At 41.5% G+C, this 263338-nt stretch overlaps 18 protein-coding genes and 1 non-coding gene across 43 annotated transcripts; 9 read left to right on the top strand and 10 right to left on the bottom strand.

The window, feature by feature from the left end:
- The first annotated feature begins 1956 nt into the window (after positions 1 to 1956).
- On the top strand, positions 1957 to 7766 carry LOC146520227 (somatostatin receptor type 5-like). Its single transcript, XM_085158168.1, has 4 exons — positions 1957 to 2258; positions 4063 to 4765; positions 4879 to 5217; positions 6445 to 7766. The coding sequence occupies exons 2-4, from the start codon at positions 4100 to 4102 to the stop codon at positions 6517 to 6519; spliced, it is 1080 nt and encodes a 359-aa protein (XP_085014294.1). The 5' UTR covers positions 1957 to 2258; positions 4063 to 4099; the 3' UTR covers positions 6520 to 7766.
- Positions 7767 to 32933: 25167 nt separating this feature from the next.
- Positions 32934 to 70574, top strand: LOC146520226 (Na(+)/H(+) exchange regulatory cofactor NHE-RF2). 2 transcript variants are annotated; one of them, XM_085156798.1, is made up of 6 exons: positions 32934 to 33665; positions 34811 to 35107; positions 61185 to 61406; positions 67929 to 68082; positions 69554 to 69672; positions 69779 to 70574. In XM_085156798.1, the coding sequence occupies exons 1-6, from the start codon at positions 33459 to 33461 to the stop codon at positions 69941 to 69943; spliced, it is 1164 nt and encodes a 387-aa protein (XP_085012924.1). In that variant the 5' UTR covers positions 32934 to 33458; the 3' UTR covers positions 69944 to 70574. The 2 variants fall into 2 exon arrangements, with proteins under 2 accessions (XP_085012924.1, XP_085012922.1); XM_085156796.1 differs by having other exon boundaries at positions 69554 to 69678.
- A 27785-nt stretch (positions 70575 to 98359) lies between these two features.
- Positions 98360 to 102953, bottom strand: dhps (deoxyhypusine synthase). Its single transcript, XM_085156799.1, has 9 exons — positions 102759 to 102953; positions 102017 to 102166; positions 101810 to 101931; positions 101490 to 101586; positions 101275 to 101361; positions 101077 to 101182; positions 100893 to 100996; positions 100443 to 100568; positions 98360 to 98955 (listed from the first exon to the last, which is right to left on the bottom strand). Exons 1-9 carry the CDS (start codon positions 102951 to 102953, stop codon positions 98860 to 98862), a joined length of 1083 nt encoding a protein of 360 aa, XP_085012925.1. The 3' UTR covers positions 98360 to 98859.
- Positions 102954 to 105189: 2236 nt separating this feature from the next.
- Positions 105190 to 107369, top strand: LOC146520224 (guanine nucleotide-binding protein G(I)/G(S)/G(O) subunit gamma-7-like). Its single transcript, XM_085156800.1, has 3 exons — positions 105190 to 105297; positions 105387 to 105485; positions 106027 to 107369. Exons 1-3 carry the CDS (start codon positions 105265 to 105267, stop codon positions 106150 to 106152), a joined length of 258 nt encoding a protein of 85 aa, XP_085012926.1. The 5' UTR covers positions 105190 to 105264; the 3' UTR covers positions 106153 to 107369.
- fbxw9 (F-box and WD repeat domain containing 9) lies at positions 106270 to 110693 on the bottom strand. Its single transcript, XM_085156795.1, has 7 exons — positions 110111 to 110693; positions 109878 to 110025; positions 108494 to 109472; positions 108213 to 108361; positions 107917 to 108120; positions 107759 to 107824; positions 106270 to 107112 (listed from the first exon to the last, which is right to left on the bottom strand). Exons 1-7 carry the CDS (start codon positions 110218 to 110220, stop codon positions 107038 to 107040), a joined length of 1731 nt encoding a protein of 576 aa, XP_085012921.1. The 5' UTR covers positions 110221 to 110693; the 3' UTR covers positions 106270 to 107037.
- A 3175-nt stretch (positions 110694 to 113868) lies between these two features.
- Positions 113869 to 127204, bottom strand: LOC146520221 (transportin-2-like). 2 transcript variants are annotated; one of them, XM_085156847.1, is made up of 25 exons: positions 127081 to 127204; positions 125484 to 125583; positions 125025 to 125100; positions 123859 to 124008; positions 123513 to 123619; positions 122864 to 122997; positions 122412 to 122493; positions 122197 to 122319; positions 121806 to 121924; positions 121615 to 121675; positions 121358 to 121529; positions 120918 to 121070; positions 119439 to 119664; positions 119080 to 119251; positions 118844 to 118930; positions 118597 to 118704; positions 118342 to 118500; positions 118172 to 118259; positions 117897 to 117995; positions 117051 to 117146; positions 116880 to 116955; positions 116560 to 116659; positions 116413 to 116487; positions 115261 to 115410; positions 113869 to 115048 (listed from the first exon to the last, which is right to left on the bottom strand). In XM_085156847.1, exons 2-24 carry the CDS (start codon positions 125580 to 125582, stop codon positions 115303 to 115305), a joined length of 2670 nt encoding a protein of 889 aa, XP_085012973.1. In that variant the 5' UTR covers position 125583; positions 127081 to 127204; the 3' UTR covers positions 113869 to 115048; positions 115261 to 115302. The 2 variants fall into 2 exon arrangements, with proteins under 2 accessions (XP_085012973.1, XP_085012972.1); XM_085156846.1 differs by having other exon boundaries at positions 127010 to 127176.
- LOC146520222 (small nucleolar RNA SNORD41) lies at positions 125708 to 125777 on the bottom strand. The gene has a single exon (XR_014873948.1). It is a non-coding gene; the product is annotated as a small nucleolar RNA SNORD41 (small nucleolar RNA).
- A 1292-nt stretch (positions 127205 to 128496) lies between the features above and the next one.
- On the bottom strand, positions 128497 to 143266 carry il12rb2l (interleukin 12 receptor, beta 2a, like). 2 transcript variants are annotated; one of them, XM_085156849.1, is made up of 16 exons: positions 143130 to 143266; positions 142610 to 142702; positions 136882 to 137029; positions 136626 to 136777; positions 136336 to 136469; positions 136036 to 136177; positions 135578 to 135654; positions 135233 to 135491; positions 134926 to 135117; positions 134717 to 134821; positions 134481 to 134624; positions 131625 to 131780; positions 131401 to 131467; positions 131028 to 131133; positions 129942 to 130259; positions 128497 to 129275 (listed from the first exon to the last, which is right to left on the bottom strand). In XM_085156849.1, the coding sequence occupies exons 2-16, from the start codon at positions 142674 to 142676 to the stop codon at positions 129012 to 129014; spliced, it is 2331 nt and encodes a 776-aa protein (XP_085012975.1). In that variant the 5' UTR covers positions 142677 to 142702; positions 143130 to 143266; the 3' UTR covers positions 128497 to 129011. The 2 variants fall into 2 exon arrangements, with proteins under 2 accessions (XP_085012975.1, XP_085012976.1); XM_085156850.1 differs by having other exon boundaries at positions 136882 to 137020.
- Positions 143267 to 143369: 103 nt separating this feature from the next.
- Positions 143370 to 151020, bottom strand: rln3a (relaxin 3a). Of its 2 annotated transcripts, XM_085156854.1 has the most exons (4): positions 148648 to 151020; positions 147226 to 147313; positions 146302 to 146650; positions 143370 to 145166 (listed from the first exon to the last, which is right to left on the bottom strand). In XM_085156854.1, the coding sequence occupies exons 3-4, from the start codon at positions 146459 to 146461 to the stop codon at positions 144883 to 144885; spliced, it is 444 nt and encodes a 147-aa protein (XP_085012980.1). In that variant the 5' UTR covers positions 146462 to 146650; positions 147226 to 147313; positions 148648 to 151020; the 3' UTR covers positions 143370 to 144882. The 2 variants fall into 2 exon arrangements, with proteins under 2 accessions (XP_085012980.1, XP_085012981.1); XM_085156855.1 differs by lacking the exons at positions 147226 to 147313; positions 148648 to 151020 and having other exon boundaries at positions 146302 to 146836.
- On the top strand, positions 148220 to 176112 carry rfx1a (regulatory factor X, 1a (influences HLA class II expression)). 6 transcript variants are annotated; one of them, XM_085156842.1, is made up of 19 exons: positions 148220 to 148386; positions 151646 to 152023; positions 152835 to 152944; positions 153033 to 153128; positions 153363 to 153638; positions 153853 to 153950; positions 154067 to 154505; positions 155220 to 155395; positions 157132 to 157251; positions 157510 to 157643; positions 159041 to 159159; positions 159511 to 159617; positions 159754 to 159905; positions 160433 to 160530; positions 160867 to 161016; positions 161400 to 161608; positions 162878 to 163031; positions 163125 to 163170; positions 163261 to 176112. In XM_085156842.1, the coding sequence occupies exons 2-19, from the start codon at positions 151666 to 151668 to the stop codon at positions 163419 to 163421; spliced, it is 3003 nt and encodes a 1000-aa protein (XP_085012968.1). In that variant the 5' UTR covers positions 148220 to 148386; positions 151646 to 151665; the 3' UTR covers positions 163422 to 176112. The 6 variants fall into 6 exon arrangements, with proteins under 6 accessions (XP_085012968.1, XP_085012965.1, XP_085012970.1 ...); XM_085156839.1 differs by having other exon boundaries at positions 155214 to 155395; XM_085156844.1 differs by having other exon boundaries at positions 148221 to 148386; positions 154067 to 154454.
- LOC146520218 (far upstream element-binding protein 2-like) lies at positions 164201 to 175252 on the bottom strand. 2 transcript variants are annotated; one of them, XM_085156852.1, is made up of 18 exons: positions 175123 to 175252; positions 174412 to 174520; positions 174263 to 174322; positions 174101 to 174137; positions 173940 to 173992; positions 173792 to 173863; positions 172103 to 172160; positions 171790 to 171964; positions 171187 to 171285; positions 171008 to 171106; positions 170776 to 170878; positions 169891 to 170012; positions 169382 to 169675; positions 169169 to 169284; positions 168967 to 169055; positions 168472 to 168678; positions 168183 to 168388; positions 164201 to 168085 (listed from the first exon to the last, which is right to left on the bottom strand). In XM_085156852.1, exons 1-18 carry the CDS (start codon positions 175249 to 175251, stop codon positions 168077 to 168079), a joined length of 2037 nt encoding a protein of 678 aa, XP_085012978.1. In that variant the 5' UTR covers position 175252; the 3' UTR covers positions 164201 to 168076. The 2 variants fall into 2 exon arrangements, with proteins under 2 accessions (XP_085012978.1, XP_085012979.1); XM_085156853.1 differs by lacking the exons at positions 164201 to 168085; positions 168183 to 168388 and having other exon boundaries at positions 168642 to 168756.
- An 85-nt stretch (positions 176113 to 176197) lies between the features above and the next one.
- LOC146520216 (GTPase IMAP family member 8) lies at positions 176198 to 184439 on the bottom strand. The gene is made up of 7 exons (XM_085156848.1): positions 184371 to 184439; positions 184010 to 184047; positions 182841 to 183563; positions 177977 to 178691; positions 177781 to 177902; positions 177022 to 177682; positions 176198 to 176930 (listed from the first exon to the last, which is right to left on the bottom strand). Exons 4-7 carry the CDS (start codon positions 178410 to 178412, stop codon positions 176746 to 176748), a joined length of 1404 nt encoding a protein of 467 aa, XP_085012974.1. The 5' UTR covers positions 178413 to 178691; positions 182841 to 183563; positions 184010 to 184047; positions 184371 to 184439; the 3' UTR covers positions 176198 to 176745.
- A 2209-nt stretch (positions 184440 to 186648) lies between these two features.
- Positions 186649 to 198273, top strand: atad5a (ATPase family AAA domain containing 5a). 2 transcript variants are annotated; one of them, XM_085156866.1, is made up of 22 exons: positions 186649 to 187025; positions 188182 to 188245; positions 188345 to 190167; positions 190336 to 190411; positions 190517 to 190666; positions 191178 to 191310; positions 191402 to 191662; positions 191741 to 191889; positions 192088 to 192238; positions 192429 to 192734; positions 192972 to 193068; positions 193186 to 193268; positions 193357 to 193493; positions 193578 to 193755; positions 193858 to 194010; positions 194104 to 194325; positions 194409 to 194473; positions 194577 to 194766; positions 194881 to 195014; positions 196336 to 197156; positions 197256 to 197414; positions 197638 to 198273. In XM_085156866.1, exons 2-22 carry the CDS (start codon positions 188195 to 188197, stop codon positions 197714 to 197716), a joined length of 5418 nt encoding a protein of 1805 aa, XP_085012992.1. In that variant the 5' UTR covers positions 186649 to 187025; positions 188182 to 188194; the 3' UTR covers positions 197717 to 198273. The 2 variants fall into 2 exon arrangements, with proteins under 2 accessions (XP_085012992.1, XP_085012991.1); XM_085156865.1 differs by having other exon boundaries at positions 192426 to 192734.
- A 458-nt stretch (positions 198274 to 198731) lies between these two features.
- adap2 (ArfGAP with dual PH domains 2) lies at positions 198732 to 205553 on the top strand. Its single transcript, XM_085156881.1, has 11 exons — positions 198732 to 199061; positions 199530 to 199654; positions 199761 to 199852; positions 200094 to 200182; positions 200419 to 200531; positions 201678 to 201827; positions 202255 to 202338; positions 202437 to 202499; positions 202806 to 202883; positions 202974 to 203202; positions 205152 to 205553. Exons 1-11 carry the CDS (start codon positions 198974 to 198976, stop codon positions 205178 to 205180), a joined length of 1140 nt encoding a protein of 379 aa, XP_085013007.1. The 5' UTR covers positions 198732 to 198973; the 3' UTR covers positions 205181 to 205553.
- Positions 205554 to 206536: 983 nt separating this feature from the next.
- rhot1a (ras homolog family member T1a) lies at positions 206537 to 227553 on the top strand. Of its 4 annotated transcripts, none has more exons than XM_085156873.1 (20): positions 206537 to 206944; positions 211038 to 211096; positions 211201 to 211282; positions 211550 to 211590; positions 211682 to 211735; positions 212397 to 212449; positions 212765 to 212873; positions 213980 to 214081; positions 215064 to 215162; positions 215376 to 215484; positions 215633 to 215753; positions 215896 to 215980; positions 216123 to 216268; positions 216397 to 216497; positions 217868 to 217998; positions 218681 to 218764; positions 218923 to 219045; positions 219124 to 219326; positions 220629 to 220751; positions 226473 to 227553. In XM_085156873.1, the coding sequence occupies exons 1-20, from the start codon at positions 206908 to 206910 to the stop codon at positions 226588 to 226590; spliced, it is 1980 nt and encodes a 659-aa protein (XP_085012999.1). In that variant the 5' UTR covers positions 206537 to 206907; the 3' UTR covers positions 226591 to 227553. The 4 variants fall into 4 exon arrangements, 3 of the variants coding, with proteins under 3 accessions (XP_085012999.1, XP_085012998.1, XP_085013000.1); XM_085156872.1 differs by having other exon boundaries at positions 211547 to 211590; XR_014873696.1 differs by lacking the exon at positions 220629 to 220751 and adding an exon at positions 221715 to 225388 and having other exon boundaries at positions 206538 to 206944; positions 211547 to 211590.
- A 109-nt stretch (positions 227554 to 227662) lies between these two features.
- LOC146520212 (uncharacterized) lies at positions 227663 to 231017 on the top strand. 2 transcript variants are annotated; one of them, XM_085156884.1, is made up of 11 exons: positions 227663 to 227867; positions 227961 to 228038; positions 228171 to 228203; positions 228694 to 228780; positions 228896 to 228993; positions 229076 to 229294; positions 229331 to 229404; positions 229484 to 229576; positions 229670 to 229756; positions 229850 to 229906; positions 229999 to 231017. In XM_085156884.1, exons 1-11 carry the CDS (start codon positions 227805 to 227807, stop codon positions 230034 to 230036), a joined length of 927 nt encoding a protein of 308 aa, XP_085013010.1. In that variant the 5' UTR covers positions 227663 to 227804; the 3' UTR covers positions 230037 to 231017. The 2 variants fall into 2 exon arrangements, with proteins under 2 accessions (XP_085013010.1, XP_085013008.1); XM_085156882.1 differs by having other exon boundaries at positions 229076 to 229404.
- c4h17orf75 (chromosome 4 C17orf75 homolog) lies at positions 230481 to 236945 on the bottom strand. 3 transcript variants are annotated; one of them, XM_085156879.1, is made up of 11 exons: positions 236828 to 236945; positions 235380 to 235547; positions 235031 to 235105; positions 234457 to 234582; positions 233923 to 234051; positions 233714 to 233774; positions 233495 to 233614; positions 232621 to 232685; positions 232363 to 232502; positions 232180 to 232283; positions 230482 to 231851 (listed from the first exon to the last, which is right to left on the bottom strand). In XM_085156879.1, exons 2-11 carry the CDS (start codon positions 235520 to 235522, stop codon positions 231636 to 231638), a joined length of 1179 nt encoding a protein of 392 aa, XP_085013005.1. In that variant the 5' UTR covers positions 235523 to 235547; positions 236828 to 236945; the 3' UTR covers positions 230482 to 231635. The 3 variants fall into 3 exon arrangements, with proteins under 3 accessions (XP_085013006.1, XP_085013005.1, XP_085013004.1); XM_085156878.1 differs by lacking the exon at positions 236828 to 236945 and having other exon boundaries at positions 235380 to 235716; XM_085156880.1 differs by lacking the exons at positions 235031 to 235105; positions 236828 to 236945 and having other exon boundaries at positions 230481 to 231851; positions 235380 to 235718.
- LOC146520210 (BUB3-interacting and GLEBS motif-containing protein ZNF207-like) lies at positions 236384 to 244071 on the top strand. 5 transcript variants are annotated; one of them, XR_014873698.1, is made up of 13 exons: positions 236384 to 236603; positions 236879 to 237005; positions 237096 to 237234; positions 237309 to 237494; positions 238930 to 239005; positions 239105 to 239157; positions 239308 to 239456; positions 239647 to 239739; positions 240592 to 240819; positions 240975 to 241104; positions 241304 to 241490; positions 241744 to 241824; positions 242340 to 244071. XR_014873698.1 is itself a non-coding variant. In XM_085156876.1 (12 exons), the coding sequence occupies exons 1-11, from the start codon at positions 236563 to 236565 to the stop codon at positions 241465 to 241467; spliced, it is 1386 nt and encodes a 461-aa protein (XP_085013002.1). In that variant the 5' UTR covers positions 236384 to 236562; the 3' UTR covers positions 241468 to 241490; positions 241744 to 242022. The 5 variants fall into 5 exon arrangements, 3 of the variants coding, with proteins under 3 accessions (XP_085013002.1, XP_085013001.1, XP_085013003.1); XR_014873697.1 differs by having other exon boundaries at positions 241304 to 241824; XM_085156876.1 differs by lacking the exon at positions 242340 to 244071 and having other exon boundaries at positions 241744 to 242022.
- On the bottom strand, positions 238767 to 259768 carry LOC146520209 (sterile alpha motif domain-containing protein 9-like). 4 transcript variants are annotated; one of them, XM_085156868.1, is made up of 6 exons: positions 259643 to 259745; positions 255509 to 256377; positions 254925 to 255324; positions 253779 to 253834; positions 253650 to 253686; positions 238767 to 249384 (listed from the first exon to the last, which is right to left on the bottom strand). In XM_085156868.1, the coding sequence occupies exons 5-6, from the start codon at positions 253672 to 253674 to the stop codon at positions 244763 to 244765; spliced, it is 4647 nt and encodes a 1548-aa protein (XP_085012994.1). In that variant the 5' UTR covers positions 253675 to 253686; positions 253779 to 253834; positions 254925 to 255324; positions 255509 to 256377; positions 259643 to 259745; the 3' UTR covers positions 238767 to 244762. The 4 variants fall into 4 exon arrangements, with proteins under 4 accessions (XP_085012994.1, XP_085012995.1, XP_085012996.1 ...); XM_085156869.1 differs by having other exon boundaries at positions 254925 to 255033; positions 256208 to 256377; XM_085156870.1 differs by lacking the exon at positions 255509 to 256377 and having other exon boundaries at positions 254925 to 255033; positions 259643 to 259768.
- Between the last annotated feature and the right edge of the window lie 3570 nt (positions 259769 to 263338).

The raw sequence follows: 263338 nt of genomic DNA, 5'->3' as shown, positions 1-263338 counted from the left end.
CACAGTGACTCGTATGAGAAAAAGAAAGGCAGAGATCAAGAAGAAAGCTTCACTTCCAACTGCATTTCAACATTTTTATATTTTCTACATGAAGCCGTTATTGGACCGTGAATTTACTCATGAAAGAAAATGCTTTCTCATGTTTCTCATGCAGGCTAATTCATAGATCATCCATCGTTTAATGAAGGGAAAAAAGATGCTTTCATGAGTAAACGCTGGTATGACACGTATAATACAAAAAAACAAAATTAAATTAAATTAAATGAAAAAAGAAGCACTATGAGAGTGCAAACCACTGCCAAGGCAGCTCACTCTTTGAGAAGTAGTACTGTATTGTGTGTATGTTCATTTTGTTTTCTTTGTGCTCTTTAAACATACACTAAGAAGTTTGTAGTGTAGTGACAGAGAATAGCATGACAGATGTTGGAAGGTCAGAGATCAAACGTGACATCATGTCTCCTATAATGTGATATTTAGAATCTCTAGATATCATTCTCTACATGCTTATATGTTGTCGATACAAAATATGGCAGTAAGAAACACATTTTATAACAGCTCTGTATGACATCATAATAATTTTGACCTTCAGATCTATTGACCTTGAAGGAGAGAGTCAAAGTTTAACATATAGTAAACTGGGTTAATTTGGTTAGTTTGTTTCAATACATGACAACAGTTTGCCATAGTTCAAATGATAGTGTGTTTATTTGGTTAGCATTAAATTTGGTCTGCATATAATGCAGAAATACATGTGTGTAATCTTACGTGTTCACCTGTCACAGAAAGAAGAGTTATTACACAGTTTTATAAAGAACAGAAGGAATGATTTCCCAAAGCGTTCTTTTGACAAAAAGACTGAATAAATTTGCATCCCTCAGTAAGAACAATGCAGCTGGATGAAAGATCCAGGTGTTTTCTTCTAGCAGCTAATGCAGTCTCTGAGGAGAAGTTTAGAAATGTCTGGTATGCTGACTTCATTCTAACCTTCACTGCATCAGATTTTGGCTGGAGCCACAGCCACAGACATCTAAACTGTATTTGAGTTCCTCTTTAATAGTCTTGCTGTTAACAGTTACAGACCAGTTTAGCAACTGTTTCATTTGTTTAGTCTTCTATAAAGTGAATTTGTGAAGCTCTTTAGTTCTGGAAAAACTAAACAAAAACAAAAACATTGGCTGTATAAAATTTGAACCCATGAGCCTGCATTGGTGAGAGCTTAGTATAAATGAGCCTTATCATTATCCTGGTATCCTAAATGCCCCTACACACCACCTGTCCCTTCAGGGCAAGCCTCTGTGCACACCTGTCCGGCAGTGTTTACTTATAAACAGTTGATCTGGTTTGAACCAGTGAACTGGACCTTTCAAACTGTGAGAAGTCATTGATGTCCCTCTGTGGTGTTTTAGCCTGATACAGACATGACACTAATGACATGAGTGGGGCATTGTGGGAGTGTGCCTCTGCACGCACACTCTGCCTGCCTGCATGTGTGTGTGTGTGTGTGTGTGTGTGTGTGTGTGTGTGTGTGTGTGTGTGTGTGTGTGTGTGTGTTAACGCTGCACTGACCTGGATGACAACAACATGAAACTAATTGCTTGAAATTAGGCAGCTTTCCCACACAATTAACATCAAATGTCTTCCTCAAAAGTGCACCCTCACCCTCCCGTCCACTTTCCTTCCCTTTTCCTTTTGCTCTAATATCTCAGGTGCCCAAGGCCTCCATCAAGGTAATTTATTCCTCTGGCTGGAGCTTGGCACTGCTCCATCTCCCTCCACTATTTTCATAATAATGGTAAAAGTGTCATGTTATCATTAACCTAAAGGGCGGCAATAAAAATCGCCGGTGCAGTAAAAAATTAAAGGAAAGGAGGGCTGTAATGCATGCTTTTATACCAACAACTGACCTCATGGGTGGGGCTTCCTCATCCGAAGGCGGGACGAAGTTTCCCACACATTAACACTCACAGTGAGTCGTGGATGCTACAAGACCTTCTCATCATTGCAGAAGAGCATCTCTCCGCACACTGGGTTTTAAGAAGCTTGAGGAAAATCGTGGGGAGGCGAAGATAACAGCAGTCTTGGCGTGGCTGATTATGGAGACTGGACCACGCGGAGACTTCGGGAAGATGGCACAAAATGAGAAGTCGAGTGAGATGCTTCCTGTTTAAAAGAAATTGTGAAAGGAGCGTTGGCGTTTCCAAAAGCGCATGAGTGCCTAAGACGCGCTGGGTCGTGGAGAGGCGCACGGGAGCGCACAGGTTGGTGGAAGCAAATGCTTGGACATGAATTACATGTTAACTTAGACTGAGTTTAAAGAATATTCGAAGAGGTATTTTAACAGTTTAACTAATATTTACCAAAAGTGGGCAAAAACATGTTGTCATGCTTGGAAAAATGTTCAAGAAGCCTTAAAGTTTTATTTATGAAAGTAGTAGTTTAGTTGATTTCGTTTATTGAATATGAATATGAACGGTTAAACTGTCTCCCTTAACTGGGGACTATGGTGGAAAACAAAAATGTCAAGCTTAAAGCAGCCTGAAGGCGTCAGGGGCTGGACATGTTTTGTTTTCTCAACATTATACTGCGGGCTGCGCGTCACTCCTGTGTTTTTCAGCGTGTTTCGGTTAATATTTACGTCACACTATTTATTTGTGCAACAAATTTTCACAGCTTCAGCTTGGAACGCCCGACAACAGGCAGTTATAAGATTATTTAAGTGAGCTACCGTAGGAGCAGTTACAAGTGCGCGGATTATTAACTATTAGAATGCTGGCTGCTTTGGTCGTTGCCATCATTATTCTTTGTTGTTTTACATCGTGTGACACGTTTATGGCGCCTGGGGGACAACTTTGAGATGCCAACATGAAACAGAATACCAGTTTGAAGGTTTTGGGGTGTTTTTTTAACAGCAACAACAACTTTTTTTTTTTTTTTTTTTTTTTTTTTTAAAGGTAGAAGATGTAATTCCGAGAAGAAAGTTGATTGTTTTTGTCACTTTTTACTCTCTTTATGTCTGATGAATTGGTTCAGCTGAAGTTAGTCTGCAGTTTTGCTTTGAGCTTTGCATCTGTACCAGCTTTTGAAAATATCTCTCGTTTGAATGACATCGTTTTCGTTTAGTTTAGCGCCTCAAACAAATATACATTAAAAAATCTCGCTTAAAAAAATCAAACTCAAGGAGGGAGGCAGTACGCTTCACCTACTGGTGTCGGCCAGAGGGGCCGATGGCGCGATATGGCAGCCTCGCTTCTGTCAGTCTGCCCCAGGGCAGCTGTGGCTACAACTGTAGCTGCCTCCACCAGTGTGTGAGAGCGAATGAATAGTGGATTTGTAAAGCACTTTTAGGGCCCCAAAAAGCGCTATATAAATGCAATCCATTATTAAAGTTTCGGGGGGGGGGGGGGGGGGAAATCATGTCCCTTTTCTTTAATATAAAAAGCGAATGTAATAAAATACATAACCCGTGTGCTGGCCACAAACACATAAAATGATGATCACTGCTGCCTGTTCTGGTGAAGTGCCAACTGTTTTGATTGCACTAGTGAGCATATGTGAGAAGAAGTGAACTCAAGAGCCTTGGGAGGCATTTTCTTTACTCTCTCTTTCACTCAGAGTATTCACTGGAGAGTTTCTCCTGGTAAATATGAGGAAATCGGTGCTCTCCCCATATGTTGTTGATTCTCTGTGATCCAAAGGGCAGCAAAAATGGAGTTCCTAAAGCAGAAACCTACAGAATATTAAATCCTCCACAATATAATAAACAATAGCTGTTTTCATATATGCACTGCAGCAGCAGAGGTGCACAAACAGAACTTTACTCTCTACCATGTCAGTGTGCAAGTAGCATTAATAATATTCAGGTACATTTACGGCTAGAGAGTGACTGTCATGTATGCAGACTTCTGAACTCTCTATCCAGATAACGTCCTCATAGAAAGGACACAGATTGTTAACAGCACTGCAAATGCATTTGCAGCAGTGAAAACATTTTACGGGGTGATTTAGGTTTGTGGTATAATAATTGTACAACTCTGTCTTTTTCTCTTTCGTGACTTTTTCTAGCATAACTCCAGTGGACATCAGCTCTACCTCCTTGAAGATGGAGGACTACAGTGGGATATTTGAGAATGTCAGCATCTCTCCCACTTACAACTTTACTGATGACAGTTTCTTAAACACCACCATGCTGCTACCGTTTAACAAGGTCATCGTCATCATCCACACCATCGTCTTCATCGTGGGTTTTCTGGGTAACACACTGGCCATCTACGTGATGGCCCGCTATGCAAAAATGAACACAGCAACCAACATTTACGTCCTGAACTTAGCTGTGGCGGATGAACTCTACATTCTGGGGATTCCCTTCATAGGGACCAATAGCGTGCTTTCCTATTGGCCATTTGGAGAAGCTGTCTGCAAGATCAGCATGACTGCTGATGCTATGAGCCAGTTTGCATCCACCTTTTCCCTGACACTGATGAGCATCGATCGCTTCCTTTTCGTGGTTTATCCTGTTCGCAGTGTTAAATGGAGGAAACCAAGGTTGGCGAAGATAACTAGTTGCATAGTCTGGGTTGTGTCATTCCTGATTGTTCTGCCAGTCATCATCTTCTCAAGTGTACAGGAGGACTTTAAGACCTGCAACATGAGCTGGCCTGAACCACATGATGTGTGGTCTGCTGTCTTCATCCTCTACACCTCTATCCTGAGCTTCTTTGGTCCTCTGATTGTTGTCTGCCTCTGCTACCTCTTCATTGTCATTAAGGTAAAGTGACAAATAAAACCACCCTGTGACTTAGCTAATATATTTTTTTGTTATTCTGCTGAGATTCTGCTCTCACGCTCTCATTAAAACTTTCTTTTAATTTTCCTTTTCAGGTGAGGTCAGCACGTGAACGTGCAGGCCTGACTAAGCGGCGCAAATCCGAGCGCAAGGTGACACGCATGGTGGTCATCATCGTGCTGGTCTTTGTACTTTGTTGGCTTCCCTTTTACACCACCAACATTGTCAACCTGATTCATATCATCCCTGAACACAGTATGGACATCTACTTTTCCGTGGTCATCCTCACCTACGTCAACTCCTGTGCCAACCCGTTTCTTTATGCTTTCCTCTCCAAAAACTTCAAAGAGAGCTTCCAGAAAGTGCTCTGCTTTCAGAAAGCAAATGTTGCCAGAGCTGCACAAGTGCTGCAGGGTAGACAGAATGATACCAAGGTAAACCACTATCCTGTTTTCTCATACAGCATTTGTGCAAAGTTTTAATAGGAACAGTAAAACACTAACACTTGAAGGGGTGGTGGTGGTGGTGGTATTGATCCAATTAGGTGCAAAGTTTTTGCATAGATTACAGCTGTATTTTAGGTTATTGTCCGCAGCTTACAGGTTGCATTGGCTGGTTAGCACTAGACGGTCCTGCATGTTAAATCCGTGCATGTTCTCACTGTGCCTACGTGGTTGCTCTCCACATACTCCAGCTTCCTCCTACAGTGCAAAAACATGCATGCAAGGACAATTGGCTTTTCTAAATTGGCTGCAGGTGTAAATGTGAACATGAATGGTTATCTGTCTTTGTGTATTGGTCCTGCAACCTATCCAGGGTCTACCTCCCATGGCACTTGCAGCCATGAATTGGATTAGCAAAGAAAAATGGGTAGATTTTCTTTTCCTTTTTTTTTCTTTTCTCAACATATATAAAACACTCACAACAGCCCTGAAACAAGCCATTTTTACAGTCTTCATCTGCACACTGTTTGTGTACATTTGTGCATCTCAGGCAGTTCCTTTTAATCAATGTGGCTTTTCTGCCAACTCCGCTTCGAAGGCCAGAATCCAAGAAACACATGTTTACCATTGACACTCGGGCATTTTTCATGCAGGTACCATTTCATCTGAACTTGTGAGGCATGTTTCTTCAAAGTGGAGATATTGATGTTGTCCTCTTGGTTACCCGTGAACCCCTACCCTCCACTTGTATTTCTAGTCTGGTTAGAGCTAGCTCATAACAAGCGTTATATCTCTATTTCATTGAGTAAGAAGAAGTTGAAGTGGCTTATTTGAGGCTTAGTCTAATGATCAGTTACACTTTAAACAAGCTAAAATTAAGTAGAAATATTATTGAGTAACGCAATCCTTCACTGGAATACAGATTGGTTCTGAAAATATGCCTCTGCATTCCTGCCCAGATATGTGTTGAGATCTTTCAAAATAATGGCATTTCTTAGAAACACTAAACTTCTGAGCACTTTTTTTAGCGCATGTGAATGTGTCAACACAACTAAATGCCTTCCTGTCTCTGAATTGCAAATATCAGCTTGTACTTTAAGTACTAAGTCTGAAAATTGTAATAATACTTACCCAGATCCAGATATATATGTTTATGTTTTCCATTGCTGCATTTACTACATCTCTAATCCAGTATTGTGCCTGCTTTTGTCTCCATAGTCCGTCCAGCTGAAGGATCTCAGGACCGCTGACGGTGAGCCTCTCAATACAAAAAATGTGGTGAATGGCCAATGACTGCTGAGTCTCAAGCTGATCTACTATGTACTGTTTTGATACCACATGGAACCTGGATGCTTTCACCCTTGTCATTTAATAACCTGCCTTTATTAATGATCCTTTCTTCCTGAGTGGAACATTCAAAGGAGTAAAAAGAAGTCATTGCAGCATATTTTTATGGACTTTGTACTAGATTGACTGTGTTATACAAGGCATAAGTTTATGTCATGATGACGTAGAAAACGTCATCGGATTACAAAATGCTGAAAATTTTTAATTTGCATTATTAGACCCCATGCTTTCTCACCTCTATTAGCTTGTCATGGTGCTTTTAGCTGTTAATTCAGTCAAATGTGCATTTCACTGAAAGTACTGACTTTACCTTACTGAGCGCATTTGGGACTAAACAACTATCATACTCTTTTCTGTGTTGAAGTAACTGTGATAAAAACACGAGGGGTCTTTTAGTGCTCAGCATAAAAGAAAATTAGGTTAATTTTTTTGAAAAAGTGAAAGCATTCCTTTAGAAATAAACTGTGTATAACAAAGTAGTTAATCAGTTCTGTGGAAATACCGGTATACATTTTAATGACTTTAGATTGAACGTATATTCATGTATCAGGTATTAGCCTTACATTCACGCCATCTTTGACCCGAGCTCCTATTGTACCGCTTTATCTCAGACACTGTTCGTTCTTTAATTTGTGAATTTACAGTATTCGGTTTGTACTGCTGTTACTAGACTCGTGACTGTCTTGTTGATTGATGTAAAGGTGGCTGAATGGTCATGACTGTTACGGTGGATTTTCATGTGACAGGTTTTTTGGGACATATTAGAGTCAGTCTGACAGACTGGAGTGGACAACACAGTGAAGTAAAGCAGCATTCTCAACCTGGTGGACAAACCTGCTGAGCAGCACTTACCCGTCTTATATTTGTAACATGAGTCAAGCTAAAAGCACGTGACCAGTCGTGACTTTGAGCTTGGTTAAAAATCCAGATGGACTTGTGAAAGCCTTACAGGTGACAAAGGAACAAGGGGATTTTTTTGTGTTCAAAGCACTGTGAATTATGAAAAGACGAGTGAATTTGAGTTTGCTTTGTTATGCATATGAAAGTTAAATGTGTTGTATATGGGTCACCTATACGAAGGAAAAAAATAGTGAAGCTACTTTGACCATTAATAAACGGTGACGTCTGTTACTCTGCATCTCCATGGTCACAGTTGCTCCAAGACAATAAGAACAGTAACTAACTAAACAAAATTAATTGTACAATATATTACAAAGTTGCATTATATGTACATTTATTAAACTAACTGTGATTTTATGTTTTTTTAAATAAAAGCAGATGTATGTTTCAGCACGTTCCCATTGAATCTGATAGTAAATGTTAATATTTTTATGCATTATTCCTTCCATTCATAAAAGTAGTAGGAGTAGTAAAAGAGGAGTAGCTGTCTCGTTTTTCTTATGAAGGAAAATGGTCAAATAGTAAGTAAACACTGGTATGACAGCTGTTAGACATACAATGACACATAAAATGCATACATCAAAACAAAGTATCTAATATTTCTAAAGTAGCAACATGTTTTTATATTCTCTAATTTGTAGATATGGAATGGGGCTGACACACAGCAGGATGTATTATAAGTGCACCGTTGTGATATGTGCATTCACTGGGCACACCTGTTCACCTGCTAAATTCCTTAACACAATTATCTAATTAGGCAATCACACTGCAGCAGTTCAGTGGATTTAGACACAGAAACATGCAAGATAACCCTGCTGAAGTTCAAACCGAGCATCAGAATGAGGAAGAAATGTGACTTTGAATGTACCACAGTTGTTGGTACCAGACAGCCACCAACTGAGTATTCCAGAAACTGCTGGGACTTTCCCACATAACCATCTCCAAGCTTAATAGAGAATGGTCAGAGAAAGAGAAAGCGGTTGATGAGTTTCTATTGCGACTTTTGGCCTAAACAATAAACATGGTTCCATCCCACCTTGTTTTTACCTTGTAGAGGGGATATTAGCTCACTGAGAATTTTAAACACCGAAGCCCACATGAGTATTAATGCTGACCACTTCATGACTGCAATGTACCAGTCTTTTGATGGCTGCTTCCAGCAGGATGACACACCGTGTCATAAAGATCAAGTTGACAATAAGCACCTTTCGATGTCATGTCAATATGGACCAAAATCTCCTAAGAATGTTTTCAGCACCTTAAACCTGTTGAAAGTGTATTTTATGTTTAACAGGAAGGGGGATTATACAAGTGTTGGACAGGGTTTTCACATACAAAGACGCAATGACATTAACAACCACATAATATCCACATTAACACTGACATGGTGTCAAAGGTGCTAAAAAAAACATCTCATCGTTTCAGGAAAGCAAAGGATTTTATTCTCTGTCAATCTAAGAAGTGTAAGAAAATCATGCAAAGGCAACAATAATATCAGAAAGCTTGATATTCTAAATTCTAATTATTCAGCCATTAATGTGAACATTTAAAGTGGTTTTTAAGACTTGGAAACATGTCAGTCCTAGTGCAACCTGAAGGGAATGGGTGATGGAAGTGTTTATTTTCTCAACAGCATACTGCGGGCTGCATGTCACTTCTGTGTTTTGGACCATGTTTCAGTGAAGCTTTGCATCAAACTACAACCCCAGTTCCAAAAAAAATTAAGACTCTGACTAAAGTGTAAATACAAACAGAGAGGATTGATTTGCATAGAAAATGTATCAGATGTTTAGTTTGAGACATTTTCATATTTTGTGGAAATATTAGCTCATTTTGAAAAACACTGGACCTCTAAGAGGTACTAAAAAGAGGTTGTTGGGTTAACTGATAACATGTCAACTTAGGAATATGATGGGGTATAAAAAGCGCTTCTTTGAGAGGCAGAGAAAATGTAACAATTAACAGTCACCAATCTGAAAAAATTAATTATTATTACTACTATTATTAATAATAATTAATAATAATGATGATAATAATAATAATAATAATTCATTTCTAAATTGCGTAATGATTTTCAGAGTAATGTCCCTGAACATAAAATTGACAACACTGTCTTCCTCTCCTCACCCCAACCCAACCGGTTGTGGCAGATGGCCCCCCCTCCCTGAGCCTGGTTCTGCTGGAGGTTTCTTCCTGTTAAAAGGGAGTTTTTCCTTCCCACTGTTGCCCAAGCGCTTGCTCATAGAGGGTCATATGATTGTTATGTTTTTCTCTGTATGTATTATCAGTGTTAGGGAGTAACGGAATACATGTACCGGCGTTATGTATTTAAAATACAAAATATGGGTAACTGTATTCTGTTACAGTTACTGCTTAAATAGGTGATAATTAGAATCCAGTTACTTTGTTGAAATAAATGGATTACACAGCGGTCTTTTCCTGCTTCATGTGTTGGGCTATCTCCGCTCTAATTTTGGTAATTCCACGCATTGCTGGAAACCCAAACAAAACACGCAATAAGAGGCTCTGTCAAGAAATCTGACTGTGCAATGCAAACTCTGTTTGCCAGCAACCAAGCTGCTCTCGGTGTCAAAAGACTCCAACCTAAAGAAACATCTGGATGCCAGTTCTTTAAAAAAAAAAAAAGAAAGAAAAAAAACTAGCATTGACCTACTGCAACTACCTTGTTTCTTCAATGTACTATTGCTGTGCAATTTATTACTATTACTGAAGGCTGCATTACAACCTCCTAGCTGCAAATAATCATGTGCCATTCTGAAAGGTATTGCTTTCAGAACTGCACATAATTATTTGCAGCTAGGAGGTTGTTAATGGTATCTATCAAGTCTAACAGTCTGGGGTCTATGAATTAACCTCAGCTGATAGTTACCTTTAAGTTACCGTTAAGTAACTTAACGGAATACGTTACAAGCTACATTTTGGGCCGTGTATTCTGTAATCTGATGTATAATACATTTTAAAAGTAACCTTCCCAACACTGTGTATTATTGTAGAGTCTACCTTACAATATAAAGCACCTTGAGGTGACTGCTGTTGTGATTTGGTGCTGTATAAATACAATTAAGTTGAATTGGATAATATTGTGAAAAGATTCAAGACAAGGTCAAAAATCAGTATGGATTTCTGGGCACTCAGACAGCATTTTATTAAAAACAGGCATGATTTCGTTGTGGATTTTTTTTTAGGATACATATTATAAAATCATGTCTGTTTTTGATGGGGCTTGTACACACTGGATATCCATGCTGGAGTGTATTATATAACAGAATTATCTATCTTGTATTATCAAAGTGTATAAGACCCATTAATTTAGGTAAAGTATTATCCGCATTTATATCATAGGTGTGCCCACTAGTGGAATGAGTCATGAGGCTGTGCCACATGTTGCATGAGAGCCTGTTGATGCACACTGTTTGCTCTGGAATTTAACAAGTAAAGCTACTATGTAACTTCTGACAGTGTTATGGACCGTGGTGGCAGGTTATGACATACAGATAGTCCAAACAGCCCAAAGTTGTAAAAAAAAAACCCTCGTTAGCAAGATTTAGGATCTACGGGAAGAAGAAAAACTTTTGAACTCACTTTGGCCCTGAAACTGTCAAAAGTACTAAAAGGTGATGAAGAACAATAAGGAGAGGGTACAGGCCCTATAAAAGACAGGTCAGATATACCCCCACCAGCTTTTTCCTTTCTGTGTCTTTGCTTGCTTTGCTATGTGTCGTCTTGTTGTTCGGTGTATTGTAATGTACTGTTTTGCTGTTCATATGACTGTTTAATAAGCTCTGTTTCAAGATTCTACTCTTTTCCAGAGAATCTTTTTAAATGATTTGATTTTAATTGGATCTAAAAGGGTGGATCTCTATATCATTGGCTGGATAAAGTTATCATGTTAGATTCAAAATTTTCGACCCAACAATTCTGTTGTGGAAATCAATGCACAGGCTCAGGAACACTTGCAGAAATCAATGTCCATAAATATTCCTCTTCTCTAAAGAACAAGCCTCCACCTCTCCAGGCCTTTTTTCATCTGCTCTCATTACCAATCACAATGTCATCTTAATCCACAGAGACTCCTACTTGACCTCATCTGTCAACCTCTTCATCACCACAACAAACAGGAAGGAGCCAATCTGTGATGTAGTCGCACCCCCACCTTGAACAACTCATGCCACCGTTCCAACATTCCTCATGCCGTGCCACAGCTCTTAGCACCCTAAGCTTTCTCCAGATCCACACAGACTCTGTGCTGCTCCTTCTAACCTTCTCTATAACTCTCCATCAACACTCTCAAAGCAAACATCACATCTACAGTGCTCTTTCTCTGCATAAAGCCATACTGCTGCTTGCTAATTGTAGCCGTTCTCCTCAAACATATCTTGGCAGCTCTTTCCCATAGCATCATGGCTCATCACCTTTCCTTCTGTCTTGTCAGCAGCTCTGCACATCACTCTTATTCTTCTCCATTCCTCAGGCATTCTCTCTGATTCTCCAGGAATTTGTCAAACTATTTGGTTTGACAAGTAGTTTGACAGCCCACTTTCTTCTCTCCTAAACATTTCCATACTTCCCCTGGTATGTTATCTGGACTAACTACCTTTCCACTCTCCATCTTCTTCATAGCTGTCCTCACTCTTCTCTTCTTAATAAAATGTTTTGATTATTTTGTCATCCTTTTGCATGAAGAACAGTTGTATTAAAAGACTTAACACTTGTGCTGAATACGGTGAATGCTGCCTGTTCAGTTACACAGGACATGATAAAGTGGTCATTTTTTTTGATTGCAGCAGGGAAAAGATGTGAACAGCAGTGATCCTGTGCACATTCAGGATTCTTCATGTGCATTTCCTCCTGTTCAGTGTTCAATGTTGCAGAATGGGATGCCAGATGGTTCATCTTTCAACAGGGGTTACTTGCCACTTAGTTGTCTTATTCTCTCTGTTATTCCATTATGGAAATCTAATCCAGTGACAGTAGCAGCACACAAAGCCTGCTCAACTAATGTCATCCTCTTCCAAAGCGCAGCCTCCCATTAAAAGAAATAGCATGTTGGCCACATGCCTAAACAATTCACAGGAGAGTGTATCCTGGTAAATATGAGGAAACCGGCGCTCTCTACATATGGTAATTCTCTGTGATCCAAAGGGCAGCAAAAACGGAGTTCCTAAAGCAGAAACTTACAGAATATTAAATCCTCCACAATATAATAAACAATAGCTGTTTTCATATATGCACTGCAGCAGCAGAGGTGCACAAACAGAACTTTACTCTCTATCATGTGCACCAGTGTGCAAGTAGCATTAATAATATACAGGTGCATTTACAGCTAGAGAGTGACTGTCATGTATGCCCTCATAGAAAGCACACAGTGTCATGATCCTGGGTTGTTGACCCAGTGTTTTGAGTTTATTGTTATTATTTTCCAGTTTCTGCTGTTTTGTTTTTGTTCTTATGGTTTGAGTTGTGTGTTTAGTGTTCTATTATCCCTACCTGTGTCCTTCCTCTGTGTTCTGTTCGTGAAACAGTCTGTGAGCTTCCTGTTTTACTTTGTAGGTTTGTGTCTCGTTATGCCCATTAGTTCCAGCTGTGGCCCCTCCTGTGTGCCATTTCCTAATTACCTGGTGTGTGTATTTATACTGCGTGTCTGCCTGTGCTCCTTGTCGCGTCGTCTGTCTCTGTCATTTTCTCTTTTGAGACATGACCTCAGCGGAGGTAAAATCGAGGACTACTGTGGGATATCTGAGAACGTCAGCATCTCTTCCACTTACAGCTTTACTCCTGACAGTTTCTCAAACACCTGCTGTATACTGCTACCGTATAGGTCATCATCATCATCCACACCATCGTCTTCATCGTGGGTTTTCTGGGTAACACACTGGCCATCTACGTGATGGCCCGATATGCAAAAATGAACACAGCAACCAACATTTACATCCTGAACTCTACATTCTGGGGATTCTCTTCATAAGGACCAATATCGTGCTTTCCTATTGGCAATTTGGAGACGCATCTGCAAGATCAGCATGACTGCTATGAGCCAGTTCACCTCCACCTTTTCCCTGACACTGATGAGCATCGATCACGTCCTATTCATCGTTTATCCTCTTCGCAGTGATTCATATCATCCCTGAGAAAAGAATAGATATCAACTTTTCCATGGCCATCCTCACCTACAGTGGGACAAAAAAGTATTTGACAGCCGCCAATCGTGCAAGTTGTCCCACTTAAAAAGATGAGAGAGGTCTGCAATTTTCAGCATAGCTTCACTTCAACAGTGAGAGACAGAATGTTAAAAAGAAATCCAGGATATCACATTGAATGATTTTTAAAGAATTTATTTGCATAATGGTGTAGAAAATAAGTATTTGGTCAATAACAAAAGTTGACCTCAGTACTTTGTAATATAACCTTGGTTGGCAATCAGACATTTCCTGTAGGTCTTCACCAGGTTTGCACACACTGCAGCTGGTATTTTGGCCCATTCTGTCATGCAGATCTGCTCAAGAGCTATGATGTGGGCTGTCGCTGGGCAACACGGACTTTCAACTCCCTCCACAGATTCTCTATTGGATTGACGTCTGGATACTAGCTGGCCACTCCAAAATCTAGAAATGCTTTTTACGTAGCCACTCCTATGTTGCCTGGGTGGTGTGTTTGGGATCATTCTCATGCTGGAAAATGTAGCCACTTTTCACCTTCAGTGCTCTCACTGATGGAAGGAGGATTTTACCAAAAATCTCAAGATACATGGCCCCATTCATCCTTTCCTTATTGCAGATCAGTGTTCCTGCCTTTGCAGAAAAGCAGCCCCAAAGCATGTTTCCACCCCTATGCTTCACAGTGGGTATGGTGTTCTTGGGATGCAACTCAGCATTCTTCCCAAACACGGCGAGTGGCATTTATACCAAAGACTTTTATTTTGGTTTTATCTGACCACGTTTTATCCTCCTCTGGATCATCCAGATGGTGTCTGGTAAACTTTAAATGGGCCTGGACATGTGGTGTCTTAAGCACGGGAACGTTTCAAGTGCTGCAGGATTTTATGCCATGACGATATAGTGTGTTACTAATAGTAAACTTTGTTACTGTGTTCCCAGCTCTCTTCAGGTCATTGACCAGTCCCACCCGTGTAATTTTGGGCTGTTTCCTCACTGTTCTCAAGATCATATGTACCCCACGAGGTGAAATCTTGCATGGAGCTCCAAGTTGAGGGAGATTGTGAGTTTGTTCCATTTTCTAATAACTGCTCCAACAGTCAATCTCTTCTCACCAAGCTGCTTGCCTGTTGTAGACTGGCTCATCCAAGTCTTGTGCAGGTGTAAAATCTTGTCCCTGGTGTCCTTAGACAGCTCTCTGTCTTGGCCATGGTGGAGGATGTCTACCTGTTTGAGGTTGTGGACAGGTCTCCTTTATACAGATATCAAGTTCAAACAGAATCCAACAGAAACAGAATAGAAGAGCTTCTTAAAGAAGAAGTAGCAGTCTGTGAGTGCCAGAATTCTTGCTTGTATGTTTACTTATTTTCTGCACCATTATACAAATAAATTCTTTAAAAATCATTCAATGTGATATCCTGGATTTCATTTTTATGTTCTGTCTTTCACAGCTGAAGTGAACCTATGCTGAAAATTACAGACCTCTCATATCTTTTTAAGTGGGACAACTTGCACAGTCGGTGGCTGCCAAATACTTTTTTGCTCCACTGTATGTCAGCTCCTGTCAAAACCCGGTCTTTATGCTTTCCTCAGTAAAAACGTCAAGGAGAGCTTCCAGAAGATCCTTTCCAAAAGCAAATGTTGCCAGAGCTGCAGAGGTGCTGCAAAGTAAAAAAAGAATACTACCAAAGTAAAGTACAATCATGTTTCCTCGCTTAGAAACTGCACATAATGTGATCCATGCACATCAACATTCTTACGCCTGTCATAAAATATTCAGTTTGCAGCAATAACAGTCTGGCAGACCTCTGACCTGCCACAAGTAGGATTTGTTTGGCACTACTTCAAGATGTTTCTGCAGCTGCTCGGTCAAAATCAAATGGAATCGCTGTTCGTCATGCTTGGAAGTTACCATCAAGCACTTCATTACTTCATTTGTTCTATCGCTTACCTTTTTTTTTTTTTTTTTAACCCAACGTCAAACAAAAATTTATCTGCCATAAGAACTTTTATTGTCTCCATTCTCTCCCTTCTTTGCATTTATTTGCTCATTTTAATCTTTTCCTTTTATTGGTCCAGCTTTTTCTTGGCAAATGTGTTAAAAAAGGCCAGTATCTAAATAATCACCTCCCATCTCCTTTTCCTAAACACCTTTCCTTGACCTTGACGGAAGACAACAAAGAAAGGTGTGCAGAAGAATTCAAAAGAGAAGCATGGTGCACATAGAATCCAATTACACTTAATAATCACATGCCAGATGTCTACTGTCTTGAAACTTCCGCTACTCCAACATCTTCCCTTCCTAAACTGTTTTATGCATGTTATATAAATGAGAACAATTGGTGGAAAATATCACTTCATTACAAAGGTCCTTTCACTGAATGTTTAGAGCTGAGACATACTTAACTGTGCACCTCAGTAGTACTGTTTTCTCATCAGTGTGCACACACTGAGTGATTCTTGCTTTGCTCCTTTTTGGCATCGGATCTTATCTGATTATAGGTTGACCAGATATCCCTTTTTTTTTTAGTGGGACGGCACAACCTTTTTGCATCTTGTCCGCCTGTCCCACTCTTTGACTGCCTCTGCAGAACATGCACTTTTTTAAAGTCTGGCTTTTACACAATCCACAGATAGGGAAGGCTTTTTATTACAGTAAACCCTGTATAATGTTATCCCTTTCAGTAAAAGTTACAAGATATAAAAATATCTATCACTTTGCAGATTTTGCAGACTTTCCCAAAGAAAATTAAGCTTAGAGTCATTTTCCAGTTTCACACAGGAGAAAATTTGGTGTAAAGTAACACAGTCGGTGTTTGTGTGTCACAATCGGGTAAAGAATACAAAAAATTTCAAATGTGGGTCAGAAAAGGTATACCAATCTAAGTATGTATGTCTACTACAGCCCAAAAGCTGCTACCAGACAGACCAGCAGTTAAAATAACAGAGAATACCAGCAAACATCTGCATACATAACACAATATATCAGTGGAATTCAGCAGTCATGGTTGCTGAAAATGTGCCCATGTTGACAGGTGTACAGATCGTTCAAAACAAGGACACGTCCAAGCATTTAGTTGTAGTTTAATCTCAGCATACAAATGTTCAGTACGGCATGTGCTTTTGGCAACACAGTTAAATGTTTTCAAGTCCATGAATTGCAAATATCAGCTTGTGCACTCTTTCAGTTTCTGGCATTGTCGATAAACCTGAAAATTATAATTAATACATATTTTACGCAGTTCTCTAGCCCAAAGCCAGTCCTGAGGCCAGAACATTTACAAATCAAGGTTTTGTGTTGCTGCATTAATTACATTTCTAATCTGTTATTGTGTCTGCTTTTGTTTCCAGCTGAAGGATCTCAGCACCGCTGACAGTGAGCCTTTCAACACAAAACATGGGGTTGAATGGTCAATGATTGCTAAGCTTCCAGCTGTTCTTTGAGGGTTTTTTTATTATTATTATTACAATCGTAACATTTTGTAGTCAAAAACAATGTGGTATGAGTGAACATAGACCAAAATATTAAAGATGAAGGTGGCCAGAAATACAGTGAGCCGAAACTAAATAAAAGAGATGTGAAAGATATTCCTCATAGGTTCGAAACTATAAATGACTACGTTTTCATCGTTACACTGTTTACATATCGCCTCTATAAAAGGGATCTGTTACAGCTATCTGTTCAGGTAGTTTCATTTCACGGAAAGAGGACGTATAAATCCATAAACAAATTTTAATATACCTGGAATCATTAAAATTTCATAGTAATCATAAGGTTTTAGATATTCTTGGTGTTTGAACAGCCGCAGTCCCAAACTGATGTAGTCCAAGTCCACAGTGTAAATCTTTCCCAAAAGATGTGTCGTTATGTTAAACAGAAAAGGCTCCCACAGAGTTTGGCAGACCTGGATGACTTGGGTGACCAAGAGAGGGTGCACAATCTTAGTGAGTGACCTCCCTCCAGACCAGTGTTGGTCAAGTTACTTGAAAAAAGTAATCAGTAACTAATTACCTATTACTTCCCCAAAAAAGTAATTCCGTTACTTTACTGATTACTTATTTTCAAAAGTAATTAATTACTTAGTTACTTAGTAACTTTTTAAAAACACGATTTACAACCTGAATAGGTGATAAAGCGATAGATCTTTCAGCCCAATTCTACTTTTTCTGCATAATCCATCATACAAAATGTAATCAAATGGAAAAGTCTATTTTTTAAACTTGTTTTATTAGTTTTAATCTTTTAACTTTATGCATCAAGCAAAAAATTTAATTATATGCAACATTCTCTGACTGGAAGAAATTTGTTTAACATTTAAATCTATTTTCTGCACATTCCAGCACATAAAATAAAATATTTTTTTCTGTTTACACTCAGTCTTTCAAATAGATGCAAGTAAAACACAGCAGAAAATAAATAAAATCAAAGACTAGCAGTCCTGTTGCTCTATTTTCACCTGTAAAGCAGGAGTGGGGTAGGCGGAGGTTTGCCCTGGTACAGGTGTGCCGCAGCGGTCAGTTGAAGAATCCGCGAGTTTCTCTGTGAGTTTCCCATTACGTTGTTGCGCACTCGGCGCTTGCTTGGAAGTTTAGGGGGTTTTCTTCCCACGCACAACGGACGTTAATGTTTTTGTCACTTTTTATGGAATCAAACTCAAAGTAAGGTCAGTACTTCCACGTTTTAATCGCTGCACGCTCATACTCTCTCCCGCACTCGATATATTATCCATTGTTGATCTGCACACAGCTGTTGCCACGAACGTCGCACTCGCTTATGTCACTGTCATGAGACATTCCTAGCAAAAAAATCACGGTTTTAGTAACGCAGTAACGCAGCATGCTTACGGGAAAGTAACGGTAATCTAATTAGCGTTTTTGCAATAGTAATCCCTTACTTTACTTGTTACCTGAAATAAGTAATCAGACTACAGTTACAACTAACACGTTACTGCCCATCTCTGCTCCCAACTGATCAGGGACCTGAATTAGTGAGACTAATTAAAATAAAATAAAGAATAAAAGTACTGACGGCCACCAGTGCTGCCCCTAAGCCCCCTAGTAGATGTCGTCGTGCGAAGAAGTGTTTGCCCCCTTTCTGATCTCCTGTCGGAAAGGGGGTACCTGTTCTCAATAAGAAACCTAATAACTAGTTGGGCCATCCTTAGCAGCAAAAACTGCAATCAAGCAGCTAACTTTTTTAGAGCTCTGTGGAGGAATTTTGGTCCACTCATCTTTGCAGAATTGTTGTAATTCAGCCACATTAGAGGGTTTCCAACATGAACCACCTTTTTAAGGCCGTGCCACAGCATCTCGATCAGACTCAAGTCAGGACTTTGACTAGGCCACTCCAAACTCTTCGTTTAGTTTTTCTTAAGCCATTCAGAGGTGGACTTGTTGGTGTGTTTTGGATCATTGTCGTATTGCAGAACCGAAGTGCGCTTCAGCTTGAGGTCACTAACAGATCCATTCTCCTTCAGGATGTTTTGGTAGACAGCAGAATTCATGGTTTTCCAGGTCCTGAGGCAGCTAAACAGCCTCAGACCATCCCACTGCCACCACCATATTTGCTGTTCCTTTTCTAAAATGCTGTTTTACTTTTACGCCAGATATAACGAGACATACACCTTCCAAAAAGTTCAGTTCTTCTCTTGTCAGTCCACAGACTGTTTTACCAAAAGTTATGTTCCTTTTGCTCAGCAGTGGTTTTTGTCTTGGAAATCTGTCACACAGGCCATTTTTCCCAGTGTCTTTCTTTTGTTAGCATCATGAACTCTGACCTTAACTGAGGGAAGTGAGGCCTGCAGTTCTTTGGATGTTGTTCTGGGCTCTGTTGTTACCTCCTGGATGAGTCATCACTGCACTCTTGGGGTAATTTTGGTCGGCCTGCCACTCCTGGGAAGGTTCACCACTGTTCCATGTTTTTGTCATTTGTGGATAATGGTTCTCACTGTGGTTCACTGGAGTCCCACAGCTTAAGAAATGGCTTTATAACCTTTTCCATACTGAGAGATCTCATTTAACTTGTTTCTTATTTGTTCCTCAATTTCCTTGAATCACGACATGACATCTGGCTTTTGACAATCTTTTAGTCTTCTCCACTTTGTCAGGCAGGTCGTAGTTAAGTAATTTGTTACAGAGAACAGGTGTGGCAGTAATTAGACCTGGGTGTGGCTAGAGAAACTGAACTTACCAACAAAGATGTGATACACCACAGTTCATTTATATTATATATCAAATTTGTTATTGGCATTGATATACACCATTGTATATCAATTTGAAATCCTAATTGACTTCCTGCTTGAGTTATTGCATTCAAAAGATTTTCAGAAAATTTGACCTCTGACCTTGAGTTAGAGGTCACTGAGATTCAAACACATGTGGGGTTTTAGCAGATATACCTATGATATGGATTTCAAAATCTTACGTCACCTTGTTCTCGAGTTTTCACATTCACAAACTTGGGTGTCCATGCTGCCCGCCCGTCCCCCCACCTGGCCATCCGGCGGATGAGTTGGGTCTTCGTAATGTTATTGCATGGACATGTGTGACTGCCTTTGGAACTGGGTCATTAGTGTCATTTGTGTTTATTGATGATGTGACTGCAGACAGAAGTAGTAGGATGAACAGTCGTGTTTACTCGTCTAAACTCTGTCACATTCTGCCAAAAGCTGCAAAACTGATCAGACAGGGCTTAACAATGCAAACGGTTAATGACCCAAAATATACTGCAAAAGCAACACAAGAGTTTCTCGGGGCTAATAAATCAGATATTCTTCAGCAGCCAAGTCAGTGACCTGATCTCAACCCAAAAACATTTCAGTAATTATAAATGCAAAAGTGAATGAGGTTGCTGTAAAGCCCAACGAGGTACCTCAAGGAGAAAATCAGCATTTTAGTGATGGGCTCTAAATGGACTGGGTAGCTTCAGCCTATCCCAGCTTTCACAGATTGAGAGACGGGGTACACCCCTGGACAGGTTAACAGTTCATCACAGGGATAACATACTCAAATCAGCAGCCAGTCACCAATTAATCTAAAAGCCATGCCTTCAGACTTTTTCCCCCACACATGGAAAGAGAGATCATGCAAATTTCATGATCATGCAAACCACTGCACCACAGAACACCTTTGTTATCCATAGTCTGTTTTACATTTAAAATATGAACTCATTATGGCAATGATCTAAGGATTTTAAAGTAACACATCTAATAAAAAAAATTGCTTGACCACTTCGTAACCACCCAAACTCCTCTAAGATATACATATGAGTGTTTAACTCTTTTCTGCTCCACAGCCTCCACACTTGACACTTCTTTAAGAAACTTTTTACCTCACTGCTTAGCCCTTATTCTGCTGTGTTTTTACTGACAACTTGCTTTGTGGTAACTTGTGAGGGTGAACACACACAAAAAGTTTTGCAGTCATGCAGCTTTTGTTCTAGCTGCTTCAATGTCATATGCTAAACAGTATTGTTATTAAACAGAAAACAGTGCACAGTACACTAGAAGTGTTTTTTGCTCTCTGCTGATTCTAAGAAAAATCAGCCAAGAAGGACTAAGCACAAGTAAATGTGATCTTTCATACACACATAACTTCAACTATACTCAGAAACAGACATAAACTAATGGCCAACAAATCCCAGAGGTCCTTCCAAACTTTGACAGGAATTACAGGAATGGTTTGTTCCGCTATTATTTTGCACCGCTAAAAGACACTACAATACAGCAGAAATCACATGGGGTTCTCACTAAGTGAACACACCTGCAGGTCCACTGGTCAGGTTTTTGTGGGGGTATTTCATTTTGCCCAGTCCCAACCGAGTGAGGTGCACCATTCATTTCCATAGCAGCACGATTCTGGGGAAGACTCTGGCTTTGCGAGAAAGCACATCCTTCCGTGCAAAGCAAAAAACCCAGGAGAGTTTGTTAACCAGCATGACGCATGTCTACTTTCTTTTCCTGACATTTAGTGCCTTTTTTACAATGTTGGATTTTAACAATGCAAAGTATGTGCATAAAAAGCAGTCATGAAATAAAAGCTAAAGATTAACACGGTAACATCTGAACGCACATAGATTAAAAAGAAAAACTCAAAAAGCAGCTTTGTGGAACTCGCAGCTATTGCGGTCATTTAGCAAATTCTGAGAAGCACATGAGACCAGCAAACTGGAAGTCCAGTGATAAAGTTGAGGAAAGCTGTTGCCCCTGAGGCTTAAGGATGATACCTGAGAGTGAAACAGCTCATGGGAACAACACTGAGATTTTCCCACATTTCAAGTTATAGCAGACATTTTTGTCAGGAAAGCGAGCAGACTGTGATACAAGGTTTGTCACTATAACAGTGTGAACAAACCACGGCACTCAGTATAACTTTTTCAATCTAACTTTTGATTCAAAATATGAATTATTAATTTTTTTTTAAAAAAAGCTGATGGGTAAGCTCGCCTCCCTGCAGCCCTCTTCACGTCACGCACTCAGCACTGTACCAGCGAACAAGCTGCAAGTTAATTATTGTGAAGGTCGTTAAAATTATTGATGGCTGGAGGGCAAAGCTGTAAAGGTACTGCAGGGGCCCTTCCGAGAACCTGTTTGCAATTAACTGACGCAGGACATATCACAGATCAAAATACATGCGCAATTATTGCTCCTAAATATGAACATTTAGCAAGTGCATAAAGTTTTTAACATGTTTGCAGAAGTTATGAACAGAGGTCCAAGTTGCAAGTGTTTTGTTGTTGAAAAGAACCATGCCTTGTGAGACAATATTAGCAACACCATTTTATTTGAGGCCAAAAACAGCCCAAAATACATAAGTAAATAAAAGATGCTGACTTCAAGCAGGTTTATTACATGTAAATTTTCCATGTTTTATTGCATAAGTACAATGTAGAACATTAAATTTAATAGAATCTGGTTGAATGAAATGAACTTGATTGGTATAATTTCAGTTTATAGCAAGCATGTTTTCTGTAATGATTAATAATAATATTAAATAAACATTTGATTTATATAAATATGTTTCATTTTACTCTAAATTATTGCTTCATGATTTTGAGTGTTTTTGGCAAACTACAGAAAATCTGCAGCTATGTTAAGTCAGGTTTTACTTGGAAATTTTGAGATAAATGCTAAAACAGAGCATATTACAAAGTTTTTCCCTGTGCGCTTTAGCAGTGCAACACAAGACATTTATGTTGAGAGGTGCTATTTAAATCAAAGCTTACTTCCTTTACTTACCTTAATGCTAACATGTTGATATTTAGCAAGTGTGTTAAATAACAAGTAAAGGTGTTTCAGTTGTGTTTTATCTAACAGTAATTTTTGTGCAATGGAGACAAAAGACAAAACACACAGCTGCTAACCACAAAATTCAACATGCCAATGACTACCAGCTCGGTCAGCTGTCCAGTTACTTTTCACTGTGTATAAAAATGTAATTCCTGAACAGTTAATGCAATAGTTTACTAAACTCTGCACTTTAGTCCCATCTTTGATTTAAGATCCCCTTGTTGGTGTGCAGAGGTAATTTTACAACAACTATGTCATCATGCAAACACTTTTGGATCTGACTGAAACTTACAATATCTATCATACAAAGATATTTAAAGTGAGTGCAAAATCTGAACATATATATATGTATGTATATTTATATATGTATGTGTATATATATATATATATATATATATATATATATATATATATATATATATATATATACCCTGACGACAGTGTTGGGAAGGTTACTTTTAAAATGTATTCCACTACAGATTACAGAATACATGCCCCAAAATGTATTTTGTAACGTATTCCGTTACGTTACTCAATGAGAGTAACGTATTCTGAATACTTTGGATTACTTAATATATTATCATGCTGTTTACAACTGCATGAATGTACTATTGCTGTGATTTATTACTATTACTGAAGGTCCGCGGCTCCGAACCATAGTAAAGGGACCTCTGGCTAATATGTCGGGTTCGTGTCGGGTTCGGGCTAGTAGCCAAAAAATAGCTTTACTTGTCTTACTTACTTTACTTGTTGTCTGAGTCAACTTTGCTAGCGAGAGACAGATAGAGGCGTTGAAAGGCTCCTCCAACAGGAACGTACTGTTCTGGAGGAAAACACAAACACAATGTACCTTTGAGTCTTAATAGCTTACTTACAACTGGGCTCGTCAGGCACTCTGTTTGGCTTCCAGCTCCCGTTTCTGCTCGATGACAGCTCGTACTTTTCCTTTTTCTCCCTCCCTCGCTCACACACACATCACGAGTATGGCAGTCCATTCTCCCTTCAGCACGGACTACACTGCCCATGAGGCTACATTCTTTAGGGCTATACCTGTAGCATTCTGCCTATTAGCTTAGCACAACAACTACAACAAAAAGGCGCTCTCTCACCCAGGAAACAGAGAGAGCGCGTCACCCTGTAACCATGGCAACAGTAACGCTGCCCCTGGAACAACAGAACAACAGAACAAACAAAACCCAAACAGTCCTGACCTGCCACAATATGAAACAGGAAAATACCTCCGTGTAATCCCTTTATTTCAGCAAAGTAACTGTATTCTAAATACCACCCTTTTAAACGGTAACTGTAACGGAATACAGTTACTCATATTTTGTATTTTAAATACGTACGGTACATGTATTCCGTTACTCCCCAACACTGCCTGACGAGAAGTGGGCTACTGGAACAAGAAGGCATCGATGGGCAAGGGACGAAAACAGGGCGTTGTTGGAATGCTACTACGCAAGTAACCCTGGCGGAAGGAGTTACATGAATAGGATGAGGGACCTATGGATTCTTTGATATCCAACATCCACAATGACGGCGAAACAACTAGTAACTCAATGTTCCAACATTCGAAAGAAGGGACTGCTCTCACAGCTAGAGATTGACGAGGTACAACATAAATGCTATGGCAAGGAAGAGCCAGGACACCAGGTCAGGGGGGAGATATCATCACCCCCACCCGAGATTGGGTACCAAGCCCCAAGTGCGATAGGAGAAGGATTATTGAGTGCGAGAGGAACTGACCTGAAAGCCGGTTACCAAGATTACGTGAAGTACCCTCAGAAGGTCTGCTAGATGATGTTAATGCAGCACTACGGATGATACCTACAGCCACGATTACCGACACTAACAAGCTGATCTACAATACGGCAGCAGTGATCAGTGAGATGCTTGGCTACAAGTTGAACAGCCACCATGGAGAAGGAGGCTAGAGGCTAAGATCAAGGTAGCACAGAGGGAGGTTAGCCAACTATCGCAGTTGCAGAAAGGCGCAATGAGGAAGGTGCCTAAGAAGTACAGGAAGCTGTCCATACTTGAGGCCTTGGAAACTGCCAAGCAACGACTCACAGCCTTGGTCAGCCGCTTGAGGAGGTACTCCAGAGAGAGGCAGGAGAATAAACCAGCTGTTCTCCATGGAACCAGCCAAGGTGTACTCTCAGTGGCAGGGGAACAATATGAGAACAGCACCACCAAGGCTGGAGGCAGAACAATACTGGAAGAGCATATGGGAGAAGGACGCAACCCATAACGGCAATGCTCAGTGGCTAGTGGATCTGAGGGCAGACCACTGCGACCTCCCCGAACAGGGTCCAGTAACCATCACAGTGGCAGATATCCAAGAAAGGGTCTCCAGTATGAAGAGAGCAGCACCAGGCCCTGACATGGTTCACGCCTACTGGCTGAAGAAGCTGACTGCACTCCACCAGCGCCTGGCAGCACAAATGAACTAGCTGCTAGTTGACGAGAGACACCCGGAATGGCTAACCGAAGGCCGGACAGTCCTGATCCTCAAGGACCCCCAGAAGGGACCGGTCCCCTCCAACTACCGACCAATAACCTGCCTCAGCACCACATGGAAGCTCCTGTCAGGCATCATAGCGGCTAAGATGAACAGGCACATGGGTCAATACATGAGCGGGGCACGGAAAGGGATGGGCAAGAATACCAGAGGCGCAAAACACCAGCTACTGGCAGACCAATGCTATATAATATGCTGTTCTGCATATACACTGAGGCCTGAACCCCCTCAGTGCGTTCAATGACAAGACTGGCTACGGATACCGACTACGGAATGGAGCAGTTGTCAGCCACCTCCTGTACATGGATGACATCAAGCTGCATGCCAAGAGTGAACGAGACATCAATTCACTGATCCACACCACCAGGATATACAGCAATGACATCGGAATGTCGTTCGGACTTGAGAAGTGTAGTCGGATGGTAACACAGAGAAGGAAGGTAGCCAGAACAGAGGGGATCAAACTACCAGAAGGCAACATTGCAGACATAGAGGACAGTTACAAGTACCTGGGGATCCCGCAGGCGAATGGGAACCATGAAGAGGCCGCTAGGAAAGCTACAACCACCAAGTACCTGCAGAGGGTCAGGCAAGTCCTGAGGAGTCAGCTGAACGGTAAGAACAAGATCCGGGCTATCAACACCTACGCCCTGATCAGGTACCCTGCTGGGGTAATAGGCTGGCCAAAGGAGGAGATAGAAGCCACTGACATCAAGACAAGAAAGCTCCTTACCATGCATGGAGGGTTTCACCCCAAGTCCAGCATCCTGAGGCTGTATGCTAAGCGGAAGGAAGGGGGCCGGGGACTGGTGAGTGTCAGCACCACAGTCCAGGATGAGACAAGGAACATCCACGAATACATCACGAAGATGGCCCCAACTGACAGCGTGCTCAGTGAATACCTCAGGCAGCAGAAACCCAAAAAAGTGGAGGGAGGCGAGGAACCATCATGGACGGACAGGCCCCTGCACGGTATGTACCAACGGCAGATAGAGGAGGTGGCTGATATCCAGAAATCCTACCAGTGGCTGGACAAAGCTGGACTGAAAGACAGCATGGAAGCACTAATCATGGCAGCACAGGAACAAGCACTAAGCACAAGATCCATTGAGGCTGGGGTCTATCACACCAGGCAAGACCCCAGGTGCAGGCTGTGTAAAGATGCTCCAGAGACAATCGAGCACATAACAGCAGGGTGCAAGATGCTATCAGGCAAGGCATACATGGAACGCCATAACCAAGTGGTCGGCATAGTATACAGGAACATCTGTGCCGAGTATAACCTTGAAGTCCCGGCGTCAAAATGGGAGATGCCCCCAAGGGTGATGGAGAATGAGCGAGCTAAGATCCTGTGGGACTTCCAGATACAGACATACTGCGCAGGACCCTCAAGCTCCCAGGCCTCTGGTAGAGGACCCGAGCTTGAAGGATTGACCGCCCGCAGGGGCGAGTGGGGAATTTTTTATATATATATATATATATATATATATATATATATATATATATATATATATATATATATATATATGTACGATCCCCAGTACCCCTAGGGGTCCTAGTAGACACACATATGGTATCCATTTCAAAATCCTACATCGCCTGCCCGGCGGGGTGACGTCATTACCCTGTCAGCCTTTTAACAGCTTAGGGGTAAAAATAATAATAATAAAGCATGAAATATGATTTCAGACTTTGATGCGTTTAAATGAATTCTGTAACAAAGGCATGCACATTCTCAAAGGCTGAAAAACACCCAAAATCTCTCACACATCATTTGCAGCACTGTCTGTCAAGTTAGTCTTAACCACACCTAAAAGAAATCAGTGTATTGTTTTTGGAATTTGAATTGAAAGTCAGGAAACTTAACATTCTTTCCATGTGATTTGCACACATAGCGGAGAGAGGAGCACAAAGGGGAGCAGCAAGAAGAAGAGGAGGAGGAGGAGGAGTGAGCTGCCCTGTGTGGTTAATTAAAGCTGAGAGCTGTGCCCTTCTCCACCCCACAGTGTTTTCTTTTCCTCCCTCTGCCAGGAGGGGGAAGGTAGGATGTCTCTGTCCATTTCAATAATGTATGACAGATGGATCTGAGAAAATAAACTCAAGATGCATGGATGCAGATTATTGAGTGTGCCATAATACACTGAAACCCAGATGTGATTGCTGTCTATCTGCACCTCTCGCCACCTCAATTTCAAGTTTAAAGTCATATATAAGAGGCCTCCTGAACAAAAGAGCAGTCGGTGGAGTGTCACAATGGGAGCACAGATGACCCAGAGGACCGGGACCATGATGATGATGACTTTAAGATTAGAAAATGGCACATGTCATACTTATTAATGCAGCATTTCCTGGAGCAGTGCCATTTTCTTCACACCAGTTTATGTCTCAAAAAACCCCATTTGATATTTCAGAGACTCTCTGCAAAACCGACAGCGGAAGGAACCTCACAGCAGGAAGGGCTCCAGTGTGTCAGTAGCAATTAAACCAGGTCACACGGGTGTGACAGAGATCCAGGTCGCGCCTGTGTTTTCTAAGTTGTTTATATCAATTAGAAAAAGCATGATTTGAGGAGATGAGGGGGTAAAACTTGGGCACTAAATTAGGCACTTGATACTACTTCGGTTGCGATTGCATCATCGGAATAAAATACCTGAAGCTTGTCCTGCTGTAGACACCGTGTGTGTGTGTATGTGTTGCGTGCTTGTTGACTCATGGAGCCATTTAGGTGAGGCAGTGACAGCTGTGACACAGACTAAAAATGGACATTTTCCCCCAAGAATTCTCCCCCCGATGGCACCAGCTGTCTTCTTTAATATAAACAGGCAGCAGAAGACCTCGCTGGTGCTGGTAAAACACATCTTACAGTGTGTGTGTGGATGCTGACACTCCCCAGCTGTTTTTCTTTCTATGCGCAGACATTCACTAAAACCTTCTTTTCTCCTCCGGGAGGTGTCAGTCACTGAATCCAACCCACCCTCACCATCATCTCTCCACCTCACCTCCACCACCCACCAGTATATGAAGAAGAAGAAGCGGTGATGTGATGATGACATGGAAACTGGGAACAGAAAGAGAGCTAGAGAACGTGCAAAAGTTCATGTAGGAGGAGGGTGATTGTGTTGAGCGCTACATTACAATTTCATATCTCCCCTCTCGGTCCCTGTCAGCAGAAGAATGCAACATGAAACGCAGCTCTTGCAGCACAATCAGGGCCTGACAGGCAGAATAAATCTTCATCATTATGCAAGCTCATGAGCGCATGTGTTGTTTTGTTCTTTGCGGTGAAAGGTTTGAGTTTTAGCCCTTGGGGGGGATATTTTTATGAAAATCAGCAACACTTTTTGGCCATTAACGCGCAACTTTTTAATCACTCCAAATGATTAATCGCTATCAAAATTGTTCCCAGTCATTTTTTTTTTCAGTCCGCTAATCCTTGGAGCTCCACTGCTGATGGTTCATCTAAGGACTATTTTATCCCCCAAAATAAAATTAAAAGTGAAAAATCAGCAGCAGGGTTTGTCACATTTTGAGAGAGATTTATTTGTTCCTCGGGAAATGTTAACACCCATCTAAAAATAAAGTGAACCTCGGAGCAGGAACGATAACGACCCACTTTCTGCTGCTGTGTTGTCTCCGCTGAAAATTAAATTCCCTAAAGTGCCCCACCGTGAAAAGGATGATCGTTCCATGGGTGATTGACAGGAAACTAGTGTATTAAATGGAACAGTCATCAAGATTACACAGTCCATCAGCGGGTAGGCGTACAGCTAAAATAACAGTGAGCCAGCCTAGACTCCAGGCCTGACAAACAGTGATTTCCTCGAGTTCCCAGAGGAGCTGAGAGAGGAAATGATGCTCCGAGTCAGTGGAATCATCGCTGTGAAGTGGAGGATGTGCAGATGAGCAACAGCAGTTGTGCCACGGCAATACAAAGAGTAATAAACTGAGATTGACCATCTGTTTTTCATTACTCAAGGCCGCGGGCTCAGACTGGATCCAGCTGGATGAGTATTAGTCCATTAAAGGTGAAAGTTAATCACCTGCATACTTTCTGATGAGAAAAAAAGTAAATAAACGGGATTAACTCTTTAGTTCTGGAAAGCAGTCTAACCTGCTGGTGTTCATGTCAGCATCAGGTTAGAAATCACACTAAACAAACATTTCCTGCTGAAATAAATACTTGTTATAGGCTAAAATCATTAAAAAAAAAAAGTTCACAGTGAGTATTTTGTTTGCTCAGTATTTATCACAGACTGCTTTATTTATACACTCCGTGTGATTCGTTTCAGTAACATACTGCCTTTTTTATATTTGTCTGCTTTTGTGTTTTTAAGCCTTTGAAAACATTTAAGCATGCATTTATTTTTGAAAGGGTGACCGGAAGTGTAACTATGGAGTTGTTTTTACTTTGACAAGTGCTAAACGATTACTGAAATGTGTGTTTAGTGCCCTCGTTTGGTCATAGTATGAACTACAACACCTGGTTAGTGGGAAGGTCGTTGGTATCAGTAAAGGTTATGAGATTTTTATGTCACTGCATTCTGTTTTTATTTACATTTTTCCCACCATCCCAACTATTTTGCAACTGGGGTTGTATATATACATTATTTATTAAAATCCTTCATCCTAAAAATACAGATCTTCTTCTACTTCAGAATCAGAATACTTTATTGATCCCTAGAGGAAATTATTTAATACTTCTATCAGCTTTTAGTCTTTTTGTCATGCCACCATCTCTAAGGGGCTAGGCGCTGTCTCTGTGAAAGAGCCAAGAGCTTTAATTTCCTCTTCCACCATGCAAAGGTTGGCTCCAATACGTGACACTGGGGAGCCCATGGTACACCTAAGCTTTTGCCTGTAATGGTAAATGGTAAATGGCCTGTATTTGTATAGCGCTTTTACTAGTCCCGCCTAGGGACCCCAAAGCGCTTTTACACGTCCAGTCATCCACCCATTCACTCTCACATTCACACACTGGTGGAGGCAAGCTACAGTTGTAGCCACAGCTGCCCTGGGGCAGACTGACAGAAGCGAGGCTGCCATATCGCGCCATCGGCCCTTCTGACCACCACCAGTAGGCGGTAGGTGAAGTGTCTTGCCCAAGGACACAACGACCGAGACTGTCCGAGCCGGGGCTCGAACCGGCAACCTTCCGATTACAAGGCGAACTCCCAACTCTTGAGCCACGATCGCCCCACCTGTAGAAATGCTTGTTGTATTTAAAATATGTGGTGATAAGGCAGCGGTCTAACCATGTGCAAATCTGATGCTGTAGTTGTTTTCTGACTGCCTCAGGTGCATGTATACAAATGAAGAGTGAGACCACATCAAAGGACACGATGGTTTCATGTAGGTACGTTTCTGGACCTCGTTCGTGAAGTCAGTGGCGTTTTTGATATGACAGGGTGTGTTCCCCACAAGGGGACCTCGGATGGTGGCGAGGTGCTGCAAAATGTTGTAGGTGGCCGTGTTTATACTGCTAACAAGGGTCTGAGTGGATCTTTGGAAGTCCATATATACAGAGTATAACATCCCCTGCGTACAAAATGTAAGTAGGGTGGTCAATACAAATAGTGTTATTAACAAAATATGAGGCATGGGCTTTTCTTTTCTTTCTTTCTTTTTTCTTTTTTGCATTGTTTAATATTTTTGTCGTCATTCAATTACAGTATTTACATTTACCAATCGATTTATTAGATACACTTTGCTAGTACTATGTTGTGCCAATTTTCCCTTTGAGCTGCTTTAATTCTTCATTGCGTAGACTGACACAGTGCAGGAAACATTCTTTAGAGATTTTGGTCCATATTCACATGATAGCACTGCAACATTGCTGCAGATGTGTCAGCTGCACATCCATGATGTGAACCTCCTGTTCCACCACATCCCGAGCTTGCTCTATTGGACTGAGACCCAACGACTCTGGTGGCCATATGAGATCACCTGAGCTTCGTGACATAGCGTAATATTCTGCTGGAATCAGCCAACACAAGATGGGTACACTGTGGTAAAGGGATGGGCATGGTTATCGTCAATATTCAGGTTGGCTGTGGCATTTAAATGATGCTCAGTTAGTGCTAAGGGGCCCAATAGGGCCTACAAGGCAGGATGGATGTATGTTTTCATGTTGCTTATTCCAAATTCTGACACTACCGTCCAGAAATTGACACTCATTAGACCTGGCAAAATTTCATTGTCCAGTATTGTTGAGCCCATGCAAACTGTAGCCCAAGTTTTCTGTTCTTAACTGACAGGAGTGACAGTCAGTGTGGTCTTCTGCTTCTGTAGCCCATCTGTATCAAGGTACAAATTGCTGTCTTCTGCATACCTTTGTTGTAACAAGTGCTATTTTAATTACTTAACTGGTTTACTTGCCTTCTTCAGAGAACTGCTGCTCACTGGATATTTTCTCTGTCTTTTATTTTTTACTTAGATGACCTTTGTTCTTTTCTTGTATCCTTTTTGTTTTGTTTTTGTGTTTGTTTTTTGCTTTTGTTCCAGCGTTCGCTGGGTTGTTTTAATGTGGAGATTTCAACAGGAAGAACAGTTGTGCCCTCCAACACAACATAAAATTCAATCAGCGGCTGTAATTATGAATGTGTTAAGTTCATTTTTTAGCAAAGATCTCAAGCAGCAATACCATTGGCGTTTTTGATGGTCTGCATCAGGGGTGGCAAACATAAGGCCCGAGGTCAATTGTAGACTTTCAACTGTCTTTTTATAATTTTTATAGCGTTTCCTACCAATAAAGATCTCCTCCGTGACCATTATATATCTCCACTGTTAAATTAATTAACAAATAAATAAACAGAATTAACAAATAAATAAACAGAAAATTATCTGTGTAATAACAAGGGCTGTTTGGTTTTATAGTTACAGGATAGTCTGGCCAATGAGTCACCAGAGATTTTTCTGTAAAGTCCAAAGATTCGTGCTGACAGATGTATTTGATTTATAACATCAGAATCTCTTTAACATGTAGAGAAACTGAGGTATTCTGTTGAAATTCCACTTTTTTATGTTTTATATTAAGTTGATGAATGTGCAGTTAGAGTCGTTAGACAAGACTCTCAATGTACAATGAGTTTGACATCCCTGGTCTGCATTAATAAAGATACTTAAATAAGGATAGTGTAAGGATACTGTATTTGAAACGGCCTACTTACTAAAAGTTTTGGGCTCATCAGTTAGATTTTTAGTGGGTTTTTTAGTTTTAGTAGCACAGTTATGACATTTATTTGAATAATAATATGTTATGAAACGGCTCCGAAACTTTAGATGAACTGTTGTCTGGACTCATTACAATTAGGCTACCAGTTGGATGTATTGAGAGTGAGAATCCAAATAGCTGGGTGTTTTCATTATTTTTTAGGACACCGTTCACAAACCATTTCCTACCACCCAGGGGCAATGTTGTGTCATTTATAGTCCTGCTTCCCTGCCCAAACTGTGAGGGCAGGTAAGCGGTCTGGGGAGAGGTGGTGCTATTGCGCACGAGGCTCTAACCCGGAGCAAACTGTACTCGGCGTATGCTCTCCGAACTGTTGTTATGGAGAAATTTCCAGTGAGAGGAGAGGGCCCGGCAGTCTATTCGACGTCTGCAGTAACAGTAATGGTGCGCTGTCGGGGGCTCTGAAGTCTGTGCGCGCCCGTCGGTTTTTGTTGGAGTCTTTGAGCCGTGCGCTTCAGCTTGGATACAAGACACAGGATCTGCTGCTGTTGCTTCGTTACCTGAAGTTTTACACTTTGCTGCTTCTTGCATGCACTATTTTTTTCTTTTTCTTCTTGTTCTGAAGCGCATCTGTGGCTGTTCCACTTTGTGTTTTTGTACTGGGGAGAGCGCGCGTGTCAGCCAGATATGTTTTCTCCAAAAAGTTTAGCAGCCCTGCAGTCGCTCTCCTAAACTCCAATATTTCCATTTATTGTTATTATTATTGTTGTTGCTGTTGTTGTTTTATTTTACTTGAACACTTCAGAAGCTTTAAACTGACAAAGGAGGAAATGGCCAAAGTGGGGAAACCGCGGCTTTGTGTCATGACAAAAGGGGAGAACGGGTATGGATTTCACTTGCATGGCGAGAAAGGAAAGAGCGGCCAGTTCATCCGCAAAGTGGAGGCTGGCTCCCCCGCAGAAGCGTCAGGGCTGCGTGCCGGTGACAGGGTGGTCGCAGTGAACGGAGTAAACGTGGAGAAGGAGACGCACCATCAGGCAAGTAGATGTGTGTATTATTTAATTTGTGTCTTAGCTGACTGAGCAGGGGCTACATCAACAGGTGACACTGGCTGATAGAGACATCCTGACACGGTGGCGCATAGCCTCCTCCTCCACCCGGCGTCACAGACCAGAGGTCTGCAGGTTATTGAATTACAAAACATTTTCCTCCGACACTTTGCGCACGCAGGAGCACGCTTATGAAAAAATAGCACGTTTGCGTTAGATTACATTTCAGTTTACCTAGTTTAGCTCGTTTGGCTGACTAACCTGCACAGCATCCTTTGTTTGGAAACAAGGGGCGCACTGAGCAAGAACTTTACGCGGGCTGTATTCCTTCCCTTGCAGTTTTTTTTCCTAGTGAAATTCAACAAATCAGCAAGTCTCTAGTCAGTGCCCTGAGCTTAAATATAAACCGGTCCCTGTAAATAAGATCTTAACAAACCGTGTGCTCCTCTATTTGCAAGGTCTGGCTGGTGGTCAGATAGAGTCAGCAGGCTCAGATAATTATTTTCACAAGCTTGCAGGCACACGGGGAAAGATCAGCACCAGCCTCCTCTCTGTGTGCTGTATATTAGGTTTGTTGCAGCTTGAAAGACGAAAACAAACCCGCTGACCATTGTGTTTGAAGTTCAGGGAACAAATCTGCCACCCAGGTGTTTCTAAGGAGCCTCATATTCCTGCTCATATGACAATGATCTAAAACAACGACAATGATAATTGACAGTTTTGAAAACATCGCTTTCCACTATATTCCCACTACAGATGTATGGGAATAAATGATTAGAAAAATGATGGATCAGTTGATACAGTTGCTTTGTCAAACAGTAAGAACCAAATAAATACAAAGTTATGTTAAGAAATTCAGTTAAAGGAACACACACATCCCAAAAAGCTAGAGCCATCACTTTTTTCAAAACGTTGCTTATACAGCATTTTTCCTAAAATAAAGATGCAAATCACAGGCTTGCATGTTAAAAGGTGTATACAGGCTAATATAATGGTCAGTAATTGTATATTAAACAAGTCCATGATGGATGGATTGGGACTAATCCTTCATAGGAGTAGCATTTAATTATCTGCTGCCAAACTGTAGAGAATTTAATGTATTCAAACCAAACGTCCGGTGTTCCATTCCTCAGGTGGTACAGAGGATTAAGGCCATGGACAACAAGACCAGGTTGCTGGTGGTTGACTCTGAGACCTATGAAAGCCTACGCAGCCTGCGCCTCACAGCAACAGAGGATATGGCCATCCTTAGAATTGGAAATCCTTCCTCCTCTTCCTCTCCACCTGTGTCTCCTTCTCCGGCACCATCGTCAACGCCATCTTCGCCCTCCAAGAAGCGGGAAAACGGCTCTGTGTCCAAGCAGCCCGTCACAGTGAGCGACCAGGTGCAGAAGCCCACTAGGAGGTCACCGTCTAAGGCTGCAAAGAAGGTAAGGACATGCTGGATCATCACAGTCATCACACTACACGCTTACTAAAGCACTAATATGTGTGTGATATCTGTCTAACAACAAAAGAATTAAAAAATTACCGAAAGAGTGTGTTTTCTTTTTTTCAGTGTGAACCAGCTCCCCAGTAAACCCATAAATAACTGTCAAGCTTCTCGAGCCAGTCATCATAGGAAATTCTTAGAGATTTGTCTGCTTGAACACACCCGAGAGTTAAAAATACGCACTTTGCATTAGAACAGATTGAAGGTAGTGACTGAGTCATCACTTTGAACAGATTCTCCTCGGCATGCTTTCACCCTAGACTTGTTTTCTTGTTGCTTTGCCAATTTTTGATCAGATACGTAGATAACATTCAGGTTCCACAGTCTGCGTTGTTACGCAATGAATGCGGGTGAAGCATTCCAGATGTTGTGTTAGAGGTCAAAGAGGATGTGAAAGGTCAGAGGTTAGGAATCTGGCACCAGGCAACGTAGTAACTCTGCAAAAAGAAAATCCACAGAAATCTTGAAAATAAAAAAGTTGCAATACATGAAAAATAATGACCTGCCTATATTTTGAAAGGTTGTAGATAGAGTGTTTTTACAGGACAGTTACAGGATCGCTGTCACAGTTGGTTGCCTAACCTGTAGTAAGCATTTGATACTTTTTATTTTCTCATTTTTTTGGATTCACTGCTTATTATTACTCCCCTTTGTCCTGAAAAACAGGAAGCGTTTCCGCCCGCTCTGTCTCTCCTGGAACGCTCCGAGATCTGATCGGATTTGGTTTCAAATGGTCTCTATTGGGGGGAGGCCGAGGCTCAACTTCTGTTCTCTGCATTTACACAACATGTGTTTTCACTTAGGCTTGCCTTGCCAATATGTGAGCAGCACTCAGGCAGTCCTTCTACCAGAGCAGTGACAGGCCCAATCAGTTAAATCTTGGATGCGTGTGTTTGCGTGTGTGTGTCTTTTGTTCAGCTCTGGCTTTGACCTGTGGGGAGAAATCCTAGTACTTGGTTCAGGAATTGCTCAGCGGTCTCTCGTTTCTCTTTTCTGTCTTAATGAGTCTAATGTAAGAATTGAAGAAAAGCTCAGCAAGATGAGCCAAAAAAAGGCATCTGTGGTTCCGAATAAAAAAAAGAGGAAACCTGTTGATGAATCAACAGTTCACTGAAACGACTTCATTTGCTCAGGCATCGTGACAGATAATCAGCTTCTTTCTATTTTTACTGGCGCAATGAAGAATTCCTCTGTGGCCTGATTGATTCCTGTGAGTCTCCAAAGAATCGGACTTCTCAAAGGAAGCTGTTCCCTGACACATATGCAGACTATTGGCACAGCCTGCTGATGCAGCACGTCCCCTTGTTTGGTGTTTACAACAATGAAAGTGGAGGGGAAAAACACACAGATCACCGAAGAAACACAGAATAACCGAGACAAGAATAAACTATATAAATACATAGTAAAATACTCCTCCCAATTCTTTGTTTTTGGTTCTTGTAAAAGTTTCTTTTTGCTCATCAAAGCAGGAGAGTCAGACCGCTGAGCTAAGCAAATTTCCTCATAGGTTTCACTTTTTTAAGAGAAGGTAGGAGAGGGAACTAGAGACAGGGCAGATAGAAGGAACCACAGCCAGTGCAACCTTGAGCTTTGCAAGAAGAAGTTTCAGGAAGTGCTCTCTCCTCTTTGCAGTGCAAAGGAGTCACCCAATGAGGGAGAAAGATGGGTTGTGCATGTACCAGTATAGCAGTGAGGGTGGTTGTGCATGTACACAGTGTGTTTCCAGGGTCTATCCTCCTGCTGGGGATGTTTTTTTTTTAAATTGGATACCTGACCCCCAAGCTGTTTTATGTTACTGGTGTTTTTAATTTGCACTTTCAGTTCACTTTGTGCAGATTATGTTTGTATATTCAGTGAAAATCACAAATTTCAAGCTATAGCCGGTTTTGCACACGTACATTGTTCATTTTCGAGATATTACCTGGTGAAGCTGGGTACATACCAGATTTCAGGAATAACACCATGCTAGCTTCCCAATGAAAATGCGGTGTAATGTCCAAATGAGCATATGTAAGAAAAGAGTGCCCTGGCTCCTGAACCCATGCGCTGCCCCTCACCAACAAACATAACTTCTAGTTTTCAGAACTCTGCCACAGTTTCCTCCTGCTGTATGATGGGAGAAAGGGCAGATGAGGCGACGTCAGAGCTGCGTTGTGACCTAAAATAGATAGACTTACCTCTGAATCCACGAAAAAACACCTTTAAAATAACATATTAACATAAAAGAACTTGAGAAATATCCTAATTTTATCTTTTCTTTAAAACGAAAATGATCCAAAAAGAACAAGAATTCACTTCATGTCTGTTCAATGGTGCCAGTTTTCCTAAACGTAGACAAGTATGGCTCAAAATGGGTTTCAAAGTTGGAACCTACTGCTAACTAACTCAGTGAGAGCACTGTACTTTTTATTTACAGCAACAAAAATCTCAAAATTATTGTTAGGGGATGGGAGGGGAGGTGTAGGAGGTCCCAGTGTGTCAGCTGCAAAGGGAAAATCTGGGCCATGATCAGTTCAGTTTCAAACTATGTCCGTCAAATGCCAAACTTTTATTACAGCTTGTGTTTTTTTTAATATCCCCTTGTCTGCTGAACGAATAGAAGCTTCGACAGCCACAGATCATGCAGGTCTAATAGCCTAACATCGCTACATGCGTAAGAAACATGACATAAACTTTTTTCTGCAACTGTAATTACTTTCACATTTCCCCAATAAATATCCCCATGAGAGGGATTTGTGTGTTTGTGCATGTGTTCCCCAGGTTACATGACACTGTCTGTATTTTCCCTCTGTTTTATGGCCGCTCATCCCCCAGGTTGCTTTTTTCCTTCGCATTCCTCTCATGTTTACTTCTCTCTTGATTTGTGGTACAGCAGAAGGAGTCGAGAGGTCGACGGCTGAGCGATGGATGGACTGGCTCTGTGTGTGTGTGTGTGTGTGTACATGCATTCTTCATCAATATCCTCTATATATATATATGACCAAAAACAAACAAAATATGAAGAAGCAGACAATTTTTTGTGGTCATCAAATCTCTCCTAACATAAGTAGATCATGACACCTTTGCGTGGTAACGGCTGTTTTGTTGCCCTTTTCAGCATTAGAGAGAAGTGTCACTATCACTGAGCACCGTTCTCAGCTTTCAGCTACTTTTGCCCACTTAAAGTGAGTAACTGAATTACAGAACCACATTAAAGGCATTTCATTTTTCTACCTCTTTGATTGAGGATCAGAAGAAATTAGCTTATTTTTGGTCTCTGAAACAATATTCGTTTCCATCTCTCCTAAAATCTTTGGCCTGTTGGCACAAAAGCAGCCACTAGACTGTGTAGAAAGCCTCTAGCAGAAACAGTGACCCTACTGCCTGTGCCTGCTCCTGGGAGAGCAGAAGAAAGGCTTCAAGGACAGCAGCATCACGAGTTTAGGTTGAGCTGCGTCGTCTTACCTCAGCACACACCTGAGGTGTCTGTGCTCCGTCCACGAGCTCATCTTTCCCTCCTTTGCAGACACACACATGCAGTGAGGTGTGTTGTGTGTGTGTCATTAACACTAAACCTTAAAGATGAAGCATTGGGTTTCACTTTCTCTCCAGAACCTGTTTTGAAACAAGCACACACGCAGACATTCATGCTCACGTACACATTTACCTAGAACAGCCAGTGAACGATATCACTTCCCAGTTCATTAGTTACACCTTGCTAGTACTGGGTTGGACGTTTGCCTTCAGTGCTGCCTTTAATTCTTCATGGCACAGATTCAACAAGGTGCTGGAAACCTTCCTCTGAGATTTTGGTCCATATTCAGATGAGAGCGTCACACAGTTGCTGCAGAGTTGTCGGCTGTACATCAATGACAGGAATCTCTAGCTCCATCATATAAAAGGCTCTATTGGACTGAGATCTGGTGACAGTGAAATCATTGTCGTGTTCAAGAAACCAGGTTTAGATGGTTTGAGCTTTGTAACATAGTGCATTTTGGAAGCAGCTAACAGAAGATGACTACACTGTGATCATAAAGAGTTGGTCATGTTATTCATCCCTAAATGCACTGAAATGTGGTTGACTGTTTAGATAATTACATTATTAAAAAGCAGCTAGATAAATGTATCTAATAAAGTGGCCAGGGACTGTATGGTTGCAGCAGCACCCTGCTACAAAGAAAAGTGACAGCAGACAAGACTTGAATGAGGAGCTGTGGTTGGAGGTGGGTTGCAAAACAGCTTGCAGAGAAAGCAGCATGTATACATAGAGTAGAGCTAGCTGGTGTTTGTTGGCACTGAGATTAGGAATTAACCCGTGGTGTACCAGGATTGCATACTAAGTTGTTTGTTTGTTTTAAAGTGTAATATAGAAAGTTTGGGGGTGGGGGGGACTGCTTGCATTACCTCATCTGTGGAAACTGCTGCATTTCAGAGTGGATATTGTTTCTGTTGTTCTCCACTCTCACCTTTCCCTGGCTGGAATTTTCCGACACACATAAATATATTGCAGCCTCTTGTTGGTCTTTCCAGTCCCGCTGGACTCCGGGGTGGTTTGACACCCGGCTTGTTAGGAAACACAGAGAAAGTCATTGCTATGGTGACGGTCACAGTGACACCACTTAGCGTACAGGAAACATACACACGGCTAAATTTGGCACAAAAAGTCTATATGTGGAAAACAAAGAAAGAAGTTTTACAGCTTTCCCAGTACATGATGCAACATCTGAGCTGTAACTTTAATAGTTCTGTTTCCAGGATCTCTTTGATACTTACCAACATGTCCCATTCAGATACTGATCAGTATGAAACAGTGCAACAGCAGATGACTGATCCTGCTTCTAGCCCACTGAGAAGCTTGTTTTTAAATAAAAATTTTAAAGATTTGCAGACGTCTTGTAGAGATCACCTGTTCCCTGTGGAGATGCATCTATCAAAACAGTTACAGAGAGGAGGGGCGTGGTATGTGAGGGTATTCTGCATCTGATCGTGAAACATTTGCATGATCAAGTTTGGCATATTAACGATTTGATGATGATGATGGAGCAAGGACAGACATGCACATGTGCATATTTGTTCAACAGGCGGCATCAAACCATTATGACCATTGTAAAGACTATATTATAATGAGAAAACCACAACAACAACATAGATTAAAAATCCTCTTAAACAGAACTTAAACAGACCCATGTATCCAGGCTTGGGACCGGTCGCTGGAAATACACAAAACCGTTTTAGAAAATGCAGATTGTTGTAGTCGTTTGAGTGAAAACCATTTTGTAAGATAATTATGGACAGACATCACAATGTTTAAAAGTCAGGGCTTGAGGTCAGAGGGGTGAGGAGTGTAAAAAAAATCTGTCATCAGTGTTCTCTGTATGGATAAAACAGACGAAAACAGTAGAGGTGCTTTTAGCAGTAATGTACATCTCTGTGTATTTAACCTTAAACAGATCCGTAAAGGCAAGAAAAACATCTGCTTTTCCTCTGTCTCTCTGCAGATGTTGTAAACCGTCACGACAAGGCAGGCTTGTCTCTTTCCTTGTTTGACATGTCGTATTTTAAATGCCCTCTTTTGCTTCTTGGTCTCTGCCTGCTAAAAATGATTATTTCTGGCCATAAGTTTAACAACAGAAAATGAGACCATGGCTCAGCTCTGACTCAGTGGGAGTCACATGTCCTGTTCTCTGGTTCAGCCTCTCATTTTGCCCGGGATAATAGGAAAAAGATGTTGCCTGTCAGCTCCAATATAACAGCACAGAGCACAGGATTTGTCTGGGGTCCTGCAGTCGCCACTTCAGCCTGTCTCATAACCTGCAGGATTGCCCTCCTCTAAGGTGTACTGTGAGGGGCAAACAGATGAGAAGTTGTTGCTCTGACAAGGCGAGCCATTTGGGGGTGTCTGTTACTGCAAAGGGCTGCACAGAGGCAGCAGTTTGTGTGAGGTACTCTGCAGAGTTTTCTTTTAGGGCGTTTTTTTGTTTAATCTCCCTTAAACTGACGTCTTCTAAAAAGAAGATGTTTCATGCTTATGAAGAGTTTGAAACTAATTTACTTTTTACTGTAAGTTGGCGAGAGTGAGTGACTCTTACCAACATCTGGAGCTAGTGTACAAGACCCTCCACCCCCTGCTTTGAATACCAATGTTGTTACATCAAGGGTCCTGATTCTGTGTGTGTGAGAGAGAGAGTAAACGAAATTCCTGGAGTGGGATCACGTAGGATGTGGAAGGGTCACTAGTGGGGAACGATGGTGTGTGTAGGCTATGTATTTTGGGGAATTGCAACACAGAAATTGAAGGTGGGTAATGCCAGAGAGACATGAACAACTGAGAGTACTGTGTTAAATGTGTGTGGGTGGGTATGTGAGAGTGAGCACAGCTGTGTGCTTCTTGTATTATCTCTCCCTATGCAGAGCTGATAATGTATTCAAATTGTTTCCCGGTTAAACCAGTGGATGTTGACCTGAACACTTCGCCAGATGGACAGTTTAAGTGATGTAGAGTTACCTAAAATGAATTAGATACAAAAATGTCTGGTTATGCATTTTATATAGTAGATGCTCTTATCTGAATTTGTAACCTAGGAAACCTTAAAAGGTGTTTTGACACTGCTCTTTATTGTTAAGAACACTTTGAATCAAAAGAAGATTGTTATTGTTGTTCGCATTTTTTATACATTTGGCAGTAAGACTGCTCTGGGCACTCCCTGCTTCTGCATACACAAAAGTAGAAAGCATATGCATGTGGTTCTCTGGTACAGAACAGCGCGGCCATAGCGGACAGCAGACTTGACACTGATTAACTTAAACAAAGCAGGAAAAGCCTGGAAACGGGGACCTGGACTGGAGATGGGTTGCATAGTGGCTTGCAGCAACTGTATTAATTTATATGGGGTTTTCCAGTTGGATACATAAATAATGTTCAGCTGAGGTTGACTAGAACTGAGATCAGCTGGTATAAGCTAATCCAACAGGACATGCAGGTTGAACTTTATGGCCTTTTCTCTTTTTTGGCATTTTTATGTCTAAATCTGATGTTATTGGTGCAGTGCTGGTGTAGTGAAGTCCTACTATTTTGAGCACCATATTGCTAAACAAAGAGTTGTATTTCATAACATCTAGATTACTGAAATAGCCTTTTTACTTGTCCATTTACTTGTTAGGTCCCCCTGTGACCTTTCAATACCATATGCACAAACCAGTACCTTTAGATCCTTGGGCAGGGGGATTTTGCCTGACTAAAAACTAAAGGGGGCAGAGCTTTTGGTCTCTGGCCTTCATGGCTCATAAAGTTAGTAATATATATCTTATGTGCTTTTTTTTTGCTTTTTTTCATTGGTTTCAGTTTATTTTAGAACAATACTGAAACCACTTCATGGTCTGATTTCAGCACTATATTAAGGTCGCTGATGGTGGGCTCTTGATGCAGTATGTGACTAACTGAACTTCAGATCGTGTCTGTGAAGGTTCTCAGTCTGAACTTCAGATCCTGCAGCAAATCTCTGCTTGTTTTCCCTTTTCTACAAGCTTAAATCTGTCCAACATCTGTTTTTCCTATTCAGCAACTTCCTTGAAGTCTCCACTAAAACAAATATTGTTTATATAAAGTATCTGCATTAACTGATTCCCATGTGTTTTTTAATATATTGTGCCTTTTCTCTGTGGAGCACTTTGTAACTCTTTTTAATGACTTAACAAATTACCAAAGCCATACGTAGATGGATTACGAAAGAACTGAACTCTTGCTATCTAAAAATCATATCTGTGGCAATTAAGATGCTTGACCCAAATCCTCAGCTTCATTTATAGATTGTACTACTTTTGTGTAGCCCTTACTGGCCTGAATGTTAAAAACAGACCTGTGATCCGATGCCATCTTGAATCATTGGGGACTAGCATCCAAAAGCTTTTCCTGAAACCATTAACTCTGATATTTAATTTGCAATTTTGAGTTCTCTCACAGATAAATCTTTTCTGTTTGGGTAATGAACGCTCTGTTCTGCTCTCTCCGCTCTGTCTCAGTTTTCTTAATGTCATCTTTTAAATGTCAGTTGTTGGATGTGGGAATGTGCAGTAGGTCGGCCGCAGCCAGGGTGAGGATCGAACAGTGCACTGCCCACGCAAAGTGCTGGCAAAAGAATATGAGAGAAAGAGACAGAAACACTGTAACATACAGAGAACTCAAAAAGCAAGCAGCAAGAAATGATTCTGCTGAGTGAGAAGTCCTTGAAAGTAGTGAAGAGAGCTTTTTGTTTGATGCAGACTTGCTGTCACATCTCTGCTGCTTCCCTGATACACTCCTTTTTATATCTGCTACACTCACAGCTGCAGGCCAGCATATATTCCCATACATCGATCCTCACAGAGGTCACACACACACACTTTGAAAAACACATCTGACGTCCCACTGGCCTTGCTCTGTTTTACTCAGCTTACACATCTCAGACCTGTTTAATTGAAGCCATCTTTTGCTCTGTCTGTGGGAGTCAAGTAATGGGAGAGAGGTTTTGCTTCCTTATGGATCAACTGGGAATTCTTAGGATGCTTGAGTAGTGACAAACAAGAGGAGGAGACTTGACCTCACCTGCATGTGAGGTGAGGTTAAGCCTGTGATTGTGTTGGTTAACATTTGAGATGGGAATGTTTGAGGCAGAACACCAAAGCAAAACTCTGCTCTCTTAATATTCGCTCACCAGCCACTTTATTAGGTACATTTTGCTACTTCTGGGTTGGACTTTCTTTTAGAGTTTAGAGCTGCTTTAATTCTTTGCAGCACAGATTCAACAAGGTTTGGAAACATTCCTCAGAATTCCTCATTTTGGATATGATAGCATCACTCAGTTGCTGCAGAATTGTTGGCGGCACATCCATGATGGGAATCTCCTGTTTTACTACAACTCGAAGGTGATCTGTAGGACTGAGATCTGGTGACTGTGGAGGCCATTTGAGTACAGTGAACTCAGTGGGATGTTCAAGAAACCAGTTTGTGAGATGACCTGTTATCCTGTTGGAAGCAGCCATCATACCATGGCCACACTGTGTTCATAAAGGGATAGACATGGTCAGCAACAATTCTCCAGTTGGTACTAACTCTTGGTACCCACATTATTATACCACCAAACCGATGATGCAAGGCAAGATGGATCCATGCTTTATGTTAATATCAGAATATCACAGGAGAAATTGAGATTCATCAGACAGAGCAATGTTTTTTCCAATCGTCTATTGTCCCGTTTTGGTGAGCCCATGTGAACTGTATCCTCTGTTTCCTGTTCTTAGCTGACAGGAGTGGCATCCGGTGTGGTCTTCTGCTACTCTACCCCATCTGCTTCAATTTGTTGGGTGTTCTCTGTAAACCCTAGAGATGGTTGTGCAGAAAAATCCCAGTAGGTCAGCAGTTTCTGAAACACCCAGATTAGCCCGTGTCATACCAACAACCACGCCATGTTCAAAGTCTGTGTTGAGGCATCCAGCACGGATCATCCTTGTATCTCCACGATATGACGTACTGTTGTAATACATGCACATATATAGGTCTGTAACTTGTAGAACTTCTTTCTATTTTTGGATAACTGATAATTATCCAAAACCTGGTCGAATGTCTTGTTTTGTTTAAAAATTAAATACACATAAAATGTTAAATTAAATCACAAATTCAATTTCAAAGAATTTTTGTTACTTTTTTGCTTGAAAATGTCTTAAACTGATAAACGTTCTGACTATTTTGTAATCAATAGATAAACTACTTGTTTAAGCTCTACTCATTCAAACGGTTTCTTGGACACTGTGAAAAACACACGCAAAACCACAACCGTCACCTCTGAGAGTCGAGGGATATCTGCCACGCACTGATAACAGGGGTGTGGACGCACTCATCCAAACGTTACATCACTCACGGCCGTCCCATCACACAGCAAAAACACAAAATGGAGAGAGTTTTTTACATGAATTTGAAGGTGGGAAAACAACAAGAGAGCCCCAACCTTGAAAACATCGCTGCCTCTTTCTAACACATACATCATCACATTACCACTAAATGCGTCAACTTTGGCCCATAATCTGAAATGACATTTAAATGTATGTAGAAGCAAGCCTTTTTCTGCCAGTTTCTTCATGCTGGATGTGATACTTGAGCAGATAGCTGACATACGTTATCATGGCATGGAGGGTGAAATGCAAAGCAAACAGGAGATTAAGGAAGAATGAGGTGAAGAAAGATAGTGAGAGATAGCAAAACTCTGTAAGGGGGGCTTAAACCACCTGTTGTGCTTTCTGGCTTTGCATAGTTTCACTAACCTCATGCATGACTGTGAAAATGAAACAACGACAGATCGCTGTTAGGATACAGGACGCTGGAATCACTGAGGCAAAGAGTCTGCTCTCTGGAAAATCATTTTGGACAGTCAGTGTGTTTGATGTTTTTCCTTCTGTAGTGAAATCGGGCCGTGAAAATCCCATCAGCTACACACAGCGGCTCTCATGGACGATTTGCTCCGAAGGTCACATTTGTTTCCAATGAAATCACAACATCAGGAAACACACATACAGTGCTGTGCAAAAGTCTTGAGCCACCACTCAGTTTGTTATTATTTCCTCAGGAAATGGGAAAAAGGTGCAGTGATTTATTGAAACGTGCAAACGTACTTGGCAATACAACATTTAAGGCAAAAATGGAGTCAATGTACAATTCTAACAAGCTTGAAAGTCAATATATGGTGTGAATACCTTTATTATTCAGCACAGTCTTTGTGCATTTTAGATTTGGATTCATGGCTCCATCTGACCTGTTGCCACGAATTTTCAGTCCAGCTCTTGTGTAATTTGACATACTTCAGCTTTCTCTCCCTGTTTCCCTTCCTTAAAAATGGTTTCTTGAGAGCCAACCTTCCACTGAGACAGTTTCTGATGAGGCTTTAGTGAACAGCAGATGGATCAGCTGAAGGCTGAGATTTTTTCCTGTTTTTAAAGAACATAACTTCCAGATACTGTTCATCTGCTGTAGGTAGCTTTTTAAACATTCCACTTGTTCTTTTCCCCAGTTTCTTTAAGCACACACTGCATGCCGTGCGGCGATATGCAGCAAATAAAATGCTATTTTATGCCTGTCAAAAGAGAAATTTACATCAATTTGATCTGATTTAGATCAGCATTAAAAAGAATAATATGCAACAGTCTGATATAATATATAATATAATAATCTTATTATTTCAGTAGCTTTCTAAAACGGTTGTCAGAGAACAGTATTTCTTGTCAAATGTTTTGGTAGTTTGCCTTTTTTCCAGCCTGCAATGACATTTCAGAGGGTTATTTAATTGCCTCTGCATCAAAGCTATTTGTGTGCTTATTAAGAAGAGTCAAGCTGAGTGCCTTCATATCCATCATGCTTTCGTCTGGGCTTGGTGACAGCAAAGGCCCCCAGCTACAAAATTACTGCACAATATGTTAGCACTCACAGGAGTTTTGCAGCTAATTACAGCTTCAACCTGACAGTTGAACTGCAGGCATCTTCAGCAGGTGTTAAATGACAACAGATATCAGCATCCATGCTTGCTTAATCACCTATTTAAGTCAGCATGACAAAAAAAAATTACAGGAAAGCTCATATGTAAGTGTTTTTTTTCTGCATTGCGGTGTAATTCCAAGCTAATAAATGCTTTTCTATTCATCTGTTGTACTCATAGCTTGAATTCTAGGGAGTGAATACATTTTTTATGGAAAAAGTAATAAATCACTGCAGTACATATTTAAAGATCGTTAAATGAAAGCACTACTGTAACCTCTCAGGCCCTACAGATACTTAGAAGGAGCTGTTACCAGTGGAAACCAGACACAATCTCAGTCTCAGTCAGATGGAAGTCATGTGCGGGTGTATGCAAGTTCATGAATTTCAAATGGTCATTTAGAACCTGAATTCATTTGTGCTAATGACTTAAATTTGACATGAAATTCTGACTGTGCAGCCATGTGACCGCAGGCATGTTGAGTCATCAGCTGTGGCTTTTGAAAATTATAACTCGTGATTTTGTTTAGCATGTATGCTGTTATTGTCCCTGAAATGAAGTTCTTTTTTTTAAATAGTTGTTGCTTTCTTGCTGAGGAGCTCGAGACCACTCTCATGCTAGTAAATGTGGAACCAGCAGCCAGGAGCATAGCTTAGCATTGTTAGAACAGCAATAGCTTTATTAACATCGCTCTGGGTTCTTGGCTAGCTTAGAGTTAGCATGTCAGTCTGCCCCAGGGCAGCTGTGGCTACAACTGTAGCTTGCCTCCACCAGTGTGTGAATGTGTGTGTGAATGGGTGGATGACTGGGTGTGTAAAGCGCTTTGGGGTCCCTAGGCGAGACTAGTAAAAGCGCTATACAAATACAGGCCATTTACCATTTATCATTTATCTAAATTAAGATTAGCATGCTTTCTGTGCAGGTGAATGCAAAGAGCTAAAGTTGTTTTAGCGGCATAATGCAGTTGTTTATGTTCTGGATGCAGTTTCCACTTTAGCATCACGCTGTCTCCTTTTGTGCAATAAAAATAAAAGTTATGTCCATATCCACTCTGCAGACCAGCCACTATCGTCCTCCTGCGACACAGGAACTGAAATCAACTGAATATGTAGTGCAAGTAGAACTAAAAGGTGAGATCGACAGTAAAACAGACTGACAATTTCAAGGAACTGGACTGCTGGGAACCAGTTCTCTACTGGAACTTCAAGGTTCTTGGTTCCCATCCCTACTCCAGGTTAGTTGTGAGAGATATCAAAATGTCACAGTCAGAGGGAATGTTGTTTCCAAGTCTAAAACGGTTGGTCAGACCTTTATTATTGTTGTTGTTGTTATTATTATTATTCCGACTGCTCTCCTTACGGCTCGCCGCAGTGGATCGGCTTCCATCTCACCCTATCTCTAGCATCCTTCTCTGTTACACCAGCTCTCTGCATGTCCTCTTTCCTAGCAGCTCCATCTTTAACATCCTTTGTCTAATATATCCTCCTCTGCACATGCCCAGACCATTGCACTCTTGCCTGTCTGTCTTTACCTCCAAAGCCGTCAGCCTGAGCTGCCCCTCTGATGTACTCACTTCATGCCAACCTTGCCCTGCCAAAGGGTAACAAAGCTTGCCTATCACCACTAATTAACATGTTAACTTTTCTTTGTCTTTCTTGGCCAGCAGACAAACAACGAGGGGAAACTAGTAATTTAACTAGTAATTAACCTCCAGAAAATTAGCAAACAGAAGTTTTTTCAAGCCTAATTATTGGACACGGTGACAATAATAATAATATAAAGTGTGTCCTTTTCCTAGCTTTAATTTGGTGGTATGCAGACTTACTGGCTTTCCTCATATCTGCTGTTCTGATAAGAGGGTGTTATTAATCTTCCCACTGTATTCTCAGGATGGTTTAAACAGTTAGTGTTAAAAAATATGAACCTTTAACAGTTAGTATTCATCTCCCCAAAATTCTTCCAAAGAGTCCAAGCAATCACCGATGATAAAGCCTGTGGAAAACTTCATCTATGACTGATGCAGTTTTTCCAGGTTACAATTTTCCAGTCTAATCACGCTGCTCGGGAGTCAGGAGTTATGTTCTCAGGAAACACTTAAAGAGCAGGTGCTGCACGTATTACTCACCTACACACACACACACACACACACACATACATGCAGTGAAGCTGAGCAAAGGATTTTGTAAACAGATCTAAGCAGCTCTGTCCTGGTAAAGCAGCACTGGACACACAAACCAAACACTTCCGCTACTGTTACACAATAACAACACCAAAATCAGCAGGAAAACCCATCAGCTATTTAAATCTCTGGCTAGTCTTCACTCTTTCTCTTTTCTCTCTGTCTCTAGCGCTGCCTTTCTCCCTGCCCTCGATGTCCTGTGCATCATCTCTTTGACCAGTGCTCTCTTCTGTTGCTTATTTTTCTAACCCACTTTCCTCCAATTTCATTTTTACAAGCCACAAACCCTGCCTCCGCTTCCCTTCAGTTGGCCCTCAATTCCCTTTTCTCTCATTCCCCTCCTCACTCCTGTCTTTCTCGCCCACTGTAAACTGGCCTGAGTTGCTCTTTCCCTCTCTGCTTGAGCAACACTTGAAGCAGCTGCACGTAGGGCACACACACACATATATATACACACACACAATTTGAAGGCAGAGTCGCTGTGGTCTGCAAGTCTGAGACACAGCAATTTTCTTAATTTGGTAAAGTCCCATTAAACTATCCTCAGATGGGTTTTCTGAAGATTTCAAGTCTTTCCTTTACACTCTCTCAGATGTGAAGCCGTGATAAGTCCCATGTGCTGCTGTTTGCATGTAATGTCGTGGAACATTATTTTAAGTTAGATTTGGGTCAACTCTGGCTTCAGTGTCCACTTGAGGGGATTTCACTCAGCGATGATGTCATTTATTTATTAACCCATGTAACTAAGTGTGTAAATCATGATTCGGTTTAATGAAGAAGACCTCAGCGACACATGTATTGTCAACAAGACTGTAACACGTGGTATAAAACAGGCAGATTTTGGTGTCGGGCACAAAGGTCAGAGTAAAAGCCAATCCTCAGCTAAATGGCTGTCCACTAACCTCTTTCCCGCTAATGCAGTTCATTAAAGAAAACTTTATCTGCCCCAGCAGGGACTCTTTTTCTCACCGCAGGCATATTATGCCATGTCACGGTACAAACAATGCAATTAATTATTTCTGCAGTTAAACAGAACAGGGTTATCAGGAACTCTGGGGCTTTTCCTACTTGTCAAGTAAACATGTCTGCGGGCCTATTAAAACAAGGACAGGATCAAGATGAACAATAAATAGTTAAACGCTCAGTGGCACACAAAGAGCCACTGAATGTCCTCAATCATTGTGGCTATTATCTAGTAAAGTGAACAAACAAAGGCAGGCATTTCTTTCCACGGCTCTAACGGGTGTCAAATTCATTGCATGATTGATGTCTCCAAAACACCCCTGATAAAAATCTTTCCATGCTAAAAAAATTTAAAAAACGTGAGGATCCTCCCCAGATGATGAAGGACAAGCATGCATGGAAACAAGAGCAGCAGCTCCTTCCTTGTGCTGTGCACGTTGCTGCTTATACTAGAGTATTTTTTGATGTAATCTCATAGATACTTACTGTATGAAAACACGCAAACTTTTTCTTTTTTTTAGTGGTCAGCTGCTACATGATTACAGCAGAGGTGCTTTCTTGTGTTTTGAACACTTATGGTAATTTCTGCGTTGCATGCCCAGCTGGAAAACAGACTGTCGACTCCAGTGAAAATGTTTCCAAGCTGAGGAGTAACAACAACAAACTGGGATACAGTTTTTTAGGTCATGAAAGAACTCTGGTCGGGTTATGGAAAGTCATAAAATAAATTACACCATGGCCATGGAAAAGAAAAAATAAGCTGCACATTTAGTTTAGTTCCAGATTGTATTTTTTGTCGGAATGTCATTTTTTTCCATAAACTTGTTCTAAAGTTAAGTTTTATTTGAACCATTACTGACATTTGATAGATGCACAAGTGCAGTCATGAAAAATAAACGTTTTCTCGGGATTCTGTGCAGTTCTGTAAAACCTTGTAGAACCACTTTCAGCAGCTATAACTTGAAGTCATTGTTTTGTGTATTACTTTTATCATTCTCTCACATCATTGTGGAGGAATTTTGGCCCACTCTTTGATTCAGTGTTGCTTCAGTTCACTGAGGTTTGCAGGTATTGTTTATTCACAGTTCTCTTTAGATCCTGCAACCGAATATCAGTCAGGTTGAGGTCTGATCTTTGACTAGGCCATGCAACACCTTGATTCTTTTCTTTTTCAGCCATTCTGCTGTAGATCTGCTGCTGTACTTGGGATCATTGTCCTGGTGCATGTCCAAAGATTGGCCCAGTTTTAGTCGGCTGATTTCACTCTACAATGCTTTGGCACACAGAGGAGTTCATGGTTTAATCAATGACTCAAAGTTCCCCAGGTTGTCTGGCTGCAAAACAAGACCAAATCATCACACCTCCACCACCAGGTTGACAGTTTGCATTAGGTGTTTGTGCTGATATGCTGTGTTTGGTTTTCACCAAACATGGCGGTGTGCATTACAGCCAAACATCTCCACTTTGGTATGCTCTGTCCAAACGACATTGTTTCAGAGTTCTTGTGGTTTGTTCAGATGCAGCTTTGCAAAGCTAAGCCATGCTGCCATGTTTTTTTTAAGCAAGAAGAAGCATTTGCCTGCCAGCCTTCCCAAACAAGTTGTACTTGTTCAGTCTTTTTCTATCTTTTTGAACTGTCATAAACTTTAACATGTAACATACTAGTCGAGGTCAGTAGAGTCTTAGGCTACGTTCACACTGCAGGCGAAAGTGCATCAAATCCAACTTTTTTGAGCCTATGTGACCCATATCCGATCATGGTATGACAGTGTGAACGGCACAAATCCGATATTTTCAAATCTGATCTGGGTCACTTTTGTATGTGGTACTGAATCACACACACCGGCGCAAGATGGCGCCGGTGTGTGTGGCTGCTCGTCTGTCACTGCCAAGTTTGTTCCTGTTTATGTTATTTCTAATTTGTGTCATCCATGAAACAAAGTCTCTGCTGAGGTATGATCGCCAGACACTATTGGACCTCAAACCTGTGGTCCAAAATATTGTGTCCTTTGGAGCTGGTGGGCAGCAACCCCTGCCCCCATTTCGATCTGAAACCCCGGGTTACCTGTACCCGGTTCCCACGCTACCTTCCCGGCGAAAGCGTCATCGTCGCCGGGGTAAACGAAGCGGTCGCCTGGTGAAGCTAAAGGTTTACCTAACGAATTATCCTGCTGTTTTCCGACCAGTGCATGGATTCTTGCCAAGGCTGTTTGCGTCTCGGCGTTTTCTGGATCCTGTTGATGCCTGTTTGGTGCCTGTGGTCGGCTTTGATGATGATGCTCCTCGGCCTCGCTGCCCATGCCCTCCCAGGCTAAACCTCCGCTGTCAACATTATCGGAACCTGAGATCGCTGCGGTGGGCTTCTGGACCTCCTGAACCCCGAGCGCCAACTCCAGCTCCCGCTAGGATTGGCCTGGTGAACGCCAGATCACTTTTAAACAAAACTTTTATTCTTCGGGACTTCTTCAGTTCCCGTGATCTGGATTTTCTGTGTGTGACTGAGACGTGGCTGAGTGTTGGTGAGTCCAGTGCTCTATCTGAACTTTTACCTGCGGATTGTTGCTATTTTAACTCGCCACGGACGTCAGGCAGAGGTGGAGGCACAGTGACTGTTTACAAAAAGGATTTTAAATGTAAGCAGTGTTTTCTACAGCCTTCGTTCTCCAGCTTTGAGCTTACCTCGTTTGAGGTGAGTCATACAAACCCGATTTTCTGCGCTGTCATCTATCGCCCCCCGAAATACAATAAGAACTTCATAAACGACTTTTCTGATTTTTTAGCTGGGATTATGCCCAACTATGATAGTGTTCTTATTGTTGGAGATTTTAATATACATGTATGTTGTCCTGATAAGCCACTGGTAAAGGACTTTTTAAGCCTTATTGACTCTTTTAGCCTGGTACAGTCCGTGCCTGGCCCTACACATGAGCACGGACACACACTGGACCTTGTTCTGTCATATGGTCTGCCTGTCACTAACTTGGAGATTTGTGACTGTGCACTCTCAGATCATATGCCTGTGTTATTCAACGTTGGTTTGACATATACCGCAGTTAAATCTGGCGCTGCTACTCGGTGCTGTCGGGTTATTAACCCCGCCACTGCCGCGCAGTTTTCTGCTGCTTTTAATCAGCTCGGCGGCCCTTCTGACTTTGTTTCCTCTGATACAGAAGAGCTAAATTCCTGGTTTTATTCTTGTTGTCAAAAAATCATGGACTCTGTGGCTCCTTTAAAAACCAGGCAGCCTAAGGCTAAACCTGAGCCTTGGTTTAATGAGAGCAGTCGTGCTGTTAAGAGGGAATGTCGTCGAGCAGAACGTAGATGGAAAAAGGATAAACTGCATGTATCATTTCAAATTCTCAAAGACTGCTGGCATCGCTACCAGAACACTGTTAAAGAGGCAAAAAGGGAATATTTTGCAAATATTATTTCTTCCAACTGTCATAACCCACGTGTGTTATTTAGGACCATTGACACTGTTCTTAATACTCCATTGAATGTCTGTCTGGAAGTTTCTCCTGAGATTTGCAATGATTTTCTGAACTTTTTTATTGAAAAGGTTGTCACCACCAGGGCTCTTATCACAGCTCCTGAATCTGACCCCTCTGTCTCTGTCCCTTGCGCTGCTGTTTTCACTCAGTTTGAGCTTGTGACGCTCTCCACTTTAGAGGATGTGGTTCGCCATATTAAGCCCACAGGTTCCCCACGGGATCCTGTCCCTCCACAATTCTTTAAAGAAATTTTTCCTAGTATACGACAGTATGTCCTTGAAATTATTAACAGCAGTCTGTCTTCTGGTATGGTTCCTGCAAATTTCAAACATGCAGTAGTGCAGCCACTGCTTAAGAAACCTGGCCTTGATCACACAGTTTTAGCGAACTATAGGCCTATTTCCAAGCTACCTTTAGTCTCCAAGGTTTTAGAGAAAATTGTTTTTAGTCAACTGAAAGATTTTATAGATGATAATGGCATCTTTGAGGTTTTTCAATCAGGTTTTAAAACCCTTCACAGCACAGAATCTGCATTATTAAGGGTTTTTAATGACATCCTTCTGGCATGTGATTCTGGTAACCATGTTGTTCTTGTCTTGCTTGACCTAACTGCTGCCTTTGACACCATAGACCACAATATTCTAATTTCTCGATTACATGATGTAGTGGGTATTGGTGGAACTGCACTTAATTGGTTTAGGTCTTATTTGTCAGATAGAACTTTCTCTGTCAGCCTTCTCGGTTACGAATCGTCTTCTGCTCCTCTGTCATGCGGCGTCCCACAGGGCTCAATTTTAGGGCCACTGCTCTTTTCACTGTATCTATTGCCTCTGGGTTCTATCCTTAGAAGGCATGGGATCTCATTTCATTGTTATGCCGATGACTGCCAAATTTATTTGCCACTAAAACACAAGGATGGCATCTCCATAAAACCTCTCTTGACATGTCTAGATGAAATTAAAGCTTGGTTGGCTCTAAACTTTTTAAATTTTAATGAAAAGAAAACAGAAGTGTTGGTGTTTGGACCCAGTGGTCCCTGTGAGTCCTCCTCTGTTGTTTTAGGATCCCTGGAAGCCTATTTTAAACCTGTTGTTACTGACCTTGGTTTTAAGTTGGACAGTGATTTTAAATTGGACAACCAAATCAGAGCAGTGGTGAAGTCCAGTTTTTATCATTTAAGGCGACTGGCAAGAGTAAAATCTTTTCTTTCGAGGCAGCATCTTGAAACAGTGATCCATGCTTTTATTTCTTCCCGCCTGGACTACTGTAACTCACTTTATGTGGGGGTCAGTCAGTCATTGCTTTCACGTCTGCAGCTGGTTCAAAATGCGGCTGCACGACTCCTAACAGGAACTCGAAAAAGAGAGCATATAACCCCCGTGCTCGCCTCTCTGCACTGGCTGCCTGTGTCTTTTAGAGTTAATTTTAAACTTCTTATGTTTGTTTTTAAATGCCTTCATAGTCTTGCCCCGCCGTACCTCTCTGAGCTTCTTCATCCCCACATACCCTGTCGGTCTCTCAGGTCAGCTGACCAGCTGCTCCTGGAGGTACCGAGATCCAGGAGGAAGCTCAGAGGGGACAGGGCCTTCTCTATTGTGGCTCCAAAATTATGGAATAATTTGCCCATGCACGTTAGAGAGGCCCCTTCACTGTCCACTTTTAAATCACGTCTTAAAACCCACTTTTATTCCTTGGCTTTTAACCTCAGCGAGACTTAGTTTCTCTTTTAATTGAAGTAGTTATTTAATGATTTCACTCTTATTTTATTTGGTTTTTACTTATAGCTTATGTAATTTTATTTTACAGTTCAAATGTACAGCACTTTGTGTCAGCTGTGGTTGTTTTTAAAGTGCTTTATAAATAAAGTTGATTGATTGATTGATTGATATTGTAGAAAGCGACTGCTGTTTGAATGTTCATGTCGCATTAAATCCATCTTTTACGTTTATCAACAATAGTGGGTGTGCTTGTTGTACAAACATGATAAGCTGAATATCGTTATTATTTAATTTCATGACACTTGTCATATTTCAGAGCTTCCCACATCTGTCTTAGCAATACAAATTCAGCATGAGAGATTCAGCATTCTTTTGTCTCACGGTTCAAAGGGCTGACTGACTTATAAAGAGGCTATTAAGTTTACAATAATCTCTACGGAAGCCACTTGATGCACACACACAGGGGATCTAAAGTTTCTTTGTAGGAAATCTAGGGCAGGTATAGCAGTGCACACACGTAGGCATGACCCGAACACACACCCTGGCTGTGAAAGGGTTAACAACCGGTCATGATCCATCCATCGCAGCAGGCCGCTGCTCAATTATTCAACAAGCTGCGATCTAGTTTCATCACCTGCCAATGCCACTTTCAGTAGTCAGTGCAAGGAGGAAAATATGGAGAAGCATCTGTGCACATAAACCAATTAAACATGTAAACTGGTGTGTCTTCTTTCTTACTCTGCCAAACTTCAAACTGCTCCCATTAAAGTGCACACTGTTTTGGAGATCAGTGATAAAGTTTTGCGATATAACCTGTGTTGTGAAAACCAATATAAGTGATAATGGTTTAACCTTAAAATCGTAGCATTGTTCGGGCTGGCCATGAAGTCAAGCTCATGCACAATCCAGACAGATTAGTTGCTCTCATTGCAAGCCCACATGAGCTGATAGTTCATCTGATATCCTTCCGTGCATCTGTCTGGCAAATTGCATATCTTGTGTGATATTTAAGCTGCTTTAAGATGCACACAGTTACTTGTGAACCTGCAAGCTGCTTTGCAACCCACCTCCACCCCAGCTTCACCTTTCCGGCTGTATCAGTGTCAGTGTCTGTTATCACTGATGCATCCTCTGTTCTGTGTTGGGTCTTGCAGCTGTTCTCACCATCTACAGCTTTCCACATATGCATGTGAAATGGTGAGAAGACCCCAGAACACAGCTTCGTGCTGCCTTTTTTTGGCTCATTTTGTCTTGACTTCAGTCATTTTCTGGGGAGAAAAAAAGATCTACTTTCAGGTAGAGAAATAGAGCTTTATTTGTGAAGACTGCTAACATAGGGGAAAGGGTGGCCTCAATCTAACCCAAGGTTTTAAAAAAACAAATCCTCCTTATGTAAAAATTACAATTAACTGCAAGGAGCTGAGGCCAAGCAGGCAGCAAGAATCCAGGAAGTTACCAGTTACTCAGCGTTTCGCTCTGATTTCTCAGACCTTCCACTGATTTAGTGCTCTGACGTTGGACTCGTCTCTGTGCTTGTCCTGCTAGACCTCAGTGCTGTGTTCCATACTGTTGACCACAATAGTTTATTACAGAGATTCATGTCATAAGAATTAAAGCAACTGCACTGCAGTGGTTTGAATCATGTCTATCTAACAAGCTCTAATTTGTTCATGTAAATGAGGAGTCCTTACACACACAGGTTAATTATGGAGTTCCACAAGGTTCTGTGCTAGGACCAGTTCACTCTACATTATTATGCTTCCCCCAGACAGTATCATCAGTATCAGGCATAGCATACATTTTTATTGCTATGCAAATGATACACAACTATGTCTGTCAAGGAAGCCAGAAGACACACACCAAATAGTTAAACTGCAGGAATGTCTCAAAGACATAAAGTGGCAGTTTTCTAGCCTGAGGAAACATGGGCTGGAAGTCATGGGAGAGCCATGAATCAAACTCAGCCCTGCCAAGTCATGGACAACCATCGTACGTTACATAACTTGCACATGCATTAAGTATAACCTGCAATAAAATGACCAGATTTTAGGTTAAAGTTTTTTTAATTAGACTTGACAAGTGTTTTTGTATGTGCAGTTTATATGTCACTACTAAGACGGCTCCCAAGTGACACAATTTGTCCCGAAGGACAAACTGAGCTACCGATGGCTAATGAATCTGTTCACCAGTGAATAAATCTATTGTACAAAATATGGAACTAACTGGGCAAAAGCTGCTAATGGAAAAAAATAAGCATAAGAAAATAAAGTGAACCAGCTCTGGCATGTCATCTCATACATTAAACAAAAGAAAGTTCAGCCCTCAAACTTTTAGTGCAATCAAAATAAACCCAATTACAGAGTTAAAGAAATGACTTGGGTATTCACCCACACATGCATCTACTGAGACCAGCAAAATTTCATTGTGGCTGGAAACTAATGCAATCCTTTGGAGGGCACTCGTCCCTTTGACAGCAAATCGTCTCAGGAAGTCACAGTCAGGATGCTCGGGTCAGAATGCGTTTGTATGTCATGTTTAATGTACAGTAGTAAGAGTGGAATATTCCATATCCCTTATAGAAAAGCAGCCTGGTCATTTTGCATGAACTTGTAGTTACATGGTCTCTCTGCTTTTTTCCAGCATTTCCTATCGCTTCTCTTCCCATGTGGCACTCTGTTTTGAAAAACAAAATGTCTAATGCTGATAACTTTCCTGATGATAAGCTAGTTTGCTGACAAAAATAAGAACATTACATCTCATTTTTCTCTCTCTCATCAAAATATTTTCTCCAAAAACCATCAAGTTTTCAGCACCCACAGTTCAAACAAACACAGTGGCTACATTTCATTTGTTTGCCTGAGCTTTTGGCAAGGTTGTGTGGTAACTTAAAGCCCTCCGAGCCTTTTGGCTGTCACCCTTCAAATCTTTCAAATCAGCGCCTCCGTCCTTTACAATTTCCTCTTGCCCAAATTAATCTTCCTCGATGTGGAGCGGAGTACACACACATACATGTGAGTGAGACCTGCAGCTAACCTGTGCTCTTAGTTTTATGCAGAAGAAACCCACAGCGCCAAAATAAAGTGTCCTGAATGCACACTATGCTGAGGACACGGAGTTCAAGAGATGGCACAGACCCCAGGGGGTGATTAGTGGGGTGCAGACAGGCACTGGGAGGCGGTTGGAGGTTAGATTGGCAGGCACTTACGTCTCCCCCGACCTAATAACTCCCAGCTGTGCTCCTCTCAGTGTTTATGTTAGAGGAGTTCCACTGCAGACCTCGCCATCGTGTCTTACTGGAAACTTCTGTCAACATGATTTCTCTTAGCACTCTGTGTTTATCTGTTAGCTCTGCATATTCTTAAGTTGCCTGTCTCTCTTTTTTCTTGAACTTTATTTCCCAGCCCTCTCACTGCATCTAATTTTCTATCCCTCCCACACATGCACGCTCACTCATTCACTTCTCTCTCTGCCTTCCTCTTCTCCTCCGTTCTGTCATTTTCTTGTTAATTCCCTTTGCCTACATCCCAGGATACTAATGCATTCGATATTGCAAATATTCTTTCTCTCCCTTGGACAGTCCGCCCCAGCTGCCCAACCCAGGCACTTCCTCTCCAGCCAGGAAACAGAGGACTGTGAATTATTCCCTTGTTTGTCAGTTCTTACTCCCTTCTCTTCTCTCTCTCCCTCCATCTAATGGCAAACTGCCCAGATCACTGCTGCCCTAAAGAATTCTGCGCCTGAACTGAAATTATATGTTGCCATCTTTGTTATTTTTGAGGTCTTTCTTGGTGAGAACTGCTGTGGAGATTCATGTTCTCGGGAGCCGTTTGCGTTAATGTCCAGGAAGTTGAATGGAAATGAGTGACGAGTTAGAAAATAGGAAAAAAAAGAAAAGAAGCTGTCATCAACCATCATCTCCTGTTAACACACCATACTACCTTTGTCTCTTTTCTCTCTCACCCTGCCCACATGCTCCATATGTATTTATAGCCGGCGCAAGCTGGACCGTGATCTTAGTTTTTGCATATGCAGTGAAAGCAAAAGGCTTCTCAAGTTGCGTAATGTGGCTGGAGCTACATCATGTGAACACAGCGTGTGTACATTTTGTGGACTCCAGCTCAGCCTGTCTGTTATCTCAACGCTAATATCAGCAGGGGTTATGGAGCTGGCCATCCCTCTCGCAGCACATTTCTCTCCTGGGTGTGTAGGAGGGTAAATCAGCATGATCACACTGTAGAACTCAAGGCACAATTATACAGGTTCTATAAATGTCTTCACCCAGGCTATTAGTCAGAGATATGCTGCAAATGGACATTTTCAGTCCAGACTGAAATCTTATAATAAAATCAGACATCCTATTAAACGAGTGAATGGTGGTACATGAAAAGGAGGTTATTGTTAACCAACAAAAAAAATCAGCCGGAACTATTCAAAACGTAACGCGGTGAGTATGATTAAATTACCACTGAATTTAAGCATTGCTTTTTATGTATAAAATATTCACCCAGTGGAGTGGAAAGGTGGTGGAGCGTGTTTAGTTATCTGCTTCTGAAAATCATCACATGCTCTGCAGAAAGGGGTGTGTCATTTTGATGTATTCCATCTTTTTTTTTATATTTACATATGAACCATTGTACATATATTCCTACATAAATACCACTGCTGTGATGTAACGTCTCTGCAAACCAAACATCAGCTGCGATTGATCTCATCTCTCTCTCTGATGCTCACGGTTTTTATTGTTCACACTTTTTATTGTTTTCTGACATCATGAACTGATAACTGTTGGCAATTTATATTTTTTCACTTTTTTTTCTGTTCCTATGGTATATACACTCACCAGCCACTTTGTTAGGTACACCTGTTCAACTATGTGTTAACACAAATGCATAATAATTAGCCAATCACATGGCAGCAATTCAGTGGCCTGCTAAAGTTCAGAATGGGGAAGAAAGGTCATTTGCAGTAAGTGACTTGCTGATCAACTGGGATTTTACCACACAAAACAGACCATTTACAGACAATGGTCGCATCAGGGAGCCCTGGGCAAAAATGCCGTGTTGATGTCAGAGGTCAGAGGAGAATTGCCAGACTGCTTTAAGGCAACAGAAACAACCACGCTTTGCAGAAGAGCATCTTTGAATGTAAAACTTAGTACAGCAGCAGAAGTCCACACCAGAAGCTAAGAACAGGAAAGTTCACACAGACTCACCAAAACTGGACAATAGAGGATTGAAAAAATGTTACCTGGTCTGATAAGTTTCAATTTCCTTTGTGACACTCTGACAGTAGGGCCAGTTTGGCCTGAATAACATGAAAACATGGATTTATTCTCACGCTGATGATGGTGGTGTAATAGCGTTGTGGATATTTTCTTGGCCCACTTTGGGACCCCTTAGTACCAACTGTCCATTTGTTAAACACCACAGTCTATATGAGCATTATAGCTGACCGTGCCCATCCATTTATGACCACAGTGTACACATCTTTTGACGGCTGCTTCCAGCAGGATAACACCCCATGTAACAAAGCTCGAATCACCTCAAATTGGTTCGATAGTTGCTTCACAGAAAGAAAGCCATAGCTGATGTTGTATTTCCTGCATGAAGAAAGCTGCGTTACGATACAGCAGACTGTTGCTGGTTGTAACCACTGTCTGATCCTTTAGCTGTGTCACTGAAGTTTGAAAGATAACTAACAAACTAGTTTGCCAGCTTATTACCAACCGCTGCCTCTGTGACTGTAGCTGTGATTATGACTCTAACTGTAGCTATGGATGTGGTTTGGCTGTTAGGAATATAGCTGTGAGTCATTAGTTTAAAATGTGTGTGTGTGGGTGACTATGTCAAGTAAATTGTGCTGGTTGAGTACAGTATTAAGTCCCTACCGTTGTTGCTAACACATCTGTAATAGAAGGGCCACAAAGAATGGCGTGCAGTTACAAATATTCATGCACACTATTTGATTGTACCAGCACTACTGCAATAGCCATGTCCTCAGGCAACACAACTGGTCAAAGCATGGCCTTTTAAAATGAGTGATGTGTCAAGTGTCAAGTTACCAGTTCTTTTTCTAGTCTCTGTTGAGGGTTTCCCTTAACTGACAGTGTAGATTAATCGTATTGTGTAGGATTTATGCAAAGCATAAATCATCTTTTAACAAACATCTTTTTCCCATTCACTTGCAGGAGGCCCAGGCAGAAGCTCAAACCCAGCCCGAGTCCCAGTCGAGGCCCCAGGTCAACCCATCCGAGCTCGCTCCACGTCTCTGCCACCTGGTGCGGTCGGAGATGGGCTACGGCTTCAACCTTCACAGTGATCGGTCGCGGCCCGGACAGTACATCCGCTCCCTGGACCCCGGGTCACCTGCAGACCGTGCCGGGCTCCAGCCTCAAGACAGACTCATAGAGGTGTGGAGTCTTTGTATCTGTAATATTACTCAGAAATGTAAAGTGCAACATATTACTTGTAACTGTTCTTGAAAGTAATGCAGTAATGTTACTTAATTACTCACTATATGAAGTAATCTGTTACATTATTCTGTAAATGACCTGAAATGCAATTTTGTATAGTTACCAGTTCCACAGACCACACAAGTAACTATTATAAACAAGATGCATACACAGTCTTTCTTTCAGTTTTGAATGCATGACCATAAAAACCAGAAACACAAAGCAAATCTTTTCTTTGTGTTGGTGGTTTTGCCGCCCCTCCCTGAGACTTCAAAGCGATCGTCATGGTGATTCTACTGTAGATGTACAGGTAGAAATGGAGGCTGCAGGTCCGACTGACGCCCGTTGAAGTTCAGGGCCTGGTTCGCTGGTTTGGAGTCGCCATACGTTCAGCTTTAACATCAATCTGGGTTCTATCTGTGTTAGTAGCATCATCCAGTTTGTCTGTCCTGGAATCACTTTGCATTTCAACATCTTGTCCTTTCGTACAATAAAAATAAAGTTAACATTCATTCCTTAAAAGCTGTAGACCTCTCCACCATTTACCTCCTCTGAGCCCAACATGCAGATGACTGAAGAACCAAGTAACACAAGAAAAACACATAACTATTATTGTAATGTAATTACTTAATTTACTACAACAACGTGTTACTGAAAAGTGTAATGTGATTACATTAATTTGTGACTTGAGAACACACTACACCCAGCACTGAATATTTCTGACAATTCAGTGCAATCCAGAAAAATCACATTGTCCAGTAAATTTTTCCTTTTTAAAGGTAGGAAAGTCCAGTTTTTACAGGTGTATGTGTTTGTGATGTAAAATTAAGTTATTCAGACATGAACAGTATGATGACAACATCCCTGAATTCTGTGACCATGTGAGATTTTGAAATTAGTTAACTAGATATAGCCTAAGTTAAAGGTTGTGCACAGTCCCCAAACAGATACTTTTAGGACATAGATAGACTTGCATGCTGAATGAGTGAAGTTAGTAAAATTTGGCAGGTCAAAGAAGTGTCCTTAAGCAATCTACGGTTCAAAATTTCCAGAACAACATATTAAGTAATTATTGTGTGAGAGGTTTTTTGGCGTGGTCTGCTGTGGGCACAGCAGACCAGAAAAACAAGTGAGGATATTTTAAAGCACGTAGACGCACACTGATGAGTTGATTACTGGTGATGCATACTGCATTCCCTTCACGGAAGATTATAAGAACCCCAAAAGGCCTCTTTCGTAAGAAATGACATACCAAAACACATGAGTATTTTTACACAAGACATGCGCCACCTTATTGGAAACCTTCAAAATTCAGCAATAAACCATTTTAAATGGTATAAAATGGAGATTTGTCATTAGTTGCTATTTTTAAACAAAGGCTTCAGGAGTTGAGAGCAGTCTCACACATGTGATCAAATACAGATGTGACCCTGGCTGTAATTAAAACGACGGGCGTTACGCGTTTGTGTTTCTAAGGATAACAGGACCTGCAGCCTGAACTCGAGCTTTACTGTGTCAAACTGGTGAGGCAGAGCAGGGTGGTCTCAGGGGAGAGGAGGATCTGCTATAAATCACTTTGAGCTGAGACACGAAACAATACGGAGCGTATATGTGCTCCCTCAAAAACATGTAGAAAGAGACTGAGTGAGGTGGATAGCAAAGAAAGAATGCAGCAGAAAATGAAGATGCTTGTGCAAAAAAGAAAAACAACATAATTATTTCAGATTTCCACCGGAGTGAGGAAACTGGTTAGAAAGTTCACGGATGTTTGGTGAACTTTCCCCTAGATTAACCAAAATCCACGCTACTGAAACATTATCATCGTTATAAGTCGTTCTTCATCGGAGTGTACACACACACACGGCATTCACCGTCCATTCTCATGACCTTTGACCTCTCCGGCTCTACATCAGGGTTGAGACTAGAGTGCAGCACATTACATGAAACAGGACTCCAACAGGCTCTGATAGAAAAGTTAAACGAAGCTAAAATCCAGAGAAACATACTGATGCTTTTGTAGCTCCTGGTTTCAGTTGATAGCTCGCAGATATACTTCCTCCTAAGTAAATAAGGTAGTGTATTACGATGAGTAGAAGAGTTAGCTGAAGAGAGCCCCATCAGCCAGTTAGCAGTTATGACACATATTTAATTTGAATGTACTGGCAATCCTAAGCATAAAAATCACAATATGCCATTAGAGCAGATTCGGTGGTGCAGTTTTTTAGCACTGTCACCTCATAGTAAGAAAGTTCTTGGTCAGCTGGGACCTTTGTTTATGGAGTTTGTATGTTCTTCCAGTGCCTGCGTGGGTTTCCTCCAAATGCTCTGACTTCCTCCCACAGCCCAAAGACATCCATGTTGGGTTCATTAGTGATTCTAAATTGGGTGTAGGCGTCAGTGTGATGGGGGGGGGGGGGGGGGGGGGTCTGCTATTCTGCGTTAATCCTACCACAGACTGACAACCCATGTCTCTCTCAATCGAGCCCTTCCACAACCTTAGTTGGAGTTCAAGGAAATGCATGGATATTCCGGAATGCTTAAAGTGAGTTTCGCCCTTTTTCTCCAGTCTTTATGCTAACCTAAACAAGCACAGCAGAGTTGCTGTTCACCAAAGTTAGCAAAAGGCGAGTTTGTGCTGGCAACGTGCTTATCATTAGAAAATAAAGTGCGCTGATGCTTCACTGGAAAATTAGATGGCTGGAGAGAGAGTGTGGGAACATCCTGTAGCAGGTCAATGAAGGCACTGACTGTCCTCCACCTCCCTTCTCCATGGAGACAGAAACCGAGGGACACTCACAGACATGAACATTCATATACAGATGAAGTTGAATGGTACTCAACCTCACTCATTTAAAGCGCTTGAGTGAAATTATGAATACGTATGCATATGCAGAGTAAAGAGCAGGGTTAATTGGTATAGAAATAACACGCCCAGTATTGTGTGCTTAGTTTAGAGCAGAGAAAAAGTTATTTTTCATTTCCTGTCAAATTCAGTGTATGAGTTGTTTGTGGATCAGCAAATCTGAGTCTTTGTGAAGTTAGTTGGCTGCTGTGTGAGTTAGTGTGGGAGAGCACCCTGATAATTACAGCCGTCTCTGACCATGCATCAAGATGCGCTTGTGTTATCTGTCAGCAGCTTGTTAGAGAGGTGAACAACCATGACAGATCTCTCTTTCTCCATCTCCCAGCATCTTTTTCTCTCACTACGCCCCATTACACAGGACGCGTGTTAAGACTATGATGAGAGCTCAGCTTTCTGCCCATGTCTGGCAGAAGCCCTGACACCAGTGAACGCCTCATCAGTCTCTGCGCCAACTGCCTCACTCATTCCAGGTTTACCCACATGGACACGTGGAGTGTTTTTTCCACGTTATGGCACCATGGTGGCCTAACACCTGCATGATGATAGCCTCACTGTCTCGCTCATCACAAACATCACATGTTTAATTTAGTTTGCTGTCAGCGAAAAACACCTTACAACAGGGTTGGGCAAATAATTTTTCCAAAGGGACTGCTGTGGAGGGCCACACCAATAAGATGAACCGAGTTCTTCTCAATAGTAATTTTAACCCTTTATATAAACTAATTTGTGCGACTCTCCACAGCGGTCCCAGTTTTTCTTGTGGTCCCATGGTAAAAATGTATATCCCACCCCTGCCCTACAGTGTCAGTCAGACACTACTTTGACTAAAATACTGTATGAATACATCAATATAAGAACCACTGATGGGAATGCCATGATTTATATTTATAGGCATCTTCAGGAGTTGCTATCATTTGATGCTCAAAATGCTGCCCCCTAATGTAACCACAGGTTTTCCAACACTTTCTGTTCTGACTATTTTAAATGGGCAAACATTGTAAACATGCTAAACCTAGTAACCCAGTAGAGGTTATTGTGCCTATTATCATTCTTACCATCAGCATTTTAGTATATTCAGTTTTTTGCTGCATATAGATTGGTGCAGCCTCATGGACCTCCTAGTTTGCCTATAGTTTCTCATTTAAAATGGAAATGCAGCTATGTGTGCCTTCTTGACTCCCACACCATGTGCAAGTTTGATGTGAAGATCACTGGTGGAATCTTACGCTCTAATTCCTGGTAGAAGATTTCTATTGGTGTAACATCACTACAAACCTGTTAAACTCCATGGAACCTGTTAAATTCCCTGATGAAGGCATTGGAGTTTTCTATGTTGAAAATAAAAGTAAAGGTATTTTAAATGTGATTCAAGTTGCTGTAAGGAACGCTTACGCTACTATCCTAACAGAGCACTTTGCACTTTGCTCCTAGTCAGATCCTTTAGCTTTCAGGTCCTTTTCTGTAGAAGCAGCTCCCAGTTTGGTTTCAGAAGGCAGACCAGTTAGGCTTAAAAACTTCATTTTAGATCAAACTTAGTTTCAGTTATGTTCCACTAAGGCTTAGACTTCAATCTTCGTATGTTTCTTCTCTTTCCCCTTATCCCCCCTCTCTGAGTCTGGAGGTTTCTTCCTGTTCAAAGGGAGTTTTTCCTTTCCATTGTCACCAAGTGCTTCTTCAAAGGAGGTCGTCTGATTTTGAAGGTTTTCTTTTCATTCTAATATTGTAGATGTAAAGCACCTCGAGGCAAGTGTTTCTGTGGTTTGGAGCTATATAAACAAAACTGGGTAATGTAAATTACATTAACATCTGTTACAAGCATGAATTAATCTGAGGCAAAATACTTGCAAACATTCATCTAAATCACATTTCATGCTTTGTTTGTTTGTCCGGCATCCCCTCCGGGGACTCTGCGTGGACAGATGTGTTAAAAGTCACTCACAGTATCACATGCGTCATATTCTCAGATGTGTGGATGCATTTAAAATTGTTTGTTTCGATCAGTCCAAGGTTAGACCCACATGTGCAAATAGCATGAAAAACGTGAACTGCAGGTGGCAGGACCTCAGAAACGCACAGTCAGAGTATCAAGAGGTCCCACAAGGGTTTGTCCCATGAGAAATAAGCTTCTGCACGTTTCTACAGCCTGTATTAATGAGCTCAGTGGGCAAAGAACAGAGTGTATTGTCTTGTGTGGGATGGACTGTTAATGAAGTCTGTGAAACATGACACAACACCTGTTGTTTGGCCAAATACAAAGATGTTTGTTCTCTCGGATTCAAACTGTCTGTCTGTCCCTCTGGCTGACATAAGTCCTGCATTTGTGATTTTTGATGTAGAGAGGTTCACATTTTTCCATATGTTGATCCTGCTCTCTCTACATTTCATTTCCATCTACTCTCTTTGCCCTTCCTTTCATTTTCTGTTTCCTGGTCTGTCATATTGTACCTTTTTGTCTACAGTTTTATTTTCTAAAGCTCAAATTTTCCATCCTCCTCTATCATAAGCAGTGAATTTTTACACAAATTTCCCTTCAGTACACTGACACCTGAAACTTGCACTATAGCCAGAGCCAAGGAGAGCCATCAATAATTGATTGTGTACCGACACTAACTCGGCATGTCGCGACTGCTGCCTTTTGAGAAGCCACGGTCTACTCAAAGTTTTCAAAACACAGCATCTAGATAAGATGAGGTAACAACAGACTGTTGTGTTATGCAAGTGAAGTGTAGAAAGCAAGGGCGACGTCACACAAGAGTAGATGTGGATGTGTGCTTTCCACACTGTTACGTCACGCTGCATCCATGGCCACACGTACGTACAGATGTAAAGAAAAAAGCTTTGCTTAATCGCTGTTGCAGAAATTCAAGAGGTAGTAGAATTTTTGCATTTTTCAGGCCCCCTGAAAAATAAACTCTGTGCAATTAGTTTGTGGCTGCATGGCTCCCCCTGCTGTTTGAATGAGGTAGCACAGACTTATATACTGTACTGTCCCTTAAATACTGACATTTCAGCAGAAGTCAAAATACCCTAAATGTCATTCCTTTAGGCTAAAATTTCATGACTATTCCGAAAGTGACCCAAAATGACCCTGGGTCGAATCAAGGAAAATCATGTTTTGAGGGAGTCTTGAATCATCAAACTATACATGCCATGTCTGTGTGTATTTTTTATGGGACAGTGATGACAAAGTTGAATAAGGACCTCAACATTGTAACGAGGACTGTCCGTGTTCCCATCCCATTTGCCCAGATTGCCCAAAAGACACTTCATGGGAGTGTAGATAACTTCATGTTGCTGGTTATAGTTACAGTTACTCGTGTAGCTGGGACTGTGACTGAGCATTAACTGTTTACAAAACAGGTCTTCATAATAGCATGAATAGCAACTTACTCAAGGGTCAGAAGGTTAGCAGGTGTTCAGTCCAAAATAGAGAGTACTATTCACTGTATAGCTAACTATTAAGAAATTCAGTTTAAAGCTGTCATAAGCCTGGATGGAAAAGTTAAAAAGAATAACATGTAAAAGCATGATTCTTTTAAACAAAAGCAACCTTCCTTTGTGTGTGTGTGTGTGTGTGTGTGTGTGTGTGTGTGTGTGTGTGTGTGTGTGTTTTCCAGGTTAATGGCGTTAACATCGAGGGCATGCGGCATGCAGAGGTGGTGGCCTTCATCAAGAAAGGGGGAGATGAAACCTGGCTGTTGGTGGTGGATCCAGAAACAGACGAGCACTTCAAGAGGAGGGGATTGATCCCCACAGTCAGCCATGTAAAAGGTGGGATTGTGCTACATCAGGCTATTTGATGGGCTTGAATTTCCAAGAAGCCCTGTTGAGGAAGCACATGGCAGATATTTTATTGCATTATTTTGGTGAACATTTTTTCAAAAAAGATGTTTATAGTTTTTAAAAACTAGATAAAGCATTCTTCTTTGTTAGAAGACAGTCACAAAGATAGCCTGTTTGAACAAAAAAGCTTTAACTACTTTTTAAAGGACTCTACAAAATCAACTTGTAGTAATACATTGTTCCACGGTTTTGGTGCCACAGGCTGAAAGGCTTTGTCATCCCCTCTCATCTATTTAGTCACATACAGGGAAAACTAACAAATTCAGAGCCTGTGAATGAAGACAGCAAGCAGCAGTGCAGTTTGTAGGTAGCTGACATAAACAATCTGGAGCCTGGCCATTTAGTGCTCTGTATGTAAATATTAGAATTTTTAAACAAATCCTAAAATTTATTGGGAGCCAATGTAAAGAGGATAAAATGGGAGTGATGTGAGCTTACTAGAACCTTTTAACAGGATGGCCACAGTATTTTGTATCGCTTGGAGAGGTGAAAGAGATGATTTGTCCAAGAATGTAAACATGGTATTACAGTAATCTAAATACGATGGCACAGATGGATGAATATTTTACTCCCGTTCACCTGAGGAGACCATATGTTGCAATTTAGAAATGTTCTTTAAATGAAAAAGGCAATAAAGACAGAATAGAGATAAAGATGTTTCATCCAAGTTGGTGATATTTAAAACAAAGTAATTGGTAGAGAGCTAATGACTAATCTGTGTTAAACAGTGGACTAGGGAAACCTCACCTGTCCAGCTGGTGAGGTTTTAAAGGGATATAAAGCTGAATGTCATCGACGTAAAAACATTTCATAAGAAAAATCAATAAAAGATTGAAGGATACCAGCTAAAGGATTTAGGATTTAGAAAGAAAAATACTAATTACCCCATGACTAAACCTTGTGGAGTCCCACAGTTTAGGGAGGCAATGTTAGAGGTGCACTTGCCAACCCTAACAGAGAAAGACCTATCAGATAAGTAAGATGAAAACCAATCTAACGCAGAGCCAGCGATACCAACTAAAACCTTAAGCCTATAAAGTAAAATGTTATAGTTAATGGTATTAAAAACTGCACTGAAGTAAAATCCATAAGACGCCATAAAAAGATCATTATAGACCTTTAAAAGAGTGGTGGCAGTGGAGCGCTGCTTTTTACAGCCAGACTAATTTGGCTTTAATTTGTTCAGGTCATCTGCTTAGCACTGACTAAAAAGTCTAGCATACACAAACGAATAATTTGGGGTATCTTCCTATGTAAAGTTAGAAGAAAACATCTAATGAGATCCCATTTTTTTAGATGAACACTTATTATCAAATAATGACAAAAGTAAAGACAAGCACTATGTCAAATAAGCCGTCAGCTTGGAAAACACTTCCTTCATATGTGAATGTTTTCGCAGACTATGACGGTCCATCCATATCCAATGGCTCCCCCAGTCCTCAGATCAATGGCAGCTCTACCACTCAGTCCATCCGGTCCACGCATTCTGACCTCAGCAGCCAGGGCAACAGCACGCAGGTGGATGTGAGCATTCGTGCACAGTGACATGTTTGGGCTTTGTACCTCCACATAAAAGCCTCTACCCTAAACCTTTGTTTGCATCTGTCTGTCTCATCATTTCTAGCTGGCAGATGATGAAGGTGGCCAGCTGTCTGACCCCTTTGCCGAGATGGGCCTGAGTCTCAGCGCTACGGCGGCAGAAGAAAAGATGAAGGTCCGTGGTAAAGAAAAGAGGAAGGCCCCGCAGATGGACTGGACGAAGAAGCATGAGCTCTTCAGCAATTTCTGAGACATTCTGCTCTAAGGACACGACAAAGGACAGAGCTCTATGCAGTGAATGGGAGACTTATCCTCTTGATATACAGATTCTCTTCTTCTTAGACAAAGAACCAAGATAACCCCTAAAACAGAAGATATTTTCATCCTGGGATTTAATGTGACAGAACTGTGACAGAACTGTTCGAAGGATTTTACTTCTTAAGTGACTTAATAGTCCAGCATAAAGGAAGTGCTATATGACTTTGTGACTGCAAAAAATATGCTCAGAAGGGAACTTTGTCCTTACATGTACTGCTGTCCTTGGGGAAAGTGCAGTCAAATATTCACAAATTTGCCTTTGTCTTTACTTGATTATCCCATTCTCCCTACTCCTAGAGACTCTTTTTGACAGCTATTTTTATATTTAAAAAATATAAGCGACTATGATTAAACAGTATCCCATCATCGTGGACTGCGTTTGAGAGACTTTTGAGGACACTGTGACATGAATGATTGTGGATAATGTGGGGATTTTGTTCCACAGAAGTCATAAGAAGCCCAAAGTTTGACAGAAGATCACTGTGAAAGTGTTGAGACCCTCCACCTTCAGCCCATTGATCCCATGTTTGATTGTAACCACTGATAAAGAAAATGATAGTTGAGCATAGTGTATCCTACGTGTATTTGTACCCTTACTTTGAGTCGATTACTTTGATTTAAGAATCCCCTACTTGTTATTTAACCATTAGTCGTAATAAGTGTATCACCACTAACCTCTATTTACAAAGTGCTCCAGTGCACACATGCATAACAAAGGGAGGCACCACTATTATTAATTGTCTTATTGAAGGAAATAATAGGCATGAAAAGTGAGGGAGTTTCTCAGGGGAAATAGTGTGAGGGATGAGTTTTGTTGTTGTTATTGAAGGCTTGATGTGTACAGCAGGGGGCGAACTTACACCATGAATAGAGACCCCCTTTTGGCACTAAACGGAATAGATGTTTATCCAGACTTCATTCATCATCTTAAAATGTCCCAGAAACATTAAATAATTCAGATGAAGTGGAGAAAATAAACTTTAGATAATTTGAAGATGTATTTGTATTAGACAGCATTATTCAGATTTAATGTAAAGTGGTCTACACTTTATGAGCTAGTTATGTTTTGTTGGACTTTGATTCAAAGGTAAGTTGTTAAATATGAAGGTATGAAGCTCAGCATCATTTTATAGGTAGCTTTGGAAGGAAAGTGTAATTGCTGGCCACGTGCTAATAATCAGTCAGTATTAACTATAGTATTGTCTTGTAAACGGGAAGTTTATCAAGTTGATTTGTGCTCAAGGAAGGTCAATATTTTGTGACAGTGCTGAGAGAAACCCCTGAGCCACCTTTCATTTTTTTTCTACATTTTGCTAGGAAAATAGGAAATGTATGCAGTGATTTAACAAAACATGCAAATATACTTGTAAATACAGTATGTAAGGCAAAAATTCTGATGAGATTGTAAGTCAATATTTTGTATGACCACCTTTATTTTTCAACATAGCCTGAATTCTTTTAATCCGGTCTTTAAGTCTGACGTCACTAGCTGTGTCTGGGCTCAAACTTTGCTGCAGGTCCCGAAGTCAAACGATCACTGTGGCATCACTGAGAGTTGAAAAACTGTCTAAAGTCTTTCATCTGTAATAAAATGAAATGATCAGCGTTCTGCTCTACCAGGTGTAACAATTGAGTTTATCATCCAGGCATCCATGAACACGGAATTTATGAAATTTAACGGAGTTAGAAATTAGCAGGAAGTTAGCTCGCTAGCTTCTATCTAAATACAATATAACATGTTCTGACTGAGGGACTTTGGAAACAAATTAAAACGTACGGCTCTGCTATCACTTCCAACATAAATGAAGACAGAAAACTAAACAGCAGTGACGTTTGAAGGGTTACTGAAGTTTGGCTAGCTGGTATATAATGATGTGCTACGTGACCGCTAGCGACACAGCTATGTGAGCATAATAGAAACACACTAACTTTTGTCCACTCGATAAAAGTTAAGGTGAGGATTCTCGGTGGTCAGGAACAAATGTAATCGCATTGCAGGATGCTGTAAACGGACCAAACTTCAGCTAGGAGAACAACCGAGATAATCCATCCACAATACGAGGTTAGTCATTCATATACTGCTGCATGGGCTGGGCTGTAGTTACATCCTAAGGTTTTAAAAACTGAGCTTAAATAAATGATTAGCGGTAATAAAAGCCGAGGGAGGTCAACAGTGATCACTGACTGTTTTAGGAGCTTTTTGAGATTAAATTGAAGAAAATACAAAACATTAAACATGTTAACAACACAAAAGCCATATTAAACGCAGACTACTTTAGGCCCGGAAGTAGGATTCGTCACGTCATCACTTAACGACCGGATAGCTTTCTTGTCATTTCTTTCTTCTTTTCTTTTTTTCTCAATAGGTTGAAAGTAACAAAGTGTCTAAAGATATCATTTTAAACTGGTTCTTTGCTAAGTTGTCTGTCATGTCTACATACAAGATTGGTTTATCCCTTGAGTTAGATGCCTTTTTTAAGCTTGAATGAGTCATATGTCAGTTTTAAGTGCTTAACAAAAAAAAAGAAGGTACAAAGACTGGACTGAAAATGATTGAAAAAGCAGCCAATTTCAAAAGAAGAGAGAAAAATTAGAAGAAAATTGGGTCTATGAAAACAATATGAAAAAATGAAGGGTGGCTCAAGTCTGTTGCACAACTCTGTACATTTACCTGCTTTCGGCCAGATATAAAGTAACTGTGTCCGGAAGGAACAAATTCACCTAGAAAGCCCACTAATTAACTTGTGTGGTCTATTTTGATGATATGTTTTATTTTTAATGAGCTTTTGAGACAAACTGGACAACAGATGAGAGCCAAAACGCTTTTGTTTTTATCTCTTTGACTGCACATCACTAGGCTAGCTGTTAACGTATTTGTGCTAAGCTAAGTTAGCCAGCTACCCCCTACAGCTTTCTATTTTACTTACAAACAATAGAATGGCATCTATCCTCTCACAATACAAAAAATAAAAGTATGAGTATTTACCATAACATTGAACTATTTAATGTTCAGCTTTTCAATATACGAGGATCCATGCAAGTACATTCGTATAGATTGCATATGAAGCTAAATATCTGTATGTATGTATTCTGTAAGTGACAGCCCTGCTTGACCACTGCAAGAAGACAGTACGTTGGAGTCATGGTAACTCTCACCTACAGCTTGAGCAGTTTGTGTGGTGTATTGTAGGTTGTAGGGAGTGTCAGAGAAGCACACATTGAGGTCAGAGATGCTCTGGAGGATCTAGTGGAAGAGACTGTGGGAGCCATGGAGCTTACCGAGGATTATTACACATACAGGGACAGCTGTCATACACATGCTCACACACGTTGGGTGCACAATGTGTGTGGAGAGGAGTTATACATGCCATAATCCAACCAATATTGATATAATGTATGACAGCAAGTGGATTTCTGTTCTCATTCACGACCACAGTCTTTCCACACAGTGTCGTGATTCATCTTCAGTGTCTGTCTGTGTGCGCTGTAGGGCTCGCTCTGTATGTTCTGACAATCAGCAAAGCAATCTCTTGTTATTGTGGCTCATGTTTGTACAGTAAAAGAATACGGTATATGTGGCAGGTTGCATTTTTTTTTTCAATAAAGTGTGACAATGGTGTTTCCATCACTCTCTCTAAGATGGATTTGAGCTTTGTTTTGACCTACGTTGTATCACTGAAACATTTCTTCTCTCTATTGGTGTTTTTTTTATAGTCACAGTATCTCTCATTTGCTCCTCATTCCTCTCTTTCCCCCTGAACCCACTCGACCCTCTGTGGCCCAGGATTATGTGGGCATACAGTTTCAGTTTCAGCGTGTTGTCAGAATTTTCCTCCACCCAGCTGCTTTGAGCTCTTTGGGCTGACAAAGGTGAAACCGAGGTCAAAAGTGCGCTTGCGTGCACATGTGAGCGTGCATGGTGAATTTGAGGCTTTTGTGTGCACCGCTATCGTCTGCCTTGAAGAGAACCACCTTTGGCTGTAATTGTTTTCGCTCTTTCTTCACTCATTCCCCACAAAGTCTTCTTCTATGACTATTTTGCCACGTAAGCAAAGCACAGGTTCATGATAAACTACTTTTTGTATTAGTGAGAAATAGCTTTTTTTAGGGTATTGCAACAGTTCAGAACCTGGAGGTCTGAACCCCCAAAATAAATCTGGAGGGACATGAGAATATTAATTGTATATGAAATAACAAAACTAATATAAATCACGTTTTGGCTTTTCTCTAATCTTGGCTTTATATGTATGCAGTTGGATCCCCTTTTGCCTTCAGAAGTCTCTTAATTCTTCTTAGCATAGATTCAACAAAATGCTGGAAACCTTTCTCAGAGATTTTGGTTCATATTAACATGGTAGCGTCACAAAGTAGCTGCAGATTTGCCAGCTACTAATCTACTAATGTAGATCCGACCATTCCACCACATCCCAGCGATGCTCAATTGAGATCTGGTGACTGTGGAGACCATTTGAGTGCAGTGAACTCATTATCATGTTCATGAAACCAATTAGAGACTTGAGCTTTATAACACGGAGCATTAGCTCACAGGAAGGAGCCATCTGAAGATGGTAAACTGTGGTCCTAAAGGGATTGACATGGCAGCATGGCATTTAAAAGATGATCGATTGGTACTAAGAGACTCAAAGTTTAGTAAGAAAATATCCTCCACACAATTATATCACCAGCAGCAGACTGAACCACTTTACAAGATTCATGCTTTCATGCTGTTTATGCCAAATTCTATAATCACAGCAGAATTTGAGGCTCATCTGACCAGCCACCATTTTTCCAGACTTTCCAGACTTTCCTGTTCTTGGCCAACAAAAGCAGCACCTAGTTTGGTCTTCTGCTGCTTTAGCCCATCTGTTGTGTGTTCAAAGATGCTCTTCTGCGTACATCAGTTGTGATGAGTGGCTATTTGAGTTACTGTTGCCTTCCTATCAGCTTGATATAAACAATGACATAAGCGAGGCATTTTCATCCAGGGAACTGGATATTTTCTCTTTTTTATTTAGACCATTTAAACCCTAGAGATGCTTGTGTTGGGGAATCCCAGTAGATCAGCAGTTTCTGATCTACTCAGAAAGCCTGTCTGTCACCAATATTCAAAGTTACTTAAATCACCTATCTTCTTAATTCTGAAGCTCAATTTTAACCTCAGCAGTTCCTCCTGACTATGTATACACATATAAATGCATTGAGTTGCTGCCATATAATTAGATATTTGCATTAACAAGCAGTTGAACAGTAATAAACCGTCCAGTCACTGAATATTATTGTGGGTGTATGTAAATTCCCTTTATAATGAAAAAGAAAAAATAAATAAAGGGCCGTCCACTAGGGGGCACAACCAGGATTTAGGAATCCAGGAAGTAGGCCAAACCTTACTTGCTTCAGTCTGCTAGTACATCCAGTGCCCTACCTGATCTTTGTGAAAAGGCAGTGCTACACGTGGGCACATTATCAAACTCCCTGGAGGTTATGGCAAGGCCGAGCAGTGACGCCAGCACATCAAAGGACAGGCGCCGTTCAAAGCACTCTGCAATTTCAGAACAGTAAAAAAAAAGAAAGGAAAAAAAAGCAGGAGAACAGAAGCAGAGAATAGACCCACAGGTGGGCACTTTCTGTTTAGCCGATGCAAGCATTTTTACCTACTACTGATGATAGATGATTGCCTGTCTTGCACCCTAGTTTTCTGTTCTCGTGCACTGTAATACCTCAGTGTAAACAGTTATTTTCACCTATTTGCAGCCTGTTCTTTTCCAGCCTTAGTTTATATTCTGTTCAGTGTGTGTGTTCGTGTGCGTGTGTGTGTGTGTCCTTTGATCCTGTTTGCATGCACCTTAGCGCCACCATCATCCCACCCAACTATGCCAACCATTTCACAGTGCCAGGGCTGCCCGGGATGCCTGCAAGGAGAGAGAGAAACCAGAGACTGACAGAGGTGCACAGAGAGAGAGAGATGGAGGGGAGGGGTGGAGGGGTGCGTTCCCATGGCAACTGTGTTTTTGTTAGCGCTCGTGAGTCAGACAAGCAGTGAGTCACAGTCAGGAGGAAACACACACACACACAGTCACATTCATACGCTCCCACTCACGCAGAGAGAAGCCAAATAAGGACAGCTACATGCACAGAGAAGGAGACGGAGAAGGCAGAAAAAAAGAAAAGAAAAAAGAGAGGGGAACGAGACGGACAAATTGCTCAAATCCAGAAATAATCAAGAGAAAGGAAATAAAAAAATGATAAAAAGCTACAAGCAGGCCAGGTAAATGAAGAAAATACAAGGAGAACGAGGATAGAAGAGTGTACAAAAGTGGAGAGAAGCAAAAAAATAAATAACTAAAAGCCAAAGGGCATGAGCTGCAGGCACATAACCTCTCCCCAGAGCACCCTTCACATGGGCGGAGGCAGCGGAAACACACATACAGACACACCCAGTTTGTGCACACCTTGGCTTAACTTGCTAAACCACCCATTTATTGTCTCACGGCTACACACCGAGGAAGGCCACCTGGTTATGCACAACAAACTTTGCATAATCTGCAGGTCAATGTACACTTTTATTATTTTTTCCTAACAAACTGAAAAAAGCGACACGTTTAGCAAAGCTGACTCTTTTGACTTCAGATCTCGTCGTGTAATGAAAATGAGTGATGAAGCCCGTGTTTCATCATCTTCTGTCCTCTGCGATCAGTCGACGTTCCCACGGCCTGTTGCGATTTTTTTATAGCCGTATGGTCCTTTGGGTGGTAAACGTGACTAAAAATTATTTACACAAAGAAGGTGTTTGTGTAGGCAGTACCAGAGCGTAGCTCACCCCCGTATAAAATGTGTGTTTTGACTACTATTGACCCCTGCTGAGTAACAGAAAGTAGACCACCGCACACAAACGCACACAGATCTCTTTTTTCTTCTTCTTTCTGCACTGATGTGTGCGCGTGTTTATAAGCTGTCATAAATGTTCATACACTGGAAGATCTAGCTGCTTCACAAAGCTGACTACCATCTTCCACTCACTGGCTTTTTTTCTGGGGCTTTTTTTGTCCTCTCAGTTCAGTTCACTGACTTTTAATGGTGTGATATACTACTGGAGCTTTTGTGTAAATAGTGAATGAATGACTGCATTTAGTAGTATTTAAACGGAACATGTGTGATCATTTAAACTCTTTAAAACAAACCGGGTGAAGGGAGGGGAAAAAATGCAATTTTTCCCTTCTTTCTCTCTGCTCTAGTCTTTGACTGAAGTTCAGCTCAAAGCACTCTATCAGAGCTCGTGTTGATAACCTGTCATGTCAGCTTTATAACCGCAGAGATAAGGCACTAGATATTTCAACTGTCCTCCAACTGCCATGGGTTTGTTCATTTTTTCACAATGTACACAATATTGTCAAAAGTATTCACTCATCTGTCTTCACACGCATATGAGCTTGAGTGACATCCCATTCTTAATTCATAGGGTTTAATATGATTTCAGCCCTCTGGAGCTATAACAGCTTCAACTCTTCTGGGAAAGCTTTCAACAATTTAAGGAGTGTGTTTATGGGAATTTTTCACCATTCTTTCAGAAGCACATTTGTGAGTTCAGACACTGATGCTGGCTCATCGACTCGGCTCTAATTCGACCCAATGGTGTCTTTTGGGTTGAGGTCAAGACTCTGTGCAGGCCAGTCAAGTTCTTCTACACCAGACTCGCTCGTCCATGTTTTTATGGAGCTTGCTTTGTGCATTGGTACGCAGTCATGTTGAAAGAAGAAGGGGCCATCCCCAAACTGTTCCCACAAAGTTGTGAGCATGAAATTGTCCAAAATGTCTTGGTATGCTGGAGCATTAAATGTTCTTTTCACTGGAACTAAGGGGCTGAGCCCAACTCCTGAAAAATATCTCCACACCATAATAATCCTCCCTCAACGAAGCTTTACACTTTGCACAATGCACTCACACAGCCACGGAAGTGACTGGAACACCTGAATTCAATGATTTTAATAGGTGGGGGAATATTTTGGGAAATATAGTGTGAGTACAAGAAGGTCAAAAAACAGCAAAGCCTAAACTATATTCTCACCTATGTTTAAAATTAATTTCCTGTGCTTCTACTGCAGGTGAGCAGCAGGTGGAGAACGTAAAATGTAAGTGCTGTACTTGTAGAAGGGGTGGGGGTCAGAGGTCACTGCTGAGTGGGCAGGGTATCTGGGAGCTAACGAGGGAGGGTAAAATGTGTTGTGGAGCTGTGAAAGGGCGCAGGAGAATGTGCACGCCTGTTAACGCACAAGTGATTAATGAGACGGAGGAAGCCAGTCAGCCCGTGTGTGTCACTCCAGATGATGTCAGCGTTTGAGCAGAGGAACAGAAACAACCCCGTTGCTACAGACAGGCTTCCTCTCTCCTGCGCTGAAAAATTATGCGTTACACATACAGTACGCCACATTTCATCAGTTCCTCATACAGAGAGGGAACAGCACATCCATGAGGAAGGTTCACAGGTTTACTTTATTCTCTATAATTATTCCTGCCTTGAAGCAGTTTCGACTTCCTCCTTTTTGCAGCCACAGTGGGCGTTTCGTTATTTCTGTCTTGATTTTCTCAATCAAGTCTCTGTGGCGGCTTGTCCTGCTAACGGTTGATTAAAGTTCTGGTAGTCACACTCAAAGTAAGAGTCGCAGAAATTCCCCTGTGAGTTTTTGGGGCCCTGGTTTCTCTTCTGAGGCTGCTCAAAGGTCACCTCTTGATTTCACAGGTTATCAGTCTATGTTTTTGTCAGCTAATATTGACACGATCGAGCTGATCAAACAAGAAATCAGGAAATCATATAAAATGACTCATAGGATGTTATAACCCGATTATAGCATTTCGTTCTCACTCTGCTGACTTATTTGTGGTTCCTTAGTATTTTAAAGTAGAATGGGAGGAAGAGTTTTCAGTTTTCAGGGCCTTGTTCTGTGGAACCAGCGCCTAGTTTGTATTCTGGAGCCAGAAACCCTCTCTGCTTTTAAGATTGGGCTTAAAACTTTCCTTTTTGAATAAGCATATAGTTACAGCTGGATCGTGTGACACTGAATCCTCCCTTAGTTACGGTGCAATAGTCCTGGCTGCTGGGGGCTTCCCATGATTCAGTGTTTCTTCACCACTCACCTCTTTTAACTCTGTCTGTTTATGAACCACTCTGCATTTAATCATTAGTTATTCTTAATCTCTGGCTCTCTTCCACAGCATGTCTTATGCCTTATCTCCCTGCCCTCACCGCCCAACCAGTCACGGCAGATGGCTGCCTGGTTCTGCCAGAGGTTCCTTCCTGTTAAAAGTTTTTCTTTCCCACTGTTCCCAAGTGCTTGCTCATAGGGTGTTTTTTTTTTAAGTTTGGGTTTTTCTCTGTATTATTGTAGGGCCTTTAAAACGCCTTCGGGTGATTGCTGTTGTGATTTGGTGCAATGTCTAATACAGCAGTTTCAGTTTGTTTGGGATTTTTATTAATTTCTTCCTCTTTCTGTGCTTTATGGTGTTTTAATCATAAATGAAACCAAAGCTATGATTGTGGCTGTGGCCAGCACTAATATTGTTTTCCATCTTCATGGCCCCACCGACAAATAGGTCATTCAAGGATATCTGCATTTAATCTTTCCTTCTCCCTTCAACTTGTTTTGCTCTGTCGCTCACTCCCATGCTATGAGCTTACTTGAATAAAATCCACCTCTGTTTCTTCTTCTCTGTTTATGTGTCCTGAAAATTCAACTGTCGACTGAGTTTTGACACCAGAAGCTGAACCCAGAGTTGTTGGCTGGGTGCATGAATGGATGGATGTCTATCAGAAAGGGGGCCACACAGAAAAGTATGGGCAGTAGAAAGAACAGGAGAAAGGGGCAAAAAGAAATCACATCACACAAGAAAGTTAGGTAAGTTAATGAACTGGTGTTGAGTAAAGAGACGACAACGAGCAAGAGGGACAGCAGCAGTCGAGGGGGGGGGGGGGGGGGGGGGGGGAGTGAGGGCCAAAAGAAAGGCAAGCACAGAAGGCAGGGGGTTGTAAAGGTGGTCTTGGCAGCGTATTTTTAGCACACTGAGTGGAAGAGGGCGGTATCTTCTCAAGGGGTTTTTCCAGAGGAGTATATTTAGAGGCAGGGTGTGTAAAAAGACAGAGGGAGAACAGGAGGGATGTGCACTGTAGACTAAGGCCTGCCTGATGTAAGAGTCTGCAATAAGACCACACACATTCCTTTTGTCCTCTCTGTGCCACTGCCCTTCTCATATCTGCCTCTTCACCGTATACGAAACACTTTACAGTACGCAAGCAGGCCACCGCCTCTGTAAGTCGCTTTCAGGCGTTCGCTTATGTTTTTCACTCTTGAACCCGCACGTCCTGGAGTCCTCTCACAAGCTCCAAAACACACAGTAAACACATGCATTCTTGACCCAGTTTTTTAAAGCACGGGAGTAAGTTTCTCGACCTGCCTGCCTGTAGTCAGGCAGGTCGAGATATTTAAAACAGCCGATGCCCAACAGCTTTTCAGCACATCAACTAACACCAAGGCATACCAGACACCGCAAATCAGACAGCAATTTTCCAAATACTGAGGTAGCTAATGTGGTATAAAGTTGAAGGGAGAGCGGGAGACAGCTGAAAAAGCAATGCTAATAATAATGAGAGAAATGAGAGAGACGGGAGAGAAAGAGAAAGTGTGGTCTCTGTGTATAACTCTGCTAAGGATAATAGCATGCATGCTGGCTGAGGCAGACAGAGGGAGAGAGAGGAGGGGAGGAGAGGAGAGCGAGCGCAGAGCCGCAGTGACGCCATTGTGGTTCCACAGCACTTCCTGTCTACCGCCACAGTGTTTGTGTGTCCTGTCTCCAGGGCAACTACCAATACATAAATACCAGAGAGGTAGTAGGGAGAGAGAGAGACAGAGAAAGAGAGAGCATAGGAAAGAGAAAATCAGGACAGACCAGTCAAAGTCAAGTGGATACATTCGGAGCCTCTTAACTGACTGTTTTGAGCTCAGCTTAGATGTGCTGGTGTGTTCATGGACTTTATGACAGAGTACTGGACCAGTTTCCAGGGAATTGGTCCAGCATGGATGAGGTGTAGAAAAGCTATGACCTCAAATGTCCCAGGACTGGGTCAGGGTTGGATGGGGGGAAAAAAAGAGGCCAGGAATGGGAGGAAAATGCATGATGGCGCTAATTCAGGGTGGGGATGATGATGATGATGATGATGATGAGAGCAAAAAAAAGAGTTGGCAGGTTGATTAAGGAGGCCACCTATCAGCTGACAGGTTGCTGGTTCTCTAGCAACCACGCCAATACTGCTGCAGATCCAAGCAATATATCTATTTATACGCATTTCACAGTGTACCAGACTGTTTTATTGACGTGAAAGGAAAAATGTTAAAAACAGTCTTTGAAGTGCACGCTCCCTTAACCTCTGCAAGGGGAAAGCGCTCCGCTGTGTACTCCTCTTCGACTCCAAAAATCACATACTCCTTGTATAACTCAGATACAGATGTTTGTGCACTTACATGCAGTACCGCAGATGTAAAAATCCAGCATGGAGCTGCAAAACAACTATCATTTTTATTACCTGCATGAGCCAGAAGTAGCCAATCAACAGCCAGCTGTGTTGTTGTTGTGCTGACACATGCACACAGTAAAGGTAATAATTGCTTTAACTGTAAAGTGGGAGGCACATCTACTCATTATTGTAGTGAAAGGTACAGGTGGGTGTACCTACAGACACCAGTTTTCCACACTCAGCTTTGTGAAAGTTGTTCATACACCGCGGGGTTCATGCTAGCCGTATTTGCAATGGGAATATAGCAACATAGCAAATGTAAGCATCAAGACAAGTGATTTGGTACTTTGGAAGGTAAAGAAACCTTTTTTTTTTCAGTGAGTAGGTTTAGTCTTACTTCACAGTACCCGCTTCTCCTTTCTGCTTCTTAACTTAATTGCTAATGGTAGCACACTACCATGCTCTCACGTGATAATTTGCAGATGTTTGGCACATCTAATATTTGTGTTTATGCCATTTGAGAGCGTGTTAGCAGGCTAAAATCTGAGCTCCATGAGAGAGAGAAAGCTTGCCGTCGTTGCTCTTCTAGCAAGCCCTACTACTAGCAATGTTGGCACTGTTTTAAAGAAAGCTGCTGTGGAAAACTGTGCCAGCAGCTAGCTCGTATTACCAGTCAGCTTTATCGCCACAACTATTCTTCAAGCTGGGCAGAGTTAGAGAAGAAGAAGAGGTAGACTGAGGATTGAAGGACATACAGGAGAAAGGACAAAGCTATGAGTACTAATCACATAACAGAAAACACTTGATGCAATTAGGTTTTACAGATGCGCTCATTTTTATTGGAGTAAGATTTTCTTGAAAATCTTAATGCACCATTGCAGTGTTATTTGTTCTGCAGTAACAAAAACAAGGGTAGAGCGACTGATTTAAAAGGCCTGGGGGGTTTTGGCACCAATAAGGCAGGCTGAATGACATTTAGGCTTGGGTACGCTAATCATTAAAATCAGTCATCAGATTGCAATGTTTGTTGCAACAAGCAATATCTGGAAGAGGCGAATCACTATGGTAAAGTATATCAATATGATCTTCTTATAATCTCTGTTCAGAGGGCAGAAAGTCGTTTGCCTTATACTTGATGACAGCATTGTTTAGGCAGATTTAAAAAGGACTCAACAAAAGTATTATTTCATGTAGTGAAGGGAGGATGGATTGTTTCAAATCCTTGGGCTGGCTCTTGACATGCAAAGGCAATAAAGTCAAGGTCGTGATGCCCTTGGGGAAAGCATTTGCAAGGCCCAGTTTCCAAGAACAGAAGAATAGTTTTAAAACTTAAACAAATCTGTGAATGCGTATCTCTTTCTGCAGAACCTGCTGCCGTTCACAGGAATGTGCCCTTAGCCAATGTGTCTGGTTAAATAAGGGTAACGCTGATACCTCTCAGATCAGCTGGCACGGCAAGCAGCTTTTTCTCCCAAGTCTCCTGAATATCTGTCTCTCTCCAAAACCATTTTCCGCTGCCTGTTGCATAATTGGATCTAACTCACCATGACAACCAAATGGATGTTGATTTTTTTTTTTTCTTTTTCCCAGACCCTGCGCCCCAGATTAGAGTCGCTTACTGTCGTCTGACTCACCGGTGAAGATGATCGCTCAGCTGAACATCCGCTGTGACCCATCAACACAAGTACACACTGTTCATCCGCAATAAAAAAAAAGACAGATTTTTATAGAGGCGTACTGAATGCGCCAAAAAATATGACAAACACACAAGCCGTCCAAGAACACACACAGAAATACATGTTTTGAGTCCCTGTACCCTGAGCTGGGACACCAAAGCAGACCAAAGTGTGGAGAATATTTTTCAATGAACTACTATTCAGTGACTACTATAACTAAAAATGACACAGCTCAACCATGACTCCACAGAAGTGCCCACAACCCTCACAGGATTTCTGCAGGCCACAGTGAAGTTAGTTTTTTTTTGCAACATGTAATCTCCAACTGTACAAAAAACAGAAATGGGAATTCACACCACCTCGGGCACAGTTACCTTTTGAAAATGGACTGATATATGTTGAAATATAGACATATGCAAACATGTACAAATGTTGGATTACATTTCCCAGAACCATAAAGTACAGCGTATGGCCTTGGAGTGGAGAAGACGCATCGTTTTCCAAATACCACAATCCTCACCGTCAGCAGGAAAAGCTCGAGAACGTTACGCACCAGAGTGTTCTCATTAATGTGTGCAGAAGCTGTGAGAGAGCATCGGTTTCATATCTTTCCTCTGTTCTGTTCATATTTTAGACAGACTGAAAGAAGTGCTACCAGCCTGAACTTAAGAGTGGCACATCTCTGTTTCAATTCTGTGTTATCTCAGTCATTACAGTATTTGGTTTGCGTGTGACAGCGCTCATTGCCGTGCCTGTGAAGCAAAGCAAGAGAGGAGTGTGCACGGCACGCATAGTGGTTTAGACCACAAAATAAAGATGAAACTCATCGCTTAAAAGAGCACGTTAACAATATTCATCTCTCAGTTCACCACCTCAGAGAGCCCGTTTTTTTTTTTGTAGTAGTTTTTTTTTTTGCTTGCTTGACGCAAGCAGGTCATCATTTTATAAGAAGAGTAGGAAAGGAGAAGAAAAAGATAGAGCTCCATCATCATCAACACAAGTTTACACATACCCGTATGTAATCTTTGATAGCTATCAATCAAAAGTTAAGGCCCTCATTAAAACCTTTTGGCTCTTGTGCAAAGCTGTAAACCCCCTTACGAAGACAACATAGAAACTGAGGTCCGCAAACAAAACATTATCCCAAGATAAACGATGTGTCGCAGGCGGTCACGTGTCTAACTGGCACAGTCATTTCGCTAAGCTTGAGTGTATGCGTTGCCTAGAGACGCGTATGTGTGTGTGGAATGTGTGACGTCTGATCTCGCACAGGGGCGTGGCTCTCTGTACAGGACTTTGCTACTCTCACGCACACACACCCAAAGGCTTCAGGGGAAGTTGTAAAGCTTCTAATAGCCCCTCTCAGAAGCTCGTGTTACTGCCCCAATGTTGCCTGGAGGGTTGGTTGGGTGGGGTGGGGGTCCTACGCTTGACAGGTGGAGATGAAAATCAAGCACTTCCAAAGACCCGAAAGTTACAAAGACAATAATTTTAAACGGATTGTAAGCCAGCATGAGTGATTTAAGTCGTTTTTCCATGCTTTATTGATTATCTGACGCGTCGTAATTGCTGATCCAAAGATCTCTCTCAGTTTGATCTTTATGTACTAAATGGGGCGTGTAGGGGAGGGAAAAATATCAGCCATGTTTTGCCATTTGCTAAGATTGCTGTGATCCTCCATAAAATCTGTTTAATGACACTTTTTCAGCTTTGACGTCTCTGATCTGAAATCCACAACATGCACGGCTTTGATCTGACTTTTAAACACTCAGTTTAAAGACTTTTTAACAAGTGTGTCTAACCTCATTAATGTCACGTTTAACTTTCTTATATTTCTTTATATTTCATTTCTGTTTTTTTCAGTTAATATGGTTAATTTCTGCTTATATGGGGATGAGTATAGACATGCACTCTTTTTTCCTAAATTGACATAAAAGGGCAAAAGTAGCAAACTCGCCTCAGTGTACATTTAGCTTCTTCCTGTCTGCTACTGACACAAACAGCCCTTGCTCATTTATTAGCAGCTGTGCAGCCAATTATCTCCCTGCCCCCTTTCCTGTGTTCTACCAGCAGCTTCGGCCATGCACAGGGGAGGAGAGGTAGGGAGGCAAAGGGGGGAGGAGAGGAGAGAGAGAGAGAAGGGGAGTGTTCCTCTCCTCTGACATCGTCATAAAGGAATCCCCTCTGCTAGGCTGAGCCCGCCTACTTGCTTACTCTCACCCCGTCTGGCTCCCAGACACACTCGCGTTCACACACACTCCTGTCTGCACGGCCAAAGCAGGAACGGACTGACAAGGAAAAAGGGACAAAGAGTGGGAGACGCGGAGACGCTGTGAGAGAGACGGGAGATGGGATGGGGACTGTGAAGGTCAACTTTTAGAGTGTGACATTGAAGAGCGTGAAGAACAAGAGGGAGAGGAAAAGGAGTAAAAACTGTTGTCTCAGGTAGGTACAGCAGTGGGTTTGGCTCTTCTCAGGACATGATTATTACTTTTATGACTTTATGATCCATGAACATGATGATCCATGTGTACCTTCCTCTGACTTTTTTTTTTTTTTTTTTTTGAACCTCTGGTCTTCCACAGAGGGGCAATTCAGCAGTTCCTGCAACCTGTTGATCAGGACGGGACGTTCACACAGAGTCGGAGTAAAAGTCTGCCTGCTGTTCAAATGTACTGTGTTGTTGGCACTGGAATATTGCCCCGTTATGAGGTCTGCCACTGTGGACCGGCTCCATTACAAAGGTCAGATGAATACAGTGCCATTGAATGGGATGGTTTCATTCCTCGCTGCCTAACTCACTTGTTAATTTAAAGGTTATGTACCACCCCCCAGTCTGAGTGATTTCAGGCATAATTGTTTCGCCTCCACCTGTTTCCATACAGCTTTCTGCTTATACAGTATGTTTGTCATCTGTCTGCCCATGTGTGTCATCTGCCTGTCGTCATGTCTGTCGGTCTGTGTGTCTCTCCTTGGGGTGTTGCTGGCAGCACGGAGCGCAAAGTGAGGTCATAAAAAGTTATAGTAAAGCAGCCTGAGAGGCGTAATGGCAGTGTTGAAGCAAGGCCGGAGCCGCTCAAACATTCCTCTCATTGTTCAGGGGCCCTGTAAGTCTGCGAGCTCCCAAACCTCCATGAAAGGAAGGGAATCCAGTGGCTACTGTAGCTAACCCACTTTGAGCTGCATTTCAGGGCTGGCTGTCTCTGTCTTCCTGTTTGCCGTCCTGTCTGGTGTGTGTGTGTGTGTGTCGGGGGTGTTGGTATAGACCAAACTGAGTAGCGGAAGGCAAAAATGGAACTGACGGAGGTAAACGTGAGGTTGACCTATAGAAGAAGGATAAGATAAGGTGGTATTAATTTAGCCCCGACAGTGGCGTCTATCACTTTGCTCCGTATGCGTCTGGCTGTGACTTCAGATAACCTCCATGCCAAATGACATGGGAAAGAGAAGGCACGGGTCAAATGTGTTGTTATTTTGCCTTCTGCTTTGAGAAGGTGGAAAAATGGGGTGATGGATGGATGGTGAGAAAGGATGAGAGGAGGAGCAGGAGAATGTGGGGATCTAACCCTCAAGCCTTGGCTTTGGTGGGGTGGTTTGAGTGGGTGGGTGTGCCCGGCAGCAATCTGTAGGAATGGGCCCAGGCTCAGGAAACCGTGGCGTAGTGGAATAAAAGTGTGTGTGTGTGTGTGTGTGTGTGTGTAGCTTCAGCATCCACTTGTGCATGTGTGGTTCAGTGGCAGCAGGGCAGCTGTACTCTAAGTACAGGGCTGGTGGTGGTGGTAAGGGTGTTTGGCAATGAATCAGGCTGAGGATAGGATTACACGCACTTGGCTACAGGGAGTGGACCACGGGCTTGGGCTGGGCTCTTCACTGCTGAGACTAGCTTTGCAGCCCAAAGAGACTTTGAGCTTTTCCCTTTAAAAAAAAAGGAGCTGGAAATACTTCTTTTTTACTTCTCAGACTAATGTCCTACATGTGGCGCGTTCCATTGATTCCAGGCCAGCCAATGAACGGTCGCCTTTAATTTGGGAAAACTGCAACATAGAAGGCCCATAGTAGAGGCCTGGGCTCTTGTTTGAATGTCACTAAATGTCACAGCCTCAGCAATGATTACACCCTCGCACGTAACATGAAACAAATACAATCACATGCGCACACATACCCAGACAGACCCTGTCTGGTAGCAAGCAAGTTAAGGTGTGGTGCTGCGTTGTGTTTTAGTTGGCGGGCTTTGCCGTTTCGACTGCAGTTTTGTTGATCCTGTGGTTGATTTTCTGGCGGATAAAAAAAATGCAGCCTTGATTCTGGAGATTTTTTTTTCTTTTGATGTGTCAGCTGCTTGCTCTTCATCATTTAACCATTTTTAGGCTTTTCCACCTTTTCTTCCCAGGAGTGAGTTTAATAGGCGCAACAGACAAGATAGCAATTATGGAAAGCAGACGTGGCAAATTTACACTGTAAGACGGGAATTAACATGTTACTGTAACCCTTGTGACTTCATGTCTTGAACTTATAACATTTACAGAGAAAGATGAAGCTGTGGCTGGAAACAGCTTCATCTGCCCCCTGTGAAAATCAGTGGAAACATAAATGACTTGTGCTCGGCTTTGAGAAACAATTCTTAATGACATGCACGAGCCTGGGAATCGTACTGCTCACTGTTTGCTCTGTTAAGCGGTCCACAGCCTGGAGGTGCGAATGATGTCAGCTTGGTATTTTTACTATTCACAGTTTATGAGAAAGAGTGAAAACCAGCTTACGCGAACCCCACGTTTGCCACTGACATCACTGTGTTTGCTCAGTGATAGTGAACATATTGTGTGTGTGTGTGGAGAGATCGGTAGATTGCGCTTGGCCTGCGGAGCGTGTGTGCATTTCTGTGCAATGCGCACACAAGGACACGGGCAGAGAGAAGATATGTGTTGAAACAACAAGGGTTTGAGAACCAGCTGTCCCAGCAGAGGCTTTTCCACTTAACTGTGTGCCCTTGTGTAAACGGCAATGTCAATTCTGAACTCGAGCCGACGATCTGAGAAAACAGCCAGTGGCCACGTCTGCACTTGGACCGCCATACGTCGTGTGCATGAACAATAAACACACATAAGCACCACGAAACCATCAAAGAACCCACACATGAGGCCATAATCCACAAAGACATGCTCTCTAAAAACACTTTAACTTCACTAGAGTACATCTGCTGGCAGGCGTCACTCGGTGATGCTCATTTTCCAACCCTACGCCTCCGTCGAGGTGCAACAAGTTGCCACGGTTGCAAGCTACCAGTAAGCTGCAGCCTATATGCCACATACTTGTTATTTCTAACCAGAATAAACATCCAGTATGAGAAGCCAGTAGCAGGAGGGCTGCCTGTATCCTCCCCCCCAAAAAAACAAAAAAACAAGGCGAATGCGAGGCGGGTCGAGATCCTCGCAGAGAGTGTTTGAGGTGAGGTGTTGGACAGCGTGCGTCAACCAGAATGCCGTCATTACAGGGGAAGGAATGAGCTCATGGACATTAACGGGCTGCGGGTTCGAGTGGGGGGGGGGAGCGAGAAACCGATGGAAAAGATGAAAAGGCAGAGAAAATAACACACCAGGATGAAAAGAGATGGCGGTATAAAGAGTTTAAGGTTAAAGGCGAGTAGGAGGTAAAGGGAGCAGTTGTCGCGTCTTTGATGGATGCCGGGACCTTAATTTACCTTCTTTCTTGACAACATCTTGCTGTGACCGTGTGGAGACGGCCTAGGCTTAAAAAGCGCAACTCGTAAAACAGAAAGGAAATTAAGAAGACGTACAAACTGGGATCTAAAACGGGCCGCACTGGGTACATTTTTTATGTCGACATTTTGGTTTTCTGTTAACCGAGCGATTAAAAAAAACTGTCCCGAAGGCAATGTAAATGTACACTTTAGTTTATTGTAGAGTCAAAAAAGTTGATTTTGAAAGTTAGCGAGGACAGACAATGCTATTCTTATTTCTTCCCAGTAGCACCCAAACACTGAACCTCACTTTGGCCTGGTGAAAACTGGAAAGCTTCCACATGAGATGCTGCTTTTAGCTCAAAACGATGCTCACAGCTGGGCTGGAAAAAGTTTGCGTTCTATTTATGGAAGCTCTGTCTAAAACTCCCTGCATCTTCACCACACTCGATTTGTGAAACAGAGGTGCCCGCTTTAGTGATAACATTCCCCAGCCTCTGCTCCAAAGCGACAACAGACAGCCAGCTAAAGCTTATTTAGAGTCTGGAGTTCCCCAAAAGCGTCCCACTACTCATACCTTGTACACGGCGAAATATTCAAGCTGCTGAAAATAAGAGCAACACAAAGGAGGGCGGCAAAATGAGTGGTTCAGCCGGGATCTGGAGACTGGAATGGTGTTCATTAAATAAAGTTTATCCTGTCCAGACAAGTGAAATTCAACCAAAAGGAATTCACAGCATTATGTTGTGCTCCGGGGTAGGATGGCTGTGTGTGCTTGTCTTTATTTATTTTTTTCTTTTAAGGAATACGCAGGATCAGACTTTATGTTTTCACAATGTATAAAAGCAAAGGTTCTCTATGCAACATGAAAATCCCTAACAATTTCTTAAGAGATTTTGCCGTAACTTAGCAGCAGAGGAAACATGCTCCAGTGCTCTTTTTCTCATTTTGTTTTGTCTTTGGTTTTCCCCTGTTCACAAGGGGCACAGATAAAGGGTGCAGGGTAAGCGTCTGTTAAAGGCAGTGCCATTCGAGTGGCCACTTCCTTCTAACCTAATTCTCCATTCTGTCATTGAAAAGCTATTTTTATAAGAGGCCACGGGAAGTCTGGGAGTTGACAAGGACCACGTACAGTGCACACAGGGTTGAGAAAATGCAGTGACGGACCTGCGAATGACAAACATGTGACAGAGCCAGACTGCTCTCTGTGTATTGGGGGGGTTAAAGAAGAAGGGAGCTGCTGTTAAAAAGGTGACAGTGATGCTCGAGTCTTATTGTGGTATTTATTACTGCGCATGCTTTGAAGTCTTCTTTCCACCACAGACCGTCCAGCTCTATCTGTTGGCCAGGGGAATTCCTGGCAGAGTGATTTTTTTTAAACTAGAGGACTGAATCACATTGCCAGGGATTTCCAATGGCTGACACGAAGAAAGCAGCCTCTTCGTCGCACGCGCGCCAATTTGCCAACTCATACGCAGTCACTCATTTGCATACACACATAGAAACGTCTCCTTTCTGTGTCACAAACAGATGCCCGTCGAAGCCTGGCTGTGCGGCAGCAGGACTTAACCCACATGTGAACAGTGAGTGTCTGCCATGTTCACAGTGGTTAAGTTCTGCCGCCACAGGGCTGCAGCCTGCAGGGGACAAGGGACAGGAGTAAAGGTCAGGGAGGGGCCGCACTGCATCAAAACACCACTCTTTCACATCAACACCAGGCTTCACATGAGCATGATCTCGTCCCGTGACTATATCCTCCCAACAAAAATCTGCTTTTTTATATAAAATGAGGATCTAGCCGCCTGTTCGATGATTTACTTAAGAACCTGTGACCTTCTTTGGCACTTGAACCCAACAACAACAAAGCAAAAAAGCTCTTTATCTGTCACACCATTGCCCATTTTTTTCTGTTATCTCATCGCCCCCCTGCTTTTTCAAGTGGTTTATGGGAAGTGAGTCTATTTTTCCTTAAAGGAAGCTTTTCAGGAAGTCTGCCACACAAACCTGGCACCCATCAAAGGAAGTGTCAAAAAAGCCAATTTCACCTAAATGATAGCAAATTCTGTGCCGTACTGCAAATTTTGGTATCGATCCGATACCAAAATACAGGGCCAGAATTATCAATGCTGCTACTTTTAACTGATAAATGCAGCTTATGTAGGGGAGTGTGTCATGACTTATGAGATGAATTACCACAATAATTAATCTCTAAAGCACTCTGGATCAACTTCTGTCCTTTAAATGTGCTACGTACTGAACATAAGGATAGAAGAGTATCGGTCCAATTGTGCTAGTATCCATCTGATACCAACACCAGTATTGGTATCGATACTATCAATATTTGAATCGATCCACTGACCGCTACTAGAAAGCATCACGTTGCCGGTAACGAGGCAAATACGTGCTACTCCTCAACAGCCAGATTGATCCTTTGACTTTATTTTTACGAGCTTTCCTGATCGTTGCTAAATTGACAACATGTGTCGGAGGCTGTGTGTGTGCACGCGCGTGCGGGAGTACTCCATGGATGACTCAGTAGTGTTACGAGTCGGCACTGTGATGTGGCTGAGTGGGATGCATGGGAACAGGTATCGCACTCCATTATGAGCGAGTGGCTGGCAAAAACAGCTAATCTGGTGAATTAGCCGAAATTGTTCAGTCTCAGTGTGTCAGAGCCTGATAAATGTCAGGCGTCTCATTAGTGTCGAAGGCTGCTCCCGTTCCTGTTGGGCGGGCAATATGTCATCTTGTGTTGTCGGGTGTATTGCTGGCTGCCAAGCTCTCTCTGGTGTGTGTGTGTTTGTAACCACGTTTAGTTTCACTTCTACCTGTTGATTTCTGCATGAGCATCAGTGTATATTTGGCTCGTTGTTGTGTGTCTGTGTTTATGTGTGTGTGACCACCTCTGTCCCCTCCTCCTCACCCCCCCGCTGGGTCGGTCTCCTGTGCCTGCTGTGCTGATAATCAGTGTGTGACGTCGGCTGGCTCAGTTCAGCAGGAACAGGGGACTGTTCTCATTTCCACACTCTCTCTCTCTCACACACACACACTAACACACACTTTAATGTCAGTTTAATAACAACATTAACACCAGACTTCTACATGCGTGTTTTCTTTAGTTATGCCGCTCTTTTTCATGACATACACAGACCTTTAAAAGCATATAACCATAAAAGCTGTATGTATTATAAATGTTAGAAATGTTTTAATCTGTATTTTTAGGTTTCATTCTTTGTTTTTTGTACCGTGATCTATGAAAATGGAAAAATATATCAATTAATTAAGTCTGTTTAAGTATATTTGAATCTTTTTTGGAAAAATAAAACTTGTTTTGGAAAAAAAAGAAGAAAACCTGTGCATTTGTGTTCTGTGACTCATTCCTTCACCTGTCAAATAAACCTCTTTAACCTTTGCGTCTCTCACTTGCTCTCCATCACTTTCTTTGTCTTTCTTATCTACGTTGAGGTCGCAAGCAGGAAATCAGATATGCGGCAAATGGCCACCAATCAGCAGGCAAAAGTTACACCGCGCCTGCTTACGTTCGCCTGTAAAACCAGAGAGAGCGAACGAAATCACTTGGCTCTGTTTTTTGTGTGGCGGTGAACTTAATTTGTAGGCTATGTTTCTATTGTGTACAGAAATTCATATTGCTTAAATCCAAAGAGCTTTCTGTGCCATTACGCAACAATAACCTTTTACTTCCTACGGATTTCGCACAGTCTGTCACGCTTACCACACAACTGAAAGATTTGTGACAACAGAGGTGTGTGTGTCTGTGTGTGTGTGTGTGGGGGGGGGGGGGCAAAGTCAAGAAATTGACAGGCAGCAATTTCAACTTTCAAAATAAAGAAAAAGTGCAAAATTCATCACTATTCTAACTCAAAACTACACTCATAATTCCAGGGGACTCATTCATCAATCCGTGTCCACATTATAAAGAAAACAAGCACTAATGTGGAGAAGGGGGAAATAAAAAAGGGCATTTCTACACAAAAACAATAAAATATATATATATAAATAATGGTTATGAGAAGAGGACAAAGGAAAATCTTACACTGTTTTCCATTTTTTCATTCGCGCTTTAGTTAGGATGTACTTTTTGTTTCCACAGTGACCTGAAAGTGAAAAAAGTACAGTGAGCGCTATGAGTGTAAAGGTTTCACATCTCTCTCTTTTTTTTTTAAACTGTTTAATCATCACCCCTACCTCATTCATGGACATGTCAGAATTCATTCATTTAGCTAAATGCAGTTACACCTCGGTAATTTTAAAAAGAGCCTGTAAGAGATATAAAAACCCTCATGCATCTTCTCCATGCAGAGTCCAGGTTTATTTCGGTGCTGTTAGGCATTTATTTGTTGTTGCTCTTTCACACCGTTTTGACCACATCCTCAGCCCATAGACATTTTATAAAAATACTTGTAAAAACACCCACCGAAAGCCTACACAAATACAGCAGGAAGTGTGACAAACACGACTGTATTGCAGGGTTAAGTTTGTTGTTTTGTGCATTTTTAACTTAAGCTAGCTTTCAACCTTTTCTGAGCTTTGCCTTAAACAAGGTATAAAAAGTGGTCTTACTATAAATGAGCAAAAGGGTGCTTTTAATAAAGTACTAAAGTATTGCTAAAGTATTTTTATTAAATAGAAATCAGTTCACTTCTATATCAGTTTCTCTCAATTTGTACCCCTTTAATTACTCTTCCACATTGTTAAATTCATTATTGCTCTCCTATCAAATTTCTTTACAAATTATACTTTTTTTTAAATAACAAAAGAGACACTTAACAAATGTGCATGAAAATGTTAACCAGTTAAATAAAGTTAATATTAACTTTATTTATATGGCACTTTTCAAAACACAGCGTTACTATGGGTTATTTTTCCACGCACGTATAGCGCTTTACTCAGTCCCTAAGAACCCCAAAGCGCTTTACACTACATTCAGTCATTCACCCATTCACACACACATTCACACACTGGTGATGGCAAGCTACATTGTAGCCACAGCTGCCCTGGGGCGCACTGACAGAGGCGAGGCTGCCAGACACTGGCGCCACCGGGCCCTCTGACCACCACCAGTAGGCAAACATGGGGTTATTATCTTGCCCAAGGATATTTGGCATGCAGCCAGGAGGCAGCCTGGGATCGAACCACCGACCTTCTGATTAGTGGCTGACCTGCTCTGCCACCTGAGCTACAGCCACCAAAATGACATGAAAGAAGTTTCACGGTGGTAGCTTTAGAGAGCATCAATACTATTAAACACAATTTGTAATCATTTAGAGCAGGCATGACAAACTCACTACTTAAGCATGTCAGATCAGTGAAACTCCTGTTTTCTGTCAGTGTAAAGAAACTAAGCTACACAACTGTGAGATGAGGAAAAAGATGTGCGATTTCAATAACACGTCTCGGTTTTTGTACATGATAGAAAGATGCTGCTGTTGAAAACAAAAGAAGTTTGTGAGCATGGATCTTTCTGTAAGAAATAAATGTGTAGAGTTACTGAAAATGGCATTGCTCAGACTATCCTGTAATTATAAAGTACACATTTTTATTTATGTATTTTTTGTTTACCATGAACCCATTCTAAAAACAAACAAAGAAATTCTATAAAAACTGGAACTTTTCTATCATTTAATTGTTTAGCTGTTTAGCTTTAATCATGTTTGTGTAACATGAATAACCCAAGGTTAGGTATTTATCAGTTGAAGAGCTGTAAAAAAAAATGCACATATATATATATATATATATATATATATATATATGCAGTATAGTGCACTATTAGTATGGATGTAAAGGAACTGACCACTAGAAAGCTCAAACCAAAGCCCGTCCTGATACCTGGGCTGATAATACGGTTTTTCTTGCTACAACAAATCTGATGAAGAACGATGACGCTGCAGCAACAGACACATGACATCCGGATGTTTGTCCTTGCCAAGCGGTTGCCAGAGCAACGCAGACACATGGCCGTCATCAAACTCAGCCAGCTGCGTCACCGGAGGAGACGGCGGTTCAACTGACGACTTCCTGTTTCTGAGAAAGCAAGCGAGGTGTGTGCAGTGCCCCCCCCGTCTCCACCACTTCCACCTTCACCTCTGTCCGTCCATTTATCACAGCTCCACCCCCCTTTCCATACATTTATTGCCCTCCCTATCGCAATGTTTATCTTTCCGTCGCTATCAGCTGCCCCTTTCTCGCTCCCTCATCACGCCCACGCAGCTGCACTCCTTCACCTGCCGATACCTCTCCGGCTCACCAATAGGCTGCCGAGATGGTGTTCCCGTGGCAACAACAAACAGGTAAACATGGGTGGAGCGAGGACGCCGCGGCTTTGCAACAACGTGCAGAATACTCCCTCGTATGTAGGCCACAGGTTTGGTTTCATGCTTTTTTTAGAGGAGCTTTTTCTGTTCGGGGATTTAAAGTAACTGAGGAAATCTTTCTAGAAAGTTAACCGAACTATAGGCCTGCTATACATAAACATTATATTAATATATACATATGTTATTTGCTCTGCTAAAGCTACCTTACTGCTAGCTTAAAGTTTCAGTAGCCTAGTTTAATGATTAATTGGTAGTAAAATCAGATTTTAGTCCATTTAATTTGGTAAAGTGGTAAAGTGAATTATTTATGTTTTGTTTTGTTTTTTAAATAAATGATCCAATGATATGTTTTTCCATGTATAAAGTGTCTTGTGTATATCATATTTTTCCCATTCAGTCACACATAAAAAAAAAAAAAACTTTAACAAGGTGAAAACCCGCTCTGCGTCATGCGTTATTCAACTCCCTGAATCCAGAAGGATATCTTTGTATTTTACATCTACTTGTGAAGACACGATGATAATCTTCCTCTCTCCTTTCAAAAATTCCTGCATACAGATCCGGATAGACATCAAAAGGTAATTACTTCTAATCTGGGCCGAGCCCAAACTCCATAACTCTTTGAGTAATCCTGCAAGCATACATCCTTGGCGGAGGTTAAAAGAAAGCGAGGGAAAAGTGTTATATTCCAAAGAGGGGATGGTTTTTGGACCTTTTGCAGGTTGGATTCAGCCTGAGAAGCAAAGCTCGGGGCAAATTAATGTGGAAAAAGTCTGCAAAGCAGCTAGTTGAGCTAACTGAAGGTGACTCAGACAGACATTTTTATCAGCACTTCCCTTCTCTTATCTGGAAATATGGTGACTGGACACTTGAAAAAAAAAGGGGGGGGGAGGGGAGGACACTGTTTAAAGAGACCCAAAACCGTGAAAATAAAGAAACAAAGCAATGGGAATTGGCTCCTGCATACACTTGGACACGACTTTACTCAGAAACCAATGTAAATATGTAAATGGCTGCATATTACTTTTCTTTTCCCCTTTCACTCCTCACTGATCCACCCCACCCTGCAGCTGTGCAGCAGGTCAGTGCTCCCTCTCTCTCTCTCTCTCCCTCCCAGTCTGGCTCTTTGGTTCTTACCATAAAAAAGCTGCCAATCTGGCTGGAAGAAGACATAATTGCCATTATGACTGCTGCGGCCCTGCACATCACACAGTATGCTGATTGTTCCTCAGAGCAGGAGGAGAAAGGGGGAGGAAAACACTGTCTGCTCTGTGCAGACGCCACACAATATTATCATAGCGTGACTACAGCTCATCCACACACACAGATACACACAGACAGGGTCTCTACTCACTTTTTTCTTTTTTCAGCCCACTCAGACTCTGTAATCTTTCAGCTAAGCGCAGAGCAAACACAGGTTTCTATAGGGATAAAAATCCATACACCGCTGCCTTTAAAAAAAGAAAGAAACTGTAACTGTCAAGCCCTGGGTAAACATACACTTACACACACAGTGCCACCACCAATAGGAAAAGATAGAAGGCCTGAATGGAAAAGCAGCTTGTACCAGAACAGGAACACCCAGTTAATGTGTGTGCGTGTGTTTCTGAGAGCATATGGAGCTGAGGTATTTGGGAAAGCTGACCTTACCCCGGGTCCAAGTCCACTTCTTCAGCTCCAAAAATTAAAAGGTCACAAACACATTAAAAGTACTGACACTTTAACAACTCCATAATATAAATAAATAATTTTAAAATAGCTTCAGTGAACATGTTTACACACATCCTGGTGTAAAAGCAGCTCTGTGCAGAGGATGTGAGAGCACTGATTAGCTGCAGGAAATATCCATTCCCACAATAGTAAACTGATGTATTTCGAAGGGAAACGTCTTTATCCTTGATACTAGATTACGCGGCTTATTCGGCTGACGGCACAAAGGAAAGGGGAGTCCCACCTCCAACGGGTGGAAGAAAACTGTGCTGCATCTGCATGCGCGTGAGAAAACAACCCCACGTGCACGTGCCGCTTGAGGGATTTGAAGGTAGGATCTCACAAGCCGCATCAAAGCCATTAGACTCGCTAAACAGACTTTATTCAAGCATTTGCCGCTCACTGAGCAAGTCGAGCCAGATTTCAATTTTCCTTGTTTTTTGTTTTTTTCCTCTCCTTGAAACCTTAAATTCTGCCCAAAGCAACAGAGAGTGCAGAATTTGTTTTATTTGCCCAGTTTGGAAACAGTTTTATGAAGGATTTTTGAATCTCATAACTACAAAAAAAAAGGGGGGTTCATAAAGTTGAAGGTTTATTTGATTAAAAGCACTGCTCCAGTCTCACACAACCCACCATAACTGTTAAGGAATATTACAGCAGGCCAGGGGCCAATCATATTTATCAGGAAAATAAATAGTTAAGCATTTAAAGGTCTATAAGGTCATAAAAGGCCACTGACACCAGGCTTATAACTGCATATTTTACTGCATTCAAACAGCCGTTCTTCAGGTGTGAATAGTTACATTTTAGAGTCTGTGCATCAAACAGAGCTGAAAATCTTTTAAATTATTAATATTAAGTAAATTAGAAAATAGTCTGCGGCCAGCTGGCACACTATGGCATGCCCGATTTGGCCCCGCAGGCTATAAATGGCTATTAAAGCTGCCATAAAGACAGCTTTAATGACACCGCTAATGTTCGCTTCCCTCACTTCAATGGAGGTTTTAATTATGCGTTTTAGCCCCGAGGTCACAGAGGTTCCAGATATCAGAATATCTTATATTCAGAGGTATGCAAATGTAGGTTTGAATTGTTTCAAGTCAATCTTGTAAACACGAGGAAAGTAATTCAGATCTGTGCCTTTACAGAGATGTAAATGTGAAAATTTAACAATCAGAGCTTCTTTATTCATTTATTGCTTGAGTACCTAATAAAGTGACCTCTAATCAATGCTTAATAGTCACCTCTGTGTTCTTGGATGAAATGCTCCCGAGCCACTTCAAACTCTTTCTGCAAACTTTTTATGCAATAAGGATAGAGTCATGTGAAATTTAGTGTCATATGACAGGTCCTCTGCAGCCTTTTCTCACAGGACTACTGCACAAAGTCTCTGTAAAAGTGCAATAAACCCATTTTAAAACAGAGACAGAACTGATGACTTCATGGTTTATTAAGACATACAGGGACATCTTTCATCCTGTAACCATGACGAGAAAGTAAAGGTTTGCTTAATATAATAGACAATAAGAATTATCGAGCGGCGTATGTGTGTGACGCCACAACTAAAATGAAATAAATTAAAACTATCTAGACTTCCTTTCACACACTCACACGACAGCTAAAACCAGTTACATTATAGACATAATCGTCTCTTTGGTGCATGCATTAGCATGATATCTATGACATTTCAGCTTTCTGAACAGTAAGAAAAAGAAATGCTGTACTTGTTCAAACAAGTAAATACTGGAAAGCATTAAAACAGGAAAGCATCACCACCGTTTCCCATTCAATAAGTTGTTCAGTTACAGCACTGTATGTATGACAGTACACGGTCTTGAAGCTGACCCAGGATCAGGCTGAAGTGTTCAATTTGACAAACAAAAGGCGTAAACCAGAGGAGCAAAGACAGTCGTTTTTAAACAGAGCAGCCAATTAATCCGTTTTCTTGCCGGCGGCCAGCTTGTCGACGTGTTGAGCGAAGGTCTCGGCCACAATCAGAGGGAAGACCAGAGACGCATCAGCGTACACCTGAGAACCAAGAACAGAGCCGCTGATCACTTTTCTATTATTATACAGATCATATTTTTAAACAATGATGCTGTATTATTGTTTTTCACTAAAGTGAAACCAGACAGTTTTCCTAGTTATGCTTTTCAGTGCCTTGGATGCACTCTGAGCACAAACACTGTGCAGATGCTGCCACCTTAAGGCCAAAATGAGGAACACATCTCCTAGTTGCACCACCATTGCCACCATTTTTCCCCCCTTCTGTTTGACTTGTTCTCGTTCCTTCGTTGCGTGCGAAGAATCTGTTGCTCTGCTTTGTTACCTTGCTGCCATTTTCAGTCCAGTATGAAAATATATCTAAACACTTTGAATGCCCCTAAAACTGATTTCACTGGAAAAGAAGGACAGCAAATGAAGGAACTCTCCAAACATGGAACAATGAAAGCAATAAAAACGCAAGTCGCTCAGATCAAACAGAGGGAAATTCTTTGTTATTAAAAACTCACCGGCCACTTCAATATGCACATTATTCATACACTGCTGAACTACTGGGATTTCCATACAAGAGAGTGATCTCAAACTGGTTTTCGGAACAGGACAATGAGTTCACTGTACTCAAATCACCAGACCACAGTCACCAGATCTCAAACCAGCGGAATGGCTTTGGGATGTGGTAAAACAGCAAAGTCTCATCAGAAAGCCGACAAATCTGCAGGAACTGTGATGCTATCCTGTCAATATGGATCAAAATCTGTGAGGATAGTTTCCAGCACCTTGGAGAATTAACACAGTTTTGAAGGTAAAAGGGGTCCAAACCAGCAGAACCAAGGCATACCTAATAAAGTGTCCGTGACTATATTAAGCATGACAAAAAATAATAAAAAATTAAAATACAGGTGGCTCCCAGTACCTCTCCCCAGCCTCTTAATAGCACCTATGGTGTAAATGTAAAAATTCAAGGTGATTTTCAGAAAAGATGAGCTCTGACCTTGAGGTTCAGGTTACTGAGATCCAAACTTACTGCACTTACAGTATGAATTTGAAAATCCTGTGTTCACAAACCCCCTGATAATACCCCATCAACCTTTGACAGCTAACAGGTAAAAACTCAGTAATTTAATATACTAGCTTAGCTTCTCAGACATTACTCAGTAGTCATGAAAACAGAAATGTTTGCATCAGTCTGGCCCGCAGTTATACGATCTCAACCCTGCTAACCAACCAACCCTAACCCAACCAACCAACTGAATGCCTGAATGATCCCATAAGTGCATGGAGCTGATGTGTCCAGTACAGCAAGCGTATGGGTGTTATGTACTCCACTCTTAAATCAAACTAAGGCGTTTTCAGTTCTTAAAACACCTCTGAAACTGACACCCTTAGACTTGTGCGCTAAAAAAAATAAATAAATAATAAAATAAAATAAACCCCAAAGACATCTCAAAATCTGATGTGAATAAAGACCATCTGACGTAAAAACAGGAGGTAAAGTTGACATTTATCATCACCTTAACAGGTTTGGCATCTGTTCTGATCTTGCCCCAAGATACAGCCTCGTCCGGTCTGGCCCCGGAGTCGGAGCCATCAAACTCCTGCCCCGTGTTCACATACACCACGTAGTCAGCTCCATTTCTCTGGCGGGAAAGAGAGAGAGTGTCAAAACAGGATTCTGATTAGGTTTGTGAGGAAGTTTGCTTTACTCGTTTAAACTTGTTAATATTTCTCAAAATAAGAACAAAGAGTCACAGTAACTTACAGGTAGAAAATTTCACAACTATTACAGTGAATCTGTGAAGTAACTACAGGCTGTAACTGTTAAAGCAGCTACAGTGGAAATACTCAGACAGCCCACATTCCTCAGATTTGTACTCAAGTAGAACCTCTTAGGTATAACCTAATTTATCAAACTTTTTCAGAAGTGAGAAAAGTTCAAGCTAAAGATAAAAGAATTTAGTTACCATAAGATTTGCGTTGGCTATATGATGTTTGACCAGCCCCCCTCCCAGGATGATCATCCCAGTCCTCTTGGCAAAAACCGCCTGGCTGTTCAACCTGCGAATATCTGAAAATAAAGCGCGCATTAGCAACACGAAATGACTAAAAACCTGCGTTTTAGTCAGCAACATCGGCGCCGCTACAAACCTTCTACGATGTCCAGAATCAAGCCGGGGTTCTTATACGAGTGGAAGTAGATCATGTCGCCCAGAGAGCCGTCTGTCAGAGCGGGACTGAACACCGGGATGTTATTCTGAAACGCAACACGACAGCACATTTAGCCACCAAACAGCACAGACGGTGCAAAGTAAGCAAAGCAAGTGAGAATAGGAGGTGCATAACCACCTTGTATGCCCAGTAGTAGACAGAGTCTGTATTATTTATCTCCTTTCCAAGTCGGTGGATCATTTTGGAGGGAGTCCAGCGGGTGCCCTGGAATCACAGAAACTTCTTATTATTCCTAATTCTTTTTAAAGTTGTATATTACATATTGAACCTAAGAGTGCATAAGACTAACAACTATTGTTGCAGTAGGCTTTGGGGTGCAGGGAGAGACTCACCTCTGTGTTCTGCTCCAGCAACATCTGGTCCAGGATGGGCATCAGCCAGTCTTCAAATTTACAGTAGTTATCGTTGGGCACCACCAGATTACCAATTCTACAGCCAGTGAAGACAGAGGGAGACGGACAAGGACAAAATCAATACATCAGCAGGTTTTTCTATGTGAGCCAAGGTCACAGATCAGCACCTGCCTGAAAAATCCTTGCACCAACACAACATGTGCCATTTGTGATGAAAGCATAAAGAATAAGAAACTTGTCCACGAATATTTTTATTTTACATGTTAGCTTACAGATAAACCACAGCAGCGCTAACAAACCTGTTGATGCCTCTCAGGCGGAGCTCCTTGCCAGGGAGGCTGAAGTCTCCCAGGTAGGTGTGAGCCAGGCACTTGATCAAATCCTCCTCCACGCCTCCTGCTGTGGTTACAATAACATCCACCTGACGCAGAGGAACAGATTCTGAGAAACCGGGTGACTGATTTAGAGCTTATGTGGATCGTTACATAAGACGTGTCATTTTGTACCATTTTGTGCTGCGCCAAATAGCGGATGCTTTCTCTGACTCCGGAGCTGATGAGGTTGGAGGTGTACCCCAGGAAGATGGTGCAGCCTGACTTTGGGGTTTCCGACTCATTTCCTTCCCCTTCCTCCACTGGTTCAAGACGCTTCTCGATCTGTGGTGGTCAAAATCATTGCTGAGCAACAGATAAACAGATATTGCAAACATACAACGTGGATCACTGTGGCAACAACCACACCTTACAAATGAGGCCAAACACAACAGCGTCAAGCAGCTGGCTCCAAAACCACCGCTGGCTCAATGTCAACTTCATCAAAGTCAACAAATTTGTAATTTTGCACTCCATCTCCAAGTTTTGAGGTAAACAGAACGCAGGATAAAAGTCAGGTTGGATTGTGGGTGTGACACATGTGCCCAGTCTGGAGTGACTGATAAGTTTTTTGAATGAGGAGGGCGAGTAAAAGTCTCTCAGTATCAGTGGAGCAAGACTCTAGGAAGTTAAAAGCTTTTAGGGTTCTTTGTTTTGTTTTTTAAATAGTGACATATTCATATCAATACGATCCCTATGATCCCGATCAATAGGACTCCTCTTGTACTGCAGTGGAAGAAGAAATGCCAAAAGATGCACATAGCATAACCTGGGCAAGCAAAACCAAAACTACTATAAGACAGGAGAACATGTGGGTCCAGACACCTTGTAGTCGTTTACTGAAAGTTAATAACCCCCCCAAAGGCATTCCTCTCACCATGGTGTTGATCTCCTGGATAGCCAGGGCTAAGCTGCTGGCCTGGAAGCCCGTGGTGAGGTAGGACTTCAGCACCGCATGGAGATCGACTCCCTGGTTGAAGTCGTAACCTCTGATTTTCGGCATGTCCTCAGGGAGGTCGCAGCTAGGCTTCAGGACAGCCTCCATGGCAACTGAGGGGGCCTGGTCTGCCATCTTCTCTGCAAAAGACAATCACCAAACAGAGGCTCTTTGAGATTTCCACAGAGATGGGCCTTCTTGGAGGTTTTCAACCTATTTTAGGTAAAAAATAAATAAATATAACACACACTTGCAGATCCAGCTTATTCAGGATGCGATTCATTTGAATGTGCAAATGTTGGGAAGAACATTTTCCTGAAACATTTGGTTACTGGAGTGTTTGCATATAAAGAAACTAAAGTTAGTGGATTCCTAGTAAAAATTTCTATTCCTGGAAAGCCTAGCAGCATGTTTCTAAGGTGGATATCCATCCTGCAGATTCCTTTAAAGTGCACCTCCTGAAGTTTTCCTGATTTTCTATTCATCATTCATTACAGTGCTAAAAACCTCACAGTAAGGTCAACATATGTAAAAGTAATCCGTGTGAACCAGAAGTGGAGACTATAGACTGCTTTGTTTCTGCTATTTCTTTTTGGGCCTCTGAATGATGCCAATGAGGGAGGATTTCTTAATTTGGTCAGCTCTGGCTCTGTGAACAACAGCTCCTCCCATCTGCTATTGAAACCTTCTGTTTCCGAGGGCAGCCAATCAGAAGAAAGCAGGTTTTTAGGGAAGCAATGGAGGCCAGGTACAAGATAAAAAATGATTATTTTAACTGTTATTTATATAAAGATACTCTAGTAGAGTCCATAAGTAAAAACATGGAGCTGGAAATGAGCAGATAGCAGGTCTGTTGTATATTCTCGTCTCTGGTGGCTCAAAATCTCTTTCATACCGTAGTTGAAGTGGAGGAAAATTACTTTAATACGTTTTTGAGGCGTGCAACAAAAAAACAACAATGTATATTTATTACCACAGCACTGTACTGCAGTTACATTGCTATAGATCTGCTGCACAGAGACATACTGCACAGTTTACTCAACTATGCTGTAACTTTACTTGTTAAGACTTCACATAAACATATTGCAAGCTTATAAAATCAGCTATCTGACTTTATGAGTACCAACACTGTCGTGAGAGGTGACTGGGCATTGATTTATCAGGATATTCTAATACTTTGTTTAAGGATTACATATCTGGTGACTTTTCGTTACAACACATGCTAATGTGAGAGTAAGCAGATGAATATTTTAAATGTAAATGCGACTTCTGGCCATCACATGGCTTTTTAAAAAAAATAACATCGATTTCACAGCCACAAAATATCCAAACTTTAAAAACCCTATGGTTTAGATGTAAAATTCCACTTATTTTTGGAATAAATGTCTTTGCACAGGGACTAGCCTTTAATAAAAGAGCATACGGCGTTTAGCAGGTGCTAAAACATCAATGAAAACATACAAAAATCCATGTGATAGACGTTAGCTAGAAGCTAACTCTGAGTCAAACTAGCTTGAATCGCGACTTAACATCTAAAAGAGAAATGAAGACATACCTGTTCTTGAAGAGGCGTCAGGTGATGAAGAAGGCTGAGCAATAAACGGCTGTCACTACGCGCAAAAAAATAAATATTGAAGATTTGTATTCCCCTAAACGTCGCATGGATCGCCCGTGAGAAACGAGCTACTTCTACGGAAAGTGAAAAGGGACAAATGTGATCCAGGTTGCCCTTATTTTTAGCTACTCTACCTTTGTGGTGTTCACGGTGTTTTTCTTTCTCATCTTCCACAGATAGACAAATAGTAACATTTTAGGAGAATTTTCTTTCCCACCCGTTCTCCACAGGATTCCGTGAACTTTCCCATTGTTTTGAGTGCCGGTCAGTCCAGTGAGAGCTAATCGCAAATCCTTTTTATGCTACACCCACCAGTTGCAGTCAATCATGATCACTAATGAGAAATTAACAGGCCTTGACTATTTCAAGTTATAAGACATTATAGAACCCTCAGCGCTACTTATTAAAAGATTTAAATGAGTGTATGTACATATTGGGCCTGTATGTATACTGTTGACGCTGTGTGGATTAGAGAAAATCCTAAATTTCCAGTTCTTGTTTTTTGGTGTTTTTTTACTTGTCCTAAAATTCGTCATTCATCAGGACCCACTAATCACTGAACTTAAAAAGAGTCAGCTAAGCTCAAACTTTTCTACATAAAATCTTCTGTCAAAGTACAGACACATAATCTTGGTTTAAGGGCAGACCACACCTCTGAAGCACAGCCTCCAGCAGTGCCTGTGAAGAGATGTGATGTTTGTGACATTTCCACCACTGTGTTGTCTGACCTTTTCTATCACAGTCTTTGAACTGGGCCCAACAGGGAATTAAAAAACAACAAACAGAGGAGGGTACAGGTCAAAAGGGAAAGCCAGGAGCATCTCTGAGCAGATGCTCCTGTATAACCTGAGCTGTTTAGATCAGGTAAGTCACTTGTGTAACTCATTTTCCTGCTGCTAACTTTGGTGTCATAGGAGTATGTTTTTGTTTTTTTCTGTGTTTTTGCTCTCAAGACAATGTCAGGAAAGATGTGCAGCAGCAGCAGCAGTGTTATTCAGGCACAAAAACTGGTGGATCAACTTCGGGTAGAGGCAAGCATGGAGAGATTCAAGGTGGGTAAGAATCTAAATCATCTGTTAGTTTGCTTTATAGAGGTGGGCAGATTGATATAAATATTAATTGTATCAATACCAACGCTGGTATCGGTATTGGATTGAGACTAAGCATGATATGGTCGATATTTGTTTCCATCCTCTACGCTCAGTATGTAGATCACTAAATTGTATTAAATTAATACTTTTTTTGTGTGTGTGTGGGGGGATGAATAATGTCTTAATCTTTTTGTGTTTAGTCACATCAGTTTTATTTAAAGCCTGCAGCACATTTAAGTAACAGAAGCAGATCCAGAGTGCTTTAGACACATACACATTTAAATCCCAGGTCTCCCAAAAACAGTTCTGTATTCAGTATCTGTATTTACCTGGTATTGGATCAATATTAATTTTTAGTATCACACAGGACTATCATTTTATACTTTAATTGCTAAAAAGTACTGAATATATATATGTATTTTTTATAAAAACACCCCATGCTCACTGTCCAACAGTTTTTCATACTTGTGTCTAAAATCCAGTCAACTCTCTGGCCCTGCAGATCTCTCTGACAGCAGCAGATTTAGTCCAGTACTGTCAGGAGCACAGGCGCAGCGACCCCCTGCTTACCGGCATAGCCGCTTCATCCAATCCCTTCAAAGATAAGAAGACCTGTTTGATTCTTTGACAGCTCCCAGACGGCGCTGTGAGGAAAACCTCTGTCTGAGAACGCAACCACGAACATGTACTGTGTAAAAGATACTACATGTTCTCATCTGGAAAAATCACGAAAGAATTCATGCACTTGATTTTTAGAACTTTTAATGCTGTCTTCTGTGGAAACAGTCTCTCAGCATGTTTGTAAATTGATTTTTGGTCAATATTAAAAACACACAGCATATGGACACAAATAATAACACTTTCCCGACTGTATTCAATTAAATAGCTATAGAAACACAATCAGTTTGTCACAGAGCAATAATTAGTTTACTGTACATGAAATGTTTAAGTAATTATTCTTGTATAATGCCAGTTTACATATGAGATTCAATAAATGTATTATAATTACAAACATTTACATGTCTGTGGTTTCAGTGCTGTTTGAACATAGCATATTTAAAGTGTCCTTAAGAGTGATTCAGTGAGTATTGGCACAAAATTAACATTTTTGGGGTAAACAATGGAAATAAATATTTGCTTTTCCATCTTTTTTAGTGGATCAAACAAGATAGAAATAAAAAATAATAAAAATATAATGTGAGGGTTTGTGACAAGACTAAAATACCTGAAATATCCTCCACCACATATTTACAACTAAATTAAACAACTGAAAGCAGTCATTTCAAAATAGTTCACTTAAAAATTAAAATAACCTGATTGGTCATCATCTGTCGTCATTTCTTCCCTTCTGTGTTTGTCTGTTTACTCAGCACTTACATGACTGTTGATGTAGCCAGCCTTCCAGGCAACGGCAGCTTCTTTATTTACCTTTGTTGATTTGTATAGAGACACAGAACAACACAACAAAGACCAGGGTTCCTGTTTTCATTGTTACCATGTAGTTTCTTCCACTTCATTTTCGGGGCCTCCACACTTGCACCCTGACGTCACCGGACGCTATAGCGAGGACTCCGGCCTCCACGCTCAGCTGAAAGTTTTCACACAGTGCAGTGAGAGAAACGAGAGGGAGAGAGAAGACACATGAACGGTGAAAAGAAGCCCACATTAATAAAGTTAAAATATCATCACTGATGCCCAGAGAGAGAACTGTCAGTACTTTTGCACTCACTAACATTGAATCCCTCCAAAACAGTTCAAAATGTGTCGTCTTTGATCAGAGTATGACCTCCCTAAAAGAAACTATAGCAACCCCTTCAGCTACTGCAGAACTGACAGATCCTAACCCAGGGGTGGGCAATCTCAGTCCACGAGGGCCGGTGTCCCTGCAGGTTTTAGATCTCACCTTGGGTCAACACACCTGAATCACATGATTAGTTCGTTACCAGGCCTCTGGAGAACTGAAGACATGTTGAGGAGCTAATTTAGCCATTTAAATCAGCTGTGTTGGTTCGAGGACACATCTAAAACCTGCAGGGACACCGGCCCTCGTGGACTGAGATTACCCACACCTGTCCTAACCAAAACCAGAAAGAGCAAATATAAAACCAGTTTTAAAGTCTCTGCATTGGCTTCCTGAAAATTATATACGGTGTGTTCTGTAAACCATTCTGAGCTACAAAGTTGTATAAAAAAGTTGCTATATAAACAGTGTTGACTGACTGCACAGCACTCACCCCATGGACTCCAGTTTGATAGTGCAGGGTGCTTAACGTCCTCGGAGGCGCGCATGGTATATGAACCTGTAGCGCAGGCGGAAAAATTACAATTCAAGACTTTCAAGACATTCAGTAGCAAAGTTCCAGCAGCTTAAGGTTACGAAGAATTCTCTCACCTTGACGGTGCAATCAGATGAACAGGTGTAGAGGCTACCGGGGGATCTGTGGATGCCGGTGATCAGAGCTGTGTGCCCCACATCATACTGAGAGACAGGCTTTAAGGTCCCCGCCTGCATGGAAAAGGAGTGCAGCTTGCCGCCGTTGTCTCCTGCCCATACCTCACAGCCACTGTAGCTCATGGACAGCAGGTAGGAGCTCAGCTGTAAAGTGGTGGGGTGGGTGGAGTTAGTGGCTTGGTGTAAAGGTGGATATGAGTATGTTTACAAAAGCACAAGCTCTTCAAGAAATCTACCCGAAGTCTCTTCAAGCCTTTGCCCGCTCTGCGGTCATAGACAGCCACAGTGCAGTCTTTGCTCCCTGAGATGATGTATTTGTCATCTGCACAGAGGCACATTACGGCGTTACTGTGCATACGGATGATTTTCACCAGTGGTGCAGCAGCTGTGGACAAAAACAGACAGAACCCACCTCAGCAAGTCATTTGTCTATATAACTGCTTTGCATTTACTAAACTCTTGACCCTCATGTGCACTTTCTACACAGCAAAACAAGCTTCATATAAATCCCTCTCACCTCTGGTGTCATACATGCTGACCCGCTTGTCAAATGTACCAGCCAGCAACATGTCGGGCTGACAGGACAAGCAGAGAACAGCAGCCCCGGTCCTGATGAGGGCCCTATCTGCACCGCCTGCCTGCAGGTCCCACAACCTCACAGTGCTGTCAAAGCCCCCTGAGGCCAGCAGAGGTCCTTGAGATGCCAGGCACCAGACCCAGCCTCGATGGCTGCTAAAATCACCCTGCCGTCCCATCGTCTGCAGCAGCGAGCCCAGCTCCAGATCCCAGAGCTTTACGTTCCAGTCTCTGGAAGCTGTGGCACAGACCTTCCCCTCTCCCCCAAGAAGGAGGACCGAGTTTACATGGGCAATGTGGCCTGTAGGCAGGGTAATGCATTCCAGCGCTGGTGGTGGGCTTGGACTTCTTGCCTCTACATGTTGCCCATTACCCAGATTCCTGTGGTCTGGCAAGTCTTCTTGGTGATTAAGAACTGCGTCTCGGCCCTCGTTGGCAATAAAAACCCTTCTGTGGTCCATTTCTTCTTCCATTAGTGCTGCAGCATCACCCTCTAATCTGTCTTCAAGCTCTTCTCTCAATCTCGCTACTTGGTCCCCACCTAAGACGTGCTGCATTTCACCCTCTTCACCTTCCACTGCCACCTCCATTGCCTCATCCGCACCATAAGCAACCTCCTGCACTGCCACTCCCACTCCGACCTGAACCTCTCCACCATTATCCTGGCCTCCCACACCAGGCTCCCCATCCTGAGGCATCACTTGCTCCCTTCTCTCCTCATCCTCCTGGTTTTGTCTGGCTACATGCTCAACTTCACCCGACCAGCAGGTTATGAGCTGTTCCATCTGCAGGCAGGCACCAGGCCAGTCAAAGTCCTCCCTTGGCCCCACTGGAAAAGCAGCTCTCAATCCCACCAACCTCTGTGCTCGGAGCTGCCAGGAGGTCCTGTCCTGCCCCACGTTACTCAGCGCATGGCAGACCTGAAACAAGAAGGGGAAGGCATCGAAGGACATTTAAACATATGCATGAGACAAATGTGGTCATGTGCCAAACATCTGTATTTTCCTGATTCATCTTTAACCCTTTCCCCCCCTTTTGGACACCTGCTATGGGTAATTTTTGTTTCTCTTTGTTGACATGAGCAGTTTCTGTCATATTTCAGGGCTGCTTCCAGAAGTTAGTGAGGGTGATCTCTGCCCATGCAGTTTACTAGGGATACCCTTCGAAAAACACAGTGCCCATTCTAATGGTTGTCAAACCAGGTCTTTATTGACATATACTGAGGTATTAGAACTCATCTTTAAAGATACCGAGGACCCCATCAAATGTTGTCTTTACAAAAAAAGAGTTAAATAACCAACCGTAAAAAAGGCTTTCAAACAAACCTTTGGCAGCACGTTGACTACAAAGTGAACAGGAAGATATGAGACAATGTGGGTTAATATCTCCCATGGTAAGGACAACAAGCCACTGGACTCAGCTGAAGGTGAGGGGCTGATATCTGCTGAGGATGAGTGGCTGGTGGTCAGCAGACTAAGAAGATTAGATAAACACAGATTAATTATTTTCTTCATGACACTGTGCCACATGAAAACCCAGCTGACTGTGTGAGGCTCACCCATGCAGGTCAGGCCTGGTGGCTTCAGTGCTCTTCACCTGGTCAGGAAATGGCTGCTCACCGCGTACACCTGCCTCGCCTTCCTGCAGGTTATCCCTGACCTCAGACATCACCTTTCTCCTCCAGAAGGCTAACTCATGGACCTTAGACTAACTTTATTTTGTGTTTTAATAAAGGTGGAGCTCTTTAAGCTAAGCTTAGCCTCAACTACACTGATGATGTTCGTATTCAGGGAAACTCTGCCTGAGGAAAGCTTTAGGTAGCCGTCACAAATGAACGCTTTCCTTTCCTTGATAGCTGCTAACTGCAATAGAAATACAGCTTTAAAACGCCCAGATAGCGGTTATCTTCCAAGTGTTGGCTGCTACTCCCTAAAAACAAAACCTGAAAGCGTTTACCGCTTCTTAAAACTTACCGCCTGAGTCAACGTTACTAAAGCGGAATATAAATCGAATTAAAGACTAATGTAAGGCAGAAGCATCAATTGTTGTTTCTGTCCTGTAATCAAACAAACACACACACACACACACACACACAAAAACATTCAAACGGCAGTTCCGATGTCGTCATCAAACTGTGCAGCAGAATTACAATTCTATTGGTTGCGATTGGATCAGCCAGTGTGAGGGAGGGGGACACCCTCATCGGTGATTGGTGGATACGTTGTCAGCGCGACCATTACGGGGAAGACTTTCCTAAAAGCTTTTCCCCGCTATATATTATCAGTTTTTGTATTTCACGTGACGGAAAAGAAAAGTTAATACATTTATTTCTGAAATAAATGTATTGAAATGAAATAATATACATATACACATACATATATATATACACACGCATATACACACACACACACACACACACACACACACACACATATATATATATATATACACATGCACACATATACATATACGTACATGTATATATGCACATACATACATACATGTATATATGCACATACATACATACATGTATATATGCACATACATACATACATGTATATATGCACATACATACATACATGTATATATGCACATACATACATACATGTATATATGCGTATGTATGTATATATATATATGGATGTATATATATATATATATAAAATTATGGCTCTTAAAGTACCACTCTTATGACCGACATTAAAGTAGTATGCGCCTATTTAACACCATATACAGTTTACACATGACAATTTTATTTCTTATATGAAAGAATTTATTTTAACTGTCATAAACAGGATATGACAAGTAATAATAATAATAACTGTGCTGCATTAAAACATTTACAGCAGGTGCGACATCCGGTCTTTAAGTAATGACGTATGAAGCATGCTTCCGGGTTAAAACTAATTATCAAGGCTGTTGTGTTAACATGTTTTACTGCTTTGTGTCTTGTTCTATTTAATCTAAACAAGCCCCTAATTCAGTGATCACTGTCGGCCTCTCGCGGTTTTTATAACCACTGTTTATTTTAAAGCTCAGTTCTTAAAGAGAGAGAAGCATTTTCAAGAGCTTCTCTCAAAATATGTTTTAGGGTTTTAAGGGACTTTGAAAAGATGGTGGTATATGTGATCATAGACAACAGAAAATTCTGAGTCAACTCAAAGCTTATAGAAAAAAACTTTTATTTTCCCCTATTCACAAAAATTAAATAAAAAGGGATACACCAGATTACATCCAACCTGCACCACAGTTCAGCAAAAAAAAAAAAAAAAAAAAAAAGGTAATACATGAAATTCAACTGCTGGCCTTGATATCAGATTGAAACAAAACTTCTGAATTTGTCTTCCACATTCTTCCCTCCGGTATGCACCAAGCACCGCCTTGTCCTCAGTACAACCGTGTCAAATTTAACATCATCAGATGGTCCGCTATAAAACAACGAAAACAAACTGTTCTTTAAATAAAAAGAATAAAAAGGAGGAAAAAAAACTTTTAAAGTCCAAAAAAAATTTGTGCATTACAGCACAAAAACATAACATAAAAAACAAAATAAATTAAAAAAAAACTTTTTTTTAAAAGGGAAAAAAAAAAAAACACAAAAACCTGTGGACAACTTGTATTTATGTATCAACAACCTGGTGAGATGTGGCAAAGCTTTTTATTTTCTTTTAACTAATTCTTTGTGGCACAGGAGCTGCAAGCATGCTGGTGCAGCCTGTGACCAGCAGGGGGCCACCTCATCTCTCAATGGCTGCCTTCCAGTTAAAGCTGCACAGGATGCCCTCAGTTATTCACACTGTGGAGTGCTGCGGCTTAAAGTGGCCACATTAATTAGCAATAAACAAAACTACCAGAATTAAAGGGTTTATTCTAAAATACATAATCTACAGACAGAAGATGATGTGAATCCAACTTTGATCAGGCAGGAGCATGTGTTAGAGATGTCCATCAGGCCTCAGACTGATTGGCGACCTCCGGTGGCTAAATGTGAAAAACCTTCAAACCAGAAACGAAAAACATTTGCTGTCAAAGTAAAAGCCGAGCCTTACTGATGCAACAATTTCTTTCTTTTTTTCCCCTTCTGTCCTTTTTTATTTTTACTTTAAAGGGAACAGTCTCAGTTTCTGGTTAGTGGTGAACTTGGCAGTTTCACCAGCAGTGAGCAGTCTTCAATAGAAACTATGGACACAGAAGCCACCTGGAAGTAATCAAAGCAATTTCGAGGTTATCACTAGAACTCTGTATAAACCCCCTTTGTGACAAATTTCCACCTGGCAAACGCCAGAAACCACTCGTGAAATAGACATTTTTCCCCTAGCGACCGGAGGTTGCCGGGGAGATCCTTGATCTGTCTCTTGCCCTGCGCGGGTAATCATCATCTCTGAAGCTTTTGTGCACCCTGTCCAGCTATTAACCACCAGGCAAGTGGCCTAACTTTACTCCCAAACATAACTTTTTTTGAGTAGGGCTGGTGTGAAATTATGTCTAAAAAGTACTTCTGGAAACACCAGGCAAACAGCCATATACAGCTCCAATACAACCATCCACGCCATGGACAGTGATGAGAAGATAAAGCAGAGTAAGATAACCAAGATGAGGGAACGTACTATCAGGACTCAGTCTGTTTATCCCAGGCATATCCTACACAGTATCAACGGGTGAATATATGGCAACGACAATCACTAGTTTGATCATAAGCTGGAGAAGTACCTTATCAGTCCAGCAGCGAGTTGCATTGCCATTGACAAGCACTTATAAAGGTGGGTCCCTAAAAAGGGACCAGCTACTAGAAGAACAAGAAAAACGAAAGGAGCAAGACCTGTCAAAAAGCATGCAACATTCATGACAAGATGAAGCCTCGATGGCTCCAACAGCCATCACTTAACAGGAAGCTGTAATGAAAACTACAGGGGGCAAGGGGGGAGCGACATCCTCAGACACAGGTATGGATTGACGACTGCAAAAAAAACACTACAATTAAGATGTCTCCCTCCACTTACATCCTAATCAGTCCATTTTATAAGGAGCTACATTATAAAACTATGTTAAGAGGCCTCAAGTCTTACCAAGTCATCGTATCATTGCTTAACATTATCATTATGCTTACCTCGGCAAGCCGTTAACAGTCCTAAAAATCACTTATCAAGACAAAACGCTAGGTTTCAAGTTCAGTATATTACTGTATGCCTTACATTAGAAATTCTAAATTTATTACAAAAGAGAGAGAGAAAAAAAAGTGCATTTATACCAGTAAGAACCAATTCATTCTTGGTGATGTCTTATAGCTCTGTTTCGCAAATACTCTATTTAAAAAAAAAAAGAAGAAAAGAAAAAAAAAAGAAAGCAGCAAATATGATTCTCAGCTTGCCTACAGTATTTAAACTCCTGTTGCAGTGTTGGTTTTTTCCCCCAAACAAAAATGCTCACAAGTTGATTAAACCTGCCTATAAGCCGCTCTTCGCACATGTGCGCGCTGCCTCCGTTTTAACTACATGGACACTGATTAGACAATATGCATGAAAAGGGAGGACAAAAGAACCACGCACGTGACGGCTTTAAGTTATGGCAAGCCTCCCCGTTCGGACGACGACCAACGCGATAAATGGAGAAGGAAAAAAACAAAACGATACAAAAACAAAACCCATTTACTCTAACGTGCATCACTTAAGAGGTGATCGTATGCCATGCAATATTTTGGTACTGCGGTGGTAAAACCTTAAGAGGACAGATGTACTGCATCTCTTTGCCTCCGACAAAGGAAGGAAAATAGCTACAAGCCTGAAGATTTTCAGCAACCAAGGGAAGAGGAAGGAAGCGTAAACGTGAAACGGAGGGAGAGAGGAAAAGAAGAAAAAGACCCATGTGTATGCACACGAAATGCTTTGATGGTTTTTGCAGTGAAAGGTGCAAAACAAACTGTGTGCACATTGTTACATAGTAAAAGCGCCTGTTTTTATTATTTAGCCTCTGGCACGAGCCTGTTTAAACACCTGTGTGGGGTATTTGGGACTGTGGCACCCTATGCTGTTTCAGATCATTCCTTTTTGTTTTGTTTTTAAAAGTGTACCTATCTGCCACCCCCCCTCCCCTCCCAGCCGTCATCTATGTCAGACTAATTTAAAAAAAAAAAAAAAAAAAAAAAAAAAAAAGAGGAAAAAAAAATATCGAGGAGGGGGGGAGGTCGAACTTGGCCTCCGTTTTGCCCTCACCTACCTAGAATCCCTGCGGTGCTGTTGGCGAAAAGTCACTTTTGAGCATTTTGGATTTAGTGAGGCGTTTTATCCGAGAGGTATGTGTATATCCCCAGTTTACCCTCCCCACACCCACCACCCTCCTCCCACCCTCCCTCAGAGAGACAAACAGGGCAACGGGGGAGGGGAAATGGAGGCTATCCGCAGAGTGGAGGGTCAAGGCCAGTCACGTCCCTCCAGCTCTAGTTTCTCCCCACGTTCTGGGCAGTGCAATGAGTTCCCCTGTTACCCTCCCCTTCATTAACCTGGGGGACAAACAAACACAAGAACAGAGGAGACACTTAAACCACATCGTGTGAAAAGATGCATGCAGAGCAGATAATGAAGCGATTCTGGATCAGAAAAAATGATTTGGGAACAAAATGTATCACTGTTTATCAATGAGCTGGGTGTTTCATCACTTCCAGAAGAGGGCTGAGGGGTATTTCATTTGGGTAACATCATTTGGTGAACATACCTAACAGGTCAGTGTCCTGCGTGGACAAAAGGGGTGGCCGGGTTAGACGCCGTAGCAGGCTGACAGACGCTCCTTCAACAGAGGAGGGAACTGCTCAGAGAACTGCTGCCAGTTCTCCTCTCCGACCTGGTCCTTGAAGCCATGCAAGATCTTGGAAAAACAAATGAGACTTGATAAATTCTCCAGCAAGTGTGCAAATCTGAAGGTCAGACTTTGTGGGCGAAGTCTTTCGCAGGCTGATAGCAGACTGTCTTATGGCAACATTAATGGTAGATTTTCTCACTGGGTTGCTGTGCTTGACAATCTCAGTTTGCAGCAACTGAAGCGAGATAACTTGATAAATCATAACGTGTTGCTGACATATTCAAACAGACTGGAAAATGTTAAAAGTCACCATAATATATGGAGGGGTGTCTGTTCACTGCAACATCAGTTTATGGTCTCAGTTGCTGGCTTCATGTGTTATTCAATACACAACACACTTGTTCTGACTGTAAAGACACTAAAGAAATAGCTGTTCAGTTTTTTTTAAGCACACTAGCCAAAATAGCTTTGACATTTATATCACAAATAAACCAGCTAGTTAGCACTAGCTCTTTAGCTCCTCCTTACTGTCCAAATAAAGTCATGGACAGCATAACAACCACATGACGACAATCAAAATTAAAGGCAAAGTTTCATAATGGCAACCCACAAATTAATGTGTAACCTTAAAGTGGCATCATCCATTTTCAATATACAGTTTTTGTACATCTAGCTATGACCTTGCAACTGCAGCTGCACCTTGGGTCGAGCACCTAAAACTAATTTAAAGACCCCTCCACGATCTGGATTGCTCAAATTAGAGGCCTAATGTTTTAAGCTTTACCAAGAGGGGTTTCTAAGCCTACCATGGGTATTAAATGCACCCAGAATTGATTAGTATTGATTATTATTATATTATAGTACTCATTGACTGATCCGCTTGACTTAGTGATGTACCACACTTCTCAGACTTCAAAGCCATCTGCACCATGCCATCAGATTTCCGATGTCTGATTAATGATCATCATAGGTCGGTGACCCAAAACTACAAGAGTGAACGTTTTAATCACAAATGCTGGTCCATCCTGAAGACTGTCACAGAAATATGATTTCTGATGAAGTATTTACCTTATAAAACATGTCCCTCAGGTCGTCCTTCGGGTTCACCCATGAGGCCACAGCATCACAGAAGAAAATAAAGTCCTGAACACAGAAGACTTGTTAACTCAGCACTTGCCAAAGTAGACCTCCCCTACTTCTCTAATATCACCTTACCTGCACCACTCCTGCAGGGTTCACGCCGATCATCACACAGATTCCCCGGAAAGCCGAGTCCTTCTCCTCATTATCTCTTATATTCCTCAACGACGTGCACCTGTGAACAGGAGCAATGTGGCGACAGAAGAATGAGTTCAACTTGGGTTTTTGTTTGTTTGTTTGTTTTACAGCAGCTCCAATTTTTCAACTATTTTCAACTATTTTTAGTCTTTCAACTTTTTAAACTAACAAGTTAAAGAGTTTTCACTCATGCTGTGAAAGTAGAACGTGAAAAAAAAAAATCAATCATATATGGTAATATCCATACGGGGACTCACCATGGCCTAATGAAATGCTGCAGCTGTGGCGCCACTTCCTGAGGACACACGAAACCCAGCCTGCCGATCGTAATGGCTGCATAGAGAGACATAAAAGAAGCCGCTAAGTCTTCAATATCAGAATCAAATTTAAGAGACACACTTATCATCATTCTGTAGCTGATTGTTTACCTGTGTTTTCCAACAAAGTCTTGGGAGTGTTGGGTCTATTGATGATCTCCACCAGGTGTGGCAGCACCATACCCACATACGGCTGCATTTCTGCACCTGGAGAGCCACAAAGAAGAGAAGGAGGTAGTGAGCATCCTGCAGTGTGGATACAACATGGTAACGTCTCTAAGTGTGTTAAAGATAGGAATTCATTGTCAATCAGGCACGAGACAGAATCGGACCTGCTTCAATCGAATAAAAAGGAACACGTGAAAAACCTAAATGCCGAAATATCAAAAATACCCAAACACTGATTTAACTTTCTTCAGGGCTTCATTGGTCATAAGTTACTGAGAAGAGCTTTCAGGTCCTTAAAAAAAAGAAGAAAAAAAAAAGGGAGTGTCTGAACACTTACCAGCCACAGCAATAAAACCATTTGCAGTTACCAAGCCCTTAAAACCTAAACAAGTCTTGGTGTCATCTCTTACTTAAATTCAATAGAAAAACTAGTTTCTTAATAAACTATTAAATAAGTTTTGTGAATAGTAAAAATCCATTTTAAGAATCAGGTTCTGAACACGTCTTTGATTCAAGTTTGTCTCAGCCAAAATATGTCGCCCACATTGAGGCAGAGTTTACAATTCCTGAACGTACGCGTTCATATTTTCCTTCATATCTGCAGGAAAATACGAGCTCAGACTGCACATGCCTGCATGCAACATGCACTGTGAATGATCTGGATCAGAAAACATTATGGGAACAAAATGTATCACTTTGTGTCAATGAGCTGGGTGTTTCATCATATCCAGATACTGGGGGGTCGGGGGGACGACAGGAAAACCATCCACAATAAGATCTGTTACTTACCCATTTGCATGGAGATCTCCCCTATGGCCCAGGTGGCGTTGTTACACACGGAGATAAACTCTGGGTTCAGGTTGAGCCCAAGGATGGGCATGAACTCAGCTGGAGAAGAGAAATGGACACCAGTTACGACAATGATTCACAAGAATCATTAAAGACATGAGCTCATGAGTGGCTACAACAATCACTAAATCTGGGTGTTCCCTGGTAATAAAATGAGAGGGCAGCTAGTAAATCAGTCAAAATGTGACAAAGTTGCTCTGATAACGCACGCTCACCAATACAGGGCTTCACGTGGAGGAAGCATGCCTTTGTTAGATCGCCCAGGAGCGCAAAGGAGCTCTGCCTCACCTCGGGCATGGTATCCTGCAGCAGAACCACATAACTTGGTGTTCAGAAAAAAAACTAGTTTTGGCATGCAGAAAAATTAAGAGAACTTCCATCACACCTGCATGCACTGGAAAAGCAGCGTCATGATGTTAGAGCGAGCCACAAGCTGTTCCACGTGTCCTCCCAGACCTTCAGCCAGGCCGCTCAGCAGATCCAAGGCCACAATCATGAAATCCTTGTCAGGAGCTTCATACTGGTCTGGATGCTGGTTGTACATCTATGTAGACAGAAACACAAATGTGAATTTTTAAGCACCAGTTTAAGATTTAAACAGACTCCACCACATTTATTCTATTCATGCTTGCTCTCTCACCATAGCCTGAGCTAGTGTCTTCTGGACTAATGTGACACAGCGCTGATAGACGGGCTCGCAGTAGGGCAGAAACCCACTTTGCAGGGCGGTGGCTACTGACGACAGACACTGAAAGACATTCGGACAGCACAGTTTTGTTTGGATTTTCTTCTCCTTCCTCTAAATGACGTAAAGCATTTTTTCTTCGACATACTTGGACATGTCAAACAGAAAAACCCTGATTCTAAGCAGTGCTAAATTTACTCACCTCCAGCAGAGGGAAGAGATCCTTGTCTTCGTCCTTCAGCTCGTTCCACTTTGCAATAAGAGGGGGCATCAGCTTCTGAATGTACTCCTGAAAAAGCAACATAGTGGTAACAGCTCAGGATTTCTGTAGCAAATCAATGATTCCCTGTTATTAGTCTCCTCCCAAAGCTAAGCGTGCAACCCGATCGACTTGAGTAAATTCAAGACAAATATACAAGATCCAAATCTCAAACTCACAGGCTGATTGAGATGGTGACCCACTGAATCTGCCAGAGTTCCTATGGCATCATACAGGATGAGCAGATTCTTGTGCTGGTACTTCCCGAAAGCAAAGACCAGAGTGTCCAGAATGTAACTCAGATATGGCACCAGCTCTGTGCATGCCTCTTCCTCCAAGGTTGCAAATGCACTGAGAAAAAACAAGATGATGAAGGTCAATGCTGAATCTACACACACAGTCTTGTGGTCCAGGAATACCACAAGCAGGATGTGGATCAGAGTACAATATGGGAACAAAGTGTATCATTGTAAGTCAATGAGCTGGGATTTTCATCACGTCCACGTTAGAAGGGAAGAAAGATTGCAGCGTGGCTCACCTGCAGGCGGCCTCCTGCACCTTCTTGTTGCTGTCCAGGATGCGTTTCAGGAGCTCCGTCATGAGCGGTTTGAGATATGAGTCGGGGGGCTGGGAAACCACCCAGTGTGCATAGCGACTCAAGGTCCAGCAGGCAATGGAGCGGACCAGGGCCTTTTTATCACACAGACACTGGATGAGGTGAGGGATGAGCTCCGGCAGGTAGGGCACCATGCCCTGCATGCAGCCTAAGCACAGAGTGAAAGCACGAGTGAGAACGACACCAGACCTTCTGCAGTCAGCAGAGCAAATCTACTGATCCTAATATTCATTCGCCGGCATAATGCAGCTCTTCCCTGTGAAATTCTGTCTCACACCAATGTGTACTTGCGATGTGCATCAATTTAGGCGTTATATCACAAGAAGACTCCACAGCTGATTTGCTTCAGAGGAGACGATACAAATGTAGGTTTCTCTGCTTTATGCCTCTTAACCAACACTCAAGACTCAGTTCTGTTTTAGTACAAATCTACTACGTCACTTGTTGTAAACAGAAACCTCAATCGCAAGCTTAACTGATGCTTGTCAAGTGAACAATCCATCGCGCCCACTGCACTCCACACTACTGAGGAGCAGAGCCTAACTCATACTTATTCCACCTTGCTGCAATAAAGAACGCTTCAGGAGCTCATTCCTACAAACTCTCTGTGAAACTGAACAACACCTCTTCTTTCTGTGACAGGTTCATTCTGACTCTCTTGCCAATCTGGGCAGTCATTAATCCATCTGCAAATCACTGTTTATTCATGCAAATTTTTAAAAAAAATTAAGCTGAACAGTTTGTAAGATTGCATTTGCATTCCCTCTTTTGCTCATGAAACAGACCATTTACCTGCATGCAAAGCCTGACAAAATGTGATTGGTTATTATAACTCAGACATTCCAACACAGACATCACTTTATACAGATTACATTTGACAACTGTGGTTCTGCATAAGGTTGGCGACCTAATTAGGCACCGTTGAGGGAATTCTAGGTATCAGTTGAAATGGGAAAGTACCAAATCCCAGTTCTGCATCCAAAAGATTTGAGAAGTCCCCTCTCTATGTTTCTGCCACAAATTACTTTTCCAATCAGGATTCACCACATCCGCAGATAATGCCAGTAACTTTGAATAAAGCAGACGGCACTGTGGGGGTCATTTCTTAATCAAATCAGGTGTCCTGGTGATACCAACCCCGTGCTAATGAGGCATGACATTAGAAATCTATAATGTGTCCTTCAGAACACCAAGTGAATGTCTGCATGAACATGCAGACGGGCTTTTTGCAGACTGCATATAATAAGGTTAAACCTCATTACTAGATCTCAACTAGGGACAGATAACTGTCTATGCATAACTGGGAACATTTCAGGAAGGTGTAGCTCGGGCTTTTGCAGCTCTGACTACTAACCAGAAAATCTGTAGATGGCATGAAAAATGAGTGTCCTTTCATCTTACCCTCAGCTATGGCCCCCAACACCAGGATACCAGACTCCTTGATCACCCAGTCAAGGTGAAAGAGCAGGCCTTTGAGGAGTGGCAGGAGGTGGGGTAGCAACTCATCGCGGAACACGTTGGCCAGCACATCCAGTGCTGCTGCAGAACATTTCCCTACGTGAGAAAGAAAAGTTTGGTTACAACCCGACACCTAACCTGCCGTTTCTCTTATATCACCTGAAACTACAGCAGCTTTAAGTTAAAAAACTCACTGCATGTACTTCCTGAATGACATCCACATGTCCACTCACAGCTTAAAAGGTAATAGATCTGTGCTACATTTGGGAAGGGGCCAGTTGGCATATTAATACCTGATATACGACATACATGGAAACCAAAGTACAACCGGTCAAGTCACCACACTCACATTCTGGCAATTAATGTGTTTCTCCACCACTTACGCAGATTCCAGTCAGACAGCGTGTCGTCATCGTCGTCGTCATCTTCCTCGATGTCCTCCCCCTCCTCCCCCTCGCCTCCTTCATGCTGCAAAGTGACCGTGCGCGACTTGTGGAAACGGGGTTTGATGTCCTGCTCGCTGTCTGGTACCGCCTCGTCCTCCTCCACGTCACCCTGGGGGAACGGTCAAAAAGCAGATTGATGGCAAAGAAGTACAGCTGGGTATCCCAAGCATTCAAATACCTACGATGGCACTCACCTTCAGTAGTATGATGTCTATCTCAGAATACTTCATCCCATTTACTAAGATAGGGATCAGTCTATATTAAACAAGTGAGACAAAAGAGGATATCCTTGATCAAAAAAAAAAACCAAAAAAAAAAAAACCACAGAGATGGAAATTCACACTAATAATAGACACATACTAACAATATTTAACAAGCTACTCACTGCACTAGGTGTCCGGAGAGCACCTCTTTACAGATGGGTTGCTCTGCTAGAGTCAGCCAAAACTCGCAGGCCTCCAGAGCCACGTTCTCGTCAGGGTCCTGGGTTCGCTGCAGCATGTACTGAAAAGCAGATGTTTGAGAATGGGAATGTGTGATCAGGTGAGTGGGAAGGGAGGAAAAACAAACAAAAACCAGCCTAAGAAGAAACTTGAGAGAAATCTGGATCAGAAACATTAGGAACTTGAGGTATCATCGTGCTTCAATGAGCTGGGTTTCTCATCACATCCAGATGGGCTCCAAGTTCCACGTATTTACACGAAAATGTGGCGTACGTGTTCTTTTACTTCCACTGTGTGCTCCACAGCTGGTTATCTGGTTGTCCTAACACTCACCTGGATGATGCTGTGCATGTGGGGGATGAGGCGGTCGATGCGGACCTCCAGTAGCATGACCAGGGCTCGGCACACATTCTTCCTGACCTCAGAGTCCTCATCTGCTGCCAGCGCAAACAGGCTCTAACAAAGGAGAAGAGGAGCAAAAAGAAAGGAGTGTGAAGTAGGCACAAAACTAACACAGCAGCCTGATACCGAAGCACACACAAGCTCACCTCTATGAAAGTGTCAATGTTGTCCATCAGGGCTTGGGCTCGGCCGATGATGAACTGGTTCACGCAGGCTATGGCATGTGATCTGCAGAGCAACAAAAGCAATGATCAGACATTGTAGTGATGAAGAAACTGGTTCAAATGAAAATGCCTCAGATAAAAACCTTGTATAACTAACATGTGCCTTTCATTTAAACAGAAAACACCGAAAGGCTATAGGTCTACATAATGTAAAACAATAAATCTGCTAATAAATAAAAGGAGTTATGAAAAGATCTGATCAGATAAGCACATTAAAACTTGCTTACATGCTCACAATGGTTCCTACCATAGTATAAATATTGTAATGAGGAAGAAAACTTGCCACTGAAACCAATCGACACGACTCTTGACTAACCATATACAGTCAGGCAAATGTTAGCATAAATCACACCCAGATTCTCTCTTTCTTGTACCTAATCTTGGGGCTGCAATGCTTGAAGAACTGAAGGAATTTGGGTATCATTATGTTGAGGGGTCTGTTCAGAGCGTCGCTGTCCAGCAGCTCCGACGAATCCTCGCAGATCTTCTGCAGTGCGCCAAATGAGCCCTGAGACACGGACATACACAGAGAAGCTGTCAAATCAAACGCAAACGTACAGGGACACAGAGGAGAGAACGAAGACCGCATCAGACAACAAGACCGGAGCAAACAAGTTCTGAATGCACTGCACAGACTCTGCCTATCAGCTGAGAACACGTCTTTTTCATGTCAAGCACATGTGCGACTATGAAATCATCATCATAAAAGAAACGACTGGAGATATTAGCTGCTCCAACACAGATATTACAACTAATGCTGCCTGATTTTCATCTGTTTTATTATTATTACTACTACTATTACGATATCTACTGCTCCATTTCAAAGTCCATGCAGAGCTATATCTGGTTCTTCTCAGGAATCATTTGCAAACTATGACTTTCCAGTTAGCCTTGTTGTGGCTGTCTGTGTGGGATGAATTCAAACTTATGTCTACTTCAAGGATACGCGCCTCATTCAATTGTCAGATACTTAAACCAGAGCAACTATCTAAATGAGTCAAATGCCAAACAGGAAGTGCAGACCTCGCACGTGTTGTAGTCCTCTGAGTTGAGCAAGTTGCAGAGCTGAGGCAGCAGCTCGGGCCATGTTTGCAGCTCTCCTTTGGAGGCAATAGTTGTGATCAGGATGCCTACAGGAGAAAACGCAGTTCAGGTCAGTTGTTCACCACTGACAAAGACCGCAACCTTTGACCTATGCAGAAGTTCTGGATCAGACAGTATGAATACAAACACCTTCACAGACACTCAGATGGATTTTATGCATCATTTCCAGAGAGTAACATAAGGACACACGGGGATTAAACTGGTTACTCTGTGTGTAAATAGATGGTATATAAAGTTATAAAACCAACACAACCAATAAACTCACCAATGGTGGCACGGATGAGCGGCGAGGGATCGCCGATGTTGTTGAGGCATTCCTGCTTGATGAAGTCAGCAACGGCTGATGGGAAGTTCTGGTAGTGGGCTTTGACATTGTTCTTCAGTATCAGACCACTTAGAGAGCGAGTCGGCTCATCTGAGAAGAAGAAAGGAGGGCAGTTAGAGACCAAGATGCCAAGCCATCAGCGTGTATTTGGAGTCTGATCACTACAATACTACATCAAAGTGCACAAAGTTTTCCACTACTCAATCCTGAGGACGTGTAATCCAACTCTTCCTCTTACTTTAAAATCTGTGTGCCCGTCATTATGGAATTCAGAGCAATCACTTAGTCAAAGTGGACGCAACAGTTTCTCAGTTTATTTCATATATAAACTCTTGCAAAGGTGGATATTCATATTCAAACTGGCTCCAAGTTTCAAATCATTAGATCAGCCAATCTAAAGGTATTCCCTGTGGGCCAAAAGACAGGCTTCAGGCTGCTCTAAGCACTCAGATCTCAGAGGTTTTTCCTACTCTTGGCACTCGCTCATGCCAGGAACAATATTATTTATACACACTCTGAACACAGAAGCACCACTCACCTATTATTATTCAGACCTTCTATTTGTGAGGGACAGCCAATCAGAAGAAAGTCCGCTTAAAGAGAGCAGACTTACTCTAAAGGGAAAGGGATGAATGCAGAGCTGCTGCAAAGCCCGATGTAAAATCGATAAGGATTAATTTGAACTTTGAAGAGTTCAGGGCTGCTCTGCTAGAGCCATGAACAAATTCCTAAATTTTTACCAGATATAACAAATCTATATCTCTAAACTAAGACATGTTGTATCCAAAGCAACAGTGACAGCACGGTTTATGGTTCTATATACTTGTCCTGTTACATTTATTGGTATATGTTTAAGTGCTACGTTGATTAAGCAATTGATGCGTCACTGCTGTCAGTCTGTGAGAAGAGTACAAGTGGCACAATTCATTTTTTTGCCCCCTCACACTGTATAAACATGTATGCAAGGCCTCTGCTGGGAATGAGGCTCCAACACAATAAGTAACATTCAGTGCATCCAGCTATTACGTGCAACAGGAAGCACTAAATTATCACCATAATGGATCAATGATCTGAGAGACAGAAGACGCACGTGCAAGACTACTCACCTTCAGTTTTGAGTCGTGTAAGGACAAAGATGAGATAGTTGTTAAAGTCAGGGAACTGGTTGAGTTGTTCGAGTTTCTGAAGTGGCAGTTAAGGATCATTTCACTTTCAAATCACCCTTTCAGTCTGAGCCAAGTAAAGCTCAGACTGAAAGGGCTTCTTATAGATTACTCATTTATGTTAATTGCATAGATGTGATGTGACATTTATTCCATCATGTATTTTTGGTCAAAAATATACTGTAAGTGAAGAAAAGCAGACAGTAGAGATGCACTTAGTCCTTAAAGATGACTGAGGTGTCATGTCACAGTTGCTACCTCGCCTCTGCTCTCGCAGCTGCTACAAAATCCTCAAACATTTTCATTGTTATCCTACATTAAAAGCAATAAAGGATCAAAATTTAGTTAAATACCATTAACCAGTTTTATTGTGCACACTCAGAACAGACTGAAGTAGGATACTTGTTGGACAGCTCTCTGTGTGACTGTGTTAGGTGACTGGGAGTCTTTGAGCAGCTGTAGGACCTGCTGAAGTCCCTGCTCATCTGGCTGCCACTCCATCCTGAGACACACATACATACACACACACACACACACACACACACACACAAATTAATCCACATGTCCACACATTTCTCTTTAAATTCAAAGGAAAATATTAAGAAACACGTAAGCAGGTGAGGTCTCTGGATCAGACAGTATGAATACAAACACCATCAGCAACAGGTCAGATGTTTTTTAATGCATCATTTCCAGTCCACATGCACGTATATAGTTGATATAGGCAAAAAAAGAAGGATGCCTGTACATAGAAGAACAAATCTTCACACAGGAGTAATGCAATGGACCTGAAACTACCACAGGATGCCAATCACGTTGTACATTTCATCAGATGGTCTTTTGCTGGGCTTTTATCCAATCAATCACTACTTAAAACAAGATATTTCTGCTTAATGACATGCAAAGTTATTGGAACCCACTGAGGGTTTACTGCAGTTACTTAATGCATGCATGCACGAAACAGCTGAAGGAGAAAAGATCAGTTCTAAAACAAAACTGCGCAGGTGTCGGTTGGGAGCTCTCTGGCCGCCTTCATAGTGGGTTAAAGGGTGAAACGACCCGGCGGCACCGGGACTGGTCACCCCCCGTCAAACACCTAAAACCCTAATTGCAGCATGCGGCACAAAAACGAGGACATCAGACAACAAGACCAGCTAAAATCTCTGTGACCCGGCTTAACTGCTCCAAGTTAATCCTACCCCCATCCCCACCCCCACCCCACCCGGTCCTCCGGTCTGAGTTGCGGAACCGCGTTGCGCTTCGATAAAAAAAAATTTCGCTCGAATTTCAACGCAATGCCGTAACACGTGGGCCCGAGCCGCGCGGTTAGCCCGTTTTGGGAGGTAGAGGGTCGCACTCACTCAGCTGTGGCTGGTCAGAGTGAAGAGGAAAAAAAAGTTGTCAGGAAATGAGTTAGCAACGAAGCAACGATCGCCATGTCCGGCTCCAGGCTCATAATCATGTGGTTTACCTTTACAGCATTTAGCTTTACTGGCTAGTTTGCTCCAATTATAAGATCCATTATCGATTAGCTCGTAGATTGTTTGAGCTATGGACAGCTGACCCCACTAATACCCAACCTGCCCTTCTTGCTAGGGCCTGGTCGACAGGGCAGTTCCCGGCTGGAGGCTCACAATGTGGTCGGCATGAAAACAAGAAAATTCCGCCGTTAGCTATCCAAAGAAAGGGCCGAGCTGAGCAATTATTTTGCCGAACAATAACAGTCATGCGGTCGTTTTAAACATAGCGGTTAAACATAAGGATGTCAATCAGTATTGGGTAATAAGTAGGTGAACACGCTTTGTAAGCAGGCGCTAGCCGCTAAATCGTCAGGCATCGGAGTTCGACTTACTCTGCTAATGCTAATACTGCTAGCCAGGCTAATGCTATTTAACTGAAACTTGCTTTGATTTTGTAAAACGCCTTACCCGATGAGTAGGAGTGATCGAGGTATTAAGAATTCGTTGTTAAAGTGCAACCCTATTAGGAGTGTACGTACAATATTAACTTGAAAGTTGAATAATCAGTACTGGGCCGCTCTTCTCTTCTTCTTCGTAGCGGTTCCTCTTGTTCAAATGAGCACGCCGATTGAAATTGACCCTTGGCGGCTTCCGTCACACATTTGACCGACTACGCGAGATTTGTCGTGGACTGGAAGGCAACTAGTTTTACTATCCATATTTGGTTAAACATAAATAAAAAAAAATACATTATTATAAAAATACAATAACAATATATAATACTATAATTAAATACTAAACAAACAAATAAGCATTTTTTTTAAATAAACGTTGTATGCATACAAGTTTTTTTTAACTAAAAATGGAATTAAAGACTACCTAAAAGATGGATTGTACATTAATTAGGAGTTAAATGTAGAAATAAATGTAGTTAATTGCACAGAAGTTTGTTTTTTTCTTTCCTTTAGGCGTCAGCACAGCAGAACATCTGCCACTATCTCACTGTGTTCCAAGCTCCATGTCACACCAACCCTCTGCATTTCCTCCGTCACTACATTCACAGATCTTTTCTGTGGTCACCCTCTTTGGCAGATCCATCTTCAACACTATCCTTCCTCTGTACATGTCCAAAAAATCTTAGCCTTGTGCCTCTAACTTTGTCTCCAGTGCTGTCCCTCTAATATTGTCCATCTTCACTTATCTTTTTGTTGTTGCTACCATCTCCAAACCATACATGATAGCAGGTTACTACCATCTTGTAAACCTTCTCTTTCGCTCTTGCTGCTATCCTTCTGTCATAAAGCATCCCTGACACTCCTCTCCACCCTACTCTGATCTTAAAACTGCAATCATAATCCAAAATATACTTTTAATCTATCTATCTATCTATCTATCTATCTATCTATCTATCTATCTATCTATCTATCTATCTATCTATCTATCTATCTATCTATCTATCTATCTATCTATAACAACCAATTTAACCATGTGTTACAATTATGGCCTTTTGGGTTTTGTTATTAAGTGTAATCTCTAATCATTACACCTAAACTGTGTGTTACACCATATTCCTCCAGCATGGTGTTGCTTAAATAGTCAATATTAGTCATTTAAATCAAATGTGATGGCTGTACATGTATTTGACAGACATTTTATTTATCAAAATAGTATATTGTGCAACAATATAAAAAATTAAGAAGGATGTTAATATTTCCAACACACTCAAAATCATTTTAAAATCAAATTCAGGATTGTCATTTACCCCACAACCCCAGATTGGATTGGGATAGAGTGGATGGATGGCATTTACAGAGCATGTGTGTGAGTAAATAGCAACAAATTCAGACTCTATTTCCAGTGACTTCATACAGGTCATGGATATGATAAAATTAGATCCAGTGTTACCTAAAGACGCTTTATGTGAAAAAACCAACAAACATCTGTTTAAAGCACAGTTTTATAATTGTACAGATAGCTTTTATTTTTATTGAGTTTCCTGAGATACTTTATAATACCATAAAGTGTTTTAACAGGTGGCGTCAGTATAATTTGTCACTCTATGCACTTTGATTAGGGTTAATATGCAGATTCGAAATAAATTGCAAACTACTGCACATCCTGCAAATGTTTCGACTCTTAAAAATACTGCTGTTGGTGTTGTCATAGTCAGGCTCAATGCTGGGCAAAATGTGGGACGCAGAGCGAGTCGACTTTAACTGAAATAGAAAAAGTAGCCAAAAAATAAACAATAAACATGATATGATTAGATGGAACAAACTAATGCAAAAGCTGAAAACTGTGACAGAGAGAGACATAAAATCAGCTTCAGCAGACAAATCTTTCCAGTGACCCAAATGCTCTGCAGGCATCTCAAGAAAAAGGCTATCCAGAGCTTTCCCATCTTAAACAATCGTATATCAAACAAACAAACAAACAATGTGCCAGATGAGGTGTGGCGATATAGCCAATGTTAGAGTACTTCCAAAGGAGAGGGCATGAAGTGTTTCTCATAGCCGGATGTAAACTGTTCTTCCTCTGATGAGCTACAGAAATCTCCTGTCTCCTCATAGGGATCATCCATTTTGTTGTACACCTCTCTTCCACCCTCCCTCTGATCATCTGGACTCTCCATCTCTGAGGACTCATCTCCCGCCACTGGCCCTGTTAATCCCTCAGAGTTCTTGGGCTGTGTCTCACTGACGGGAATGCAGATAAAGTCCAAGGACTCATTAAACTACAGAGAGAGAGAAAAAAGAATTTGAATAAATAAGGGAGCCTTTAGTTGCAAAGTGTATATAAGACTGGCAGAATTATGACATCATAGTGGAATAAAAAACAAAAACTAAACATGATATGGTCATATACTAATACAAAAGCTGCAAATCATGACAGAGTTAGACTACAGGCCGTTACAAACCAAGCACACAAAATTCTGAATTTTTGTGATCTGAACTTCTGCCCTCAAAAAGCACATAGTGAAAAAAATGAAGTTGACATCAAGCAATGATGAGCTGGTCAGGATGTTTCTAAACTAGAAAAGTAAGAAACTGAGATCCTGGGTCCACCCAATTCTCACGAGAAGTAAGCAGCAGAGAGAATTTCCTGGTTCAATCCAGGACTTGAAGCTGTATCACAGCTGCTTTCGTACATATTCCAGGTTGTCAGCGGGGCAGTTTGAGCTCCTGCTGGCAGAGTTGGGAGCACGTCCGATGACGCAAAGAAATAATTTCAGTGAGCTGACTGACCTGGACCAGTGCTTAGCTGTATGTCTGAGGTAAAATAGTATTACTTTACTATTTGTATATTGTCTCTTTTTAAATAAAGTCAATAAATAAAAACAAAGAAAGAAAAAAATGAGAATAATGTCTCTGATCAGGTGTGAGGCTTTGATAAAACTTACTTCTAAAGGAGAGGGCATAAAGTGTTGCTCGTAACCAGACGTGAACTGTTCTTCCTCTGATGAGCTGCCCCTCGTTTCCTCATCGGAATCAATCATTTTGCTGTAGGGCTCTTTTCCATATCTGCGGTCCAACCTTGCAGTCTCCTCTGGGACAGCATCCTCCCTCTGATCATCTTGTGAAAACTTGTCTCCTATCACTGGTCCTACAAATCCATCAGGGTTTAAATTTGGGGACTTTATTTTTACAACTTCGAGCACAGAGATCTTGGGCTGTGGCTCACAGACGGGAATGCATATCCAGCCCAAAGGATCATTAAACTACAGAGAGACAGAAAAAACAAAAAACAAGTTCTTGATTATCATTGAGCCAAGTTTATATATCAGTAACCTGTATGCATCAACTGGTATTGGTCTTGATTTAGCTTATTTTTTGTCATTAGTAGCCTTGGGATTGTTTTGGAGCCAGACCAGGACACCATGAGCTCCTCTGTATAGTAAATTATGCTCCAAACTGGGTCATGCGACAGGGCAATGATTCTAAGCAGAGCAGCAAATCTGCAACCGAATGGCTAAAAAAGGAAAGACTCAGCATGTTGCAGTGGCTAAACCTGATTGAAATGCTTTGGTGGGAACTTAAGAGATCTGCGTTTAAAAAAAAATCCCACAAACCTCAACCAACTGAAGCAACGTTGTAAAGAAGTGTGGGTCAAAATTCCCCCACAAGACTGTAAGATACTGATAGTCATACAGGAAACAATCAGTTTAAGTTGTTGCTAAGCGTGGCTCTACAAGCTGCTGCATGATGATGTCTACTTAGTTTTCCGTGGGATTGCATACAGTCCAATGACAACTTTCTTTTTCACATCACAGAATGACTGCTGTTGTTTCTGTAATACAGATCTATAAAGAGCCATTTTGTTAATTACTTACAATACCAGAGAGTATCTTTTAAAGAATTTTTGAAACCATTATTAAAGTTGTTTTTTTTACATAACTTAAGGCTTTTACTATAACAAATACAGTAAAAAAAATTAAGACTTTTAGGAGTCTATAGAAACTTCGCAGTTACGTTTCATTCAGTCTAACCTGATGCTTCATCTGTTTAAAGATGTGACTGTTGCGGGGATCAGGCACTTTCTCATAGGCGCACGAAGATATCAGTGGACATGCTTTGATTGGTCCTGGACAAACGCTGCCAGAGACAAGACAGTAAACAGCAAATATGTTAGACTGGGAGATCACCTCATAAAAAGGTATAAGTAACTATGTTCATAAAGACAAAACTGGAGGGAGTTTGAATTTAATGTTTTGTGTCCTTGATATACTGTGATTTTTTACTACATTTCTCCTGTTATTCAACATTTATTCAGAATAGAAAAGTATTTGTTAACAGTACCTAACACAATTGTGATGTGCTTCAAATATGATGTCAAAGATAAGTTTAAGATGATCGTCTCACCTGAGTAAACTACAAGCAACACACACACAAAGGAACACAACTACAGACAGAACTGGTATCAATAACCCTAAAAAAAAGAGGGAGAAGCGATCATTATTAGAGAAATAATAAATATCTTATAACACTGCATAATCCATTACACCCTAAGTTAGTTACATCCAGCAAAAAAAATAGAGAAAAATCAACAACAACTTCAAACATAACGTCAAACCCATCCTACCTACCATACATATCTTGCTGGTGGTTTATTTTGAATGTTTCAGTGGCATTCGCTTCACGTCCAAATTCAGTAATAGCTCTCATCCACACCTCATAGTCGCCTGGACTGAGATCACGGAGCGTGAAGGTCTGATGATCATGGGAAGCACTTACATTGAACACTGAAAGAGAGAAAATGTCTGGAGTGAGGTTACGTGTGTAATCAAAGTTATTGAGTCTTTATTTATCAAATATGTCAGAGCAGGAAGTCACTAATCAGGTGTTAATCATTAATAATGCATGTATGTCAGAGAGATCAAATTAGTAGGATTATACTACTATAAAATCATCACCTATGATGAAATGACTAAAGCACAAATGCATTAGGCTACTATGATTGCAAAAATAAAGAAAAACACTGAAAGTAAAGTAAGAACTCTAAACTATAATCAAAAACTGAAAATTCTAATTATTAGACCAGAGTTTATATTCCAAAAAAAACAAAATCAAAGGTCCAACACTACAAACCACGGCACATTCCTGTCATGCGTTCATGCTGCGGGTGTCAATAAAGTTGGGCTGTGAAAGTTCTTGCAACTATGGCAGAAAAGAAGTGAGGTAGTGGTAAGTTGCCTTTGCTTGCTTGAAAAGGTGGGCTGGGACACAGTTCATCTGGACTCGAGCACAGTGCAAATCTAGTAGCATTCCTATCTGCACCCCACACCTGCCCCCATAAAAATCACTGGGTTCCGTAGTACAGGGTGGGCCATTTATATGGTTACATCGTAATAACATGGGAATGGTTGGTGATATTAAAGTCCTGTTTGTGGCACATTAGTATATGTGAGGGGGCAAACTCCTCAAGATGGGTGGTGACCATTGTGGCCATTTAGAAGTCGGCCATCTTGGATACAACTTTTGTTTTTTCAATAGGAAGAGGACCATGTGACACATCAAACTTATTGGTAATGTCACAAGAAAAACAATGGTGTGCTTGGTTTCAACGTAACTTTATTCTTTCATGAGTTATTTACAAGTTTCTGACCACTTATAAAATGTGTTCAATGTGCTGCCCATTGTGTTGGATTGTCAATGCAACCCTCTTCTCCCACTCTTCACACAGTGATAGCAACACCGCAGGAGAAATGCCAGCACAGACAAACAAAAGTGATGGTTTGGTGTTGTATAAGGGGTACAACGATAGTGGGTCCATTCTTCATCAATGGAAACCTCAAGGCCACTGGATATTTGAAATTGCTACATGATGATGTGCTTCCCTCTTTATGCACTGAAGCTGGCACGTTCCCTGAGTTTTTCCAGCAAGATGGTGCACCACCACATTATGGGTGCCAGGTCCGAGCATTCCTATTTGAACAGTTTCCTGGAAAGTGGATTGGTCGTCATGGGCCAGTTGAATGGCCCCCAAGGTCTCCTGATCTGACCCCCTTAGACTTTTATCTTTGGGGTCATCTGAAGGCAATTGTCTATGGTGTGAAGATACGAGATGTGCAGCACCTGAAACTACGGATACTGGGTGCCTGTGCTGGCATTTCTCCTGCGGTGTTGCTATCAGTGTGTGAAGAGTGGGAGAAGAGGGTTGCATTGACAATCCAACACAATGGGCAGCACATTGAACACATTTTATAAGTGGTCAGAAACTTGTAAATAACTCATGAAAGAATACAGTTACGTTGAAACCAAGCACACCATTGTTTTTCTTGTGACATTACCAATAAGTTTGATGTGTCACATGGCCCTCTTCTTATTGAAAAGTTGTAGCCAAGATGGCCGACTTCTAAATGGCCACCATGGTCACCACCCATCTTGAGGAGTTTGCCCCCTCACATATACTAATGTGCCACAAACAGGACTTTAATATCACCAACCAATCCCAAGTTATTACGGTGTATCCATATAAATGGCCCACCCTGTAGTATGTGAGAGAGCAGAGTGTCACCTGTTACCCAGTTCAGCCACAAAATGCACAGAATCATGAGCTCCTTGGGTTCTGCAAAAGCTTTATCTAAGAGTAAAAAAGTATTTGTGACGCTAAAGGAAACTTCAGTGAATTAGCCCAGACAGTTAAGCGCAATGTGAGTGCAAGCCTGCAGGGGAGAGGGGATGGAGGGAAGCTCTTCTCGAGTATGGTACGTGTCAATTGAACCGTTCACACCCTAAGACAATGTACAGTCAGAAGCACAATCCAAGTGGCTGGGATACAGTGCAGGCACATCTGGGCCACGTAAGTATTAGTCCACACGTTCCAGTGGGACACACCTCTGAAAGTGGCACAACAGGGCTAAGGTCTTGTGGGACTTCCAGAGAGCAACAGCTGTTGGCCAACCAACCAGACACTGTGGTGGTTGACAAGCATCAGGGGACTGCAGCTGTGATAGATGACGTGATCCCAGCTGATAGCAATGCTAGAAAAAAGAAAAGAAGCACAAGACGACTGCTATGTACTAGTGGCTGAAGGAATAGGCGTGGAAGTCCAAAGTGGACCCAGTGGTTGTTTGGATCGTTAGGGGGTGTAAACTGAGAGAGTGGCCTTAGCAGATTCGGGGAATGTCCTGGGAAGAGTTAAGATACTGTGTGGAGCCCTCAAAATCCCAGACCTCTGGTACAAGACCTGAGCTTAAGGCAGAAATAATACATCAGGAACACATTTAAAGCCAAGTCCTATATTATGCTATATAGGACAAATTCTGAGATGTTTGATAAATACAACCCAGAAAAATCTTTATCCTATCTTTTTTCCCTTTATATGTAATGTGCTTTATATTTTAAGCATGCATGTTATCTTCTTTACTAACTATGAATAGTTAGCTTTGCAAAAATCAGCCAGAAATAACTGGACTGTAACATAGTTTGCTGCTATATACCTTTTTGCGTATCCAACCATTTGTATCCAATTTCATAGCACCAGATCCGGGCAGTCTGCTCGGAGAGAGGAATGGCTTTCCAGTGAAGAGTCACCTCAGTCTCAGTGAGAGTTTCCACCTTAAATGACGGCACTGCTAACAGAGCTGATTAAGAAAAAAAGAAAAATTTATTATGATGAGAGAAAAGAGGCTACAATGGCCTGAAACCATCAAAGGAACAAAGCAGAGAGCACCACCTTTCTGATGAGAATATCCAATCTCTGAGGAGAGATGGAGGACTTCATTGCTGTTCAATACCTTGAACACCGACACTTGGTATGCTTTGTACTCCTGAAACTGACCTGTAGGTGGAGACATACAACACACAACAGGGTTCAAAATGCAATCAACAGTTACCATAACAACAACAACTCTTTTAATTAATGAGGTTTGACACATTACAGACCTTTAAAAAATGTTTTGTTCTGGCTTTTGTTCACTCTTATCCAGTCAAACTCTCGGCCAGGTGGAGATCCTGCCAGTTTATATTGCACCACGTATTCTTTTAGCTCTGAGACGTCAGACGGTGGGTCCCAGGACACGCTGAGGTTCTCTTTATTCATCTTGAGGTCAACTTTTAGAACATTTTCTTCTTTACCTTAGCAAGAGACCAGTGCTTAAGGTTAAATGTATCCCCTATCGGAGATGGTTAGATGCCGCTAGGGGCTTCAAAGCTTCCTGTAGTTTTTATGAAAGTCTGCACAGTCTCTTACCTGTTGTTGATATAGTCAGAAACGATTCCTTTGTGGCACCTTGAGAACTGTAGGCGATTATGCTGACTGATGACACATCCTTCAGAGCGGCGTTGAGGAACCATTTCGTGGTACCGTTGCTGCACAATTGCTGCACAATTTCGTGCACGTATGGCCTGTTTGGCTCGGCCGTGGACATCTGCAATTTAGAGCCGTTGCTGTAGAAAACTGTGAGGTTATATCCACGAATGAACCCACGTGCCTGAGAATCAGAGAGACTCTGGAGGGAATGGAGAAAAGGCGAGGAGAGTGAGGGATGAGTTGGCTCATGGTGAGACAGAGTGAGTGAGTTAGTTCTCAGCCTACCTTCCAAGTCAGAAAACAGTCAGAGCTTAGAGGGGAAATACCGCAGTCCCTCCATAAATCCACTTCTCCAACAGGGTCTGAGTGGCATTGCAAGAAGGAGACAAAGCCAGGGAGATAAGGCAACATTTTCCTTCTAGCTGCACAAAAGACATGCCACTAAAACAGCTAAGAGAACAATTACAGTTTAAGGTAAAACTACAGTAATCAGCTACAATTCAAGTGACTTCCCAATTCTGATGTAATATGTGAAAGAATGTTAAAGAGATTTTTTTTAACAAAAAAAAAAAAAACCCAGAGAAACGAGAACCTTTTTTGAATTGTTCTTAAATGCTAAACTTGGGAAAGTGATGCATTCCTCGTGACATTTCTTAGGTTGCACTAAAGGCGCCATAAAGATCTAAGTTATTATTATTATTATTTTTATCATCATTATTATTACTCCAAATGAGGACTCTCACCTGACTCTGAGCTCCTAACGCTATGGATCTTACTCCAGTCGCTCATTAATCCTGTACTACAGGCACAACGAACTTGGAATTCATAAACCGTAAAAAGGTCCGGTTCCTCCACTGTGTAGCTGCCTTGCAGTTCATCCTCAAACTGCGCAAGAGGAAAAAAACAAGCTTGAGCATAATTTCACTGGATGACACCTTTTTCTCTCAAACTATACAATTTAACTTGCCTAATAAGCTTTTTTAAGGACTTTATTTCATTTATTCATTTGTTAATGGGGAAGAAAACCCCTAAACGCACCACACCTTTGGCCAGTCTGTTTCTCCCTTAGTCCGATATCGAATGTCACAGTGTCTTGAAGACTCTATGCAGGGAGTGTCCCACATAAACTCCAACGGTTCCTGTTCGGCTGTAATGTCTTTAGGTGGGGGTGGCTTGGCTAGCAGTGAAAAAAAAAAGTTTCATCTTTAATATTACTTAAATGAAAATCAGTCATTTGAAGATAAACATCAAAACATTTTTCCGCCGTGGTATTAGGAACTGATTATTATTACTGTCGTTTGTGGTGGCGTTTGTATTCGTGAGACTGACTCACTGATATCTTCGACGTTAAAGACGACCGGCTGAGATTTGTTGGAGCCATTCTGGTTAACGGCCTCGACCCAAACCCGAAGTACTCCTCCACCGGAGAAGTCCTCTCGAGGAATGCGACCGTCTAAACTGGTCCCACCTTTCACATGGCCGTCGCTGAAAGAAAAGACCAGACGAGCCACGACACCGGGAGAAGTTCAGGACAAATTCAGAGAGAGATTTCTTATTGTTTACAGCTGTAAAAAATGGGTTTTATTTACTGGTTATTAGCTGGCTCCCAGCGCAGGGTGTAGTTAGTGGGGATCTTAGGGTCTGACTTTGGATCCCAGGTGCACCGTATGTCCACATGGCAGTTTGTCTCGTCACATGGTCTAAAGCACTCAAGATCAGAGGGAGAAGCTGGCAGATCTGAAAAAACACAAAGGACAAACACAAGTCATCGTTACCAATCTGGGTTTTGTTTGTAGTTTTTCTTCCTGTTTTATTTTCAGACCCACTTTCATTATGTTTTATGTTTCACGTGAGTTCATATCTCCTTTTTTGTTTCACCCGCTTCCCTTTGTGTGTTTAGGATGCTTTTGTTCTTGCCCATGAGAGATAGGAGGAGGATATCCCTCCTTTGAGCTCCAAAGAGGAGAAGTCCAAAGAGGCAAACCTCTCACTGTTCTCTTCCTCCCATTAATGCTTCCTCACTCCTACTGTTTCCTCTGTCTTTCCTCTTCCTTTTCCTCATTCCTTCCTTTTCCATAGTACTTTTCCTCATGTTTGTCTCTTGCTCAATAAAAATAGTTCTTAGTTTGTACAACCTGATTTACTTTCTCTACGTCTTCCTCTCGTGTTCCATCAGGCCAAGATGCAAGTAAAGGTGATGAGAAAAAGGCATGCTCACTCATATGCAGTCATTTTACAGTGAAATCAAGCCCACACACCTACAAATATATGATTTAGAAAGTGTCTCTGTAATAAACTAAATACATGGTTTTTCTGACAGCTGTCTAGTTTGCATTAGATTATGATTTGAAGTTCCGCTTTCCATTAAAGACAGCTGCTGCATTATTAGCCTACGCCCATCCACTGAACCATGATTCCACACCCTCCCAAATCTGTCAACACAAAGTAGGGGGGACACGTGGGCAGACGATCTTTCAAGGCACAGGCGTAGAGTCCATGGGGCACTCAGGGAACACATCGCCCCAATGAAAGAAGCAGAGGGATTACTCCTATAAACCTCAGAGGCAGGTCTTTTTCCAACAGTGGGACTTTTTTTTAATTTAAAAAAACAATATCAGGTATGAGTTTGTACAGTTTATACATTAAATCTTTTGTGCCAATTTAGTGAATGTCAATGTTGTGCACACACATCCCATGAAGGAGCCAGGAAGTAAAATGAAGACAAGGTTCGGTCTGAGTATTTTTTTTTTAACTCACGCAGCTTTCAGCGACTTTCTCGCCACAGCACGTAGTTCCTAATGTTTTGAGTTGGCAGAGTTCAAGTCCAGTCTTCGGCTGGACTGTTAATGTTTTAACCACTACACTAAAGACGCTAAAAGCATCAGTCCCAGCAGACAGGCCCAGGTAGTCCCACAGTGGGCAGGTCTGGGTGAACTGTGGGAAGGTGTAGGAACAGTAAAGCCACACTTAGACCACATGAACCCGTAAGGGGGTGGGTGGGGGGCTTATACCGAGAAGGCAGGGAGAACATTACTTTACATTTCAGATTACTTTAGCTGACTGCCAACTGTGGGCTGCCAAACAGGGGTCATGTTTACAAGGATTATGATCCACTTTTTAACCCCAGGTTTAGAAGTACTGTTGCTACTTGGCTAACTGATAAAGAAATTCTCTGTAACACAGCTGAGGTGGTTTCTAAAAATAACCACAGGCTTTGTGAAAAGTTCTGAATGTGCAGAAAGTCTTGAACATGAGGTGAATATGAGCAGAAACACATCTTTCTAATATTAAATAACATAATTAATCCCTGACATGAAGGGGTGACATATTTAAGCATTTTATACTCAGATTTTCTGCGGATCTGAACTAAACACTAAAGAGGACAGAAAATAAAATACATTTGTATCCATGTTGAGCCCTCGGGGTCAGGGATAATACTAGAACAGCGGCCCCCAATCTTTTTTGCGCCATGGACCGGTCTATGTACGACAATATTTTCACAGACCGTTCTTTATGGTATTTTAGATAAATACAACAAGATAAAACCAGCACCGGTACCAAAAAAAAGAAGATTTATTCATAACACACAGGAAAAGATCCAGGGAAACCGAGTTAACGATAAAAACGATAAAAAACAACGCTAAAAACCGATGAAAACTCTGGAAACCATAAATTTTACACCCGAGCCTCAACTCTTGTGGCCCGGTACCAAACGACCGTGGCCCGAGGGTTGGGGACCGCTGTACTAGCTGACAAAGGTCAAAAGTCAGTTTCAATTATATTCTAGTATAAACTCAGAGGCCACTTGATTAGTTAAACTGTTACATGCTTCTCGTTAACACAAACATCAAATCACATATAAAATCAGCATCCTCTGATCTGGGATGACTGGATGCTAATGCTCAGTTCAAACTGAGCATTAGCATGAAGGAGAAATGTTATTGCAGTGACTTTCAATGTGGCTGTTGGTGCCAGATGGGCTGGTGTGGCTGTTTGTCAAACTGCAAAGCCTGTCATCTAAGAATAGGAAACTGAGGTCAAAATTCACACAGGCTTACCAGAATTGGGTAATAGAGGAGTTTCTGCTTCCTCATTCAGATGGCAGGCTCAGAATTTGGCATACAAAAGCATGGATTCATCCAGGGTTGTATCAACAGTTCAGGTTGCTGGTTGTGTAATAATGTGGGGAAAATTTTCTTAGCAGTCTTTGGGCCAGCCTACCTGAGTATTGTTTCTGCCCATCCCTTTATGACTACAGTGTACCCAGAGTCAGGTGGTTGCTTCCAGCATGATAAAACACCACATCACAAACCTCAGATTGGTTTCCTGAACATGACAAATAGTTCACTACACTCAAATGACCTCCACAGTCACCAGATCTGAATCTGGATGTGCGGCAGACAAATCTGCAGCCATTGTGGCAATATGGACAAAATCTGTGAGGAATGTTTCCGGCAACTTGTTGAATCTTTGCAAGAAGAATAAAGGCAGACTTTGATCCAACCCAGTACTAGCAAGGTGTGCTTAACGAAGTGGCAGGTGAGGTCCACTCAGTGCCTGATTTGTGTGTTTTCCATTACTTTAACTAGATCTTTTTAACGTAAAGTGATGTAGAAAAGTATCAAACGTGCAAAAATACGAACAAAGTACAGGAAATGTCATGCCAGTGATGCACAAAATCTTTCCCAGATGTGTTCCACAACTTGTCCTTTCAATACTGCTCAGCCAAAAACCTACGCTCATGCAACACAGCAGCACGCTGAATATAAAAACTCCCAGCTCACAGAATGCAGGAAGACAGGAGAGATGAAGTACAGAAAAAAAAACTGCAATGAGTTCCCACCTCGTTGTCCATCTAATCAGCCTGCACTCATCCACTTCAAGATCCCACATTACTTAAACCACACACTGTTCCTACCATGCACTCTCCCTTCTCCAAAATCCAGCCTTAGCTCCCTTCTCTAGTCAGTTTCTGGCAGTTCTGTCAAACCTCTCTCTCTTGCTACACCAGTCACCTTCACTGCTGCTAAAACCCAAACACACTAACAGCATGAGTATTTGTAGAGTGATGGCAGACACTTTTTAATGTGGTTCTGTGTCTTGCTAGTGGGGGCTAATTTAGCTTTTTATAACAGCTTTACTGTTAAAAAGCTCCTGTGTTTTAACTCAGCTCCTTTGTCTCATTTCCTAGGAAATAAAACTAATGAAACAAAAGACAAAGAAAGGAAAGTGACAAAAGGTCTGCAATAAAATGATATTTGGTAATATCCCCACGAGTCACAGTAAAGCAAACTGACCCTGTGTGACAGACTGCCAGGCTACAATGACTCACAAACTCAGACACATGTAATGAGCGAAGAAATAAGAGTGAACACGACTGATTTACCGTCAGTTCCAACCATATTCTCCACATTTATTATCATTTAATAAGATTGCATAAGTTAAGGCTTTTAGCAAAGGTGACTATAATTGTTATAAAATGATACAGGAAGTGAGAGATGATGAAGAAAAGGGGGAGAAAGCAATAGATCTAACACTGTTCTCAACCACAAGAAAAAAAATGTGTGCGCATCCGTCTATCTGTGCGCACACACACGCACACCTTTGATTTTACTCATCGCAAGATTGCCACCTTTACACGTTTCTTGTAAGCCTCTACACTTTTAGCAGTAACCCGTTCAATATATGCAGACTACTGCAGGAAAGCAGATTGCAGAACAGGAAATGAGCAGTTTGTGCAGTTTGGATCCAAAACAAGTGTAGTCTAGTCAATTATGACCACTTCTCTTTAAAAACAGCACAAACAATGAGGAAAGACTGATAGGTGTGATAGATGGGCCACCAAATAAATAAATAGTGAGAATAAATAGCAAAACTGTGTTGAGATTGATGTAGTGTCCTCAGCTTCAGGAAAATGTGATGCACATAAAGCTCCCAGCTAACATTTTCTGTTATTGTACAGGTCAGTCCTTTACTAAGAACTAAAATACTCATTCATTTATGGATAGCATTTGCATGTGCCTAGTTGAAAAGTGGAAAATAATGTGAAAATTAAGCTTTAATATACTTGGTCTGCTCTTGGTTAGTCTGCAACCATTCCCTTGTACTGTGCAAAAGTCTTGAGGTACCCTCTTTTCTTTGTATGTTGCATCCGGGGAGCTAGACTGTTTTGTAACCTTTGAAAGTGGTCTAGTTCTCTTGGAACATGTTTCTTTCTTTGGTTGTTTGTTCCTTTTTTCACTCAGGAATGTCCACACACTGTTTTTAGGGCCACTTAACACTGACCAAAGAATCATTCAAGCATAAAAAGGGATCAAAGTCAAAGGACGAACCAGTGTTGTGCCTACATAAAACACAGAACTGAGCAAAAACCCATTTTTCATTGTATTTAGCCACTTTTTTACAAGCAGCCTGTCTAATAAACAAATAATTTGCTTGTATTTCTTTATAACATATCAAAAAATATCAAATATAACACAGTTTGATAGGCATAAAATAGGATTTTTGTAAAGTGATTCCAAAAGAGCTTTTAGCTGAAAACATGGCATATTTAGGCATAGTGTGCAGTGTGTCCTAAAACAAATATGAGGAAGCTACAGCTACAAAACTACAAAAGAAGAACTGTCAAGCCTAAAAAACTGTCTACAGCAGATGGACACTACTAGAAACTCACATCCTCAAAAACAGGAAAAAATGTGACCAGAACAAACAAAATGACCTGAGAGATGCATCTGACCCTTCAAGCTGACTCATCTACTGTTCACTGAAGCATAATCAGAAATGGTCTCAGTGGAAGAACGGCCCCTTATTCTCAATAAGGGTGAAACAGGAAGAAAAAGCTGAGGAATGCCAAATTACACCAGAACTGGACTGAAAATCAGTGGGAATGATGGGGTGATGATTCTAATCTTAAAATGTATAGAGAAGGTCAGGACAGCGGTACCACAGTGAGTGTCTACAAGTTTAAGTTTAAGATTTGAAACCTTTTTTTAACCAAAGTATTACTAAGCAAAGAAAGCAGTACAAAGAAAGAATTTTTTAAAGCATTAGAGAACAGGAAAAACAAATCATTTAGGGGTTATGATAAAGCAAAACATCTCAAAGTACAGAATTAATCAAATAATCAGTACACATGAAAGAAAACAGCACTGCAGATAGCATGGCATTTAAGTGGGTTAGTGTAACAGGGTGTTAAAGTGTTGTGGTTATCACAGTTGTTAAAGTTGTATGGGTACACGGCGACAACACTTCCTTTGGAATGCAGGTGCAAGTACTTTTTATGAGTATTTGTGCACAAGCGCTTTTGAACAGGCCTACCTGCTGCAGCAGCAGAGACACTGGTCACCAAGATGGACAGAAGCCACCTTGTTATAGGTCTGGCCATCACATTTAGACAAGGGCATCTAGTGCCTGCGAAAAGCCCAAATTCATCAGGAACTCTCACATACAAAATAACAACAACAATAATAATCAGTCACAAGGCATAGTCAAAAACTCTGTTGGTCTTACAGAAAGAGTTCACGCATTGACCTGTAGCTGCAACATGTGGGGTAACTACATCCGTATCACAAATACAACATCTGGCATAAATAGCCCAACTGCAGACAGACTGACAGTTTCAGACTTCCTCTTGGGTGCAGTGGAGCGAAAAGTCATTTGGTGATTAACGAAAATAGGCGTATTGCCAGATAGGAGGGAGCAGCTTTGTGATAACGGTAAACAGTACCGAATTACCAGACACTCGGAATTTTATTCAGTCTCAAATTCTATTAAACCTTAATTATGATCTCTTTTTTCTAAGTAAATATTAAGTGTTATTAGGGTACAAATGATTTACCTCCGGGTGAGACACGCTGAGATGTGAGCCGCCCATGCTCTGCAGGAACACGCAGCTTTTGTTTTAACTGAGAAACTTGCTGTGAAGTTCAGAAATTTCTTCTCTCCGCAGTTACCGATTCGCTCCACCCAGTTGCTGGAATTGCCAGTGACGTCAGCTCACGCGCGCGTGCTCGCTGGCAGCTAGTCGTGTCAGTTCTTACCACGCACTAACTCGCTGCAGGTCCCGAAACGTGTCTGCCGTAGCTACCCCTGTATTTTTTATTTTTATTTTTTTTTAATTACGCAAACGCTTTTCATAACTTCAAGAAAAGAAAGAGAGATATCGTAAGATAGTGGCGTAAGATATTTAGGTTACTGAACTTTGAGGTAGTTTTGTTTTGAATTTCTGCCGCTCAAACCTGAGCACGTGTATGAAAGTGTCTAATTAAAATGACAGCTACTAACCTGAGTGTATAAAGCATTTTGGGCTTATATAAACTTTTGAACACTCCATATTTCCCTCTGTTTTAAAGTCCATTACCTGTTTTAAGAAACACGTTTGTGTCTGCTTGTTTCCTTTTTAAAATAAAATCCTGAAGGTCGTTTGCAACCTTTAAAAGTCATTATAGGAAAGTTCTCTAAACGTATTCATGTGAAATTTATGTGTCCTAATGGTCATTTGAATTAAAAAAATATATACACTAGCCATTTTATTACAAATCTGCATGAAGTGGATGGTAAGTGTGTTTGTAATAGAGCAGTAGAATAGTATTATCAGTTTGCTAAAGCTAAACTGTTAGCTAATATAACATTAGACCAACTAAAAAAATATGTGGCACATAAAACACAAATCACAGTAACGTGTGTTAACCTGCATCAGAGGCTCTTCGTGCATGCATTTCCAGAGGGTAGGATGTTTACATGACATGAGATATTGTTCTTTTTTGTGACCCTTTGTGAACTTGTTGACCTAGATAAATAGCATCAGTGATCAAAGCTAAAAAAAAAAAAAAAAACCTAAACTAAACTAAATCTGATACTGAAACTAATAAATAGTAAACTGAAACTAAACAGACATTAAAACCTAAACTGAAAGCAGCATATCAACTGTGGAAACCGACTCTGAAAATATAATTTCCCCCAAATAAAAGTTGTTTTTATGCTGCAGTGACTTAAGTATTGTAGCCTACATTTTAATGTTTTCCCCCCTTCCACCAATTACAGCATGTTTTTAAGGAAGTGGGAATGCCTCAAAAGCTAAGTAGGCCACAGCAGCATATTTCATGGGAAGCAAAGCTGCTGTGTAAGCATTGGGGACTGAGGTAAAAATACACATCTACCTGTCACTTTATGTTTATTATAACACAGATTGTAATGAATTTTCCATTCATTTATCCCTCCGTGTCATGTGACGAGTGTGTTTGTTAGTTTGTTAATGAACTTGTTCTCAAATGATTTTAGCAAAGCATTTTATTCCCTTGAGCTCTCATCAGTTGCAGCAGAGAAAGTTACTGGTAATGTAAAAAGAAAACAAGCAAAGACGTCATAAAACAAACGTGTCTCTTTATATATCATACTGGCCACATAAACATTTACTTGATACTGAAAATCAAAGACATTAAACAGACTTTACTGAACAGACACACGCAGGATATAAAATTCACAAAAAAGTGAATAAAGAAGAGTGCGTGTGCAAATGTGTGTCTCTGTTTGTTTATTAAGGTGTACAACATGCCTGGTAGCCAGCGCGCTCAGATTGCATATATCGACCCTCAGCAGAGAGAGCTGATCTCGCTCTTGCTGCAGCCCCACTTGCAGCAGGCGTTGGAGAGACCCACCACCACATCACGGCCTTTGCGGTCAGCTTTGCGAAGCGCCTCCAGTATCTCTTCGGTGATGAATGAACGGGTGGAGCGGCTGAACGCTCCCTCCTGGTTGTCTCTGGATGCGGAGCTTGGATCTGTGTTTCTCTGAAGGAGACTCTCCACCGCAAAATTGTGATTCAAGCCCTCTGAGAGTTCATCCTGAGGGGAGGTGAAGGGGTCCTCTGAAGCATCTGTGGGAGTAAAAATAATAAAGTATGAAGAAATGGGTTTCTCTTGCAACCAAGCTAAATATGTGCATTATTTGCATTTCATTATTGCTGGAGACGACACGATGGAAGGAGCGAGGGTGGGATGCCACTGGATCGTTGCCAAGTGTGCCTGGTGGGTTAGATGCTTAAATGTACATTTGGTGGTTTATAGACATAGCTCAGAATAATAAGCGCACATCAGTATAGTAAATGAAAACCAAGGCACTTTGATTCAGAATATCACATTTTCAGCCTTTCAGGGCTGAGAGCAATTACATTTTAAGCTGTAGTCATTTACTGAACAGTTCATACATTTTTTTGTAAGTAATAACATAATTCAGTGGATACACTCAAATTCAATCTTAAACAACAATACATATATATATATATATATATATATATATATATATATATATATATATGTGTGTGTGTGTGTGTGTGTGTGTGTGTGTGTAGATAGATAGATAGATAGATAGATAGATAGATAGATAGATGTGAAATGCAAAAGTCACAAAAATTATAGTTAATAAGGTAAAAAACAGACAAGAACAACAACTATAATAATACTACCACTAATTATAATAAAAAGCTAAAAATTAAGTAGGAGTCACTCGGTTTTTGTAATCTGATCATATATAATCCATTGCTAGCTAACCAGCCATTCTAACCAGCCAGCCAGTCATTCTACACTTAAAATTACAGGTGATTTACTTCCATCATTTCTCTGGATACCGCCACATGATGACAAATGAGCAGAAAAAGACCAGTTTAAATTATTTACATAGTCATGGATGGCACATTGCACATCTCTGCTCAGCTGAACACTCAAAGCGCTTTCTACTTACAAGTGTCATTCACTCATTCATATAGAGCTTTTATCTATGCCTGAGTGCTTTCTGACATTCACACACTCCGACAGATGCATCAGGGCAACGTGAGTTTCAGCATCTTGCCCAACAATACTTGAGACTGGAGGAGTCAGGACTCAATCCACCGACCTTCCAACTGGTAGAAAACCTGCTCTATCACCTGAGCCACAGCCACCTCGATTCACAAATAGAAATTTTAAAAGTGGTTGCAAAAGGTAAAAAATAAAGTGAAATATCACCAGGCTTACCTAAACTCCTGAGTGACCGTCTCCATCGTGAACCCCCGCAGGTGAAGATGACCGCCCGGATGAACTCGCGGCCACAGAGCTTCACCCCATACGCTGGGTCATCCATGGGCTGAACGCCAGCCACAAGCAGACACACAGCCAGCACCACAGCTTTCCACATAGTCGCGAGGCAAGAAGTGGGAGGAGAATATTTGGTTTAACTCGCTCTTTGCATAAGCAATGACTTTTTAGATGACCCAGGCGCGCTTTATAAAGGTGTTTGAACCCCTGAAAAGGAGGAGATGCACACTGCGCATGTAGGCCTCCTCTGAGAGAATAACAGATCTGAACAGGAGATACAGTGGGAGACCTTTATGGAGACAAAAAGAAGACCAAAGGTGGCATAGTTAATGAGTTTGTTAGAGGAATCTATAATCTAATAGTTTAGGCAAATGTTTGTCCCTCTATATAATAAAATGACCAGACCAGAAAACCCATAATGTGTACAGATCACTGACAATGACAAACACAATTAGACTGTTATAACAAGATTACTTGATTGCTGTTTGGTATACTAATTATACCCATTTTCTATACATATTGTAAACAAAGGTTTACACACATACATGTATACATCTCCATTAGTACTTAAAAAATACATATAGTGTTATTAATCAGTGTATAGCACATATTTCTGTAGTTTTCTGCACAGAGGCTGACAAATCCAATTTAATTCATATAAAACTGTATTATTAAAAAAACAATGCTAACACACTGTAAACCCTAAAGAATTAACATGTTAGTTCTGCCGACGCATGTGGCCTTTAACTGTCTTGATGACATTTAACAATATTACAGCCATACATTCAGGTTTTTGCAATCCTAGTTCATTACATCACCTTCGACACAGTTAACCTACATAAAAATTCTTTATGTAGAACTTACCTTTTCTTCAGGAAATTACTCATCCTGTTAGCTCTTTGCCAAAAGGTGAATTGAAGAACAGAGACTGGACCAGTGACATTTCCAAAGTCTGATAACACAGAAGTCTTATTATGAGTCAGAGACAAATAAAACACATTCTTATCTGTATATCCGCATAGCCAAAGGTCGCTCATTTAGGAAATTACAAAAGGGGTGCTGAATTTGTAATTAATGTGATGATACAAAGCTAACAAAATGGCATTTTGGGAAGGTATCCACCATGACACTTGTTAAAACACTGTCATGCTGGGGCAACCTGTGGAGGTCAAGGGAGCAATATCAAAATGCTACAGACCACAGTAAATAAACCAGTGGTGTGTGGGAAAAAATGTATAAATTATGTTGTATAATGAGAACATTAAATGAAATTTAGGGCAAGAAATTTGCCTTTGGTTCACTATTATGCAGTCATATGCCACATGCACATATATATTAACATGTAATGTGTTGTGATGACAGGTAAAAATGCAAAATTCACTGTTTATTTTTTTAATTCTGTTTTCAAAACTTTTTAATTTGTCTTTATATAGCCTTGTGTTTCCTTGTATTCATTTATTTGTAAAACACTTTGTAATGCCTTGTTATGGACTGATATGTACATTATTGTAAAATGAGAGTAAAGAAAAGGAAGAAACATATTAAAATACAACAACACATCAATAGCCCATTCTTCAGGAAGGCTACTAATGGACCCTAGGGTAAGTCACTGAATGAATGTAGCCAGATGGATCAATTTAAATGACAGTCCATATAGGCTGTGCATTGATTTTATTTCAATTTAAAACAAACTACAAACAATTCTATTACTTTCACTGGGATTTTACTGGGAGCCTCTACCTCTGGGATTTTCCACAAATGGGCGTGGAAGGCTTTGTAGTAAAATTTTCCTTGCGCTGTCACTTTAAGACAATTTGGTAGCTCTCAGCCAATCACAACAGCAAAGGGGGAGGGAAGGGAGCGGGTGGGTAGCAACAGTTGCCCTGGTGAGGACGAAGCGCCATAGCCACGGTAGCCCTGGCGACAAGAACCCAGCAACGAGAATCAACAACAACAACAACTGAAACCGCCATAAAAATAAAAGAAGATATTTTGCCAGTGGGAAATACACACGTGGAACCAGAGGTGAAGCTCTTAACATGATCTGTAGCATTTTATGTCCTCTAACGCTTCAGCTGAATTCTGCTATTGCTTTTCCCCCCTTGTTGTTTCAGTAGCCATAACAGGCAACTGCCTCCCAGTGTTAGCTGGGGGTTAGCCTGCAAGCTAGCCGTAATTCTGATAACCGGTCGGGCTTTCTAGTGTGCGATAGTTTGTGCCTGCTTGCTGCTCATCTGTATGACTCTGAATTCCGCCTGCCATGACGACGCAGCCATAGATGCATACCCAAGCAGGCCGTTGTTATGGCGATGTCAAATGCAAAAGGTACAAAATGGCGGTTGTTGTAGAGACCAGTTAGCTTCCTGATCCTGCTATCTCGCTACACAGCTAGCATCAGTGGCTGTCACGACAGGCTCGTGCTTGCCGCCGCTCGCAGCCAACGTCTGTTTGACTATAAACGGACACTCATCTTGTTAACGGTGAATTATGTGCAGTCAGTGATGGGTTTGCACTCTATGTTTTTCTCCGTTAGCTGACTAGACACACATAGGGTGCATAAAGCTAACGACAGCCCCCATCCCTTCCAAAATAGAAGGGAGGCCAATTTGTAATAGTAAAATTAATAGAGGGACGTGTTTTGTGGTAGTTTTGAGAAATTAAATAAATTGAAGGCTGACTAAAATGCCGTTCTGTCTTTTAACGGAAAGTTTAGAAAGCTGTGGCAGGTGGCGGACATTTAATACGTAAGGGGCGTGGCGAAGGAGGGCGTTCTGCAGGTGCTTTCTAGGTTACAGTTCACTTTCACCTCTTTGTTCACTGACGCAGACTCCTAAGTGTACACCTTTACAGGTTCAGATTCGTAACAAGCCTCCTACTGTCTAACTGAAAAGAAGAAAACACACATTTTCAGTTACAAATGTTTCTTTCTGCTGTGTTTATTTGACTTGAATTATTGACAGCCAGAAGTTAACTATCTGTGTTATGGTATTAAAAATGTGGATTACGGTGACAGTGTACATGACATAAAGCAAAATAATAGACGGCACTGTAGCGTTAATACAGTTTGGTAAGGGATTTTCCCTAGCTGTTCTACGGGCATGCCATCAAAGGCGGTGCGATCACATTACAGGTAATGAGACACCAAAATGCTTGTTCCCATCAATGCTCCTCCCCCGCATCCCCTCATGAGTTGCACCACTGAGAGGCCCTGGCCACAATAGTACTTTCAGACACCCCCCTCGATCATTCATTTACATCTAGGCGAGAAATGAGCATGTAAAAATATTTGTGTGGTGTATGAGCTGCTTATTATAGGCTAATATTGTTAGAAAAGACGTGATCTAATGCTGATTCCTATGATAGAGTTTAACCTCCTACCTTCTGTTTAAATGTTACCTATGCAATTGACAAGTTGGACTCCTTATTCATGATTGTTTACATATTTGTAACCTTTACTGGGACCAATGATGTATATATTTTGGTTGTACTAAATTTGCCTCATTGCCTCTTTTTTTAACACAGCATTGTCTACTACAGGGTGGGCCATTTATATGGATACACCATAATAAAATGGGAATGGTTGGTGATATTAAAGTCCTGTTTGTGGCAAATTAGTATATGTGAGGGGGCAAACTCCTCAAGATGGGAGGTGACCATGGTGGCCATTTAGAAGTTGGCCATCTTGGATACAACTTTTGTTTTTTCAATAGGAAGAGGGCCATGTGACACATCAAACTTATTGGTAATGTCACAAGAAAATCAATGGTGTGCTTGGTTTCAACGTAACTTTATTCTTTCATGAGTTATTTACAAGTTTCTGACCACTTATAAAATGTGTTCAATGTGCTGCCCATTGTGTTGGTTTGTCAATGCAACCCTCTTCTCCCACTCTTCACACACTGATAGCAACACCGCAGGAGAAATGCCAGCACAGGCATCCAGTATCCGTAGTTTCAGGTGCTGCACATCTTGTATCTTCACACCATAGACAATTGCCTTCAGATGACTCCAAAGATAAAAGTCTAAGGGGGTCAGATCGGGAGACCTTGGGGGCCATTCAACTGGCCCACGACGACCAATCCACTTTCCAGGAAACTGTTCAAATAGGAATGCTCGTACCTGGCACCCATAATGTGGTGGTGCACCATCTTGCTGGAAAAACTCAGGGAGCGTGCCAGCTTCAGTGCACAAAGAGGGAAACACATCATCATGTAGCAATTTCAAATATCCAGTGGCCTTGAGGTTTCCATTGATGAAGAATGGACCCACTATCGTTGTACCCCTTATACAACACCAAACCATCACTTTTGTTGGTCCAACAGTCTTGGAGGGATCCATCCAATGTGGGTTAGTGTCAGACCAATAGCGGTGGTTTTGTTTGTTAACTTCACCATTCACATAAAAGTTTGCCTCATCACTGAACAAAATCTTCTGCGTGAACTTAGGGTCCTGTTCCAATTTTTGTTCTGCCCATTCTGCAAATTCTGTGAGCCGATCTGGGTCATCCTCGTTGAGATGCTGCAGTAGCTGGAGTTTGTAAGGGTGCCATTTGTGAGTAGCTAATATCCACCGAAGGGATGTTCGACTAATGCCACTCTCCAGTGACATGCGGCGAGTGCTACGCTGTGGGCTCTTGCTGAATGAAGCTAGGACAGCCACTGATGATGATGATTCATTAGTGACAGTTTTCTTGCGTCCACATTTTGGCAAATCCAACACTGAACCAGTTTCACGAAACTTAGCAAGCAGTTTGCTAACTGTAGCATGGGAGATGAGTGGTCTCGTAGGGTGTCTTGCATTGAAATCTGCTGCAATGACCCGGTTACTGCGTTCACCAGATATCAACACAATTTCGATCCGCTCCTCACGTGGAGCTCCTCCGCTCCTCCTCATGTTCACAGCCATTCGACATGTCAATGGCTGTGAACAAAGAGAAACTTGTAAATAATTCATGAAAGAATAAAGTTACATTGAAACCAAGCACACCATTGTTTTTCTTGTGACATTACCAATAAGTTTGATGTGTCACATGTGCCTCTTCCTATTGAAAAAACAAAAGTTGTATCCAAGATGGCCGACTTCTAAATGGCCACCATGGTCACCACCCATCTTGAGGATTTTGCCCCCTCACATATACTAATGTGCCACAAACAGGACTTTAATATCACCAACCATTCCCATGTTATTACGGTGTATCCATATAAATGGCCCACCCTGTAGTTTGAAAACAAACAGCTTAGGTTGAAAATGTGTAACTTGTTGTCTTGTTTTCTTTTTTCCCCAGCCTGATTCCCTGCTCTTGTAATGGCCACTACAGGCTACGTAGGTGAGATCCAGCCAGCGGCCCAAACTCAGGGGACTGCTGTCACTGTGACAACGGGTCAACCTGATGCCAGCTCCACCCCTGTAACTGCCCCACAATTTTTGGCTGAGATTCAGACTACTGTGGCTGCTCCCACTGTGGTCACACCCACAGGCCAAACTACTCCCACAGAGCAAGCCGCTTCCATCACCACCCAGAAGCCCGCTGCTAGTCAGACCCAGTCCACAGTGCAAGCCCAGCCAGCTCAGACGCAGTATGTGACTGCAGAGATCCAGGGCTCCCCCACGCAGTCAGGAAATGCTCAGAGCACTCCACAGTACATCGTTGTTACCGTCACAGGTAAAGGCTTTCTGCACTATATGCATTATATCATAACACAAGTGTCCTAGAAGTTCCTTGCTTCAGACTGTGTAAATATGTCTCTATCTGCCACCCCACAGTCATATAACACATCACAAATAGATCTGTTGGCGCAAGGCCTGAAGTTAACCAGTCAGAGGTGTTTCACAATGGATGATGAGAATTTATCTTAAGGGGTTTTTCAGACTCATCATTTTATTTGACAAAGCAGATTTGATTTATAGGGACAAAATCAAAAAGGGTGAGGCGTGGAGTTTAATGCACAGGTTCTAGGACTGGAAGGTAAGTAAACTAGTAATTAGCTGCAGCAGAAATACCTGATATTGCCCGACTTATTGAATTTGACTTGTACAGTCAAGTATTTGTAAAGGCTCAGGCAGACAAAAACGCTCGGCTCACATACCGGATAATCCCAGTTTGGTATAAGGGTGTGTGGCGAATGAAGTAAAACTGTGTTACAGTCACAGGCTTATCCTCTGTGGTCAATTTTAATTGTGTCTTTAAAATATAATTTTTTAAATTCCTATCATTAGTTTTCATAAAGGTTTTTCAAGCAAAAAATTGACAAATTAAGTGCAAATGTTTTTTTTAGGTGGGGAGATTTTTAATTTGTGCATACTTCTACGTGTTTAAAGACATGATTTTATCTGCTTTATTACACCATTAGTGTTACCACTTTATTATTAATCAGCTGTAGCAAGAGATGAGAGGCAGTGTATGATCAGCTTAATGAAGTAGAAATAATATCACTAATTTGTGCAGGTACTAAGATACCCTCTTTATCTTTCAGAGGGTTCCCTTCACTCAAATGACAGTGTGTCAGACTCCAGTCCACCTCCAGCTGTGGTGCAGACTGGAGTCCCCACACAAGTTGTTCAGCAGGTGCAGACAGCTCAGCAGGTAAAATTTGCACACATACATGGTTATGTCCGGTTATGTTATGTTATGTTGTTTTCTTTGCTCTTGAATCTTCTCTTCATCTCAATAGAGGTCAGTGGTGCAGGCCACCTCCCAGATTGCCAAAACTGAGCCAGGCACACAGCTCAGCGTCACCAGTCTACAGCCTGTCCACATCACCCAGGAGGTAAGCCAAACTCAGTGGTGAGTTTGTCAGTGGTGATGGCATATACGTGATGTCTGAAAATAACTTATGCTTTCACTAACCAGTGTGTAAATGCGAGCTAGTCATCACAGCTTCACTTCACTAAATGTGTGATCAATATGACTTGTGATGCGTACAAAACTTTGCAACTTCCTTGTGTTTTGGCTCAGTATTAGTCAGCTCATTGTTTTTGTGGTCAAATCTGCAACTTTTCAGCTTCCCCTTAGCACGGAGGTGACCGGTTTAGTCAGGGATAGGAAACTAGAAGATTGGCAGCTGCGTCATGAGGCAGAGGAGTCAGTCTGCCTTGCCTGGGTGTCAGCAGACTGCGTAAACGGCTGCTGCTGCAAACCCGTCTACCTCCCCTTGGATGAGTATTGGCAGCCACTGTGCATGCTCTCTGTGCACGCTGAGAGTGAGATAGGCCACCCTGCCATCCTCAGCTCAGGTCCCAATCAGCCACCTCTGCACACAGCAACCGCCGCTTTCCAAGTAGGTCAGGGACACGAGGGAATCTGCTGCTACAAAGATGAGTGGACAGAGAAGCTGTCTGTATAAGAAATGTTTGTAGTGCAAAAACAAGGCCGGACATGAAAGATATTAAGATTCTAAAGGATGAAAGAGTTGATGTGGTTCAACATAATGGCTGAGGATTTATTGGATTTTGGTGTGTGTGTGTGTGTGTGTGTGCGCGCTCACTCCTTAGGTCCAGCAGCAGCTCACATCAGTGCCAGTGCAACATGTGTACACCAATCAAGTGCAGTATGTTGAAGGAGAAGACAACAACTACACCACCAGCACCATGTTAGAATGAAACTCATTTTCTAACACTTGTTCACACAGAAATATTGTTTTCTTTGTCTTACTTCTTTCTTTGGCTGCTTGGTTTTGTAACCCATCTTTGCATGTCTCTCATCCAGTCGCTCCGGCACCTTCCCTTACACCGACACCCCTTTGTACACCCAGACCACCGCCGCTCCATATTACGAAGGTCAGCCGACTTCCGGCACCCAGGCCTCCTCGCCCGGCACACCTCTGACTGTGTCCGTGACAGCCGGCACCACAGCGGGCGTCTCGATGTTCGTGGCCCAGCCTACCACTGCGGCGGGGGGAGGGGCCACAGTGGTGACGGCAGGCGGCACGACCAACGGGGCCGGAGAAGGGGCAGGGACCAACGGCGGAGCGGCAGGCAGTTATGTGATCCAGGGGGGTTACATGCTGGGCAGCGGCGGCAGCAGCAGCAGCAGCGGGTCGGCGGCTGGCAACAGTCAGAACTACTCACACACCGCCCGCGCCTCTCCGGCCACTGTGAGTATTACAGAGGGCGAGGAGAGTAGCGTGCCGTCGGCAGACAAGAAGGTATGCAGAGGCGCCAAGCGCAGGAATTTCTTCTCGTTCTGTTCTCATCCACACAACCCCCCCTTTTGGTGGTGCACACTGATGACGTCATAGTTTGAGTTTTGTCAAAGTGGAAAACACAAGTGAACAATTTGGAGATTAGGAGCAAAAAAATATTAGCTGAAATTTTATTTATTTTTTTAAATTTTTTTTTGCATTAGCTGTGATTTCCTCGAAGAAAACAAAACCATGACCTCATCATTTTCATACCATTGCAGTGCATGTAATGAGGGGCATTTTTAATTTGCCTGAAATGCCTTGACACTATACTGTTCATCCCAAATTCATCATATTGAACCCCCATACAATGGCCATAACCAAAACATGTCTGGCCGGCATCCCATCAGTACTCCAGGTCATTGATTCATTGCATACCAAAGTTGTATGCCACGGCACGCAAACAGATGTATTTGTGTTTTCATTCCTGAATGACAGACGGACTGTAAATACGAATGGATTTGCGTTTGTATAATACAAATACTAGAGAAATCTGTGTGTGTGTGCGTTTGTGTTCATGTCATGTACATGTACATGTATCTGTTCAAAGGTGTGATATGTGTGCTAATAGTTGTGCATTTATCTGTTGCGCTATGTTTTTCTGTATATCTGTATATACTGGCTTTGCTAACTGCACCAGCTATTTTCTTTGTTTCGTTGCCTGTGTGTCAGGTACAGTGGTTGCTGGACAACTATGAGACAGCTGAAGGAGTGAGTCTGCCCCGTTCCACCCTTTACTGCCATTACTTGCTGCACTGCCAGGAGCAGAAGCTAGAACCTGTTAATGCTGCGTCATTCGGGAAACTCATAAGATCTGTGTTCATGGGGCTACGCACACGGCGTCTGGGCACTCGGTAAGCTGTGTAGTCACCCAAACTCAGGTCTCATAGGGTAAAAAATATATATGCAACCCATTTATATCCATTAGTAAAGAGAGAGGTGAAGAAGACAGGACAGACAGGGTCGAGTGGGTGGAGACAAATGTTAAGGGTTTGTGAAGGAAAATGTTTACAATTTGGTAGAGGGAACTTCTATGATTTATGGCTTTGAGATGGTGATGCTGACAAAAAGACAGGAGGCAGAGTTGCTAGGATTTTCATTGATAGTGACCAAGAGGGACAACTTAAGTTGAGTGGTTTTGAAAGTTAGAAAGTCAAGGCTAAGATGGTTTGAACATCTGCAGAGGACGGATAGTGAATATATTGAACAAAAGATGTTGAAGATGGAGCTGCCAGGCAGGAGGAGAAGAGGAAGACCACAGAGGAGAGATCAGGCAAACACATCACACATTCCACTGTGGCCTTTTCTGCTGCAGTGATGCATGTCAGGAGCACAAACCCAGTAGTCCTCCGTTCATTTCACCAGACACCAGTAGTCTCCATGTAACTGACATGCGTAATGCTATGCATGCACACACCAATCAGGCATAAGATTTGACTATTGACAGGTAAAGTGAATATCACAGATTGTCTCTTCACCGTGGCACCTGTTAGTGGGTGGGATATATCAGGAAGCAAGTGAACATTTTGTCTTCAAAGTTGATGTGCTAAAAGCAAGAAGCAAAAGCATTTCCCTGAGTTTGAAAGGGCCAAACTGTAATGGCTAGAAAACTGGGTTGGAGCTGGGTTGTTATCAGTCTCCAGTGGTAAGCATCTATCAAAAGTGGTCCAAGGAAGGAACAATAGTGAACCACTGTTATGATGACAGTGTCATGGGCGGCCAAGGCTGATCCTTGTGGTTTGATGCAGCCACGGTACCGTTCCTGTAGCTTAATCTTGGGTCTGATGGAAAGGTGTCAGAATGCACTGTGCATCACAGCTCGTTGTGTGTGGGGCTGCATAGCCACAGTACACCCTCTCATGGAAACAGTACTCCCTGATGGCTGTGGACTCTTTCAGCAGAATAACATGCTGTGGTTGGTTTGAGGTTTGAGGAGCACAGCAACAATTTTGAGGTGTTGACTTGGCCTCCCAATTCCCAAGAATTTGGATTGTGCTAGTTAAACAAGTGTGATCCATGGAGGCCGCACCTCGCAACTTACAGGACTTAAAGGATCTGTTGCTAACCTGTTGGTGCCAAATACCACAGCACACCTTCAGGGCTCTAGTGGAGCCCAGGCCTCGACATATCAGGGCTGTTTTAGCAGAAAAAGGGAGACCAACACAGTATTAGGCAGGTGGTCATATGTTATGCTTGATTGGTGTACCTTAAATTAGTTTCCAGCAGAATGCAGTTTTTTGTGTTGTTTTGTTTTAATTTTTCTAGGAACATCTATAAAGCTCTCTGGAGCATTGGAAAATGTTTGCCTTGTGTAGGAAGACATGTGGGTAGCGATGAAGACAGACAGCATGTGTGTGGGAGAGTGAGTGAGTGAGTGAGTGAGCTAGTGAAATGACTTTTTAAAAGTAGTTAGTGCTATGGGTGCAAATACTTTGTGTTTTATGAAATTCTAATTCAGTGTATAGTAAGACTATACATGTGGCTTGTATGGAGTTAACATACATTCAAGTAGACAGCATAAACACTATGCTCTCTATAGAGTTTGTCTCTTTTAAAAATAAAAGTCAAACCACATTTGTCTTCCTGTTAGGGGTAATTCTAAATACCACTATTATGGGCTGAGAATCAAAGCGGGCTCTTCTCTTCTCCGGCTGATGGAAGACCAACAACACCTGGCTATGAGGCAACAGCCGTTCTCACAGAAACAGAGGTATCCACAGAAATGTTTACACATTCAAGCGCATCTTCTCTATCATTACACAGTTGACCTTTTTTCTACCTCATACGGTTTTTGCCATCAGCTCCTGTTTTTTCTCCATCTCTCACACCACGTCTTCCATTCTTCTCGTGGCTCTGGGCATCTGCTGCTCTCATTATAAGACTGAATTACAATTTCATTTCACTTCATTATTTATCACCTTTGTCTAGACATGAATGCCTGATGTGCTTTTTGCTCCCTACCTATCAGGTTGAAGCCTGTTCATAAAGTGGAAGGAATGACCAATGGAACGGCAGCAGGAGCTGGTCAGCAGCAGCAACAGCAGCAGGGATCGGGCCACGTGGATATCAGCACCCAGGTTCAGCAGTACCAACAGTTCCTTGGTGAGCTTAGTAAACAATGAACACACTTGTTAGTGAGTGCTGCTTTTTTTTTAATGTTAATTTGGTTGAGTCACAAGAGTGAGCAAGCAAAATATTCTTGTAAGCTCTCAGGGCTTGTTGTGAGGACCTTGCATTACATTATGTGGTTGTTTAGAGTGGATGGGCTGTGCCTGACACAGCACCAGTCTTTGAACATGCTTTTCCCTGTGAAGTAAATTGTGAATTTGGCCTGAAAAAGTGTGTCTCCTCATCTTTAGGTTTTAGGCTTTTTGGGAAGCCTTCATTTTTATTAGCAGCAAGGACCTCTATGCCCTGTTAACAGACTGTCAAATCCAGTAACAGAATCTGCTGTAAGAGTTTATTACAAGTATATAAGGCATGGTTTCCTATTTATGTAAGCATATAGCACACAGGCTTATACTTATGCTGCTGTGTTTACTACGTTTGAATTGCGTAGTTTCTTTGTTTGATAGCATGATGGGATTTTTACACCTGATATATGTTTAACATTTCTATATGCTGCTGTGCTGGCGGTGCAGTGCTTAACACTCAGAGCCTCACAGCAAGGAGGTTCAATTTCATCACCAGGACAGGATCTTTCTGTGTGGAGTTTGCAGGTTGTCCCCGTGTTTGTCTAAATTGCCCATAGGTGTGAACGTGAGTGCAAATGGTTGTCTATGTCTATGGTTGTCTATGTCTATGTCTATGTGTTAGCCCTGCAACACACGAGCGACCTGTCCAGGGTGTACTTCACCTCTTGCCCTAAGACAGCTGGAATACCCCCCCCTTTCAACCCTGAATTGGATAAGCAGAAGAGAATGGATGGATGGCTATTTCTATATGTGTAAGGCAGCATGGTAGTTAGCACTGTTGCCTCACAGCAAAAAGGTCCTGGGTTTGAATCTAGCATATTTGGTTGTGGCCTTTCTTTGTGGAGTCTGAATGTTCTCCCCGTGTTTGCATGGGTTCTTTCCGGGTACTCTGGCTTCCTCCCACAGTCCAAACACATGCAGAGGGGCTGGGTTAACTGGTGATTCTAAATTAGCCATAGGTGTGAATGTGAGTTTAAATGGTTGTCTCTTTGTGTGTTTGCCCTGTGACAGACTGGCAATATGTCCAGGTTTGTTCGAGACCTACCTGCTTATCCAATTTAAGACCCTGAATTGGATAAGCAGATGGAAATGGATGGACGGATTATATGTTTTTAATCTGAACATAATGTAAAAAGACAATCTCATTACCAACATTTAAATGCCACATCCCTCCTACTATGAGCTAAACCAGAACAGGCATGTCCATCTAAGCACATTTAGTGGCATACGCATAAATGTTGATTACCCTGTGCAGTTAATGGGATTTCTCTCTGAGTATCCACTGCTCCTTTGTCCTGTGTCCAGATGCATCCAGAGCTCTCCCAGAGTTCCCAGAGATCGATCTTCAGGGGAAGTCTCTGCCAGAGGGCATTGAGCTGGAGCACATAAAGAGCTTTCAGTTGCTGTACAGAGAACATTGTGAGGTAACCGAAACTGGAACCCACTGACTATTTACTGAAGTTTTTCCTTTGTGTGTAGTTCCTTTCTCTGAATCACTGCAGGACTACTCTACGTCAAATTACACCAATTATAACCTTTTAGTGGGAAAAACTGACTGTAATTTGATCAAAATGTCAAAATGTCTTATAGATGTAGTGGTGAAGATGAGTTTTAAGGTTAGGAAGACCACATTGAAAGCAAAATCCAGAAATGCAGAATGTTGTTTTCCTCTCCTTTGTTCCTCCAGTTGCCCCGCTACCCCCACCCCCAATAATCTATTTGTCCTCAGTCTTCGATTCTTCGATGTATGGATTCTTTTCTTTCCGTTCTTTCAGGCTATTCTCGATGTGATGGTTAACCTGCAGTTTACCCTAGTGGAGACTCTGTGGAAGACCTTCTGGAGGTTCAGCCAAAGTCAGTCCGGAGATGCCACGTTGGCCGTGTGAGTGATTGTACTCCACAGGAAGGCATTCATTCAAGATCCAGATTGTGTCCTAAGATAGTAAAAACATTTGTCTGTTGCCGTAGCATTACTATTTCCATACAAACTGTGTGTGCGTGTGTGTGCGCCTCGGCAGTCACGATGAGTCAGAGAAGCGTCTCCCTAAGTCCTGCCTGGTGTTGCTGTGCAAGTATGAGCCAGTGCTGCGCTGGAGCCGCGACTGTGACAACAGCCTCTACCAGGGCCTGGTGGAAATCCTCATCCCTGATGTCCTCAGACCCATCCCCAGTAAGGCTCTATAGGAAGACTGATTATGTAGTGAACCATGTAAGCATGCTTATCCGTGCCTACAGAGTGTTTTTATACAAATAAAGAGCTATTCCTAAAACTCAGTGCCAATTTAAAGTTGTTGAAATGAGCCAACTAGGGAGCAAAGATCCTCCTGACAGCCTTTTGGATGTGTAGTGAAAGAATACACTGTTTTCCGTCACGTGTACCCATTGCGCTGCCCTTACTGGCAGCTACACTTATTTCTTCTGGTTTCGGTTATAGTTTTAGTCAGGGTTTAACTTTTAAGACCTTGAACAGTTCCCTTTTGAATATTCGTCATTTTCTTTCCCATCACAATGCTGCCAGAGAAAAAAATGTTCCACATCCACATAACGTGGACACAAGTCTGGTTATTCAGCTGTAATGCCAAAAAGAAAATAAATAAAAATTGAAAAATCTTTGACCAGCAGAAACTTGGCTAATTGTCTAGACATTAGCTAATCATTTTCCCACTCTAGCAGTGACAGACCCATTTCTGCCCACAGGTGCCTTAACTCAAGCCATTCGCAACTTTGCCAAGAGCCTGGAGAGCTGGCTGACCAATGCCATGATGAACATCCCTGAGGAAATGGTCCGCATCAAGGTAAAGCCCTCCATTATTAGCTTGGCGCTGATGGAACCGCTTGTTTTCTGAGCCATGGAGCAAACAGTCTTTTCAGGCATGACAAAAACATTGCCTTATTGTGTGGGACTCTAAGCTCAGACATTATTAGATTTTTGTGAGCAGGAGCTAGAGTTGAATTTATATAAAAGCTCTGCAGTGCAGCTTTTGTGAAGAAGGGAAAAAAGAGGTTCCATCAAAGTAAATAAATGACAACAGATGTGAGCAGCTATCACAGAAAACATCTGTTATATACGGATATTTGTGAAAATATTGATATGCATCTTTTTCTGACCCGTCATCTTCCTCCTCTCTCAGGTCACATCAGCCAATGCTTTTGCTCAGACCCTGCGCCGCTACACCAGTTTGAACCACCTGGCCCAGGCAGCCCGTGCTGTCCTCCAGAACACGGCTCAGATCAATCAGATGCTGTCCGACCTCAACCGCGTCGACTTTGCCAACGTCCAGGTCGGTTCAGTGTCTAGCAGCGTTCTCATTAAATCGCGCTGATGACATTGTCAGTGGTTGAATGCCGCTTTGGTTTTGCAGCTGACTCTGTAGCTTGTGGTTACACTGAGGTTTCATGTGTTATTTGTTTATCCAGCTTCCTTCATAGTGTCTCTTTTTTATTTTACTGTTCAGGAAGCTCACTTGCTTTTTCTAAGAAACTGCTTCTTCCGCCTGATTATATGTTCAGATACTGAACAGTAAACTTAGTACTAGTGCGTAGTTTAAGCTCCATCATCTGCTGCTGTTTATAAATATAAGGTCATCCAGCCTCTTTTACTGATGCAGATGTGGCTGCCCTATAATGACACTTTGCCTTTTTCTCCCTGTTTGTGCTTTTTTAGGAGCAGGCTTCATGGGTGTGCCGGTGCGAAGACCGTGTGGTCCAGCGGCTCGAGCAGGACTTCAAGCTGACCCTCCAGCAGCAGAACTCACTGGAGCAGTGGGCCGCGTGGCTCGACGGTGTGGTTTCCCAGGTCCTAAAGCCCTACCAACACAGCCCTGCTTTCCCTAAAGCCGCCAAGCTCTTTCTGCTCAAGTGGTCCTTTTACAGGTGGGGAGCAGTCAGAAAGAATGAATTCCAAGTTCTGCCTCTCCTGACCTTTCCCGAGTCCATTTTTATTTGTGTTGATAGATTTGATTTGGTTGGATCTTTATTCTCCTCTTTTGAGCTAAATGTCTGGTAGAAACAATGAAGGAGGAGTGTACGAGTGCACAATAGCCAGTAATTTAGAGCTGAAGTATACAGGGCTAAAATGGCCTTTGTCAGTTTGCATTATTTTTTGTGATGTTGTATTCAGTTTGGGCTGCAGGCTTTAATCCTGAAGTTAAAACAAACCTACTCTGTACTCTGTTAAGTCATTGCTGACTGTAATAATCACAAGATAATCATCAAAACTGTCCAATTTTTTTTTATCTTAAATGACTGGATTTTTTTTTAATTAACAAAACAAGAGAGCAGTTTAAAAAGTGATAACCAAGACAAGGACATAGAGTACTTACAATAACAACACAAACTAGAAAACAATCACTAGGATAGTAGAGATAAAAGGATGAGTGTAGTACTCATAATAACCATATTCCCAAATAAATGATAACAGTAACAATAATCCTTATCCACCTCTATGCTGTAATCATAAGTATGCATCCATATACCTTCCTATGCACATATGCCATAGTGATTAAAAAAACAAGGATATATATATATAAATATATATATATATATATATATATATATATATATATATATATATATATATATATATATATATATATATATATATATATATGTATGTGTGTGTGTGTGTGTGTGTGTGTGTGTGTGTGTGTGCACAGGACCCTCAAGCTCCTAGGCCTCTGGTAGAGACATGAGCTTGAAGGATAAAGATAAAGAAGGATAAAGGGCGAGTGGGGGATTTAATTTATTTATTTATATAAATATATATAAAACCAAGCTCATCCCATAAGCAGGGTCTTAGTCAAGCAGGTCATTACAAGTCAGTTGCCATTCATTTGCCTCCTTTGGAGACTGGATGGAAATCCGAAGGCTCTGAGTCGCTCTCAGACCTGTCTGGAATAAATAGCAGAACTAAAATTTAAAATCTACACTTCCCCACATCACACAGCTTTATTGAAGGAACTTATCAAATACTCAAATTGAGTAAATAAGTTGCGATTAGTGAGAAATCACTGACTCGACTCGTGGTGTCAACCGTGTCCCAGTAAAGCAATGAGAGAGAGAGAAAAAAAGCAGTTTCTGTTTGTAAGTTAGAGAAGTGGTACATGTGTGAAGAGTGGCTTGTTTCCCATTTCTGTTCCTCAGTTCCATGGTAATCAGAGACCTCACCCTGCGGAGTGCCGCCAGCTTTGGATCCTTTCACCTGATTCGTCTGCTATACGACGAGTACATGTACTACCTTATCGAGCACAGAGTGGCCCAGGCTAAAGGAGAGACCCCCATTGCTGTTATGGGAGAGGTATCAACATACACGGATCCAGAAATGCAAATACATTCATATAATAGTGTAAGCCACATTTACACCACTAACCAAATCCCCTCTTGCCATTAGTTTGCCAGCTTAGGCCGAGGTCTGAACCAGCTGGATCCGGATAAAGGTCTGCGCTGATTCTGCTGTAGCTCGTCTTAACTGACACCTGTGCTCTAAGCTTTGCTGGTAACCATCTCTGTTATGCTGTCTGTTGTAGAAGAGGAAGAAGAAGAGGAGGAGGAGAGTGATGAAGAAGGTCAGGAGCTGTCCCTTCCCTCAGATGGGGCCGTGCTCGGAGAGGAGTCTCTGGAGCCGCCTGCCAAGCTGGCCAGAACTGACCAGAGAGTTCTCTTCGCCACCGGGTCAGCTGACAACTAGCCGCAGTGTAAATGACATGTGCCGATCTCACAGACACACACGCCGATGTACAAAGAACAGTAATTTATACCCCCTGACACCTGTATATAGAGCTTGTTGAGTTGCGCCTGCGTGCACTCTTGCTGCATATGGTTCTGTTTGCGTGCAGTGCTCAGGCGCACACAATCAAAACACACTCAAGTCAGTAACTGCTGCTGCCCGGATGGCACGACCGCCTGTCGCCACCATTGATTACTCCCACAGTCAGTGGCGTTTTGTAACAGGACGTGGCTTCAGAAACCCGGGGTCTCTTGATGCAGAGAGGACCTTCAGTTGTATGAATTTGTAAAAACAAAACAAACTAAAGCCAGGCACTTCTTTACGTTTATCTCCTCATCGCGCCGCAGCCCCGCTGTTTTTCCCTCTCATTGCTGTAAAACGAATGCTCGCCCTCCCACCACTGTCACTGCCGTATCAAAGTGGTCTTTAAAAGGTACTGCGGGGTGTGTGTGTGTTTGTGCGTGGAGCGGACCGTAAGCGGTGTTTGAATTTAGTCACTACATCATTTACCGCTTTGTGGGAGCGTAGGGTTTTTTTGTTGTTGTTGCTTCTTTTTTTTTTTAAAGACAGCAGGCGACTTTTTTGTATGTGTCAGCTTGTACGAGCACTGTGGTCACACCGCTCTGCTGTTATTCGTAGAGGCCAAGTAAACACGCGTTTTTACCCGGTCGTGCGCGTCTGTTTGCGTGACTCATGCCGAGTGGTGACTGTTGTGTAGATATTTTCTAGAGCATTCATGGTTTGATTTTTTTTTTTTTTTTTTGATGGTGTGTGCAGATTTCCTGTGTGATTCACCTGTTAAAAGACAAAAAAGAAAAAAGAAAAGCTCTCGTGTTCTCGGAGTGCCTACCTCAGCTGCCACAAACACTTGTAAAGATAAAGCTCCAGCTGTGAAGTAGGAACTCCTGTTAGTTGCTGCAAGAAAAAAATTCTCTGTTTTTTTTCCTTTTTTTTAAACAAGAATATCTGGTTCCCACGAGAGAGAGAGAGAGAGAGAGAGAGAAGTGCCGTACGTGTACCATAGTTTATGTTTAAGTGCTTCAATTCTGTCCACCCATTAAGTTCCTCTGTGCCCTCATTTGCCCTTGACTCGTTATGTTTTTGCCTTATTTCATTCTGTTTCTGTTTTTTTCCCCACATTTGTGTGTTTCTGGGTGCCAAACCGGTTTGCTTTGATCCTCGCTGATTTTTCTTTCTGTCTTTTGTTTTTTTAAGAACTGTGCCTGAGTAAGAACGGTGAAATACTTATATTCTACTGTATATTTATCCACTATTTTGAATTTCGTTGTCACTAAGTGAACCTCTTGTGCAGTGTACGGTGCTGTGTTGTCACACATTGTAAGCGACCCTCGTGTGCATTATTGATTTGTGATTGTACGTTCAGTTATCGATCCTCTTACATATCTGATGACTTTTCCACTCACAGGCTAAGTAAGGCCCTGCCTCTTTGCACATGTTGACTTTATTGTCTAAAAAGTTTTTTTGTTTGTTTTTTCCCCCCTCACTTTCTTCGAGGTGTTTTTGTTTTTTTTTAAACGGTGAGATGGAGGCGTCAGATTTCATGCAAATGTCTCTCACCCCTCGGTGAGATTCAGAGAAATCGACCGAGGTGAGAGATCTGCTCAGTCCTCCACCACCGCTCATCTCATTCCCCTCGTCTCACTGTGTTTTTTTTCTCACTCTCACGCCCGATGGCTTTGTTTTGCTTCTAAAACACTGTTCATGGAGATCAGTTGTCATATTCCTTTTTCATTTCTGTCAATACTGTCTATAAATAGCAGTGCGTGTTTTTTCACAGGCATTGCCAGCCTCAAACCAGCACATCATCCTTTATACGAAGTCTAGCGCTACCACAGCTGAGTACATATCACTCCAGTCTTTTAATGATCTACAGCGTGCAGAATGGCCATTGTTTACCCACTAAAAAAGGAAAAAAAATGTTCGTCATTTTTATAGTGCGTTGTTTCTTATGTACAAAACAAAATGGGAAAAAAAAAGATGTTCAGTGGCAGTGTTTTTTGAATTTTGGTCTGCTCTAAGTATGACTGTGCCTTTGGAGGTGGTAGAATGCAATTCAGATGTTTTTAATTTTAAAGATATAAATTAAAGAATTTTTAAAATTACACCGGATATCTCTCATGGGTTTCTGAGTCTGATTTTATCATCTCTGTAGTCATTACCAGTGTAAGGGCGGGGTTACTGTCTGAAAAACAGTCACATTCTTATTAAATTTGACACCCTTGGCTGAAAAAAAAACAAGACCGTGACTTCCTGGGCCACGCTCACATGAACACACTCGTCTGTTACTACTTCTGCTGCTGTATAAATAAGACACTGGAACAGGAAACGCAGAATACCTGAAACTCAAAAGTCAGCCTGCTTTAAGCAGAGCAGAAACGGATCAATTGTGCTGGCAACTTTTGACAGCTGGTAACCCGAGCGTGTTCACTGAGAACAGCAGAGGTGGAAGAATCAGAGGTACAGAGCAGAGAGAGATGTTATTGGTGCAGTGTTTCTGCATGTGCGAGGTCCCATGGTACACACAGGATTTGAAAGTTTTGCAATAAATAGCTGAGCAATATTCAGATAAAAGCAGAAAAGCGCAAGTAAATGACTGCAAAGTGTCATAAAGTGTCAAAGTACCATGAGTGGCCACACCTAATGAGGCTCAGAGACACAAACATGTAATTTATGTCAAGAGACCCTCCTTTACGTATCACGTCAGGTAAGCTAACAGTGACCCCCAGTGGTGTTTTCCCTCAAGTGCTCTTTTATGGCTGGCAACAGCAGGGCATGTATTATATACTCTGCAGCCACTTCATTAGTTACACCTTGCTAGTACTGGTGCTATAAACATTCCTCGCAGATGTTGGTCCATACTGACATAATAGCATCACACAGTTGCTGAAAATTTGTCAGCTGTACATCCATGAATGAAATCCTCCGTTTCACCACATCCCAAAGATGTTCTAATGCACTAAGATCTGGTGACTGTGGAGGCTATTTAAGTATAGTGAACTCATTGTAATGCTCAAGAAATGTTCTCATTCTCTAGAGATGTCCGTGTGGGGACAAGCTGAACAGATCAAAGTTCATAGTCACTTGAATCACCTTTCTTCTCTGTTCTGATGCTCATTTTGAACTTCAGCAGGTATTTTTGGCCACATCTAGATGTTGGGTTGCTGGCATGCGATTGGCTGATTAGATATGTGTTAACAAGAAGTTAAACAGGTGTACCTAATGAGTGCATTTGGTCCAAAAGCGACACAGACACGATATTCAAGATTTCAAAGTAGCTGATATATTTATTTCAGATCAGTGCTGCTGGTGGTCGTCTGTTTATAACAATCTCAACACAATATCAACCCAAAGGCAAGACTCGCAGCTGCCATTCAGAATACAAGAATCATACCTGATACGTCTCTGGAAGTGAAAACCAGCAGCTTTATATTGCTGAATATACAGTTTGTGTATATACAATACATGTTAAAGCAGGACACACTTGGAAGACTAAAGTTCAAACTTTTGCACACAAACAATGACCGTGGAAGGACAATTAAGGAAAAAAAAGGCAGCGTTTGTAAAAAAGCTTTACAAAATAAAGGAAGACAACATGCAACCTGGAGTCTGCACAAACGGCAATGAACTGAGGGATAAATTGCTGTAGAGAACTCAGCAGTACAATCTACACAAGAATATAACTACACTTTAAAGTCTCCATATGCCGCCATTCTGAGGTGTGCTGAAAGCCCTTCTGAACTTTCCAAATGATAAGAAATAACGATGATTTAATCACAGAAAGCTGGCCAAATCTGAAAAACTATCCCCCACCCAGCCCCATCTTTCCAGTTTAGCTTTTAGTCCACAGTAAGCCGGCCTTTTTTTCTAACCCAAAACTAAAGCGGTCAGGTGGAACAAACAGTTCACAAGATTGGACGTTTCAAGAGGCAAAAAGGTGTTGAGCGGTGCGATTTAAAATGAACAGAGGCAATTAATACATTATTCACATTCGTGCTTCTGAACCTTGCAGCTCGGGGCTTCTTTTCACAATCTGACTGCATAAATCTAACCTGCGCACAGTCACCCAGATATACATGTGTTGAAACACCCTGCAAGCCTCTGCAGAGGAAGGAAAAAACCAATATGAGAAAATCAAATGAGGCATGTCTCCTCCTGTGTCTCACACACACACACACACAAACACATAACATGATTATAGTCCTAAAAGCTCTGTGCAAGTCATTTAATACAACACTGGGATATGAAGGTGAGTACTTTAAAATGGGGCTACGGGATGACTGAGATGTGCTGAAAACTCTGTTAATGAAATAAGCACTCCGGGGCTCCCGTGAGTATTTAAATCTACGCTCAGGCAGCTCTGAGTAGCTCTGTGAAATGATCGCATTTAATCAGTCTTTTCCCTCCCGTCAGCAGCGAAGCACAGGAGCATCGGGTTCAGTTCACATTATTATCAAAAAAAGGATCCAGATGATGTTCACATGTGGGGAAGCGTTTCACTTGTAGTTGCAACGGATACAATATATATGAATAAAGGGATCGATCCTGGCCTAAGACTTCAGAGCCCTCTTCTTTATCCCGTCTTCTGCCACGAACTCTCACTGCATCTAAAATACAGACGTTTGGAGGTGAGATGTGAGACGTGAGGAGGTAGATTAACACACACACACAGAAACAAGACCTCGACGAGGCCGCTGCACCAACCTGTCCCTGCTGGGGATTGGCCGGCTGGTTGGAGGGCTGCTGTCCTGTTTGTCCGTAGTACGCAGCCTGCTGCCTGTAGTACTCCGCCCAAGCTGTGCTGTAGTCCTGCTGGCCTCCTGTTGTGGATGTTGAACCTCCTCCTCCTCCTGCTGCTGCTGCTCCTGGAGCTGCAGCTGCTGTACCGGGTATAGAGCTGCCTGCCTGGGCTACGAAACAGAAACAGACATGAAAAATGAAATAACAACAAAATTACATAAATTACTACCTAACATATGCAACATACTCGTACCCATCTTCTTGTAGTACTCCTCCCAGGCCTTGGTGTAGTCCGGCTGGCCCCCCGGTGTCTGTGCAGCCTGGGTCTGGTCACCTGCAGCTTGGGCACCTCCAGCCTGGTTTGCGGGGTACGGGGCTGGCGCAGCCCCCGATGGCTGCTGGTAGTACTGAGCGTAGTAGGCCGCCCAGGCTGCATTGGGGTCATTGGCTGCTGCCTTGCCTAGAAAAGACGCAGGGTGGAGGGGGTGAGGTCCTCATAGGGTGAGGGTGAGCCCCTGCTACTGGCCTGGAGACCGGGCTTGGAGACCAGGGGGAGGAAACAGAGACAGGGTTAGAGCCAGAGCTGCTACAGATAAAGACACCGCATCTCATCACAACATTTCCATCAGAACTCCTGTTGACCTTCTCAGATTAAAAAAAAAAAAACAAGTATAGTGAGAAATAAGTGCGAGGGCTGAGCAGTAAACACTTAAAATCAGCAGAGGTGGTGAAGCCAGCAGTGACTCACTGGGGTCATGTGGTGGTTGGGGCTGCCACTGCTGGTAGGTGTTGCTCCAGCCCTGCGAGCTGTACTGGGGAGGACCTGGAGGACCACCACTGAGGAAAGAAGAAGCGGGTTCTTATTTTAAAAAAAAAACAAACGAAAAAAAACAACATCTCAGGGTCATCGTCAGTTCTCTGAAATCTGCTTTAAAGCTGCAGCCACTCACTGTGGAGGTCCAGGAGCCCCAGGCGGTCCGGGGTTGTAGGGGTTTGGGTTGTAAGGAACCATTGGCCCAGCAGGACCTGGCCCAGCTGTCCCCGGGCCCACAGGACACAGTGGACCCTGAAACACATCACATGATGACATGACGAGTGTTCTTCTTGATCGGTAACTTAAGAAATAATAATTAAGAATAATGATAATCTAGAATGACAAGCACCTCAATCTTCTCCTCAATGAGCTGCTTGGCGTGGTCGATCTGCTGCGGGGACCCACGAATGATAAAAAGCTTAAAGTTGGGGTCTCCGTTGGGGGGTGGCTGTCGAGAGATTTCCACGAATGCCCCCGTCTGCTGGTTGATGGACTTGACGTTCTCTCCTCCTCTGCCAATCACAAGCCCACACTTTTGGGCGGGAATAGAGAAGGTCATTTCCCCTCCAGGGGGACCCCAACCGCCTTGTCCCCCACCTCGCCCCCTATTGCCTGAAGGCATTCCTGGAGGACCTGGGGGACCCTGTGGACAATTATGCCACATTACTTCACATATACCCAAGTACGTCACAACCACTGGTGATTTTGCCTCATCTGACTATGTTAAAAACAAAACAAAAAAAACGAAACAAAAAAACAAGGCTAAGCACTTAATTTATCCAAATATTTATGGACGTTATGATGTGAGGCCTTCATCTATTGATTTATGATGATTAGAGTGTGACAGCTGATCCGTACCCCCTGTCCCTCCTCTCTGACCCGGATGCTCTGCAGCAGGTCGTTGATGATCTGAGCCGCGTGCTCGCAGCGTTCAGGCGGACCACTGATGTGTGCGATCTTATCTGGACCGGTCCCGTCATCTGGAACGGATTTAAAAGTGCATTAAGTGTTTGGGATTAACACTAAATGAAATCAATCAGGTCAGCTTCCAGCACCGGTCAAAGTGAGAATTAACAGCTGTCTGTAAATTAGGATCTCAAAAAAAAGTGCAAAGTGGTAAAAAACAAAAACAAACAAAAACAAACAAAAAAAGACTTTGTGAAACACGCTAAAGGGTCATGCCAGGTGACGTTCTGATGTGACCATTGTTCTTGTAACACTGGATCTATGCAGGGATCCTTCTTTATCTGATTTTCTTTTCAACATACAAGTCAAATCAATAGAAGAAGAAAAGGAGCCAATTTTACCAGCTCTACACAACAGCTTACGCAAAAGGCAATCACACTGCCTGAGTAAAAGATTCACCTGATACAAAGGGGCAAAGTACAAATGCACAGGCTGTTGGGCTAGACAGCGAGTTTGTGACGCTTCATTTGTAGGCAAACTTTTACCCCCTCAAAAAATATCACTGCAATGGAGAAACCTGGTAATTATGTGTTTTAGGGCTTGTACTTCCAGGGGATTTGTGCCACCTAAAGACTCTCTGATGGATGGCAGTGTCAGCTGCCAGCATCTGTTCTGGTACTAATAACATTTATATTGATTTTACTAAATCATGTAAAATCTAGGAGAGTTAAAACCTGTGGTGGCAGCTAAATGAGACCAAAACAGAGGAAAGCAGAACGTCAGCAAATGCGAAAGACGTATAAATGAAACCATAACGCCGTCGTCAGAGCGTCCCACCTTGTTTGAACTGTATCCTGACTCCGGCATCATTCTGAATTTTCTTGATCATCTCTCCATTGCGTCCAATGACCACACCCACCGAGTGTCGTGGTACTGGGATCTAACATGACACAAACACAAAACAAAAAACACATTTATTGCTTCCTCTGTTTGTGATTTGGTTAAAAAAAAAAAGTTTTTAAAAACCGTCTGCAGTCACTTCCAGTCTTGCTCCGACACACAAACTTACATCCATGCCGCCTCCCATTCGGGAGCTGAATTCGCTTCTTTCGCTGTAGCCGCCTTGGTCTCTGTCCCTTAGAATCTCCTGCACCATCTCCTGGGCTTGCTGAAAAACCATTAAGGATCAGGAAGCTCAGCACTATGCCACATTTGCTTTGACACAATAACAGGACTTTAAAGTTATACCTGGACTTTGTATGGATCTCCAATAATGCGCAGAGGCTTGTCAACGTTGGGTCCCTGAGAGGCATCCTGGATTAGGATCATCTTGACCCCTGCACGCTCCTACATGGAATAACACATAATGAGACATAATTATCAGCCATACGCACTTGAAAGTGTTTACCTACACTGGAGTTGCCTCCACTTAGGCTTTTACTGGCACACTAACAGGCTAATTTGGCTATTTTATATACAGTGAGCTTAATGTATAAGAATTATACTATCTATTATAAATTAGAAACATTAATGGCTTTAAAATGAATGTTGTGCTCCTCTTTAGTCCCACCCTTGCATGGTGCATGGATTGCTGCTATAAAGCATCAGGCTGACTGCTTTCAGTCTGCAGGGAAGCTCAAGATCTTGCCCTGATCCAGTGTAAGACAAACCCAATTAAAAACCTCACACTCCTGGAGGATTAAATTAACTCAGACCTTTGCTGCTATTTTAATGTGAAAATACTGACTTTAACAAAAAGGTTCAGATTTGGTCTAATCAACTCTGGTTGATTTTTTCTGGTTGGGTCATGCTGACTTCTAAAAATGCTGAAGCCAAAAACATGAAATTTACCTGTAGCTGTTTGATGGTCTCTCCTCCCTTGCCGATGACTAGGCCGGCCTTGCCGGCTGGGATCATCATCTCATGAACTGCGCCGTTCTGCCCGTTGCTGGAGTCATGATAAGAAGAAAGAGGGGGAGTACCTCTTCCTCGGGAGACTATCTCATTTAGCAGCCTCTTGGCTTTCCTAACCAAGGGAGGAGCTGATTGGTTACTTCATTTAAGAAACACATCACTCTAGTGTTTATAGAATTAAGCACCAGACCGTTAAAACGCTTCCACATAAAACTGCAATGAGTGTATTTGTATGACGTCTAAAACTCACTGTATGGAGTCTTGTGTCCCTGTGAGGGAGACGTTTCTCTCTGGAAGACCTCCACTGTCTGGACAAACAGAAAATGTACATATTTAACAAACTGAGCATAAAAAAAATAATAATCAGAAGAAGTTTACACACACTCATCCTGGGCATGAATGTCATGGTAATTTCAGGCTTTTAATCATTTCTTTGAACTGTTCTTTATCCAGGGTGGTTAGTGACTGTACAGCTGACTTAAAAAATAGTTTCAATATTTTTTCGATTTTCTACAATCCACACAGTCTCAAAAGTCTGTTAGTGAGTTGTACCTTAACCGGATGCTTTTGGTAGTCATCAAAAAACTTCTGGCAGAATTACAGCTGGATATCTGACCACGCTTCCTGGCAGAATCTATAAGAGTTCATTTAAACTTGTTGGTTTTCTAGCACAGACTCAGATTTTAATCTTAAAGCATTAAGCATACAATAGGGTTGAGATTAGGGCTTTGGGAAGACCATTCCAAAAGTGTCAGCCTGCTTTTATCTATTCCAAATCCAGTTTTGATTTGTGTTTAGGATCATGGCCCTGAGACACCCAACTATGTCGGGAGTTTCACTTATCTAGCTGTTGATTTGAGGTGAAGTTGAAGAATTTGGAGATAGTCCTCCTTCCTCATTATTCCAACTTCTTTGTGCAATGTACCAGTACCACTGGCAGCTAAACAGTCTCAGAGCATGATACTACCACCACCATGCTTGACATTACAGCATTAGATACAGTGTTCTTAGGTTCCTTTACTCCTCCAAAGTAGTAAAGGAGAGGCCTCTTGTGGGAAGTGTGACCATAAAGTTTTTCTCCAGAAGGCATTCAGCTTGTCCAAATTTGAGTAAAGCCTGAAGGTGTCCACTTTGGAGCAGGGACTTCTTTCTTGGTCGGCACCCTGTCAGACTACGTCCACACTAGCCTGGATAGATTTGAAATCGTTGTTTTAGAAAGTCTGCGTTTTTGAGTGTCCACACTGCGACGGGACAGCTCCGTTTTCAAATGTATGCATTTTCAAATGTATGCGTTTTCGCAAGCGTTTTGAAAACGCCGTCTCAGTGTGGACGGGAGGCCAAAAACAGAGAGAAAATGATGCATTTTCAAATGAAAACGCATTAGTGTGGACGTAGCCTCAGTTCATGATGATGTAAAGCTTGTTTCACTGTGGACAGTGACACTGGTGTTCCAGCAGTCTTTTATGGCAGGCTTGAGTCTTGGTGGTTCCTGGGTTGTTCCGAAACATCTTAACCAGTTGCTTTTAAACTGAGGGTGACCGCTGGGGTCTTCTTCAGATCTTGGCAAAGTGGTGACATATCTGAAAAACTTTACTTCAGATATTTTTTGATTGAATCCATGATTGTGAAATCTGCAGTTGTTTAGAAATGGCTCCAAGAGACTCACCCACCTTGTGTAAATCTACAATTTTCCATCTTAGATCTTCACTAAATGCCTTTCAGTGAAGAACAGCATTAAGTGAGTGTATGTAAAGGTTTGACCCTATGTGGATTAGAGAAAATCCAAAATAAAGCCAAATTTGTACACTAAATTCTTGTTTTATAAAGTAATTAAAGATGCATGCTGTACAATCATTTCACCCTGAAAAAAGAAAACCCCAAATTACACTGACATTCACGCCCAGGATGAGTATCTGTAGACGACGAGTGCAACCAGTACCTGGAGCTATCTGGACCTTGCAACCCGACTCTTGCTGAATCTTATTGATCTGTTCACCTCCACGGCCAATAACTGAAGAGAGAAGGTGGGGTTTTAAAAAAAAGTGTGGTATACAGTACGTGTTAAAATAAAGCTGGGCTACACTCACTGAGTCCCACCATACTGTCTGGAACACTGTACTCCTCGGTGGTGGAGGTGGGTCTGATGCCATGAGTACAGGAGGGATACAAAGGTGGGGAAAAAAGCAATAAATCAGACAATAGCAAAGTCAGATTAATACACAGTCACCTGAGAGGTACAAGATCTCACCTTTGCTGTGCAAGAGCAGCTAGCTGTGCACCAATAGCTGAGTGAGAAAACAAGGCAGGGGAGAGGTTTAGGATTACCAGCGGACTAATGTGGAGGACACAGACACCCACTGTTGACTGTAGGTCACAAATAACAATGCATGCAACAGTAAGATGAACTCACACAGCGCTTTGGCTGACTCCAAGTCACTCTGAGCAGCCAGCTTCTTGGTCTCTGGCTCATCTGTCAGAGGAGGAAATGAAATGAATGTTCATAAGAGACTCCCTGGAACTAAAATAATCACAAAGCGAGCGAAATAAAGGTGCAGTCACCAGTATTTGTGTCCTCTAGCTGTCGTTTCTGCGCAGTGAAGGGAAAACTATCTGGAGCAGTGCTGTTGTTCACAGGAGGACCAGCGTCGCCGCCGATCTTAGCTGCGATCTGAAACACAAGCAGAAGATTTGCCAGATAGTTCACTGTAGTACAGCAGATCTACAGTATTACTGCTTTTTAATGATATTTTACACATTTTTCTGATTTCCCCCCGAGCTTCCTCCTTGAGGTTAACCCACCCCACCCACGGAAATCCTGGGAATGCCTCTGGCAAGACTGTAGTTTATTTTATGGATCAGATCCACCATTTATTTTAATGAGCTATGTGATGGATACTGATGTGTTTTCTGTTCTTTGGCCTTGAGGCTGCAGCACACACCTGAATTATCCTGAAACACCTTTATATAAACTACTTACATTCATAATGTAGCTCAGCGCAGAGGAAGAAGCTGGCAGTGAAGTGAAGGTAATAATGTTCCCTGAAGGTTTTCAGTGTTGTCACACTGGATATTTGGTGGGACGCTGAAACTGTCCGGCCTCAGTGACAGTTAAAGCTAACGCTGACATGTGATGGATGAAGCGGCAGAGGTGTGCCTGACTGTAGACACATTCACCAAGAAGTGTTTGAATGTAAAATATGAACCTGGTCTCAGGTGTGTTCGCCTTCATACATGCTAGCTTCTTAGCTGTCTGTCTCATCCCTGCCTCACCTGCCGGGCCCGCTGCACCGCGTCCGCAAACGCATCCTTCTTGGCGCCCCCCGCTCCGTTCCCCACAGCCGCCTGTCCGGGCAGAGGAGCCCCGGGGACGGGCGGAGGTACCGCGTTGTACTCCGACATGGTATCCAGAAAAGACCGAAGAGGAGAGAGAAGCAGAAAGCCGGGATCAGAGCTACGCAGGAGTGGGATGGGAAGTCAAGAAAGTGACGGCAAGGATAGCGCCGGTTGGAGACACGACGGAGGCCGGGGAGGATCATTCGCAATTTTATTGTTGTTTTGGTGGTAGCTGATTTATTATCATAGAAAACATGATCAAAGCTCATATGCAGGATGTAAAAGAGACTTTTTATTTTTTTAAAATAGTTGTGCTTGAGCGATTTAACAGCCTATCCAAAGCCCAATAATTATGTTTTTAAAATAGATTTTGTATTATGAACAAAAAATATAAAAAGGACAAGTAACCGAACTTTAATTGTGGTGGGATACAGGTGCAATATAGCAGAAATGAACTACTTTGGTCCAGCACTACAGTAAACATGGTTTAGGTATTTTCCACCTCCGTCCCAAGTTACTTACATCTTCCCAGTAAGATGACTCTTGCTTAAAAAATGTAAAACTGCAGTCGACCTTTCAAGTCTGTTTTCTGAGTAAAGTTTGAGCCAAATTATGAAACACTTGAAATGCAATTATCATAATAAACCCAGCAACCATTTCAGATTTTTTAAAATCAGCTGTGATTCTTATGGTGCACTTCTATGAAATGTGATCTAATATCAGCTGTGCTTGTACTCCAAGTTTCTAGTATCTGAGAGACTTGGGCTATATATGTCTCGGAGATCTTATGGACTTTGAATCAACACTGGGACAAATGTTTTGTCATGTATTCAAGTAACTGTGAGTGGAGCTGTGGAACACGGAAGATTTCTTTGATGGCTTGTCGATTTCTAACATATCAATGACACCGTAAATTTGTAGTTTAAATATCTTTAAAATATGTTTATCAAAATGTGTAATTCTAATGATTATTTAAACATAATTTTATGCAGTAAAATATATGGAAATTAAATCAGGGCATTAACAGATGGAACTAAGTTTTTTACACTGCAGCATTTTGCTGTAATTACTTTTCTTAGAGTGAAAGTACTGGGTTGCAAAATTATTACAATAACTTACAATAAAGGTGAAAATTAGGATGCAGTAAATCTGAATTACTATAACTTAGTGTCAAAATCCTCTGAAATGTCTTACAGTCTACATTTCAAAGTTGTTGTTTTTTATCACAAGCAAAATACAGAAAACAGTCAAACATAAAATCTTTATTGAATTCTTAACCCTGAACCATTTAATGTAGAACCAGGGGCAAATCTAAGGTTTGGGCTAGGGTGGCATAAGCCGTTTTGACAACGAGAATCTGCTAACTATATTAAAACCAACTCAAGGTTGCATAGCTTATTACATAAAAAAATAACCCATTTTTAAAAAATCAGGATCTACTCTTAGTACCTCTGTTTCAATCCTGTTTTTTTAGTTTGCTTAGCAAGTTCCTGCATTTGAGTTTTTATAGAGTTTTTCTTCTAATGAATAACTATCTTGTCCGTTGTGGGAACTTGCTGCTTAATCATTTTCATCAGGCAGAGGACTTTCATCCACATGACTGGCTGAGGCGCTCATGCTGCCAATCCCCGAGGTGACATCAGAGTTTCCAGCTCTGGTCTTCAGCCATTCAGACACTTTGGCACGTGCTCTTTGATTCCAAAGTTCTGACATGTTCCCAAACTCGGAGGGAGCGTCTCCGCTCACTGAAACAGAAATTGAATGCTATTTGATATCATACCCACAAGTAAAAATACAAAACAAATTCAGAGTTTTCTCTAATTAATATCAACTCACTGCTTGGAATGAAAACTCCATCCAAGCTGGCTCTTCGCTTCACAAATGGTTGTGTTGGCTCTTCTGGTTCATTTGCAAAAGCTGTCAACATTCGGTCTATCAGCTCTTGCTCCCTCTTGTTCCACTCTTCTTCTGTCAGCACAGGCTGTTTTTTCCCTTGTTGGCTTTCAGCAGTGAAGCATTGTCCCTTGTTCCGTGTGATCAAATCAATTATTTTTTGGAAGAGCAGTCTGACAGGAAAATGATAACCCAAACCATGGCAGTTGAGGACATGGTATCTGTACCCACACTTTTCCACCAGCCACTGGAGGCTTTTCCCCTCTCCTGCAATGTGCTCCTCAATGAGTCTGTCATTCAGCCAGTCTCCCCAGGTGAACAACACCATGCAATGTCTCCACACTCTCTCTCCAAAGGGCATCAAAAGCTCAACCAGTGCTTTGTGGTCTTCCTCTGTGAATGCTTTGGAAATGGGAACAACCAAGAGAAAAACATGAGGGCCTGGAGCGCACATGGAGACACTGCGGAGAACTTCTTCTTTTAGCCAGACAGGAGCCGTCGTGTCTGCAGGCCAGCCTGGAGTCTCAACGACAGCAACATTTATCCTACCAAAATATCCTTCATGCTTTACACACTTTTCTGTTCTTCTCTGGTCCTCGAATTCCTGCACAATTTTTTTAAATTTAACAATTGTTCTGATAAATTAAATTAAATCGTATCCTTTCTATATCACATTTCAATTCAGGCAGCATATTGGGTTACCTTTTTCAACAAACTTCTCTCAAATATTGTTTTGAAAAAGATTTTGTTTCCTGCCATACTCTTCCCAGATTCCTCTCTGCCAAGCAGTACAATCCTCAGGTCAGTGATTGTCAGCCTCTCTCCTGTAAAAAAGTAAAGTTTAAACTGAAAGAGTGACTAAAATAATGCCATAATTATTTGGTGATTTCTTGATTACCTTCAAATAACTTTCCCAGTATTCTTGATTGTCTTTTAGTGGTCTTTCTGATCCTTCTAGCTAATTTTCCTTCAGCCTCTTTTCTGGCCTCCAGCTGTGCCTCACAATCTGGGTCAACTTTATAATGTGAGTCTTCATTTCCTGCCCACATCTCTTCAATCTTCTCCAGGAGATCTTGTACCTGCATCTCATCATTATCCTTCATGTTGTCCAGGACGTGGTACCTGTTCCCACACTGCTTCATCAGCCACTGCAGACCTTCCTCACTCTCTATACGTTCTTCCACAGTCTTCACTCCCAGCCAATCACCTCTAGTGAACAGAACAATGGTGTGCTTCCAGACATCATCCCTAAACATACTCATGTGCTCCTGGACTGCTCTATGATAGGATGTATTAAATGCAGATGCCAGGCCTACCACGAGGAGCACTTGCATGGGGTCCTGGAGTGCACATGTACACACTGTTCTCTATTTCATGTTTATCTGTCTCAGAGGTGTCCTGAAGGGTGTGGTTGTAGAACCAGCCAGGAGAATCCACCACTGCGAGTGTCCTTTCTCCCAGAATGCCGTGATTAATTTCACAGGACATCGTTGTTCTTCTGTGATGAACAGCAAAAGCCTTTTTCCTCAGAATGGTGTTTCCAGCCGAGCTCTTAGCTGACCACTGAGCACCAACCATCACTAGTCTTAAATGTGCTGGTGGGGTCTTACCACCTGCAGAAGCAAAACTAATCAAGAATCAGGCATATAGTTTCATGCATTCAAATCATGATATATATATATATTAGGGGTGCAACAATACTCGTATTGATATTGAACTGTTCGATACAGTGCTTTCGGTTCGGTATCCAACAATACAAAATTTTTAATTTATTTTATCAACTTTTCTTCTGACGGTGCTGTCTGTGTCGAGCGCTCAGTGGATCTGCGCTCGACAGTGCAGCCTAGGCGGAGTAGTCGAACGCAGATTCACTGAGCGCAGGGCAAGCTAGCGAGAAGGAAGTTAAGCTCTCCTTGCAACATGGCAAATTAAACCTCCCCCACCCTCATTCAGATCTGGCGTTTGGAACTATTTTGGTTTTCATGTTAAGTATGACCCTGAAGGTAAGTGTGTCATGGACAAAAGTAAAACAGTATGTTGGATGTGCCACGCAATGCTCAATTACATTGGTGGGAACTAGTGTGTTAGCGCAGTTAGCTCGTTGACGTGTTGGCCGTCCAGCCCCACATGGGGCGATCTGCAGTAGCTCGTTAACAGAGATTTGCCGTGTTGTGGCGTTAACCTCATTTCAACAAGATTAACGCTGACAGCACTAGTGGGAACACAATGAATATGACTGCACATTTACTCCGACATCATCCTAGTGCAAAGACAAGTGGAAGCAGACAAAAACAACAAGCACGCATGCTACAAACTTTACCCTTTAGACAGCCGTTAGCACATGATTCTCCTTATGGGGACCTGATATGTTTAATATGCTGCTGAGAATATAGCCCAGAAGAAGCTTATAGTATAGCTTTTATTTTGGAAAGAGCCATTTCTCTGTAATAAAATCTTTTCCAAAGATGAGTGATTTCTCGATCAGATGGATTTGTTTAGATTTTTTATTACTTTGTTGTTTCAGCAACATTAAATTTAAAAACTGTACTTTTGAGTTAAAGTATACATTTATAATTTTAATAAATGACAAATTAAAAAGGCATGAACATTTTTTTTTGTATCGAAAAAATATCGAACCGTGACACCAAAGTATCAAACTGAACCGAACCGTGAATTTTGTGTATTGTTGTACCCCTAATATATATATATATATATGTATATATATATATATATATATATATATATACCATCACCAAAACCAACCAGCTGATCTATCTTGGATAAAACTTGACCAGCAACAAAGAAGCAGTGGGACTAGGCGCCAAGATCAAGGCAGCAGGAAGGGAAGGCCAACTATCAGAGCTGCAGAAAGGAGTTATGAAGAAAGGGATGTACCTGACTTCATGCCTAAGGCCTTGGAAACTGCCAAGCAATTACTCATAGTCCTGGCTAGTGACTTGAAGAGGTATACCAGAGGGATATAAACCAGTTGTACTCCACTGAACCATCCAAGTTGTACTCTCAGTAGCAGGGGAACAATATTGGAACAGCAGCTCCACCGAGGCTGGAGAGCAATACTAGAAGAAAATCTTGGAGAAGGACACAACACATAACAGCTATGCTCAGTGGCTAGTGGAGCTAAGAGCAGACCACAGCAACCTTCTTGAACAGGATCGGGTAACCATCACAGTAGGAGACACCCAAGAAAGGATCTCCAGTATAAAGAGTTGGACAGTGCCAGGCCCTGACATGATTCGTGCCTACTGGTTAAAGAAGCTAACTACACTCCACGAGCATCTGGCAGCACAAATGAACTGGCTGCTAATAAATGAATCATATCTAGAATGGCTAACTAAAAGCCAGACAGTCCTGATGCCCAAGGATCCCCAGAAAGGACAGGTCCCATCCAACTACCGGGCTTGACTGTAAGACCAGACTAATCAACTTGTGAACCGCCTGATTTCACTACAAGAAAGCAGGAAGCACACGACAGACACAGAGACACAGACTAGACACTGAACAGAGGGAACGCTGAGTACAGAGACGCGACTGACTGGGGAACAAGAGGACAAACACAAGGACAGAACTAAACCTACATGAAACATGTATAATAATGTTGAGTGTATTTTAGTGTTGCATGCTTTTATTCTATTTATTGGGACTGCTCCCGGAGAGACTCCGCCCCCTTGCTTCCCCAATTAGATACACCTGGAGGTCATAGGGGGCAGGAATCAATCGGGCCTCCCTTGTTGGCAGCGGCCAATAAGAGGATCTGGCAGGTCAGAGAAGGGGACGTGTGTGGCTGGACGCAGGGCAGCAGGAAAACCATGGAATACAGCGGTGGCGCAGCCACAAGAAGTGGTTGTGTGGGAGGACACCGCCAAAGGTAGCGTGAGCCACGGAGCGGCAAGGTGCGACTGCAGTAGAAGGAGAGCGGGCCTTCAGTCAGTGGATGGCAGCCTCTTCCTCTCTTAAGTGAACGCTTAAGGCAGGGAGCAGCGGCGGGCGGAGTTTGGAGCTCTGCCCTTCCTGGACAAGTACTGACTATTAAGATTTATATAATACCCCGGGAAATTAAGGATAAGGATAAGAAAAGTGACTGCCGCTGCTCTCCTGTGCCTAGCGGAACCTCGAGTGGAGCAGCGAGGAGGCGACTGAGGACGTGGTCGGCCAGGCTCCCACTGGTGGAATCGGCAGATTCTTCACAGCCAGGAAGTGTGGCGGAGCCTGATCAGGAACTTTGGGACTTAGCTCAGGGACTGAGCATCATCATATTTTTATTATGCTGAGGTTTATGTTTTTATTTTTTTCTCTCCCCTAATCAGGGTATTTTTAGTGTTGTAAATAAAGTGTATTTATCTTTTGACTATTTTAACCGGGTAATACGTTTTCTGTTTCCGCGATCACCCCCTGCTGCTCTTCCTATTATTGAAGGGGTTCCCTTCTACACTTGTGACATAAGCACTAGAAATCTCAAACCCAGGAGAACAGGAGAGCTAGAAGTACAAAACTGCAACCCAAAACACAACTGCCATAAAATGTGATAATATCAAAATAAAAGTACAAAAACTCAAAACACTGGGTCACCGACCGAGGACCATGACACATTGCCGTATACATGGATCTTGGAATGCCTAGAATTGTCCAAGATTAAAAGGACCCTCAGAGCCTTCATCAGAAATTCAATGGGGATGTGGGGAACAACACTAGAGGCCAACTTCAAGCCAACTGCACAAGTTTCCATCAAGTGCGGGATGTGCCAAGGAGATGCTCTGTCCCCATTCGTCATAGTCCTGAATCCTCTCAGTTAAATAGCTGACAAGACTTGCTACACATACCGAATGGAGCAATCATTAGCCACCTCCTCTACTTGGATGACATCAAGCTGTATGCCAAGAGTGAACGAGACATAGATATACTGATCCATACCACTAGGATCTACAGCAATGACATCGGAATGTCATTTGGACTGGAGAAGTCTTGTCAGATGGTAACAAAGAGAAGAAAAATAGTCCAAAAAAAATAGTCAGAGCAGCATTACAGACCTTAAGGATAGCTACAAGTGCCCGGGAATTCCAAAGATAAATAGGAATCATGAAAGCTGCAACCACCAAATACCTAGTGAGAGTAAGGCAAGTCCTGAGGAGTCAGCTGAATGGGAAGAATATGATCTGGGCAATAGGTACCAACAAGATCTGGTACCTACGCTGTCCCAGTGATTAGATATCCAATTGGGATAATAAGCTGGCCAAATAAAAAGATAAAAACTACTGACAACAAGACTTGGAAGCTCCTTAATATGCATGGCGGATTTCACCCAAAATCCAGCACTGTATGCTAAGCAGAAGGAAGGAGGCCAAGAACTAGTGAGAGCAACAAAGTCAGATGTTTTCTCCAAGTTCAAAAGACCCAAGTACACATGGGCAAACTGCCATGGAAGTTTCAATGGAACTGAAACTGGAACCTATGGATCGGACCTTATCTCTATAGGGATTACTTCTGTTTTTAAGTTACAAAGTAGCGACAGACTATGAGTCCCTACATTCAGAAGGCAAATATCTCTAATGAATATCTAAATGTAACTGTAACTAGTAACTGGTATCCATTGCCTTGTCTCATGTGGTGGTACATAAAATATATTGTATGTGTGTATGAATAAAGGGAGAAATATGTCTCATTTTCTTCTGCAATTTACTTTAGAGATTTATTAGTCTTTAATTCAACTTCATTGTGATTTTTTTTTCAGGACCTCTTTGACTCACCTTCAATTAGTGCTCTGAGTTTCCTTCTGTGTGTCTGCACCTCATTGAACCTCTTTGATGCTCTGTCACCTATTGCTTTTATTTCCTCCCTCAGAGTGTTTCCATGAGCACGATCAATGGGATAGTGACGGCCTTCGTTTGCAGCAACCATTGCCTCGATTTTCTCAAAAAGCTTTTCAACTTGACTGCTGTCCTCCCTGTTACTCATACAGAGGACATGTTTTCTGTTTCCACATTGCTCAAGAATCCACTGCATTTCTGACCACATACTGATTTTGAAGTTGATATTTTTTTTATCCCATGGATCTTCAGCAGTGAACAGTACGATGGTGTGATTCAACACATCCTTGTGGAAAAGTTTCAGGTGCTCTTTTAAAGATGATATGAAGATCTGGGGTAAAAAAAAGCTATGATGAAAGACCAGAAGAAAGGCGTGAGGTCCTGGGGGACACAGATGGACGCTGTTCTGGATTTCTATCTGATCCAGCTTTGGGGTGTTTTCTAGTGGATAGTGCCACCACCAGCCTGGAGTATCCACCACAGTGACCCGTCTGCCATGAACCTCCTGCTGCCCCGCCACACTCTGGGCAGTTCTTCTGCTGGTGTCAAAAACATTTTGACCCAGTATGATGTTACCGCTCAGACTCTTATTACTGGGCTCTCCTGTTAATTCTCTGCCACCTATCAGCACGATCCTCAACTCTGGAGAGTCGTGAATGTGCCCTGCAACACAGATGCAGCATTGTTTACATACTGTAAAACTAGAAAAGTGTCTTCATACAGAATTTATGGACACGTTTGTGTAACTGCAAGTACTAGTAAATAAAACTGTAAAAACAATGTGAGTAGATAGCAGTGGTATGTTTGCTTAGCTTGTTGTCCACCAGTTTAAAAGCCAAGATGACAGAGGTGTGAAATAATATGTTTTATACATACAGAATAATCTGTAAATGATATCTCTGTTAAGCACTGAGTACTCTACTGAACACTGTGGAATTTAAGCACAATCAGACATGCGACACTGAGAGTCACTTCCCTGTATGCAAAGACACGGCCAGTAACAACTGAGTCTGATTAAAAATGTGCTTCCTTGTTATGTTAACAAATAAATCAAAACAGTCTTATATTCCATTTCTATATACAGGTTTTATGAACAGAATAATATTTACCAGAGCTGGGAACAGCACGCTCATCAGCCATTGTTTAACTAAAGTGAAACAAAGAACAGGAAAGGCAGAACTCAAAGAACCAGTTTTGATCATCTACAAGCTGTTTTCTTAAGTCTTTTTAAAAGAGAAACACCAAATATTTACTTTAGAAATGTTTTGATATTCTTTTTAAAATCAGTTCAGGCAAACAGTGCTGTGAAGAAGTATTTGCCTCTTCCTCATTTCTTGGTTTTTGTTTTCTTTCCATATTTGTTAAATGTTTCAGATGGTAAAATAAATGTTGATATTAGGCAAAAGTAACCTGGTTAAAGACAACAGTGATTATTTATTTTATTAAGGTAAGAAAGTTGTCCAATCCTACCTGATCCTGTACGACAAAGTGCGAGCCTAGTTCAGTTTCACTAACCACACCCAGGCCTGATTACTGCCATAAGGAAGAGAAACTGTCTGATAAAGTGAAGTAGGCTAAAAGCTCTCAAACAGCACCACATATAATAACACAGCCTAAAGAAATAGCTGAGAAATAAAGTCACTGACATCGATCAGTCTAGAAAGGGTTACAAAGTCAAAAGAGCCATTATCGACAAATGGAGAAGATTTGGAGCATAAAAGTCATAAAAGAAATCAGAACAACATTTAAAGAACTGCAGGCCTCACTCACCTCAGTCAATGTTAAAGTTCATGATTCTACAATAAGAAAAAGACGGTGAAAAATGGCATTCATGGGAGAGCAAAAAGAACACAAAGGTTTGTATCATTCGCCCAAGAAATATATTAAATAAAAAAATATTAAATTAAAATTTTATATATAAAGTAATATTCTGATGAGAAAAAAGATTCATCTTTTGGAAGTCAAACGTGGTGGTGGTAGTGCGATGGTCTGGCGCTTCTTTGCTGCACAAGGTAGAGGCTGCTTGCAGTTTTTAGCAGAGACTTTTACATATCCTTTATTTATCCGGGTAAAAAGTGTCATTGACATAAAAAATGTCTTTTTTTAAAAAAGAAAGATCTGGCCAAGAGGGAAGCAGAAATTGTAAAAATAAATAAATAACAATAAACAGTTTTATAAACATACTTTAAGTGACTAAGAAGGAAACGGTTGAATATAATATAATATAATATAATATAATATAATATAATATAATATAATATAATATAAAATGCAGAATCATAAACATATCTTTATTTCACATATATAGCCCCTTCAAAAATCCTTTTTTTTTTTAAATTGTATTTATACAGCACCAAATCACAAGAGCAGTCACTTCAAGGTGCTTTTTATTTTAAGGCAGACCTTACAATAATACATACAGAGAAACCCCAAAAATCATATGACCCCTATTGGCAAGAACTGGCGACTGGTGGAAAAAAAAAACCCCTCCCTTTTAACAGGAAGAAACCTCCATCAGATCCAGGCTCAGGGAGGGCCTGCTGGGTCTGCTGCGACCGGTTGGGGTGAAAGAAGGAAGACAGAACCAAAAACATGCTGTAGAAGAGATCCAGAGATATATTTGTACTTCCCCAGTCTATGTACACTAACAGGCCAGTTGCCATTTCTTTAATGAGGAGGATGTGGACGTCCTGGAGAGGGAGGAACAGAGGGACAGAGAGTAACACAGTTCATTTACATGAAAGGGGAAAGATATCTAGGCCCCTTAAGTGTACCTCTATCTCCAACTTACAATGCTGTGATTGCGTCCATTCCCCAACTCTCTGAATGGTACTCATGGTCAATCAATGGTACAATCATGAAACTGCCCATTGTTAGACATTGTTAGTTTCACCTATTATGCAAATATACTGTTTAAAAGGTTGGGGAAACCTGCAGTCAACTGAGAGTGAAGAGTTCACTTGGATGAGTATTGAAATGGTTCTTCCACTGAAAAAGTCCAGGAAAACAGGATCAACTTCTAGGTTTGTAATTTTTGTTTATTCTCTTTAGTGACAGGGTTTTAAATCTGTGCTAATATTAGTGTTTTCTTGGAAAAACTTACTGACAGTGGAACAGTAGGCTGTGAAAGTCTGGGTGAATATAGTTATATAAATAAAGGAAGGAAACTTTGAAGTTAATTTGCCTTCTTTTTGTTGTATGGGTAACAGGTTAGAGTGACGCTCAGTCGAGTCTGAAAAGACTGGATAAGCACAAAATATACCAAAGTGAACTGGTTCCTCGTGACTCAATCATTCTTTTCAGGTCATAGAATTGTTTTGCTCTTCCTTATCCAGGTTAAATGAGCTTCAGTAACAGGGTTGCTGATATGTTTTGGGGGAAGAAAAAAAATATTTATTATTCTTCATCTTTAACATATTGATGTGACGACAACATAAGAAAAAACAACTTCTTGATCTATTTTGTATTTTAAATATTTTGGAACCATTTTTTAACAACTAGCTTTAGCTTGTGTCTCTTAATAAGTGTAATTTACAGAAAAAATTATATTTTAATAGTTTTTACGTGGATGGATGATAAAATGTCCTGCAACTTTATTTTGTGAAACGTGAAATGCTCACACTAGAGGGAGCTGTCGTTATTTTACCTCTCCGTTAAAGGCGACGCCACACGCCATCTTTGTTATGGGCGGACTAGGACAGCTGATGACGGAGGCGTTTTCTTCCCTGTGATTGGTGGACTGACGCCATGCCAAAGGTCGTGTATATTTCGCGCTCTTGATTCACAACCGAACTGGCGCGCTATTGAAACAGCTGCAGTATGTGAAGAAATACGAACCTTTGGTTCGGTTTCGGAGTAGTTCGGAAAATATCCGTGTAACATTTTAGCACTTTGCCTTCTTATATACTTGTCTGACACGCCGGCAAATATTTGGAGCACTTCTGGGATCTGTGGGAAGCTTTTAGACTAGCATCTAGCGAAGACAGCTAGCTTGTTGTTTTACAGTAACATATTTCTTTTGGCAACAAACAGACTCACACGATGATTTTATGTTTAGTTGTTTGTTCACTCAGTCGTAGACGTGAATGACAAACCTTTGCAGCAAGTTCCGGTTCGGCTTCATCGGTGAGTGTTTCCTTTGTTTACGTGGTTTCTCTCTCTTGTGTCGCACAAAACTGGAAGTTCCTGGGCGCCATGTCAGGAATAATCATTTTACAGCTTAGTTGTTGTTTGCAAACACCATAAGTAACACACACGTGAGCCTACTGTTTATTAGCTTTTTCATACTGACAGTGTTTTAGCAAAACTTCTACTTGGCTGTCGTGACATTAACAAAAATCGCTGACAGACCACCGCTTTAAAGAAAAGGAAAGGCTTTGTGTTATCACTTGTAAATACACTTAGTGTTAAAGTAATTATTAATATTTCTGAATGTAAATACCACATGCTTTTATCACAATGTCAAAACATAATAAACACTCGTAATCCGCGCAACAAAATAAAAGGAAAACGGCTAAATCATCCAGGACATACCTGAATGCAGATGCATCATATAAAGTACAACTAACCTGCACATAGCTTTATTTTAATTGTTGATTTTCATTCCCCCCCCCCCCCCCCCCCCCTTTCCCCAGTGTTATTTTTCCGGGTCCTTTTTTTCTTGCCACCAGACTCGCTGCCTGGTGATTGTAGTGAATTTTTCACATTAAGCGACTGATTGCAACTTGTGGTGACTAAAGATTGCCCACTCACGACCAATTTTGATTGCACAGGTTGCCTAGTAGGAGGCAACTTTTTTGCAGTCAGTCTGACTTTGACTGACTGCCATTACTCGTTTAAGGTTTGCAAATAGTCTAATTTATCTAATTTATAAACACTGACTTATTGTTGGTTATTGTAAATATTGGATATTTACAAAGTTTAACTTTGAGGACATCATTTGCAGTTAACAAAAGGTTCAAAGATCTCAATATATGTCAATGAAATACTCGGCAAAAATAAAAAAGATTGTGATAATATCATATTTTGGAGTGTCTGGTGAGTCCCACCTGTAGCTTTTAGTTATTATTTTCTCTAAAAATGGTAAAGTCACAGAGGAGGAGAGACGGCTCCTTGGCAGGAATCAGTATGAGGGAAAATTAGAAAATGTCAGGTGACAGGATGGCTGGGTCTCTGGGAAAAGGAAAGCAGTTCACCTTTCACCTGAATCTCTGATGTGTCTTTGCTGATCTGTTCTTCTGCAGAGTTGTGTGTAACAGTGTTTTATTTATTTCTGCTTTAGGTCTCGTCAGATAATGGCTGGTGTTGTGGCTATGCCTTCTGTCATTGAGGACTTTGACAGCCAGGTGTGTTATGACACTGATTTGAGCAGCGCATCAAATGCACCAACTATTTTTAACTGCCTCGCATTTTTATCTTTGATTAAATTTGTCTTTCTTTTGCAGCCTTGCAAGAAATCTCGCAAAGATGGTGGCAGTCCTGTTGTCAAAACAATCACCAACTATTTCTCTCCTGTGCCTAAGCCTGTGGAGAAACCCTTCTCTCCTCCACGTTCCAACAACATCATGAACTACTTTCGCAAGATGACTCCATCCTTTAAAGTGAAAACCAGCTCACCAGAGCAAACTAAAGAAGCAGGGAGGCCTCATTTTGCAGAAAAACACACCAATGCGGAGACTGTGAAACAGCTCTCTCAGAAACGGGGTCGAAAAACCAGCAAAGCTGCAAGGAAACTTGTGGGGGCTGAAGGTGTCAGTTCCACCGAGGAGTCAAGTTGCGTGACTGTACAAGAATCGCATGAAAGCAAAGACCAGGCTGTAGATGCAGTTAAAAGTTTTGGAGTCCTTGGCAGCGATACAGCAGCTCTACTGGCCCAGCTTAGTGCTGAGAGCTGCATTCCTGCAGAAACATCAGAGAGGAATGCCACTAAGATTATCACGGATGAGCAAGCTGAGAAAGATGATGATCAGGAAGATGGTTCTAAATGTGTTGAACTTAAAACAGCACTAAACACTATTGAGTTGTCTCCGATTGTACCTTTAAAGTATGAAGCAAAACAGGTTAAAACCACACCACAAAATACCAGGAAGAGGCAGCAACAAGAGGCACAGCAGTCAGAGCCAGAGGAGAAAGAAGCAGAAACTGAGAACTCTCTCCGTGATGTAAGCACGGACGTCAATGTTGATGAGTCTTCTCAGTTGAACAGCAGCACAGTAAGAATCTCCTTTGAGGATTTTGTGCGGAGTCAGAGTCAGGATGAGGCTGAAGAGGACAGAGAAGATGAAGAAGTAAAAGATGATGACCGTAAAATAAAAACTGAGACAAAGGAAACAAACTTGGGTGAGCTGGATATTTCTAAATCTGAAGAAAACATGGTTCCTAAGGAGTCGCCATCATTTCAGGTTTCACCCCGAACTGTCACCATCCAGGCTCAAGTGCATGTCTCACCAAAACAAGAACCAAGCAAAGCAGTGGGAAAGTTGGCTTCCATCTTCAACCGGAAAAAAGGCGGGCGTAGTCCTGCAGAGAGATTCTCACCTTCTCTCGCAGAGGCTGGACACCAGCTTCCTTCTCTGACTACCAAACGGAAATCCAACGTGGTTCTCCAGGAGGAGGATCTAGAGCTGGCAGTGCTCGAGAGCGAATCCACTCCTAAGTGCAGTGAAGTCGAGAGGAAGCAGTTCATGGCCGCTTTTAAGAAGCCCACTGCAGACGGCTCCAAATCCAAGCCTGTCAAGAGCCAAAGCAAGCAGAAGCAACCAGGAGAGCAAAGTTTGGATGCTGCTGATAAAGCTGCTGAAGCTGAAACTGAAAATCTGCTGACTGTTCAGCAAACATCTCAACCCTCTCAAGGAAAGAAAGCCACTAAGAAGAAAACAGCTAAAAAGGGGGGAAAGAAAGCTAAAGAAGGAGAGGAGACTGTGAGTGCTTCTCCTGCTGCTGCTGAGGAAGAAACGCCAAACATGACTGTTGAGGTTGAGGAGAAAAGGCCAGAGTCTCCCATCACCACATCTCCGTCCATGCCAGCTCTGAGAAGATCCAGACGGGAGGCCGTAGTGCAGAAAACACCTGAAACCACCCCAACAAGTCCTCTCAGAAAAACCAGGAGACAAACTCAAACAGAGTCAAAGGACACTGATGTTCCTGCTTTACTTCATCCTGAGGACGGCCCTATAAAGATGTCTACCCCAAAGACCCGCAAGTCCAAATATGGCATCTTTCAATCGGAGCTGATGTGCCTACCTGACGATAAAGAGAGTCCAATCAGGTGATGCATGCTTTTTCTTTAATCTGCCTCCTGATCTTATCCATTTTTAACATAAAAATAAAAATGTCTAATTCTCCAAAAGTTGATTCTGTTCATCTGGACGTAGCGTTTTCTGGGAGGAAAAAATGTGTAATTTTTTTTCTTTCTTCTTCTTCTTTTTTTGTTTAGGATGAAATTTACGCGATCCAGTAAAAATGTTTCCACATCTAAGGCTGAAGGCATAAATGCGTCTTTGCCTACTAAAGTAAGCATGGCATTTTTTATTTTGTGAACTTGGGGAAAAAATACTAAACCATCATAATTGTGGTGTGAAGATAATTAAAGACTTGTTCTAATTCATCCTATTCAGACATCGAGTGAGTCTAAGAAGAGAGAACAGGCCAAGAGGTTGGTGCAAAAAGCCAAAGTGATACAGCAGAATAAAAAAACTTTAGAGGAGAAGAGCTCTCTGAGGCGCTCATCGCGAACTTCCATCAAGAGGAGCTACTGTGAAGATGAGGTAGAGCCAGTGGCAAGCGAGGAAGATGAAGTGTGTGTTAAGATGAGGCTATGAGTGAGTGGTGTTGTGTGACTGTGTAAACAAGAACTAAGGCAGACTGGTCTCAGATTACTGAGACTACAAAATCGAACGTAACTAATACACACATGTGTTAATACACACTAAACTACACATTTATTTCTCAGTCATGTTGTGGATGTTTACTCAGTTTATCCTTAAGGGTCTTTATAAGACATTACTCGGAGAACATTTGACTGTGGTAGAGGTTTCAGAGGGGCGGTTATTTCAAACCTATGCCATAACTTTCCACCTGAAACATAAACCCTCAGTCATTAGTCACCACTGACCCAGATGTTTTTCAAATTGATAAAAATCTGAACAGCTATCAGTCTTAATGCATCAGGCCTAAATATTACCTCGCTGTCGCCCTCATGAGTCTTTCTGGAGTAAAACTTAAAATGCAACACCATAAAAAAGGCTCTCTGTGTTTTTGTTTGTTTGTGTTTGTCAGGATTCTGTCATCTGCGTTGATGACCAGACTGCCTCTCCTCTCAAAGAACCTGAAAAGATGAAAACCCAGAAGCCTTTGCGCAGTCTGAATGATGTTTTGGGCAAAGCCGCCCCACCTGGCAAAGCCTCTTCAGGTAGTTTTTATAGTTTCCTCTTAACTAAAACTGTAATTTATAGATTTATTTTATGATATCTTCTAACAGATATGTGTTTTCTTTGTTTAAGTCTCCAGAGTAGGCTCACACAGCCAAGACAAGACTGCTCGCAAGGTGTCAGCCGTGATCTCCATCTTTGATGACAGCAGCCGCGAGGGCTCGGAGAACTCGCAGGATGATGAGCAGTTCAGGGCGCGCAGAGAGTTCCTGAAGAGCGGTTTGCCCGAGTCCTTTAAAAAACAGATAGCCAAGACTGCTGCCACGAAGGAGGCGTACTCTGCCTCCTGTTCCTCCTTTCAGCTAGTGACACACACCAGGCAACCACCAAACGGTAAGCATATTCATATTCAGTAATCAAATATCACACTGAAGTTTTAAGGCAAAGCCTAATTTCTGTGCATACCGACAGATTGCTCTCTCTGGAGTCTGCCATGGCCCGAGTCCTCATTGCTGTGTCAGCTAAAAGAGCTTCGGAGGCAAACATCCAAACCTCTGCCAGCAGTCAGTGGCTCGCTTTGTGTGAAGACTGCACCAGCCTGTCGGAGCTTTTGTAAAAGGGTACGCTGTTTTAATAACCTGATCCTCAACACCCATCACTTAATATCCAGCTTTAATCCCTCCCATCTAAAGGCACATGTATAATAACAATGTTATATTTAAAAAATAAAGGATGTTTATATAAAAATGCAAGCTTAAAACCCCCTTTTGGCTGTATTGTACTGGGATAAATAAAGAGTGTACTTGTTTTGGTTCCAGGGTTCAGGCTGGAGACCTGAGATCTCTGAAAGTGTTCGTCAGCTTCTAGTTGAGGAGTTCAGCACCAGCAACCCTCAGTTCCCTGCACAGATGTTTATCGCTCGCTTCCTGAAGAAACGCGCTGACCATCAGAAGCAATTTACACACTCAGGTCAGTGTCTATAAGCAGATAAGTGCAAGGACACGTGTTAAACTGCAGTGGCTGTGTCTTTTAGGGTAAAAAGACAGTCTGCTTAGTCCTTTTGACTGTATTTAATGTTCGCCTTGTTTGAGTGAAAATGGGACAAATGTGCTTGTCCTGAATTATCCTGACCAAATACTGAATTTTACTTTCTCAGAAGAAGAGGCTGCGACCAGAGATGCAGCTGAACCAGCGGGAGGGAAGAGGAAAAGAACGAGTGAAGGAGAAAATACGGCAAAGGTGGCTAAAAAGCGTCGATCCAACCATTCAGAGGAGAACGTCTCCACAGCAGAGCCAACGAAGTGTGGAGGCCGTACAAGACGATCTCAGAGATCCAGGCGAGGAGAGGAGGAAGAGGCGACAGAGAAAACCAAGCCTCCGCTCCATCCTGCTCCCATCCCACCTGACGATGACAGCGTGTGCATAGTAGAGGACTTGCTTTCAGGAGAGCACACTGGGAAAAAAGGTTTAGTAGCTTTTCTGTATGTGTTTGAATCACTGCTGTTACCTTAAAGGAGTCTGTAGTTCTTCTCAGTATATATCAGTATTTATCCGCTTTTGAGATGAAGTTTGTTTTACAGCCTGTTCTATGCTGCCCCCAACTGGCCAACAAAAGAAAAACAGTAATTGCAAATATAAATCCTCAGATTAAAATCTGAAACTCAGTCTGGTGTATTTTTTTTTTGTTTGTTTTTTCCTACAGATGTGGTGAAGGAGGACGTGCTCTGGACTGACAAATATCTACCACAACACTCCAGTGACATCATAGGCAACACCGCCTCAGTGAGGAGGCTGCACAGGTGAGGAAATGCAGATGTAGATGACTCGTTTTTATAATGCTGTGCCTCTCATTTAAAAAAACAAATCTGCACTGTATGGAGATCAAATACTGACTCTATATATTCTTTTTCGGCTAGCTGGCTGAAAGAATGGAAACTCCGTGCTGACAGAGAAGAAAGAAAAAAGCAGAAGGAGAAGAAAAAAGAGGACGGTAGCTATGGTGAGAGATAAGAACAACAATAAAAATCTTAACTACTACTTTTAGCTGCATGTTTGTTATAACTCTATGGATTTTTTTAAATCCCCAGACTCAGACTGGGACGGTGTAGATGACGACTTCCAGGATGGAGAGGACATGTTGTGTAACACAGTGCTGATCACAGGACCCACCGGAGTAGGAAAGACTGCTGCAGTGTATGCTTGTGCCCAGGAGCTGGGCTTCAAGGTACAGATGTGTCACGTGACTCTGATGCGATGCGTTTGCTCGATGGATACCTGGATAACTTAAGTTCCTAAATTGTCTCTTCAGGTGTTTGAGGTGAATGCTTCATCGCAGCGAAGTGGTCGTCTTATTCTGTCCCAGCTGAAAGAAGCCACTCAGTCACATCAGGTGGATAGTCAGGGGGTCAATGCCCACAAACCCACATACTTCAACAGCTATGGCACGAGCAGCAGCACCGGCTCTCTCAGGCCTGGATCTTCTCCAAGTATGTGAAAATATCACTCTCTCTTTTTTAAATTTTACATTCTGCACAATCTGCATGAGAATATTACAAGATGACTCTCTGATCGTCTTCCATGTCTTTCAGGAAAGCTGAACTCCCCTCGCAGGGTGGTTTCCTCCCCCAGGAAACCGCAGTCGCCCAGAGGTGTTAAAAAAGGAAGCCTGACTCCAGTTTCTTTAGCTAAATTCTTTAAAACAGCGGCGTCCAGCACCAAGGAGCCACTAAACACTACAAAAGGTAAGCAGACGGGTAAATTTTAATCTTCTTTGATGATAAAACCTGCATGAAGGGTTTTAATTGGGGACTTGATTCTTTCATTTCTTCTTCCAGCTGCTTCCAAGAAAGTTGGGAAAGCCAATGAGGCTGTCCTTCCTGTGAAATCACCACCAGCTTCCAAAGAGAAGGGCAGCGAAGAACAGAGCAAGAAGACGCCAACGTCGCTCATCCTGTTTGAAGAAGTGGATGTTATATTTGACGAGGACTCTGGATTTCTAGCTGCCATCAAGACGTTCATGACGACGACTAAGAGGCCAGTCGTCCTCACGACCAGCGGTTAGTCTTTCAGTGTGGCCTGTGCTAATGGTGTGTTTATCTACTGTTTGCATATTGAGTTTAAATGATGTTTGTTTTTGTAGATCCGGCTTTCAGCAGCATGTTTGATGGAACCTTTGAGGAGATACATTTCAAGGCCCCATCTCTGGTGAGTGGAAGGTTGTTCGACCTGATTGTGTCGGCTCTGATGGAGTCATTCAGCCCAGCATTCATGTCTGGTTTTTTGTTTGTTTGGTTTTTTCCTGCTACAGTTGAACGTGAGCAGTTACCTGCAGCTGCTGTGTTTGGCTGAGGACATGAGGACGGACCCCGCGGACATCCGGTCTCTGCTCAGACTCAACAGCTGCGACATCAGGCAGAGTTTGCTGCAGCTGCAGTTCTGGACTCGCAGTGCAGGCGGCCGCCATGGGGCAAGGCCTTTAGTGCCGACGGGCAAAAATGGTAAGAAGATGATCAGGGACAGTTTGAGCTTTAATACCTTCTGTTTTTGCATAATAAAATAATTTCCTGTAGCTGTGACTCGCTCTAAAAGTGTTTTCTCCCTCATTTTATTAGAAACTGAAGTAAAGCCAGAACCTGAAGAGGCAGCAGTCAAATCCACCCTGCCTCCCTGTGACACTGGCTGCACTGAGAGCAAGCTAGGCCTGCTCAATAATGGACAAGAGAGAGACGTTTTGGAGCTGCTCAAGGTAAATTATTTATTTACCATGCAGAGTGCATAACAGGCAGTCACGTCTATTGATGGATCGTGGCTCTGGTACTCAGGCAACAATTCCTGTCACTCGAGGGGCACCGAAAGTTTACTCACCTTCAGGCTGCTCATTCTTTCAAGTTAATTTTAGATGTATGGAAATACACTATCAAATAAAAGCACATTAACTGTGCACATTAGTTTGTAACTAAAGTGTGAAGCAGAACAGAAATGTCAGACTTTTAATTGCATTACACGCATTTTGTAGCTTTTCCTGCTGATAAAGAGCTCCCTGTGGCCATTCATCCTGCATTAAAGTAATGAGATAATAGATTTCTATAAGTTTACACATTTACTTCTTAAAATGTAAGCCCAAAGAGTCGCAGTGACAGATTTCTTTCTGTTGAAATGCAGATTACTCAGGGATTAAATGTGTAGTTAAATCTCTGTACACTGACAGAAAGGGCAGTTTTAAACTTTGATCTTACTCAAATGAGTTTGACACCCCTGATCTGTAGTGTGGACTTAGTCAATATTATTAAAATCTCATACAGGTAATTTGGCTGCAGTGACAAACAGAAACATGAATTAGTAGTAGGTTGGACATCGTTCTGTGATCTAACATTAAATTACACCAAAGGAATCTCTGATTCCAGTAGGGAAAAATGTTTTTGTGAAATCAAGGAGTGGACGATATAGGAAGAAACGCAGACTGTCGTATCGATGCTTGCAGGACGCTGCAGTTAAAAGTGTCAGTAAATAAAAATCCTTCATCCTTCTTTTCCAATAAGCTGCTCTCAGTGATGACACACTTCCTAAGTAACATAACCTTAAAACTCTTCAGGAGATGCACAATATTTTCACGTAATAAAACAGAAAAATATATTTCTACCTCACATGTTGTGCCTTGTAACCAGCTACCACACAACCACATCAATAATTTCCATCCCCTGTTTGCTCCTCCTCTCATATGGAGTGCCGAAAGTGAGAGCACCTTGCAACGGTTGAAGTCCTTTGTTTACATTTGGGTCACATATCAGCAGCTCCTCATATCACCTCGCCTCGTATCGCCTCCACGATTGATGATTTCCTGAGCGAAATCATCAATCGTGACAATAAGGAGAATGATGTGCTGTGTTTAAAGGGGTGAAAATTTTATTTTGAAGAGTAGTATTGGACGCTTATATGGCCCCACACTTTGAATAATGTCTGGCTTTAACAGGAGGAAAAATTTATAGTCCTGCAGGACTCGCACAGCACTTTGAGCTGAGCTGGAGTTAAGCGTGTCCAGTATGACTGAGTGTGTGTTGTTTCTGCAGAGCCACAGTCTGGTGGAGGAGCCGGGTTGTTGGGAGCTGCTGACGGACTGCAAACGACGTGGAGTCGACTTGCTCTACTCGAACATGGAGATCCTTTTACCTCTGCCGCTCACACATCTGACTACCTCTACCCGCAACCCAGAGCAGTGCGCTTCTGTATCGCAAGACCAGCCTTCTGCCAGTCCGAAAGAGCAACCGTCATCCACGCTGCTATCGACAGAGTCAGCTGATTGCTCAGACAGCAACAGTCCAGTCAAAATGTCTAACAGGATGAGGAAGAACAAGAGGAGACTACCTGACCAAGCTGGAGCTGACTCAGACTCAGACTCAGAAGATAGATTTCTTTCTCTCTGTAAGCCTCTGAACGCTCCTCAGGCCAAAGAGAAAGTCAAAGCTTCAGAAAGGGCTAAAAGGAAGCCGCTGACTCCTGAGGAGCGCTTAAAAAGCCTCCCAGTGTCACAGTGTCTGGAATCAATATCAGACTTCTTAGACAGCATGTCCTACATGGACTCGTTGCTCGACAGGGCTGACAGTCACAGAGGTCTGTCATCTGTAAGTGTGGTCATAAAAGATGGGATGACAGACGAGTCAAGTGTGGAGACCGAAAGAGGGAGCTTGATGACAGCAACTGGCCTGGAGATCCAGGCGGCGGTCGAGGCTCTGAGCTTCCGCAAGTTCCGGGTATCGGCAGAGGAGGCTTTGGAGAGAACACGACAGCTGGAAGGGGAGCTGGCCAAAGAGGCTGCAGCAGAGCTCAGCCTCCCCGTGGCTGCTCATCGGGAATGTTTCAGCTTCACACAAGACGGGCCCTCAGAGCCACAGTGAGTTTGGACCCTGAGAAAATGCCACGTTGCCCAACAAACATGTAAAAGTAGTTTCAATGGTTTTAGCTGACGTTGATGTCCGGTGTTGCTTTCCAGGTTGGTTGAGCGGAGGAGAGAAATGATGGAGAGTCTGATGCTGAAAGGAGTGCTTGGTACTCTTGGCAACAGTCCACCAGCTGCTCTGGACTATTTACCAATCATGCGCTGCATCTGCAGATCCGAGAAGCTTAAGGAGCAAGGCAAAGTTAAGCGAAGGTGAGGACAGAATTGCTGCTCCTTCAGCCGGTCAGCGGTGGCGGGTTTGGATTTAAACCGTTGGCAGGATGTGGTAAAGATGACCGTGGTGATAGTGAGGTTTCATTTTGTCACATTTGAATATGAGGCTACAAATAAATAAAATAAAATGTGGTGCATTAATGCAAGTCATTTATATGAGTCCACAGATAATGCTGAGCTATTTATTTTCCGCCTCCTCCAGGTTTCTGCACTACCTCGACGCGATCCACTTGGGTCTCGAAAAAAGGACTCTACAGCTGCTCGCTGAAGATTTCCCCTAAAACAACAAAGACGACCAGACTGGACTCCACAGTCACACACAGGCCTTCAATAAGTACTCTCTGGCTCTCAGAAGGACTGGTGTACAGATATAAATAAGTGTGTGTCATCCTCTGAGATGGTGACAGAGCACACGGTCAGAGGCGCATGAGCACAGAGGACCGCTTCCACATTGGTACCAACATAGAGGCGACTGAACAGTAAAGATTTAATCTGAGCTAAAGGACGGACAACTAACTAACCTCACTTGTGTCATCTTTTGGTGCTCTAAAAACTAAAAATTTTACAATTTTGTCATCTTTATATTTTTGTACAGTAGTGCTCTATAGGGATGCATATCGGTGGTTTTTATTTTGCAAAGTGCTGTTTTTATGAAGTAGAATTTTTTTTTCTTCTTACTAAGCCCCTGGGGTCCCTCGTGTGTGGGTGTGTGCAAAATATGATTTGTAAGTTACTGAATCGAAGTGCACATGCATGTCTGGCAGCTTCAGATGTCCACAGCCAGCACATCTTTCTGCACAATAACTTACAATTAAAGGAATTAAACAAAAAACAAAAACCGACTTCACGCACTCCATGCTGTACACCACCTGTAAGAGATTAACATGTAAAATAAATCTTGCTTCTGTATTTGTGTAAATTGTCACTGATTTATTTCTTTTATTATTATTTTGGTTCATACAGTTAATAAAGACGTGCAGCTCTTGATCCAAAGCTTACTGTGACATCATCAGTCATTTTGCTGTCTTTAATGCTTTAAATATGGACACTTTCTTCACCACAGTGGGGATTTCCTTACACAGCAATAAACGTTTAGCATCCAAACAAGCCTAAAGGTGTCATAAATCTGCTAAGTTTAGCACCAGACTTCCGTGTAAATTAGCAGCGCGCTGATGTGCTCGCATCTGCGCGGCGGGCAGACCGGTTTGTGGTTAGTTTCCTCTTTACCTTCATCACAGAGAGCAGCAGGAGTGCTCTGTGCACAAAGGTGCATTGTTTATTTAAAAAAAAAAAAAAAAAAAAAAAAAAAAAAAATCAAAGGGAGCACCCTCTGTGACAAGCTCGCAGCTGGACGCGCTCCAGGGGGAGGCGGTCCGCTTCGCGTTGAGACATCCAAAACTCTTCTGTCGCAAGTTCCACTTTTTCTTTCTTTTTAATTTTTTTCTTAGTCGCCTTTTGTTGTTTGTCGAACCATGTGACCGCCACGCTCAAGTTCAACCGCGGGATCCATCAGTGTATGAGCCTGACTGTGCAGAGAAATGGCAAACCGTGAGCGGAACAAAAAGATTTTACTGGAACTGGTGAAACAGTCAGACAACAGCCGGTGCGCTGACTGCGGCGAGCCCGGTAAGCAAATATATAAACGTTGGTACGTTTGTTATCGAAATAAAGTGAGGCGCGGATCCGAATTTGATATGCGGGTACTACTCAGAGGCCTCGAGATATTCAGATTTTGATTTATCTTCATGCAGTTTAACCGGTTTGTTAATGTTATTTGTGAGGCTTGAAAAGACTGCTGCTCTGCATGAACGCGTGCACCCTGAAGCATGTCCATCACGACTAAAGCTTGGTGATGGGCTGACATTGAGGGGCTAAAAAGGGTTTCCTGTTTTTGAACTTGAAAACTTAATACTTAAAAACTCAAAAAGTTACTTTCCCGGGCATAGATGAAGCCTAATTGTGAACTAAACATTTACAGATTTCAGTGGAAATCTTAAATGATTGATTAGATTTTGTATATGTTCTTAACCTCCTAATAGAGTGGCAGGAAGAAGTATTTATCTGACTCATGTCTCTTCTTCTCACCTCTCCCAGAACCAGACTGGGCCTCCTACAAGTTGGGAATTTTTGTGTGTCTGAACTGCTCCGGGATCCACCGCAGCCTGTCCAGCCATGTCAAATCTATCAGGCTGGACTTCTGGGAGGACAAACTAGTAGAGGTGATCACTGTTTTATCAGTCACCCACCTCTATTTTTGCTGTATCAGACTGTGTCTGTGTGTAATCCTAATGTGTGTGTGTGTGTTTTTATTCTGGGGGACGGAAGTTCATGAAATCCAATGGCAATGCCAGGGCCCAGGCTCAATATGAGAAAGCTGTCCCACCGTACTACTATCGACCCCAGCGGGAAGACTGCAAGTAGGTCTTTTCCAGGATGATGATATTTACCAACCTCTGTCGCCATGGCAGAATCATTTATGTGTAATACCAGACTGCTGACAAGGCAGAGCCACAAAGTAGAGAAGTGAGAGCTTCTGGCTGTAGAAGTGAAATATAGATGAATTTCTGCTGCTAAATCAAGCTTCAATGATCCAGGTTTTTATAAGAGCACTTTGCTATTGAACTGTGAATACTTTTATATTTTCACTGTGATCCACAGTATCCTCAGGGAGCAGTGGATCCGTGCTAAATACGAGAGGAAGGAGTTCACAGGAGACACCAAGTATCCACCGCTGCCATACACCACAGGTGACTTTTTTAACGATTTACTTATGGACTCTTTGGGGCTTACATTCTTGTCAGTATAGGGGTAAAGGAAAACCTGTTCTTTGCATGCAGAACTGTGCCAGAAAAACCCGTTCTTTGCACAATGAACCATCCAGGAAGTGAAATCTAGCCACGGTCTCTTTGAGCAACCAGAAGGTTTTCATTTTAAGTGAAACCTTTTTTCTTATTCCCCTGTGACTCTCTTGGATTCATACTAGGGTTCTATGAAGGAATACTGTTGAAGAAAGGCAAAGACAACACACAGTTTCTGAAGAGAAAGTTTGTGCTGTCGGAGAGAGAATTCACCCTGAGCTACTACAACAAAGAAGATGTGAGTTCCCTACAGCTTTGACACAGTTACACCACCCGCTAGAACATGAATCACCAAGAGCGATGACCCTTAAATACTGCAAGATGTGTAGTTATTATGGCGTAATCATTGCTTATGTTGAAGAAATTTTATCTTGTATCTAAGCTCTTTGTTTATCTTTTGCACACACAGCTTCAAATGTTTCTTCAAAGATCTATTGTAAGCAGAAAAGCCACTTTAGAATCAGTCAATCAGTTTCCTATAGCTTCACATACACCAGCAACTATAAAGGCAGACGTTCACCATTTATCGGAGGAAATTCAGCTAATTTGGTTTTAGTTTTACCGCTAAAGGTCAAACAAGGAGATTTTTGGTACTCGTCCACAGATGCTTATCTGATTATCAGGTTATTACCATAATCAGCCATCTGCTATGGCCAGCTAAGGTAAAAGGAGGGAAATGGGATAAAAGACACACTGTGGAAGCAATAGTCTTATCTTAGGATTTATTTGACTAATTTCACTTCGATATATGGTGGATGTTTCCATCTGAAATTCATAAACTTGGATGATTTTTATTGCAGAAAATCAGGGTAATAACTGGCTCACAACAAGATAACAGCAGCAATAATAAAAAGTTGCACACATGAGGTGTCCCTTACACATTACGGGGCCTTATCTATATTATTTGCATCTGCACTGAATCCATGTGGAGCCTATGACATAAGCCTATTCAACTGGTCAACGCCACAAATAAACCTGAGCAGCTGTGATAATGGCGGTTAAGGTGTAGAGTTTCAGAAGAGTTTTAACGCAATTCGTTTCACTATAGGTCTCATAAACGTAAAAGAAAGTTAAAAAGAACTAAAGGGAAAGTGAGAAGATCACTAAAGTAATTTGGATTCATCCTCTGGGCATCATGAATGTTTGTGCTCCAACTGATGCTGAGCAGTTTCGATCTAAGTGACATTGATCCAGTTTTCCCAGCAACAACAGCTGTATAAACTGGATGCCTTCCTGTTATGCCTCCCTCTGGGCTTCAACCAGGGATCCTTCACTTTTTATGCGCCTGTGGTGATCACCACTTGCAGCCAGCATGGCTCAGACAAGTGTAAAAACAGCAGCACAAAGCCTCCAAATCTGAACTGCCCTTGTGTATTTGTTACAGGAGTCTAAAGGCCCCAAAGCTGTAATATCCATCAAGGACCTGAACGCCACCTTTCAGCCAGAGAAGATCAATCATCCTAACGGACTGCAGATCACCTACCAAGACGGGGATCACACCAGGAACCTCTACGTTTATCACGAGCGTTCTGAAGTCAGTCGACATGATCGTCTATAGCATAGGTGTCAAACTCTGGCCCGTGGGCCAAATTTGGCCCGCAGCTTAATTACATTTGGCCCGCAAAGCCATACCAAATTACTATTAGAGCTGGCCTACTGGTATTATACAGCTAATATATATATTGTTTAGTATTAAGCTTTGCTTGTTCCATATTCAGTTTTTCAGCAAAACTTGTTTGAGTCCATAAGAAAAGATTCATTCTTATATCTGGAGGAATAAATATATTTCAATAAATATTAACGTTAGCCCGCGACTTTGTTCCAGTTTTGAATTTTGGCCCACTGTGTATTTGAGTTTGACACCCCTGGTCTATAGCATCAATATTAACACCTGGTAGGTCTCATATGTTATTTTGTGGTTCTAATAGAAGCTCAAAGTTTTTGTTTTTGCTTTACTTCAGGAAATAGTCACATGGTACAACGCGATTCGAGCCGCTCGCTATGCGTACTTGAAGACGGCCTACCCGACAGGAAGCGATGAAGAAGTAAGTGTCAAACTATTTCATTTTAAGCCAGCTGTATGTCAGTTTTTAGCTTGTACATTTTAGTATTTGACATGTTTACTGTCTTGTGTCTTCATCAGCTGTTACCAATGATAACAAGAAACTACCTCAAAGAGGGTTACATGGAAAAGACGGGGCCTACGGTGAGCTCACTGAAGTCACTCGAGCGTCATTCGCACGCCCATATTATTTCTCTTCTACTTTGATTTTTACTCACACTCACCAGCAAAGTTGTTTGTGACTACATTATGTGTGATCAGTACATCTGAATGTGTCTCTGTTCCTCTTTTAGACTCTGACTCACATGTGCGTGCAGCTCGAATCTTTTTTATTTTTTAAGAATCAGTTTCTGCGATAGAAGGTTTTGAGGAAATGAAGTCGGATGAGCACATTTTTCAAATGCACATTTTATTTTTTAAATCAAATGTTTTCTTTTATTTTGTACGCAGCAAACAGAGTCATTCAAAAGGAGGTGGTTCATTTTAGACTCTCAAAACAGGAAGTTGCTCTACTTCAAAGGCTATCTGGTGAGGACACTACCTCTTTTTTCAATCTCGCTCTAACCCCACACTGTACACCTATGAAGTATGTGAGTCACGTGCTTTTTCTTGTTGTAGGATGCAGAGGAGCTAGGGGCCATTTTTATCGGCACAGAGTGCAAAGGTTACTCGGTTAAGGAGTGCGTCCCGCTGAACGCCCGGGGAAACAAGTGGAAGTGCGGATTGATGGTGGAAACGCCTGAGCGACAGTTTGTCTTCATGTGCGAGCAGGAGAGGGACCAGAGGGAGTGGCTGGAAGCGCTCAGGAAGGTTTTGTCCAGACCCATGTCACCCCAGGATTATACCAGTAAGCAAGACTTCAGTGTGCTTTAAATATGCTGGTGCCCAATTTTCCATATTATTTTTCTTTGTATTCAGAGGAAAACTTGAACTTGAACTTGAAAACTTGAACTCCATTAACTAACATGGCCACTATTTAATCCTCCACAGGCACAACCCATAACCATCACCCCATTTTACAGAAAGTGTTGGACACTGTGGAAATTATCAGTAAAAGCAGAATGACATATTTTGCACAAATTTTAAATCTTATCTCTTATCTATGATGTTGAAACTGGGAAAATGTGTTGGGTTTTGCTCATTTTGAATTTAATGGCAGAAACACATTTCAAAAAAGTTGGGCGAGGGGGATTAAATGACTGGAAAAGTTGTGTAATGCTGTAAAACAAACATCTGATGGAGAGTGATGACAGTAAATAGTTTAAAATACTGTTTATTGTCTATTTAATCCATTATTGACCAGTTAATCCATTATTGACCATTTAATCTATCGTTGGGATTGTTTCCAATCCCTATAAGGGGATTGGAACTAGTCAAACACTTGAAAGACTGCAACTGCAAAGAATTTGAGGAATTTTTCATTCACAGAACAAAATGTTATAAAAGACTCTGTATGAAGAGGACGAGGCTGAAAACCTATATTGCATGACCATTATCTTTAGGTCCAGTCATGATTCTGGTCGCGCTTTATGGTTTTCTCACTGCTGCATGCAAAAATGCAATTTTGCCTTTTTCCTTTTACTTTGTAAAGAAAAAAAAATTTATGCTTCAAAAACACTGCCACCTTCTCTGGACCTCAGTTTTTTAAGGCCTCACTCACCCAGGCCTAGAGACCGATTGGCCAACCAATGGTCACTAGGGAAAAATGTGTATCCCCTCCCTGATTGGCGAGTAGTTGCTAGATGACACACTCACAATGAAGGATCTGCACTAAAAATCTCTTCATGATTATTCTTGTTGCTAGCACATGGACTTGCAGGGATGAGATTTTGTTTGATAAGTGTTGCTAACTACTGACCGAGCTGCAGTGAAACTTAAAAAGTGCAACACAAAATGGAAATGGAGAACTTTCACTTTCAAAGTAAAATTCCATCTTTACTGCTGCAACCAGTTCCATTACAGTAGTGCAACCTTTACTCTGAAGGTGAAGGGTCTCCGTTCAAAAGCTTGCATCTCTGATGGTATGGAGGCACATCAGTGTCCATGGAATTGGTAGCTTGCGCATCTAGAAAGGCAGCATTAATGCTGAAAATACATACAGGTTTTAGAGCAGGGGTGGGGGAGCTCCAGGCCTAAATGGCCAGTGTCCTGCAGGCTTTAGATATCACCCTGGTCAACACACCTGACCACCCTTGAGGCCTGGACTTCCCCCACCCCTGTTTTAGAGCAACATGTGCTCCCATCCAGTATGCTAAACCCCATACTGCTCAGTTTAAAGATTCATTATCTATTGTGTTCTACTGTGAATAAAATATGTGTTTAAGTTGAAATTTCCAAATCATAAGAATCTGTTTTTATTTATATTTCACATAACACACTCCCATCTACTTTTTAAACTGGGGTTATATTTGGTTTCAATGAATGAACCTTGACATGTATTTACTTAAGATATAGTGTGCAGCAGCGGCAAGACACATGCTGTCTGTCTGTAGCTGTTTCTGTCTGTCTGAGAAGAGGCAGAGAGAAAAAAAAGCATCTTGTGTTATCACAGTTATATATTTTTGGGCTTGTTTAGCACATTCAGATATGGTGTTGGTACGTTTTTAGGTAATATTTTAAGCCCTTAGATGGCATGCTTATCCTCTAAATGTAGCTCGTTACAGTGCAAAAGCAAAGTGCCTCAAGCAATCTGGCCTCCCTGCTACAGCTTTAATATACATATGTAATTATTTATAGAAAGCTGTAGTAGCTGATCGTTAGTGTGTTAAGCTCTAATGATGTTCTTTCTCATTCCAGCCGAAGCCGTCATGAAGTATAAGCGATGATCGATGAAGCTGCAAGCGAGAGAACAGAGACCTGCTGTCGGCTGCACTGACTCTCAGTACTGACTGATTCATGCTGTACAGAGCATTAAAGGGCATCAGTACGCTCACTTCAACTGACACTGTTTCTAATGCTAAAATAAGGCCTCACATGTGTTTATCATTATACATAAAATGCATTCTGCTGTTAAACACCTGATCAGCATTGATATATCACTGGGTACACCCATGCTGTACATGAATGTATTTCTAAATTTTAATAAATTTATTTTGGATATTTAATGAGTGGATACATTTATATTTCAAAGTGAAGATGCTACATGACACTATGGCCACAAAATAAATGTCTTTTTTTTTGAATGGTGTCTTTTTTGCAAGGTTTTTATTTCCATGTGCAGACAAATTGCAAACACTTATTAGAAATGGTGCTAATGAATCAAGATTATGTCACAATATCACAGCTTTTTAAATTAATGCCATTTTGGTGTTTGCTCTGTCTTGTTCCTCAATTAGTTTTGCTTTTTTATTTTTTATTTTCTCATGCTGCCTTTAGGGGTCGCCAAAGCGGACCATCTGCATCCATCTCTGTCACACCAACTATGTGCATGTCTTCCTTCACTACATCCATCCAATGAAAATTTGAATATGAGCTCGAAAACACAATAACGTTTATAAAACATTATTTGACTTGATGCTTCCATAAACACAGCAAACATACAGAAAATAAAATTAGAAATCAAACCGAATCCATGAATTTAACCTGGTAAAGGCCCGTGTCTGTATGGATTCTGTTCAGGTTTTCTGGCTTACTCCCACAGTCCAGAGCCATGCATGTTAGATTAACTGGTATCAAAAAATTGACCCTAGCTGTGAGTGTGTGCATGTGTCTCTCAGTCCTGCGATAAACTGGTGACCTGTCCAAGACAGCTGGAACAGGCTCCAGCCCAATTACAACCCTGAATATGGAAGAACATGGATGGACGGAAAACCTCAGCACTGATATAACAGGCTGCCTGACAGAAACTACGATGCCTTGGCATGAAAACACTTCATCCAGCTTTGTCCATATATCCTGTTTTGGGGGAAATTACTAGCTGAGCTGTTTAACGTGTGAAGCTGTCCACAAAAGGTAAGAAAGGGTCAGTGCCATAATAGATATTATAATAGATATTATTATAAAGCAGTCATCTTATCAACCAAATAAAACCAAATATATTGTTTGCTGCTTGTTTTAGTAAAGTTTTAATTTTTAATATTTTATTTGGACACGCAGGAGACGCCAAATCATTGCACTTCCACGTTTTAAATCCAGGAAGCAGCATAGAGTGTTTTCTTCTCATTTTTTAAAATTTCTGGTGCGCGTTTTGTCCTGTCTAGCTTGCCGTAGATACCCGGTCTTGTAGGTCGGGCATGCCCGTGAACCATCCCCTGCGAAATCCTCTGCCAGCGCCTTCAAGAGAGCGATTAACGTTCGCTTACAGAGATATGTGACACATACTGCATTTAACGTTGTCTTTCTGTCCAGCGGATAAGCAATAAGTCCAGCAGAAGCGTGCGGAAAATTGCGAGCAGGACCCGAAAAGTGTCCGTCCGTTTTGTCCTACAAAGGCGCGGAGTGTTTGACAGCGGCAGGGCCCAACGGTAGTTAACTGCCTGAGAAGGAGGACGGCATCCAGAGGTCTACATGAAACAATAAAGACGGTCCTCTGTGCAGGAAAACAAGTGCCAACATGAGGAAAGACGTGAGGATACTCCTTGTAGGGGAGCGTAAGTAGCAACTTCTTTAATCTTCACTAGCTAATATGCTAGTAGCTACAGCTACTTTCTATCAGTTACATATCGTGTGATGAGCTGTGAGAGTCAGCGGAATAGCTTCATTATCCCACAGAGCTTGATAATCACACACTTCGACTGGTCCTGTTATTAGAATAAATAGCAGGCTTTGTTTATGTCGAGCGGTCATAGCCAAATCATTATCACATGGTGCATGACAGCTGCCTCATCAGGGCTTACATGCACTGCACTGCTCGGCTCGCTGCTTCTTATTTGAAGGGAAAATGTGAGCCAAACAGTCCAGTTTGGAGTATGGACATCACTATAACTATTTTATGTTGATATCTGTAGAAAATGTTTGTGTACCATTTTTGTGGCTTGTGAGTCATTCTCAAAGTATGTGTAATGGGATTCAGGGAGAGTCTGAAACCATGCATGCACAAACAGAACAATTACAAGTCAGTTAGGGTGGTTTATTTAACAAATTATTGTAGTATTTGTTAACACGATAGTGATCTGAAGGCAAACCTCTGTATGTTCTAAAGAGTCCTAAAACAGAATATCAATACTACAGATTAGATGTGATACAAGTATTTGTACTTTTTTAAAAAAAAACTACAGTTGCTTTAATTGGTTAATTACTGTAATTTGGCTTATCTGAGTCAATCGATGAGGATTTAGGAGGATGTAAACTGAGTTTATTAACTAAAGTCCTCTTAATTGGGATACAGCCTTGGTAAGCAAAGCAGAGAAGTAATTAAGTGGTAATAAACACCCCCAGATATCGCAGGGTATAATAAATATGTGAATCATGATTTTTTTTTTTGCGCGTTTTTAATTGTATTTTTGTGGGTGACATATTCTGATAGTTCTGTATTATTATTATTATTATTATTATTATTATTATTATTATTATTATTATTAAGTGATTGAAGGGCTATTGTGCCGATTAGATGGTGTAAGAGTTTTGAGTTGTGACAAAGATCACAGGAATTCAAAGTGAAGTTAAGGTCATTCTGTGGTATAAAAAGTTTTATTGGCTTAAGATAACATAACACATGATAAGATAAGGTATGAAATACTTTATTCATTTCAAAAATTGGGAAGTTCTTGTTGAAATGAAACAGTCTATAGTAAAATAGTTTGAATAAACAGAATAAATATTTAAGCTTGTTTAAAAATACAGGAAGCATAAAGAAATTTCACATAAAAACTACACAAGAGAAGGAGGGTGAAAGAATCTAAACGCACTGCTATTACAAAATTTTTTATCTCTTACTAAAAAATTATTAACATCTATGTAGTACAATGAAGCAAAATATCTTATTTAATAAGTTAAAATAAAATATAGTTTAATACATTTAGCAAGAAAAAAACTACAGCAAATGAAAATAATGTTCACTGTTTGTCAAATGTTATTTCTTTGTCTTGTAAAATGGTTCATGTAAACTACTTGAAGCCCAAAGTGATCTCCTCACTTTACTCATTTTTTTGGACTCAGAGCTTCAGAACCGGGAAGCTTGAAGCAGAAGATATTACATAAATCATCCATCCATCTATTTTTCTTCTCCTTAAATAATCCAGGTTCACCTTTGGGTTGGAGCCTATCACAACATACATTGGACAGCTTGGCACACTGGCTGCTCATCTATCACAGTCTTTAAATAAATGATTTGAACTTTTATTTTGAAGAGCTGCTTGTTGACCGATTGTGCCAGTTTTACATGGCAGAGGATATTACGGGTAAACAGCTGCATGTTTACAGATCCTGACCTTTTCAACGACTTTGAAATGACCTGTAAAGCCAGCATGTCCCACCCTGCGTGTTTCACTGGGTCTGTTTGTTCTCTTTTGAGCACACATGTCGACAGTACTATTTATGTTCAAGTTGTGGCTCTTCAGGATGGCACACATTGCTACTTTAGGAGAGTTAGTGCTTAAGGAGGTGCAGCCAGAAAGCTACGTGCCAGCCTGTGTGTTATGAAGTTCAGGTTGTGAGATTAACTGTGAACACACCGAGAGGCAAATGGCAGGGAAACGCAGGGCTGCAGTTTCAAATAATTGCAATTGACTGTTAACGTCTATAAAAATGAACAAATATAAAAAATATCCTGTCACAGGAATCAGCAGTGATGTCAGAGAAGTGGTAGCTTTGTCCAACTCACGATTCAAAAGTAAGTTTGCTGGAAAAAAGCAAATCACCACATTTCCAAAGCTGTAAAACGCTCATGTTTCAGGGTGTTTTGGCTTCATTTATTGCATTGTGTGATTCAACTAATCGTTCAGTCAACACATCATTTCACTCCCAGATCTAGAGTTTGAGGTTTTTCTTGATAAATACTGCCTGTATTAACAAAATGGCAATGGCCACGTCCTGTGTGTGAGACAGATCATGTTGTTGTCGGCTGTTTACCTTGATTGTTATACATTTATTTTTTATTTTTTGTAAATCTGGAGCCTATCCAGCGATCATGGGGCGAGAGGTGGAGCAGACTCTGGACAAGTCTTCAGTGCATCACAGGGCTAACACAGAGAGACAGACAATAACAACTTAGAATCAACAATTACCTTAACCCCACTAACTGCATGTCTCGGACTGTGGTAGGAAGCCAAAGTACTCAGAGAGAACACACACATGGGGAGAAAATACAAACTCCATACAGAAAGGCTCCGGCCAGATTAACATACATGGAGTTGAACTCAGGAGTAGGGCTGTTCGATATAATGATATATATCGGATGACGATATAAAAACGTCTATCGTTTCATTTTACGCTATCGTTTGTTTCGTGGTGTCGCAAAATAAACTGTTTACAGCAATATTTTTTCATTATTTTGATGGTCACTGGAGTGGCTATATTAATTTCTTAAAGTTCTCTTTTTCTCTTACATTTAATATAACCACACTACAGACAGACAAGTGTTTGTTTTTATGCATTGTCGTTAGCAACAACGATGGTAAAACCACCGCGTGTCCGCTTGTTCCACATAAACCTTTCACAATAAAGCTCAAGATCCTGTTAAGACTTTTCAAAATAAACCGAATCACATGAAAGATGCAGATTATTTATGGATGAAAAGTAAAAAAGAGCTGTCGGGTGCTAAAAAATAGACCTTAGACTCAAACGTTAGAACAGGCTTTTCCCCGCAGCACGTTGTGTAATAAATACTCACAAAGAAAACGGCAGCCGTTACAACTTATGTCTAAAAATGTATCGTTTCATGCATCGGTTAAAACACTCGACTCCAGGTATGCGACGCGCAGCTGGAAACACTTCACGCAAGTCGAGCTGCCCGAGATTCACAGAATTTACAGAAAATGTTACATTTTTGTGATTTATATCGTTATCAGACGATAGATGTCTTAATATCGGGATATGAGATTTTGGTCATATCGCAGAGCCCTACTCAGGAGTGTTTTTTTGCTGTGAGGCAACAGTGTGGACCACCACACCTTAATATCTTAAATACTACTAAATCTACACTAATTTGAGTTTAAAATACTCATTTACATGACTTTACTTTCAACAATTTGCTACACGTCAGACACTTTAACCCTCACATTCATATCAATAAGTGTCTTTCACCCTCAGTTAATAGTGTACAGTCGTAATGGATCAGTATATTATGATGGTTCTGTAAGTGCATGCTTTAGTTGGATGAAGAAGAAGGTGCTACCTTTGAACCTGTATTGATTTAACCGTACCATTAACAATAAACCTCTGTTGATTTGATGGTTAGGGTTTGTTATTAGATTTTGCAAATTCCTTAAGTTTAAAGTAAAGAAAGCTCTGATAATTACAGGTTTAATCATTTCTGGATGTTTTATTCACATAACAGTGTAGCTCTTTGACCTGCCTTTCCAGTGCAGGCCTATTTGCAGACTGCGTTACCGCTCGATGTTCTGGATTCACTGGATGGTGGCCTTTAGTGAGCGCTCAGCTGTGATCGGTGGCACTTGGCTGCAGCTCTTCAGCTGCTCTTATCTGTTCCTGTCATTTCACACATCACCCAGATCTGTCATGAAAATGGCAGAGTTTTTGCATGTTAATGACCCTGTTCTATCTTTTTCTTGTTGTGCTCTACAGCTAAGGTGGGGAAGACGTCCCTGATTATGTCTTTAGTCAGTGAGGAGTTTCCAGATGAGGTATGTGTGATGAAGCACTGTGGTTATGATTAAAAGCCTCCTTTTGAGTGTTCACTGTTGACTGTCATTTTATCATTGTTTGACATCATTGTCCTGTTTTCCAGGTTCCACTCCGAGCTGAAGAGATCACCATCCCAGCTGATGTCACCCCGGAGAGGGTGCCCACACACATTGTGGACTACTCAGGTATCTCCCCCTCTACACACAGTCTTTCAAACTGAAACAAGAACAGTGTAGCTAATAAAAAGAAGCCCATTCAAATCCTTCCGGTACAAGGAAGTATTGAATGTTCAGCTGACATCATTTTGTGCGTGGCTGCAGCTCTTATCTGTTCCACTGGGTTTCAAGATGTAGGTCATGAGAAGTGTCTCCATTTTTATTTGAGAAAACCAAAGTGACCACAAGAGGTGTTAGGTAACATAATACTGTACTAATTTTCCTTTTGCACAGAAGCAGAGCAATCAGATGAGCAGCTGTATCAGGAAATATCCAAGGTCGGTGTTATTTCATTCTTGCTTTGCCCTGTTTGTGCTGCATATTGTTGATGTGTGCTTCATAAGGTAATGTTGCTTTTTCTCTTCTTAGGCTAATGTGATCTGCATAGTTTACTCAGTCAACAACAAGAAGTCGATTGAGAAGGTGAGTCTGGTGTCAGTGTACTTATGTTTCATATTACGACATAAGTTGGTTTCTTTGTAAGAAGTTGTCAAAAGCTGGTTGCTGTTATTATTTTACTGTCCATAAACAATCTTTAATGTTATCTTGGGGTGACACCAGAGAAGAGTAATGGATGTAGTGAAGGAGGACATGCAGTGGTTGGTGTGACAGGGTGAGATGAAGGCGGTCGATCTGCTGTGGTGTCCCCTTAAGGGAGAAGCCAAAAGTTATTTACACTAAAGCTCACATTCATCCTTTCACACACACACAAATAAAGCTGTTTTAGAATCAGAATACTTCATTAATCCCATTTGAGATATGCAGCACTACCTCCTGAGCCAGCAACAACTCCAATACCATTAAACACCACGGTGGTCACTGGCATCCCTCATAATAAAAGTCAGATCATATTTCACCAGTTAAAAGCTTTTAATGTGACACTGCGGCAGAAATGTTTGATTTGCACTTCCAGTAGCTTTTACTGGGATGGTTGCCATAGACACAGACTGAATTACTCTGCAAATATATTGCAGTACTTTCATCAGACTGGGTTACCTTTGTTATTCGGTTTGGCCAGGCATTTATTTAAATGAAAACCTTTGTGTTGGTGCTGCATGTTTGTCATTGTGCGTTCCTTCTCTAGGTGACGAGCCACTGGATTCCTCTCATAAACGACAGAACGGACAAAGACAGCAGGTGTGTACGTCAGCTACGGTTGTTTTTATCATCAGCTCATCTACCGACCGTTTTCTTACTTAACTTATTCAGTGTTTTGTCTATACAGTGTCAAAAATTGTAGTTAAATTTTTCTCCTCTTCCAACCAGAATAAACATGTTTACAGTATTTTTTATTTTTTTTTAAATGAGGCTGGAAAATCCTTCCCTTTAGATATCTGCAACCAACTGCTGATTTTAAAGCAATGATTAAAACACATGATCTAATTAGCTTTAGTCTGATTTTCTGTTGATTGGCTGATTGTTGCTGCTCTCTAATAAATGGCTTCACTGCAGGGTGCCATTGATTCTTGTGGGGAACAAGTCAGACCTGGTGGAGCACAGCAGCATGGAGACCATTCTGCCAATCATGAACCAATACCAGGATATTGAGACGTGTGTAGAGGTAAAGCAAAAGTGATACAAACAGACACACACACACTTGGACTCATAACTATGATTGGGTCTATTGAGGCTGTTTGGAGGTCCCACTCAGTTAAATGTCAAAGTCTGATGAAACTGTTGAGAGCAGTGAAACTGCAAATAAAGTTTAAAAGGCTGATTGAAAATCCAATACTGGCAGAGTGTGTCAGAGTGAGACAACCTGTGTGGAGGACAGATTGACCCCCAGCTGCTCTTAGAGTGCAATCCAGATCCTGACTGCACATACACTCTGAGACCTGAATAGATTTATATTACCGCGCTCCGGGGCCACGGCCTGCTGACTGACTGAATGTGCCATGAGGCTCGGCTGTCATGGAGTGAGGGAATGGGAATCTGCCTCCCTCTGCATTTATTCAAATTTCCCTCTGCAGCCTGCGACGGCTCGGTCCTGCCCTTCTGAGCTGGCTTAGTTACGAGGTTAAAAGAGGGACGCATGGTGGACGTGAGGGACAGCACATACACAGTGGGAACAGACTGGGGTTAGTCACTCTGCTATGAGAAATATGTGATCCTGTGAGGTACTTAGATTTCAGATATAACTGTGTCAAAAATAAAAGCAGCAGCACAGTTTAAAGTACAGTCTTTATGAAGCTTTTTAGAAAATCATGTTTAAGATAAAAGTCTGCATTTACTCTGAGATTTACTGAGATGTTTTTAAGGGGAAATGATCAGAATTATTTGGACAGTAAGCTGCATTTTAAGTCAGTTTTTTATATGGACTGCAGTACCCAGTATAATGTTCAGAATCTCCTTAAGTCAGAACTGTGTTGTGCCCGAGTTCAGTATTACCTACTTCATGCATTCAGCTCTTTTTCTATTCATTTATTTTTTGTTTATTGAAACCATTCATAACAACATGGTAACCTGAGCTGCACAGTGGAGCAGTGGTTAGCACTGCTGCCTCACGGTTAGGGCTCTGGGTTCAAACCTCCGGCTAATGAAAAGCATGTTCTGTCAGCCATGTTTTCGTCATACCCATCATACTCTTGGAGAAGAGATTCTCAATCTCAAGAGTTTCACTTCCTGGTAAATAAAAGTTTAAAATAAGGCGGCCTGTTTTTCTCTCAGTGCTCTGCAAAAAACCTGAAGAATATCTCCGAGCTGTTCTACTACGCCCAGAAGGCCGTTCTCCACCCAACAGGACCCCTGTACTGCCCAGAGGAGAAGGAGGTGGGTTCTGACTTGTTGAACACAGGTAGCTTTAATGGAAATGTTGGTTTGTAGCTTTCAGAAACCTGGTGGAGTTCATACAGGTTTGCCTGCTTTAGGCCTAGAGACAGGACAGCGACTATCAGCCAACCAGTGGTTACTAGGGAAAAGATGTGTGTGTTCCCCCACTGGTTGCAAATGGTTGCTGGCAGTTGCTGTGAAAGTGTTAAAGTCCCATTCACACAGGCTTAGAGACCGGTGCTAACCTCTGGTCTCTAGGGAAACCAGAGAGTGGCTTATGGAAGTTGCTTGCGTGAAATTGGTTGCAAAGGGAAATACAGTGCTGCACTGAAACCTCCTTGTGACTGCTTTGCCACCGTTGCCAGTAGTTTACATTGGAGATGTCGACTTGTCTGAAAACCCTTCAAGTGGCAGTGAAACTGTGAAAAGGGAAACGAGACTGCTCACCTTTCAAGTAAAAGCTGAACCTTTTGAAATGTGTCCGCTGCAGCGGTAAGGCACAGCTCAGAGTTCAACTAATAGTTTAAACTACCGCTCAGCCAGTAGTGAGTGCGTGTTTGCAGATAAAACAGCATCTTCTGTGGAAACTATGGGCAGCTGTGTCAATCTGCTGGCAATCAATCGCAAGGAAGTTTTAAGAGCATCCTCTTTGTGACCGATTTCAGCTGGCAACAAGTAGCAACCACTCAAGAGCAGACTAGAAAAGATTTTTCACTAGCGGCCGGAGGGTGTCGGGGATACACCGACCAGGCTGTAGGTCTGAGACGGCATTATCCTTTGATTACACTCGCAATAAAATCTGCAACTGTGCAAGAATCACCTAAATCTGTTCTTCATGTATTTTATCCTCACTGTGGCCTGTTTTTCTGTTAGAGAGAGATCAAGAGTAAAGCTAAGGAAATAAGAAAAGCAGATTTAAATCTTGGTGCATCACAGAAGTGTATTTTGTCTCCTAAAAAATTGTATTTCTCCTGTATTACAGCTGAAGCCTTCATGCATTAAGGCTTTAACAAGAATATTTAAAATCTCTGACCTGGACAATGACGGCACCCTTAATGACAGCGAGCTCAACTTCTTTCAGGTAATGTTTTCCTTTTTAATAACATCAGCGTCTGTTGGTTAGATTGTGAGTACTGAGACGGTTTAAGGTTCAGTGTTGGTCTGTTTCTTTATGAGGAAAACAACCTGTAACGGGTTTAGGGAGATGGGCTTTGACATGAAACAGTGTGCTCATAACAACACATGTCACAGCAGCAGCATCTGAAAACTGCATATATGTTGTGTATGCATATAGAGAACATGCTTCAATACACCACTGGCACCCCAGGCGTTAGAGGACGTAAAGAACGTGGTCAGAAGAAACATGATGGATGGAGTAAAAGACAACGGGCTCACGCTCAAAGGTCGGACACTGCCCGCTCTTCCTTTGTTTTTATGTGTTTCTTATACTTAGTGGCTTTGTGACCATAATTCGTACTGTCTGAATCACTTTTCTGAGTGTTCACCCTCTCTCTCAAATTGTGTCCACTTTTTTTCTTTTTTTAATTGCAGGCTTCCTCTTCCTGCACACCCTCTTCATACAGCGAGGTCGGCACGAGACCACATGGACCGTGCTGAGGAGGTTCGGTTATGACGACGACCTGGAGCTCACGCAGGAGTACCTGTTCCCCCTGTGAGTGCAGATTAGTTTGCATGTCACTTTGAGGGGTGTTCAATTTAAAGCAAGAAGTGGAGAAAAAAGCAGGTACCTGAATAAAACCAGAAAGCTGCAAATTCACCAAAACGTATGTTTTTGTTCCTTCTCTTTATACCAGGATAAAGATCCCTCCAGACTGCACCACGGAGCTTAACCACAACGCTTACCTCTTTCTTCAGAGTGTCTTTGACAAGCATGACAAAGTGAGTGGTCATGTTTGTTTTGTTTGTTGGTTTGTTTTTTCCCTTAGCACTTTTTCCATATTTACGACTAGATTTCAGCAAGATGAACCTTTCTGTGCTCAGTTAGTTGAATTTGTGTGTGTTTATCTCTGCGGTCTTCCAGGACAGAGACTGTGCGCTGTCGGCAGAGGAGGTGAAAGACTTGTTTAAAGTGTTTCCCTACATGCCCTGGGGTCCAGATGTAAACAACACAGTTTGCACTAATGAACAGGGATGGCTCACATACCAGGGATACCTCTCCCAGTGGACGTGAGTGTGTATATTGTTACGCATCTGTTTTAACTCCATGCACCCTAAAAAACTTCATGCTGGGACAGATTAACAGGCACTTCTCAGTCATGTAAAATCTTCTCACTTCTCTTCCTTTCCTTTGGTAGGCTAACAACATATCTGGATGTGCAGCGTAGTTTGGAGTACTTGGGTTACCTCGGCTACTCTATCATCTATGAGCAGGAATCCCAAGCGGCTGCAATTACAGGTAGGTAGAGGTGGAAAGTAACAAAGTACAGATACTTTGTTACTGTACTTAAGTACAATTTTCAGGTATTTGTGTTTTACCTGAGTAGTTTTTTTTTAGTTTTTTTTTTTTTTTTTTTTTACTCCCAACATTTTTAAATAAATATCTGTATATCTGTCTTTACATTTTCAAAACAGGCTCATTACTTTTGGTTTTAACGCATTTGAGTTAATATTTTGTTGCTGCGAACCTCCACGTTTGAGCCTAAACAGAAACGCATTAAAGGCAGTCCTGTTTGTTTATTAATCAGCAGAGGATGTCTCAATAAAAAGAGATGACGCGTGCCAAAGTCAGGGGTTAAAAGTGAGAGGGTGTTTTTATTGAATTATGTATTTATCGCCACAACACTGGAACGACTCCAGGTGTCTGTAAGTTGTGGTTGCGCTGCTTCGCATCTAGCTAGCTCTGCTGATGAGGGAGAATAAAAGGAGTGGCAGTGTTTTTATCGCCTCAACAAACATCAGCAAAATCACATATAGGGTCTGTACATATGACATTTTTTTTTTTAATTATTATTGAAAAACATGCTGCAAATCAAACTGAGGTAGACTGTGCTTTTTAAAGGTTGCATGAAAATCCTCTGCAGGTTAGTGCAGGATAAACAGTTTGCAGTACTGTGATGGATTTAGAGTTAAGTATAGCCTGTGACTGCTGCACAGTGGCTGTGGAGTCATAGTCGGAGTTGTTACATCAAGTGTAGCAGAGATTCATTCATGATTTTCAGCTGATGATGCTGAGATCCATTGACTGAATTCCACCTTCATACCAACTTTATGCAGTCCAATATAAAGACAGCATAAGCAGTGTACTGTCAGTGTAGAGGATGGAAATCAGCCAGGACAACTCATGAAACATCTGCTGACATCTGGTTGAATTCAGTTGTGTCCATCCACAAAGAGCAGCAGGTCAGCTGATCACAGCCTGTACACTAAGAAAATTTACCGCAGCGCACAGTAGAAATCGTTGAGTTTTGATCCATTACAACTGATTTTAGGGATCCTGCTGAAACCACTTTATCCCCTGATTGTGCTCATTTTCCTGTTTTGAAGCAAAGTCACCAAATTGTTTATTTTCCTTTTTTTCTTTTTCTTTTCCAAGCTGAGTATAATTAAATTGTATTCGCATGTATGTTATTTCATCATTATGTTAAAATAGCACAAGGGTCAGTTCACAAAAAAGAAACCTCCAAAGAGCTCATTTTACTTACATTGAGTACATTTCAGAGCTGGTTAAGTACAGAACTTAAGTACAGAATGTCTGTACTTTTACCAGCTTTGTATATTACTAATTGTATTATAAAGCTACAAGAAAAATGTTTCCTGTTCCTTCAGTGACCCGTAACAAGCGCATTGACCTGCAGAAGAAGCAAACCCAGCGCAGCGTCTTCCGCTGCAACGTTTTAGGAGCACGGGGCAGCGGGAAGAGCGGCTTCCTCCAAGCATTTCTCGGCAGGAACCTGCAGGTCAGTGGAAATCATTAACAGAAAGCCAGTTAAACTTTATAAAACATGCTAATTCTGCAGCTATCGCAACTGTTTCCGATATCTACAAAATAAAGTGGGATGTATGAAGTGAATATAGGTACAGATCTTATAAATGGTGAGTAATTTAAAAAAAAAAAAAAAAAAGGTTAATTTTGAGGACTTTTACTTTAACTTGTCAGCATTTAAGGATAATGGTCACTATGAAGCCTAAATTCTAACCAATGCAAAGCTCGTAATTAAGCCTTTTTTTTCCTACCCTGTCTACATGGAGCACATCACAGGAGGACTTGGAGCTCTCAGTTGATTTTGCTTACAGATCCAGTGTTGAATGTGAACTCTGTTTCACTTTCAACACTGGATCAACATTTTATTATCATCATCATCTGTCACTGATTGATGGATGGCACTCAAGAGTCACACATGCACAGTTTGACTCTGAATTGGATAAGAGGAAGAGACTGGATGGATGGTTCTGTGCTTTCCTCCACAGCTTGGATCCCTAATAACATTTTGCCGTTCTTAATGAGATTATATTCATAATCAAAATAATCAAAAATTAACTACATAATGTAAAATAAAGAATTTTTTCCCCTAAATTAAATAAATAAATGAATAAAACAATAGTCTTGACGGGCGACACTGGCTTTGCTTTCCTCCACAGCGACAGAGGCGGATTAGAGAAGAGCACAAGTCCTTCTATGCCATCAGCACGACTTACGTTTACGGTCAGGAGAAGTACCTGCTGGTAAGATCCATTTACTCTGAGGAGTCATCAGCTGCTCGCTGGATTACTGTTACATAATCTGAGTGCTTTACTGAGTTTCAGCATTACAAATGTTAATCCCTCCGTCTGCACCCTCTGTTGCTCCGTCCCTGCTCCCTGCCCTGCCTGCTCACTACAAGCTCCACGAGGTGATGCCGGATTTTGACTTCCTGACGGAGACGGACTTGGCCTGCGATGTGGTCTGCCTGGTGTACGACGTCAACAATCCTCGCTCATTTGAGTACTGCGCAAAAGTGTACAAGGTGTGTAAACTGAGAGCGTCTTATCAGGCCTTATTTTAAAAGTCTTGCCTCCTGACACGGAGTTCTTGTGTTTGGCAGCAATACTTCATAGACAGCAAGACGCCGTGTGTGATGATAGCCGCCAAGTCGGACCTGCACGAGGTGCGGCAGCACTACAGCCTGTCGCCGCATGACTTCTGCCGGAAACACAAGCTCCACCCACCCCAGCCTTTCACCTGCAGCACGAACGAAGCACCCAGCAAAGACATCTACACTAGACTCACCACCATGGCTATGTACCCGTAAGAATTAAAATTCAGCTACAGTCTTCACTGTTTCTTTCCCACTTGTACTTCTTTTACTTCTCTCTTGGGTGATTTTATGACATTTAGCACTCAGTGATGTTAGGAAAATAAATACTAGCCACCTTCAATGTATTGTGTAGCACTGAAACTTTACAGTTTGGACCTTAACCCAATGATTTTTGCAATCATTCGATCACACCGGTCAGTACACGAAGACTTGACACTCTGAAATACACTGCAGCCAGTTCTTTAATTTATGGGCCCTGCAGGGTGTCCTAAGTCCTCAAAGCTCTCTGAGCAGATTGGATTTCAGTAGCTTAATTAATTGGCACTTAACGGATGTGCCCGTTAAAGCTCATTGTAGCAGTCCACAAATCCTATTGGCTAAAATCTGAAATCATTGGATCTGCTGCACTCTAGAGCATTAGTCTCAGTAGATTTAAGCAGAAGTGCTTACTGAAAGGCGACTTTCTGCTGAGAGCCAGAGAGTAGACTGCTCCGGCGACTTATAGTTAACTCAGTTATTAGATGAAATAGAATAAAGTCTGAGCTTTAAACTCAGCGCTGTGTTGATTTTTACTTTGATTTTAATCGTACAGCGCTTGGTAATTGTAGCATTATCATGCATGCTGTGTGGTCAACTCTCAGACTTCCTGTGCAACTCTACAAAACTGCCCGGATCTTCACTGTGTAGTGTAAATGTTGATAAGTTTATTGTGTCAAACAATAAGCTCCCATCACTCAGGCGTCATTAGTTTCTAAAGGTATTTAACAGTTACATTTTAATGCGTAGCAGGTTCAGTGCTTCAGCTGTCTCAGCAGTGAAGCTGCAGATAGTTTGTTTGGTCAGCTGAAACCACTGTGGCTGTCTGTTATTTACAGGTGACTGTGGTCTCTGAAAACTCGTATTGCATAAGCCACGTTTTTCTCTGGTTTTAGCTGCCTCTGAAATATCTAAAAGTAAACGCAGCTGACAAAAAGTCAGTCTGAGATTGTTTTAGTTGTGATGTCTGTTTTGTGGTTTTCCCTCCTTTCCTCTCGTTTTGTGTTACAGATATCAGTAATTCTATTCCATTGGATGAAAGTAAGAGTTTGAGGTAACCAACAGCAGTGCAGGTTTATATTAGGTTTCATATTACAGTGAAGGTCATGCTTTGATGTAGTTTAGCAGTTAAACAAACATAATTGCTTTTTATCTGTCAGGCTTTGGTCCCTCCTCCTGTGAGTGCGTGTCCTTCTGTGTTTGTGTGTGTGTTGGCGTGGTGGTGAATACACGCATTTCTGTGTATCTTTCTGCAGCCACGCCCGTCTCCGCTGCATGTGTGCCTGCAACAGGTGCACATATTGCCTCTGTCAGAACCTCCTCAAGTTGGAGCTACTGCGCAGCATTAAGGCCCAACTCTGCACGGTCGTGTTCAACAGGTTCATACACAAAATAAACTCTAGTGTTTAACATAGACTCATTCCTCCTCTCTGTCTCCGATCCTGGGGCTGGACCTCCACGATGGGACGCAGAGAGGCTTTACCCAAGCTCACTAACACTGGTGGTAGTGACAGCTCCTCTGCTTTCCCTCAGTGTTCCCCACTGGTCAGGTTTACACTGCATATCAACTGTAAGGAGAGGGGGACACCATTATTGGTTTTACGTTATGTTTAAATATTTCTGCTGATAAATTATTGGCTTTTCCTGCCACAGTTGGGTTATAGTACTCATACAGAGCAGGCTGTTCTCTGCTCAATTAGAAACACAGTGATGAAGTCGTTAGCAGTAGTAAAGTTAATAATAATATAGCTAACAGTTAATCTCTGTTATCAAATGATGATCGTGTTTCCCAGAGGTCATTGTTTCAGCTGAATAAGAGCTGAAGGTCTTTAAATCTTCTGCACCATGTGGGAAAATGCGTCCTCAGACTTTCTCAGGCAGGTCGTCAGGAATGCGTAGAGTTAGCAGCTGTAGCAATGACACAAATAAAAACCAGCTGCTTGACTGTCGATGCAGTTGTGGGTGGATTTTGTGCTATTCAGTGAAGTTTAAACTGTGACGTCAGTTTATCTCTATCAGCTGCAGAGAGATTCTGATGCTGCAGATGGTTCATTTCCTAAAATTCCAAAAGTTCTTTTTCCAACTTTAAAATCATAACACATTTGGAATGATATTACATCAATTTACATGCAGCATATTGACTATTCTCACATTCACTGACACAGGCCTGACACAACTGTCTGTAGACCCTAATGGCCTGCTGTCTTGGCTCAGGAGTTCTCTGAGTGAATGAATAAAAGCCTTGTTAAAAGCTCTTAAGCAGGAACTCTTTGCTTGTGATTTAGGACTGCTGGGAGTAACGTCCCTATAAATGATGTCAGATATCTCGCTTTCTGCTCCAGCTCCAGGCAGCCGAGCCGCTCTCTGTACAGTCTGACACGGCGAGCTGTGACGGTGCTGTGCCAGCTAACAAACAGCCTGGTAGCCAGGGAGGTACCTGTGTGACCGTGTTGCGATGCATGATGCCTGCACCACAAACTCTGCTCCTAATACTGACTCCCACACTAACGGGCAGTAAAAGAAACTTCAGCCCCAGATAACTGATCGCTTTATAATTGTGAATTTTATTTAAAACTAAAGAACAGAATTTTTATGTTGGCCTGAATTTTGAATGATAAAAAAGGAACTTTGATGATTCCAGGTGTGAATTAGAGCTTTTCTCCGAGTGACGTGTGCCCCCTCCTGTCCTGCAGTGGATATGCAGACAGTAAATTTGACTAACAGGCTTTGTGTGCACAAAATGAGAAACAACCAATTTCTTTGGTTTGTTTGTGGTTCAAAATGAAAACGTCATTGCTCTCTACATGTTTGCATGTTTGATTTCATTCACAGAGAAGTATGTTAAAAAGCACCTTTTGCCTGTTACATGTGTTTCCAGCTCCTCTTTCAGCTGTTTGATTATTTGTGACGTTTTCAGCCTCATTTTGTCTCCATTTCCATTCTTAACCTTGAAGTCTGCGCCCACAGGAGAGACATTAGCCTGAAAAGCATTGCTCTTAATGGGCGAAATAAAAACTAAACCAGTCTGTTTCTTGTCCTCCTGAAGGGTTAAGACTTGATGAACTGATGTTTGAAATCAAATGTGTTTAAATGATTGAATTTGATTGTTTTTGTTCTTCTCCAATTACTCGGTCATTTCATCCTGTTTTCCCCTCCTGTCTTCTATTTCCTGTCTTTGTGTTCTTCCTTCCACTCTGTAGGTGTTCACGCACACGTTTGTGGCTGCCCCTCGTCCTCTTCCTCTTGCATGTGTTCACTCTCTGCTAATCTGCATGGCTCACCTGTTCACTTCAGCCTCTGTACTTAAAGGCATGCCTCAGTCCTCTGTGAAATACTGCCATCTGCTGGCAGCTGGGGAAGGTTCTGCATCTGTCTGTACAGTGTAGTGAGCTTGGTGTTTGAATTTAATTGTGCAGGTTTGCTGAGCTACACTGCAGGTGTGAATGTGTTTAAATGTGTTTTGAGTGCGTGCGTTTCTAATTTTTGTAAATTATTGTTAGTCACTCAGGCAGGGCTAGATGAAGTGTTGCACTCAACAACTAACCCTTGTGTCGACATCGTCTCTGGGAGTTGTTATCAGTGACCTTAATCAGGCAGAGTTGAGGGCCTGACGACCTAAAATCTAACATTAAAGTAACATTTCCGGTCCGATTGATTACAAGCATCGAGATTAAGGTGCATTGAGCCAAAGTGCTCATTAAGATTAGAAATTAACTGAGTGACAAGTACAGACCATCCTTTATACTCTGTTGTTAAAGAATGTAACACGCCAAGAACACAAACTATCATTTTATTTGGTAACAAACTATACAGCTTGTTTATGGTGTGTGTGTGTGCTTTTGTTTGAGATATGAAATGAAAGTTGGTCAGGTATCGTTGTGGTTGTGTTCAAGCTTTTGTTTCAGAGTTGGTGTTTGGCCTACTTTTCGGACTCGGTGGAGCTGGGCGATACAGATGACTCTTTAGTATTTTTTCACATGCTCTCGTTTATCTTGTTGGTGCATTTTATTGTATCTCCTTCACTCTTATAAATAAAAACAGTTGTTTTGTTTTTTGTTTTTTAGAAAAGCAGAAATAACCAAAGTAACTACTTCACATCAGCTAAAAGGGAAAATCTATTTTGCTGAAAAAGTGTAGTTAATAGTTTTTACTGTTAATGAGGATATAATGTAATATAGAACCAAGTATATACAGTATGCACCACATATATGTGGCCATTTCCTCATTTTATGTAAAAACAGTTCCCACACATATAGTATTTTTCGACTTCAGTCTCCCTCGTGAATATTTCCGGGGTTTTTTTTCGTCTCCTGTGATTAAAGACTATATTTTTTAGTGCTGTTGGGTCAGACCAAACCTGACAATATTCTTTTTTAGCTCAAACAAGTGTTTAAAAAAATAAAAAAATAAAAAAAATGCAAATGTTTTTCTGAGCAACCAGGATATTAGGATGGCTGTAAATAGATTTTCTACCAGCAGCCGCCCACAGACTGTGTTTGCAGGCCTATTTATGTCAATGAGGTGATGGTCAGATAAGCTATAAAGATAGCTATCACCATTTCCTACTGATTCAGACTACAAAACCACAGTTGAAAAGTTTTTTTTAAGTAAATGCCTGCACAGACCAGCATCGTGTGACCGGACCGCAGGCACGGTGTAGAGTCCACACAAAAACAGAGTTTTGATGGAAATTTGGTAAAAGCAAATGACAGCAGTGCAGATGCAGACCCCGTGTAAACTCTAGTCTGTAAAGGACGTCCATCCTTCCTTTATTCGATGCCAGAAACAAAGGATAAACTCTTAGGGACAGAGTCTACATTTTATTTCTACAGCAACAACTATTGTTGTGCAATCACAACTACAGTTGCCTCACGGTGCTTTATATTTTAAGGTAAACCCTACAATGATACAAGAAAAAACGAGAAGACCCCAACAATCATATGACACCCAATGAGCTAGCGCTTTCGCAACAACGGGAAGGAAAAACTAGCTTTTAACAGGAAGAATCCTTATGCAGAACCAGGCTTGGTGAGGGACATCTATCTGCTGCGACCGGTCATGATGAGGAGAATGAGGATCTTCTTTAAAATTAAGTGCAGGAGACTTTGTTGCCCTGCAGGCAAAACACAGAGTAAGGTGCTTAACTGTCTTATACACTACAGCACATGAAAACATCCTTCCAGATTCCTCACGTGACAACATGCTGTCATTACTTTCACCTTGCTTCCTTGAAGAAGAGATTCTTCTGATAAGATGACAGCTTGAGGGCCTCGTGCAGGTTTCCTGCTGTGCAATACTTATTTGCATATATCCCGTAGCTATGGCAACTCAGTTAACAGGTAACTGTGCGTGTCGTGACGTGCTCCATGTTAATTACAATTATGAGAACCTGTGTAAGTGATTTCACTAAATGAATGAACAATGACTAAAGTATAAACACGTGTTAAAAAGAGATGTTGGTATATATTGTATGATGGTGTATGAATTATCTACCTAGCAACCAAGCAAACATCGTTTACTATGCCAACACCAATTTGTGTTTAAAACACGTTTACAGAAAGTTTTGATGTTCAGTAAACTGCACCTTTGGGTTTTATTTGTTTTATTTGTTTTTTTTTGTTTTTAATCCCCAGAAAGAAAGTGTTAGCTGGTTGTTAGGGAAAATGTTTCTCGTAGAAACCACTGCCGCCCCTGAAAACTTCCACTGCGTTGTGGAGGATGCTTGAACCGGGTTTCATGCTTTAATCACTAACTGAGCGGTTCTGGCTGTGATAAATGTGTTGATTGTTTAACAAATTCAAAGTACCTCCCTGCTTCACCTGCTGCATTTGACTCCTTTTGTGACTGTGTGAGAGGTTGCCTGGTTGGGTGGAGTTTGTGGGGTGGTGGTGAGGCAAGCTGCCTGCTGTCAGAGGAGGATTTCAGCCTGAAGCAGCAGGTTTCAGCCATCTCCATCGTGGAGGGGGGGTCCATCTTTTATGGAGGCCTCCGCTGAACCAGTAATTCCCCCACAAAGGTAACGACAGAAATCAGAGAGAGAGGGGATGTTTGATTTTTATACCCGTGGAAGGATGGGCGAACACTCCATGCATGTGACTGTATCTCATAATGGCAGCAGGTTTATCAGGTTTTGACCTATAAGAGTCATGTCGATATCTACTGCCAGAGGTGTTTTCCTCTTTTTTTTCAGTAGATGGAGCATGAGTCCGGCTTTTCTTTGGATCCTACGGGAGTAACAGGACATTTAAAGGGTTGAGTGGTGATCTGTCTGTCCCCAGATCAGCTTCTCAAATTTCTGATGAAGCTATACAATCAGTATATTATCTATACGGGGCACTTGGGCTACTCCCTTTCTCCTCCCTCCTCCCTCCTCCTCCTCCGTTGCTTTTACCTGTCATTGCAGGCTGCATAGTTCACCTTGTGTTTCCTTCCAGCTCAGTCTGTTGTTTTAGAAGTGTTAACGCAGTTCTATGAAGCTCAGGTGGTGTCATGTACACACATGCGCTTAATCTTAAAATAATGCGTTGCCTACCTCATTGTTGCCAACCTCATGGTGTGAGATTTATTTCACTCGACGCCTCATTTAAATTAAAGCGCTGTTTAGATCTATAGTCTGCATCAAAACTGTTCTCTGCCCTTTGTGAGAGGAGATGAAGCCAAATTATAGAGAAATTATCCAATCAGCAGCACTAAAAATACCAAATGTATTTAGCTTAGACACCACCTGGGCGCCATATAATTTTAACAATCCTTTAAGGTACATAGCAGGTACTTCTTTAAGACTCTGTTCTTTTCCTTTTTTACGTATCCCAAACTGAAACAAACAATGACAAGAGAAGGCATGTGTTTCTCTTTCACGCTGCCATGAGAGGATCCTCGGATTCGTCATTTGTGGTCAGGCTTTGGGAAGTTTTCACCCAGAGGGGGAAAACACATGACTTTGTTGTGTCATTTGGCAATTTCTCTCGTTGTGGTTTTACGAGCAGCAAAATGTGGCACTAGATTCGTCATTGTGTTTTAAGCTGCTCCCCTTTTCTGCTATTCATGTATTTTCCCAGCCTCTCACCTGCTCTCTGTGTGTTTCCTGCTTCTTCTCTCAGGCACATGGCTCAGGCAGACCTGAAGAACTCCACCTTTTGGCTGAGGGCGAGCGTTGGCGCCACAGTGTTTGCCGTGCTGGGCTTCGCCATGTACAGAGCGCTTCTCAAACAGCGGTGATCAGACAGAACCAGACTTCCCCTCTCTGGTCCTTCTGTTGACTCTGCCCCTTCTCCTCCCACCACTCATACCTGGGGAAAGAAAAGACTCACAAAGACTGCCTGACCCACCAGCCAGGCCTCATTTCTTGGTCACCATGAACAAACGTGCAGACTTATAGCTACCTTTTATATAAGGGAGTGTGGTGTCTTTCTCCTTCTTTATGTTTTGAAGAGGGGGGCAGGTTACGTTTGAAACATCACCTTGGTTTGTAAATGCTGGCGTCGTTTGGTCTGTTGGTTTAGTCTAGGTGAGATTAGACATGAGTAGTCAGCTGGTCCAGTCCTCTTTTTAATTCCCCCACCTCCTCAGGTCAGTATAATTAGATATTTGGACACCAGAGAGAGGCAGACATCCACAGATCCACCACAAAGGGACTTGAATCTGTTTATAGATATGTATATGCAGGTATTATGTATGTATTCCTTTAAAAAAACATTTTAGGATCAAAGCTAAAGCCAGAACAGGAGGCGATGGGACAAAGAGCGCTGCATCTAACACTAAAAAGGTCACGGATGCCGTGCACTTGTTTATTTTGTGTGTTTAATTTATTAACCTGTTTCTCTCTCGTCTGTTTTCCGAGTGCACCGCATGAAACTCTGGGATTTTTTTCTTTTTCATGTATTTTTGTATTTAGTATTATTGAAGCCATTTTCATGGTGAACGACTACCTGCTGTCTGTTTTTATTTTTGTTTTTCTGCCTTTTGAATAAAGCTTTTTTCCTCCTTATATTTTTATGAAGTAAGACGCACCGTTTAAACCAGGCATCATTATATTAACAGCTGTTCGCCCTTTTCCCCACTTTGAGTCTTGTCATTCTTCATCTTCGGCGTTTTTAATAACGACTTGTGCCGTACAGATGCTGGTGGAGAAGGACAAATGAAATGGTTTTAAATATCTGTAATAAATGACCTTTACACCCACTTATGTCACCGTGTGTGTGTTTGTGTGTCACTGAATAGAAGCAGCAGTCATAGTAGAAATGGTCATTGCTGTACTAGCTTTGTGACGTGAACTCAAACAAATAGGACTTCTGTGCAGAATGCAGAAGTGAGAAGGTGATGTGGCTGCAAGCAATACTGCTCTCAGTTCGAGCGATGAGGAAGTCTCACCACACGCACACAGGTAGCAAGAACTGGCAGCCACAGTGTGAAATTGTAATCTGAAGGTTAACATGTCTGTGGATGGGACCGAGCTGCTTTTTGAGAGCTTTCTACAAAAAAGAAAAGACACGGTGGTAAGTTATAAAGCTCCTTTTGCCCTTGAGTTACTGTGAACGTTACGGTTGTTGTTAGAAAGTGACTTTGGTCACTCTCTGCTGTGGTTGTAGAAAATGAGATGGGTCACATACTGGTTCAGGCTTCAAAACACAACCTTGTTCTTCTACACTAAGAAGAATGGAAGTGCTGTAAGTGTTTTTGTTTTATTTAATTAGTAATTCCAGTTTAATTATGGTTTCATTACAGGTAGAAGTAGAAAATGCCTCTTGTAAAGATTTCACTCCTTTGTATGTTCACACTGGACATTTTTCTCTTTACAGTCGAGCTTGAGAGGATTTTACTACATATACACAGTAAGTCTTTCATATCCCCGATTATTACAGTTTATATGCAGGAAGCTGATTTTGCACTTGTGGCAGTAAGTGCCCAAATTAACCACAGTAAGCATTTTTACTGAGTGTTTTTTATTTGTTAGCACTAGCAGTGGTGCCTCACTAATTGATGCCTCTGATGAACTACATTCATTTGATGGCTTCACTCACAAGTTGTCTCCCAATAATGTGAAATAAAATTAAAAATAAAATGTATTCTTTCATTTTACCCTACAACTATTATAAACCAGTCTCACACTCATGACTGCTTTAACCTCTTCTCTTAATAAGGAAAGTGCTGTATTTAAGGCTGTGAGCACCCTTTCTCTTTAAATGAGCACCACTTCTCTGAAATGCACTAGCACATATTTTCCAGTCTGTTTGTGATTTCTGGGGTACTTCTGCAGCTGTTGCGCCGTCTCCTGTATGTGAGTTTGGATTACCTAAATGTGTCATCTGTCCTCTGGGTCAGGTGCAGTCAGTACGAGAGGTCCAGAAAGCTGACAGGAAGCGCTTTATTTTTGAAATAACCATGACAAATGGGAAGAAAAAAATGTTGGTGAGTCATTAGTGTGTTTTAGAGATGTCATATTTCTAATTTTGATATGCATGTTGTCAATTGTACGCTCAATCCTTTTCCCTCTTCAACCACTGGACGCGTGTGTGTGGTGCAGGCAGCAGAGACGGAGGACCTCAGGAAGGAGTGGGTGGGATACATCTGGCAGGCCATGCATCTCTCTGCGTCCACGACCTCCGTCTCTGAGAACACACAGTAAGATCTGAATTTACAATCATATCCCTGCAAATCTTCTTTCTTTTGTTTTTTTTGACCTTTCACTTTTTCTGCTCCTCAGACTTGATGTGTGTGAGCAGCGAGAAAGACTACATAGCATGGCACCCATCTGCTCACACCGCGAAAGTGTCATGGAGGAGCTTCCAATTCGGCCCCTCTCTGCGCCCCCTCCCTCTGACTACATCTACGCACAACCCCATAAAATCTGCCCCCGCACCAAAGACACCTTGCAACCCAAAGACACCTGGCAACCCAAGGAGACCTCTCAGCCCCAAAACACCTGGCAACCCAAGGAGACCTCTCAGCCCCAAAACACCTGGCAGCCCATAGAGCAGGACAGCGAGGAAGACATTTATCAGAACACGGGGAAAGCCTACCAGAATCGCAACGGTAAACATGATCATGACTGTCTCTCTGCACCATCACAGCTTGAATTGTTATTTCTGGTGCTAAATGCTGCTGTTCTCAGATGACTGTCCCAGCGATCCCCAGTGGTCCAGCCAGATGAGCAGTGCAGAAGCTGGACACGAAGGACACTATGATGTTTTGCCTATTAGAAACAGTATGACCAAAAACTTTCTTGAAATAATTAAGCTTTCACAATAAGAGCATGCAGATGTCCAAGAGGGGGCTCTAATGTGTGTCACATCTTCAGGGTTGTGTAAGGTGAACCGCTCAGCAGAGGCAGAAGAGGACGTTTACGATGTCCCTGCGTCCTACAGACAGACTGCTGAATGTCATGGTGAGACTGTGGTTTGCTTTTAGAAGAAAGAAGTGAAAAGTCTGAATATTTGTTGTTGTTTGCTGATGTTTTATCCATTTCACACCCTCGCAGAGAGTGTCTATGACGTGCCAAGCTCACTCCTGAGAACCATGTCTGATCACACCATAGGTAACTTCTATGACTTTACCCGGTTAAACAATTAAATAACCCAGTTCTTCATAAACTACGACACATTTGACAGTGTTTGTTTGCATCTGCAGACGATCAGCCAGAGGAAGGAACCTACTGGAATATATGAGGTGTAGTTTCAGAGCATCGGTGGAGGCCGGCAAACTCGCCAGCTTTGGATTGGAAGACCGTCGCTGCTTCATCTCTTTATCTTTGTGTTTCAGTTTTAAATGAAACTAATCGCGTCTTCTACTCTGGTTTATGCTAGATGCTGGTATGTAAAGACACAGGCAGTAAAAACTGCATCAGTTCTGTGAAATGCACTTGCACACAGTTTCATTGTATCGGTTGCAGCCAAAGGAAGGAACTAAGTGGATGATTTGAGCTGTGGTTTCAGAACATCAGCACATGCAACTCCACACGCTGTCAACCTTGGGAACTGTTCATTTCTGTATTTTGTTTTGTTTTACTAGAAGTAGCAGTATTGGATACTAGTACTATTTATACAAATGTAAATAATATCCCTCATCTTTGTTCAATGTTTCGTCTAAAACTAGGCAACAGATACGACCGCAGCAGAGGTTCAACTGTGGTATTTATTTACTCCTTCTATACAAGACCAGAGAACCACAAACACATATTTATAGGTAGATAAAACATGCTGTACAGAAATGTGTACACACAAAGAACTGCAGGGTCAGTCACACTATGTTTCACAAAAGTAAAAACAATTCATTTTACATGTCAAACCTGGTTCACAGTTTAAAAGTATACACCATTATACTTTACTGATATTGCTGTATTACACACTTTGGACTTGATTTAATGGGAATGATCTGAGCTTAATGCTAAAACACTTTAAAAGAAGGAAAGAAAGTAAAAGTCTACTATGAGCTTGTTGTCAAATCTGTATTTTTAATCTCTTATGTATTTCATTTATTTTGTGGGAAACTCTTTAAACACCACGCACTCAGTTTAGTGATGTAGCGAGCGATCACGAGGTGCCTGTGAGCTGATGCAGGCTGTGATACTGAATGTAAACAAAAATATTCACACATTACAAATACGACAATTAATTTTTTTTTCCGTTACCAGAATAAGACTAAACATACAGTTGGTACACACAGTATCCTTACTCATTAAAATAATTTAGTAGTGCATATATTGTGTTGAAATACAAGCAAAAACAAGGCGCACGTATGTAACAAGCAATGCGTAAAAAGTGATTTGTGCAGTCGCAATAATTTTTTTCCCCTCACAATCAAAATAAATTCGAAATATTAATGAATTGATAAGAATAGAATTAAATAAGCCACGCTCCACGCCCTGTTGTCATCTTTGTCAGTTAGCAAAAATACCAGAAATAATATTTGGTTCATAGTATCGTGATATACAACACAAGCTGCACTACCCTCTCAACAACTGCAGTTTAAACAATCTGTTTTTCTTCAATTTGTACTTATCTTCACTGAGGTAATGTCCTTAGAAAGTTATCATTTGTGAATTACAGCTGGCGTTAATAGTTGTCATTGTTAATACAGTGATGCTACTAAATCTGTCACTGTTTTACAGTACAGTATATTCCAAGTCTGACCACCAGTCTCCAAAACATAGTTTTATAACTTACACATTTTATTACGCAGCAGCCTCGACAGCTGCGATTCTCTCAGGATATCTGATATTTTAGATTGTAGTGTGAGGTTTGCTGGTAGTGCACGTCGGTCGGGGATCACGCTTGGGCCTGGGATTGTTCCCTGAGGAACTCCTCCAGGACCGTGATGATGCTGCAGGCTTCGGGCAGGTCACTGTGCTCGGCCCGGGCGTTCTGCAGGAGCACGTCCCCGTTTCCGCAGCCCTGCAGGAACTGGCAGCAGCGAAATAGTGCGTAGTGACTCATCTCCGCCTGCCGCACAAAGCGCTTCAAGCTGTTCATGTCCTGGATGGCCTGCAGGGGGAGAGACAAAGTAGTAGGTTTTACAAAAAGGGAAGAGGCGAGGATGAAAAAAAAAAGTAAAAAAATATAAAAGAAGTTGTGCCTGATATTAGGAAATGAGAAGCTGTGGGCTAGTGGAAAATATATGAATTGATATGTGTCTGTCATTAATATATTCATTAAAATAACATTTTAATTATGTCCACTTAAATATAATTGAATGTGTGTTAACGCTATATTTAAACTGAAATTAATCTGACTTTAGAAACAGAAAACAGGGTCCAGATAACCAGAAAGCCAGAGAAACCCTGCTACAGTCTGTGTGTGTGTGTTTTCCCACCTTAAGTTTAAAGTTCTCCAGAATCTGTCTGAGCAGGAACGGATTGCAACGCTCTGCAGCGTTCAGAAATGCTTGAATCCAGTCATCACAGAAACGGTTACTGACTGAGGGGACAAAACATTTTTATTAGTTGCTCAGACATTACAAAGACAGAGTACATACATGTCACAGTGTGTGAGTTACCAGTTTTTGTGAGTGTGGGCGGGCTGGTGGAGCAGTCTATAATCAGGGCAGACTGTGCGTCCTCTGAGATGGCCTTGCACAGAGAAGCGGTCGTAGTGTCTTGCTGGGAAAGTCCCTGCAAACTGGCTGCTTTGATGAACCTGAGAGCATAACGTGGATGTTTTTTTTTCCCTCACACTGAACTGCTGAACATGAACAACAGGAAGAAAGACAGACCTGATACATGAGGATCAGCATGGACTTCGTCACCTCACTCACCTGGAAACATCAGCCTTCGTCCTCTCGTCTGAATTGATGACCTCGACGTGTGTGTGACTCAGAGCCTGTGCACACAAGGTTTTAGGGGTTGAAATGAATTAAGCTGGAAACAAACAGACAGCTAAACCATGATTTCAAAACCAGTTCACCCAGAACCAAAGTAACACTCATCTTCCTCCTTGGTGTAATTATGTCAAAATGAACTGAGGTTTCAAGCACCTAACTGAATCTAAGTAATAAAGAATTTATTCTTCTATGAAGGCCAAAGGGGGTCCAACCTGCTATTACTGAGGTGTACTGAATAAAGTGGTCAGTGAGTATATGTAGTTCCAATACTTTTCAGATGTGTAAAATACTGTTTACAAACCAGGATAAAGACTGATCACAGACAGTGAATGTGTGGAAACCCTGGCAAGTCTCACTGTAGTTATGGAAACCTGTGCTTAATTCAATTTGTTTTTTTTAGCGCCCCACACATTTTATAAAAATCTATTTATTCAGTAAAAAAATTAAATTGCCTTGAGTTTTGAGGATCAAGTGAGGGGTGATTTGATGATAGAAATGTTGTCATATTCTTGAAATGAGAGCAAACCAAACCTCGGTCACACCTGTAACTTGGTAACTGTTATGTAATATCTTCCTCATCAGGGTTATGTCACAAGCTTCTGATATTATTCCAACACTTGTCTCATGGAGTATTGTACCTATTAAACAAAATTCCTCTCTAGAGCAACTCGCAGTGTTATTCTTGAGTCCTCCATTCTTATCTTAATTATTTATTCTCTTGTATCAGATGAGTGTTTGTGTTGTGAGCACTTATCTTTACTGGATATACTTCAATAAGTAAACAGTGTAGTGGTGAGAAATGACTCACAGCGTGGAGCAGGAAGCTGATGTTGCTCTGGACCAGCTGCACCACTCGATGAATGTGCATCACAGACTCCTCATACCACTGACTCAGATAGGGGCGCACCTCCGTCTCAAGGTTCTGCAGCTAAACACAAACAAAGTGGGACACGTCAGTCTTGCACGGATAATACTATAACATATACATTTAGTGGTACACAGTTACACTGTTATTGCACTGTCATACCTCTGGGGTTTGCAGGCTGCTGTGCAGGCCTTGGACGTACTTATCGAGCTCTAATCTGAATGTGTATGCAGTCATGGAATTTGAACTGTAACACGGACGCACCACAACAATGCAGTGAAACACATTCCGTAACAGCAAGGAGGATCACGTATAATAGTCCTGGAAAGCAATTTACTTATAACTTTGGCTTATTTTATACAAAAGGATATAAATTCAGTCCTTTTTCAGACCCTCCCATAAAGCAGATGACATATCCATTTCCATCGGAATCCGGCTGTTCGGGAGACCGTTCCTGCTCCAGGAGGCAACAGTAGCAGCCGACGGCCTGCTCTGGAATACTGTCGAGTAAAAATTGAGAACGGTTGTGTTAATAAACGTATACATTTCCACTGCTGAGACATATTTCCAGTTAAACTTTAGCTTTTCATTAGTGTGGTTAAATGAAACAGGCTATATTCACTATGATATAAATACATAATATGCTTCCACATCATGACCTGCACAAGTCTAACAAACGAGATGATGTTCAAAACATGTGCTCAAATATCCAGCTGAAGCTTGTTGACTCTGTGTGGATTAGAGAAAATCTTAAATAAATTGAAGCTTGTGCACCCAGTTCTTATTTTATTTTTAAAGTTCTTAAATATGTAGCTGTACAATCATTCCACACTGGAAGAAGAACAGTTCAAAGAAAGCATATTGAGTGTGTGTAAGCTTACCACTGCTGTATGTAAAATTATTACCTGAGTTCCACAGTGGCAATGTTGCCCATGCCTCCAAGCAGGGCTCCTTTGCTCAGCCTCCTTGAAATGTAGGTCCGCAGCTCTGGCTCTGCCTCTGATGGCAGGCTGCTGTCAATTAGTGTGAGGCTGTGGGCAAAGCAGAGAGTCAGTGTGGACAAAAACAGCCAGTGCAGGGATGAGAAGTTTGTGGAAGCCACTGAAGTCAATGGAGAGGAGATGGAGAAAGCTGATGACAATAGGCAGCACACAACACACAACTGAGTCACATAGTTGTTAAACTTTTCCAAACTCTACAAAGACATTCAAAGTTATTTTTTATTAGTTTTTTTTTTCCACCAACAGTAGTTGATACATAAAAGTGGAGCCACTGTTTAGATCAGGAGGCACCTTAAGGCCACGTAACTCAGAAGCAGAGTGATGACCAGTCGGAACAAAAACCATGAATGAAAACAGCACTGAATCCATGTTAATCGGATTGCCGGTGGCAGCTCGTGGAAACACTGATGCACAACAAAGAAAGCCAGAGAGAAACCAGGCAAAGCAAGTGGAAGGTAGGCGCTGGCTCCTTCGTTACCTAAAGTCTTCCTGACTGGTTGTGGAGTCTGCTCGTCTCTGGTTCCATGCCACATTTTCCCCAGAAGCCTCAGATCTAAGACAATCGACAGTTTACTCATCACCTGGTTAGAGTTTAATGTATAAAGTGGGCTTTACCCGCATAATAGCATGAGAAGGGACAAATACAGCTAAATAAAACCATAAACTACACAGAGATATCTTTCCTGGCTGTGTTCAGAAATAAAAGGGGGACAAGGGTTATCCACAGTAATAATCCAAACATTTTAAACATGCAGAACCATAGGTATCATATGGTTGCAGCAAAGCTCTGCAAAGCAGAAACCTAGCAGAGAAATAGCCACGGTTACCTTGTGCCTTGATAAAGATAGATGGTGTAGTAGCAGTTCAGCTGAATCTTCTGGCTGTATCCAGCTATTTCTTCGCTGTCAAAGTCATCTCTCTCCTCCACGTCGATTGAATCTTGGAAGGACGAGGTTTGGGAGGCAAACATGCTGCACGGAGAAAGCTAGCAGCGGCTACAGTGGAAGATAACAAGGACAAACTTTATTGTTTAGCTGAGCTGCTTTAATATGAAAAAAGGACTGTAAACGTTGCAAGCCCTCGCTGATATTAAACTGAAAGCCAACAAACAACGGCTTCGTTTATGGTCCTACTGCGCATGTCCTCTTTGTACGTTTCAAAATACGTCCGACTTCAAAGTGGTTTGCTGGAAGTTCCTGGGTCCGACCAGCTAAATAAAAACAGAGGGTAACGTCCTATAACGAAAGAGCTTAAAACCCATTAAATCTTGCAACGTTTTTAATGTCTTTATTTAATGCCAATGTAACTCTGGCGTCTTTTTTTAATATATCTTGTTTGTGTTTCTGTTATGATCGGCTTATTTTGCATACTGTGATTCATATAGCTCAATTTTGTAGTTTTAAATTTATTGTCGTAAATTAATAATAACAGGCTAATAATTAATGAATAATTTGACATCTAGAAATTGATAATTAGGAATTATTATTGTATCCTTAAGCTAATTTGTAAATATATTATGCATAATACCTGCACATGTTTATAGTGTATTTTTATTAATTAGTACACCTGTTCGCTTAATACAAATATCTAACCAGCCTATCACGTGGCAGCACGTGGTCAGGCCGACCTGCTGAAGTTCAAACCGAGCATCAGAATGAGGAAAAAATGTGATTGAAGTGACTTTGAACATGTTGGTCTGAGTATTTCAGAAACTGTTGGTCTACACAGCTATCTCTAGAGTTTACAGAGAAGGCTGCTGTTAAATAACAGATATGAATAAATAAATAAAAATCACATGTATATGAACCTACAGATATGTTTAAGGTAACCAGGTATCGTCAAATACTGAAAATCTTTAATAATAGTGATTTTGTCCTGACAGGTTTTAAGGTGAGTGTTTGTTTAAATCACAGAGGTGGCCGCAGTGTGTTATGGGATGTTGGAGAGCTGACGCCATCTCTGTGAGGTGTTTTTATTTTTAGCAGGCAGTGAACTGACAACGCTAAAATCATGGGCAGGAAGAAGAAAAAGCAGATGAAGCCTTGGTGTTGGTATCCTTTAGCACACCTTACATTATACTGTTATATTACGCCAGTCGGCACCCGTTTCTATGTCTTGCCAGCTAACGGTTGTGTGAATTAGCAGCTCTTAACCAACACTTAGCTAACATGACAGTTATTTGTTTACTTGGCATGTGGCTGTTCAGCTTATTTTTAGCGTTACTAAATAAAATACATATTAAAAAATATCTGTAGTAACTAAACTATATTTTCACCTGGAAGTGCAGCGAGTTTATCATCCAAAGTTTCCTCAGCCGTTATCTCAGGTACTGTAACAGAGATTTCGATGATGAAAAAATTCTCATCCAGCATCAGAAAGCCAAACACTTCAAGTGCCACATCTGTCATAAGAAGCTGTACACCGGCCCCGGGCTCGCCATCCACTGTATGCAGGTGAGGAAACGATAATAATGCAAGTGTAGTGAAGCTAAATCGTGTCTTCGTGCAGTGAAGTTACTACGCTGTACCACTTCACATGTGTAGGTACATAAAGAGACCATTGATGGAGTTCCTAATGCAATACCTGGAAGAATAGATATTGAACTGGAGATATACGGCATGGAGGGTATTCCAGAGAAAGACATGGAGGAGAGGAGAAGGATGTTAGAGCAGAAGAACCAAGGTATTAACACCACGATAATCCCAGGATCCATCTCTTTAAGCTACATGTCTGACTCTGCTCATCCTGATTTTCAGAGACTCAGAAGAAGAAGCAGAACCAGGATGACTCTGATGAATATGAAGACGACGATGAGCCCGGTCCCTCCTTTCAGCAGCCTGCTGCACGTCAGCCACAAGCTGGCTATGTCCCCCCTATGACCCAGCCTGGTATGCTTCCTGTTGGATCTGGGACCCCAGCATTACCACCAGGCAGCTACTCAGGTGGGGAACAGATACTTAACTTGATCTGCAATGTTCAAGACTGTTGTAACACTGTAATGGAGTCCTTCTTCCTTTTTCATGTCTTAGTTTGAGATGCAAGGAAGGACATCTATCCTTTGTAGCCTCAGCGTAATTTATGTGTAGCATTTGACAGAGATGTATTTTATTATTTTAGCTATAACAGTGTTCATAAATGTTACTTTAGTTGCTGTGCCACAAGATAGACCTGTTTTTGTCACAAAAATAGTGAAAGGAAGAAAGTGTGGTCATGCTAAAAAAAAAAGTGTCCTCCTTGCACTGTGGTTTGTATATTCCAGCTGTGTGCCTCGCCTCTTTTACGCACGCAGATGTACGCTTTATAGGTTTAAGCTTCTGGGAAGCCTCATCTCCTCTTTCTTCTGAAAGCATTTTAGGAACTGAAACATCCTTGAAACATCCGTCACAGTCTATAAGGCACGAATTAGAGAAATGAGAAAGGCCTCTGGTGTTTGCATGACTCAATGGTGACCCCATGTGGCTGTTCAACATAGTATTTATGCTTTTTTTTTTGCCTTGGTGCAAAATTATCTAATTGCTGGTTCCCAAATACTGAGCCTTATTCCTGTTGTTCCTGTTGTAAGTTTACATAAAGTATCAAACATCAAAGATGCTAATTGCATTATGTGTGCAACACGTAGCTTGTAGCCAAAACGTGGAAACCACATGGTGTACGTTACATAGACACACATCCCTTTGAGGGTACTGACAAAGGGATTCCTCGGGTCAGAGTCGTAACTATTGTGAGCTAAACCGGTACTCTCTTACGTGAATTTGAATGACCTCCTGTGTCTCATCTGAAGTAACTATATGATCCACAACGGGGCGTAATATATTGTATTTATCAATGATTGTAGGTGCTCATCAGTGATGTTAAACTCAATTTACATTATAGGCCACATACAGCACACTTTGATCATAAGTGGGGTAGATCAGTGAAACTCCCCTTTCTGTCAGTATAAAGAAGTTAAACTGCAAACAGAATCCATCAGATTATTAATATTTGAAAAAGCATTGAAATTTTAACAGCATGTCTCATTTATTTTTGCATGATAAAGTGACGTTCCTGTAGTGAATTAAGGAATCTTTCAGCAGACACTTTGGACTTAAACTGTAATAACTAAATGTGAAAAAGTTCTTGTTGAGTCACAGAATATGTGTTTGTTTATTCTCCCTCTTTTTTTTCCTTTTTATTTATTTATTTATTTATTTTACTGTGAGCACGCTGTAAAAAACTGACTTTTTAAAATCTCCTTCACATTTTCTAAAGCTAACCAATAGATAGGACCTAGAGTCTTTGGCCACAATTCTGGCCACCGGGACTTATTCCCCTGGTGCACATAATGAAGTGGCAGGATCGTCTGTTTTGATATAAGTAAAAATTTTTTACTTGCTTCAGGAATTCCCCCGATGATGCCAGGTGTGCCACCCATGATTCCAGCGACGCCCCCTGTAATGCCAGGAATGCCTCCAGGGTAAATCTTTGTCATTCTTAATCAAATCTTTCTATCAGTCAAACCCTATATATTATATATATTGTATATTGTAAACATCATGTTTTCTTATGTATTTAGGATGATCCCAATGGGTGGGATGATGCCTCCGATGATGCCCGGTGTACCACCAGGTAATGCCCTGTTAGCATACACCCTCAGGATCCACTTAGATCTCTGTAGCTCAGTTTCATTTATTTCTTTTTAATATTTTTAAATACTAAGTAACACTACTGCAGTGAGGTGTTTGCACACATAGAATTAATTTGTTCTGCTGGTATCAGGCATTCCTCCTCCAATGGGTACCCGTCCAGCCATCACTCACATGCCTCAGCTCCCGCCTGCTGCAGGCGTGCTGCCCAGACCTGCAGTTCCTGCCGGCCCGTCGGTGCAACCTGATGTCACAAAACCTCTTTTCCCGAGTGCTGGGCAGGTAAAACCTTTGACGCCTTTTTATCGCTGCACAGTTTTCACCTCCTCTCAGCATTCTGACAGGACAGTTTTCTTCAGTAAGAGATGTCTAAGCTTGCACGGGCTGATTAAAAAAGGAGACTTTACACAGGAATTCTTTTAATTGAAAGACTTTTCTGTTTACTTTTCTTTACTTTTTTCCTGTGCTACAGATGGCCGGTCAAGTTGCAAGTACAAGTAAAGCCTCACCAAGCGCAGACACTCAGTCCGCTTCCCCTAAAGCTCTGTTCCCTAGCACTTCACAAGTATGAGGCTGTCTGCCCTCTTTACTCTGACAACCTGCTGCTTTACAGCTGGCATGCACACAACTGTGTATAGTTTGCTTGTGGCGGGCAGGTTGAATCTCTTTCATTTGCAAAGCTGTCTTTTCTTCTTTTTTTCTTAATTAAAATGTTTAGCTATTTTTTTATTTGCTTTTTAATTTATCTGCATTCACTCAATATTAAAAATAGCTTCATCACCTTAAAATCAAATGTTAAAGTGAAGAATTATGTGGATATGTATAATATATGGGCTTCTGTTGTTGCAAAATATGACAGCATGCTCAGCACTTCATTCGTTTTTCAGCAGATCTAAAGAAACTGGTTTTATTTTAGTCAAACTTTGAAAGATTACTTATCATGTTACGATGGTGGAGTAAAATGTTACAGATCGATCTTATAGGCTTGGCATTAATATGGTAAAAGATTGTTTAGTCAGATGAATTAGATATTTGTACTGCTTCACAAAATTAGTCCTGTAAGGTTTCGTTTTGGTGTTTTAAATTTTAAAATGTAAATTTACAGTTTAGTGAGTATAAAAAATCTAGCGTCATAAATTCTCATTTTAAAAAAGAACACATGAAAGAAACACTTTTTGGTTGTCATCTATTACGGATACAAGGAAGAGTTCAAAGTATTAAAATTTCTGTCTATAGCTGTTCCAGACAAATGCATTTTATTCCTGCTCATGAACGTTATGAATGCCAAGGCTAAAAAGGACCAAATAATCGATATCATTGGAGTAATCTTGGAGTTTGACTAAAATTGACCCCCCTGTGAAATTCAAAGGTCTTTCTGCTGAGTGTCTCTAACCTGCTTTCCTGTCTCTTCCCTCAGAGTCAGCAGTCAGTGTCGGGGTCCCCTCACACTCCCCCCTCCACCACCTCCGACCTCGCAAGGCCCACTTTCCCAGCCTACACTCAGTCCTCCGCCGGTTTGGCCAGCCCAAATGCTGGCAGCAGTACGGTCTCCAAACCTCCCTCCACAGTAACCAGTAAGCCTGCCACGCTCACCACCTCCAGTGCAACCAGTAAGTTGATCCACCCTGATGAGGATATCTCACTGGTAAGTATTCTAGCTGGAACACTCTTGTTAAAGTAAGTAGTTATGCAATGTTCTTGTTATTTTAAAAAATATATATTTTTCTTGTTTTTTTCCTCCCAGCTGAGCTACACATGTCAAGTGTCAAATCACTTTTATTTGCTTTTTTTGTGCCGTAGGAAGAGTTTCGGGCTCAGTTGTCCCAGTACCAGTGCAGTATTCCTCGTCAAGGCCAGACCACCAGTGCTACAGCGTCAGTGGGTGGCATGATGGCTCCTCAGCAGCACAGCATGAGGCATCCCATACCTGGTATACACTGCTGGTAGTTTTAGGCCAACTGTAAACCAAAGAATTTAATTTAATTGGCTTAATTTTTTTGTAGTCTTGAAAATGTTTAACTCTATTTCAGCTTAATTGTTTTAGAAAGTGCTCTATAGATAATATTTGTAGAGTTTTAAAAGGGCTGCAGTAAAAATTATGTTTTTACCAATGAGCCTGGTCCTTGCAGGTCAGTATGGTGGGCCACAGCAGGGGATGCCAGGCTACATACCTGGGCGAATACCTCCGTATATTCAGGCCCCTCCCGTTGTTCCCCCAGTGTACCAGGGAGGCCCTCCACGGCCAACCATTGTCACGAGACCCCCTGTCATGTCTCCTGGAGGCCACTACTGAAGTCTGCTCCCTCTCTTCAATAGGTTTGGACTCTCAACCCTTTTCTAATGCCCTCAGCGGCTAGTAGAGAAACCAGTATTGGTATTATATTACCAAAGTATACTGATGTTCTGCTACTGAGCTATGAGGAAGAGACATTAAATAAACAGCAAAGACAGGAGCTGTAAACATCCCATGGCATGGGAAATATTACATTGCATCTATCAAAGACCTGTTTGATTTGATTCTGATTGAAACCATCTCTGTTTTGTGGCTTTTTTTCCTTTTCATGTTTAGGTGTATAGAAGTGTAGTAGATATGGTTCGTAGTGTTGTGAAGGCGCTGGAGTTACATGGGCAGTACCCACCCTTTATCAAGGCAAGTTTGATGTAAATACCTTTCTGTTCTAAGCTAAACAGTGAGGCCTTCACAGCACGTAGTGCTGTTGGACTTGTGTCCCCAACTTTGTTTGGTGAGGGCTTCTACTACCTGTTCATGCTCTAACTCTGTCTTTGTGTTGATATTTGTATGAACAATTACTCCCTTAACTCTAAATAAAGGAGGTATTTATTAGTATATGTATGACTGTGAAACTGTATTGTGATGAAATGTTAGATTTTTTTGTGTGATGTTGCTGGGCTGAGACGTCACAACAGGTTTGTACTCCTGGTATAAACTGCATTGTGACTGCTCTTCTGCTATTATGAAGGTGAACAGTAAAGATTGATATCTTGTATATGAAATGCAAAATGCTTGTAAATATTGTCTTTTATCTAGGGAGTCTTTTACTGATGCTCTGTACATGTCACTGATAGAATGCATTGTACAGGTGCATAACATCCAGATCATTAAAGGCTGTAGTGCTAAAACCCAGATTTTTCTTCTCCCTGTAGCAATGCCATTGGGGGGAACTGGCTGAGGCCCTGTCTCAGTGTAGCCCTGTTTCAGCCAGAGGCAAGTCTCACTGTTTTCTGTCTTCTCATTCATTATCAGGGGCCCTCACAGCTTACATGCTGTTGGATATCATTATCCCCAAACTTGCAGCAAGTTTGGTGAAGGTCCTTGTTTGTGTTCTTGTATTTAGGCATCTTTTTCTTTAAACATGTTAACAAACGTAAACAATATTTCATTGTTTGTCATTAAACTATCTACCCTGTCCTCCATTTACTGGTCAAGCTCTAGTCTGCCTGAACCCTAAGCCTGGATACTAAACTCAGTCTCAGTATTACTATCCTGATTCTGTTATCTTGTCCTGCGTTTTTGAACATTTTGTGTAATAGTGTGGAATAGATCAGTAAAAAACACATGTGATCGATCAGGCAGCACTGATCATGGTGGAAGTGTTGTACAAAGTGGATCTGTAGTAAATGACCTGTGAGAATGAGTATTCCTGTGCAGCCATAACCATGGAACAAGCAATTGCCACTATAGTTCAAAAGGGAAACTGTCACTGCTGCTTTTAAAATAAAAGGAGTCCATGCTGCTTCCATCGGCAAGAGAGGGAAAACCACCATCAGCTTTCTTGACAAAGAATGGCATCACAGCCAGGCACAGAAGAAAAAAGTTTTAAAATGAAACTCGACTTTCATTTTTAACCAACTTAAAATTCATAATTACTTTTTGGCAGAAGTTTTCTCTGAAATCGTTAGGATCTTTAGACCAGTGAGATCTCTGTGGGTGAGACCATCTGAAAAGTATAGAGCTTTCAAATGTATTTTACTATTAAACAGACTATTAAAGGCATATTAAAGGCCTAAAAGTTCTACAGCAGCATCACCATTTGCAGTTAAAATGTGTGGCAGGATGTTTGAATGAACAAACTACTTTTCACATGTTCCTAAAATGGCTTTACTACTTAATCCTGTTTGTTTTATTAGTTTTCCTCATTTGATCATTTGAATTGAACTATTTACTTGAAGGAGAATCTCTGCCAGTAATGGGTTAGTTAAAGCAGTAAGTACCACAACTATAATTGATTGATGATGTTTGTCAAATTGTATTTGGTATGGCATTTTTATTTATGTCTGACACAATCGTCTGAAAAAACTGCATCCTTCATAAATCTGAAAGGAATTTTATATTGGTGTGCTGCAATTGTTTTTCACTACTACTAATAAATGCTAGTGAGCATTTGAAAATGATTTCAGCAATATACAGATGTCATTCAGGCAGACTTTATTGGTAAGTATAGTCTTATTATTATTATTATTTTTAATTCTGTAAACTGTTTACTTCTTGAAGTATACCATTCCATGAAAGAAAATTAATTTGCTCATATTTATGAAATAATGTACTTTGCTTCAGTTTTCAACCTAAAACTTTCAATGTAAAATGTCTCAATTTAAATAAACCAATTCATAACTTCTGATGTATTTAACTTTATTTAACTTGTATTTTTTCTGCACTGGATGTTGAACACTGAGGTTTTCACTAAATAAATGTAAATGCAAATAACATTTCTACATTTCATGATACAAACACAAAATGAATACAAACAGTAAGTTATGAAAGTACTATCATCAAATATTGTCAAGTAGTAAAAGCAATGCTTGTGGGAAAGCAGTCTGTATTTACATGAACGTCTGTACAAGAACTGTATTGTCCCATATTAAAATGATCTCAGAACACATTTGCAGTCTCTCAAGAATATCCTTTTTTTTCCAGAAATGAGGCACACTTTGTTTCACCATCCAAAGATCATTTAAAAAATATGCTAACAACAGAAAAACACAATGTTCAACATTTTTCCAAATGTAAACACTGTTAAAAATAGTTTCAGAAATTATTTACAGTGATTCTTTTTCTTTTTTTGCATGTTTTTTTTTTTTTTTTTTTTTTTTTTTAAATGACTTTTTGAACATTCTTCTTTTTTATTTTTGTTATCCTTTATTTATCCAAGTAAAAATGTAATTTGGATTAAAAACTATTTTTTAAGACATTTTTGTGGGCAAATTTCACAATTTTAGAAGTAAAGAAACAACATTGATATCAAGTCAACACAAATGTGAATCAAATGTAATTACCGATATGAACTACTGTTAGAACAGTACAAGTTTAACTCCATATATCCATCCCAGTAAGGACTTATATTAATGCAGCATTGTGTGCATATGTGTCACAGTTGTCATAATTATAAAGATCAGTGGTACATGCAAAAAAAGGTATTTGGAACTGAAACAATAACAAACTCAGAAAGAAATAACTCGTGTTTCACACTGGCCTTATTAAATTTGACTCTGTAACTTTTTATAGCTCAAGATCATGTAAACTAGATTTACTATTACTTATTATTTATTGGAGAGTTACACTGAAGACATTAGTCCATCACTTCGATGTCACAGGCAACTACACCGTCAAACGAAAAGCCCAAGTAGAAGTTAACCTTTTCGTTTCTTTGATGCAGGGAGTGACTGTACACAGGAATGACTCTGATCTTGCTGCCTTTGCGTCCACACTTCACAAACAAGGTTTCATTTTCTGTCCACCCTTCAACCCGTTTGAGAAGTTGCACAACTTGTTTTGTCTTCCATACTTCTCCTGTACGCCATTTTGCGTTTCCTAGAGCGTTTCTGTGAACAATCTTGTTAAGACCTCTTGCCTTTCCCAGATAGAAGTGAGTTATGATCTTGCTTTTCCTCTGAGACCTATGTTGAATCTTTTGCTCATAGAGTTTTTGAAGTGCATCAATGGCAGATAAAAGAATTTCAGTATCATTATGACTGACTTCATCACTTGTCTCGGGCCAAAACAGAAGGGAGAGAAGGAAGAGAGCATTTGCCGGTGACATGTTTTTCCCTTTTGTCACAAATCTCTTGCTGAGTTCTTGTAGCTTTTGAAGGGACAAAAGCTTTGAGGAACCAGGTAGAATACAGCTGAGAGCTATCTGACAAAAGATGAAGTTTGTGAGTTCTGTTGGATCAAGATCATTCCAGGTCAGGTTTTCTGGGTACAGGCTAAAGATTGTCTCAAGTTTTTTTCCTGCTTTCTTTGCATTTTTGTCATAAAGTAGGGAGAGGATGGATGTAATGTTACCTCCACCAAGATTGTAGGTCCTCATCTGTCTTTGGAATGGAGAAAGCTTTTCAACTGGACCAGCCATGTCAGTGTCATCGCTTTCATTTGCTAGACCACTCTCATCTGATGCATTGCAGAAAAATCCAGCATATACAGCACTCTTTTTTGTCAGCCACTCTCTTGGCTTGTGCACTTGCTCTGCATCCCTTGCATCAAGCTCTTCATCCTCCTCATTACGGTCAGTTTGAAAATAGCTGAGTTCCTCAGAAATGCACTCAAGTGCTTGGCTCAATCTTTTCTGTAAGCCTTTCAACTGCTGATGAAACTTCTGCCAGGGTGTTTTGACCTCTGCTGGTATGTAGTCTGTCAGCAGGTAGTCCATAAGCTTATATTTTCCGTTTGAAAAAACGTCTACTCCTGACAGGAATTCTAGGAGGCTGCAGCCAACATCTACTTCCCCATAATATGAGCTGTTAAGGTTGACAGTCTCTTTTTTTGGTGTGTTTTCAGAATCCCGAAAGGCAGAAATTCCTCTGAGCGCTGTGCTTATGATTTCAGTGCACCTTTCAGGAGATGGTTCTTTTTCTGCAAGGGTATACAAGTGATAAAACCACCACTTATACACTTGTCCCACTGTGTCGAGTATAAATGTGTCACGTGGTGCAAGAGATTTTGCTTCTTTGGCCCATTCAAGAGCCTCTTCAAATCTATTATGAGTGTAAAGCAGCCGAGCAAGCTGTTGTGCTACAAGTGCATCTTTTCCTAAATTTATGTAAGCAGCTTTCATGAGATCAACAGCTTTCTGAACACCCCCTTTATCAACATTGCAGACATGCTCAATAAATGGTGAAAAAGTTGTGTCTTTAGGATCTCCTCTGCTCTTCTTGTTGCGTCTAATGAAAAGAGCTCTGACAAGCCTCAGAAATTCATCTCTGCCAAACCTGTGATTGATCAGTACCTTATCACTGATGAGATCCGTGGCAATATCACTCTGAGGCAAATTAGCAGACAGATGACTCAGAATTTCTTCTGCCACCAATGGATGAATAATTCGTATGGATTGGATGTGTGTTGAACTTTGGTTAAGGTGGATGAAAATGAGCCTGGCTTCTTCACTTAGATGATCCACAAAGGCATGGTACTGAGTTCTATCCATATATGTTGCGATGCCAAGAGATGCTTCACAGTGTGACACAGATATGTATGAATCTTTTACGTAGCAATTCAGGAGAGCCACGAATCTGATGAGACGAGTTGTGGATGATGAATGATCGGTTTTATCTAGAAGATTTTTTACAAAGTCTTTAATGTAGCTTCGCTCGAACCCTTTAGTCATCAGTACAAATGTGAGGATAAAGTCCTCACATTTGAACTGATTCAAGTACGGTTCAAGTTGCTGTTTGAGGTGCGCCAGCTTTTTTGAGAACAGAAGCTTCTCTTCTACGGACAGTTTGTGAGTGACTGCAACTGTTTTAGATGATGATTTTCTGCATATATATTCTGGATCGTTTGACCTGCTGCAGATGAGCAGGATAAAGCACAACACAGATTGACTTATCTTTTTGGTTGCAATAACATTTTGAAGGTGCACTTTGATGTCATTGATGTAATGTGGATTGTGGTCCTCTAGCAGGAGCAGCACTGGGAGACATTTGCTTTTGTCTGTCTCATTATGTTCCCTCAATTTCACTGCATCTTCACACACAGTTGTGATTTCCTTACACTGCTTAACAACTGCACATCGCACTTTATTTCTCCACCTCCAGAGGATCTGCCGTGCCACTGTACTTCCACCACTACCTGGATGATGGTATATGTTCACACTCTCTATGGGGTGTATGGCTTTGAGACGATGTGCTATTTTGTCTAGCAAGCTATTTACTTCTTTGTAGGCATCTCTCTCTATAATTTCCCTGCACTTGTGTTTATCAGCAAGCCAGAAGTTGATCCAGTTTATCTTTCCACCTCGATAGAAGTAGCTCTCAGTTTGTTGGATTTCCTCCTCACTCATGATCTCTAGTTTTGTATCATCACACTGATCAACACTGATGACTTCCAAAGAATCTAGCTTAGCCTCTTCATCAGACGTTAGGAAGCATACGCCTCCATTTGGGACTGGTAATGTCCTTGTGGATTGATTTTTCAATAGTTGAATGCTTTGAACTGTGGCATCCACGTGACTCAGTGGCATTCCAACAATGCTGATTTCTTTGAGATCAGAAATGGGGGAGGACACCTGGGCAAGACTTGACCACTTCTTGTAGTTTTCCTTTGACTCTGATACGACTGCCAAAAATTCATGGCCAGTCATTTCTGAATAGAATTCATGGAAAGTCTCAACAAGTGGCTGTTCAACATCAGACATGAGCAGGAAAAGGACAACAAATGACCCTCTGGGAAGTATCTCATTGCAGATGAGTGACACTACTTTTTTCAGTTTCTTTTTTCTGTCTTTGAGCCAGGTTTTCTCATCACAGGGTTGTTCTCCACCAGGAAAGTTGTTTATACCATTGCAGAAAATCCAACTTATTCTGTCAAAAAGTTGTAAAGACTTTTCGATGTCATTAGTTGCAATTCTCTTGTCTTTTGCATAGTCATCAAAAAAGTGAGTGTTTATTGCTGGTTTCTGTTTCTTGTATTTTCCACAAAGACCAGATGTCTTTGAATCTGGGTCAAAGTCAAACACACAGAATAAATTCATGTGAACTAAGAAGCTTATGTTGTCAAGATGTGCCGGCTGAAATTTGTTTGTTACAACAAGGTAAAACAGAGAGTTGTCCATGTATTTTCTCCCACATGTTAGGAGGATAGAAAGTTTCCTCTTTTGATCCTCTCCAAACTCCAGAGGAGTTTCATTGCTTATAGATTCTGCCTCCTCTCTTTCTTGGTCTTTTTCTCTCAGTCCTTGAATGAAAAGAACAAGGTCGTCTTTAGGTACACGTGGTGTTTTTGCTCCAACTCTGTAATAGGGAATTTTCTCTTCACACTTTACTTTGCCTTCTTTCTCAGAGAATTTAGGAACACAAACAGAGTAAAGCTTATCTTTTACAATGCTTGCTTTTGGGACGATGTCATATTCAATGACCCATGTGTTCCCACTACTTTCCTTGTCAAGCACCTCAATGAATCGCGGGTTTCTTATGCATTTTCTGGCATCAACTTTGTGTTTTGACTCTTCAAAGCATTTTTCAATGTAATTTAATGCTTCTGTAAAGTCTTCTTGGTTGTTTACAGGTATCCCGATGATTTCTCCATGTTTGTGAGTTCCTGTGACTTTATCCATGATGCCAAAGTGAATTGTCCCATTTGCTCTCATATTCATGCATGCACATGCAAATCTTAACACTTCACTGGCTACTTTTACTTCTAGCTTTTTTGACTCTAGTTTGTGCGCAATCTCAAGTGACTTATATTCATGACATGGAACCATCATGTTTTCAGTCCCTGTCTCAGGAGGAAGCACATGATGTTTCACGTACCTGAAGTCCTTTTCATCCTGGTCAAATTTACGATAGTCACAGGAAACCACTTCTGTAGTGGATATGCTATCATTGCTCTCTGTAGGAATAGTTTTATCCTCTGCTCCATCACATAGCTCGTGTGATGAAATCTTTGGTTCTTGTCCTACATCTGTATCAGCTTCTTTTTTGCCATCTCTACACTTACGAGGAAAATCACTTTTATTTTTTATTTTCTGCTCTTCCGGTCTTAAAAGTTCATCTAGTTTCTTCAGCAGGTGTTTAATTTGGCCACTTTTCATTCCAATTATTTCGTTGAGGAATTCCCGGTCTACACTTTCGAGTACTGGTCCCGTCACTTCCGCCTCCAACATTTTTACTCTGTACATTTCTTTTATTCCAATGGATTTCAGCCAGGAACTAACATGAGATTCTGTCCAGCTGTTATACGGCAGCTCACACCACTCTGAAACAAAATTTTGAAATCAATTAAGTTATTTACATTAAGTTACTTACTGCCACTTACACCCAACAATTTGAAATAACCTTGTAGTATACTTAGTATACTATACTTGTCTCGGTGGAGTTTAGTAAACTCAGCTCTTTGCTCCCTCAAATATAACAGGAAACTGGAGTAAATTCTACCATCTCACACTTCTGTTTAATCAGTTCTTTGTTTGACATTTATTCAGCTCTGTGAAAACTATAACTTCAATCTCAGCCAACCCGATTTACAAATAAAACACTGAAAAAAGCCAAACAATAACATTTTTAAGTTATCTAAGTGACTAAAGCTGGGCATACACTGTGCGACTTTTTTCAGTCGTGTTATTCAGCTTCTGCACAAACTGTACGATTGACTCGCAGGGGTTAGAAGTTCGTAGGTCACAATGCAGGGTCTCACACTATACAGCCCAATGCTCTGATGCGACCCGATTGCTCACACTGTGCGTCCATAAAAATGAAGGTTATAACAGAAAATCTGTCGCTCGCTCTCCCTCTCTGTCTTTCACTCACACAGACATGCACACCACCACCATCAACTTTGCTAAATTGCTAATGAAAAACATTGATCAGGCAGCTGTGATTGAGCAGCAGTGTAAATCCAACTATTTTTGCAGTTGTTGTGGTCGTGATAATTTTGTGAGGCCACATTGAAAAGGCTCGGATGAGCTTTCCAAAGTTCTACAAGTGCCTCCATCGCTTGTGTCCAGATCACACGCTGCACTGCCGTGCTACTCCGTCTTTTTCACCGAAATTTATGTGTTTGCGCGTGCGCAGTGTGAGAAGCTGCGGTGACACCCTCACGACGGTCGTGAGGATTTCACACAGGGTTGAAAACGATGTGCTGGGAGTTCGCTGTTCTAGCCGGCTCTTGTGAGCCTTGAACCCCCGGCTAGCTTTTGAGCTGGTGGGTAACTGATGTCTCCGAAAACGTCAGAGCACTTGTGATGCTAGCAGATATTTGAAGTTTACACAGCTACATTCTCGCCTGAAAATATCTTAAAAAATTATTTTGTGACCCAGAAAGAGTAGTAATCAAACTAAGTAGTTGCCGCCATTGCTTGTATGTTGTCTTTGCAGATGTTTGTAAAGAGCTCAAGATGTGTTAGCAGTTGTCTTTATCTTGGACACACTTTGCGCTTTACTCTTATTTTGATTGCACAAAGAACAAGAGCACAAAGGTAATGTTCATATTGCCACTCCTCAAAAGTTGTAGACTGCTCAAAAAATTTTCCTCAGCTAATTAACACACACAAAAAAACCCTGCACTGAATTGATCTTGTAGTTAGACCCATAACAACACAGTAGAAATGTTACCAGGGTAACCTGATTGTCTGAAAAAAATAAGTTTACGATAATTGTGAAGTATCTCATTTATGCTTAGAGATATGTAATTTTTCGATATATTGATAGAATGTCTCATCCTTATTTAGGTCTGCTGAGGGTCTAGGTGCACTCTACACATTCTTAAGGTCATGAGGAGGTTGCATCTTGTCTGTGATATATGGTATGGCAGAACACATACATATCTGTTCAGTGTCAAGCCTTAGTTGATTGCAGCAAGGAGGACTTTCCCAGAAGACTCCTGGCGCCAGCTATATGGGGAGTTGTTCACGGGGTCATATTTTCACACACACCCACACGTACACACAGATATCCTCTATTCACACAAATGCCTATTCTAACATGTCACATGTTAATGAAACTATGCATATTCATGTAACAAGAATAAAAGGAGTGCTACGGGAAAGCCGGCCGAGAGTCTGACGGAGTTCAAGTAAAGGAACGGCGCTTGACCTCGGTCGGCCTCCCTCACGCGCGAAAATATATAAAGAGCTCTGTCTTGCATCTTGTTTTGCTGCTGCAGTAGGTTGTCTCATATTGTTCCAGCAAGGTTTTTACTTGGATAAACCTAACATCAGTGATTTTCTTGTAACCCCCAAACATAGGGGGACACTGCGAGTGAACAGTCTCTGGGTCTCACTGACAGAGACCTAGAAGATATTTGGGTTAAATTCGCACCATATGGCTGAGATGGCATCTCACATCCAGCGGCTGGGAGGACAGCCAGTGCTGAAAATCCCACTTCCTCAGTACTGCCTGAGGGGTGAGAGAGGCCATTGGCTCTGTCAGCTGCAAGCAAGCTCTTAATAATTCAGTTTTGCTTCCCTTGCAAAATTGAATGAGGTGCTGGTGAAATTTCTAATAATTTTGGTTTTATTTTAATTGGTTTTTATAAATACCCTTGGTATTTATTATAAGGTGAGATTTCTATTTGTCTGCTTTAAGCCTAACAATCTGATGACCAAAATGACATCACCTAAATTTAAGCATACTCAACACGGAAACTATAATATAATTTGGTCTGCATGGGTCTTGAAGCAGCTTCCATAACAAAACAGACCCAGAGCTATTTTAGGCTTCTGGGATGCTGGTGGAATTGCAAGAATCATCTTCCATTTAGCGTGATCAGCTCCTGTGGCCACGACAGAGCTAAAATGCAATGAAGCCCCCCCCCCATTTATTCCAGCCCAGAAGAGCTAAACTAGTTTAATTAAGGCCTTGTTTCCAGTGGTGTCTTTGTATAGTAAAATAGCTCTTTTATCCATGATTGATTTATAATTAATAAACAATTTTAAACATTACTGGTTTTCAGTTAAAAGATAAAATTTGAGATGCAATTTAAATGGGCAGTAAAGCATTTTTCATCCTGATTCATGGCTATTATACAGTAAAATGGTTTCTCGTATTTCTTAGGGAAGATATCACAACAATAAAAATATCATATTAACATTATAACCTTTAAACAAAAGCCATTGCTTGGAATATAAAGGAGAGAGCATTTAACCATTAGCATTTAAGTATTAATATTATAGGCTTTGGCAAACTTTTAATGGTCAGTTTATTCCTGCGTTTCAAGATTCAAGAAGTTTATTGTCATGTACCTCGTGGTTATGCAAAGCAATGAAAATTTTTACTTTGCAGGTTCCCTTCACACAATTAAATATCAACTAACTAAACTAAAGAGTAAACTTAACTCTGAGCATAGAAAATAGCATAGAAAATAATAAATAAATACATTTACTGTATTTTTCAGGCCATTAGGCACACCAGTTTATAAGGCGCATTACACGAAACAAAACAGTCAGATAAGTCAAACTTTATTTAACTCATTCTTCTTGCTTCCTCCACTTCCGTACCATTGATTAATCGTTGTTGCAGTATATTAATGAATAACCTTGTATTGTGGATGGATTATCTCAGTTGTTCTCCTGACTGAAGTTTGGTCCGTTTACAGCATCCTGCCATGTGATTCCATTTGTCCCTAACCATCGATCACGTAGCACATACCAGCTAGTCTGACTTCAGTAACCCTACAAACATCACTGCTGTTTAGTTTTCTGTCTTCATTTATGTTGGAAGTGATAGCAGAGGTGTACATTTTAATTTTTTCAGAAATCTCTCAGAACATGGTATATCATGTTTAGGTGGAAACTAGCGAGCAAACGCCCTGCTAACTTCTAACTCTGTTAAATTTAATAAATTCTGTTTTCATGGATGCCTTGATGTTGAACTTTATTGTTACACCTGGTAGAGCAGCAACGCTGATCAATTTATTATAGATGAAAGAATTTAGACAGACTCAGTGATGCCGCAGAGTTCGTTTGACTTTGGCACCTGAAGCGTAGTTTGGACCCAGATTACTCTGCGAGGCTCCTGACTACGGCAGCCGTAATGCTCTGACAATCCATCAAGCGGTGTGGCTTCGTAGCTCACCAAAGTCAAACGAAAACATTTTTTGACAGATTTTTGAGCGCCGTGTACCACATAAAATTGATTCAAGGTCGGTAAGCACAACCAGAATTCATACACTGATGATTTTTGAGAAAATTCATTAAGTGCGCCTTATAGTCTGAAAAATACGGTATGTTAATACAAATTTTAATCCAAATATTACAGTGACCTAGTTATATCAGTACATTATTACCAAGAAATTTACTACTTATCAATGTTTTATCAAATTAGTAGCAAGCAGTAAACTAATTTGAATTAAATTTGAATTAATATTACATTAAAGAATTTCCCAAATATGAAATGAACAAAGTATTTCTTTTTATTCTCTGGTTACAGATTGAAACATAATTGTATAAAGGAACTGTACTTTTCTACCTATATTAGGCCTTTATTTCTAAACTGGTCTTTTGATATACAGCATTTAATACTTACCCATGGCTGAGCAGCTGCTTTCCATTTTTTATTGTTTCTATAAATAGCAAAAACACTACGTTTAATATTTACTATGTTGTATTTTCTAATAAATTGGCTTGCACGGGTGCAGTAGAAGATCATACTTACCACATCGACAAGACTATAGAACACCAGTTTAGTTGATCATCCCTCTTTCAGTATTTCTGTTGGTGACAAAATCAGGACGCTCTCAAATTTTAAAATGAAATGTTTGAAAATGACATGTATCCAAAATTCACTGTTGATATACACAGATCAGGCATATTGGGTCAGGGTAATGAGTGGCCAAGGCTCACCAATACATATGGGCAGTGAGGGTTGGCCTATTTGGTAAAAAGAATGGACAAACTACTGGCTGCTGAAAAGGTTCATGATGTTTCTGATAAAAAGGCGACAGAATACACAGTGCTACAGTTTGTTGCATATGGAGCTACATAGCCACAGACCTGTCAAGGTGCCCATACTGTTCACCACAGAGAAAGTGCCAACAATGTGCACGTAAGCAACAGAACTGACCATGGTTCAATGGAAAAAGATGACCTTGTCTAGTCTTTTTTTTTCTTTTCTGTTTTTCATGTTTTTTCATGTGTAGACATACTGCAAATCAATTTCCCATTGGGGACAATAAAGTTAAAGTTACCACTGACCATAAATCACAAAACAGGTATGGTTCAGGAATGGTTCGAGGAGCACAGCAATGAGTTTGTTGTGTTGACTTGGCCTCCAAAATCCCCACAGAGCATCTGTGGGATATACTGAACAAACAAGTCCGATCCATAAAGCCCCAAACTTCAAACTTGCATCTTGGTCCCATCTTGGTCAGGGGTGTTTTGGCAGCAAAAGGGGGACCAACAAAATACAGTGGTTGTAATGATATGCCTGATCGGTGTATGTCTTCAGTTTTATTGACCATAAATGAAACTGTATGCTAGGTTATGTATTTGTCGTAAGGTATTTCAGACAAGCATAAAGGATGAAAGCATAAATTGTTCTGAAAATAACACATGGTGTCAGTTACTTTATTGAAATAAATTCATTCCCTTCATATGAATACAATTGTTGTTCCTTCAGTACACATGGTCTTGTATCCAATGCAATGTTTTGCAAATAAGTACTTAGATGAGGTAATTAATTCGAACAAAACAATTTAAACAGTGCTAAAAGAATAAATGATATCTGTGGTCTGAATTTCTGATTACTGTTATTCGGTTTCTGTGTTCATGCATCTTATGATAAGTTCAAAAAGTCACTTACTCCAGTGATAGGCATAAGTCATATTCTCTTTATGGAACTGAAAGAATTTCCCTCATCCCAGGGTTAACACACTCTCAGATATTAGCTTTCTGCTCCCTGGAATGAAGCCCTGGAACAAAAAATGCTGTATTGAAAGCCAAGTCAGAAAAAAGACGCCTTTCAGCTATTGCAACTGTCACAAAACGGCTGTGTGCAGGCAAGAGAAGGACCCAAACGCAAACTCACAGAGAAGAAACTTAAACTCAAAAATGCAGCTTTATTCGCTGAACAGAAGGAAACAATACTAAACTACACACACAGGGAAACACAGCCAAGAGAGAACACGATACTGATACAGAGAAACACAGGGCTTAAATACACTGCGGGATAACGAGTGAAATGAGACAGAAGTTGAGCACAGCTGGGAGTAATTAGACTGGAAGAGACAAGGGAAGCAAAACTAGAAACACTCACATGAGACACAGACCTTCAAAGTAAAACAGGAAACACACTGACTGAACTCAAGACATGTAAACTTAACAGACTGGGGAGACAGAACATGGGACAGAAAGGCACAATAGAAACAACATGGAACATAGGGAAACCATCACACAAAACCTAAGAACTCACTTGACAACCATAGCTGAAACCTGACAATAATCAAAACAGTACAACCAAGGGCTTAGAACATAAACTATAATATAAAATACAAGAACTCAAAATGCTGGGTCACAAAGATCCAAAACCATCACAGCAACAGATGCTTTCTAATCTAACTAAGTTATAAGCTTTATTTTTTTGTGATTTGCAATCTTAAACTACAACTTTGTTTTGTTTTTTACTTATTACATTTCCAGAAATAAACACTCTTAGTCTTAAAATGTAATGACCTTTCTTGTTTGACGGGTGTAGTATATACTAGGGCTGGGTATTGTCCCTTATTTCTATAACAGATTCAATTCTAATTCTAATTCAGTCCTGATTCAAGTCAATCCCCGATTCGATTCGATTCTGTTTTACTCAGACTGACAGAAATATTATAATTCTGATCATTTATCGGTACATATTGTTGAGAATAATAGATTGCTTAATATACATTAGAGTTAAGGAGACTATAGAGTGTGTGATTGCTTGCAATATTATAATATGGCGGTTGCTAGGGGGTAGCATATAAATAGAAAATATTCCTGGAATGTGAACAAGGAACTGGGGTGCAGGGCAGGGAAACAGTTAACATCCACCCCCAAGACAGGAAGCAAGAGTTACTGAGGGTGAGGGACAGACAAATGGCAAACGGACCGTACCTTAAACGAGTTGGGGGTTAGGGTGTCAGCACCCCTGGTCACTTTACTAGTATTTTTCCATTGTCGTGGGTGTTTACTCTAGGGGGAGGAGACCAAAGACTAACTGTAACTGCTGTGCGGAATTCTTCAGATCGGCCTTTAGGATGCAGTCTGCTGATCTCCAGATGCATCTGTAAGGAAAATAGATAATAAAAGAATTGCGTGAAACTTGGAAACACCTCTGCGTGATCTCTACCAAGATAAAAGGATCGGACAGACCAGGTGTTGTGCCAAAAAGTGATTGTCTGCCAGAAAGTGATTGCCGTTGTTGTGCCAAAGTAGGTATCCCCAACAGAATTTGTTTCCCCTGTGCTGGGAGCACGCAAGAAGTACTGATGTTTTCATTTTGTGAAAAAGTGAAAAATTAGTATCGTTACATTACCATTCAGTTTGATGGTTACAACAGAAAATTATATATTTATTGCTCACGGGTATCAGATGGGATTATTTTTAACAAACCATTAACGTTTTGGCTGATAACTATTTTTATATTTTTATTCTCCTATAACTTTACTATATAAAGAGCTAAATCCTCCAAGGTTTCAGGAGTAATGCGTCATAATAAGAAGTGTTTGTGAACGAAAAATCAGCAATGTGGGATACTGTTTGTCCGTGATTTTCACAGGGGGAACAAATTGTGGCAGGATCAGCCTGATATTATTTGTATCCCACTATAACTTCGTTGTATAAAGAGCAAACATCTCAAAAATGTCAGGAGTAGTTAGTCATAATAAGAAGTGTTTGTAAACTAAAAATCAACAATGCGGGATACTGTTTGTCCTGATTTGGACCAGTAGCGGTTTTAGATACGGGCGACGCGGGCGGTTGCCCGGGGCGGCATCGTGGTGGGGGCGGCATCACGGCTCGTTCTCATGCTGCCCCGACATCATGCCAGCGCATATTGGGAATGGCATTGGTTGTATCGCCCATTTGCTGGGAGTAAGGGCGCCCCCCGTTTGCGAGGTGCGCCTGCTGCTTGCGGCACAGGGAGGAAAGGGCGGGGCGGCGGCGGCCTGGCTGGCTGGCTGGAGCAGCAAAAATGACCAACTCGCAAAATAAAACAAATTACAAACAAACCAACAAACACGAAAACACCAGACATTATAATACAGACTTATAATTTGCACCGATGTTTTTTCAAAATTCTATATGAGAAAAGTGAGCACGAGAGCCCTCGGTGCGCCTGCTCGCTGCTGAAGTCAAAGTAAACTTTATTGTCATCTCCGCTACATACAGTACAGTATATAGAGAGACGAGACGACGAGGCTCCAGTTACAACAGTGTGAGTAAACAAACAACATATATAAGAAGAGTAAGAAAATAAATATACACTTTAGGACCAGGGGTGAAGGGATCAATAACAATTTAAAATGTATATTTTATATTTTGTTGATCTAAAGTCTCACACACAACCCGTTTTTAAACTCTAAAAAAAAAAGAGAAAAGAAGAGGAGGAGTGTAGCGACTTCCACAGTTGCTAGAGGCCGGGGACTGAGCCTGTCTATTTGCCTGTCAACTTTACGCAATAATGCGAGAGGTGGAATTGCTTGCTTGTTTATTAAAGTGCTTGAAAAGTTTACAGAGCAATGTGATCGGCTCGCGATTCAAACTCTTAAAACATCACAGGCTCTAATGCAACAAGGGGAAACTCGTTGTGCTGCGGTCAACAAAAACTACGGCTACCCAGCCCTGCTCTCTGTCAAAAGAGGAGGTGTTCGCCCAGGGCGCCAAACAGGCTAGGACCGCTACTGATTTGGACAGTCCAGCGTGTGCTCCCGACGCAGGGGAAACAAATTCTGTCGGGGATACCTAATTTGGCACGACACCGTCCTCGGGAGCGCGCGCTGTTGCTTGAAACTGCAGCGCCCGGATTATTTTCATTGACAGCTACTTCCGTGCAACTGATATAACGTGGAAGAAAACCCCAAACACATTTATGCCTTTGTTGTTAGGCAAAGGTATGCATTTATGGAACTTTAATGATTCGTGTAATCGAATTATGACGCTTGTCAGAAGTTTACTTTCAGTGTGTAGCGCAGTCACGAATGACTACACGCATCACGATGGAATAATTAATACCTACAGGTTTAGTATATCTACTCTCGTTGTTCATATTTTTTTTATAAGACTGTCGAATAGTAGTTAAAACAATAAAGACCTATTGTGCCAGTATCACCATGACGCATGTTCGGAATAACGACTGAGAACATGCCATTTTAGGGATACCAAAAAGTGATTGTGGCCTATAACTTGTCACTGAAACAATATTTCCGCTTCAAACTTGTTGGGTATCATCCAGAAGGGCTATATGTGACATATTACATCCCAAACAGTCCCTTAGAACTGCTGAATAACTTTTAAAAGAAGACACAGATAATATGTCATTTTCAACCTGCCAAAAAGTGATTGCCGCCTATAACTCGTCACTGAAACTCGTCACTTCAAACTTGTTGGATATCACCCAGAGGTGTTGCATGCGACATTATATCCCATGGTTATATCCCAAACAGTCTCTTAGTCATAGGGGGGTATGACTAAACGTCATAATTCGGTTACACAAATCGTTAAAGTTCCATAAATGCATACCTTTGCCTAACAACCAAGGCATAAATGTGTTTTGGGGTTATTTTCCACGTTATATCAGGTGCACGGAAGTAGCTGTCAATGCAAATAATCCGGGCGCTGCAGTTTTAAGCAGCTGCGCGCTCCCGCAATCACTTCGTCTCGACAACATATTTTTATATCTATGTATAAAAACAAAACTGAGACGCGAGAGACTTAATCAGAGCTGTAAGCATCACAGCAGATGCCTTTGTGTCAAAGTAACTGTGGATAAAACACAGATAACCGCCTTAAAAAATATTCTGCAGTAGAACAAAAACGAAAGAAAACCACGAATATGAACATTACCTGATGGTACTAAAGTGAAGAAGAGGTTACAGAAGTTTGATTAGAGACAGCTGCTAAGCGTTTTGCAATTTGGCATACTTTACATTAGCTGCTTCGGTATTGAACAGCAGAAATGAGGCTTTCTTTTCGGAAGTAATTCTTTGGACCCCCCCCCCCCCAAAAAAAAACAAACAAACAAAAAAACAAAAAACAAACAAAAAACAAAAAACAAAAACAAAAGAACAGCGGCGTATACATCAGTACACAACGTGATAAGCAAGCGGATAATGGAGAAAACTGAGATTTAAGATGGGAAACTGTTCTTGAAGTACACGGCGGTTGTTGAAATTGTTTTGTGAGCTTTAACCTAAGATTCTGGTGTTTCTGGCAAAATACATTTATAAATAAAAATTCAGGATTTAATTAATCGAGATCGCATTATTAAAACTAAGATCGTTTTGAATCAGGAAATCGATCTTTTAAACCCACCCCTAGTAAAGTACTTACCTAATCTGATCAGTAGACTTTTACACCCTTCCTGAAACTGGGGATTTGTGGGTTTGTGCTGCACAAAGAACTGCTTTAGTGATCCTGGGCGTGTCTTTTCTGACTGGGACTAGGCACTACTGAAAACGAAAGTGCAGTAATAGAAACTATGCAAGAAATTAAAACTTAAGTATTCTCTCGTTAGAGAGTTGAAATGCCTAACAGGAAGTGTTTTTATTCAATTTGTCTCGTGGTTTTACACTGCATGACCGTTCAATGGTGCCATCCTGAGTAAGTGCAGCATAAAAGGTTGGTTTGTGAACAGTTAAACAGTTAAGGGTTCTCTCTTTAAGTTTTATTAATCAGCTATGTACCACAAGCCATATAGTTAAACCACTTGACCCAGCTTACCTACTTAATAATTATACTTAATACACTTAATAATTATACTTTACAGTCTTAGGACAGTCTCCAACCTTCCTTTTATCTCAGAAATCCTTGAAAGAGTAGTTGTAAGGGTACTGGGAGAGAAGGAGGGATATTAGGTACTTTGTGTCAAACCAGTGAGTGAGTGCACTCCCTGTCACATGTAATAAAAGTTAATGGCATTTTTATGAATATCAAAAATTATGATATTTCATAACTTGGTAATAATCAATAATAATATGCCCAAAAATATGAAATATGATGATTTTGATCCAGAGCTGTTTGTTCAATGGTGATCTTCATGAATTTGCAACGAGATAGTAAGCACATCATAGAGCCACCAAAAAAGCAGAAAATATCAGCAGTTGGGGAGCATTTTGACATATCTCCCAATAATAACATACGTCTCCTCAAATCAATCTCAGAGTGGATGGTTAGTTAGAGGTAAGTGTTTTTCAACCCTGTTTAAAAAAATCACTATCCCTTCAGCTTGTTTGCAGCAAAAAGTGTCCACTAGCAGATTAGGTCCGTAATTGTTATTTTTTTTGTTTTTATTTTTGTTTTTTTGTTTTTTGGCGGGGGGGCACGCGCTACTTTTTCTGCATAAAAGTTTTTTTCTTTATAAATATAAAATAGTCACTACTTTTTACATTTTTAACCCTTAAAACACATTTTTTGGTACAATCCACTTGTTGGAAGACAACCTCAAAACTCACTATATCACTATTTATGCTACTGGAAATTCTTGTGTTATTAACAGTAGAGTCTGGGACATGTAATTGATTAACATCACATTGATTATTATGCATTATTATGCAAGGAGAGCAAAATAGATAAAACTCCCTCTCAGCTTGTTTGTTGCCAAAAATGGCCACCTTTTGTTTACGTCCACAAAATGCTATAAAATTTGTATATATTAAAACATTTTCCTACTTTGACCAACTTGACTCTTTAAATTAGCACCAGTCCTTGTCACCAAAACCAAAATTTTATCTAAATTAATTTTTTACCCTTTAAATGCCAGTGAAATTATATATTACCAGTAACCTTTCAGAAAAAAGGGATAAAGTTCTAATTTTTTCACCATATAATTGATGAAACTTCCTTTCTTTTTCAGCTGAGCATCGAGGACAAGCCTGTCTTGCAATTGTTGAGGTCACTAGTGTGCGCCCCATTTTTTTCCAGGATCACTCTTCATTTGTAGGTTTTAAAGGACTCCTACTACTGTGAAGGGGTTTTCACAGGACAAAGGTATTGTATTCTAAGACATCCAGGTGATCGTAGAAATGAGCAGTAATGCCCTTCTTGCCATCTTTCCAGAATAATAAGTGACCTGGGGGCTGTTAGGCTTACTTACAGCAGTAGCACTTTCTGCACCTGCATAAACTCCAGGACACATTTACTAGCAGTGTTTTTGCTGTATGTGCTGCAGCTGCAGCTTATAATTTTTTTTTGAGAGTTAATATTTTGGCTATGGTATCTTGTATGAAATGTACAAGAGTAAAAGTGTCTTGATGCACTGTGCTGGACCTAAAAAGTGTTGACAAACTTGTTTCCACTACTATAAATAGTAGTAGTGGAGTAAATCTCCAAAAGTTGATTCTGTTCATCTGCCATTCCATAAGCCGCAGTTTCATTTAGCACAGAAGGTAGAGCATATGATGTTCTACGAAGATTCAGAAAATGGTTTAGATACTGGAGACAAGACATCGAGAGGGAGAGGGGCTCATTAAAGAGTTCAGTGGGGAGCAGTCCTGATAGTGGTGGCTGACTTGGCATTGAAGAAGGCTGACATGACAATAAATGCCTTGCCATATCCCCACACCGTATATTTGTCATTTTACAGACAGGGCAGTGAAAGTGTCCTGTTGTCCTACATGGCAGCCTGCATATCATTTTGTCTGTAAGAGAGGAAAACCCCCCACATGTAATTTAAATGTTTTGGTATAGAATACAATCAGTTTATCTAACAATCACATTGTACATATTAACAAAAACATCCAAGCCATCCTCAATAATGAAAGCAAAATGGTATGGATCACAAGAGCTGTCAAGAAATTTAGTGAACAGGAAATAAAAACATAATTAATGAGAACACCTTTTTTCTTGCTGATGAATGCACTGAACTGTACAATGTGAATAACAACTTTTAAATCAACAAAGAGACTGTAGAATTGCTGAGAATAAGTGCATATTTATAATTTTAACTATCAGGTATATTTAATACCAACATACCTTTGAAGGCAAAGCATTTTTAATGTGTCCATCTTTGCCCTGACAGTATGGCTGAAAGTGGGGCACAGAGGGCAGTGAAAGAATCTTTTGCAACACGTGGTGCATTCCTGCAATTCTGGCTTGGAGGCAGAATTCTAAGTTGACATATGCATCTAAAACAGAAAGAAAAACAGATAAACACCATATACACATTTAAGTTCAGGTTTTAGAAGAAATAACACGTTACACTTAGCATGTAATAGATTTGGGGAGAAAATTCATGAGAGACATGAATAAAGTGCAGTATGCAGTAAATGGAACTATGTGCATTGATGTTACAGATAGTGAAAAGTTCAATAACAAGCAAAAAACAAATACGTTTGAAACTGACCACTAAATGCTAACCAGAGGTGTCAAAAGTACACACATTTGTAACTGAAGTTTAGATACCTCTCTTTAAGAATACTCGACTAAAAGTTGAAGTATTGACTCAAGTTTTTACTCAAGTGGAAGTAAGAAGTGTGGGGGGGGGGGGCACGATTAATATATACAATAGAAATAGAACATAAAAATACAAATATTACAAATAAATATAGACAGAAAGGAGACAAAATATGGAGGTGTGAAAAAGAGATGTAGGAGTCATATGAGTTGTTCCTTTTTTGATTAAGTGGCTTGGTTTAAATGCACTCACTGTATTGGTACACGGATGTGGGGCGTGACTCATGGGTGTGTTAGGTGATAAATGTGGTTGCACTCACCTGTTCACGGCACCTGATGTTGATGAGCAGAAAGGTAGGGTGAGCATGAGGCGAAACCTTCTGTTGACTGCAGCTTGAATCATTTTGATGCATTTTTTTGACTGTAACTTGATGGTTATGTATACTTATGCACTAAGTTATGCAATAGGCCAATGTTGTAATTTGGCATAGTAAATGGTGCGGTTATTTGTGCAGTCTGTGCATTTGTTTAATGGTTTGAGCCCGTGTGCCGATTTGTATAGTGGACAGTTGTATGTGGAATAAAAGTAGCAAATAGTACAGAGGTGTATCTCATGTATTTACTGTTGCGCGTCAT

Source organism: Neolamprologus multifasciatus, chromosome 4, assembly GCF_963576455.1.
Source record: "Neolamprologus multifasciatus chromosome 4, fNeoMul1.2, whole genome shotgun sequence".
In the NCBI taxonomy this organism is placed as follows: Eukaryota; Metazoa; Chordata; class Actinopteri; order Cichliformes; family Cichlidae; genus Neolamprologus; species Neolamprologus multifasciatus.
This window is presented reverse-complemented; position numbering and strand designations above follow the sequence as displayed.

Coding starts and splice junctions, on each gene's coding strand:
- LOC146520227 (XM_085158168.1), top strand. CDS start 4,100: ATGGAGGACTACAGTGGGATATTTGAGAATGTCAGCATCTCTCCCACT. Junction 4,766..4,878: donor ACCTCTTCATTGTCATTAAG/GTAAAGTGACAA, acceptor TTTCCTTTTCAG/GTGAGGTCAGCACGTGAACG. Junction 5,218..6,444: donor GTAGACAGAATGATACCAAG/GTAAACCACTAT, acceptor TTGTCTCCATAG/TCCGTCCAGCTGAAGGATCT.
- LOC146520226 (XM_085156796.1), top strand. CDS start 33,459: ATGGCCAAAGTGGGGAAACCGCGGCTTTGTGTCATGACAAAAGGGGAG. Junction 35,108..61,184: donor CGTCTAAGGCTGCAAAGAAG/GTAAGGACATGC, acceptor ATTCACTTGCAG/GAGGCCCAGGCAGAAGCTCA. Junction 68,083..69,553: donor CACAGTCAGCCATGTAAAAG/GTGGGATTGTGC, acceptor ATGTTTTCGCAG/ACTATGACGGTCCATCCATA.
- dhps (XM_085156799.1), bottom strand. CDS start 102,953: ATGGCAGACCAGGCCCCCTCAGTTGCCATGGAGGCTGTCCTGAAGCCT. Junction 102,167..102,758: donor TCCAGGAGATCAACACCATG/GTGAGAGGAATG, acceptor TGACCACCACAG/ATCGAGAAGCGTCTTGAACC. Junction 100,569..100,892: donor TAGCCAACGCAAATCTTATG/GTAACTAAATTC, acceptor CTTTCCCGCCAG/AGAAATGGAGCTGACTACGT.
- LOC146520224 (XM_085156800.1), top strand. CDS start 105,265: ATGCTCCTGTATAACCTGAGCTGTTTAGATCAG. Junction 105,298..105,386: donor ACCTGAGCTGTTTAGATCAG/GTAAGTCACTTG, acceptor TTTGCTCTCAAG/ACAATGTCAGGAAAGATGTG. Junction 105,486..106,026: donor CAAGCATGGAGAGATTCAAG/GTGGGTAAGAAT, acceptor CTGGCCCTGCAG/ATCTCTCTGACAGCAGCAGA.
- fbxw9 (XM_085156795.1), bottom strand. CDS start 110,220: ATGTCTGAGGTCAGGGATAACCTGCAGGAAGGCGAGGCAGGTGTACGC. Junction 108,362..108,493: donor CAGCATGTATGACACCAGAG/GTGAGAGGGATT, acceptor TTTTGTCCACAG/CTGCTGCACCACTGGTGAAA. Junction 108,121..108,212: donor AAGGCTTGAAGAGACTTCGG/GTAGATTTCTTG, acceptor ACCACTTTACAG/CTGAGCTCCTACCTGCTGTC.
- LOC146520221 (XM_085156847.1), bottom strand. CDS start 125,582: ATGGAGTGGCAGCCAGATGAGCAGGGACTTCAGCAGGTCCTACAGCTG. Junction 118,260..118,341: donor TGCTTTTCCAGTGCATGCAG/GTGTGATGGAAG, acceptor GTTCTGCTGCAG/GATACCATGCCCGAGGTGAG. Junction 116,660..116,879: donor CAGCATTTCATTAGGCCATG/GTGAGTCCCCGT, acceptor TCCTGTTCACAG/GTGCACGTCGTTGAGGAATA.
- il12rb2l (XM_085156849.1), bottom strand. CDS start 142,676: ATGGCCAGACCTATAACAAGGTGGCTTCTGTCCATCTTGGTGACCAGT. Junction 135,492..135,577: donor ACTGTTTTCTGACTTGGAAG/GTAGGCTGAGAA, acceptor CATTCCCTCCAG/AGTCTCTCTGATTCTCAGGC. Junction 135,118..135,232: donor TCTGACTATATCAACAACAG/GTAAGAGACTGT, acceptor TCTCTTGCTAAG/GTAAAGAAGAAAATGTTCTA.
- rln3a (XM_085156854.1), bottom strand. CDS start 146,461: ATGTGGAAAGCTGTGGTGCTGGCTGTGTGTCTGCTTGTGGCTGGCGTT. Junction 145,167..146,301: donor ACGGTCACTCAGGAGTTTAG/GTAAGCCTGGTG, acceptor TTACTCCCACAG/ATGCTTCAGAGGACCCCTTC.
- rfx1a (XM_085156839.1), top strand. CDS start 151,666: ATGGCCACTACAGGCTACGTAGGTGAGATCCAGCCAGCGGCCCAAACT. Junction 153,639..153,852: donor CAGCAACCGCCGCTTTCCAA/GTAGGTCAGGGA, acceptor CTCACTCCTTAG/GTCCAGCAGCAGCTCACATC. Junction 161,609..162,877: donor CTCAAGTGGTCCTTTTACAG/GTGGGGAGCAGT, acceptor TCTGTTCCTCAG/TTCCATGGTAATCAGAGACC.
- LOC146520218 (XM_085156852.1), bottom strand. CDS start 175,251: ATGTCGGAGTACAACGCGGTACCTCCGCCCGTCCCCGGGGCTCCTCTG. Junction 173,864..173,939: donor AGACAGTATGGTGGGACTCA/GTGAGTGTAGCC, acceptor TTCTCTCTTCAG/TTATTGGCCGTGGAGGTGAA. Junction 171,107..171,186: donor GAGATCCATACAAAGTCCAG/GTATAACTTTAA, acceptor ATGGTTTTTCAG/CAAGCCCAGGAGATGGTGCA.
- LOC146520216 (XM_085156848.1), bottom strand. CDS start 178,412: ATGCAAGTGCTCCTCGTGGTAGGCCTGGCATCTGCATTTAATACATCC. Junction 177,683..177,780: donor AGAGAAGTTTGTTGAAAAAG/GTAACCCAATAT, acceptor AAAATTGTGCAG/GAATTCGAGGACCAGAGAAG. Junction 176,931..177,021: donor TGGAGTTTTCATTCCAAGCA/GTGAGTTGATAT, acceptor TTTCTGTTTCAG/TGAGCGGAGACGCTCCCTCC.
- atad5a (XM_085156865.1), top strand. CDS start 188,195: ATGGCTGGTGTTGTGGCTATGCCTTCTGTCATTGAGGACTTTGACAGC. Junction 193,269..193,356: donor AAAAGAGGACGGTAGCTATG/GTGAGAGATAAG, acceptor TTAAATCCCCAG/ACTCAGACTGGGACGGTGTA. Junction 197,157..197,255: donor GACGGGCCCTCAGAGCCACA/GTGAGTTTGGAC, acceptor GTTGCTTTCCAG/GTTGGTTGAGCGGAGGAGAG.
- adap2 (XM_085156881.1), top strand. CDS start 198,974: ATGGCAAACCGTGAGCGGAACAAAAAGATTTTACTGGAACTGGTGAAA. Junction 202,500..202,805: donor TGGAAAAGACGGGGCCTACG/GTGAGCTCACTG, acceptor TTTTGTACGCAG/CAAACAGAGTCATTCAAAAG. Junction 202,884..202,973: donor TCTACTTCAAAGGCTATCTG/GTGAGGACACTA, acceptor TTCTTGTTGTAG/GATGCAGAGGAGCTAGGGGC.
- rhot1a (XM_085156872.1), top strand. CDS start 206,908: ATGAGGAAAGACGTGAGGATACTCCTTGTAGGGGAGC. Junction 214,082..215,063: donor ACTGCCCAGAGGAGAAGGAG/GTGGGTTCTGAC, acceptor CCTGTATTACAG/CTGAAGCCTTCATGCATTAA. Junction 215,754..215,895: donor CAGGAGTACCTGTTCCCCCT/GTGAGTGCAGAT, acceptor TCTTTATACCAG/GATAAAGATCCCTCCAGACT.
- LOC146520212 (XM_085156882.1), top strand. CDS start 227,805: ATGTCTGTGGATGGGACCGAGCTGCTTTTTGAGAGCTTTCTACAAAAA. Junction 228,204..228,693: donor GATTTTACTACATATACACA/GTAAGTCTTTCA, acceptor CCTCTGGGTCAG/GTGCAGTCAGTACGAGAGGT. Junction 229,577..229,669: donor TGTTTTGCCTATTAGAAACA/GTATGACCAAAA, acceptor TCACATCTTCAG/GGTTGTGTAAGGTGAACCGC.
- c4h17orf75 (XM_085156879.1), bottom strand. CDS start 235,522: ATGTTTGCCTCCCAAACCTCGTCCTTCCAAGATTCAATCGACGTGGAG. Junction 234,052..234,456: donor ATTGCCACTGTGGAACTCAG/GTAATAATTTTA, acceptor TTTACTCGACAG/TATTCCAGAGCAGGCCGTCG. Junction 233,615..233,713: donor GCAGCCTGCAAACCCCAGAG/GTATGACAGTGC, acceptor GTTTGTGTTTAG/CTGCAGAACCTTGAGACGGA.
- LOC146520210 (XM_085156876.1), top strand. CDS start 236,563: ATGGGCAGGAAGAAGAAAAAGCAGATGAAGCCTTGGTGTTG. Junction 237,235..237,308: donor GTTAGAGCAGAAGAACCAAG/GTATTAACACCA, acceptor CCTGATTTTCAG/AGACTCAGAAGAAGAAGCAG. Junction 239,740..240,591: donor TGTTCCCTAGCACTTCACAA/GTATGAGGCTGT, acceptor CTCTTCCCTCAG/AGTCAGCAGTCAGTGTCGGG.
- LOC146520209 (XM_085156870.1), bottom strand. CDS start 253,674: ATGGAAAGCAGCTGCTCAGCCATGG. Junction 249,385..253,649: donor AAGCAGCTGCTCAGCCATGG/GTAAGTATTAAA, acceptor ATTTTGTTTCAG/AGTGGTGTGAGCTGCCGTAT.